Here is a 220,909-nt window from a genome sequence, read left to right on the forward strand (position 1 = left end):
TCCAGGTCTCGCCTCTGGCCTTGTGGCTGGTGGTTTGCTCCCTGCTCGGTGTCGTGGCACTGGTGCACACACCAAGTCCCCAGACAGCCAGATATGCAGACAGGCGGGGGGGGAACCAATATTTGTTTACTTCACATTTTATTTGTTCTTCCTAGGAAATTGAAACACAGCTTTCATCAGAGGTAAATTTGCTTCCATGACCATGAAGTTTCTGCCAGAGGCAAGTGCCGTCTCTCTAGGAAGGGAAGTTCAGCCAAAGGCTCTTCCTGGCTTGGTTTGTTTTCCAGACCCACTGCACTAGTTTTCTAGTTTTTGACCAATTTCCGTGTAATTTGATAGGGACTGAAGCATGTTAACCAGTGCAGCTTTCACTGGGGAGGGGAGGAGATGAGCACAGCCAGGAGGGACCCCAGGCAGCCCCAGCTGGACACCGCTCTGAACGGGCAGATGGACACTGCTCCAGACAGACGGACAGCACTCCAGCAGACAGGGACAGACAGTGCTGCCCAGGCCGGGCTCAGTCCCCGGGCAGGGCGGCTGCGGGCTCAGAGCTGCTGCTCACTGGCAGTGTGCTGCAGGGCTCGCACTAACGAGGTGATAACTCGGGCTCCCCACTGCACACACAGAAAGTGAAGCACCACACTATTTATGTTCCAGTTCCTACAGCTATTTTTAATAGAGCTTCAGAGACTTGCTGCATTATCCTGCCTTTCTAGCGTCTGCTTCTTTTCTTAATCTCATTTCCCCTGCCCTTTCTTTATCTTTGGATCAATTTATACCATCCTTTTTATCATGCTCTAATCAGAACACACTTTATGATTTCAGATAAATGTAGTCATGGTAATTTTCCACCCCATTTAGGTCAAGTCAGGATGAAACAATTTTTAAAAATCTTATCTAGTAACCACCAGAAATGGCTCCTTGTTAAACTATCTGTCCCCTTGCTTTTCTAACTTCATTAGATTTTCATGTCAGCTGTCAGTCTCCTTTTTTGGGTTCTTCAGGAAATTGGTTCTGCACTGAAAGCCAACCTGTCAACCCTGGAAGAAAGGCAGGGTGGCCCCTTTCCCAGCAGGGGTGAAGCTCTTCCATCCCTTGGTGACGGGACAGTTGGCATGTCCTGTGGCCTTGGCTGGGGCTCCACTTGCTCCCTGCAGCCAGCTGAAATCTGCCTCGCTCTCCTGAAGTATTTGGAGCAGGACTTTGTTAGCCTTGGGTGACACATGCTGTCTGAGCTTTAATAACATCACTGAGAATAATAATACCAGCTTTGCGCAAGCTCACAGAACGTTAACAATCATTTCATTTCATATTGCATGATTTCAGAAGTGTTCATGTGCCAAAGTGTCACACTGCTCCTCTATTCTGTCCTCTGAGGATGGCACTGGTTCTAGCTTTGAATGCACACACCAGCCCCTGAGCTCCCACTCCCTTGCAAGGGTTAGGAACACATTTATCTGCTGCTCCTGGCTGGCTGGAGAAGGGCAGGAGCTGGGGACTGGGGTGAGGGCTCTGGCACAGCTCAGCTCAGTTTGGCTGCAGGGGCTTTGAGCTCTGCGGGTTCCATTGTCCCCTCCCATTCAGTTCATATTCTGTTTGCAACTGAGGGGCTGTTTTATTGGGTATTGCAGCTATTGGCAAAGATAAATTCAAGACTTCAGCGGGGACACAGTCTGGGGACAGCGGTGTGCACTGCAGGCTGGATGGGCAGAGCAGGGACAGGAGGGGCAGAGCAGGGACAGGAGGGGCAGAGCAGGGACAGGAGGGGCAGAGCAGGGACAGACGGACAGAGCAGGGACAGATGGACAGAGCAAAGACAGAGCAGGGACAGACAGAGCAGGGCCAGATGGACAGAGCAGGGACAGGAGGGGCAGACCACAGAGCAGGGACAGACAGAGCAGGGACAGACGGACAGAGCAGGGACAGACGGACAGAGCACAGCCGCAGCGAGCCCGCCTGCCCGCGGTCCCAGAGCCGGCACAGCCGCCCTGTCCCGGCCCCGGAGGCACGGCAGCTGCCCCGGAGCTGCCCCGAATGTGTCAGACACCAAAATGCTGGGATGGCGTCCAAAGGGCTCATCATGTTCGGTGCCATCATCCCTGCTGCTCACATACGTGAGCTCCTCTAGAATAAAACAAAGTCTGTGCTCCCCAGTAGTCTGCAGGATTTCAATGCTGTGGGTTACACCACAGATATTGCTGCCTCATAATTAAAGGTGGCAGCACTAGGCCCAGGAGTGCTAAAATCAAAGGGAAGCAAAAGGGAAATTACTTGGTAATGCTTTTATTGGGCTCTAACAGCTGTCAAACCACAGTATAAAAAGACCTAAACTGTGTAATTTCTACTTTCAAAATGAAACTGGACTGGCAGAGAACAGTCTGCCTCAGTGTTAACCTCTTGTCTTTCGCTGAGCTGCCTGAGACTCATCAGAACTCAATGCCACAAATCCTTCTTTCAAGGAGCCACCAGCCCCTACATGACAAGGTCATGTGCCCCAGAAGGGTCAGTGAGGTACAGCAAGGTCATTTAATCTGAAAAAAAACTCTCTAAGATCGTTGAGTCCAACTGTTCCAACCAGCACTGCCAGTGCCACCACTAAACCATGTCCCCAGGTGCCACATCCACATGGCTTTTAAATCCCCCCAGGAATGGTGACTCCACTGCTTCCCTGGGCAGCCTGTGCTTGGCTTTTCCTAATATCCCACTTAAACCTGCCTGGTGCAACGTCAGGGGTTCCCTCTGGTTCTGCTGCTTGTTCCTTGGGAGAAGAGACCAAGCAACACCCAGGTCTTTGCCATCCTGGGGATGGGGGTAGGTTTTTAATTTGTAAAACACCTGAGACTTACCCAGGGAAGGCAGCTGACATATAAGGGGACTTGATGCATCCAGCCCACACCAAATTTCATGTGTGCTGCTTTTACAGAAAGAGAAGACAATGTCACACGTCCTCATGGCTCTCAGCTCCTCCTGCCTCAAGGGTGCCACTGACACTCCATGGTGGAAAAGCCTCGTGCTGAGCCTCCTGCCCAGCTGTGGTTACAGCAGCAGCAGCTCTATGGAAACAGCTCTCAGGAAAACTGCTTTAATGAGTTCAGAGCAATTGGCTGTTTGTTTTGGTCTGCGCTGTGGCAGGGGAGAGGGCAACTCTTCCTTTTGGGGTTTTAAGATTTCTTCTAGGTACAAGTTAGGAAGTAAACAGCTGAAAGACTTGAAGTGAATGTTATCAGGAGAATGGTGCTCTAATTATAATTGCATAACTCATATTTCAATTTTATGGGAATATTAAAAGGATTCCTGGGAGAATTTTGAACAGTCTAAAAGTGCAACAGCACAAAACCCAATAAACCTTGCCTTCTTTTGGAGGACATTTCCTTAAAGAGCCCAGCTCAGCTGCCAGAGCTGCAGTCTGTGCACAACTGAAGTTTCCTCAAATTCCCTAAAAGATAAACTGCTTCCACACTAGAATTTTCTCCCCTCCACACTATGGAGTAATGATAGCTTTTGCTGATGTGAGGGCTGGAATCCAGAGGACTGTGTGAGTGGATGCAATGTATAAACATTTTCAGTGCATGCCTGATTTGTATAGAATGCAAGATGTATTTATAACCCTCATGAACACAAGATGGATGTGAGTGGAGAGGGAACCCTGTCTGTGTGGGCAGGAACACTTGCTGACCTACACAGTTAGTTCAGGGGGGGTTTGAAGGGCAGGAACATTATTAAACTTCTGCCCCCTCGCAGTCCCAGAGCTGCTGGCAGGTCCAGTTACCACGGGCAAAGCCAGGCAGAGCCAGGAGCACGAGAATCATGCTGTGACACTGCCTCTCCCTGAGTCCTGCTTGCACATTTGGGGTGGCTGTGGCTCCATGTGGCTCAGACCCCAGCACGTACCCCAGGCACTGCTGCCTCCTGCCCTGGCACACTGCTGCCTCCTGAGCCTGGCACACTGCTGCCTCCTGCCCTGGCACACTGCTGCCTCCTGAGCCTGGCACACTGCTGCCTCCTGAGCCTGGCACACTGCTGCCTCCTGCCCTGGCACTGCTGCCTCCTGAGCCTGGCACACTGCTGCCTCCTGAGCCTGGCATACTGCTCTCTCCTGCCCAAGCACACTGCTGCAGAGGGCAGGAGAGAGGGCTCTCAGCTCCCCCGAGGGCCCACAGCAGGCTCGTGGCACAGCCCGTGTGTCCCAGAGGGACCTGTTTGTCCCGGGGCAGAGCAGGAGGGAAGGTCACTCTGGGCACCTCTGTGCCCCATGGCAGCAGGGCCTGGACACGGGTGCTGCCAGGGGCACGTGCCCATGTGCTGTGGGAGCAAGGGCAATGTCCAGAGCTCTGCCCACACCTGAGCCAAGGTGGTGAGAGGGACATGTGCCCATGTGCTGTGGGAGCAAGGCAATGTCCAGAGCTCTGCCCACACCTGAGCCAGCCAAGGGGGCAGCTCTGGGGGAGGCGAGGGAGGGAGGGGAGTTTGGCTCGAGGAGAGGGAAGGTGGCCACAGCAGCCTGAAGGTGGGAACAGGTCCCTGGAGCTCCATTTCTGCTGCAGCCCCAGCAGCACCAAACTCCAAACGGGGTGGGAACAGCCTGGAATGCCCGGAGCACATCAGGTCTGGCTGCCTGGGCTGGGGCCAGCGGTGTCGGGGGCCAGGGCAGCCTGGGGAGCACAGGGCTGCAGGGTGCTGGGAGCACTGCTGCTGCTCACAGGCACCAGAGGTTACAATGGGATTCAGAAGCCTTAAGCAGAGTTTCCAGCCCTTGTCCCCTCTGATACCCAAATACAGCCTGTAGGAAATACTGCCTGTGCTCCCCGGAGTGGCAGAGCAGAATGGGGGGAAGGAGGGAGGCAGCAGGGGATAAATCCCAGCTCCTGCACCCATGGCCTGGCAGTGAAGGAGCTGCAGCCCCTTGAGCCCATCTGGTCCCCCAGCTCCCTCAGCCCCTAGGATTCCACAGGTCCTCAGGTGCCCCACCCACACCCCTGATTTCTTTGGGCTTGGCAGAGTGAGAAAGGCAAAATGTTGAAGCTCTTAATTCCCACAAGGAAATAAAAAAAAATATCCTTAATATGTGGGTTGTCATCATCTTCTAGATCTTCAGACATTGCCATTTCATGACTTGAATATTTGCACTTTAACTGCTTCACACCCTGAAGCACTTTCTGAAGGGAATTCATTTGGGAATCCTCCTTCTCACAAGAAGAGTTTGCTGGCATGAGCATGGGAGGAGACCAAGAAACCTGAGCAAACACCCTGGCTTCCTTCACAGCTTCCCTACTTTTAGTTTTCAGGGTTAAATTAATTTTCTGAATCTCCAGTTATTGGTTGAATGAAAGTGCAACATACTTGCTGTGTTATTCATCTCATTCCCCACGTAGTGACAATCCTGAATCACAGTGACAGTTCCTGCATGGGAATATGAACTCAATCAAAAGTCATGCTCTGAGACTGTAAACCTTTCCAGGAAAGGATTAAGCCTTGCCTACAAGCAAAATTATGTGTAATATTAACAGGTGTTCCTTTCATGATAAATTTTAGACAAAATAAAGCTCAACGAATCAATTTCTGTAATACAGTGCAATGCTCAGTTTTGTGTAGTGAGAACCAGGGGATTGACTGGGAGCTGGAAACCAATCTGAAATGTGCTCGTGTGTAAATGCATGCACTAAACACAGGCACAGATTTGGGCACATGGAAACGTTCCTGTGACCTTTCCTGTTCAGCCAGACAGATCCTCCCTGTGTGTGCAGCAGAGCTGGGGATCCTGCAGGCAGGGGATGAATTTTGGGTGAAGTGGCACAAAGAGAGCTGTCCCCACCAAAATGCTGCTCTCTGGAAAACACACTGACCTCATAACAAACGCCTGCTGGCTACAGAGCAAACACTCCCACAACTTTCTGCAGCTGTGCCAAGACATCCATACAAACCCTTTTGTACAAGTTTCCTCTGTTTTCTTTCCAGAAATTTTCTAGGCTTGTTCAGCCTACGCTGAGCTCAAAAATGAGGACAAAATCTAACCCTAGAAGATGTTGTAACCCTTGTGAGGAGCACAACTGTGCTCGCACTGGGCCAGAGGAGCTGCCCAGCCCATGGCAGAGGGGGCACAGCCCTGTGATGATGCTCATGGGCTGAGGGCTGGTCCCTTCTCTCAGCAGGAATTTGTGACTCAGGAGGTCTCGGGCTGAGCCCGTCCCTGCCCTGGCTGCAGCCACTGCATCTGTGTCACAGGGGTCCCTCGGGGTCACACCCTGCCCTGTGCCAGGGCCACGTGCCCTCCCCTGGTGTCTCAGCTTTGAGACCCAACTGCACCTCCCCACAGGCGACACACTGGGGACAAAATGGGCAAAATGGGGCTTCTCCCCTGCACCCTCCAGGGCCTGGGTGCCTTCCCCCTACTCCTGCCAGACAAAAAGTCTGGTACCACAGAGGGGCAAATCCTGAGAGCTGAAGAGCACTTCTGCCCGAGAGAATGTGATTTAGATTAACTATTTTTAGCTGGTTCTAGTGGGAGTTGAAGAAGGAGAGTGTCTTCCAGGAGATGCAGAATACCACGCTATATCGGGCGCCAAAACCAGAGCAGATGCTTCCAATTACACTTAATTCACCTCAATTATAGAAAAAGTAAAAAAAAAATCCAGTTACACTAAGAATATCCTTTCTCTGAAGTTACCAGCGTTTGTCACTGCAGACTGTCCGCATTGGAGAGTGGGGACACTGTGACACAGCCAGCCTGGGAGCAGCTTGGGACCCTCTGCAGACCCCTGCTGCTGCTGCTGCTACTGCCCCTGCCCCTGCTGCTGCCCCTGCTGCTGCTGCTGCTGCTGCAGACCCCTGCTGCTGCTGCTGCAGATCCCTCCTGCTGCTGCTGCTGCTGCTGCAGACCCCTGCTGCTGCTGCTGCCGCCCCAGGGACACGGCACTGTCTGCAGCGGGGTTCACTTCACACTCCTCTTTGGGACAGTTTATCCAGGGGCTGTTTCCTGGCATCGACCAGCTTTGTGGTGTATTAGTACAGCCTGGAAAAGGTATTTGGTTAGAGCTCACACGGTAACATGGTCTGGTCTCATCCAGAGCATTATCTGTCCGTGACAACACGGTGTCACTCTGTCCAGGTGACAGAGGCTGGGACTAATGCCTGGAATCACAGCCCAGCTGGACTCTCCACTGTCACAGCAACCAGGAACACTCTGCAATGTGCTTGAGCCTGGGAGATGCTCCAGAGTGCCCATGTTTCACACATTCATATCCTGCTTGGAGAAGAAGAGCTCTCCCAGCTTCCTGGTGGTGCACCCCATGTGGGCAGAGGAGCTCATGCTGGCACACTCTGACTGGTCCTGGATGGCACTTCCTCAGGGCCAAGCCATGAGTCACTTTTTCCTCTGGCTTTTCTCTCTGACCAACTGTTTGCTACAGTCCTGCTGCCCTGTTTATCAGCTGGAGGCAGACAGAGCCTGGGCTTTGCCCCGGCTCCTCGCTCCTCAGGGAGGGCAGGCAGCTCCAGCCCAGGCACCAGCCTGCCCCTGCTCAGCTCTCGGCTCTGCTGCAGCCAGAGGCTGTGTCAGACCATGACAGGCTGCCAGGCACGAAGGGTCCCTGGGCCAGCCCTGTGAACCCAGCAGACCCCTGCCCCCAGCCCTTCCAGCTCTCCCCTGGTCCCAGACTGCCCGGGCCCCATCCCTGTGCTGCAGCTGCACAGCTTCTTGACATTTTGTCAGACTTAAGGGGGAGAAAAAGTCGTTCAGCCAGTGCTGATTTCCTAATTCAGTGTAACCTTTTCATATCCAGGCTAAGGACAGCTTGACATTTCCTCTGGATCCCTGGGAGAGGCTACAAAGCCTCTCAGCTCTGCTCCTGATGCCGCTGCCCATCTCTGCGACACATGGTGCATTGTCAGACATTTGGAAAATATTAAACTAATTTTTACAGCCTTTGTTCACCCACTTGAGTCACTGTCATGGAAAACCTGCAGGGCATTCCACTCTGCTCTGCCCACTCCTCCCCAAAATCCTCAAATTTACAGCTTCCCTGGCAGGGTGGGCAGGGCTGGCACAGGGTGCCCAGAGCAGCTGGGGCTGCCCCTGGATCCCTGGCAGTGCCCAAGGCCAGGCTGGACACTGGGGCTGGAGCACCTGGGACAGGGGAAGGTGTCCCTGCCATGGCAGGGGTGGCACTGGTGGGATTTGGGGTCCCTTCCAACCTAAACAGTTCTGGGATTCTGTGATTTTCTCTAAAACATCAACATAACCTTTTCAAGACAGAAAGCAGGAAAGATATGTGTTACCCTTAGAGTAAGCACCAAAAGGAGCTCAGGTCCCTGTGCAAGCTCTACAGAAGGGGAAGGGAAAGCTGTCTTTCAGTCATGGAAAAACCCCAACCTTGGCTCCCTTTTCCCAGCTTCCCGAGCTGCCTGAGCACCCTCCAGCAGCTTCACACACGGCCAGTGACTGCTTTGTCCTCACCTATTGCTCTGCTCAAAGGCAAGTGGTATTTAACATGGCAGAGAAGCCTTTGAAAATAACATCTTGGATGAATTAGCATTTCATCTCTATGCTTGATTTGTTGTCCCTAGACAATGTAACGGGAACAAGCTTCTGCCAGGCTCCCCCATGTACCCTTTATGGGATTGTGGGAACTTTTAAAGCCTCCCTTCATCTGAAAGTTCTGCAGGTGGTGTTGCTCCAAAAAGCAAAGGTATCTGTCATTTTGAATTAAATCACCATGTGGGAGATTAAAGAACAACTTTCCTTCCATGTTTCTGATATTCTTTTTTGTTCCAGAATCAGCCTGTGTCCTGTTCCCAACTGAATAAGTAGATCTTTTTCCAAACCTTACAATTTGCAGAAACTTTGCAGGCTGATTGTCCCTCAAACTGGCTGGAGTTGTTTCTCTTTTAATAACCATTTTTCAAGCTGCCAGCAGCTCTTAAAAGTAGTTTTGGATTAAAAAGGAAGGAAGGCATCCCAGGACTTCATGTTTCTAATTATGCTCCCAGAGAGCCTTGAAATGACTTTCATGAATCTATACCCAAAGCAGCCAAGTCTCTTGCTGCTCACCATGTTTCTGTCCTGATACAAATCTATTCCCTTTAATGGGACTATTACTGTTTTTAAAAGGCTTACATAAGTGTGAGCCAGTGGGTGGCCTCCAGCTCACACCTCGTCCTTGGTTTCAAACAGCTCCTGAAGGAACAAAACCAAGTTAGTTAAAATAAGGCTAAAAAGGTTTCTCCACATGCAGAAAGAAGAGCAGCAGGTGCCCACCCATTGTCCACCCTCGCTCCTCAAGATGAGATGAGCTCCCAAAGTGTTGAGAGCCCTGAGCTGTCCAAAGCCAAACACTGCTGGTGGGCCCAAGATCCCCCTTCTCTGCAGGTCCTGGGTGCACCCACTGCCTGGAAAGGGAAGTGAAATCACATTGGCCATGCCAGGCTGGAGCCCAGTGCTCCTCAGCAAACCCAGGAGCCAGCTGGGCCAGTCTGGAGAAAAAGTTATTCCTAAATGATTGTCTGTATTTACAATTAAGGAACTGTGTCCTTATAACAACTTTTCTGTTAAAGGTTGGACTTTAAAAAAGGCAGTTTGCACTTAACCACAGCCAGGTCTTGTCCATTCTTGTACTTCTCCATGGCCCTCACCAGTAACAGGGGAAGCACAGTTACTCCATGTTGAAGACTGATGCCAGCCCACCAGGTAGCCTACAAATATTGTGTCTTGCAGAATTCTCACATGAAGGGAAGCATTGGATATTATTCTCAGATTCACTTTCCTCTATTAGGCTTCTTGGCTAAAGTAGAAACAAGATCATGAGAATATTTTTCATCTGGTTATCTGTCTCTTGACAGCTACTAAAAAGGAAAAATAAAGCTGTTTCTTTAAAACTGCAAACAATTTTGGCTATGAAAGGGGCATTAAACAAGATAGGTTCATAAAGAGATTGAAATACAGCTCTGCAAATAGACTCTTGGTGAGGTGTCTCTGTGGATGACTTCGGAGAGCGAGGAGGAGAAAGGAAGTACTCACTGAAAATACCCTGTGTCTTGCCTTGGAGTCACTCCAGCTCCTGCTCCTGGTTCCCTGCTTCATGTTCTAGAGCAGAAGAAATGCAAGGGTGGTGCCTGCACCCCTGCCTCTGCCCGTTCCTCCCTGGGCAGTCCCTGCACTCCTGCCGGAGCTGGAGGAGCTGTGGGCATCTGTGAGCAGGCAAAGTGCTCTGTTGCAGCTTCAGGAGGTGAACACTCTTCCAGAAGCCGTTTACAGGGGTGTGTGTGGGTGGGAGCCCTGCTGGCAATGCTGCAGCCCCCCTCCCCACAGAGCTGTGCTCAGCACTCCCTGCAGGGTGAGCGGGGCTGCTCTGGGAGCTGGGCTCTGCCTCAGGGCATGTCACAGCTGATCCCCAGCGACCCAGGCATGGGGAAAGCTCTCCTTAAACCTGCTCGGAGCGGGGCACACAGAGGAGAAAAGGTGACTCTTCAGAGGAGCTGGCACTCACTGCAGCAAGTCCCACGCTGGGTCAGCTCCAAGCTCTCCCCAGTGAAGGTGAAGAGTGGCAGCCACTGAGATCCACCAGTGAGCTTCCTGCCCCTTGATGAGTTCTCCTTTGGCTGGAAAAATCCAAGCTATTAAATAGAAAATTTAATTGACACAGGACTCCTGGCTGTGCACAAACAATAACCTTGCCCACGAGTGCAGGTGTAGGGTGAATAAAACCCGCACCTGGTGTGAATGTTTGCACATGGGGAGCTGTAAGGAAAGCCCCACAGTGACTAATGACACAGGGATCCAGGACTAGAGCAAATAGCTGTGAATGCTGGTTGAAGCACTCCAGTCTCCACCACAGGCTGAACAGAAGTTCATCTTTGGCTCACTGTGAAGCTGCTGTACTTTATTTAAAGTGGCACAGCTCAGAGCAAATAGCTGTGAATGCTGGTTGATGCACTCCACCACAGGCTGAACAGAAGTTCATCTTTGGCTCACTGTGAAGCTGCTGTACTTTATTTAAAGTGGCACAGCTGAACCCAAACAATTCATTGGCATTTGTTGTCAGCATCACTGTAATCCTCCTCCTTCTTTTTAATTTTTTAGGGGATCCTTGCTGTCCAGCTGTGGTTCCCAGCACAAGCGAGGTCTGCAGTCTGGGGTTTTGGGTCTAAGGCAGCAGCTGCCATCAGCTCGGAGTCACCCTGGGGTCTCCTCCAGGGCACGTTGCTCACTCGGTGCCCTGGCTGTGGTGGATCCCCCCGTGGCCATTCACTGTTCTGTGTGGTTCAACAGGTGTGTGTGGCCTCAGCACCGTCCTCAGCGTCATCCTTGCCTTCATCCTTGGCTGTGCCTTCAGCTCAGTCATCTCTGGAAGACCTGCTTCCTCGTGGCTGCCCAGCTCCCACTATTAACAGGATTTAGCTAATTAGCTGTGAGCAGTGCTGTTCTCCCTCACCAATGTAGAGGGTTTACTATTTTTATCTGACTCTGGATGTTTTTGGTTCCTAGGGGATTAAGGTCACAGGGCACATATTTATTCAGATGCTGGAATTCTTACATCGTTTTTCCATTACTCAGTTGGGAAGGAGGAGCCTCAGCCTTCAACTCCCTCTTCCTCCCCTCTGGCTGCTCGCCCTCCCTGCCTCCCTCCCTGCTCTGCATGGGAAGCCATTTCCTCTGAAGCAAGAGCGTTCTCTACTTTCACTAGTGGTGCAGAAACCAAACAGCTTATTTTTAAACACAAGTGGTGTCCAAGAGAGCGACAGAGCCATGCAGCCACTCCATACAGTGCCCTGATGTTTATCTGCAGCGGGAGAGTTTACCCCAAAGCATTTTTGAAGTTATTGCTTCCCTCTGTTGCTGAAAACAAGGATTCTGCCTTGCAGGACAATGCTGTTTTCCTTCAGGAAAGCTCTCCCTGGGTACAACCCCACAAACTCCACACCCTGAGCTCGCTCTGCTCAGGGTACCTCAGTACCCAACGCTTCAAATACAGCCTGAAAACCCTCCTGATCCACACAGCCTGTGGTTAGCTGGGTCCCACAGAGCCTTCTGCTCCACTGCTGGAGAGGGAGTTTCCATCAGCAGTTTTAGCACCAGTGCAAGCAGATCATCATTTCAGGAGCTGCCCCTGCATGGCCACAGCCACGTCAGGACTGGCTCCCTGCTGGTGCTTTGTGCAGCTCAGGAGGGCTTGGCTGCTCTCTGCTGCAGAAATCCACGTGCTACGAGGCATTTTCCTGCAGTGTGCAGGATTTAACCATCTGGGGGATATGGCAGTGCCCAGGTGAGGAAGGCTCAGCTTTAGAACTGCCCCTACTTCAAAAACACTGGGATTCCTGGTGAGCCTCAGATCCTGTAGCAATTTCTGCAGAATCTCAAGCTGGTACTCACAGTTCTGCTTTCTGCTCTTAGGTTAAAGCTCTACAGGTTGCCACCAGTTTTCCGGATGAGCAAAGCTACTGATCATGGCCTTCCTGCCCATCCACTGATCTGCTGCTGTGCAGTGGAGGGCCCTGCAAGGAACACGGAGATCCTGGCTTGACAGAGGCTCCCCAGAGACTCTGATGGAGTGGAGGGGCCAAGCTCCTGCACCCTGGTCAGACATGCCCTGGAACTCATCTTTAGGTAAAACTTCCCACAGGCTGACAGCTCTGGGCTCAGGAAAGTTGTGTTGCTGTAGCTCAGGTGAGATGCATGTCTGTTGTAACTCATCTTTGGCTGAAGATCCAAACCTTGCCAGGTTATGGCTTAGTCCTGATTTTCTGTTCATGCTGAGCTCATCTTTTATGATAAAATATTTTACAAATTATAGTCCATTTCCTCCCATCTTCCCACATAGCAAAGGCCAAGTTGGACAGGGCTTGGAGCAAGGTGTCCCTGCCCATGGCAGGAGGATGGAATGAGATGAGCTTCAAGGTCCCTTCCAACTCAAACCATTCTGTGATTCTGTGTTTAATGAAAGCACACAGGTTGTTGGTCTTTAAAGCCTGCATCAGCTCTGAGTCTTCTTTCTGTCTCCTTCACACTGTAAAATATGCTACAAGATGAAAATGACTGGGCAAAGAAGGCAGAGAAATATGGTACACATTTAACAATAATATTTCTATATAGAATTCCATAGTGTATTGAATCTATTTAATGAGTTTTCTAGATTAGGTGGAAGTCTGGGGAATTTTTATTATAATGCCATATCCCACAAAAATATCTGTGGTCCTGGGAGAACAGACACCATGTTGATCTATTTCTTTAATGTTAGGTGATTAGGTAATAGCCTTTCTGCAGCAATGATATTGACACTGTTATTGCTTGTGTCATTTAGTTTAAAAGTTCTGTTCCTGCAGGCTCGTAAACAGGGGTGAAAAGGGGTGAAAGTGCCAGTGGCTGTGCAACCTACAGGCCATAGACCAAACTCAGGGTGTTCCCCATTCTGAACGACACCCCTCTCCATCCCAGCCTCAGGGTGGGGTAAAAAGGGGTGAAAGTGCCAGTGGCTGTGCAACCTACAGGCCATAGACCAAACTCAGGGTGTTCCCCATTCTGAACGACACCTGGGTATTTATGTTTTATGCATTTGTGTGGGCAGCTCACGGAGGGGTGCAGGAGCTTGGTGAGCAGCAGCTCCAGCTCTGCTGCGAGCGGCGGGGGCTGCGTGCTCTGTGCAGGGCACAGCCAGCACCAGCTCCTGCAGGGAGCCCGGCAGGATCCCCTGCCCCAGTGTCCCCCCGTGCTTCACCCACACAGCCTGGGGGTTCCTGGCAGCTGTGAGGAACAGCACATTTCCAGGAAAAGCTGGGTGCAGAGAAAGAGCTGGAGTCATTCTGCTGGGTTGGGAGCCCCATGGAGACAGCAGGTTTGGCCTGATCACACAGACAGACACCCAGATTGCATCATTGCTCGTGTTCAAAAGAAACCAAATTCTGAGAAACAGTGAGCGGCTTAAATGATAAATTAGTTGCTTCTATGTGTGAAGGATTTGCCTATGAGACTGGGAATTTCCTTATCATGTCCTTGTGGAAGCCTTGGGAAGGGGCTGGGGCAGCCACACAGATCCTTCACCAACCACTGCTGCCACCAGCAGCACCAAACCATGTCCTGGGGTCCCTGTGCAGCACCTGCGGGTTGCATCATAGCTCGTGTTCAAAAGAAACCAAATTCTGAGAAACAGTGAGCGGCTTAAATGATAAATTAGTTGCTTCTATGTGTGAAGGATTTGCCTATGAGACTGGGAATTTCCTTATCATGTCCTTGTGGAAGCCTTGGGAAGGGGCTGGGGCAGCCACACAGATCCTTCACCAACCACTGCTGCCACCAGCAGCACCAAACCATGTCCTGGGGTCCCTGTGCAGCACCTGCGGGGTGCAATCCCCTGTCCCTGCAGGGAGCAATCCCCATTTCCCTGCTCAGTGCAATCCTCATTTCCCTGCAGGGGGCAATCCACCTGTCCCTGCTCGTGGCCCTGGCCAGACCCTCAATGGCACTGGGACCCCTTGGTGGCCCTGGGATCCCTTGGTGGCACTGGGACCCCTCGGTGTCACTGGGACCCCTTGGTGGCACCGTCCCCAGCAGCTCCTGCCCTGGTGCCTCCCTTTGGCACACAGCGGGGTCACAAAGCAGCCAGCCCTGCTGACAGCTGGGCACCAAGACACCTGAGAGTCCTCCACAGACATCCAGAAAACAATTTAGTAATTTAAGATGGCCAAAGGAGGGTTAATCCTTATTATCACTAAAATCAACGGCCTTCTGGGAAGAGGGTTTTAAATTCTGTCATGGGGAAATTGCTCAGCATAAATCCTTAATTCCCTTAGTGTGCCACCATGCATCTCATAGGCCCCCAAGGTTCTCCGGGTTTTTTCTTTATTTTTAGGGAATTGTTTGTTCTACCAGGTAAAAAGGGGCAATATAATAAATCCAGATTTTCCAAATATAGTTTATAAATGTTGTGATACCTGCTGTGTGAATATATTCATGTTTAATAAGCTCTGCTTTCTCCTGTGAATTTTTTTGCACACTAATCCCATGACACTGTGGAGTTGGTGTTTTTTTCTTACTGCCTTATATGAAAGTGAGGGATTGATACCACGGAGCAGAACTGAGCATTTGTTAACATTCCCTAAAGTCCCCCTTTGTCTACTTTCTGGTAGAATCAGCTGAAAGTCCTCAGTTTTTCTTTTTACACTCTTTTCAGTCTTTACAAGCAGTGGAGGCAATGGTGCAGCTCACACCTTGTCTCACAGGCTGTTACTGAGCTCTGGGAAATTGGAGAATGACCAAGGGTTTGCTGTTTAGATATCCTGCTTTCTCTAATCTCTTCCATATATTTTTTAGGTATTCCATATCACACCTGTCTATACATACAGCTTTTTTGCAACAGAGACTAAACTTTAGCCAAGAGCAAACAGAGACAGCTCATCCCCAGCTGGCAGGGGCCCAAATCCAACTGTAATAAGTTTTGAATGCTCTCAGCAGAAAATCAGGGTCAGCGCTGCCCTGTTGCTCTGCCAGGGAACGGCCAGGTAAAGGTTTGGCTTTCAAAGCCCCGTGTCCTTACTCTTTCACTACAGTGACAATGGTTTTTAGGCACCTTTCCACTTTTGTATCAACAAAAGATCCAGGAGACAGAAGCCCAGTTTCACACCCTGCCTCGGAGAGCAGACAGGGAAGAGCTAGAGGTTTTGCTGCCTGTGCCAAAGCAGGCCTGGCAGCTGAGGTGCTGCACTTGCAGCACAGGGTCCCTGCCCAGCAGCACCCGAGGCTCGCCAGGGCAAGGACAGACGGACAGAGGCTGCTCGGCCTGGCAGCACCTCGCTCTGCCCTGAACACCAGTGACCTCACAAGCTCTCTGAGGCTGAGCAGGTTCTGGGGCACCTGAGGCAGCCCCAGAGTCAGAAGGGCATTGCAGGGCTGTGTGACACTGCCGTGCCCGTGGCTCCTGGTGGCACTGCCCAGCTCACTGCTGTCCCTGCTGCCCCCCCAGGAAAGCTGAGCTTGAAGCACTCAGGGGAGCTGAACCACCGTGGCAGCACCACATTTATTGTTTTGGAATAAACCACTACTCAATCCATACTTTTGCTGAACAAATAAATGGTGCTGCAGCTTCCCGGCAGCCCAGGCCCAGCCCTTCCCCACTGCTGCTCCTTGGAACAGGGTGACCAGTGCTGGGGATGGCACGTGTGAGCTCCCAGGCACTGTCCTCCCTGACACTGCTTCTGAAGGGTGGTGACCTTGTGATGAGCTCCTCCAGGAGCAGCTGCACCCCATTTATCTAAGAAATCCCCCCAAAACAAAGTCTATACAATGCTTTAGGATTTCTCAAGAAGTGTTTGCAAGGTGTGACTCTTTATGAGCTGTAAAAAGTAAATATTTGGACAGCATTTAGCAGACCAGATGGATCTATCTGGGGCTAAATCCTCATAAGGGAAAGGACTGTGAGAAGAGAATAAATACGAGAAACACAAAGAGTTGAAGGAATGTACAAAAAAATCTTTTATTCATCAAAATGTTCAAAACCAGGAGCAGTAAACAGTTCAGGAGTAAGGCTGTAGCTTGGCTTCTACAATAATACTTCTTCTGGCTGAAGTTTAAAAGCTCAAAACTCTCTGTTAATCTTGATTTGGTGAGTGACAAACACAGAAAGAACCATGTCAAACGTGTAGGTTTCGTTTTGCTGTTAGAGTTACTAAGTTTCATTTGGATGTGTGTGCTACAACACAACCATCTCAAACACGTGCAGGTTTTGTTTTGCTGTTAGAGGAGCCCTGTAAGTTTCGTTTGGAAATGTGTGTGAGAACCCTACAAAGGCAGCCAGAGCTTAGGGACCCCCCAGAACCTGATGAGAGCCCTGCCACGCTGTGAGAACAGCTGGAGGAAACACAGCAGCACAAAGGCAGAGCCAAGCTCTCCTGGATGCCATGGTTAGTCCAGGCTCAGAGGCCGTACGTGAGGCTCCAGGAAATGCAGGAACAGCCACTGCCCGTGACCCACATCCCACTGTGGGCAACCCACTGTGCAAACCTCCCAGCGCTCTTCCAGGGACTGCTTGGCTGGAAATACGTTTTAAAGGATGAAAAAACACCTGTCCACCTCATCCCCCTCACTCCCATTGGCTCCTTGCAAAGTCTGCAGAGCATCCCTGTGCCTCGGAGTGCCTGTGCCCAGTGACAGCAGCTGCCAGAGCTGGGCACTGAGGAATGCCATGACAGGGAGCTGCTCCACTGCTGCCTGAGGAACTGGGGGCAAGAAAAATCATCCCTGACTGGCAATGGGCTTCTGGCAATTTCTCTGCAACTGCCTGGACTCAGAGTGAGGAATGTGTGCCATGGCTGCAGTGCCAACAGCACACACACCCAGGCACGAGGGGACGAGGCAGCACCTGCATTATCCCGAAACACTCAGAAGGGAAGCATGGGGAAGGTGATATTGCTGTCCCTGTCCTGCACCAAATCTTTACTGGAAGTGTGATTGGGCATCGGCAGGGGCTGCTCAGGGAGGTTTGCAGTGCCCATCCCTGGAGGTATCCGAGGAATTCCTGGAGGTGGCACTCAGAGCTGGGGCTGGGGAGAAGGTGGGCATCAGGCACAGCTGGAGGTGGCACTCAGAGCTGGGGCTGGGGAGAAGGTGGGCATCAGGCACAGCTGGGACTCCATGGGCTGGGAGGGCTTTCCCAGCCTCAATGATTCTGTTATTCTATGAATACAGCTGATGTAGCTGGAGATGATTATCAGTGTGAACTTCTCTTTTTGCTCAAGACACCTTGGGCACATGCCCTTCAGCCAGCTCTGTGCCTCTCAGAGAAGCCAGCCCAGTGAGCTGATGCAGGAACGCTCCCTGAGAGCCCCTGGCTTACTGCTGGTGTCTGCCTCTGCCTCTTGCATTACTACAGAGATGCTCACAAGCCGTCCAGGCACCCCTTTTCTGGGGATTCCATGCTGGCTCTGAGTGCTCAGTGGAACAGGAAAGTGGACTCCTGAGACGCTGCGGAGGTGCTGCAGAGGCAGTGCAGATTCCTGCTGTTACAGGAGGGGATTCGTGAGTCCTCAGTTCATTCCCGTGTGTACTACTCCTGTTCCTTAGGATGCCTTTGCCTGTGGACTTTGCCACTGAAGGTGACAAACACTGACACAGCTGCCCAGGGCAGTGAAGGTGCAAACTTCACCGTGTGCCCTTTCCCTGTCTGTCCCGGTGTTGCTGCAGCGGGATGAGAGCTCCTTCCCTGGCCTCACCTCACTGCAGGAGCTGCACCCCTGGGCTGCCCCTGCCAAGAACAGCAGCAGCAGCATCTCACTTCTTGAGCAGCTGGAAGAAATAGAGCCTCACTGAAGACACCAGCCTGTGATGTCCTTTCTGCCCTGATTTACTCCTGTATGCTCAGCATAAAGCAAACCACATCTTACCCACTGCAAAAGTCACAGAATGGTCAGAAGGGACCAACCCCTGCCATGGGCAGGGGCACCTCCATCAGACCAGCTCGTTCAGTGCTCCACCCAGCCTGGCCTTGAACATTTCCAGGGATGGGGCAGCCACAACCTCTTTGGACACCCTGTTCCAGTGCCTCACCACCCTCAAAGTGTGCATTGTCCCTCCTGTAAATCACCCTGGCTGTAAACAAAGAACAGAGACATCCAAATAGTTTCAAGCACACTGGGAAACATTGTGCTGCACCTGGAAATTGTTTTTGAATAACAAATTCAATATTTTATTTATTTGCTTTAAAGCAGTGTTTTCAGTGCACAGCATGGACTGGTTCTTGTTGGGGTAAGGAACATCCACTCCAGGAAATACAAAGAATCTTCTCATCTGTATCGCAGACCTGACCAAATGCAGCATTTTTAAAAAATAATTTTAAATAAAAGAAATGGCATTTGTAATGCTTGTAGAAAACAGTCCATGCCTGTCAGAAGTTACATTTGCCCTTGTTGCCTCCCTCACGGGTTGGAGCGTGAGCAGACACCGCTGGTCCCTGCCATCCCCCAGACAAAGCAGGCAGCACGTGTGTGCTGGGCTGCGAACAGCTCCGCTGTGCATCACCGGGAATCTCCGTGTTAAACTCATCAGTCGGAGCTGCCAGAATCACAGCAAAAGCCTTCAAATACAAACGGCACTGCAGGTGTGGGATTTCACCCCGAGGGAAAATCTCGGCAGCTCATAGCACCAATCATGAGTGATGGTTAAAGGTATTTAGGCTCCATAGCTAAGCCAAACCTGCAGACCATTTCCCCTCATTGTTGCAAAGCTCCTCAGTAAAAACTAACCTGATTCTTGAGCTCTCTTGTTCAGTCTTAGCATTCAAGGCAGGCACCAAGACTGGAAATACTCAGACTACACTGTCTGGGTTTTAAGTACTGGGAAACGAGTGGCAGGGAACTTGAGGCAGCCTTAGCTGGCAGTGGTGTTTTCCCTGCAGTAACACACCGATCAGCTCCCACCAGCCTTCCAGCTCTGGGTGGGGAGGAAGAGAAGTATCTGACCTGCATCTGACCCTTGAGCCCGTGGGACTCTGTCCAGGGTCAGAGCTGGGAAGGCCGAGCTGGTGCAGCTGGAGGCAGCCACAGCCCCTGCTCACTGAACAGATGCAAAGTGGCATTTTCATACTTACTGCCATTTCCCCACCATTACACTGTGCCATCCCCTTTGAGAGTTATCCTTTGCAGTAGGTGAAAGAAAGCATCAGCTCTGTGGCACCCACTGAGGTTTAAGATTCACCTCAGGACACAACTCAGCCCTCACCTTTTGTGAGTGCTTTACTCACTGCTCATTTCCCCATTGCCATGGGTAAACTTTCAACAAATTCAAATGGATTTGCCCAGTTATTTTGTTCCCACATAGCGCAGGTACAGATCTTGTTCATCCAAATTTAAGAAGTTCCAAAGTATCAGCCCCGCACAATTTGCCTTGCAAACCAGCTCATGTGCCCTTCAGCCCTCCCCTGCATCTTCCATCATGTTTGTTCTGGCTCCTGTGGCAGCCCAGGCCGCACGTCCGGGCTGGTCCTGTCCCCTTGGCTTCCCCTCTCCTCTCCATGTGGGATGTGCTGCCTGCCCGTGCTTCCCCCACTGCTGCACCCCACTCGGTGCTCAGCATTCCCTGCTTTTGGAAACAGCTTCCGTGATGATCCCTCATTGCACAAAGCAGGCTCTCGGGAACTCATTTGAAAACGCTCTGTGTGTGCTGTGATTGCTAATGCTCCTGTTTTCCAAGCTTTCACCCACTCCTCTGTGTGCCGAAGGTGTGGGATTCACAGCCCTCAGCCCGGGCGCTGGTCAGACACTGCTCTGCTTGTGTGCAGCTGGATGCTCACACTGCAGAGCCTCCTCTGCCACAGCAGTTGGCAAACTCCCCGCACATCGCAGCAGCGACTCCTCTCTGGGTTCTTCTCATTCTAGCTCCCCTTCTTGAGCACTGCCAAACTTTCCACCTGGATGCCGTATGGCTTGGGATCCCTTTCCAGCTGGTGTAATCTGACACGGCTGCCTCCAGCACACCCTGCCTTTGATGTAATCGCTGCTGGCCGAACGCTGTGAGACTGTGCCAAAAACACAACAGCAGCAAAAGCTCCTTCCCTGTTTTATTTTCTTTTTCCCCGTCGGTGGCTATATCAAGGTACACCAGGATGGTGTATTGGATCAGTTCACTTTTGACAGCTCTGATGGCTGCACCCACGTAAGATCACTGCATTTACAGTGCAACTTTATGCAGTTGTCACAGGAGCTGCACAAAACCTTAGAACACTTTTCAGAGAAGTCCACCACTGTTCCGTGTCTCCACATTGCATCTTGTGCCACAGGTCACCGGAGCCAGCAAGTACCTCGTGGATGAAGCAGAATTCCATAACTTCAATATCCTTTTTATTTAATTGTATACTTAATTTGCACCTTCTGACAAGGAAGGCCGGTGCTCCGGATCTGGCAGAGCTGTTGCCATTCCAGGCGCACCCCTGCCTGATGAAGCTGCCACAGAGGAGACCTGAGAGGACTGTCCCATCAGCTCAGCGCCGCTCGTGCCGTGCCCGGGCTCCCCAGCTGGGGCAGGGGGCTCCCGCGCGTTGTGTCCCCGTCCCTGGGAGCCCGACACACGGCCCGCCGCGGGGATGCTCCGCGCACAGCGGCAGCGCCCGATCGGTCACTTCTCGGGTTTCCTCGGCAAAGTTAGGGGCAGGCTTCTTCCGCACCGGGGGCTGCCGTGAGCTGCGGGAGACCCTGGGGCACGGCGGGCTCTGCACGGACCCCGGCCCTCCGCTCCCGGTGCTCGGCCAGCACCGCCGCCCGGCTCGCCGACCCCTGCGACACAGCCCTGTCGCGACACACCGGGCCCCTGCCGGTACCGGCACCGCTGCCCGCGAGCCACGCCGGGCGGTGGCAGCGCCGGGGCCAGCGCAGCTCCTCTCATTGCACCCCCGGGGACAGAGCCGGCTGCCGGAGGGGCCGCCGGGCCTGGGGAGCCGGTCCCCCGGGAGGCAGCGCCCGCCCCGCCTCGCTCCGAGCCCCGGAGCTCCGAGACACCGGAGCTGCGCGCAGGTGGGGCGGCACCGGCACCGGCACCGGCCCCGCGCGGCCCCCGCCGCGGGAGCGCCGGGGAAGGGGGCGCCGGTGCCGGGGTGGTCGCCGTGCGGCACCGTCCGCAGCGGCCGGGGCCCCTCGGGGGCGCGGCAGAGCCCCCCGGGCGCCTTGCCCGGCTACCGGGCACGGTGGGGCACGAACATGCAGTAATTTGTGCTCGGCGTAGTGAGAGGGCAGAGCTCCGGAACGTTTCCCATCGCTGCAGACAAGGCGAGAGCCGCAGCTGGCACGGGCGAGCCGGGGAGGAGCGCTCGGTTCCGTTGGGCTCGGTGCGTGAATGAAGGCGGGCGCTGGTGGCCAGCGCTGGGCTCCCGCACCCCGGGCGCTGCCCCCGGGAGCCGCCGCAGCCAGTAGCAAAGCCCCCTGTGCCCGGCAGTGCGGACGCGCCCCACAGCGAGGGGAGCGTTTCCAGGGTTTGCTGGTTATCGAGTAATACACCCCGGCAGAGAGCTGGGTCCAGGCTGCGCCGGGTGTTGCTCTGGCTGTGTTAGGAGGGCTTTGCTCTAAGCCTGATGCACAGAGCCCCGAGGTGCAGGAACCCAGGGAGTTTTCTGGTCTGGTCTTCAAAGTCCACTTTGCTTTTCTGTCACTTTAAAGGCTTTTCTGGCGTTCACACTTTGATTGTAACTGCTGTAGTCAAAGGATGCAGTTCACCTTTTCTTCAACTTAAATGGACTCTTACTGTTATCTCCACAGTTAGTTTTACACTTAAGCGTGCCACTTCGTAGTAAAATAACACTGTGAAAATGTTGATATCCTTGTGACTGCCATGGTTGTGGCCTTGGCATACCCAGTGTCTGTCTGTGAGTGATGCCGGTGTGTTCAGCAGGTGGTTCCTGCCTTTTCCCTACTCCAGGGCTGGAGCCGAGGGGCGACACCTCTGTGCTTGCCGTCGCAGTGCTCCTGAGCCTCGGCAGGAGCAGGCTGGAAGCGGTGTCCCGCAGAATGCCCGGCTGTCAGACCCAGCCATTTCCTGCCTGTTCCCGGTGGGCGCTGGGCTCGGGCGCTCCCGGAGCGCGCTCGCTGTGCCGCGTTCGCCGCACCAGGGGGACACTTCAGCCTAGCCAGCACCTGCCTCGCCATCGAAAACTGACTTTTCTGCAGCAACCAACCCGGGCTTGTTTGGATCAGTTCCACGGCAGGGTGGGACATGGAGAGGCTGCTGAGAACATCTGTGCTTGTGGTCCTGGTGTGTGGCTGCTGGAGCTGGGACCGGTGGTTGCCTGGCTGGGCTTCTGGAGTTACCTTAGTGCAGTTTGGGTGCAGGAAAGGTGGCATGATCTGGGCTCGGGGACTTGGCTCTCGAGCTGTGTGTGGCAGCTGTCAGTGGCTGCTTCTGCTTGCTGGGCCCTTCCCGTGCAGTCGAGGAATATGTTTCTGTGCTGTGACCTGGAATGGTTTCAGTCCTGAACAAGGACTTGCTTTGATGGGCTGTGCCAGAGCTGGGCTGGAAAACCACTTCCCATTCCTTTAGCTCATGTTTTCTATTTCTGATTTCAGTGGGTGATACGTATTTTAATTAAACTCTGCACTCTTAGTCGGATGTAGGCTGGCCTCCAGGCCGTGTAAGAGCGTGCGCTGTCACAGGGCAGCGCAGGGGCACTGCAGCTGGGGTGGCCAGGCACCCCGCACTCACACAGTCCTGCTGGCTGCTGTGCTGGGCTCCATTCCCGTCTGCAGCTCCGGGCAGGTGCCCGTGTGCGAGGCTGGTCTGGCAGGGGGCTCGGTGCTGGGTGCCCCCAGGGTGGGGCTCCTGCCCCCTCCCACCCAGCAGACCCGTGGTGGCTCTGTGCTGCCCCGTCTCCGTGTGTCCCCTGAGTGGTGCTGTGAGGCAGCAGCACGGTGTGCACTTCAGGTGTTTGTGTGAGCACTGTTTGCTTGTGTGTGCAGATGCTCTTGAGATCAGCATTTCTTAGCTCAAAATGCCTTTGGCAGGCAGGCTGGCCTGGGTGGGACAGTCTTTCCTAGATCAGCGGTGTTGCTGACCTGCCTGTACTTTTGCAAAGAGGGGGGAGAATTGCTTTTTTTGCTCTCGGGTTGCCAGAAGCAGGTCAGGATAACATATGGGTCTGCCAGCCATCCCCATCCGCTAATTACCTGTTGCAGTGGTGACCTGGGAGCTCATGAATAAACATGGCAAAGTGAAGAGGGACTGAGCTGGGGTCATTTCATTCCTCTAGTAGTTTTGCTGCTTCATTAAAAATATTAATGGAGTATTAGATTTTCAAATATTCCTCCAAGTTACATAAACATGTGCATTTCTTGAATATGAATATGTATGATTTCTGGTACCTTTATGTTTACTTATGCATTTAATACTTTTCCTGCTGTATAATAATTTCCTGGTTTTATCACAAAGTAACAAAAGATGGAGTTCAGGCTACCCACGAGTCACTCTTTCTCTTTTCCCCCTCCTCAGATGCCCCTGCCTATGGCAGGGGAACTCAATCAGATGATCTTTAAAAGTCCCTTCCAACCCGAACCTGTGATCCCATCCTCTCCCTCCCTGATTTCTTGCTTCCTTTGCTTCCTCTGTCTGCACTGACAAAATTTCAGATGTACCTTGCAGTGAGCTGAGTGCTGTGGTGGGCACAGAATCCATTTGTCTGGCACTGTGCTGCTTTTGCTGTACAGGGGTTTAAGTTATGTCCTGAGGTTTTTTGGTATATCCCCTTCACTCTGTTCAGGTGCTTCTAAACTGCTTAGTGCTGCTTTTGCTGTGGCAGACACTGGAGAGGGCTGTGAGCAGCAGGTGAGCGAGGCACTGTGGGGAAATCTTCCCTCACACGTGGCAGTGCAGCACAGGAGCTGTGGCTGCTCTGCTGCAGGGGGGCAGCTGCACAGCTCTGCATTCTGCTGTTGTGGCTGCCCCAGGAGTCTGTTAGTGTGCTGTGTGTCTGTCTGGGTGCAGGCACAAACACTGGAAAACACCTTGGGGCTCACACCTGAGAGCCATCTCTGCTCGGGGTCAGTTTCAGGTGACTTTGACAATCTGTGCTGGTTAAGTGTCTCCATGCAGGTCTTTAGGGAAAGGATTTCCCAGATGCCCAGCAGACTTAGCTGTGCAGGTTCTGATGTTTCTGCCCAGTTTGGAAAACAGTTCATTTGTTCCAGCTGTCTTTGAAATTGCAGTATATGAGCCTAAATCAGGTCAGAGCTTCCAAAACCCTTCCATCTTCATGCACTGGATATACGTAATCCTTAAATTCTCAGGACAGGTTTAGTCAGAGTAGATGTGCAGTGATGACAAGGTGGGTAAAAGTTAACCATAACATGTTATTTTATTAGCTTAAAAGAGAAGGAGGGGAGAAGTGTGCCAGGGAATTGCTGTATGGTGCTGATACCCAGAGTCCTGAATGACAGACAGCATTGCTGCCCTACCTGTGCCCCTGTTTTCTTTGACTCTGCAGAACACTGGCCTTCATGTGACGGTGCCATGGTAGGGCAGTGAGCTTTGACATTCCAAGATGGCTTTCACCAATCTACATTTGGGTGAATGTGTCCCTTTTTTATACAGGACACAAAGTGGGTAGGGATGGCACTTCCTGTTTTAAGTGCTGTTTGTAGTATTATTACAAATAAACTTATTCGTTAATTCTGAGTATGAACTTGAAGTATTCTTTACTTCTGTTAAATCTGGAGTCTATCAGTTGAATTTGAAGTAGAAATAGTTCCCATAATAATTTTTCAAAACAGCCTGGGCTTCTGATGGGTGGTGATCACAGTGCAGTCTCTCTTTATCATGTCTGATCCTAATTTTCTGATTCTGAATCAGTGGGTGTAGGTTTGTTTTGGTATTGGACATCTGTGTATTTAGCTGGTATTATCTGATAACTATAAAAGGTTTTTTGGCTTTCATTTTGATTTTTTTAAAATTAATTAATTTATTTCCCTCCTGAATAATTATTTTAATTTTGTGGAATGTTTGAAATATGGTAGGATGGGAAATGTATTCGTTTGTAATAAGCATGTAAGTAAGCATTAAGAGTAGCATGCTGCAATTCAAGGCACCCTCTCTTCAAGCCACAGCTGTGCGATTGAGTGAAAGGTAGTATTTGATTCACTGTGACTTTTTAGAAGAAACTTGTTATTCCACTGCTGAGAAACACTTGCCCCATCCTTAGGGTCGGGTCGGGCAGCGTTGGTTGCCTGGATGGAAGGTCGGATTGACGCAGCAGGTCAGGGTGAGGTTTGTCTGGGATGCTCCAGTGAGGGAGCATTCCCGCAGGTGGGCTGGGCTGGCAGGGAGGGACGGGGAGCCTGGGCTCCTGTTCCAGCCAGGGGAGGGCAAGAGCAGCAGGACTGAGCATGGGGAGGGGGCCTGCTCTGCCGCTGGGTCCGTGCTGCTCGCTGTGCTGCCCAGGGGCAGTGGGGCTGGGCGGTGGCTCGGGCAGGCTGGAGCCTGAGCCTGGCTCTGAGCACTCTGGCTGGCTCACAAGGGCCCCAGACTTGGGGGGTTATCGTCTTGCTCTCTTTGATGCTGCAAGGTTGGGTGCTCACAGCCCAGGCTTGCGTTTGAGGGCTATGTACTTTTTGAGCAATGACATAGAAGGCCAACAGAAAAGTATTTGTCCGTGTTCTCTATGATGGGAACTGTAGAAATAAGTGATCTCCAGCTTCCTTTTCTCTGACTCTGCACTCTGTGCTTTCTAGTTTCAGCTTGTTTTGGTGTCTGCTTTCTGGGTTTTTTTTTGTTGTTGTTGTGGGAGTGGCCCTGTTAATTTCTTAAACATTGTTGCTGCCTTCTGTTTGTTTGGTTTTCTGTGGCAGACTCTCAAGTGTTTTTCTTTCAGTTTCTGCCACACTCATGTTTATGTTGTACTTTAGGAGGCTGTCTTGTTTCACTCCATTCTGAACTCCCTGTGCAGGAGGTGGAACTTTGAGGTGGACCTGGCTGCGGAATAGCCCTGGCTTTGTGTGCCCTTTAGTGTGATGCTGTGGAAAGGGATTTTGTTTTGAAAATCCTTCTGTGCTGCTTGTGCTCTGCGCTGGGGATGAGCTGGGGGGGTGTGGGCTGCCTGGGGTGGTACCTGTTAGAAAGCCCTCCTTTGCTGCTCTCTGGCCGCTGGTGCACTGGCAGCTGTGCAGTTCCACAAGGTCAGGGTCAGTCCCTCAGCCTGCTCGGAGAGGAGCTGGGTGCTTGTCCTGATTTCCAGCCCCCTGAGTGTCAGCTTCCAGGGAAGGCAGCTCCTGGCATCCCAGGGCAGGCTAAGGATGCCTGTCAGTGTGTGCTGGGGGTCGCTGGTAACCACTCAGAGCATCCCCAGCTCCATGCTGTGGTCCAGGGTGTGTGTCCTGCTCACCAGCAGCCCCTGGGGTGCACTCAGAGCGGCAGCTGAGTGCGAGCTGCACAGAAAAGTCCTCTTTTAAGTATAAATGAGGAGCAAGATGTGCAAGAAAGCAGTGACACGTTATTGTGCGTCCACGTACTTGTAAAATTTCAAGCTCCAATTTGCTGAAGATAACTGGAGCAGTGACAGTACAGGCAGCACAGAGGCTGGAGGTTTCCTCCAAGGTGGAGCTTTTCTTTAGAAAAAATCCAGCACTTTTTTTCTTTTTAGCAAATAGTTTTACAATTCTCTGAGCAAAAGAGTTTCCATTAAGAGCTGGTACAGTATCAAGCCTTCCTTAAGAAAGATGCTCAAAGGTTTATCTTCTAGACAATTTTCTTTTTTTTCCTTTTGATTAAGTATTATCACTGACCACAAGAACACATGGAACACAAGGAGGTAATAGTGGCAAAGCGCATTATAATTACACCTTTCTTTTAATGTGGTTTTATAGCAGGAGAGTTGGTGTTTTGCAGCTTGTTGAGCTTCCACAAATCATCAGTGTATCAGTGTGAGGTTTTAAAAGGACTTAGTTCCTATTTTATTTCATATTTGAAAATGAAATTATGCAGTGTGGGTAGAATACCATAGGAAGAAAGCTTTCCAGCTGGTAGTAAAGAAAGCTTTACAGGTCTTATACTTTTTTAGCTTGGACAAGCGCTAGGGCGTATTTTAAAGATTTTGTTCCTGCCCCAAAGTTCTCATCATCCATTTTCCTACCACAAAAATTGATCTCAAAGACACAGAATACAAGTCAAGCCCTCAGATTTTATGATTTACATAAAAAGCTGATCTGGTTTTTACTTACTATTTCTCTCTTTCTCCTTTTCTATTATTTATTTAGTCATACCATTTATATATTCTACCCCCCGTGAATGTGTTTCCTCTTTTTACCTCGGACACTTTTTTTCCCTTTCTGGTACCATGTGTACTCACCTCCTTCTGAAAGCTCTTTCCTCACTCCTCATTTATGATTTAAAGTGAGTCACTTGAAGGAGTGTTTGTGATTTGTAGTTTTGTGGGTGCCTCGTGGGCCATCAGGAAGGTGAGTGTGGCTGCCCTGAGCACACCTTTCTCTGCTGAGGAGGAGATCCACCAGGTTAAACCCAGTTTCCTCTGCAGCAGGGGTGTGCCATGCCCTGGCAGTGGGAAGAGGAAATCCAGTGACTGAATTACCTTTAAGAAGATCAGCCACTTTGGCTGTAGCTTTGCCTTGTCCTCTGCCCCTAAACTCTTACCTTAAATTGGAGGAAAAAAAAGGAAAAAGGCAGCCAGGTGTGACTGCAAGCCACTGCAAGCAAGTTGTGTGCTTTTAGTGTGTGGAAGCTCCCAAAATACATCTGTGTTAGTGCAAGTTAATTCTTTATTTGATATTCTCTAACCATCTCTCCCTCTCTTTGTGGAGAACAGGAGGTGGTCATGGGAAACAGGACCTTCTGACTTCAGTGGCTGCTTGAATGGCTTGTCAGAGTCCTTTAGACTCCTTTTGCATCTTTATTACTGAAGTGGCATCCTCCCTTGCTGAAATTTCCATGGAAATATGTTATTTTTCATAATGTGGAGTAGGTCACATTAAACACAGTAATAATCATTCTGGGGAAGAGTGAGTATTAAAAGTAAAATGTTACTTTGGCTTCTTTTCTTCCAGTGGTGTGTAGTAGTTAATCAACACTCTTAGCACTACTGTCAGGATTAGTATAGTACATAATTTTAAAATGTAAATATTTTATTAAATCACTTTAATTTCTAACGCTTTTCCGGTTATTGGCAAAACTTGAAGTTAAAGCATGTATTGAAGCAAACAAAACTGTTCATTGTTCTTATATGATATTTGAAGTCAGATATAATTGATGGTTTTCATTAATGTCTTCAAGTTGTTAAGCACTCATCTTCATGAGTCAGTCAGCTGTAACAAATGATATCCTTGAAAGCAGAACATTAAAGCGAAGGAAAGCAATTAAGCTGTGGTGTTGTCACAGGTTTTGTTGCTGGTGGTACCTTAGGGTCGGTTGCACAGCCCTTGGGGGGTGACTGTCACTGACACCTGGGTGTTTATTACCCTGCAATGCAGCTGAGACCTCTGGGCTGTGCCTCAGGGGACCATGGCTCAGGGATGTGGTTACACGTGCCAGGGTGCAACATGGAGAGCTTTCCTTTCGCTTGTGGTTGTGACTGGAAGGATTTTCCCCTCAGGTTTTGGTTTGTCTGCAGTAAAACAGCTTCTGATCTTTTCTTGTACTGTTTCCCAAGCTGGTGAAAAGCTCTCCTACCTATATTCCTTGCCTGCTGTCCCTGCCTCTTTTGTCCCTTCTTCTTTTCCCTGGTTTCACCTTGGTTTCCTTTCTGATACAGTTCACAGCCAGAAGCTCTAGTCAGGAGAGGCTTTAATGTCACACAGAGTTGTAGCAGAGCCAGAAGGAAGGCGAGGGGTGACACGGGTGTGCAGGGCTGCCTGCCCTGGGCAGAGGCTGGCCGGGGGCTCTGCTCAGCCACAGCTCCTGGATAACGTGTGGGTCAAGGAGAAGAAATCCCGGCCTCTCGCACACAAGTGTTTTTCTAACAAACGCCTGTTTTTGCCTTTGCCTGCTCGGCTCTGGGCCCGGCGTGCCCTGGGCTCGGCTCTGGGCTTGCCTGCTCCTTGCAGGTCACTGACAGCTCCAGAAGCACTGGACGCATGCCATTTGCTCACATCCTGCTTGTGCTCAGTCTTTGAAAGCCAGAAGGAAAAAGTGTTCATTTGGGCTGATTTGCATCTGGAAGCCATGCACTGTTCCTCTTAGACGTGCCCAGGGACAGTGTACTGAATGGTGCTGAAATGAGGTGGTTTGGAGGTTTTCCCTTGCAACACAAAATGTCACATTAAACTGGGCTCAAATTTAGAACCCATAGTGTTGGACTGCAGCACCCACGGCTGCAGATCGCAGTGTGGGAGACCAGTAGCCACCACAGTTCAGACCGTGACTGTGTGCCTGTGTTGTGCAGCAACTGCCTGGACTGTCCGACCCTCAAAACAGCCTGGGGAAAAAACCAGCTGCCTTCAGGGCAAAGGGGTGTTCCAGAAGGGCTGGTGGTTAGTGGTGGGAATGCTGGGCTAGGCTCTGGAAATCGGGGCTCAGTTTGCATTCATCCACGAGCGTCCTGCGTGACCCAGAGTACGTGCAGCACATCCTCTGACAGAGGCATGCCTGTGCTTGGGACAGGCTGCGGACACGGCGTCTGGTTCTCCTGCCCAGGAGGGGAGCGTTTTGGAAGGATGCTCTGGAGGTTCTGATGTTGAAGCTAGAGCAGTGGAGGGCTGTGGTGGCAGGTGAGCATGGCTCTGCAGCTGGAGCAGGTGTGCAAACGGGGAGCTGGACTGTGTGGGCCATGGAAGAGAGCCACGGCGATGGCTTGTTCCGTCAGCTTTAGCTCAGGAAAGGCAGAGGAGCACCTCGTGTGGACTGCACCACAGCCTGGGTGGGCATGCACCACCCTGGGTTCTGGAGAAGCTCCTGGCCAAACAAAGGCTCAGATAATCTGAGCTGTGTGAGCCTTCTGCTTAACCAGAGGTTCTTGGCTCGCACAAGCTCAAAGCAAAACCAGATCTCTTTAGTTATGGGAGTAAGTACAAGCAGGGAAAGCTGCTCCGTGTGAGTCTGCGCTTTGGTGAGGCTGGCAGGCAGTGTTTACAGGATGTGGAGAACATCACCTTCTCTAGAACGTTCACCCTTGGTGCGAGGCCGCGCTCTGGCACAGGAGGGGCCGATCACAGGCTCTGGGTGCCATGGGAACACGCAGGATCCAAAACCTGTTTGTTGTACTTTGCCTGAAGTAGAGCTGCCTCTACATGTTCACTCCTCACTTCCCATTTTCTACTGCATTCTTGAAAAGATTTTTTTTAATTGTCTTGGAATGCTTGAACGTGTTGGCAAGGCTCTCACATTAATGGCTGGGCTCTTTGGTGCACCTCTGTACTGGGCTGGTGGCATGGTTGGCACTGCAGTGGGTGAACAGTGGAAGCACACAGGCGTTGGGAGCAGGACCTAATTCTGAATTCTTTCATTAAAACTTTTAAAGTGATGTGGTGGGAGCTTATTCTGAAGCTTTTTGTTTACCTGGTGTGGCAAACTCTCTTAAGTTTAGAGGCTTTACCAATCCTTTTGGAAAAGCAAAACTAGTTTTCCTGTGGAAGCAGCTCAGAACTGTATGCTGAACTCTGCGTGTCAAGTGAATATGAAAAGAAATAGTACAAAAATCACTTGAAAATCTGTACTCAAGTACCATCAGCCAGCATTGGCTTTGTTTTAATTACTTCAGAATTTTCATTTAAGGACAGAATTTGTGCTTTTCTCAGACTCTCTGGGCAGAGAAGACCTTTCTGTGCACTCTTGGGCAGAGAGCTGTCATTGGGTCCAGCACTGCATCCGCTTTGCTCAAAGAAGGTTCCCTCTGACAAAAGCACAGGCTCTTTGTGTCCCTGATCTAACTATTCAAAATGGTTTTTAAAACCATCTGTTCAAAGTGAAAGTTTTGATCCACAATTCCTATTGTGCTTTTTATTGGAGGAAGAAATTGAAAAACTGTTTGGGTATTTTTTATATTTATTTTTAACTTCAAATGCTGCCAGACACATGAAGAAGTCAAGAACTGGGTGGGACTGTATGATAGGACCAACCCACGCACTTCAGAGAACTGGATGTGACCCAAAAATCTTCTGCTAAAACAAGTTTATTTTCATGAACTGGCAGTGTTGTTTTTCTGGGCTGGGAGGACAGGCTTGATCCTGGCTCCACTGCTTGCCAGGCTCTGAAGCCAGTTCTCATTTGTCTTGTGGGACAGCCTTTTAGCAAAAAGGAAAATACCCTTTTCAGCTGTCCTTACTAAATATTAAAGTATTTATTTATGACTATTGTGCACCTTTTACTTATCTCTGAAAAGAAAGATCTGTAGTTCCTTGCCCACTTTTTCATAGATTACATGAATGTTGTGTGGATCTGGTTGTCCTTGTAGGCTGTTACTATGATTGTAGTGTCACTGAGGTGTGTGAAGACAAAGTTGTCTCCCAGGATGGATGAAGACAGAACTGTATCAGCCAGGTGAAGGGAGACATCCTTGATAAGTAGGTGAATTTCAATGCAAGACTTGCTTGTGGTTCTTAAAAATAATGAACTTCTGTGAACATTCAGTGTTGTATAATGAAAGCGCGTATTAAACAGATACGGGTAGAAACTGCTGTGTTCAGAGCCGTGCAGGAGAGGTGCATAAGGAAAGGCCAGAGAGCTGTGGTACCTCCATCGCTGGAGGGACTTGGGAGCCCTGAGCCCCTGGACAGGGGGAGACTTTGCTGGAGCAGAGAGTGGACCTCCAAAACTCCACCACATTCTGTGACTCTGTAGCCAGACATTATACATTTTTTCCTTGGTTTTATCTTCATTGCTGATGCCATTGCCCATTGCTTTCCAGCACTTGCTAAGGATGACAGCATACTTCTCTGTTCAACATCTTGTGGCAAATCCTCATTCCCTTTTTATCTGCATTTCTGTTATGGATGTAGACCATTTCCAGATGCTTTGCAGAGTGACTGGTCCAGGAACTGGAACGTGTGCATGTTTCCCTGAAAACTGGATGAAAACCATGCATGTTGTCTGTCAGCTTATAACGTCTCTAAATATTGGGAAAGCTTCCTCGTGCTCTCTTGGTGTGTGGGAACTGGAATGTCCAAGTCAGGCTTGCAGCTCTGATGGGTTTTGTTTGTTTGCTTTTCTGTTGACATTTCAGTGGCAAATAAACACGCTGTTCCCAGTTACTTCAGAAGTGGAAGGAGGTGGAAGAAGGTTCCAAGTGCCCGGGACTGTAAGGGCAGTGGATCCACAGGGTTTACTGGCAGCTAATGCGATATTTACCCCAAAAGGAAGCTGCAGTGGAGGCATGTGCTGGGAAGTGATTCAAAAGCAAAGAAATTGCCATGGTTTGTGTGTTTCTTTTCTATCTACTCGTGTGCTTGCAGCATTGCTGGTTTTTGCCTGAAGAATGATTGGTCCAAACAGCTGTGCCGACACCTGGGAAAAAATGTCATAGGACGGAAAGTGAAAAGAAAGTATTCCTCTGGACTGACGTTTTTGTTCAGTCCCCGTGTCATGTGCAGCACAGAGACCTGCCGTTTACTTGGGAGTGACTCAGCTGGTGCAGCCCGAGCTTCGGCCAGCGCTCTGAAGCTGCCGGTGGGCCCGGGGCTCGGCAGGGCCCGGGGCTCGGCCCTGCAGTGCCGCCTCCCCGGCAGCGGGGCGGCTGCCGGGCCTGCCCCTGCCGGGACTTCCCGGCCTGAGGGCACAGCTGGCTCCCGCTGCCTCGGCGCTCCGGGCCGGGCCGCCGCTGTGCCGAGGGGCCGGGCTCTCCCCGTTGCCGGGCCGGGCTCTCCCCATTGCCGGGCCGGGCTCTCCCCGTTGCCGGCTCTCCCCGTTGCCGGGCCGGGCTCTCCCCGTTGCCGGCTCTCCTCTCCCCGGGGCCGGGCACGGGCGCTCCGCTGGGCACCGGGGCGCAGCCGGGGCTCGCAGGTGGTTCCTGGGCAGCGAGTGGCCCGGCCGAGCAGGGACAGCACACAGAGCTCGGGCGGTGTCACGGTGCTCTGGGGGGGCTCCCGAGGCCGTGGTTATCGGCAGTGTTGTGTCTCCATCTCCCCGTTCCCTCTCTGCCAACAGAAAGCAGCTTTACATCTCTGTGAGTTCTTTATTGGAGGAGTGTCTGTCTCGCCTGCTGCTCGAGGTGGTGGGCATGGGTTTATCCTGAAAGCCTGTGCAGGGTCGTGTCCTAGAAATGGAGAGACCCATCTGTGCCACGCACCATAAACACGCTGCTCGGTATTGAATGGTTTGTGACTTAGGTACACTTCTGCAGTGGGATCCAGAAATGGGAACGAGGACTGGAGCAGAAGAGGATGGATGGACAGGGCTCTTATCCAGAATCACAGCCATCTCCCTGCGATGTCACACAAATACTGAAACATTAATGTGTATCCTGCATAAGAGATAGTTGTTTCAAAAAACAGCAAACAACTAAAACCCAACCAAGAAAAAACCCTAAGCAAATCCCTGAACTCCCAACCCCCCAGGCAGTTAAAAGTGAATGTTGTGTAGCCTCAAACTTGGCAGCCCTGAGCCAGCACTGCTCTCTCCCTCACACCAGTGTCTGTCTGTCCATTGGTGCCTCTTGCCCAGGTGTGCTCCAGCTGCACTGCTCTCCAGAGTTTAGAAATGCACTTAGTTGGTTGTGTGATGGGTTTTTTTGTTTCTTTGTTTGTTCGCTGGGGTTTTTTTTGTGGTGGTGGTGTTTTAATTGTTTTGCTTTAGGAGTTTTGGTTGTGTGATTTTTTAAAAATATATTTTGAAAGGAAGTGATTTCTGACAATGAACTTGAAGGAAATGTAATGTGAACAGGTTGCAATAAATACTGTTCCAGTGCACTGTGCTTGAAGTTAGTTATTAGAGAGGTGGTAAATCTCTTTGGTCCTTTTAATGCTCTCCTAGGTTTGGAAGGATAACCCAGGCTCCATGGTAGTGAGTTTTCCTGGAGCAGTGTTCTCCCTTCTGCCTGTCTTGTACCTTTCTCCTCCTTTTATCATTACCTGTGCCTCAAAGATGGATAAAAATTGAAGTTCTCATGTCTAAAGCCATGTTGCATAAATACTACTGTATGTATATACAGAAATCTTGTATATAGCAAAATGTACAGGCTGTTTTGGGACCTCAAACAGGAGCAACAGATGAACTGAGCTCAGGTAGTACTTATGATTAATTAATGTTATGGTGCCTGGAGAGTACAATTGGCAGTATAAATGCATTGTAAATGATAGTGTGAACTGAGAAGACAAGGTCTCAATATGGGAAAGCAAACTGTTTTTAAAATTGGTTGTGTGATGGTTTTTTTTGTTTCTTTGTTTGTTCGCTGGGTTTTTTTTTTTTGTGGTGGTGGTGTTTTAATTGTTTTGCTTTAGGAGTTTTGGTTGTGTGATTTTTTAAAAATATATTTTGAAAGGAAGTGATTTCTGACAATGAACTTGAAGGAAATGTAATGTGAACAGGTTGCAATAAATACTGTTCCAGTGCACTGTGCTTGAAGTTAGTTATTAGAGAGGTGGTAAATCTCTTTGGTCCTTTTAATGCTCTCCTAGGTTTGGAAGGATAACCCAGGCTCCATGGTAGTGAGTTTTCCTGGAGCAGTGTTCTCCCTTCTGCCTGTCTTGTACCTTTCTCCTCCTTTTATCATTACCTGTGCCTCAAAGATGGATAAAAATTGAAGTTCTCATGTCTAAAACCATGTTGCATAAATACTACTGTATGTATATACAGAAATCTTGTATATAGCAAAATGTACAGGCTGTTTTGGGACCTCAAACAGGAGCAACAGATGAACTGAGCTCAGGTAGTATTTATGATTAATTAATGTTATGGTGCCTGGAGAGTACAATTGGCAGTATAAATGCATTGTAAATGATAGTGTGAACTGAGAAGACAAGGTCTCAATATGGGAAAGCAAACTGTTTTTAAAACCTCCCTAAATTTCAGTGCCTGATGCAGAACCTGGAGTACAGCAAGTGTCTTACCTTGTGGAAAAAATGCAAAGCAAATGTTGAAGGACATGGCATTAACAGATTATTGAAATGCCTGGGGCACCTGACAGGCTGTGGCTGCTGTGTGAGCAGAGCTGGAGGTGCCTGTTGCTGGGAGCGTGGGCTGGGTTTAGACAGCCTGCTCTGCAGCTTTGCTGCTCCTTCTCATCACATGCTGCGTTTGCTTAAATACTGTAAGCAGGAATAGAGGTGAGGCTACTTCAGGGAATGCCGCATCATCGGCGAAGTGGCCGTGCTCTGCATGTTGTTTGTTTGGCACATGAATTGATGAGTTGTTTAATTAGTTCCCCCCGTTAGTTCCTGTGCTGTTGGGTAGCTCAGTGCTCGAGAGGCTGCTCGGTGCTGGGCACTCTCTGCAGAGGAGGTCAGCACACAGCTAGGTTTGTTGTGGAAGTGAAGGATGGCAAGAACCAGGTCTGGAAAAGCCTGTGTTGCTCATAGAACTCTGGAAATGGCTGGGATGGGGGGGTTTTGCCCAGCAGGTGTGCTGATAAAATTGAGGGCCACAGAAGTGTCTGCTCTCCAGACTGCCTGACATTTGCTCCTCTGATAAATTGCAGAGCACAAACCAAGGCAGGGAGCAAAACTGGCCTGCTTTCATTGAGCAGTGCTTCAGACTTTCACTGGAATTTATTGCTGCATCGTGTTTACTTCTTTGAGTGTTCTTTGGAAACACAGCAGCGTCAGAGTTGGCCTTAAAAAAGAAGGCAATGTGCAATTTCTGTTCTACCTCATTTTGTTTCATTGAATTTTTTTTGAAATGTGTCTGCCATCCTTGTTTGGCAAGCCCCCTGAAATCTCTAGCCACAAGAAGCTCTGCTTGCCATCCGTGAACTGGATTTTCTTTTAGTTTTCTTTCCCAAGTTGCTGTTCTTTTTTTAAACTCGACACAGACATTCCCAGCAGTTGGGTTTGTGAGAGCAGCCTCTGTGAGTGGCTGTGCCTGTGAGCAGAGTTTGAGCCCAGAGCTCTGCTGCTCCTTTGGTTACGACAGCCATGCTCTGTCATGGAGCACTGCAGATAACAGGGAAAAGAAAACATGCCAGTTCTTGGATTTTTACCAAGTAACTATGAATTTTGGTAGTTCAACAATGTTTAGGACTAGCATGTCTAGAATAGACCTCTTTTAATTTGTCAAACAGAATATGTTATTTTCGAGATAAACCAAATTTAATACTCTGCTAGTTTTTAAACCTGACAAATAGCTAAAGGTAAAAAACCCAATTGCTGTATTCTTCCTTTAGAATGATTTTTATTAGTTGGTGTTGCAGCAATGTGTATCTCTTGTACTGATGTCAGTCCTTCCTACTTGTCAGGGAGAGGAACTGTCACATCTTTATATTTAGTGAGTGAAAAGGTTAAAGTGCACTGTTCTTCTCAATTAATGGATTTTCATCATGTGTTGAACCTGGTCTTCAGTGTTTTAGAGCTGCTGAATCTCCCAGTTGAACTTGGGCTGTACCCCAAGGCTGGGCCAGAGGCAGGTGATGCAGGTGTTGCTGTGTTTCTGGTTGGATTCCTGTGGATGGGTGGGATGTAGGAAAAGAGAGAGTGATGAAGGTAATCTGACCCCTAAGGAGCTACAGCTGTGCTAATGAGCAAGAATTAAGAACAGACCTGCCCTTAATAGGCCACAGCTAAATCCAATGAGGATGGGTATTGTAAAAGAGTAGGTTGGCTTGTGGAGAAGTTAGATGGAGTTTGTTGGCTGTGCTGAGAAGGAGTCAGTGCTGTGAGGAGCTGCCTGTGAGAAGTCACCAAGAAGGTATGAAACCTTTGCAATAAGATGGCAACAGATTCCCAGCAGTAGATGGGGGAAGGAGGGTTGTGCTGCACAAGGGGCACAGCCCTGTGGGTGCTCCTGTGACACTGGCACTTGTGTACCAGGGCTGTGGCACAGCCCTGTGGGTGCTCCTGTGACACTGGCACTTGTGTACCAGGGCTGTGTTTGAAGGCTCTGGGCTCAGCTTAGGTTGTCTCCAGATATGGGTCCAGGTGCTTATCTGGCTGATTCCTGAGAGCATTGTAACTTGGCACTTGGAATGTTAGACATGAACTTGTAATAACAATCTTAATGAAAATGATGTGAAATTATTTATCAAAGTTTTGACCTTGATGTGGCTGCTTCTATTTCTTGCAGAAATTAGTGGGTTTTCATTAAATATCACACAAAAACTGTAATTGTGTACAAGGGAAGACAGAATGGAAAGATGATGGGACTAGTGTTTGTAGTATCTGTTCTTACTGGTTTATCAGCATGTTCGTTTTTTTTTTAACTTGGCTGATTAGCATGATGCTGTTACTTACATTATTTTTTTTAATGGGAGATTTCATAGGATTTATCTATGTAAGTAACTTCATTGACCCCACAAAGCCTCTTGGTGCAAAGAAAACAGACAGGATTTTCCACAAATAGCTGTGTTCAAAGTGAAACAGCTGAGGATTGAGTTGGAGGATAAGGTGTGTGTTATTCAGAAAGGAAATAGGAAGCATTGGAGTGAAGCTGTGTGTGTGAATTCTCCCACTCTTCTGTATAAGGATAACCCACAAAGGTGATGTTTTCCTATATCTGCAAATATTTATTACATTAGATGGATTGATATTTTAAACAAAGTAAAGCTCTTGATGAAATTTAGTTTAAGTTTCCATATGGAAACTATGTCAAATATAATCAAAGCAGACAGGCAAACTATTAATAAAGCGTGCTTAGCAAATATTTTAAGGTTTTGGTGACACCTTTATGGGTGAGGGTTTAATATGCTTTTTTCAGATACTCACTGAAATGACTTTTTCTTCCCAAATTGTAGTAACTACTGGAAAAGTGATTGTGTGAAAACGATGTTACTGCGTCACTGGCTGTAAAGGACAGGCCATGTGTGTTTCAAACTCTGCCATTCCATTCCCACGCTCCTTGGGAGCCTCTCTCATGATGTTCTGTGTTACAGTGCAAATAATGTGGATTTCCAGCTAATCCTCAAGCGTGAATGCTGTGACTGCAGTTAATAGCTGCCTGAAAGTGTTACTGGATTTTAATTATTTTTTTTCCTGAACCATCTCCTTGGACAGTTTTCTGAAAATTGATAAACCAAGTTTTACACTCCAGTGCAATTTTTTTATTGTATTTTGTTTGTCTTCATCAAGTATTGTGCATGGATGTATATAAACTGAGGGCACTGTATTTCAGGTTAAGGCTGTAATGATAGAAACATATATGTGCCTCCTCGGTAAAACAGAGATGGAAAGACTAACCAGAAGGCTGGGTTTTGAGTGACAGGGCGCAGTCTTTACTAACTCTTACAGTGGAGCTTTTTTTTCTTCTGTAATGTAATTCAAGTGTTTTCAGTGCAGGGAGATACCTAGCAGGATAAAACCTTCAATTTTGGGGTTTTTTTTTCATCTTCCGTAAAGGTTCTTTTGTGCCAATGGACTGAAATTCTGATAAATCCTTCTTTGGAAAATGGTTTCAGCAGCAGCTGTCTATAGGACGTGCTGCATCTTAAGAGCAGCATGAGGTGATTTAAGAGGTCAGTTCTGCAGTGAAATTTTTCAGAGCCGAAGTTTCAGGTACAGGTTTTGTGGCCAGCTGTGTGTTTGGGGTGCACGCTGGGCAGCAGACAGCCTCCTCTGTTCAAGGTTTGTCTTCATCTGGTCAATTTGGACATGACTCTGTTGCTGCTTTTCTTCTCTTCCAGCCTTCCTCTGCCTTCTCCCTTCTCTGTATAACTTTGCAAACACAGATCAGGGCTGTGCTCTGCAACTAGATCCTTTTCTTTTCCCTTGGCATCACATGTGGTCAAAGCACAACCAAGGTGGCACCAACAGAATGGGTTCAGCTCTCTGGAACTCTTCCCAAGCTTCATCCTTAAGATGCAGATTTCCGTGGCAGTGAGGGAGGAAATGCGACCGGAGCTTTTAGTGAGGCTCTGGTGAGGGTGTTGGACAGGTGACTGTGTTGTTCCTTTCAAGCACATAGCCCTGGGAAAGCTCCCACTGAGAAGCTTTCTCCATGCTGATGAAGGGAAGAGCAGATTCCACTTGTCCTGCAAGCTGTTCCCAGCGTCCCCAATGTGCCTGTCTCTCAGATGCCTGGCCAGCATGTTTTATTCATGTGTTTTGGGGCTAAGCTCGATTTCAGGTGTGCCAGCAGACAGGCTTTGCTCTTTGGTGTTCCCTTGATTTGCAGCAGAGCCTGTGGGTTGCTTTATGCCTCATCTTCATTCTTATCTCACCTAATTAACTCCCAGGCATTGCAGGAGCCCTTGGGGTTAATGATGCTTCCAGCTCTCCTGGCATCTGCTTTCTCTCAACAATCTAATCTGCTGAGAATAGAAATATTTAATTTAAAAGTTCTACAGCCAGTGTATGGGAATGTAGGTGAAATTTATCAGAGGCCAGCTGTGATGTTGTGGTTCCTTTTGAACTCTGAAAGCTATTGCAGAATGTTTGTATGTACTGACAGGAATGAGAAATGGGCAGGGGGAGGAGAGAAAGAGAGACTGCCTGTTTTAAATTATTCAAGAATGAGACCCTCACAGAAACAGAGCTGCAGGAATTTTAGAATCTACAGAAAACTCATGTTAGTTGGTATAATGTGTGAGATTAATTTGAAGATGTCCATTAGGTATGGATTTAATGACTGGTTCTGGCTGCTGAGTTTAAGACAACCTTAGCTCTCTACCTGTTGAGATTGGTGGCACTGTTGCTGGGGGCAGTGTGGGAACCAGTGGGAAACCAAGGGAAGAAACTATACTTGCAGGTGTGCCCAGTGTGAGGGTGTTACCTGCTCCCCTGTGCACAGGGGACAGGTCCTGGGGAGCAGCAAGCAGGTGTGGCCTTGCTTTACAGTGTCAGACTGACTTGTACCCTTGTATTCAGCCAGTCACAGGGTGGGTTGGGATGGAAGTGACCTCAAAGCTCATCTTGTTCCAGCCCCTGCCATGGCAGGGACACCTTCCCCTCTCCCAGGTGCTCCAGCCCCAGTGTCCAGCCTGGCCTTGGGCACTGCCAGGGATCCAGGGGCAGCCCCAGCTGCTCTGGGCACCTTGTGCCAGGGCCTGCCCACCCTCCCAGGGAAGAATTTCTCCTAAATAGCCAACCTAAATCTCCCCTCTGTCAGTGGGAAGCCATTCCCACTGTCCTGACATTCCAGGGCCATGTCCCCCTCCAGATCTCTTCAGGCACTGGAAGTGCCTTTAAGCTCCAACTCTCCCAGCCTGCCTCCAGAGCAGAGGGCTCCAGCCCTGTGCTCAGCACAGGAGCCTCCTCTGTTGCTCCAGTGTTTGGCAATGCTGACTTACTAAAGGCAAGGGGAAAATGCCTACTCTTTTTTCCTGTCCATGGAGTGTCTCATGTATCTGGACTTCTCAGAAATTCAGAATGTGATTGATTGCTTATTTCCCCCCTTTTTCCCTTGGATGAGGAAATGTACAGTAAGCTTTTTAAGCTGGAGAAATTAATTGAAATGATTGCCACTCTTGCTACTGATGTGCATCCTTAAAACTGGACTGATTAAGAGTCTTTTGAAATCAATGAGTTTATTAAAACCAGATCCAGTAAATGGAAATAATATTCTTTCTTCTCTAAAGTTCAGGGCTTGGATAGAGAGTGTCTCTGTCACCAGCTGTGTGAGGACATGTAGAGGGATCTGACCTGGGATATCCGGCACTCAGCTGCTGAGGGCCATGGGTTTGAGGAGGATGGTTTGACTTTGTATTCATTTGCTTTTTATACTAAGGATGTTCCTGGGAAATTTGGTGGCTTCTTATTTCAAAACCACCCTGTTGCCTGGTCTTTTAATATCTCTTACTGGTGGTTGGAATATCAAGCTTCCTACAAGGCTGTGCAGAGAATGTATTAATCTGGGATGATTTTTTGTTAAGTCCTCTGTGCAGGGATATTTTTTTTCTGTTTTTGTCTAGGTATCTTCTTTTGTACATGCCCTCATTTTTACACTGTACCATCCTTTCTCTTAGCGTTTTTCCTGCTGATCACATATCAGTAGAGCAAGAGAACTGTAATTTTCAATCCCTGGTACTAAAATAGGACAAATCTTTCTGAACCATATTAATGACATTTTCTTCTTGGACTCTGAAGGATTCAAAGCAGGCTTAGCTTTGCATCATGAGGAACACCATGGCTTGTTGGATTTGTTGGGAGCCTGTTGGCAGTGTCAGGAGGGCTGTATGCCTGCAGTGTTCCTGGCTTTGAAGAATCGCTGTTTGGTGGTAGAGATAGAAAATGGAATGAGTTCTTAATAGTTGTCCTGTCCATCAGGATTAATTGTTCATAAGCAAGGTCATGGGTGAATGAATTGGTACTCAAATGATGCTTTATGGAATACTTTGGAATATAAGGCAGTGGTTTCTGTGGATGTTTGCTCTAAAAAGAGGAAGTCTCCTCCCCTCTGGCAGTGCTGTCAGCAGCCAGGCTGATAGTCCTGGTGACGGTCACCAGCCCCTCTTGGGCAGCTCTGGCAGCCCTGTTGGCCATGGGGGTGAGCCTGGCTGCAGCCGTGATCTCACCCTCATCAGGAGGTTATTTCGGAGCTCCGTGCAGCCACGGTGATGTGGAGTGATCTGTGGGGATTGTGTGGTGCCATCTCTGTGGTAACCACAGCTCCGCCTCACATGGAAAAGGGATTTTTAGAAAGTAAAGTATTTTTAGCTTCCCTGACTGAGCTGCAGCAGCTGGGAAGGTGGAGGCGCCAAACCAGCATAGGCAAAATCTTTTCAGGCTTTACCTTCTCTGGATCTGAGCACACTGGATGCCAGCCTTGCCAGTGCCTTCCATCCCTCCTCATGCTCTGGGTGTGCTGGGTCCCAGCAGCACTGCAGTGGCTCTGCCTGTGACCAGTTGTGCAGCACATCAGGCTTTGTGCTGCCTTTAGCTGTGGTGGAGCTCAGGCTTGTGCATAGCAGCATCAGAAACTGTTTGGACATAAGCTGCCTGCTGGGTGTTGACATCAGAAGGCTGGTTCTCTGCTGTTAATAAGGCTGAGGAGAACAGTTTTTAACCTTGAGCTCAGACTCTCAACGTAGTAATAAACTCCAGATCTGCCTCTGTTACATTTATGTCTTCCTCTTGCTCTTGTACAAAAGACGAGTGAGGGAGATGCTGCTGCACGTACCAGGGAACAAATAAATCATCCCTGAGTAGGGTGTACAACAGTGCCAGAGGCTGGGACAGAGCCGAGGGCAGTGTGGGAGGAAATGGCTCCTCCGGGAGGTGCCTGGGCTCATCTGCCAGCAGCTGGCATTTGGCTCAGCAGCCACACCGGCTGTGCTTGGCGCTGTGAGCTCTGCACAGTGTCTGCCGCTGCTGCCAGGACAGCTCTGTGTCCCTGGAGCCCAGGCTGGGGTGGCTGCACTTCCCAGGGCAGGCGGGCAGCTCTTGTGGGACCCCGGGCAGCAGCACTGAGGGACATCAGGGTGGCTCCACTCAGTGTGCAGGTGGTCATCTGGTGAGCACCTGGACTAACCTGTTCAAAAGTTTAGTGTTTTCACAGTTGGGAAGCCTGGGCAGATATTTTCCTGTTTTCCCTGTAGAATTGCTTTAGATACATATCTGTTGATTAATGCACTGTTGAGGACGTCTTTTTTCCTAATTTGGTTTCTAATGCTGTCACAGAAATGGGACTCACTCTAGAGGAAGACACTGGGGGAATGGGGGGGATTTAGGGCAGGTTGTCTCAGCTCATGGCCCCCAGTGTGTCTCTCTCCCCCACCACCCTGCTGGAAAAGCTGTATTTGTGGTTTTGGAGGCCCATGAATCTTTTTTCCTAATTTGGTTTCAAATGCTGTCACAGAAATGGGACTCGCTCTAGAGGAAGACACTGGGGAATGGGGGGGATTTAGGGCAGGTTGTCTCAGCTCATGGCCCCCAGTGTGTCTCTCTCCCCCACCACCCTGCTGGAAAAGCTGTATTTGTGGTTTTGGAGGCCCATGAGCCTGAGCTACCTGCAGGTGAGGCAGAGCTGGAGTGCCATGGGGAGTCAAGGCAGATGTGCAGTGGTGGGAATGCACTGAAGCGGCTCGGGTGCTCCTTGGCTGCTCCTCATGTTCCACGTGTGCAGGATGGGGCTGGCTGGGGGACCTGACCAACCTCAGCCCAGCCGAGGGAAGGGACAGTGACGGCCATGGGCCGAGCAGGGCACAGGACACAGGTGGGGATGAGCTGCCTGGTGCTGGCTGAGAGAGTGGGATTTGGGACTTGGAGAAAATATAAGCGTTTCATGAGATATCAAGTAAGTGGGGAAGTGTTTGGGGGTTAATGCTCTCTAAGGGAAAGCAGCAGCTGTATCTGGGGATGTTTCGTGGCTTGCATTTCCCTGCTGTCCTGGATGGAGCAAGCTGGAATCACTGCGCTCTCTCTTAAGCGTTTCATGAGATAGAGAGCATTAACACCCAAACACTTCCCCACTTACTTCCTAAGGGAAAGCAGCAGCTGTATCTGGGGATGTTTCGTGGCTTGCATTTCCCTGCTGTCCTGGATGGAGCAAGCTGGAATCACTGCGCTCTCTCCTGCTGCTCTGCAGCCTGACGAAGCTGTTTGCTCGGGAACAGCAAGCCTGACATTCAGCATCTGTTCGAGCTTTGCCTTGGGCACTGTTGAGGTCTGTGCTAAGTGCGCTGTGTCTCTGTGGGAAATAATCTATCTTGGATAACACGGGCTGAAGTGCAGGTTAAAATGCTTCAAAAGCTCCAAAGTGGACTTGGAGACCAAGTCCTCAGTATTTTTATTGATATTTAAAAATTCTTTTAATTGGTATATTTACTTAATTTCCTGTAGTGGAAATGTCTGTTTAACACATTAAGTCATAAAGATATGACACTTCAGTTACAAACGCTATGTCTTTGCACTTTTATACTATTTGGTAGCAGTGGTTTTGGAAAGAATCTGTTTATTTTGACCAGCAGTGTTCAGACTACCTCGAGTTTGATCTTGTGGGCTAAATACTTGTCTTAAAAGCTGGAGTGCATCACTCCTGGTTTTCTTCAGCGAAGACTCAGCAGGCTCACTCCTGTCAACAGTAAGGGGAAGAAATCAGGATGTTTTTCTTGTTTTGTCAACAATAAATTGATAGGAAGGAATGTTTTGAGATGTGAGAGCGTTCTGAAAGGGAGGTAAAACCATAATGAGATGTTTGCATAGGTACAGAAGACACAAAGACGTCCTGCTGTTAAGTGTTCTAACATATTTACAGTAGATGCAAGATTTGGTCAGTGTTGGAACAATGATGCCTTTCTTTCTCGCTGTTCCTTTCTGTTAATAGTTGGTGTGTTCAACAGCCCCACTGAAGAGCTCTGAATAGCAGGCACTTGCCTTCAACAATACACTTCTGTTTTGGAAGCCTAGGGCTGCTTCCAGGATCACCTCTGATGGAATTAGAAGGTATTTCCTGAGTAATCTTGACTCTGAAGTGGTTCTTGTCTCTAGTTTTGTGGCTGTGTTGGAATTGCAAATGAAGAATTAAAAAAAAAAAGTAATCCAAAATTATCCAAGTTTTCTAGGGAACTCCTTAAAATACTAATGAAGCTGGGGGGTTTTGTAATTAAAAAATGAAAATATTTCCTTTTGTAAATATGGAATGATGCTCTTAGACCCTTCTTGCTCAGATTTAACAGTATAATAATCCAACCTGAAAAGGCAGATAATTGGAAGTAAAATGTGTTTAATTAACTTTTGACCCTATCAACTTGTTTGACTCTTAAAAGTCAGTGAAATCTTCACGTTGCTATTGGCAGTGCTAGTTCTAGTGCACACTTGTGTCTGCTGCTATTCCCTGTAAACTGCACGGTCGTGCTGTCTCCCCGCTGTGTGATTAACTCCCAGCAGCACCTTGGGTTGTCTGGCTGTTATAGCAAGAAGTGCCATTCAGAACTAGAGTTTGCACCTCAAGGACTGTAACTCCTCCTAGCAGATGGAGAGCTAGATATACAGGTGTATAGGCATAGTGTTGCTTTGGGGTCCGTGAATTTGCAGCCTGTAGCTGGAATCCAGCCTGGTTAGAGCCAGTGGCTGCCCTGAGCACCATTTCTACCAGTCTGTAGCCAAGTACTCGTGGTTAATTTTACAGATGTGCTATGGCTTTGTCTGGGGTTTGAGAATCTGCCCATGAACACTCCTGGCTGGGTTATACATGTAATTACTGCTTAAAAGTCACCATGAAGTGGAGAACCAAGCTGAGCATGTGTAATCTGGGTCACTTCATTAACAGCCCATCTGTGTGGGATGGTGCCAGGGAGAAGCCCGGCCTGAGGGATGCTCAGGGAAGCCCAGCTGGGATTTGGCTGTGGATCTGCTGTTTTCACCCTGAATGTTTCTGGCTGCAGAGCTGCACAGGGTGTGTCTCGAGGTGCGGGGCAGAGCTGTGCTGTCCCACGGCAAACAGCCCCGCGGGGCCGGCCTGGCTGCGGCCCGCAGGCCGGCCTGGCTGCGGGGCAGGCGGCCCTGCTCGGGGGGGAGGCTGCCGGTCCCCGGTTACTGCTCCCTGGGAAATGCCTTCTCCACAAGGACACCCTCGTTCCTTGTCACACGCCCTAATTCCGGGCTGGGGCTGTGGCTGGTGGCTCTGCAGCAGCGCCTGAGGAGACTCAAAGCCAAGGGAGGCTGCAGCTCCGGAGCCCTGCTGACCCCAGGTCACAGCGCCATCGTTTACTGTGCTTTGCACTCTAATCTGTACAAACTGAAATTATCACCGTGGCTAATACCATCTTGTTAATTAAAGACTGGAAATTGGAGGAAAATTCTGGAGTTTTAACATGGTTCAGACGTTTGGTGTGCCTTTAAGGATCTCTAACAGGCCAGTTAGGGCTGAAAACAAAAGTAGGTCTATTTTGCATGTATTAAGCTGTGCCCTGTCACTTTGAACTATCTGTTCTCAAAATAGAATAAGTGGCAAAGCAGGTGAGCTGACACTGAGTGTACTTGTCACATGAGGACACCTGTGCTGGCAGCTTGGGTGGAAAACTGAGTTCCTGAGCCCCAGAAAAAAAAGTATAAAAAACTCGATGTTTTGCTGTGGAATTTGGGAGGGCGTTCGAAGCTTCTCTTTTGATGTGACTGGTGACTTCTGAAGTTGGACAATGTGCGGGGATGGATGTAGCTAATCCTAGTGTATCAAACCATTTTAGTTTTGAGTAGAAATATAAAACAGGTATGCAACAGCCTGTACATACCAGATACTACGAGTGAATTAATAAATAAATCCAGTTAGTTTTATTAACCTGTAAGTTCATTTGATTAAATTTTGTGTTGCTATGGAAAATATCTGTGTGAAAACTTAAAAGAGAAACAGAATCCAGTTGGGCATGTAAGAAGGCTATAAGCATGGGGCAGGAAGAGAATTTTCCACTTGTTCAGTTGTTTTCCTAAAATACTGAGTGAAGTGCCCTCACTTGTACTTCACCTTATGAATAAAGAAAGTATTCCAGCAGTCGAGTACAGGTCTTAACTTTTTTGAGGGAGGAAATTCCATTTCTCACGTGGATCTGAAGTTTAAGTCAGCATTCAGGTCACCTTTTAAAACTCCTCCTTGTGCCTCTGTGTCAGAGGGGCTTTTGGGAGGATGCTGGGTGCAGCCAGGCTGTGACCTGCGTGGGGTGACACTGGTGACCTGCGGTGGGGCTGCCGGGGTGGGTGGCTGGGGTATGTTGGCAAATATCAACTAGTGCACTCTTCCAGGAGGGCTGGAATTGGTGAGAGACCAAGTTTTTTAGTGCTGAGCTGCTCTGAAAAATGAAATCCGTTTCAAGGATGGAAATAGTTGCTATTGTTTAAACTAAATTAATGTGATGGTGAATTATTTGCTGTAGGTTTTGACAGTTTCCATAACTCTTTTCCTGTGGAATGGGCTGTAGATTGTGTTGGTGCCACGAGGTGGAGAACAGTTTGTCAATGTAGAAAAGTGTGGCACGCAGAAAAAAATCATAATGTGGGGAGTCTGATGCACAGGGTTGCTCGAGGGTGGTGGTTCCTGAGCTGCAGCCTCCCTTCTCCCTCTCATGCTGCCTGCAGGCTCTCTGTTGGGAGGCAGCAGCTCCAGCCTGAGGATGGTAGGACAGTTTCCAACCCAAGGGAATGGCAACTGTGTTGATAATCCTAATTTTCAATCCTGAATTTAAGGACAGTTTTACCCTTGCTTTTTAAGTAAAATTCACATATTTTATGTTGACATATTACTAAAATTTACATATTCACGTATTTACTAAAATGCAAGTATTTCATGTTTCCAGAGCTCTCCTAGAAAGCATGTAAAAACACGTACTGCTGTCCTTGTGAGTGTGTCCCCAGATCTGCAGTATTGTCCTGAAATGCATCCTCGTGCCCTGGTAGCCAGCAATGAGTCCATTGCAGTTTCATCTCTTTCAGGTGATCAGAGGAAAACTCAAGGTGGCTTTCCCCAGTGTAACCCACAACTCATTTGGGATGTTTAAAATATGAAAAAAATTTAATGGAGAAAAGGTCAATAAAGTTATCCTTACTTTTTCTCAGAGTTTAATTGAAGCCTGAAGCCCATTTTCCTAAACAGGAAAAGAGCCATTCCAGCGCCATGAGGAATGTTGATACTAGGTGAAGTGCACTTCCTTGTGACAGAGAAAAATAGAGGTGTTACCTCACTGCAAACAGGATATCTCTGAATAGTTAGGTTTAAATATACAATATTTTCCATAGTGGCTTTGGATTTCTGAAGCCATGGACACAGAATGAGTTTTGGCTGCAGTCACTCCTGGCTGGTTGCTGGGGGGCTTCCACTGGTACTTCACCATGTCACACATTTGGTTTCAGTGTTTGATCAAGCCTGGTTGAACAAATGTGTCCACAATGTGTTTGTGGAAATGGGATTTTGTCCTTGGCTTTTTAAATTTCTCGTACACAGAATAGGGTTGTCTGACCCCTTAGCAGGAGCAGCGTGACCACACCAGCTGCAGAATGTTTCAGGGGGGAGTGCAAGCTGCCCACCAGCGTGGAATCACCTCCCCTCCTGGGCCCATCCTTGTGGCAGACTCACCCTTACTTTCTGTCTCCAACCCCCCCAGTAATTAGAAGTAAGTGGAAAATAAGTGTTTCAATTGAGGATGTCTTCCCTCTGTTCCCTTCAAGGTCTGTCTTGTCAGCAGCAGTGGATGGTGAATGTTGTGTAACAAAAAACATTTTCTCTGAAACACTTTTCCTTCTGATGATAAGCAGGTCCCAGAGTACATGCTCTTGCAGTGCTTGACTTGCATTTTAATTTTCAGGCAGGTGCTTATTCAAGTCCAGTGTGCCAGACTGTGTATGTACAGTAGGTTGGGAAGAGTTCAGTACTTCTGGGGAAATGTATGCATCAATTCTCTTGCTGCAGTCTTGTCTCTTATCTGAGCAAGACATGGTTACAAATGAGGAAAAACATTCTGGAGATGTAACTTCTAAATTGGAAGTCTATATTCCTGGCTGTGTCTTGTGATTAATTTTGTAGATGGGTGTAGAAGAGCAAAGTGCTGTTTAGTGAGTTGGGGGAAAACACTTCTAGGTGTTTTGCATGTATATATTTTTTTGTCCCTTTACATGTGGGTTTGTATATTGCTAAGCCTTGTCATTTTCATTCTGCTCTTTTTATCTGTGAAGCTTTCTGCTGGCAGCAACTTCCCCATGAGCTTAAGAATCTCTTCAGGAGTCCCCAGTGCAATGTTTTTCTGGCTCCTCAAGCTCAGGGTGTCGTGCCCTTGCTAATCCTCTGCCCAGGCTGATGGTCAGCCCTGCAGCCTGACTGGCTCAGGTTGTTGCTTTGCACCTGGTTACTGTAAAAGGCTTTCCCCACCCTCTGTGTCACACCTGTCTGGGGTGTGCTCACAGAGCGTGTCTGGCCTGCCAGATTCAGTCTGTCACAGATCCTTTGCTCCTTGTCATGTCTCCATTTAGTTCACATTCCATTATTTTGAGAATAAGCTCCCTAACTTCATGTGAAGCCCGTGGCTTGCTCAGCCTTGCCAAGACATTTTGTGTCAATAGTGGGAAACTGACTTCTGGTTGCTTGGTTTGTTTATTTGTTTTTAGCCAAAGCTTCCTGTCTTGATTGCTCTCCCACTGGATTTGCCAGGAGATGTTTTTGCTCTATTGCAGGACAAAGCTATGTGGAAATCTGCAAAGCTTTGAGGGGGACACTAAAAATTTGAGGAGTTGAACAGGCTGTGTGCTCAAACAACAGCATTCTATGCTGGCTTCTAGCCTGCTGAGCTGCCTGTACTCTTACAGTCTTCACAGCTAATATCATTTTAACATATATTTGCATATATAAAAACCACATGCGTGTGTTTATAGCTAAAGAATAAACTGGGGCCTAGGCTGCAGTGCCTGTGCTGGGTGTAGTGCCTGGCACACTGGGTACCACTGTGGGGCTGGCACCCCTCCTTGCTGCGATTCCGGATGGCACAGGGACAGGGGAGCTGAGGTAGCTTGTGCCGGAGTGAAAGCTCCGATGGAGAATGCAAACAGGAGCGAGCTGCCGAGCGTTTACCTGTGAAATGCAACCTGAGGACCCGAGTCACACTGGAGGGGGGTGGAGGGTGCCATCAGGTGGGGAGCGGATCACGGGAGCCTTGGAGGAAAGGTGCCCTGGGGCTCTGAGCTGGGCGGCAAAACTCCCTCACTCTGCCTGAGCAGTGAAGCTTTGTTGTCCCAGCCACGGTGGTGCTTCACATTTCTGCCATTATATATGGAACTTCTGCAGTTTATTCTTGTTTGTCCAGCTCACTGCCTTGCTTTACCCTTTGCTTGTGTAAAACTAGTGCTACTGAATATCAAGCACAGATACAAAAAATGTTTTATAAAGCATGGCAAATTATGCAACCTGAGTCACACTGGAGGGGGGTGGAGGGTGCCATCAGGTGGGGAGCGGATCACGGGAGCCTTGGAGGAAAGGTGCCCTGGGGCTCTGAGCTGGGCGGCAAAACTCCCTCACTCTGCCTGAGCAGTGAAGCGTTGTTGTCCCAGCCACGGTGGTGCTTCACATTTCTGCCATTATATATGGAACTTCTGCAGTTTATTCTTGTTTGTCCAGCTCACTGCCTTGCTTTACCCTTTGCTTGTGTAAAACTAGTGCTACTGAATATCAAGCACAGATACAAAAAATGTTTTATAAAGCATGGCAAATAAATTTGCTTTTTTTTTTTTTACAAAAAGGACACTTTGAAAAGTAATTTTTCAGCACCTGAGTCCTTTGGAGCTGGTTGCAGCTGTGCAGCCTGTCAGATCACTGCTCATGCAGTGAATAGAGTTTTCTTCTCATACCTGGGGCTGGAGTTTGAGGTATTTCTGTCTTGTCATGGCATGATCAGGGACAGCATTGGGGGAGCTGCCAAACCCCAGCCCGGTACTAAAACTGTGGCAACAAACCTGAAATCAGTATGTTTGAGGCCTTACTCATTTGCTTCTGATTGTTATACTGTAAAGAATTCTTGACTCCTGTTCTCAATTTCATATAGCCACAGAGACTTGTGAGAAGTCACATTTTTCATAGGAATGATATCTGAGGAACTCACCTGGCCATTGGAGTTTTCTCTAAAAAATAATCTAAAAAGATCTAAGTCACAAACACAAAGCACAAGTTTTGAGTGCTGAGGCAGTGGATGAAGCTGCAGGAGCTCACTGCACAGGCTACACTCCAGTAAATGCCTGGGAAGGGCTGCATGGCAGGAGCCTCAGTTCCTGGGATGATCTCCTGCTTGGCAGGTACTTGCTTACCTTCAGCAGCTGTACTCTGAAAATGTGCTCTCATTTCTGCACTCTTCACTTGCTGCCTGATGTGATCCTTCCCTTTCACCAGTGTTCAGTGAAAATCTGCAGAAAGGTGCTTTGGGCCCTAATTTTGGCACACCTAAACATGAGGTTAGCTGTAAGGCTGGAATGCTTCAGTTCAATTGCCATTTTTGTTTTGCAGAGTTATATTGAAAATTGTGAAAATAACACACATTATTACCCTTTGTTAATATCTGTCCCTGTTTTCAGTTAGTTTCAAGCAAAAAGCCTCTTGCCTAAAGCCTGGAAAATTGTGCAGGAAATGCAGATAGGAAGTGATGGAAGCCCAGCAGCTCTTCCAAGGCTTGCTGTGACAGCTTTTCTCTTTGCAAAAGAGTTGTGATAACAACTGCCCCTTTAGTTTTCAGCAGCCCCTTTGCAGCCAGGAGGGTTTAGATATTAAATACGTTTTGCATCACTAACCACTGATCACACTGGTATGACAGTAACTTAATGAATTTATCTGTTCACAACTGGAAATGCACATTACAAGTAATTACAGGTGGAGCTGGGACTGTGTGTGCCCTGAGAGCCATGAGAGCTTTGGTGCTCCCCCCTGGGGGTGGTCACAGCACCCCTGGGCTGTCACATCCACAGTGATGCTGGGGGAAGTGATCCTTGTGGAGTGTGCTGTCCTGATGAGTGTAATGGGCTTGGAAGAGCTTGACTAGGAGGCAAATGGAAATCAGATAAATATGTATCAACACTTAATGTGACCAGGGGGATAAATGTAGAACAGCTGTCTGCAGGGGCAGGAACAGGTAGCACAGCATTTCAGCTGTGCTGGGAGAGCTGCCTCTCATGTCAAACTGTCCTTATGTTCCCAAGCACAGGGGCTCCTTTGGCCGTGTACAACAGCACCAGGGAACAAAGTAAGCTTTGTCTTTTGACCTCTGGTTGTACTTGGATAACCTTTATTGCACTTCTTTGGGCAAAAGCGAAGACTTTTGGACCGAGTCTTCAATTTGAGTTCATTGCCATTTGTTTTACACAAGAAATGTACTCTGCTAGTTTTGTTTTCCTTGTTCAGGGATCTTGATACATACAGCTGAGGCGTGGGAGCTCAGAAGTTGTCTGTGCAGGAGGGGAGGTCGCTGCAGCCAGAGACATGGTGGTCTGGAGGCAGCAGTGGGGATGGTGCCTGCAATGGGAGCTGGAGGACAGCCTGGGCTTGGTACCTCTGCAAGTCCCAGTGTGGGAGCTGGTGCACTGGCAAACTCCAGCATCCTCCTTTCCTGGCCAGGTGTTTGAGTGGAAATGATCAGAGAGGTGCAGCAGCTCCCAGTCTGGGTTACACTGCTGCTCACTGGTGCCTTGTGTCATGGGAACAGCACGATGGTTTGAAGACAGACCTGGAATTAGATGTTCGTGTCACAGGTTCTCACGTGGGGTTGGGCTCGCAAACTCCTGAGGCTGTGTTTGGGGTATTGTGAATAAGTTTCACATTCCAGGGAAGCTGTGCGTGGCTGGGCTGAGGAGCCGTGGGGCTGGGGTGATCAGTAGAGAAGAGGCACCAGGTAAGGTGTGCTGGGTTCTGTGCAGTGTGGGACATCTCCCAAAGTAAAACAAAGGGCAGGCTTTCAGAGCTGAGCAAATTCCACATGCTTCAAAACATACTGGTTGCATTCATTTGAGCATTTTAACATGAGGTGGAGCAGTCAGGATCCTGTGAGGCTGGAGTGCTGGCAGGGTGTCTTTCTGAACTGTGCATGCTTTTGCTGCTTTAGGTATTTTTACAATTTATTTTCAGCAACGGTGGATGGGTTTTTTTCTCAAACTTGAGAAGCTGTGATCTCACTGTTGGTTATTCTTCAGGTTTTGTGTTAGCAGAGTGTGTTCATCCAACACTGCATGCTGACACTCCTCGCTGCTGTTGTCTGCCTGATGTTTCCTTCCTTCAGAGTCTATATTTAGTGTTAAACAGCATTCACTGTGGCACAGGGCTACAGGCAGTTTGCTTTCAAGCCAAAGGAAATGGTTCTCTTTAAGGATAAGAGTGAACAAGGGGCAGGATTTCCTGTGGAAACGCAGCCACAGGAGAGTTGACTTTTACTTTGAAGTTAATGGCAAAAAAGGCAAAGTGAAACCCTGAAGAGTTTATATGCACAGAAACTTTTTTTGTGTGTGGTTTTTTTTGTGTTTTTTTTTTTTTGCCTGGTGAAGGAAGCCTGAGTTCAGGGAGGGGTGGGGAAGGGTCTGAGCAGGGGGCTGCAAGTCTGCATCCTTGGGGATGCTTCAGCCCCTGGACATGTCTCTGAGAGGCTGCAGTGGGGACCTACAGGGTGGGCAGAGACCCCAGGTGCTGCCACCCTGTTCACCCCATTTCAGGTCAGTGGAGCACCTGTGGCAGATGTCACCAAGCCTGCTGGCTGCTGTGTTTGCAGTCCTCATCCAGGGCTGGCTGGTGCTGCAGAGGGGACCTGGAGCACGTCCTGGCAAGGAGCGGCTCCTGCCCTGCGTGGGCACAGAGGGGCCAGTACCTGCCCAGGCAGGGGGGCAGCGCTGGGGGCATCACACACCTGCCTGGACACAGCTGGGGCCTTGCTCCTGCTTTAGCTTCCAGGGGGAGCTGGAATGCAGAGCAGAAGGGGGAGAAGGAGGCTTGCTCGGTGGCAGCAGCGAGTTTCGCTTCTGCCTCTCCCCCACAGCGAGGGAAGCTCTGTGCACGTAGCCCCTCAGCTAGAGGGGCTGGGGACTGGCAGCTGCTTTCTGTGGTTGGCTCTCTCCAGGGTCAGGTAGGTGTGCTTTTGGGATGCTGCCCATCCTGCTCCTGGGCAGTATGGACAGGTGTCCTTCACGGGACTGCTGAGCTGCTGCCCATCAATGCTCCCTGCCGGGAAGGGTTTCTGGAATTCCCAAACTGCCATCAGTGCTGCCTTTTTGACACTGTAGTAACCTCATATGAGTGGATATAATGTTGCACAAATAATTCAGCATGTATTTTTTGTTTCATCTCATGTGTTTACTCTTTATTTTCTTCTTGCATGAAAACTGCTAAAATTCCATTTTATACTATAGAATGCATTTTTGCCCCGGGGTGGTGGAATAGGAAAACAATCGCTTTCAAAACATACTGTGTTTGGGATTTTTGCTTGTTTTTCCACTGTAACAAGAGGATTGAGTCCTGGTGTATTATCGTAAGGTGTATTCTGACTGAAATCAGAAATACTGACTGTACATCCAATTTTTATGTGTAGAAGCCCAAGGACCTTACAACTGTGAATGGATCAATATAACAACAGGCTCTTTTCTGTAACTGGGGCCCAAACACAACCCCTAAGATTTATATACTCAAGTAAATATGTGGCGATATCAGCATTCCAGACATCTAAAAGTCACTGTTTCAGTATTCCTTGTTAGTTAGGTTTCCAAATAAATATAAATGTCAGATTTAAAGTACATCTGTTTTAAAAGCAGTAGGAAAGCATCTGTGTATTTCATTTAAGATTTTGCTGCTGCTGAAGCTGGCTGCATGACACACTTCGCGAAGGGCTGCACATATCTCTGCCAATTTATTTATTTCTAAGCTTGCCTCTCTGCCAGATGTCTGATGGCCTTTTGTGGAAACTTAAGGGAATACTGAGGATGGTTATTTCCAGTTGCGTGTATCAGTTCTGGTGCTTTGGCTTCTTTGAAACTGCATCAGCAATGTTTTATAAGTTGAGCAAAACTGTTTTCCTTTGAGGAATTTGTTTCTCTAATTTGTTTCTTTTGAGATGTTCATGGTTTTGAATATTCCTGTTTCTCCTTGTATGCTTTATTTTACCATAAAGAATCATCTAGATAGTTTCTTCGTAAATTTTTGCTCTTATAGCAATTGCATGTTAAGTGCAAATGTAGCACCTGAACCTTGTTCTGGGCTATCCCAAGGGTGTAGGAGGGAAAAGGATTTGGCTCCTGAATAACCAAGATGTCAGTAATAATATATGTAGGACAACAGAGGCTTCCTGTGTTCAGTTGGTTTGTTGGTGGGTGGTTTCCCCATCCTTCCTGTGCAAAGCAAACCCAAAACCTTTGCTTTTGCTTGAGCACACCTGGTTGTGACACGCAGCAGTGGAGGAGGCTGCTTCAGTGTCACCTGTCAGGAGAAGAGTCTTCAGGACCTTTCACCTAGGCTGAGCAAGCTGGGACCACTCTGCTCTTCTGCAGGCTGCTGCCCTGGCACTGCGTGTGCAGCCCCCCCTCAGCTCCCCAGAGCTGTCTGCCTCCAGTCCCTGATGGCAGCGTTTGGCAGAGACTCATTCCCTCTGTCAGGAGTAATCAGTGGAACAGCGTGTAGTGCCCAGCACTCGGCTGCCTCCTGAGCCCCAGCACGGCCAGGCGTGCTCACCAGGTGTGTTCCCTTGGGACTGGGCACCCAGAGCTCTGTGCCATGGAGCCCCTGGCAGCCCCAGCACGGCCAGGTGTGCTCACCAGTGTTCCCATGGGACTGGGCACCCAGAGCTCTGTGCCATGGAGCCTCTGCCAGCCCCAGCACAGCCAGGTGTGCTCACCAGGTGTGCTCCCATGGGACTGGGCACCCAGAGCTCTGTGCCATGGAGCCCCTGGCTGGCCAGGCGTGCTCACCAGTGTTCCCTTGGGACTGGGCACCCAGAGCTCTGTGCCATGGAGCCCCTGGCCCTCCATCCTTCCTGGATGCCCCGGGGCCTCGTGTGGCTCACAGACCCGTGACGGGTGGGTTGGGGCTTTGAGCTCCTGCTGGAGGCTGTGGGACACCAGATCACTCCTGATGACTCCAGAGCTCCTTCCCAGCATGAGATGCTTTGTCTCAGCTGAGCATTTTGCCAGGTGTTTGTGGCAGCCTTGTTGGCAGAGGATGTTATCCCATAGGAGAATGCCATCAGTTTCAAATCACCTCTGCCTGGCTCACCCTCAGCATCACCAAAACAAAGTTGTTGTTTTCATGTGGAAGCTCTGAATAAAGCTGAAAATAGGCTTTGTGGACTATTGGGCCATTGCAGATTTCTGTAATAAATGCATCTTTGACCATAGCAGCAAGGAGCAGGAAAAAACCCCAATCCGGAAAACCTACTCTCTGGACCAAATTGAAATAAATTTCCAAGTATCTCCCTTAGCCCTTTATTTTTTAAATAGCATGTAAACAACTGTCATTGTCTGTTCTGCTATCAAATACGTATATTAGATCACTGTGTATTTATTAGTGTGTTAAACTCCCCTGAGATTCACTTGGTGGTAAATTCACAGCTCTCTTGGGACTGTGGTATTTTGGTATGAGGGCTCTTTTTCTAATAGAATGCTGGGTGTGTTGGAGCTGCCTCACTGACAGCTCGCGCTCTCCTGGCACGTTCCTCCTGGCACTGATTCTGCAGCCATTCTGGGAAAGGCTAGGACTTTCATCCCTAGCAGAGCAGTGCTCCATCACACAGCATTTGGCTCATAAATAAGGATATATATCTTCTTGAGGAAAGAGCATTTATTACTCAGAGGAATTGATAGACACTGCTTCACAGCAGGGCATGCAGCTCATGACCTTTAGCTCTTGAGCTTTAGGTCGCAGAAGTTACTGTCTGCAAACATGAGCACTTACAGAGCACATTGTACCTTATTGATTTAAGGCAGATTTTTGTGCAGGTCTCCTGCTCTGCAGTGAGTCCCTGAGCTGCTGGGCTCAGATGCCCAGAGCTGTCGGTGTGCCAGGCTAGGAGCATGTATCTGTGTGGAATGACTGACCCGTGGTGCTCTCACCACTCTGTTTACTTGCTGTGGAGAAGGCTCTGGGAGTCTGGGGATGTTCTGCTTCATGGTGCCAGCACAGCAGGGCTGTGCAAAGGCCTGCAGCTGACACAGACCACTGGATTAATAAAACATGTGGGATGTTTCCAAGCCTTCATAAAACTCAGCCCACAGGAAGAGCTGTTTGGATCGCTGGCCTTCAGCTCCCGGGAGATGCGAGTCTGGATGGTGCTGCTCCCCATGCATGTTTCTGTACCATGCAGATTTACAAGAACAGTTGTAGGTATCCCCCTGTTCTACCTGGGGGGGGGTTTATTAAAGATTTCACTTCAAACAAATGCAGAAAGAAACCCCACAAATACACAGGGCAAGCCATGGTGGTGGTTGTGGGTGTGAATTTTGCCAGAGATGTATTTTATCTATCCACATGAAAAGCAGATTAATTTGATTTAAACTCTTTCAGTTTTCCCTGTGTCATTCCAAAATCAGGATACAAACCAATGGAAAACTTGAGTGTATTAATGTCGTTGATCTTGCTATTTGCTAACAATTAGGGTTTGTGTGGTGTTGGATTAACTCTTGTTAATGCTCTTAACACGTTGGTTATTCAAATATCCAGGAGGTTTTAAGCTTTCAGTAAGATGCCAGTAATAGAAGTTAAATTTGAAGTACATGGGCAGTTCACTGGGGTCAGGAGATTCAAGATTCTGGACTTCTCTTACTGCAGTCTTTGCAGTTACTTGTAAGTCATTATCCAGCAGTAGTTCCTGCCCTGTGCCTTGTGCCTGTCGGGGTTTATCCTGTGTGTGGGCTGTGGAGAGCAGTCAGCCTGTAGAGCTGTGCCCTGGCCCTGCTCCTCTTTTGTTGTGTGCCCGGGGACAAACCAGGCTGAGCTGTTGGGTGCCCAAGGATGAACAATGTCTGTGTGCTGCGTACCTGCAGACAACACTGTTAAACACAGTTCAGCTTCATGTTTTAAGGATGTGTCTGTATGTGTGTTAGACCTTTGTAAGCCTTGTTACTTTGCTATCGGACCTACTGAATTATTTTCTATACCAGCAGTTCTGAAGATCTGGAGCTTTTGTGTTGCTCCATCTCAGTGTAATTAAATGTAATGCTTAAGAAAATTACCTGCTATGTAAAAAATGTGTATCTTCAGTTAACTGTTCTGTGGGAATGTTGCAGTTGAAAGCTGAGCTCCATTAGTGCTGAGAGAAGTGTTTTTCTTTTGTTCTGTGATGCTGGATTAGCCAAGAAAGGAATAGACTTGGGACAGACATTAATACTTTGTTTGGAATATTGTAGAATCACAGATGGATTGGGTTGGAAGGGACCTTAAAGATAATTTCATTCCACCCATCTGCCATGGGCAGGCACACCTTCCAGCAGACCAGGGTGTCCAAGCCCTGTCCAGCCTGGCCTTGGACACTGTGTGCTGGCTCTAAAGCTCCATAGCCACAAGGTACTTGGAGTGCAGTTTTCATCTTTCTACTTGGGAGTTATAAATACTGTGTTACAAACTTGGGTATTGTGTGTGATTGATGAACTTCCTGAGATTTAGTTGTTCTTATGAATGGTAGATTGCTTTTAGTCACTGCCCTGAATCATCATGTATTAGATGCAAACATTATTTATGCTGAATTAGGTGACAGCTTCAAGTTTGTCATGTAAACTTCACTTTTTCCATTGGTGACGAGTAGTTTTCTGGTTTTATTTTTTTTTACTTTATTTTTACTTTTTTTTACTTTTTTTTTACTTTATTTTTCCTATTTTTAGGGATATTTTTGAGTTGGCCATGTTCCTTTGTCTGCAGAGTTTAGGTGGGGCTCCTGAATGTCCGCATTGAGAACCTGAGACAGAGCTGCTCTTTGGGGTAGCACAGAAAATGCGCAATCCTGCTGAACAAGCAGCTTGTTTGTGGTGTTCCCGCCTTGCTGTCCTGTCCTGCCTGCAGGGAGCTGCTGCTCACCCTCCTGGCACCCTCAGGTCACCCTCTCCTGGCACCTGTGCCCACTGGGCTCAAGCTTGCAGAAGACTACATCCCAGCCCCAAAATTAAACTGAATTGGCAATGCTTTTACTGACACAGATGCTCTTTATTAAAAACCATTTGTTGTTCTAACTCATTTTTCCACTTACATGGCCAGAGGAGTTTGTTTTACATGGGTTCAGTAAATGGTTCTGGGCTCATGGGTTCTGTCCCATCCAGGGGTTGCTTTAAGTGCTGTTGGCATTGGCCTCATCAGCTGAAGAACTAGAGCTTGTTTTAGCTGCTGCTCGCAAGCTGCCTGCTCCTAGCCTTGCTTTTGGGGGCATCTGTGTGATTCTTTAATTGCTTTAGAGTCTTATAACGTGTAAGATTGGTTAGTGAGGTTCTCGAGGGTTTGAAAGATCTTGTCCAGACGGGAGTACTGACAGGACATGCTACTGTTATTATGTAGATGGTAAAGACAGGTGGCTCTTCCCCCCCCTCCCCCCCATCCTATGTTGAGAAGCAATTAATTATGATTGTGGTATGAACTAAAATATATATGTTAACACACACTCGCATCTATGTATGACTTTACATCCAGATCTTTTGAAGAGGTAGGGACTTGCTTCTCCTCACCCTTGCTTCTGTTCATTATTCCTTATATTTCCCTCAGATGTGGCCGGAGCAGTTAATTAACGGGTCACTGTTTGCTGTTCCCGTTTTAGGCTGCGTGTCCTGTGCTTCAGAGTGCTGCTGTGCTCAGAACTCAGCACCCCTGGCCGGGCAGGGTGTCTCTTGGCCCCTGACAGCCTGGGTACGGTGCTTTCGGGTCTTTCAAGGGCTGCCGGTTTCTCCTGCGTACGCAGACACCAGTTCATCGACAGCTTTGGCTTTCACGAACAGAGAGCCTTCGAAACAGGCACCAGGTGCCGGGTCTGTTTCTGTCAGCGTGTGCTGTGTTGTGCCAGGGAGCTCCGGCCCCGCGTTCCCCGCGCTTCCCGGCCCGCGTTCCCCGCGCTTCCCGGCAGAGCCGCTCGGGCCGCGTTCGCTGCCGTAGCGCGCAGGAGCCGGCCCCGCTTCGGCTGCTCTTTGTATTGCCAGCGAGCATGGTCTTGGTTTAGAGGCGCTCACAGGAAGGGAGATCGGCCGGAAAGGTCAGCAGCGAGGGTTTAGTGTTGGCAGCAGCTCCGGCCGTGCACTGCGGGTCAGGCAGGGGCAGGGAGCTCGTTCCCAGAGCTGGCCCGGGCCCGCCCGGCTGTGTCCCGAGGCTGTCCTGGTGATGCCCTGGGCTCTGTCACCCTCCGGGCAGGGGCTGTGCCTGCGGGCACCTCGGGCACTGTCCGTGCTCCTGCTGTTCTGGTGATGTCCCTGTACCCGGTCACTGTCACCCTCCCGGGCAGGGGCTGTGCCTGCGGGCACCTCGGGCACTGTCCGTGCTCCTGCTGCTGTTCTGGTGATGCCCTGGGCGCTGTCACCCTCCGGGCAGGGGCTGTGCCTGCGGGCACCTCGGGCACTGTCCGTGCTCCTGCTGTCCCTGGTGATGTCCCTGTGCCCTGGGCTCTGTCACCCTCCGGGCAGGGGCTGTGCCTGCGGGCACCTCGGGCACTGTCCGTGCTCCTCCTGCTGTTCCTGGTGATGCCCTGGGCTCTGTCACCCGCCCGGGCAGGGGCTGTGCCTGCGGGCACCTCGGGCACTGTCCGTGCTCCTGCTGCTGTTCTGGTGATGTCCCTGTGCCCTGGGCACTGTCACCCTCCCGGGCAGGGGCTGTGCCTGCGGGCACCTCGGGCACTGTCCGTGCTTGTGCTCCTGCTGCTCGCGGCCGTGCCGTGCAGGCCCTGTCCCCGTCCCCTGTCACAGGAGCAGTGGCAGCAGCGCCTTCCCCATCCTCTCCGCTCAGGCTCTGCTTCACCCCGGGTTACCTTCTGGCTTTTTTCGTTTCTCCTGGTTGGGTGTCCCACGAGCCCCTGCGTTGCTCAGCCTGGGAGTAAATTGTCCTTAAAGCCCTGGATGACGGACGCGTGTGTCCAACCCCTGCTTTTCAGTCTGTGTTGATCAGGCTGTGCTGTGTTTTTCTCCCCCGCACCTGTTCCTTGGTCCTGGTGACTGTCACTGAGCTGTGACAGCATCGGGATAGGACTGTTCTTTTTCGGCTGCTCCTTGAGAAAATTTCGGGCTTTCAGAAATGCTGGACTAAGGGAGACCACAGTTGTGTTTGTAAGTTGTTTGTGCAAATGCATGGAATAAAAATACAGTATTTGAGTAAAAGTTTGGATTTTGAAGAATCTGCATTTTTCTGTCAATGTTTTTTCTTCAACTTGTAATTCTAGTTTTCCTGTTTGGTCCTGGTTGGTTTGCCTGCATGGGCTTTGAAATGTTGTGAACTCATAATGTGAACAGAACATGCAGATTGTCATCTTTTTGTTTGTCATTTAAGGGTGTAAAGTGGTTACAAAACACCACATTAATAGTACCCAGCTAATGGGGGAGTTTTGCCAGTATCGTCTGTGTAATTCAAGAGAGCATAGCAACAGCAGTGCTTACAAGTCTATTTGAAAAAAAAATAAAATTAAATCCAGTGGGTCTTTGAATATAAATGTCTAAAGGGTGCCAGTAAATTTACAAAGACAATATAAGAGATCAAGAATATTGATCAAAAATTCACGATATAAATAATTCTCTTGAAACAACTGTGATGGCCAGCCATGTTGATAGACTCAAAAGAAATTTTTGAGTAAGCCCGTTGATCAGAACTTGATCAAAGGTTTTGCTTTTCATTAAATAAGTAGAAAGCCAATTAAAATAAAGGCAACGGAAAATAGCCTGTATTTTCATATTTTTCTTTGTGTGTCTTGAAGGTTAAGGTGAAAAGGCTCTGGGTCCTGCCTGGGACTGCACTCTGGGAGTCTGTGAGTGCAGCAGGGCCCCTGCGGTGCTGTGGGGTGCCAGGAGACTTCTGGAACTGACAGGGTTCCTGTGGTCCCGCAGCCCATGGCAGGGCTCTTGGGGCTGTTTCAGTCACTGTAAAAATCGGGGCTGGTTGTGCCATGTGTGTTCAGGCAGTGCGCAGAGTCCAAGTGGCCAGTTTTCCTCTGATTCATTTTGGAACCCAGTTTTCACAAAGCGAGTCAAGATTTTTTTTTCCTTTTAGCTTAAAAAATGAGCCTATTCTTTGCTAAAAATAAACTTCACAAAATAGAACCTGCTTTCTATAATTCATTGGCTTTCTTCCATTTTCCTCTGTACAAAGCTGAAAAGAAATTTTCCAAGCTGTTAATTTAGTTTCATTTAGTTCTTTTCCCTTTTTCCTTTTGAATGAAAGGTTCCTTACCCTGTCTAAATATATACTCTCTCATTTTTTTTAAAAGACTCCTTCCCCATCTGAATATATTTTTGCAATAGGCTTAAAGCTTTCCTGTTGGCTGTTGAGTGTAAATTTGTAGGAAATAGAAGTACTGGGGGGAAGAGAGACTACTTGTATGTTCGATTTGAAAAGCCGCTTGTTTTTGGGCTATTACCAGCCCATGTGGTGCTCATGTGTTCACAGGCTGACTGGTTTTCCTTACAAACCTGACCATTACAGTGACCAGTGTGACAGAAATAGACTTCAAGTGGAAACTCGTCATGAAAAGAGATAGTTTTAGTGGGATTTGGAATTCCAGGAAAAGGTCAAAACTGCTTTTAATTGAGGGGAGCAGTGCATGGGGATGCGTGTCCTGGTGTTTTAATGTGGAGCCCACGTGGTGTTGCTGTCTGGAAGTTGTGCTTGTTTGAGGGGAAGGTTTCTATTTGTGGCTCAGTGGAGTCAAACGTGTGCCTGAAGGGTGGGATGAAACCAGGGCCGTGCTCCTGCAGGCGCAGGGGCGTTTGCTGACTCTGCCTGGCAGTTTGGTGCGTGCGAGGAGCCAATGACCCCGAGCAGTCCGTGCTGCCCAGCCTCGTGTCCCCGGGCAGGAGGGTGGGCACGGGGCAGAGCGCCCTGGAGCCCTGAGCTGCAAGGGAGCATGCACGGAGAGGAGAGGAGAGCCCTGGGCACCTGGGAGAGACACCTGGAGCAGAGCCCTGCCGCTCCTTGCGGTGGCAGGAGAGCTGGAGAGGGGCAGGGCACAGGGAATGCTTCCCACTGCCAGAGGGCAGAAGGAGACTGATAAAATGGGCTTTGGATTAGTGACCCGGCAGAAATTGGTTCATCGGTGAATGGGTATGAAAGGATTTAGCATGAAAGAGGACAGGGAAAAGATTAATTTCCATTATGTTACAAAAAGAATGAGATAATTTAATGAAGGACAGAGTGCAGAGAGAAAGGAAGAAGTCCAAAGTCTGTGGAAGACATGAAATATAAGGTGCCTATTTTTAGACAGAAAAATAAGAGGAAGATAAATTATCTTTCTACTTGATTGTTATCTCCAGTCCTTCAAAAGTTCAAATTGTTTCAATTTATATGAGGTGGCTGGAGAGGAGTCTGAGGTGAGGGCTAGGCTACAGAATTGTACCACAGAGTGGTGAAAGTGGCAAGAAAAGACAGTGCCAGAGGGGACTGCTGGAGGAGGGCACAGCAGTGGGAGCCAGCAGGGCCCTTCCTGTGCAGCCACGGGCACACGGCTAGGGTGAGCCAGGGACAGGGCTGGCACGGGCTGGGCACAGGAGTCGGTGCTGGCTGCCCCAGGGAGCTCCTGAGCACCCTTTTCCTTGGAGCTGGTTACAGGAACTTAGTGGGCACCCTCCAGTGCTGCCTCTCCTGCTCCAGTTTTTGTTTCCCAGTTGTATCCAGCTCTTTGAACATGGCACTTGATGGGAGAAGAGAGCAGAACAGAAGGCTGGTGCCGTGAGTTTGCCTCTGTGCTCTAGTGTCAGAGCTGTTTGTCAGGGATGCGCTGTCTCTGTTTCCAGTCTGATATGTTCTGCTGCCTCCCACCGATTCTGGACGTTCCTGCCACTGCTGTGACAATAGTCTGATTTATATTGTTATTCCCCACTAGGATGCAAAAATTACCCAGAAGTCTTGTTGAAGATAAAGCTCAACAATTCAATTCTCTCCCTCTGAGTTCCCTTCTCAGCCCTCTGAGGATGGGATCTGTTGCTGAAAAGACAGAACGTAGCACTTAACTGCAGTTTTGCTGCTTCAGTTTTCATAATTTCTGGAGCAGTCTGAAAATGCTTCTCCCAGTTTGTCCTTGTCAGGAGGTCTGGTGGGATGGAGCATCCCCAAAAGCGCTGTCATTCCTCTGAACCAACGTGTGTGAAGTAGCTGTGGGTCACTGGCAGCTCAGGTGGCAGCATCTGGGTGTGGGCAGGCTGGTGAAGTTTCTGATCCCTAGGTGATGAGTATGCCCCTGTAACAGGACAGAGTTCAGGTGTGCCATTGCCTGATAAACGTGTGGGTAGGAATGCTGTGCAGTCATACACAAAATGCACCTTTGTGGTGGGAACCACAGGGGACTCGGGAATGAAAGGGTGGGGCCTGTCCAGTGGCATCGTGGAGGAACATCCTTGTGTTTGTACTTTTTGCTTTAATTGTGAAAAAAGCTCCCTTCTTGAATGCACTGAGGAAAGCAATAATACCACGATATTGTTGTACAAATAGATTTCTCTTGTAATTAATTTCTGCCTTTTGTTTTTCAGCCAGAAAATTTACAGAAGAATTGGCTTCGGGAATTTTATCAGGTAAGGTAAAGTTTATTTTCTCATGAAGTTTTGTGCATCTTTGTTTATTGACCTAATTAGTAATGTCAGGATCTTTTGTTCTGTGAAGTAAAATTACTATTTTATAGTGAATTTAATTTATAATAAAAGATATCCCTGAAAATGTGTGTCTTCCTGGATTTCTAAGTAATCATTATAAAAATTCAGCATATAAGCACCATTTGCTCTCGTCAACAATTCTCTGCCTAAAAAATAGATTCAGGTTTTATAAAATTAACTTCAATTTGGCATGAAATAGTGTTTTAAGTCTACTGAATAAGATATATTTTTGAGTACTTAAAAAAATAATCTGTTGGGAAGTCCAGTTTACCTTAAAATTGAAATATGACAATTTTGGGGATTGGTTTGCAATAAATAAGTCCTGTCTGCTCTTTCTTAACAATTTTCTTGTTTGGTAATGTGGAAATATTGACACTGAACCCATATTATAAAATGTGCTGTAAGCTTCTGGTGTGAGGGGGTTTTTAAAGTATAAAAGCCACTCTCACACACCGTGTTATTGTAGTAGAGACTTACTAACCTTGCAGTCTTTGTGCAGAAATGTGGCAATAAGCAACAGGAAGTGAACGCTGCTGGGGCAGGGAGGTGTCATCCCTGGGAAGCAGCTGAGAGCTCTGTCCCTGCTGACAGAGCTGAGGCAGTCTGGAGTCCCACAGTGGTTTGCCCTGGAAGGGCCTCAAGGGACCTGACAGAGCCTGGATGCCCACCCTGCCAGGGCCAGGGACACTTTCACTGAAGCACTCTGTTCCAAGCCATGGAAAAGTGCCACCTGCTACTGAAGGGCCCCTGGACGCACACCCTGCCAGGGCCAGGGACACTTTTCACTGAAGCACTCTGTTCCAAGCCATGGAAAAGTGCCACCTGCTACTGAAGGGCCACAGCATTCCTTTATCCAGTCCTACATCTCTTACAGAAAAATAGGTAAACAACAGAATGGTGCTGTTCAAATTGTAAAGTGAAACTGTGTGCAGAAAATATGATTAGCAGTATTTCATCTTTTCCTTTTGTAATTGAAAGTGTCCCACAAGCCTTTACGTTCTCAGGTTGTCAGTGCCGCCTGTGACCTTTATTACATTGATGTAAAATACTGCAATTCACTTTTACTGGCAAATGGAAGAGGTTTCCAAAAAAAAGATGCAGTAACCACTCCTACACTCTTTAGTATCTACCAGCTTTAGATTCATCTATTTTTCTTCTTCCACCTTGGTTGAACACTGTTGTATGTACATGGTGGTTGCACTACACAAGAGTCTCAGCTAGTTCTGATTCCAGCCCTCCACAGCTTCAGGAAAATCTCTTCCTGTGCAGGAAATACAAATAAACAGGGAGAACTCTTTATTTTTGGTTGGTTTTTTTTTTAGATGGCTGCATAATTCTCATCACCACGTGACTGATTTACGTATCTTTATCAAGGAAACTTCTTCTATGTTCCTTTGTTTTCTGAAGTGGGATGAGCACTGCAGAAACGGTTCTGAATAGTTTGTGGAAAACAGGAAGAGGTGGGGAAAAGAATGAGCTGCTGGTATCTTAGGGCAGGGACCACTGACATGTGACTGAACGTGGTCTGTCTTTGGCCCACCCAGTAAATATTGTGTGTACAGAATTCCAAAGAGGAATAAAATTGTCCGTTAATGCTCCATGATGCCAGTCTGCTGCAGGGTCCAGACCAGGGGAAGTGTTGCTGAGGCAGACCCAAACCCATCATCAGCTGGAGGGGGGTGTTCTCCTCTGTTCCCTCTCCATACCTCTGTCCCTGCAACGTGAGAACTGTAATTTTAAAAAGAAAAAGAAAGGAAAAATAGACAAGGACAAAGTTAGCAGTGCTGCCCATGGCTGCTGCTGGCTTGTCCTGCTTCCCCTCTGGGTCTCGGCAGCGGGCTGCCTGCTCACACCACACTCTCCAGCACAGTAGGAAGTGGAACAAAACCTGACAAAAAGCTCTTTAGGGAAGAGACAAACCTGCACATACCAAAAGTCACTTAGCACCATTCTGGCTCTGGCTTCAGAGCGACCCAGCAAATGTACAGCCTCAGAGGGATTATTGTGTTTAATTCCACACGCTGTGTGCAAAACCTCGGTGAACTGAGGTTCAGCAGCAGTGCTGGAAAATGACTCTCTGTGCCTCTTTGTAAACTTGAAACCAGATAAACCGCAGACAGCAGCTTTTTCCATTCTTCTGAGGAATTCAATTTGCATATGCAGTTGTGTCAGGGCGGTTTGCATAACTTCTGAGGACGAGGTCCTTGTGTAAGCAGTCAAAATGTTCTCCACAGAAAAGGAAGAACCATTACCTCTGTAAGTTTAAAATGTTTCTAGAAATTAAACCTGTAATGTCTTTGAACTGACGTCAAAGAGCATATTGGTTAAAGAGCATTTTGTGGACTTGTTTATAAATTCCATTAAACTAAAATAAGGAATTTTATTTGCTGTCATGGGTGAATACAAGTTGCTTATGTGTTACCATTGGCTTATATGCCATATGCATTTCCAAGGACATGGTAGCATACAGAGGGCTAAAATAAGATTCTGCCATTGATCTACAACTATCCTATCCTACATCATTAGCATGAAAAATGTGGCAGATCTAATGCTGGTAAATAAAACAGTTTTTCCAAGAAGTGCAAATGGGAAAAAAGATACCTTCAAAGATCCTTTCCAGGCTGGTTTTAGCAGCAGCTCCTGGCATAGCTCAGAGAGCAGCACGTTGGCACTGTGCTGTGTGGCAGTGGGCTCAGGGTGACAGCCCCAGGGTGTCCGTGTGCTCTGGCACGGCGCAGCACACGGTGTGCTCTGCTTGGCTTGCTCAGCTGGAGGGATGTGCGCGGGTTTGGCTGAGGTCAGCGGGTTGGGGACGGTCAGTGGGACGGTGAGTGAAATGGTCAGTGGCATGGGCACGGTCAGTGGGATGGGGACGGTCAGGGGGATGGGCACAGTCAGTGGGATGGGGATGGTCAGTAAGACAGTCAGTGGGATGGTCAGTGAGACAGTGGGATGGGCACGGTCAGGGGGATGGGCACGGTCAGGGGGATGGGCACGGTCAGGGGGAGGGGGACGGTCAGGGGGATGGGCAGGGATGGGCACAGTCAGGGGGATGGGGATGGTCAGTGGGATGATCAGTGAGACAGTCAGGGGGATGGGCACAGTCAGTGGGATGGTCAGTGAGACGGTCAGTGGGATGGGGATGGTCAGTGGGATGGGCACGGTCAGTGGGATGATCAGTGAGACAGTCAGTGGGATGGGCACAGTCAGGGGGATGGGGATGGTCAGTGGGATGATCAGTGAGACAGTCAGGGGGATGGGCACAGTCAGTGGGATGGTCAGTGAGACGGTCAGTGGGATGGGGATGGTCAGTGGGATGGGCACGGTCAGTGGGATGATCAGTGAGACAGTCAGTGGGATGGGCACAGTCAGGGGGATGGGGATGGTCAGTGGGATGATCAGTGAGACAGTCAGGGGGATGGGCACAGTCAGTGGGATGGTCAGTGAGACGGTCAGTGGGATGGGGATGGTCAGTGGGATGGGCACGGTCAGTGGGATGATCAGTGAGACAGTCAGTGGGATGGGCACAGTCAGGGGGATGGGGATGGTCAGTGGGATGATCAGTGAGACAGTCAGGGGGATGGGCACAGTCAGTGGGATGGTCAGTGAGACGGTCAGTGGGATGGGGATGGTCAGTGGGATGGGCACGGTCAGTGGGATGATCAGTGAGACAGTCAGTGGGATGGGCACAGTCAGGGGGATGGGGATGGTCAGTGGGATGATCAGTGAGACAGTCAGGGGGATGGGCACAGTCAGTGGGATGGTCAGTGAGACGGTCAGTGGGATGGGGATGGTCAGTGGGATGGGCACGGTCAGTGGGATGATCAGTGAGACAGTCAGTGGGATGGGCACAGTCAGGGGGATGGGGATGGTCAGTGGGATGATCAGTGAGACAGTCAGGGGGATGGGCACAGTCAGTGGGATGGTCAGTGAGACGGTCAGTGGGATGGGGATGGTCAGTGGGATGGGCACGGTCAGTGGGATGATCAGTGAGACAGTCAGTGGGATGGGCACAGTCAGGGGGATGGGGATCCTCAGTGGGATGATCAGTGAGACAGTCAGGGGGATGGGCACAGTCAGTGGGATGGGGATGGTCAGTAAGACAGTCAGTGGGATGGTCAGTGAGACAGTGGGATGGGCACGGTCAGGGGGATGGGCACGGTCAGGGGGATGGGCACGGTCAGGGGGAGGGGGACGGTCAGGGGGATGGGCACAGTCAGTGGGATGGGCACGGTCAGGGGGATGTCAGCGGTGACTGGGAGGGTGTCCCCCTTGCTGAGGGGGTGCTCTGGCAGAGCCAGCCTGCGGGCAGGAGGCACACCCACCTCCCTGGCAGCCATCTGACTTGGCCCGCGCGCTGCAGCAGTGAGGCTGCTCAGGACTGTGCCATCGTGTGCTCTGGGTCACCCTCCATGCCACATGGTGCCACTTCAGCAGCCAAACCTATGTTCCTATCAGGAGTAGAAGCAAGAGCTGTGGGGGAAAGATGCTGCAAATCCTAGGGTTTTCAGAGTTGGCTCTGGTTTCTAATGTTCAAAGCAGAAAATTGTATTTGTGGTTGAAGACAATCCGCTGGAATCAAAACAAAAGAAAAAAGGCTTGTGAGCAAGTGTGTCACACTGTGGCCCTGATAATTGGGAATTGAATCAAGGGGTGGAAAAGCCACCTTAGAGGGAGGCAGGATCCAGTGAAGTCCTGGTGCTGGGGATTGTGCCCCGTCTCCTAACTGCAGATAGGTACTGGCAACTTGGGTCTGAAAGAGCTGAATTTGGATAGTCCTCTTTCAGTAAAAATTCTCTTACCTCAAAAACCTACACTGGGAACAAGGAGGGAATGGGATTGCTGGGGGAGAGTGGAAACAGCCTGAGAGCAGTGTTTTGGAGTGTTTAATGTGTGGTAGGGAAGACTTTGGTTCTTACCAAGAAATGGGATGACTGATGATCTAGATGGTCGTGCTTAACAAGCCATGGGATGATTCGGTGAACTAGCTGCCGTGCAAATGAGAATATGCACATGGGAGTTTGTCCCACTTGTGCAAAGTGCCCATGCCCTGGTTCACAGCCTCCATGTCAGCCAGTGCACAGGAAAAATACAGGGGAGCAAGCTCCTAGGGCGTGAAGGAAGCTGTTTGCAAGCAAAGGGTGTAGGAGCACAGAGGGAGAACTTTTATTGACTTACTTATTTACTTAGGACTCTTTTTTCTTTTTACTCCCTCCTTCCCCATCCCTTGCCCTTTCTCCATCTGCGCTGGGCCTCGTGTTTGGGGCAGGAGGAGTTCAGGAGCTGGAATTAGTGAAAATCTGCACTGGTTTATTAACTATCTTTTTGTGTCACATTCACGGGACACGGTCATTTTAGATGCAAACTTGGAGCCAGTGGGCTTTTTCCCCTAATGCCATTTTCCATGTTGCCTGATGTATTTGAGAGTATTTTGAGCTTTTATTTGTAGTAATACAGAAGTTAAAAGTTTACCTAATAGCTAAAGGTCGTCTTGGTATAGCTGCGTGGGAACTTTGTGCGTTACCCTTCAGAGAGAAGGAAGAAAAACAAACAAAAAAGGCCCAAACCAACCAAACAAAAAAATCGAAAACCCCAAATCACAACAAAACCCCACCCAGACACTCAGAGGTTGTTTAATTTTAGTCGAACTAATGCTGCTTTTTTAACTAGAGAGGGTGATTAAGAGCTTTTTTTTAACTGGAGGGGGTGAAAAAACTGTTGCAGCTCTTCCAAGCTGAGGTCTCGGCCCTTTTCCAGAGGGTGTTATCCTCAGGTGGGGGCTGCTTGTTGCTGGTTTGGATCCATGGGCTGTGCAAGGCTAGGGGGATGCTGCCTGGGCTGCTGGCTGTGTGCAGCTGAGTGCTGCAGGGTTCTGGGGGCCTGTCCCCAGCAAGAGCCTCTTCTTCAGGCTTTCAGAAATTGAAAATACTCGAAGTGCTTTAGGACCACACGTGCTAAATGGTACTTCACAGCTCGTAGTTTGCTATCTTTTTTAAAGCAATCCTATTTGCACGACATCAAGGCTCAAGCTGCTGTTCTGCTTTGCTTGCGTTGAGGTCTGACCCTGGTGCCCTTGGCCTCTCCCAGAGGCCTGGCAGCAGCGTGGGGCTGTGTCCTGTGGCTGCTGCCCCAGCTCTGGCACAGCCTGACCCACCCTCCCCACCCCTGCCCAAACAGGCAAACACCTGCAGCAACGAGGAGATGTCGGCTCGTGCCTTTCGCCAGGGCTGTGTTCATACTCAGCTCTGCTGGAGCATCTTGCTTAGCTACCCACATCCCCCAAAATAACTCCTGCTTGTGCCTTCCTTTACACTATTTTTGCATATCCCGAATTGAAAATAATGCCCAACTTTGTAAATACACCATGCTGCTGTGGATGCAAATTCATTATTTATGTATGATCTTTAACCTCTGGCAACTGGGAGTTTTCAGCTCTGAAGTATTCATTACTCATTATTATGTACTGTTTGTTCTTCCATAAGAGTAGAAAACTACTAAAAGGTAATGAAGCAAAGCCAATTTGCTTTTAGTTGGAGGGTACTTATTATATGAGAGGACATAACTAATATTCAGGTATGTTCTAGTGGTTTAACCTGCAAGGAATGCCACAAGGACCTCACTGCTATTAAGCTAATGCTGTTTCCCCATCAAAAATTACATAATTCTTCTTTTTTTTTTTAATACCCATTATGATTTCAAGTTCTCAAGAATTTGTATACAAACAAAAAGACCTGTGTCCTGCATCTTCAGAGCCTGGAAGTGTTTTCTGTTGCTGCTTCAGCACAGTAGAGTTGTTCTCCAGTGTTGTCTCACTGCGGGACTCCCTGTTCAGAAATACCCCTTATGATTTCAAGTTCTCAAGGATTTGTATACAAACAAAAAGACCTGTGTCCTGAATCTTCAGAGCCTGAAAGTGTTTTCTGTTGCTGCTTCAGCACAGTAGAGTTGTTCTCCAGTGTTGTCTCACTGCGTGACTCCCTGTTCAGGGCTCCCTGTGACTGATGGTTCCTAAATCTTACTTGAAATAGTTTATTATGTTTTTGTCTTACCAGTTTATATTTTCACGGGCTGTGTAAGAAGAGCTCTTACTGAAGCAAACTCTCAACAGTTAAAATGAGTGACACGATGCTCAGCACCTCCTGCTGTGTGTGCTGCCCTGAAGCAGTGGCAGTGGGTGTGTGGGCTTTACAGGATTGAATAGTCACACTGCTTTCTGACCATGGTGTCTTCAGAGAGCTCCCCAGGCAGATGAGATCAGGACTTGGAATCCAGAACTGATTGGGAGCAATAAAGCACATGGAGAATTGGGATGGCCTGGTGTTAGAGTCCACAGATGAGCTCTGTTCCAGAGCTCTGCTTCACGGGCTGTGTTTAGTTAGCATTGCTCTCCAGACAGCCAACAAAAGGAACCAACCAGGTAAACTTAGTGTTGATTGTCATTGGCTGCTGCTGGCTCTGATGGCAGCCTGCTGCCACTGGTCCCTTGGGCAGTGCCTTGGGAAGAAAGGAACATCTGTACAGGGACATCTTCTCAGCAACTGTGTCTTAGTTGTTTGTAAATCTATGATAGGAAATATACATCAGAGGAAAACTATGTCCCAGTTGAATATAATTTCTTGCATTTCAGATACGGTTTTAGACAGATGTCTGTCACTTGCCTTTTTTTTTTCTTTTTTTTTCTCTTCTTTTTTTCTTTTTTTTCCCCACTAAACTTACTACTGGGTCCTGCTCTGGCTCATTCTCTGTCCCTACTGATAATGGTATGCTCTAAAGCAAGTTGCTGATATCCCTGTTGGCTATAACCAGCGTTAATCATCTAATGGAAGTGCTCAATAATCATCAATCACCTGAGTGGGAGTATTTAGTATTTACTTTTTCCCTTTATCCGGTAACACTGCCAGCAGCAGCTCACCTCGGAATGCTTCACCAAGCAGGTCAGTGCCAAGATGTTTCAATGACCGGGAAGCTGAGGCACGGAGGAAGTGAGTCAGAAACCCAGGGCAGGACGTTCCCTCCTTTCTGCAGGGTGCCCTGGCGCGGCTGGCCGCGCTGTCGCTCGCTGTGTGACCGGGATGTGGCAGCACGCCGGCTTCTCCTTGGCCTTGTGCAGAGCCACTGCCAGGCCTCCCCTCCTGCCTCTGGCTGGAGCCCCACCGCCTCTCCCGCCGGTCCCGAGCCCCTGGGCAGGGGCTGTGCCGGGCACTGATGGAGGGCAGGGTGCCAGGAATGTCCCCGAGGAGCGGGGGACGTGCTGGCCCTCGCTGGCACGTGCTCTGCCGAGCCTGGGCCAGGTCTGGCACTGGCACCTGCGGTGCCCGTGGCCCTCCCTGCTGCTGTCCCCGAGCTGGGAGCTCTGCTGCTGTCACAGGAAGGCACCAGGTCAAAGCAGGGACCTGTGCCTGCCTCTGCCTCAATGGAACCTGCTGCAGTTCAGGTTTTGCTGATCTTTAATTCATTTGCCTTCTGAGCTTAATTGTCTAATGCGGTTATTTGTGTAGTCAGGAATGAAGGATTTTGCACTCTGTCGTCACATCAGATGGCAGTTTCTCCCCGCTGTTGTTTAAAGGAAACATCCACAACTTTTGTGGTGTCCCATCCTGGAAGTGTTCACGGCCAGCTTGGACTGGGCGTGGAGCAGCCTGCTCGAGTGGAAGGTTTCCCTGACAGTGGGGTGTCATGAGATAAGCTTTAAGGTCCCTTTCAACTCAAACCATTCTGTGATTCCATGATTCCTAAAGACTTTTAACAGTGATACTAGTCACTGTTGATTTAAATAATTAAAAGCAGGACTGCAGAAGTTTACCGTGTCTGTGCCTGTTCAGAGCTGCAGGGCTGCAGCAGCAGGAAGGGGAGCAGTCCCTTTTTCCAGCTGTGTCACAAGTGGTGCTGAGGTTAGAGCTCTGCCGTGCGAGCAGGGCAGACACTGACCCCGAGGGCAGGGCGCCCCGAGCCCTGCCCGGGAGCTGCCAGCAGCCCCCCTCCCTTCTGCCCAGGCTGCAGGGCCAGCCCAGTGCCACCCGTGAGAAATGAGTGAATCCCACTTGGATTTTAACAGTTCTCGCCGTGTATGCTTGCACCAACACGTTGTTGATTGTTTCAGACTGTTCCCTTTTGAAATGGAAGTTGTTCTGGAGCTTGTGTCCATTAATTCACAATAAAGCATGGAGTACAAGGAATAGAGACTCACTATTAACAGAGGCATTTTGGATGTGGTGTTGGCAGTTCTGAATAGAGGCAAAGCAGAGAAAATTCCAGAGCATCACTGAATGTGTGTTCAAAACAGCAGCAGATTTATAAACTATATTTGATTTGAGGTATGAGGAAAGACAGACGTTCTAGGGTTTTGGTATGGTAATTGCATCCTAGTGCTGACTATGTAGTATCTAAGATATTTGCAGTGTTCAAGACTAACACCTGGAATAGCATGATGGATTTCCATGTCTCCAGTGTTAACAGGTGTGTATGTGCATCTGTTATTTAAATATTTTTGTAAATAAAGTATTTACAAATAAATAAAAATATCAAACACAACTGCTAAAGGGCTGCTAAATAGCACTGAGAAATTTTGTTAAAGCTGAAAAAGAATTCACTCTAGCAAATGAATTATTTGAACTCTTCTACCTACCAAACAAGGAAAGGTTTGGATCATCTTAATCATGTCAAGTCATCTTTGAGGGGAGTTGGAAAAGTTTATTTGCATTTTAAATATAAATACTAAAATATATTTAAAATATATATACAGCCCAGGAACTAAGTAATAGTTTAAAAAAGGAAATATTAGTTTAAGAATATTTGAGATAATAATTGTGTATTATGAATCTTCTATGTGGATAGCAAACAACACTCCCCTTGGTGCTTATTGTGCCAGTGACCTCTCAGGTTGCAGCTGCCAGTCCTCCCTGAGCACCCAGATCTGTGTTGTTCCTGCTGTGTGCTGAGCGTTAAAACTCGCTTTTCTCTCTGTTCCAGGTTGTCCATGCACACAAACCCCATTTCATGGCTTTACACTGTCAAGAATTCGGAGGGAAAAACTACGAAGCTTCAATGTCTCACGTGGACAAGTTCGTGAAGTAAGTGGCAGGGCCGGGAACAAGGGCAGGAGCGGTCAGTCAGCGCTGGAACAGCCCGGCAGGGTTGAGTTTAGCCCGGTTGAGTTTATCGAGTTTAGCCCGGCAGGGTTGAGTTTATCCCGGTTGAGTTGATCGAGTTTAGCCCGGCGGAGTTGAGTTTATCCCGGTTGAGTTGATCGAGTTTATCCCGGTTGAGTTGATCGAGTTTATCCCGGTTGAGTTGATCGAGTTTAGCCCGGTTGAGTTGATCGAGTTTAGCCCGGCAGAGTCGAGCCCGGCTGGGAGGGAGCGCCGCGGCCGCGCGCGCCCTCTGCTGGCGGCGGCGGGCGCTGCGGGCTCGGGGCCGCGCTCGGGGCCGCGCTCGGGCTGCGGCCCCGGCAGCACAAATCCCCAAATTCCCGGAGCTCTGTCGGCACCACAGACCCGCGCCCTTCCCAGTGTCCAATGGCACTGGGAAGCTCGCGGTCCGCGCTGGAGGTGCAGCTGATGAGGGCAGCTCTGCCCCTGAAGCTCCCCCCAGAGGCAGAGGAAGGCCCTGGGTTCCTTTGGGTGATGCTGGGGATGTCACAGCACAGAGCAATGCTGAGGCAAAGCAGTACATTTGTATTTCCCTTTACATGGTCAGTCTTTTCTTTCTCTTTCAGAGAACTGTTATCAAGTGATGCAATGAAAGACTACAACAGAGCTCGAGTTTACCTGGATGAGAACTATAAATCACAGGAACATTTCACGGTAAATTTCTTTATTTCACAAGTATAGTTTAACCAAAGGCGAATTTCTTCTGTTTGGGTTTTTTGAGCTGTGAGCTGTTTCCGTGCTGCTGATGATTGTTTTTACTACTACTGTGTTTTACTATTAAGAGTGTTTATTCTGTGGCATGTGTACCTGCTGATTTCACAGATGCATCCATGTAAAATGAGGAGAATATCAGCATGCAGAGCGTCTTTTGTTCAAAAAGACTAAGGTTGTCTGAGGTCTTTTTTCCTCCAGCACTAACTGTGGTGGCTCAGAATCACCTTCCGTTTCAGAGGCTGTCAGTGTCTGGCAGTGCAAGGTGGTGCCAGCACTGGTGTGATGAGCTGGTGACGAGCTTGGCAAGGCATCAGGGCTTGTGTAGGGATCTCCAGAGCTGGCTCACAGCCCCACTGCCTGAGGCATGGTGGCAGCAGCCAGAGCGCAAGTTTGCATTAGCACATGAGTGGTGTGTTCGGGTCCATGTGGAGTGATGTGTGCAGGGCTGCCTTTCCTGCAGAGCAGAAAGGCTCGTGTGCTTGTTGCCAGGGCTGTGCGTTGTGCCAGCATGTCTGCTGTGTGCCCAAGTGATCGCTGCTAGGTTGTACAGGAGAAAACAGCCCTTCGGACATCTCCCTTCTTCCCAGGGCAGAAGCTTCCTTTTCCCCCAGCGTGCTGCTCAGAGGCAGTGCTGGGTCGGAGGAGCCTGGCTGGAGACCTGGTGCTCCCTGGCCGCCAAAGATGGCACCTGGGACAGCTCAGACAATAAATAAAGCAGGTGCCCAGCACACACACAAACCCCAGCTTGGAGGCATATAAGCTCAGGGAATAAGAACCTGGAAAGGTTTTTATTTTTTTCTTTTTTTTAATAACTCTGGCTAGAAGCTCAGCTAAGGTGAAACTGGACGAGAGGAATCAGCAGGTTTTTTTCTCTTGCTCATTGGAGAAGATGAAAACAAGATTATCAGCTTTGCTGAGCCTTAGAGGGACAAACTGATAGTGGGTCACTAATGTTGAAACTGTACTCTGCAGATGTTCAGAAAGGGCTGGTAGTTAAAAGCAGTAGGACAGAGCTGCATGTTTTGCAGTCATTCACAGGTCTGGGCTGCATCCAGATGATCCCACACCCTGGTGGTGACCCAGTGGGGGTCCTGCAGCACAGATCTCCTGATGGGGGCAGGGGAGCTGCAAGGGGCTCTGCATTTACCTGATCTGCCTTCAGCCAGGTGAGCTCCAGAGCTCCCTTCCAGCCAGGACTTGTCTGTGATACAGGAAAAAGGGATAATCATCTGTGATCTTAATCTGGGAAACAGCAGAGAAGACTGATACAGTCCATAAAAAAATGCAACTTTTTTGTGTTTAAGAATAATCACATACCTCACAGTATTGAAATTATTTTATTTAGCGTGAGGTACATTGATTGGATTTGATGTCACTCCTGTGGTGGATAAAAAGGCTCTTAGAGAGCTTGAACAGGAATCCCAGTCAGAGCATGTGCTGTTTGTGTCTCTGTGAAGAGCCCTGTACTTTGCAATGTCCCCAGTTCAAAACTAATGTGGTTTCTTGTTTCACATACCAGCATTATTTTCTAGGCACTGTGTTTCTTGCAGTATTCCCCAATCACCTTTGTATTTCTCCCTTTCTTGTCTTAAATATTACTTTGCATTTTTTTCTACTAGTCCTTTATTTATTAAAGCTGGGCCTTCCAGGGGAAAAAAAGTTCTGTCAACATAAAAGACAGCTAGTACCAATGTTGTTTTCCATGGAAATAATGTAACCAAAACCGTGTTCTTATTGTTTGGTTAAACTACCCTCTGAAGTGGTGACTGTAAAGATACAAAATGGGTTTACAGAAGTGTTTGATGTGTACTCCACATGATAGGCTGTTTGTAACTTTAAGAATTTTTTAGTGCTGAATCTGCTTAGTGTGGAAAAGGCATAACCCAAAGGAAGAGCAATTATTCAATGATGTTTTGTGTTACTATCACTGGGAGGAAATGCTGCGTGCTAGAGGAGTGTTTTGTACTTTCATTGTTAGGCTGTAGTAGCAGTGGCTTGGAACCAAAGCCCAAAAACCTAGAAAGGAGAGAGGAGGGTGCACTTTGACGTTGAGCTCCCTGCCTTCTGACTTGTTAGAGTCTGCTTTTTGGCACTGAATGCTCCCTGTCTGCATTCACAGACCCTGGCACTGCTGTCAGGAGTCAGAGATTCATGGAAATGTTTTTTCACACTTGTGATTTGAACTGGTAGGTCTCCAGCTCCTCTGCTCAGAGTGTGTGTGTGTGTGTGACTGTGTGAGCAGGGGTTTCACATGTGGTGTGTCCATTTAGGGTAAAGTTTTGGTCTTATCTCCAGTGTGGTTTGCCTTGTACGATGTCACGTGTCTCCGTGTTTCCTTGTTAGTTCTGTTTGATTGCAAAGTTCTGTAACTTCTGTGGGCTTTTTTCCATCCCTTGTAAGGCACAGACTTGGCAGCAGATGGTGGCTTTGTCGTTATATTATTACCTCTCTGAAATAGAAATGTTTATCATATATTGTTGTATAATGCTATTTGCTTTAGAAAGGGAGAAGCCCAAGCAAGTTACAGTTTGGCTAACCTTTATCCCTGCTGCTCTCACATCCCCTTTTTTACCAGTTTTGGCATCACTTCCTCTGTAAGGCTTTCCTTGGCTTGGCTCCTGCAGAACTAAATCAGATTTTGCTGCCCACAGTCACTCAGCTTGGCTGTGATAGGACTGGCAGCAAGATCTGAGACAACACTGTCAGCACCCTCTGTCTCCAGCTCACAGCAGCACAGGTGCAAATTCCACATGAGAAATAAGAAACCAGGGTAATAATGAGGTGTCTCTAGTGGAGCCACTTGGTTTTAAAAACTAATAATCCACATTTTATGAAGGATCAAAATGGATCATTTTGCATCATCCCAGACATAAATCTTAATACCAGGATTTGTCATTTATGGCCACATATACCAAATCTGATGTACTGGTTTTAGTCTGGGGGTGGGGTAGGTGCTGTGATGAGGGAGAGAGCTGTGGTCCGGTGGATTGTGTTGGTTCTGCTAGGAAGGATGGTAGGGTGAGACTCTGTGGGATTTTCTTCCACTCAGAACTTGTTAAGCACATGCACAGAATGAACCCCAGAGCAGCGAGTGCAAGGCTGGGGAAGGTGCTGGGCAGCAGGTCCCTGTGCCAGGGCAGGGGCCAGCCTGCAGGGAGCAGTGACTCCTGGCCCAAGGCTTTCCTTAGGGCGCGGCGCTGGGGGCAGCAGGGCTGTCACAGGGTGCAGGGGCATGAAGCAGTTCGTGTCACACCTGGGAGAGGCACAGCTTCTCAGGTTTACAAATGGTGGAATGAGCTGAAGATGAATCTCTTGGCAGAGAGCTGCTGCAGCAGAGCTGAGGGCTGTCAGCGCTGGGCAGGGGCAGTGCTGGAGCTCAGAGCTCACAGCAGTTATGGATGAGCATGGTGGGTGACAGCCTCTGCAGGCTGACAGTGGCTTCCCAGAACTTTCAGATTAACCAAACTGGCAGCTCTGCTGCTGTTTCAGTTCTGACTGGAAATACCAGTAGCAGTCGAGGGTGGATAAACTGGCTCATGTGCTAAATTTTGGATGCTCAAATAACTTGGCAAAGCTTTGTGGAACACAGCCTCCTGTAAATCCCTGCTTGAAAGCATGGTACTTTCTTTTGTTGTATAAAATGTCATATAGGGGTAGATCTTGATTTCTGTTGAAGAATGTACAATTAATGAAAAGACAGATATAAGAAGACTGAAACAGGTAAAAATCTGAGAAGCTGAAAAATTCAATACATTGTGTTTTTTATTTGTGACTATACTGAATGGACTTCACTTGTAATAAAACAGGTCTTCGCAGTTCCATTGATTTTATTAAACATCCCATTATTTACATTCTCTGTTAATTTTATTGTACTTGGTATATTTCATGTAAGAGGTAAATTATAAATCTTGTCACTTTTCTGTATGAAGAATTACTCAAAAATAGTTGGGTGTGTTGAACTTTTGCATGTCAATACTTCTTGAATAACCCAAGTTAATGGTAAATAAGGTGGTTTTTTTACTGGAATAAGAAAATGTACTGAAGGTAAATATCACTCAGAAATACATTGATGTTTTCATCAAATCCATAACTATTTTTATATGAAAACACATCAGTATAATCAGTGACATTTTTATTGTAATGAGATCAAGTCTAGTTGTGTTTTGTGCCGTGTATTTATTGATTTCTGGAGCACTCAGTTAAGATCTTACATTACTTAGCAAATCCTTGACTTCCCTTTCATTGTTCAGAGAAGGCAGAGGAAACTCCTGTGTAGCTTAAAGCCTTCTTGTTGCATCGAATGTGTGGTTTCTGTAGGTTGGGAGAGAATCTTTCCTGGAGTACATCAGTCCTCTGGGGGCTCCTGGCAAACCAGACTTCCAAGGCCGAGCTGACCACCAGCTCCTGCCTGGGGTGTTCAGGGAGGGTTTTGGGAGCTGTGTGGTTGGCACAGCCCTTAGCTGATGGGCAGAACCATCTGCACAGTGGGGTAATTGCTCTACTTCCCAGTATAGGTTTATTTTTAAAAAATAAGAGTCCTCCATTGTCTATATGCCTGCCCAGGCCCACAGGTGACCTTGCAATGAACAAATAGAACAAATAGCCACTGGGCTCTACATGTGATGGAGTTCCAGCCTCCTCCTCCTGGTAACAGTGCAGTGCACTGCAATTAATTCGTTGTGTAGCAGGGTTTTATTCAAACTAAAAAAAAAACAAAACAAAACCCAAAAAAAACACCCCCATCTTTTCAAAACCAGCATTTCTGACATTAGAGAGATGTGTTTAAACAACACCAGAGCCTGAAGCTGCAAGCAGAATTTTATTAATACCAATGGATTGAAGGAAGGGAGATTGCTGTGCTTGCCCAGCTCCCCACATTCAAATGGTGGGTTTGGTGAGCTAATGGTTGAAATGAAGCTTCCCTGCAATAACCACCTGGAGGGTGGACAAAGTAAGTTATGAGTAAAGAATACACTGGTAACAGGCATTTTTCTGACAAGCTTTCTCTCACAGCCCTGCGCTTCCGTTAGCGAGGCAGAGAGGTTTGGGGTGCTGAAGGTGGCACAGGCTGCAGTCAGTCAGTGCCCGTGTGGTCTCCTGCCATCCCCCCTCTGCACGGGCAGGGATCCTGGGGGATTGGGGAGCCCTCTGGCCCCTGCCGTGTGCACTGGTGCCCGGTGGTGTCCCTGCACCCCTGGGGCAGGACGGGCTCAGTGGTGGCCCCGGGCCATGCAGCACCGGGTGCTGACAGCAGACTGTGAGAACACTGAGGATAAAGCAAGCCAGGCATTGCCAGGGTGTGCAGGAAAAGCTTGTGCTTTCTTTTTTTCCCCTGGATTGTTTTTACTTCACGCACTCTGTACCAGTATTTTTTTTTAATGTAAAATGGCTCTTACTCCAGGGTGGATAATGCCTGGTAGCCTGCAGCAGCATCCAGGGCAGACCTTTGCTCCAGTCACTATCCTGAAGAGCAATAACCTGAGCCAGCATGACAGAGGCTACAGTGGGGAGCAGTGGTCCTGAGAATACAGATGGGCAACATGTTATTCAAGTGTGTTATTGTACCTTAAAATTATATCTGCTCGTTACTGAGAGAATAGTAAAGTTAATTTTTGTTAGATTAATGATACTTGAGTAATATTTTTGGTTGAGCTGAGTTCAAATAATTGGCCATTAATTGAAAAAGGAAATTGAAATGAATTTATCTTACACATAAATCCTGTCGTAGTTATTAATGCGTCTTAGAAAATATCGTCCTGTTCCCAGAAATGGATGGTGTACACTGATTCTCCCAAGCTTATTAGCTCTGTCAATTTAGAGTTTGGTTAAGTAAAAAAGATGATTTAGGAAGAGAGCTGTAATTGAATTGAATATTGAGGGAATTCACATGGTGATGAGTTCTCAGCCCACTTCTTCATTAACCGTGTTACAGGAATGTTCAGACTTGGCAGAAAGGCAGGATTTCCCCAGGAGATGGAGCTGGAGCTCCAGGCTGCAGTGCCCAGGTGTGGGCGCTGGACACCCTGCAGGATCCCCCAGAGCCCCGCACTGCAGCGGGGACACGCTGGGGAGGCACTGCCACCGGGCTGGGAGGGCACACTGGGGACACGCTGGGGACATGCTGCCACCGGGCTGGGAGGGCACACTGGGGACACGCTGGGGAGGCACTGCCACCGGGCTGGGAGGGCACACTGGGGACACGCTGCCACCGGGCTGGGAGGGCACTGTGGGGACACGCAAGGGACACGCTGCCACCGGGCTGGGAGGGCACACTGGGGACATGCACACACAGAGGTGTCCTTCAGGGGCAGCGCTCTGGCCCTGGGAGGCGCTGCTGAGACACGCTGGGGATGCACTACCACCGGGCTGGGAGGGGACACGCTGGGGAGGCACTGCCACCGGGCTGGGAGGGCACTGTGGGGACACGCAAGCGACACGCTGCCACCGGGCTGGGAGGAGACACGCTGGGGATGCACTACCACCGGGCTGGGAGGGGACACGCTGGGGAGGCACTGCCACCGGGCTGGGAGGGCACTGTGGGGACACGCAAGCGACACGCTGCCACCGGGCTGGGAGGAGACACGCTGGGGATGCACTACCACCGGGCTGGGAGGGGACACGCTGGGGAGGCACTGCCACCGGGCTGGGAGGGCACTGTGGGGACACGCAAGCGACACGCTGCCACCGGGCTGGGAGGAGACACGCTGGGGATGCACTACCACCGGGCTGGGAGGGGACACGCTGGGGAGGCCCTGCCACCGGGCTGGGAGGGGACACTGGGGACACGCTGGGAAAATGCTGTCACCGGGCTGGGAGGGCACGCTGGGGACATGCACACACAGAGCTGTCCTTCAGGGGCAGCGCTCTGGCCCTGGGAGGCGCTGCTGCTGCTAGGATGTCGATCACAGTCTCAGATTTGTCACTGTAACCACTGCTGAACAGGAGACTTTAGAGTGGGTTTTCTTGCTTTTCGTTTACTGTAGTGTTGAAGTGAATATTCTTTTACTATTCACATGAGCCTGTTTCCAACTTGTCCTTTCTTCCTCCCTCTCTTTCCATAGAAAGATAATTTGTGTACCAGTGTTATTTTTATACTGTTTTCTGTAAAAATTGTGCCAACCCAGAGAAGTAGGAATTTGTCTGAGTGGGTGGCAGCAGCACTGCTTGGTAAGATGTGATGATCTCTGGAGGGAGGGCTGGAGACTGGGCTGCAAGAGCAGGTGATGCCACAGGAGGAGCCACGAGTGTCATTCAGACTCTCTTCCCAAATTAACTCCTATGAGGTTCATCCAGGGAACAATCTTCTGGGATGGAGAAAAGTCCAGACTCCTTTCTAAGAGGCACATACAAGAAATCTGCAAGTGTTCTGTCCTCATCCGTCTCCCACACCACTCCTGAGCAAATGCTCCCCTCTGTCTCACTGTTGTTTCGTTTTCCCTAAGTGATAAGTTAGTATAAATATTTTTAAACAAATCTTACTCTGCCAGTCCTTTGGGATTTTTTGTTGGTACTCAAGCACATGGAAGCATGTGTAAGGCTAGTGGCAGCGAGAGGGTGCCCAGGTGCAGGGCTGTGTGGTAGTCTTGGGCAAGAGCTGGCAGCAGAGCACTGGGTGTGTGTGAGTGCTGGCTACTTGGATACTTGTGTGACCTTTACTTTCTCCTAGCTCCACTTCCTAGGCAGAATAAAAGGAATCAAGCTGTTTGAAAAATATGTTAGTATTCCTTATAAAGGCCCTAAAATGCCAGAGGCAAATCTCCAGCCATGTGCTTGCATGCACAGAAGTGCTTCTTGCGAGGTGTGTGTGGTGGAAAAATGGAAATGGAAAAATGAGAATTTTAACCCTGTTTGTAGGGAAAATGCAAAGCAGGATGGAGCCTCGTGGTGGCAGTGCCTGCCAGGGATCAGGGCTGGTACTGCACTTGGTGGAGACTGTTTGTGCACATGTTCCAGCAGTTCTTACCTCACTGTGTCCATCCTCATCCTGTTCATCATCTTCATCGTAACTCGGAATCCTTTCCTTTTACAGCCTCCTGCTTTTTCAGGAGTTTTGGTGAAATACACAGTTGGGAGCTTATTGAAATGTGTGTCAGGAAGTTTGACCTCTTCATTAGCTCTGTCTTCTTTTAATTGAACAAAAATGAGTTTGTGAAGAAAGCTGGTGAATGTCAAAGTTAATCCTACAGCTTCTGACAAAATCCTGGAAAAATGGTTGTAGAAGTATTGTCATTCTGTGACATAGACATTTACTTACAACCACCTGAAATGAAACCTCCCACTTAATTTCTTAGGGAACTAAGTTGTCTGTCAGGTAATATCTTCCAGTCTCTTCTGGGTGGGAAATGGAATTTGAAAGGTGTTGCCGCAGCAAGAACCTTCCTCGGTTTTGAGTTGTCTTTTTTCCTATGCATTTTTGAAGTATATCTCTTAACCCATCAACACAGTTCTTGTTGGGAGGGCATGGCTCATCTTCCACCTGTTTTGTGACAGGTTTATATAATTGTGAGAGGAGGAATAATTACAAAACAGTGAGGGATTTCACAGATCAGTAGCCCAGTAATACAGCCATGCGTGCATCTCTGTTGCTTACAGATGTGCTGGTGCTGAGAAAATCGGTGATAAAGCGGCTTCTTTATCCACAAAACTGTTAATACTGTTTTGTATCAGCTGTGGAATTCGTATATATAATTGAATTTTCTATGGGCTCTGGATTTTGTATTCAGAATTTCATCCTGCATTGTGCAACAGATTGTGTGGTTAGGGAAAAAAAAATTTGTAAAGAATAATTACAACCTGTTTTTGTAGGAATACATCTACCTAAATAACAGCTGCAATACTTGAAATTAAATTGTAGACTATAGTCTCTGAACACAAGAAGAAATCAGCTACTTTAAGCTTTTAAAGGTTAAAAAAAAAAAGACTTTTCTAATTGCTGCTGCAGAGGTGAGGCTAAAGCAGAGCCTGGCTCTCCTTTCCGGCAGAGCCTGCTGTGGCCGGCGGTCCTTGGCCGGCGCTCCCCCCACGCGGGCAGCCCCGAGCCGGGTGTCCCCGCCACCGTGTCCCCGCTGCGGGGCTGGGGGACCTGTGCGGGGCTGGGCTGGGAGCGCCCGGCCGAGGAGGGGCGGCTGCCGGAGAGCGGCTCAGGGCAGCGAGGCGGCCGCGGCCCCCGCTCCCCGCTCCGGCTGTCCCCGCTCCGGCTGTCCCCGCTCCGGCTGTCCCCGCTCCGGCTGTCCCCGCTCCGGCTGTCCCCGCTCCGGCTGCCCCCGTGCCCGTTCCGGCTGTCCCCCTGTCCCCGCTCCGGCTGCCCCCCGCTCCGGCTGCCCCCCGCTCCCCGCTCCGGCTGCCTCTATCCCCGGCCTGCCCTCGGCCAGCCCTGCCCGCCGCTGCCGGAGGGAGCCCCGGGCCGGCAGGCGGAGCGGCACAGGGGATGTTCGGGATGCACAGTGGCTGGGGTTTGTTTTGCGTGTTTGGTTTGCGGTGTGTCGCGGTAGGAGCAGCAGGAGCGCTGGGTGCTGGGGCAGTTCCTGGGCCGCCTGCGGTGGGCACCTGTGGCACTGCCGCGGGGCGAGCTGCTCTCCGTGCAGGAGCAGGTGCCATCTGTGTTTGCTTCTGCCTTGTTGCATATTTAATTACTGCATGTTCTTAAAGTAATTTGCCCAAAGATTTATGGAAAGAGTTATTGGTTGGCTCAACACATACCTCAAACAGTAAATGGTCTCAATCATCTGCCATTTGTTTGACAACTCTGCTTTTGACAGTCTAGTGATATTGAAAACATATTTCTAAGGCTTTGACTTGGACTCCATGGCAGCTTAAGACTTGTTGCCTGCTTTTTGCGTGAAAGTTCTCCATTTTTACTTAGCTTTTCCCCTTTTGTAATAGTACATAGCAAAAGAACATAGAACTTAAAGAAATGTTCTGTGAAGAACGTAGAACTTAAAGAAATACATCTCTCTTGAAGAATAGTTCAGTTTGATAAATTTGTTCTGTTCAAATAGTAAAGAATTTTTAGGCAAAGAATGACTAGCAGAGATTCTCACTTATTGTGAATGGAATAAAAGTCTTGTTTTCTCGCCATTTATTTTAATACAATTTCTTTGCAGCCCAAGAACACAGCAAATCTTCTGGAGGAGGAAGGAAGGAAGGAAATTTCCGCGGCAGGGGAGCTGGGAGCAGGCTTTGCAGGGCTAGAGGCTGTATTGGTACAGGCACAAGGCTCACGGCTGTGATCGCGGCATCCATCCCGCCCCGAGCGCAGGGGCTGCACTGCTGTCCCTGTGTGCCTCGGCCGGGCCCCAGGCCCCTGCCGTGTGGCGCTGGGTGCAGCGGAGCGGCACCAGCCCGGAGACACCGCTGCTGTCCCGCTGAGTGCGGGGCGGGCCCGGGACTCAGTGCGGGCCCGGTGCTCACGGCCCCGCTCATTGCGGGGCCCGGCTCAGTGCGGGGCCGGTGCTCACGGCCCGGCTCAGTGCGGGGCCCGGCTCGGTGCCGGCCCGGCGCTCACGGGCCGGTGCTCACGGCCCGGCTCAGTGCGGGGCCCGGCTCGGTGCCGGCCCGGTGCTCACGGCCCCGCTCATTGCGCAGTGCGGGGCGGGCCCGGGGCTCAGTGCGGGCCCGGTGCTCACGGCCCCGCTCATTGCGGGGCCCGGCTCAGTGCGGGGCCGGTGCTCACGGCCCGGCTCAGTGCGGGGCCCGGGGCTCAGTGCGGGCCCGGTGCTCACGGCCCCGCTCATTGCGGGGCCCGGCTCAGTGCGGGGCCGGTGCTCACGGCCCGGCTCAGTGCGGGGCCCGGGGCTCAGTGCGGGCCCGGTGCTCACGGCCCGGCTCCCCAGCGGGCGCTGTGGGCCCAGGGGCTGTGATTCCCCACCCGCACGTTCATTGTGAACATCTCCGGCCGGGCCGGGCTGGGCTGGGGCCGAGGGGCCTTCCCAGGAGCGGAAAGGAGGGCAGAGCGCTGCTCGGTGTCCGTGGTCAGCCGCTCATCCCTGGGCAGTCCCTGCCCCGGCGCTGCCCTGCCGGCAGCGAGTGTTGCGGTCCGTGCTGCGTTCGGCACGCTGGGCCGGACGCTGAAGCGCTGTGGGGTGAATCCGCTCGGACCCGAGCCTTCCCTTGTAGCGCACAGGGGTCCCCCCGCCTTCTGCTCGGGCTGCGGGGCACTGCTCAGCCCCCTGCCGCTGTGCCCACTGCCCCCCGGCTGGCCAGGCTCCTCAGGGGCTGCGGCTTCTGGGGCGTTTTGAGTAAAGGCTTGACCAGAGCTCAGGAGGATGTGGTGTGTTTAACAGAACGGAAGGAAGGGTAGGGGAAAACAGTGTTATCTGCTCAAGTAGTTAAGGGTCTGACACAAATAATACAGGGAATACTTTAAAGGTTGTCAATGCCTCACATGGGGGTCCTCTTTAGAAATTTGGGCACCTAGTTCTCAAGTTTTGTCTTTTTACAGAAAAAAAGCCTAAAGTGTGGAGCAGTCAGAAATCCTGTTTGCATTTGTGTGTGGTAGGGCGAAGGGCAGGGCCAGTTACACAGAGCTTTCATGTTATTAACAGCTCTTTTCAGGTAATGCATGTGTGGAATTTGGTTTGTGTGACAAAATGTTTGATGTGGAACAGCTCTGGCTTTTAAGAAAGATGTGAGATTGGAAAATATGAAAGTAATTGCTTGAGAAATTATGAAATGCTGCTTAAAGCATTTGGTAATGTGTTTGTCTGAGGCACTGAATTAATACTTAAATAAGATCAGTGTGGCTGTAGAAAAATCAGATGTATGGTGTTTACTGACAGAAATTAATGGGCTTATTAGTGTTTGAAATAATGTCATAATGCAGCATTCGTAGCCAAAAAGAAAGCAATCCACGAGGCTGCTCACACCCTGAGTGTGGACATCGTATGGCAGTCAGGTTTCACTGCACTGCTCGCCGTGCAGAAAGGCTGGGAATGCAGCTGGTATTTCACAATGAAATAAGAACTAACGGGAGCGAAAGATGGAGTTGTGTTATGTCACCTGATCGTGTCTCAGGGTACAGCTGCTGCTGTGAAAGACACTGAACCTGCAGTTTCCAAGGGAAAAGCGGTAGGGTTCTGCTCAGCTCTGGGGTGGTGCTGAGCTGGGGTGAAGCCTGCAGGCTGTGCTGATAGAGCCCAGTGGGTTTCAGCAGTGGAGCCAGGGACAGAAGCCAGTGACAACGGCCCAGCAGACAGCCTGTGTGCCTTCTAGAGCCGTGAGTGCTCGGAGGTTTGGACACGAGTGTTGAAATGCCTCAGACGCACCGATGGCTCCGTTACAGTGTTTGCAGCACACAGACCCAAACTAGAACCCTCTGACACTGAGGAAGTGTTTCCACTTCGTTTTAGAGGGCTTTCCAAGTATCTATTGATCAGTGTTCCCTAACAGCACAGAAATAATGTGTCTAATTTAACTGGCCACATGGAAGAGTATAGAAAAAACATTAGTTATCCCTTGAAAGGCTTGGAACGTCGATAGGAGGACATAACATTAATGACTTTCCTATACACAAGCTTCAAAAATGGCTAAATGAGGAAGAAATTACAAATTTATTTTCCTATAATTTCAGCAGTTGTCTTGTTTTACTGCACCAGTAAAGCATTAAGCAATGAAATGTCAAACAAGGAGTATTTTCCTGATAATTTGTCTGACATGCAAAGTGTGCGAAACAAAAGAGGAAAAGGTAGAAATGTGGGGTTTAGTCATTTTGACAAGTTTAGTGATTTTTGCTCATGAATTCTGGCTGAGACACTGCTACCTCTGTCCAAACAGTTCCAAATATTGCTATTTACTGAGTGGCTCACTGTACAGGAGTAGCTTTGTGTCCCAATTCTGGCCTTTACACTGAACACAGATTGTCATATTGGCCATAATTTGTTAACATAAATAAATGTAGCAAAACAAAAGCAACTGATCGTACAGATTTTTTTGAATAAACAGGGTAAATACCAGGTCTCCAGAGGTGGGTAACAGCAGTTCCAGTTGGGAAGGGCTGTTATCTGTTCCCTTCTTTCAGTTGTGCATACCAAAGGAGTTTGGGATTGGTTCCATTCTATTCCATCTTTTCCAGGCAAACAAAATATGTTTTTGGAGGAAAATGTAAAATCTGATTTCTGAATGAAGCAAAATCACCGTGAACATTGGTTCTGGGCATTACATTGATGGGCATTGCTCCTGGATTATGCACAAAGCCTTCCCAGTTGGTGTGTCCTGTGCAGGGGTCCCTCCCTGGCAGGGGTGATGGTGCCAGGTGCTGCTGGGGAGGGCAGGTTTGCCCACGAGGTTTGGGTGTCCTTCCATTCGGACTGTTCAGGTTGTGCATCTTTCATTCTTAGGTTTAGTGGAGAAGCACTCATCCTAACATTTGGAAAAGGCTCCCATCTCTCACAAGGAGGCATGTTTTTGTTGAAAGTTGTTGCTGTACCAGGGTTCAGAGACATCAGTGTTATTTTCCTTCAGACTAGAAGGTTTATCTTATACCTGCTTTGTAATAAGCATAGGAAAAATAGTGCATAAACAGGAATTGGTGTCTGAAAAGTGGATTCCGTTTCTTCCAAATAACAAGGTCAGTAAAGGAGCAGTTTTATTTGGGGCAGGAAAGGGAATCAGCTTGTTCAAGTGGGAGCACCAAATGATGTAAATACCATGAAAGGTGGAAATCTGTCTCGTACAGTGTTAGGGCTGATCTTTAATGTCTGTGGAAGTCAGCAGATATGCCAGTGATGAGCCAGTCCATGTCCCTGGAAGCAGGCTGGGACAGCATGTGCCTGTAGGTAGGTACAGCTCATGGTCATGGAAGTTATGGAAATAGGGCTGCCCAGAAACTGGGCCAGAATTCACGTGGGCCTCACATTAAAATTCATAGTTGATGGTTTCACCACTTACAGTAGAGCAGTTTGGGGTGTTTGGACCATGGAGTAAGGAGTCATGTAAGGAAAGGAAGTCGGCGTGGGTGGGTAATGTGTGAGAATGTTGGGAACAGAGTCCTAATGGTCATTAAATGTATGTACCCTGGGGGGTAGAAGAAGACTATGTAAATCATAACTTTAATCTAAAAACCCAATCAAACCAACACATACACACAAATACCAAAACCTCACAACAAAACACAAAACCCTCTAATTCGTTTTGCAAGAATTTTTGTTTCTCTCAGCTAATTACAGTAATGGCTTACTAAACCTAGGCTCGGAAGGCTGCAGTCTTATATGCCTTGCATTCCTGAAAAGGTCTCCAAAAAAGATGGAGTATTTCTGTACTCATTTCTTTGTGAAACAAAGAGAGTGCAAATCTCTGCACTGGGATGCTTGGGCTGAACTGGAGCTTATCTGCTGCACACACTCTGGACCTTCACTCCGTGGGTGTGTCCTCTCTCCAGACTCGCCTCTAGGCAGGAACAAGGACTCCCTTCCGGTGGTACCTCTGATTGGCTTTGGGGCAGCAGTGGGAGAACACTTGCCTGTGGGCCAGGAACATCAGAGGTAAATGGGGAAGGAAGGGATGAAAATATAATTTGGAAGCTGCTGTTTTCTGTGGAAGTGCAAAACAGCTTCTTTGCTATAAATTTGTATTGACTGGTAATTTGTCCATGTAGACAAGGGTTATTCTTCTGTATATGGAATGATTTTTTGATGGACAAAAAAAAAAGTATCTCCAGTGGTCCTGAAAGAATGAGAAAAATCTGAGCTAAAAAAATTCAGAACACTTGGAAAACAGAAACTTAAAATACTTAGATGAACCAATCCTAAACCAGGCTGTGAAATTGGAGACAGTCAATTGGCAGTCATTTCTTAGGATTTCCAGTGCACTGCAGCTCTGCTTCATTTTTGTGCCGTTAACTACCAATAAAATTCCACTTGCATAGAGTTTGTAAGTCTTCTCAAGACATGCAGCGGGTATTTACATGCCAGTAAAATGCTGTGTGTCTACACTGGCTGAGTGGGAAGGATGTGTCCCTTAGCAAGGATGGCAGACTGGAGAATCCTGAAGAGCATTTTTCAAGGTGTGTGTCCACATCAGAGCACATCCAGTGATGGATGTTTTTCCAGGGGCCTTGGACATGTCCTCTGTTTTCAGCCTTTCTCCCAGGTGAGAGATACCAGCTCACAAGCTTGTTCACTGCGAGGCTTCCAAATAGCCCCTGGGAATACCAGGTTCCTAGGGCTAGTGTCAGCCAGGTTTTAGTGTTTGTTTTCTGATCTCCTAATACTAACATAAGAGTAAAAAAGTGTCATTTATCAGCCCGGATCCCCTTGGTTTCTGACTGACAGAAATCAGCAAACCAAGAATTTTTACTGAGTTGCAAGATTTAATTTGGAAATTAGATGCTTTGCAGTGAAATCCAAGGACTGTTCCTTCTAAACAGTGTCACAAATGCATAGGTGACCGTCCACACATTTGGGATTTTTGTCAGTCACTGCAGTTCTCCATTTCCTGAATCTAGAAGGACTTACTGACTGGAATTTAGAGTGGGCATCAGTCCCTCTCCATGCAGAAGAGGCGTACTGGGGACAGCGTGCTTGGGCGCTGTGCATGTCCCCACGAGTCCAGGGAAGTCTCCTTACCCTGACTTTGCAGTGCTGCTGTCAGTAAGCCAGAAGCTGCTGGCTTTCAGTTAATGTCATTACATAAAGCTGCTCCTTTAATATGACCTTTAGCTCGGATACATAATTTGGAGAAATAGTCCTGCATTTACTTTTCGGTTAGTATTCTGGAACACACCCCAGGAGGATGAGTGTCATTTATCACTCTTCCAAGCACACAACTTCATGAAGGCAATTTTTTAAAGAGTGTGAGCTATTAATTACGCTGAGAAAGGAATGTGATCCTTGGAGCAGTCCATCTTGCAGAGACACATTTCTTCCTTGTCTCTGCTGCATATTTTCTAAGACACACTAAGAAGAAAGTGTGAGATGTCCTCATAAATGCTTCTTTCTGGTAGATGTTTTTCCCATTTTGGTATCCACCTGGTTTCAAGTGAGCTGTGCTTATAAGGAACTGATTACTGCACTAAATAACAAGTAGCAGCTATGTTATCGTATCACCAATGACTTCTTGGGGCTGGACATCACCATTTTGTTACAAAATCACTTGTGGTGTCCAATTAGTGCTTGAGTTTGAGTTGTGGTTCTGTGATCATGAGCGGGGCTGGACATCACATTTTGTTACAAAATCACTTGTGTCCAATTAGTGCTTGAGTTTGAGTTGTGGTTCTGTGATCATGAGAGTACTTTGTCCAGACAGCCTGGTCAGCCTGCAGCAGTTACCTGTGCAGTGCATGCATGCCCAGGTAGACTTGAGTCTTCCAAGCTCTGCCAGCCACAAGTCCCACAGACCTGCTCTCATGCCACACACATCTCATTCCTGACCTCCATGTCACTGACCTGTGTACAGTAAAACCTGCAGTTAATGCTCTTCTCAGTATTTAGAAACACTCGTCCTTTTTCTGTGTTGGTGTTTGTGCAGCATCTGAGTCTCCTAGCCTGGAAGGACGATGCTGTTGTGGAAGGGAGGTTTGGAGCCGCGAGGCTGTATGTAAAAGATGCCTCTGAAGCCGCTGTGTCCCAGTGGAGGGCAGGCAGACCCAGGGTGCTCAGGCAGCCCCTGTGGCTCCTGGAGCAGGGCAGATGTGGGCAGCGCCCGCCGGCTCTGTGGCTCTCCCAGCCCTGCAGCGCCGATCGATGGAGCCACCAGAGCCCACGAGCAGCCCCTCGTGCCACGGGGATCCTCCCTCCTGCTTCCCCTGTGCTCTCCACTTCTTCCAGCCACCAGAACAATATTTTGAAATTTATGGAAAATTAATTATCGATTACAGATGTGCCCTGGTTCAAGGAAGGTAAAAACGAATGGATGCATTTACGATGAGGGACGTAATCCGCTTTGTGAAACTGATTGTCTTCGGCTCTGCTCCTGCCCTCCCTCTCTTCCCCTTCTCTCTCATCCTGCTCCCTCCCCCTTCCCGTACACCGGGTAAGAGACAGGCCTGATAAAGTGGGAGAAGCAAGATTGGTTTTCTAAGGGCACCAGGCCCTTCATGACCAGGTAAATCATGGGCTGTCTGGAGCTGGGGCTGGGTGATGACCTGCTCCCGGTGCCGCGGCACTGCACCCCCCTGCGGGACGCGATGATGTGCACCCGTGCGGCTGCGGGGGGCTGCAGTGAAGGTGAAACTGTCATATCGATCTTTTTAGCACTAAAATATGAGCCACTTTACTCCACTCCCCGATGCTGTGATGTGAAAAATAATAACTCGGATCCAAATTAAAAATATTGATCTCTGGAAGGTGTTGAAAGTAAATAAACACCTTCCGAAGTTTTCGGGTCAGCCAAGAAATGGTATTCAGCAATAAATGTGTCGGCATGTCAGAATCCAGGGTTCTTGATCTGTTTTTCCTTTCAAATTGATTTTTCATTACTTACTTCCTAAAAGTGTTGGAATTTGGTCCTCTACCGTTAAATCTCAGTGTTTGGGCAAATTATTTCTTTGGGGCTTATGAGGTGCTCCTAATCCACTCGGTCATTGATTGATTGATTTTTGACTCAATAAACTTGCATTACCCTTGCTTTATTTAAGGCTTCCATCATAATTTTTTGTACATTTAGGCTTGACTTTTTTATTTCCTTCTAACAGATGAGCTGACATTGGTCTATCAAACATGTGGGAAAACAATTGCCACAAGGTTAATTTTATTGCTAGCTCCATGCATTTTAAGTAGGTGCCAGGTATTTTCCACTCCAGGCTGATAAATTGCAGTTGAACCACTAAAGCATAAGAATGAACAGAAGCACTGTAGCAACAACAATAGAAACCCCATAGAAATGCATCACAGAGCATAAGCATTAAATGGATTATTTTTGCTTCATTGGTTTAACTTTATTTTACATCCAAGCAGCAATAGGTATGCGGCAGTGTAATGAGCTCTTTAAGTGGGACTTGCTGGGGCCCTGGTGCTGCAGCATTGTGTACTCTGGGGCTGGAGGTATTTAGGTCATCCTGGTTAGTGGAACGGATAAAATACAGTCACCTGCATTTTCAAAAAGTCGTTTTCTCTTAAAAAGCAGCCAGTTGACTTTTAGATATTAAGGTATTCTTCTGAACAGGTTTGTTGATGTTGCTGTTCTCTGGCCACTGTTGCAGCAGTAGCACTGGCTCAGTGCTGAATGTAGCAGGAAAGGAGAGTTGCAGTGGGCATGGGAGGGCCTGTTCATGAGCAGAGAGGAGTTTGGCCAGTGTTAAAAAACACCACTGGGTCTGTCCTGCGGATCCTTCCCTGCACCCCAGCTGTCCCCGAGTCACTGCTCGCACCTTCAGGTGTTCCCATGGCAAAGTTCCCATTTCACAGTGTTCCTTTCCTGGATCCACATCCTGGATCATGTGTTTATTCCATTTAATTCAAGGCAACATCATCAATTAAGAGGCATAAAACTGGATCTCTGTAAATTACTTGCTGGAGCTAATGGCAGTTTTGGTCATTGTCCCCTTCCCTCCATAACTGCATTTCTTCAGCCAGGTTATTCATCAGCCATTGTTAGTGTGCAGGAGTTTGATTACAATTCCTGGGGTTCTTACTATTTGGGCTTTTTTAAACCTATATCTGTTTTTGTGGTATTCCTGTGACATAGCACATAAGTGTGCTCCCAGGGCTGTAAAGCTTACACATAGGAATCTGTAAGTACCACCAGCTCACAAGTGGGGTTCCCCATGTCCTGGGAGATCTGGCAGTATGTTTCATGTCCTTTCAGATCACTTGTGGTGAGGGCCAAGGAAAAAAAAAGAAATTTGATTTTTTACTAATGTGAGTGTTGTAAATGCAGTTTGTAAACCTGATACTCTTTTCTTTGTGTGTACTAAATAGCAAAGATCCTGTGTTTATTTTCAAGGACATTTTTTCACTGCAGGTTAATTCTTAGAGTTTGTTCATAAGAGATCCAGTTCAGTAATTAAAAAAAAAATTGGGGAGGGAATAAAAGTCTTTAAGAGTGTAGGCCAAGGAACCAGTAAAAGAGCAAAAATCCACAGGTTTACATGCAGTGATGTAAAGATGGAAGGCAAGAAAGAATTTCTGACAGTCTTTAAATGTTGTCTCCCTCCTTCATAGCTTTGTAGTCATTGTCCTGTGGGCATCTTTGACAGCTGTGTCTAACAGAGCAGCACTAAAACTTTTCTCCTTTCCTATTTAGGAATATTTCCAAGTGGAAAAGCAATACTAGATTCTGTTTTACTTTGGATATTAAAGAGAGTACAGACCTACTATCTATTTGGGTATTTTTCTCTATTTTCAAAAATGTTTCTATTTAGTTGGCAAAAAGGAAAACTTTGAACGTCATCAGCCTGACATCTGAAAATATCAGTGCCAGGGTTAAGAGATCACATGGCAGGAGCATCCTCAGCTACTGCAGCACTGTGGCATTACCCTGGTCATGCCACATTGTCCTTAGCAACCTTCCCCTGGCTGTGATATTAAAAAAGAAGAAGCCAGTAGCTGTTTAGGTCTTGCTGGTTGTGTTTAGTTTGTCGGTTTATGGTAAGATCAGTGTTATGCCCAGATTGTCTTTTAATTCAATCACTTGTCACTGGACTTTCCTAAAGAGTACAAAAAAATTGTAACTGACAGGCTGGCAAAGGTTTGACCAAGTGTACTGTGGTTGGACCCATATATCAGGGCAAAAGACAAATATGATTGAGTGCTGTGTCATGGCACCACGTGTGGGAAACAAATATTCCATACGAAATCTATAGGAGCAAACTGAAAATTTGTTAAGCTCTTAAAGGCTTGTTAGCATTTCCTGACAGAAGCCCAGTGAAGCAGTGAACAGAAAGAGCCAGAGTCACAATGGCTGATTCGGAATCCAGATCTGCAGTTCTGTTCAAGATCCTGCTCCGTACAGGCACTCATGTCTTGTGCTGGGACTGGGACCAGGGTGGCACCTGGGAGCGATGGCTGATTCGGAATTCAGATCTGCAGTTCTGTTCAAGATCCTGTACAGGCACTCATGTCTTGTGCTGGGACTGGGACCAGGGTGGCACCTGGGAGCCTCTTCACTCCATGGTTTGAGACCCCCTACAACTGAACAATTGTCATGTGTGTTCAGGGAATTCATCAAGTTCCTTTGTGTAGAAAAGTCTTGGTAATTTCGTATAAAATGCTGCTGTCCTTTGTGTGTTTGGATGGGTTCTGCTGAAGTGGCTGAACTCGCAGTGTTTGAGTCTAACATGGCCATCTGCTGCCTCACCAAAAAGGGTTTGTTTGAGTTTACTTTGCCCAAGATGGGTACCTGATGTGAGCAGCTTCTTGTGGAGCTGCCAGCATAGGACAAAGACCCTCCATTGCCCAGATGAAGCCCTCATTACTGCAGGTGCTGAATGAACCAAATGTGTATATGAGGAATGAAGTTCAAGTTAGATTAGTAATCTGTTAAAGCACTTGATTTTCCTTATCTTCTCACAGGTTAATAAAGGCTGAGTAGAAAAAAATCAGCTCATACTAGATATAGTATTAGAAAAAGGGTGGTTTTCAAATAGAACAGTGATGCGGATAAATAAATCTGATGGACTTCCAGTAATGTTTGGTTTGTTTCTACTGACCTGTGTTATTTCTTTAAAAGCCTGCCAGTGCAATTTGAAAAGCAAAGTGAGGTTGAACACTTGTTCTATCTTCAACAGCAAAGGTTAGTTCAATAATACTGAATGAATCTGTCACTTGGGGAAAATTTTACCAATGCTTCCTTCATTCTTCAGGCACTGAGATCAGTGATGATTATTAAGCTTTGCAAAGCCAACATGGGTCAACATGTGCATGATAAATGGAGCTATTATTGTACATAGGGAAACAATTAATGTGTTGCTCCATACGGTGGGATGTCCATTAACACGCCCTACTAGTAATGCAAGCCTGAAAAGCTGCAGTGGCATGTGCCCAGGTTTTAGGTGAGGTACAAAGGGAAGTATTCTAATAGTCTATTCAGGCACTAATACGAAAGTTCTCTCCTTCTCTTTTTCTTTTTCTTTTTTCTGTCCTCATCTGTACCCTTGGTGAACCATGCTCCCTGCTCTGCCTTGTGGGAATGAGCTGGATGCTTGAGGAGAAATGCCTTATTCAATACTCTTAGAACATTACTCCTTTTTAATATATATTCTATGAATTCTACTAGCTAGCTGTAGAATCCATATGTGGACTCCCGTCTGGATTAATTTTTTGTATGGCGTAACAGGGGGAATATTTCAAGCTGTCAGTACAGATACTGCATAATATTGTAAGGGGTGATAATTTCAGTTGTTAGGGGTGGTATGAAAGCAATGTAACTTCATATTTCCTAATTTAATTTTAAAAAACCTCCAAAAGATACGTGTTTAATTTCCTCGTTCAAGTTTCCTGAAGAAGAGTAAGCCCTGCCTAACACATGCATGCTTCCATACACTATGGCAGCAGCCAGGTCTTGTCACTGATGTGAGAAGAGAGAGGCTAAAGCAGCGTTTGAAGGAATTGGGGAATCCCAGAGTAACAGCGGCCTCATTCATTTGATGTGCTTTCTGGTCATTTTTTAAAAGATAGCAGTTTGGTTCTGTTTTGGTGCAGAACCCTTATAATTTAAAGATTTCATTATCAGAGCAAAATGTAATTAACTCACATTAGTGGCATTCCTGTAGCCTCCCAGTTTTGAATCTGCAGCTCTTCCTGCAGGAGGCAGATCTTTGTCATTCCATCAAACAGCACTCGGGGCTTGTGTTTGAGCTGTGCCACAGCAGCAGCTGCTGTGTGTAAGGAGTGAGCCAGGGAGCACCAAGCCTCCTGCAGCTCGACTTCATTTTCATTTCGGAACTCTGTGCTAGAGTTAATGAATTTAATTTAAAAAACTTAAGCTTGTTGTTAAAGCTCAGTTCTTTCTTTCAGTTTTCTTCATCACTGTGAAAAAATTTTAATAGTCTTTGGTTGCTCTTTCAGGGTTCTTTGTTAGACAGTTCATCTAAGAAGATCTGTGGGTTGATAGATTTTCTGATTAAATACTTGAGACACAGTAGATGTTTTAATTGTCCTGAGATCCATTTTTCTTGAGAGTCTGTGGCAATGTGCAGTCTGCTTTTTAGAAACACTGATTGATGAATTCTGCTGTAATTTAAACTAAAAGTTAATAAGACAGGCCTACATGGATCTGATGCAAGTTATTAGACCTGTAAGGCACTTTAATATATGCCATTTATTACTCAAAGAAGTGAAAGCCAAAAATGTTTCATGTGCACTAATAAAAATTCAATATAATTATTTCAGAGAACTTCGGGAAATGCAAACGGTCAGATAAACTGAATTTATTAAACAATATCCAGTGACAGGAATGCTGATGGACCTCTCAGGCTGGTGGTACCTTTGCAGTAGGAGTGTGATGCTATTGCAACTTCCTTTGCATAAGATGTTTTTGACTTTTCCTTGCTAATGAGTTAAAACCATGACAGTCAGTGTTTCACTTTTGCTCTCTGCTTCAAAATATAAAATGTTGATGGCTCTGTCCAGTGTTTTGCCTAAATTGCTGTGGATTTCTGTATCCCGAGGTTAAAGATGAGCTCAGGTAACAATAGCTTGACTGCACTTTCCAGTGGTCAGGCCTGAAATCCAAACCCACTCCTGTGGCTGTCTCTTAAAGTTTAGGGTTTTCTACTATTAAAATCTTCCTTTGAAATAATAAATGACTGCATGCTGTCAAGGTAGGGTCTGGAAAGGCCAGCACGTAGAATGGGCTGAGATTTCATCTGAGTGTAGTTGAGTTTTATAGATCTATTTATGAGATCCAATACTGTAATGATGTAATTTTACTTGTCTAATAAATGTAGCTGTACAACGAAGGATAGCAAACATTTCCATTGTGACCAAAATCCTTTAAACTGCAGCCACTTTGATCTTAGAGCTCATGCTATTTAATAAATGCTGGCCATTCTTCTAACAATCACAATTATTTAAAGGGTTTTCAAAAGGGATAGAGCAAATCAAATAAAACAATTACTGTTGTATCTCATTCTGAAGTTAAGTGTATTTTTTATGTGAGTCTTGTTTAGTGTCTCCTCCCAGTTTTCATCCATTATCACAATAATTGAGTTTGTAGCTGGAATTAAATTTATCAAATTGTGTTATCCTCTTTTGAAATTGGATAGGTATCCTGGCAGTGGGAGCTAGAAGTTAATCTGCTTTGCTAAAGCCTCCAGTGGCACAGCGGCAACAGGATTGAGAAGGCTCAAACATTTTCCTGTCACCCTGGACACGATGTAATTTCTCCTCAATCCCTTGTGCAAATAATGACATTTGAATCGAGCATTAACAGGCTTAATTACTTTAAAATTGTCATTTTAATTTACACTGATATAGTATTGATCATACAAGCAGAGATTAAGCTGTTCAGTGGAGCAGATGATGGGGAATTAAACATTAAAGGGTCCTCGTGGGGCTGAGAGGCCGCCCAGAGAGTGCCAGGAGAGGAATGATATTTCTCCGTAATGAACTGGCGGCATGCAGGGACATGAATCTTTGGCCTACTGGAAAAAGGGAAATAATGGGGTTTGGGAAGCATTTGCAGGTTATTCATTCGCTGCCATGCACCAATTCTCCAGTGATTCATCCACCTCACCAACATTTATTTATCTAGCAAATTCAGGAGCTCTGACCTTTCTGCTAAGTACATTTAGCATAAGACAGAGTGGAATATTTCAGGTGTAACTTTTTACAAATATTAGTTATTGTTTCTTATTTCTGACTAATATTAAACAGAGTTATTTAATCTGCCATCCATACTTGCACCCATTTGCGTGACTCATGATGAGCAGACGGACTTCATAAAGAGATCCAGGTATTGTGGGACTCGATGAGGTCCTCAAAGTCCTTGACCTCATTTAGTTACAGTCTGATTTTCCTCTTTGGCAAACCTGAATTAAAGTTAATTTAAGGCAAGCTGACAGGAGTTTACATGGGTGATTATACAGCATATAATAGCAAAAATGATGACTAATCCTTGTAAAACCTCCAAACAAAAAATGTCACCGCTCTGGTACTGAGCATGTTTTAAAAGACCAGGAAGATATATATTCAGTATTTTAAGGCTAAAAATTTCATTTCAGTGATTTGGATTTCTCTAATATTTTATTAAAATGTTACTAGGAAACAAGTATTGCTGTTTTGATAATTTACAGTTTAAAAATTCAAAACTAAATGTGGGTACTAAATTGCACAAAATCAATTTTGTGTTTTTATACCAGGCAGCAAAGTTATTTTTTTCCCTGACCTGAGCTAGTAGGCTACTTTTGCTTATGCCTTACATTTTATTTTTATCAGGGAAAAACACAACCAGTAGCATAAATATGCAGGATACCATGTGAGTCAGGGTATTTACAAAATTGCAATGCAAAATCAAGAGTCTTCTTTCTGAAAATGGACATTTTTCTTACTTAAGAGAGCAGTAGGGCCAAATCGCCCCCATTGAGTCCAGGCGTTAATTTTTTTAAAATTTGGTAAATATGTAAATTCCCAAGGAAGCCCATTGAAGTCAATAGCATCTGTGCACTTGTTAGTGCAGCTTCCGTAGGAGGTAATTTCTCTTGCCTGTTATCAAGGGATTGATCTTTAGGAGTGAGGGAGGTGATGCAATGTAGGAAGTTGAATTTTCTTGTGACTTACATTTTCTTTCCTTTCACTAGAAAATGTTTTGAATAAAACTGTAATCTGTTGCTGGTCAGAAAAAGGCATGGGGTTAGAGTTCTGAAACACATAGCAATGATTTGTGCTTGTTTTTGAAAATTAAGGAAATTTGTATTTACCTATTCTTTTATCCGAAAGGATGTTTTGATTGGGATTTGGGGGAAGATCTTTGGGTTTCGGGATTTTTTTAATTACAGACTTAGGAACATACTTGTTTGCTGTCAGTTCTCTGTGGCTTTGGCTGATTTTATAGGTTTAGTAGTTTTTGTTTAAAAATGTTCCTGTTTTTCTTGAATCCTGCAGTGCAAGTGAGGGGGGATGTGCAGGCACAGAGCTGCCCCAGCACGGGCGGCCAGGCGCTCGCTCTCTCCCTCCAGGGTGCCTGGCAAGAGCTCTCTGCCTGGTGTCTGTCTGTCTGTCCACGTGTCCTTCTGTCCACATGTCTGCGTGTCCGCATGTCCAAATGTCCCTGTGGCTGTGTATGCCTGTGTCTGAGTGTCCACATGTCCATTTCCACGCATGTATGTCCAAGTGTCCTCATGTCCCTGTGTCCGCATGTCCAAGTGTCTGCATGTCCTGTGTCCGAGTGTCTTCATGTCCCTGTGCCTGAGTGTCTGTGTGTTCAAGTATCTGAGTGTCTGTGTGTCCTCATGTCCATGTGTCTGCGTGTCCTGTGTGTGAGTGTCCTCATGTCTGTGTGTCTCTGTGTCTGTGTGTCTTCATGTCCCTATGTCCTCATGTCCCTGTGTCCATGTGTCCCCATGTCCCGGTGTCCGTGTGTCCCCATGTTCCTCTGTCTGTGTGTCCTCATGTCCCCGTGTCCGTGTGTCCATGTGTTCCCATGTCCCCGTGTCCCTGTGTCCCCGTGTCTCAGTGTCCCTGTGTCCCCATGTCCCCATGTCCATGTGTCCCCGTGTCCCCGTGTCCGTGTGTCTCAGTGTCCCCATGTCTCAGTGTCCCCATGTCCCCGTATCCGTGTGTCCCTGTGTCCCCATGTCCCTGTGTCCCCGTGTCCCCATGTCCATGTGTCCGTGTGTCCCCGTGTCCGTGCGGCCGGGCGGAGCTGGTGCTCCCGTCCTGCAGGGAGCAGTCCATCTGCAGCTGTGTGCAGGCTAATGTATCGCTGCAGACACTGGTATAGACATCTGAAATACAATTAAATGGCAGGAATGCTCTATTTGTCTAAACAAGACAAAGCATGGAATGGGTTCATTTGACTTGAAACATGTAATTAGCATAACCCTTCTGGATGCTTGTTTTATCATTTGCAATATAGTAAATGATTGATTATTGTACTGTACCTTTTGAATGTCATTAACAGAATTGTTTTGTCCACTTGATTAATATGTTGCCTCAACCTCAGAATAATCAGATTAAACCAGGTTGCCTTGTTCCTTTTGACTTGGAACATTCCCGTTTCCATGCACCATCTTCTCACGAAGGTCCCATGTAGATTGGTGCATTTTGTTAAATCCAATATTTCAGGATACCCAGCTGGGAATCTCTCCTGATGTATGGAATGGGTGTTGCTATAAAAATGTATTTTATAAGTTGTCTAACTACTGTCTTCTAAGTTCATACAGTGGAGAGGGGTGGAATTAGGTGTTTTCACTATAGTTCCTGTAACAGATCAAGCATCTGGTGTCTATACATGTCTTTCACATCAGGGATCTCCAATTTTGAATGTGTGAGCCATAAGACATTAATGGTTTGGTTTATTTTTTGTTGAATTTTCTAAAACAAACCAAATTACACAAAAACCTGAGCATTGTTCTTTGCAAGAGTCAGTATTACAGGTTTTCAGTTGTGTGATAAATTACATTTGTGATCCATAAACTGTTGGCTGCATTAAATTGCTGACTGTGTGCATCCATGTGTCCCCATGTCTCAGTGTCCATGTGTCCCCGTGTCCCCGTGTCCCCGTGTCCCTGTGTCCCCGTGTCTCAGTGTCCCTGTGTCCCCATGTCCCCATGTCCATGTGTCCCCGTGTCCCCGTGTCCGTGTGTCTCAGTGTCCCCATGTCCATGTGTCCGTGTGTCCCCATGTCCATGTGTCCCCGTGTCCGTGTGTCCCCGTGTCCGTGTGTCCATGTGTTCCCATGTCCCCGTGTCCCTGTGTCCCCGTGTCTCAGTGTCCCTGTGTCCCCATGTCCCCATGTCCATGTGTCCCCGTGTCCCCGTGTCCGTGTGTCTCAGTGTCCCCATGTCTCAGTGTCCCCATGTCCCCGTATCCGTGTGTCCCTGTGTCCCCATGTCCCTGTGTCCCCGTGTCCCCATGTCCATGTGTCCGTGTGTCCCCGTGTCCGTGCGGCCGGGCGGAGCTGGTGCTCCCGTCCTGCAGGGAGCAGTCCATCTGCAGCTGTGTGCAGGCTAATGTATCGCTGCAGACACTGGTATAGACATCTGAAATACAATTAAATGGCAGGAATGCTCTATTTGTCTAAACAAGACAAAGCATGGAATGGGTTCATTTGACTTGAAACATGTAATTAGCATAACCCTTCTGGATGCTTGTTTTATCATTTGCAATATAGTAAATGATTGATTATTGTACTGTACCTTTTGAATGTCATTAACAGAATTGTTTTGTCCACTTGATTAATATGTTGCCTCAACCTCAGAATAATCAGATTAAACCAGGTTGCCTTGTTCCTTTTGACTTGGAACATTCCCGTTTCCATGCACCATCTTCTCACGAAGGTCCCATGTAGATTGGTGCATTTTGTTAAATCCAATATTTCAGGATACCCAGCTGGGAATCTCTCCTGATGTATGGAATGGGTGTTGCTATAAAAATGTATTTTATAAGTTGTCTAACTACTGTCTTCTAAGTTCATACAGTGGAGAGGGGTGGAATTAGGTGTTTTCACTATAGTTCCTGTAACAGATCAAGCATCTGGTGTCTATACATGTCTTTCACATCAGGGATCTCCAATTTTGAATGTGTGAGCCATAAGACATTAATGGTTTGGTTTATTTTTTGTTGAATTTTCTAAAACAAACCAAATTACACAAAAACCTGAGCATTGTTCTTTGCAAGAGTCAGTATTACAGGTTTTCAGTTGTGTGATAAATTACATTTGTGATCCATAAACTGTTGGCTGCATTAAATTGCTGACATCCCAGCAGCTGAACAGCTTTTGCTGCAGTGATATTATCTGATCTCAGATTAAGCAATGTTTCTTTTCATTGAAACCATATAGATTAATATATTCAGGAGTGAAGGCTGTTTATCAGATCTTAGTCCTAAGTCCAGAAGAAGTGGAAATGTTTGAGGCCAGGGCCAGCTGCTGCCCAGCAGAGGCCAGGCTGTGGCTGAGCCTTGGTGCCTGTGCTTGGGAGAGCCTGCTGGGGTCTCCTGAGCTGGGCAGAGGCCAGCGGGACACAGAGCCTGACCCCAGGAGTGGCAGGTGGAAATGGTGTGCTCAGTGTGTGCACACATGTGTGCATTAGGAGATGTAAAAACATATGAAGATTCAAAATGCCTGGACAACAAAATGTGAATGAAGCATAAACTTATGCTCCAGGATTAAGATTTAAGTTTCTGTCTATCTGGGTCAATGTTTGAGGTTACTAAGTGTTTGAGTCATTGAACTTTAAGACTGCATTCATCACAGCTTCCTAGACTAATATAAATTTCTTCCCATTAAGTCAATAAGCGTGGTTACATCAGACAGCATTTCTGTCTAGAAACTAAGATTAATGTCCATCATAAAAGTGACATGAAGAGACAACTTGCTTGATTTATACAGACTATTTTTATCTTCTCCGTTTTAAAATAAAATTCAAGTTATTACTTCTATTTATGTAGAGGTTTTCTTTCTCACTTCCACTATTACTGAAGCATTCCTTTCAGATGCTTCGTCATCCAGGTGTGAGCCTGTAGGACAAGAAGCCCTTCTTGTGGGTGTGCTAACAGCAAAACTGCACTACATGTTACAGAGCCGTGAGCTTTATTTACAGTGCGCATCTTGCTATTGATGGATCAGCTTCACAAAGTATGTTAAAATGCTCTGCTGTTCTTGAAATGCTTAAAATCTATTTTCTTTAGCATTTTCTAGCTCAAAACTAGAAAACAATGCTGATACTAGCAAGGCCAAAAACAGACCAGCAAAAACCTTGAGCAAGGCAGTGGTGACAGAACTAGTTAATGAGGTAATCTTAACTCACTTTTCATATGGTCTATAGAGCCCTTTGGTTTTGTTTTTCTTTTTGAATTTGTTTTTAGAAGTCAGGAATTCACATTGAAATGTTGCAGTTGTAAGCTAGGCCTCCACCTGAAGCTGGGGAAGGCTTTGGGCACAGTTGTATGGTTTCTAGTTCAACACCTTGAATTCCCTTGTGGCAGTTCCACAGCTGAAATTCATCTGAGACTTCCAAAGGTAAAGCATTAATGGAAATGATGAATTACACTTCCAAGCAAAATATGGCAAACATTTCTAGCAGGTTCTTCCTAAACTGTTAATGATGTTTCATTTGTGAAATGAGCTTCTGCAGCAGGGAGAGTGGCATCCTTCCAAGTTTCCCCACCTCAAAGCTGGATTTCTGCTTCAGGATAAATCCGAGCTGGCATGCCTGGGCAGCTGGTAGATAAGGGCACTTCCATCCCAGTGCCCTGTTTGTCTCCAGGCTCTCAGCAGGACAAGCAGATCAGGAAAAGTGAAGCCAGCATTTGCTTTCTGCTCGCCGTTCGTGTGATGTCTGTTGTACAGGGGCAGCCTCACAAAATGAGTTCCCTGCACATTGCAAGTGTCCTGCCTGCAGCCACAGAATCACTGGAGCTTCTTTTCCTAGCATGATGTAGGTTTTTTTGGGATTTCCAAGGTGAGAAGATGCTTTTGCTGGGGGCCCAGCCTTTGCTTCTCCCAGCTGGTGCTCTGGTCTTGTCAGACCTCCCCACAGTGGAACAAGGAGGAGGCAGTGGAAAGAGGTCATAGCAAGCCTTTCATTCAGACTTTGTAGGTTGTTGAGGCAAAAGAGCATTAAGGAGTCCTGTTTGATGTATTAGACGTGAGTCAGAGAGTGGTAGTTTGTTTGGTTTTGAGCAATTTGGTTGGATTGCCAAAATTTTCAGAGAATAATGTTCTTGTGTGCCATCAGAGCAGTGGAACCTGCCTGTCTGTAACAAACTTCAAGGGAGTGTGCTAAATGCCTTCTAATTGTCATTAGTCAGGAATGAGTTCCTTTAAAATATTACTGTCTTGAAGCATTACATCACATAAACTGGGTATTTGTTCAAGTTGAGATGCAGGCACAGCTGGTTTGGGGTGCACAAGGCGTGTCAGCTTTGCTTTGGGCTTTAAATCCGGGCTCTGCACTGCCCAGGAGTTTGCAGTGGTGGTCCCAGCAGTTCCTCTAATGCTAAAAATCACAGTCCAGGCAAAGTACTTATGAATGTAAAAAATGTACAGTATTATTGAAATTTTTAAAATCAATTAAAGCTTTTTTGTAATTGCCCACAGACATTGCATGCTCTGGTTGAATGGCAGTAGGTAATTTGTAAACTGGTTAGGTTCATTGTTGGCCATCTCTTAGAATTGATTGTCCTTTAATTAACTTATCTCTATCATGCATGTAATGTGATTCCCAATAAAAATTAGAGAATTTTAATTGAAATTGAAAAGTTCTGAAAGGTAGAAATATAAATAATATATATTATATATGTACGTACTCCAACTTGCATGGACATTCTGCCTTCAGTAACAAGGCAGGTTTTCCATGTGATTGAATTACCAATAGACTTAACTGAGTATTTAGATTAGAAGAGTATAATCTGGTTTATTTCATAAAGAAAGGCTTTACATCTTTATGTCTTTATTGATTTGCCAATACCATTTAATGAGTGTCAGTTCACAAAAGTTACATTAGTTGAAATACATCTTTGGGTTCGGTCCATGTAATGTTATTTTGGAAATGCAACCACTTGAAGAAAATGCTGAGCATAATTTAAATTTAATTGCAATAAAATATTGCTCTGAAGTGTACATGAAGAAATGCAAAATGGCAGCATGCATCCAATTATTCTGCATAATCCAGTTATTCTGTATAATTCCAGGAAAATTAATTTTTTTATCAGTAATCCTGATGTTTTCTTATGTTTGCTAAACCAAACATGCTGCACGTTTTCATTTATACTTTTATTTTTAGTTTGCATACATTGAATTTTTTTTAAGATTCTTCATAACTCAGTTTTCAGTATTTTTACTGAACTGTGACAGAGTAAGCTTGAATTGTTCTACTATTGGTGCTTTGGTCTATGTTGCTATTCCTTTATGGAATCAGTGCAGTAACTGGTACAAAGGGCACAAGGGCATAAAATATCTAATCACATAAATCACATTGCTCTTCATTTCAGTGAAGTGAAGCCTGTTAGGAAATACCAGGTTTGCCTCTTGTTAGCAATGATAATGATTTTTAAAAGCATATGATCTGCATCTTTGTCTGTAGCTGAACTGGCAGCATACAGAGCAGGGCAGTGCAGTCACTGCACTGGGTCAGTTTAGTTTGCTCAGTCAGTCCAGTGACACCTGCAAGGTTTAACACTAAGTCTCTGTATTAACAGCATCAGATAAAAGACAAAAACTGCGAGAGAGACTTTCTGATTTTTACTGTGAAATGTTTTGTATTAAAGTGTCAAAAGTTTGTAGAGATCACTTTTCAAATATGGGCAATTCTCATTGTATTTGTTGCTCAGTTCATAATGATGGTGATACAAGTAGGCACTGAAAGCCTGAGGTTTTGGTAGTGTTTGGTAGCATTTTGGTAGTGTTTGGTAGTGTTCGGTGGTGTTTTGGATGTGTTTGGTGGTGTTTTGGTAATGTTTGGTAGTGTTCAGTGGTGTTTTGGAGGTGTTTGGTGGTGTTTTGGTAATGTTTGGTAGTGTTCAGTGGTGTTTTGGAGGTGTTGGTGGTGTTTGCTAGTGTTTTCAGAGGTTTCACACTTCTGCATGCTGCACAGAAGGCTGAGAAGGCAGCTGTGGGGAGCGTGTTCCAAAGGGGTTCCAAGCCCATCCCCGGGTGCTCTGTGCTGGGGCACTCCACGTTTCCCCTGTGTGTGTCAGCTCCCTGGTGCCACTGTCCCCAGCCCGAGTCCACAGGAGCAGCGAGCAGCAGCCGTGGGTGTGAGCACATCCCCGAGCCTGCTGGGGCTGGGGATGGGGCTGGGGATGGGGCTGGGATTGGGGCTGGGGATGGAGCTGGGATTGGGGCTGGGGATGGAGCTGGATCTGGGGCTGGGGATGGAGCTGGATCTGGGGCTGGCCCTGAGGGAGCCGTGCAGGGACAGCCACTGGCCTGGCTTTGTCACCAGGGACAGCTGCTAGGGTGGCAGTGCCACCAGGGACAGCCTCTGGGGTGGCTGTGTCACCGGGGACAGCTGCTGCTACAAACCACAAACAAAAATGGTAGAGTAGAAAACCATAGTGACCTTGTGGTTGTTTGTTCTCACGTGGCACGTAGGCTTTGTGCTAGGTTCTGGCTTTGGCTCGTGGTGGTCACCAGCAGCATTCCTGGGCAGCAAGCTTGCTGCTGTAGGGCTGGATTCGCAGCTGTCTTACACTTCTGGCTGTGTGGCTGCCCAGGAGGACTGCTGCAGAAGTACCAGGTCAGTGTAGCTAGGCAAAAGGCACCAGAGGGGTACAGCTGAAATTATTAATAATCCCAGCTTCTCCAGCAGATTGCCATAGCATTGTGTTTTCTTTCTTCATCTGTGCAAGAACGAGAAATGATGATTTCAGTGTCCTCAAGGTTGATGCCCTTGTAAGAAGCTCTTCTGTGCCTCAAATCTGTGACCCTCTTTTGAGGCTGCCTTGTTCTTCTGCAGTTCATCTTTGTTATGTTAATTTAAAAATTTAACAGGTTTATTAATCCTGCAGAATTTATTATAGTCAAACATGAGATATTATTAAGTTGCTATTGTATGGAGCATTTACCTTTGCTGTTGGAATGACTTGTCCTCTGCATTGGCAGACACAGAAACATTCATTTTGTTTCCTAATTAGGAGAGCTGCAATCAGGAACCATGACAGGGTTCAGCTCCTCGGTGTACAGCATGCCAGGTTCCATAGTGCAGGCTTTATAAAATTCTCTTTAATTCAAGAACAGAATATCATTAACTTTGTAAGTGGATGAATACAATGGACAAGCAATTTAATTAACTTCTAACATTGGATGTTGGACAGGAGACAAAATGAAATTATGCACATATTTCTTATGCAGGCAGTCAACCTTGAAAGGGGCTTGATTGTGATGGGTCAGACAAGGGGACAGCTTTGTCCAATTATTTGATGTTTAGTCCTAGAATATGAAATTTGAAATTTGGTACTTTGTAAATCAATCATCTCTTATTTTGAAGCAGCTACAAAGGTTCTCTGAGATACAAAACAACCACTGGTGACTGTGACACGCTAAATACAACCTTTTACCACATGGTGCTTTGCTATTTGTAGATGGCCTGTGTAATGCTAAATGAAATGGGCATTAATGCCTCCTCATCAAATTGAACTTGTCATCTTGAGTGTATTATGTAAGAACATATCAATGAAATACTGTATTGATTTAAAGTTTTTAAAATTAAAATTATTTAGCATCAACTCAATATAGTAGGAGTCACACAGCTTACCGGTTTTCCCCAAGATAATGTGCCTTTTTTTTACTAGAAGAAAGCTGTGGTGAAGCGTTGAACATCTGTCAGTCTGTCCATCTGCTCAGAATCCATGCAGGTTGGGTCCCAGTTGCAGTAGCCCTGCTGAGGGCACACGCTGTCAGTGTGACAGTGGGGACAGCCTGACAGCTGGCACTGTCCCCTGCACAGCAGGATGGGCTTTTACTGCTGCTGCTCTTCCTGCCGGCTGGCCCGGGCTGCAAAAATAAATGTGAAGCAGCAGGTACAATACAGATGAAAAATAACATTCTGCACTTGCATATTACCTTCTGCAACCTGAGATTCAAGCTCTGTTTCTTGAAATTCAAGAAGTGTTGCCACTATCCACATGATAAATCTGGATCTTTGGATAATTTTTTGAGCTTGTCAAGAATTTTTAACTTCCTGGGGAATAGTTGTGGTTCTCCAAAAGATTCAACACTGAAATAACCATGAGCATTTACCTGAGTGTCTTTTGAGGAGAACTTTGCTTATCCTCTGCTGTGTTCACAGTTATAAATTAGATTTTCTTTCTGTCCCTTCCAGTCCTGAGGAGCTGGTGAACATTCTGAGCCTGGCAGGGGGTTTGGCACTGGCTTTGAAGCCCTGGGGCCTCCTCAGCAGAGGTTTTGGCTCCCTGAGCACGCTGAGCCCTTGCTGGCTCTGGGGCCGCATGCAGAGCAGGGCCCTGGGCTGCAGCTCTGCTCCTGCATTCCTGCAGCCTCCTTTCTGCACTGGGGCACAGCCAAGCTGGGAGCCTCTTATCCTGATTGGGGCCTCCAGAGTGCTTGAGCAATAGAAATATTAAATAACAACGTGATTAATGACTTTGTGAAGGCCTACTTTGCCTTCAGGAATATTGATAAGTGGCGCTTTTTATAAGTGCTCAGCACACATACACTTCCTTTAGCTTGGGCTGGTTCCTTGGTCTGCCACTAATCTCGGTTTTCAGAAAAGAACCTCTGTCTGATTTCTTTTTATTTAATTGATTTGTAATTAAAATATAAAATCTTTTTGCGAAATATGTCAGTATCAAAAGTGGCATTAAATATTCTTTGTCCAGGCATTAGGTTGTATATAGATTATTCATTTACTCACTGGACATGTTTATATAAAGCTCAGAGGTTTTGTTTGCTAATTTTTCTCTTCTTAAATTAACTGGTCCCAAATAATGTTTTTAAATTGAGTATGACTTACCCTTTGCTGTAACAAAATTATTAAGAGAAGGTAATAGAGGTGGATTATGTTAGCTGAAGATCACTCATTTTTCTGTTAATCTTCAGAATAGGAAAATTAAAACTCCTGGGGGTAGGTTTTTGTTCCAGGAAATGTGCCATGCTGGTTGCTGTTACCAGAGACCTCTCTGAGGTATCTGTAATGACCAGGACTGCAAGCAAGTTCTTTTTTATGTTGATTCTTGATTAAGCATTTAAATGACCTGGGATTTAGATATCTTAGAATTTTCAGAATAGTTATTCCAGTCTGTGGTGTAGACCAGTCTCAACCTTGAATTAAACCTAAATGGATAAACCCATCTGAATATACCAAAATCTTGTGAAAGAGACTAGAAATAAACAGTACAAGATATAAAGCTATGTATAAACACTTACAGATCAGTTCTTTCCTCAATTACATTTGGTTGACTATTATAAAAGCCAAACCAAAAAATCTTTTTAAAAAATTATTTGCATTTTTTTTAGTGGTAAATTTGTAGTGATTATCTCCCTTGTTAGTTCCACTGTTATTGCCCTCACAGTTGGAAGGGCTGCTCTGAAGAAAAGAAGGAAGAGTGAGGAAGCAGTGCTAGATGTTTCAGGTACATCTGCTGATGCTCAACGACTGCACAGCAAAGACTGTGGCATCCAGTGAGTCAGGAACATCCGAAAGCCACAGTCTGGGTGGAACTTCCCAGCCTCGTGCAGATGTTCAGCTGGAAGAGTCGGTCTGAAAAATGGGCAGATCCATTAAATAAATGGATTACAAATAAATTAGAATTTTTTAAGGCAGAAGAACTTCTAAAGACAAAACCAGTATGTGGAAATTGGTTTAGAAATGCAGAAGGATATTTGGAGATATGAATCTAGTACAATTATGGTCAAGAAATTCCCAGGATTTAGGGACTTCTAGAGCTGGACACTGTTTTTAACCCTACCAGCTGCATGTGCTGCTTCTAGAATCTAATACTCCAGCAAAATTGTCTTAACTGGGAAGTGGGCACTGGAGACACTGTTAAAATACAGCTGCAGGTGGCTTCTTCACAACATGGGTATTACAAATAAAATACATGTATTATTTATTTATGGACATTGTATGTTTAGATTATGATGCATAATATTGGTTTAGGCTTTATGGAGTAAGAGAATCTGCACTGCCAGTCCTGCCACTGGTTTTAATGTTCTGAGTGGACAGTTCCATTTGGTCTAATGGAAATATCACATGTAACTGAACAGGTGTTTTGAATACAGACCAAGGTCTGTTTTGAGAGTTTTTGAAGTTTTTCAGTGAGCGTTTGGAGCCCACTCACTGTGACACTTTATTAAAGGTGTAATTATTCAAATGCTGTTGAAATGCAGCTGATAGCTGTGTTTGCAGTGCAGAGCTGCAGGAGCAGGGTGTAATTGTTTGGAATGGTCGGATCGGGCTCCGTCTGTCTGCGCTTCAGGTGGAGCAGGGCTGTTCAGGCAGCCTCAATGGCACTTTAATTGTATGTGCTCTAGCTGATAACTCTAATTCAGGAAATGATAAATTGCTGGACACCTAATTTGTTTGCAAATAAGAAGTGATAGAGTATTTTATAATTACTTGATCAGTGTACCCAGCCTGGTTTTTTAACCTTGAATGGGTATTAGACGGTTGGCGTTAATTTGGCTGTAGTGGATTGAGTGTGCACAGAACCACAGGCGAAAACTGCACCATCCCTCGTGTGTACTTTATCATGCACTGTTCAGGTGTGCTGGATCCAGCCTGTACCGCAGCCTGCCCTTCCTTTGTTTTTGGGAAAGTGGCAGTTGCATCAAAACCGACATTTTCTAAGGGCAGGTGTCTTTACAGTGTTTCCACACTGCCACAAAACCCCAAGATAGCCGTGGCTTGTTTCGGAGCTGTTCTGGTGTGGCCGTGGCCGTGTCGGGGCCCTGCAGACCAGGTGGCCCATCAGTGAGGCTGTGCTCAGGTAGCCCCAGTCCCTGGGGAGCAGGGTCTGGCCTGGGCAGGGGCACCCCCAGCCCTGCAGCCCCTGGGTGCTGGTCCAGACCCCTCTTTCTCCCATTCCAGGATTTTCTGCTTGGAGTCTCTGAAACATCACTGTGCCCTGAGTGAGCCCGGACTGGGAGTCTCCGTGGCAGCTGCTGACATTTTCTAAGGGCAGGTGTTTTTACAGTGTTTCCACACTGCCACAAAAACCCAAGATAGCCGTGGCTTGTTTCGGAGCAGGATTTCGGAGCTGTTCTGGTGTGGCTGTGGCCGTGTCGGGGCACCTGCAGACCAGGTGGCCCATCAGCTGAGGCCGTGCTCAGGTAGCCCCAGTCCCTGGGGAGCAGGGTCTGGCCTGGGCAGGGGCACCCCCAGCCCTGCAGCCCCTGGGTGCTGGTCCAGACCCCTCTTTCTCCCATTCCAGGATTTTCTGCTTGGAGTCTCTGAAACGTCACTGTGCCCTGAGTGAGCCCGGACTGGGAGTCTCCGTGGCAGCTGCAGGGGACATTGCTGTCAGCCTGCCTGGGGTGGCAGCCACCACCAGTGCTGGGCTGGCCCCGAGCGAGAGGCGGCCACTCACAGACTCCATCTCGCTAATGGGAAACTAATGCCTGCTCTTGATGTTCGGGTTTATAAACGTGTGAAATACTTTTTTAATTGTTGGTTGCAAAGCAGGCACACAATCAATAGAGTCAGGCGTGCCAAACTCACTGTTGACATTCAGCAGAGCCAAAAAGGCTGGTGGGAGATAAGGGCTTCCTGTCAGCAGTGCTCGCGCTAATTCATATTCAGACATTGTCATGTTCCATGATAAATGAATTCCTTGAACTATATTGATATAGGAGGTTAAACATTGAAAAAGTTGGGCTGAACTTTGACTTTAAATATTCATTAAAGCTAATTATGGATTTTATGACTACATGAATTACAGTTTCTGTGTCATCATTGGCAATTTATTTTAAATATATTTAAAGCAATCTTTATATATTAACTGTCACATTTAGTGAGGCAATGCAGTAAATGTTTACTCTGTACAGTAATTAAACTTTTATTCATCTATTTCCTTTTTGCATTAAATATCCACAGTTGAAATGGTGGACTTTAAAATGAAATTATGCCAATTAACTGTTTAAAAGAAACCCTATAGCTATTAAAATCTTCAAATTTTTGTGGCAAAATTCCTGTATAGTTAAAGGAATAGTGCTTTTAATAATGGAGGATGTGTAATCCATCAGAACCAATTGTTTCTCTTGCCATCAGCACTAGTTTTCCCAGATGAGTCTTTCTGTATGGATTAATGAAAAAAAACTCTAATACCATAATAAGCATCATTCTGGAACCTAATTAAATGCAGTGAATGTTCAACTTCATTGGGCTAACAGGGAGAAGATGCCTGCTTTTTTCTCCATAATACTTTTCTGAGGAGGTGTGAAGCTCTTGTAATGAATGTGCTCCCCTTAGGTTCAGTGTGCCCTCTGTGTCTCCAGCTGCAGCACAGGTGTGCACGCAGGTGTGGTAGGAATGGTCAGGTACTTCTGTCAGTCCGGAAAAAGCATTTTGTTAACAGCAGCATGGCCTGAGATAAAATGCCTGCCCTTTCCCTGAGTCCTGAGCGTTTCCATAAGGGCCCTTCTCACAAAAGGCAGGATGTGTTTGCCTGTGTACTCTGCAGTTAGTGACTGTGATATCAAAAGAGGGCCTGGAGTTTACAAAGGAAATTTTCCCTGCTGTGCCTACAGGATCTTGGGTGCTGCTCTGACTGATTTTCGAGGTGTTTAAGCCAAGCTGTTGGTTATAGTGAACAGGGGGACAGCAGAGGAATTGGCTTTACTGTCTTGTGTGTTTCTTAAGAACTGGGCCAAGCTACAAATGAGTATTCATGGCTGTATTAATTTCTGTTTTAGCACTGAGTTACTTGCAGTGAATGTGTGCTATTTCCTTGTGGCCATGGGTATTGCTCTGAAGTGTCTGTGTACTTCTGGGCAAAACTGGGCCCCTCAGACTCTGATGAAGTCCTTTCTGTCTTGTCAGCTCCTGACTTCATTAGTAAGGTGTAAATCAAGGATTAACAGAATCATGCTTTGGGTGGGAAGGGAGCTCAAATCCCACCCATTCCAGCCCTGCCATGGCAGGGACACCTTCCCCTGCCCCAGGTGCTCCAGCCCCAGTGTCCAGCCTGGCCTGGGACACTGCCAGGGATCCAGGGGCAGCCCCAGCTGCTCTGGGCACCTGTGCCAGCCCTGCCCACCCTGCCAGGGAACAATTCCTGCCCAGTTCACCTGGCTGATCAGTCCTGGGAATAGCATGTGCTGTCCCTGTATCCCTGAGGCCACCAGGTTGGGCTGGTCTAGAAGCTTCTCTTGGTACTGGGTACAATGACCTTGATGTGGTTACAGACGCAGGGGCTGCCAGGCTGGCCTGATGAGCTGGGGACTTTCTGATCCCAGCCTAACTGTGAGCCAGCCATTCATTGCTCTGCCCTAAGGCTGCTGCAGTAGAATTCACGACTGGTCTGTGTTTGCAGACTGCTTGGAAAATCAAGCAGAGGAGCCTGTGGCTGCTGCCCGCAGTTCGTTCCAGTGAGACATCTGGTGAGCAGAGCGTGTGCCGTGCCCTGGGCAAGCCTTGGGGCAGCAGTGCTCGTTCAGGGACGGGTGCTGGGCTGTGTGTGAGCCCTGACCTCAGAAACTGCCTGCTCTGGGTGCTGGGCATGAGAGCCTGCAGGCTGGTCTGCTCAGGGGTGCTGCAGCGCTGCAGGGGCACGGCTGCAGGAGCTGCTCCGGCCCTGACGCCTGGGAAATCAGCCTCAGAGGCCGTGGTGCTGTGGCCCAGGTTTCTGCTCGGGAGAGGCTGCGTATTGCTGGGTCTGCTGTGGGGCAGCCCCTGATGTCCCTGTAGCTGAGGCAGGGACAGGGCACAGCCTGACCGCTGAGCTTCATTTCAGTGCAAGCGCCTGCTCACAGGCAGTGTGGAATTCCTGCTAACAGCAGGTCATCCATCTCAGCAGCCTTTCCAATGGAACAAGTAATAGCTTTCTTTCCTTATGTTTGAGATATTTAAAAGTTAAGATGTTTGGGTGGTTTATAATCTGTAATGTGTTCCTGTGTTGTATCACTTAGATATTTTATGTGCTGCTGCTGCTGCTATATGCACCAGTTCTGCTTTTTCCAAAGGATACTGAAATTGTAATAAGAAAATAAAGCAAAGCTCTTCAATTTCAAATTAATCTCATTTAACTTTATTGTTAAAGTGACATTTTATGAGAAATAAATTGAATTAACATAATCGCCTCAACAAAAGGGCCTAGGCAGTAGGCTCTGGAAGGTTTTTCAAATATATTTCATTGTGTTAGGGCACAGAATTGTAAGTGCACTCCATCATTTTTGCAAGTTTACATTTATGTACCTAAGCCTGATTAAGTCTATAATAATGCGGAAGATAGTGATAGCTGTAATTTCCATTCCATTATAGTTTTGATTGTTTTTAGTGGGGTCCAAGCCAGTCTGAATGTTAGTGGTATCAGCTCCTGAAACTTGGCAGAGTTACGTCATCACTGTCACAGATTCATTGTGCACGAGTAGTTGATACTCAGTGCCACAAGTGTAGACTATCAAACTGAACTTCTGCTGCATAAGTCTTAAAAATTAGTTTTTAAAAATGCAATTAAAACTGTACGAAGTCAAGCAATAAAAAATTGTGACACTCAGAAATGAAGTTATAGCTTAAGCATGAATGGCAGTACTGTTTTTAATAGAGTTATGACACCCTAAATGAAACGGGGTTTAGAGCATCTGTTTTTTTCTTGGTTTACTTGTTGTTATGCTACATAGGGAAGCTTCAGAGTTCACAATTCTGTCACCTAGATTTAAATAGTCACCTGTTTTTAGTATTATTCATACCTGAATTGGATCAGTCACTATTTCCAATTACTTTTTTTTACTTAGTCATAAATTTCCATCTCAGCTGAGGCATAGGGAATTCCAATGAAATGAAGGGAAAAGTTTACCAAGAGGGTGGTCAGACACAGGAGTGGTAGCCCAGAAGGGAAGGCAGGAACTCCCCACCTCAGGAGAGTTCTGTCTCCTGGACAGTGCCCTGAGCAGCCCCACTGACAGGGCTGGGACAGGGCTTGCACTGGGGACCTCAGAGGTCCCTTCACACCATGATTCTGCTGTCCTGCATTGTGGGGGAAAAGGAAGAGCTCATCAAAAACATCACTTAGATGTTACAGGTAGGCTGCATGGCCATGTGTTACTGGCATGGCCTAGCATTTCCCATTCCAGGATCCCTCTTTCATTTGCTTTTACATTTTTCAGATAGTATGCATTTGAGATGATACTTTCCAGATGCTTGCCAAAGCTCCTTTCTTTTTCTTCTGAAGGCCATGTAAGAAAAAAAGCTTTATCCTTATATAGAATTCTTAAAGAGTATTATTATTCTATAGCAACTGTTACTTATATATATGTCAGATTTCGCCCTATGCATTGAAGAAAGAAATGGGCCAGATGGGAATATCAGGTGGCAGTGTTTTGTCTTGTCCCAGGATTTATTTTCTCCTGGCAATGTGTCCTTGTTGCAGCACACTTAACCTTGAGTCCTTCACAGGGATGTCTCCTGCAGTTCCTTGTTCTCCTCCTCCATGTTATAAAAAAGAAACCCAAAGGCCTGAAGGAATCTGCCTGGGTCGCAGGGACGTGTACTCATCAATTAAACATGTGGCACTGCTTTCTGTTGGATGGACTAATATGTCAAGGAGATGGGCAGGACCTCATGTTTGTGCTTTTGACAAATCAGCAAATGTCCAATCTCTGGATGTGCAGCATCTCATAAATAATGCAGCAGCCACCGAACCAAGCCCTGCTGTGCTGGGAGGGGCTTTGTTGCTGGAGAGGAGAAGATGCAATGAAACTAAATCATCCCTTTTGGTTAATCTGTTGCTTCTTCTTAGTAAGAGTTTATCCAGTAACAAGCTGGGGTTTTTTCAGTTTCTTTTGGGTGCATCAGATGTATCTAAAGGCTCATCAAGTTGTCCTTTTAATTTTTTTGTTGTTTTGTTTTTTTAAAATATTCCAGCGTAAAATCTATTTGCCCAGTTTTTTTTCTTTCGTACTTGATTTTCATTTGCTCTCTTCTAATATGTAATTTTCCTCTCATTAAGTGGGGGAAAGCAGTAAATGACATGTCTGTGGAGAAGGCCAGCAGGCAGCAGGCTCATGGTCCCTGTGTGTGTCACAGTGTCACAGCTCCCGTGACACCAGGAGAGGGATGTGAGCCCCAGGGGTGGGCAGCCCTGGAGGGGCACGGAGAGAGGGGCCTGCTGCAGGGAGGCAAAGGGGGCTGGCCCTGTTGAGGAGCTATTTAAGTTTCAGGGTAGGGAAAATCCACTTCAGGCTGTGTCGGGAGGTCATGGAGCCTCTTCTGCAGAGGCTTTAGGTGTAAGTTAGAAAACCCAAAATTGCCCTTGGTTCCTGTACCACATGCTCTAAGAGCTTTGGTTTTGCTTTGAAAGTGAAGAAGAAATGGTCAGGTTTTTATACCAGAATTGAGAGTCTGGTTTTGGGGCTCAGAAAGGCATCTGTCTGTGTCACCTACCACACCCGTCTGTTTGGTGCTTCAAGGTACACCTGGCAGTGCCCTTGTCATGGTCAGCTGCTAGAGGTCATCTTTATAATGACTGATGAAATCTCAGAGAAACAACAAAAGAAATTAAAGTTTTTGTAGATCTTAGAAAATGTAAACATCTGTTTATTTATTAGCATTTCTTTTCTTGCGTTTGCTTTTTTTTTTTTGTGATTGTAAAGCCTGATGCTCTTTTGGGTTTTGTTAGCCAAAGTACATATTTTTACTATTCCATGTTTTATTGGGTTCTTTTTACAGGCTCTAGGAAGTTTTTACTTTCTTCATGAATCTTTGAAAAACATCTACCAGTTTGATTTTAAAGGTAAGCAAAGGAATTAAATGTTTTTAATGGTTAGTTTGCTTTATACATCAAGGCAGCTTTTCCATCTTTTCCGATGGTGGTACCTGGCAGTGTTTCCATGTTATGCCGGCTCCTGTAAAATGCAGGCAGGTCCCTTGGTGACAGGTGTTGCTTTTCTTACCTTTTATAGACCTTTTAGAAGTCAATGGAGCGGCCACAGGCTGCAAGCCAGAGCATTAATCATTCCCATGCACCTTTAGGTCCATAGTGGTCCCTGAGGATTTCAGAAGAACGCTGAATGGCCACAAGATTCTTCCATGTAGATCAGATACAGGACCAAGACCTTAACTGTCCAACAGTGATGGTCATTTTGCAAAGCAGCTGAGGTAGATTTATGGCTTAAATTACTTGGGAGCAGAGCAGGTCAGCAGGAGGGTTTTAACCCACAGTGATCCTTCGGGTTGGAGGTCTTGCTGTGTCTCACAAGTTTGAAAGTAATGCTGGGCTATATATGTTAAATATTAGAGCTATCATAGAAAATTACTGAATGCTTCCTGAGGTGAATATAGAAAAGGTTATATAAAATTTATGTTATTTCAGTTGAGAACTGTATATATTTAATCCAAAAATATCCTGAGCTTCATTTAGCTTACTGAGCTGAGTCACATTAATACTATGTCTAGCATCCCATTAGTGTGAGGCACTGTTCAATGCTATGGACTGGACCAATTGTCATAATTATATAGATTAATTATTTTTGTTCTCAGCAGATTCTCTCTGCTCATGTAATTGAGGGTATAGGATCTTCCTGCCCTGAAATATTTGAACAGTAGCACTGTGTATGTACAATTCAAGACTTAGCCTACATAAGTCCTCCTGTTACCATTGGTTTCAGTGCTGAAGGAACGTTTTTGCTGTAATATCACAGAGTGATTTTATTTCTGACAAACCATATGGGAACCCTCCACAGCAGAGCTGGCACTCCTGAGAGCTCGTAGCTGGGCTCTGTCCCTGAGAAGAGCAGTCCTGCAGGTGCTCAGGAATGAGGTGTGCACATGGTGGGGAGGCCGGGTGGGACAGCTTGCTCTCCTCTGTGTGGCTGTTTGTTCACTCTGCCATGCAAACGGCTTTGTGTGCCCATGATCTGGGAGCTGTCTCAGCACACCCGGGCCCTCAGCTCCATCCCACCAGTACCAGAGGAGCAGCAGCAGTTTCACCCCAAAAGCAGTTTTACCTTCACTCCTCCTGAGGGTCCCTCCCAATGGTCACAGACGGGAGGTGTCCTGCTCCTGACAGGGAAATGACAGCTGCTTTAGGAAAAGAGCAGCTTTCTGGATTCATTAGTCCTTTGTTGGCAGCTTATTTGCTACTGTACAGTTTTTAAAGAAAGTGTAAGAAGTTTTAAAAAATAAGAAAATTGAAGAAAAAAGTGTAGAGAAAACAATTCATAGAAAAGCAATAAACAGATGCTTGTTTCAGAAAATAACTGCTTTAAATGGCTGCTGCTTTGTTTTGCTTGGCAAAACCTTAGCAGAGCCAACTTGCCAATGTGAACCATGCTCATAAAGATGGGTTTGGCGCAAACATCATTTAGAAGGAAAAAACTCTTAATAAAAATCAAGGAAATTGGTGAATGGGTGTTGTGAGTCACACACTGTTCTTGTCAGAGCAGAATCCATCTCCCAGCATAGGGTTTGTAAAATATGACCCCAAAGGCTCCCATCTTTCAGGGGAAATGTAAAACTTGCCTCTTCTCTCATGACTATTGACGTTTTCACAGTGTATTAAGCTCTTAAATCAGAAGAAAAATCCAAATGGATACAAACATTCTCTGCACAAAAATCATTGTGAAATTCTGGTTCTACTCAAAAGCGTGCAAAAAATAGATGTTTATACACAATTCAGTATTCCTGGAACATCACTGTTGCTTTTCAAAATTCACTGCACAGTTGGATGTGACTGAATACAGACTGGAAAAAAAAAGATTGTCGCTGTTTTTCAGATCTCAGGAAGATATATAGCCATTTTGAAAAAGGAACAGTTTTCTCCTGCAGCCTCACATATTATATGCTATAGTGTAGATCTGTTGAACTGTTTTCACAGTGGTCAGAGGCCCAAAAGTTTGCTTACAATTCAAGCTAGTGCCAAGCTGTGTGTTCTGAGGGGATGTCCTCTAAGAGAGGGGGTTTGGCCAGTTCCAGCAGACCACTTGTATTTCCAGAACGGGTCTTGTTCTCGGGGCTGAAGTCAGCAGTGGAGTGGGGCTGTGTTGCCCCTGGGTGCTCTGCAGCCCTGTCACAGCGAGCCTCTGGCTCTCAGTGCTGTCGGGGTGGAGAGAGGGGTGTCTCCTGTACCAGCTGCTGCCTGTCCATGGAGCTCTCCCACAGATGCCTTCAGTCCTCACAGCTCTGCCAGGTCTTTTCTGTAACTCAAAAGGCATCAGGATCTCTTTGCTGACACTTAAACTTGCTGAAAGAGGCACATCCATCCACAATCTGCTTGGAATGATGCCAGATGAGTTTATCAGGATATGTGTTCAGTTGTCCTGTGGGAGCCAGGCCTCAGAGGGGTTGGCGCATGAAGATTTACATTTTCTTTTTCCCTGAAGACTGCATTACAGTAAATGCTTCACATAGGCTGCATTACAGTAAATGCTACCTCAGATATTGAGTAGGACTGAACAGTTTAGCAGTCTGGATAATACTTGGAGTTTTTCTCTTATACATTCCCAGCTGAAACTGGATCCAGTTGAGTAGGTCCAGCATAATGGCAGCTGTACATCAGCTGCCTGAGCTCCTGTGTCAGAGGAGTTAAACTAAGTCAGGTTCTCACCTTAGATATGCCAGTACATTGTTCTCACCAGGTGAGAAACCCAAGTATAAAGTGGATCAAGAAGGAGAGCCTCTCATTCATGAGCTGAGTAGATCCGTAGGAGTCTCTGCTGTTTCTGTCTGTGATTAAATTGTTCATTAGAGACTTTGGAAAGTGATGTGCATCACCACTGAGTCTCTTGTACTAGTCCTACACCCATTCCAGCTGTAAAAATCCATGCCTCATGTGCTGATGGCTGGAAAGGGTTGATCTGAAGGAGCCTGGGGGCTGCAGGGTCTCAGGGCAGCTGAGGTGGGATTTGAGTGCAAGGGTGTACAGACACCAGACTCACAATTAGAGCTTCAACACTTCACAGGGCTCTGGTGTAGAAATGACAATATAACTGTGTAATTTCAAGGTGTCTGATATAAACAGGGGTGTTTGTTTTCCCCCAGAACAGTTCAGTGCTTGCACGTTTTTGGTAAGATCCTGTTGATTTAACAGCTGTTTTGTTGATGCTTTGCCAATAAGTGTGAGAAGATGCTTGTAATGTTGAAGTTATGTGTGTTAATTTTGGTTTATCTCTCTTCCTAGCTAAGAAGTATAAAAAGGTTACTGGGAAAGAAATCTACTCTGACACTTTAGAAAGCACACCCATGCTGGAAAAAGAGAAGTTTCCACAGGATTATTTCCCTGAGGTATGTACAGAACTGGGAAGCATTTCCAAATACTAGGTTTGATTCTGATTTCCTCTGACTACTCTTGAGCAGCTTCTCTCAGTGATAAGGCCAGAATGGAATCTTGGAATTTTGTCTGTCTGTTTCTTGACGCCTGTAGTACATGTTTTGAGTCATGGTGTGATGTACCAAAATCCAGTAAGAAATCCTTGTGGAGGGTGAGGACAGTGAAGAAAAGACTGATTTGTGCTTGAAAAGCCCAGGCAGTGTGGCAGTGTGCCATGGCAGGGCTGTCTGGGAGCTCTGTGCCGCTGGATTCTGCCAGCCCAGCTGGGACAGGGAGCTCACCCTACTGCCAGGGACACCCGACCCAAACACACACTGACACTGTCCCCCAAGGCTGCCCTCACACTCCCTTCTGCACCGTTCTCAGAAGAACTGGGCGGTGCTGGGGGTTTGAGATTGCTGGTCTTGTCAAAACCAGAAACACAAGCAGAACTGAGGGCTTGCTTGCACTGCACCTGAAAGTGCAGACTCTCTCTTCTTTGATGTTTCCTTTAATTTTCTCAATTTTAATTTCTTAAGAACATCTAGAAAATGGGTGTTTAATGGTTAATGTTCTCCTTAAACCAAGTGAATAAATTTGTTGAACTTCTGTAACATTTGTGGATCAAACAGGCATGTCACTACTTCAATAAAAGGAAGAACTAAATAAACTCCTAAAATTAATTTAGAATTTGTCAATATACACAGAGATATTTACATAGTGTTTGTGTGCTTGGCAGAGCATTGCATAAATAGTTATGGGATTGATAAGGTGAAGGTTGTTCTTTTTCTTGACTTTGATACTAAATGATTTATTTTTATATCTCAGTACTGGAAGGAAAAGTTCCTTTGACATAATTTTGCAAAGCATTCACTTCCTATGAATAAACATGTCAAATACTTTGAAGCCAAGTGTTAGATCACTTTGAGGGAGCTGGAGCCATTCCTCAGGTGTTTGTTTGCTGTGGCAGTGCCTGCAGTGCTGTGCCTGGCTGAGAGCTCTGCGCAGCAGCGTGAGCGCTGCCAGCGTGCCTCACAGCACCAGGACAGGCTGTGCATTGCCCACTGATACCCAGGGACAACTGTTTCCTCCTTTATTTACTGCACTGCTGTTGCTTCATTGTGAGAGTGGCCAAGCTGTGACTTGCTCAGCATTGTTTATTACCCCTCTTGCATCACAGTTCTTCACGGTCGCTTGGAGCAGTGGTTGAGTCTTGGGGCTCTGCCACACGGTTTTGTGGAGCAGGAATGGTGCTCAGGGATCCGGTGTTCCCGCTTCATTAGCAGCTGCAGCTCCTCCTCAATACACCCTCCTGTGCTGCTTTTGGGCTGGGACCATGGGGACTGTGGGGACTGGAACCCGAGGAGCAGCCTTTGGAGGCTGTGACACCCTCATGCTGCTCCCATTGGTTCCAGTGCCTTAAACAACTGTTCTAAGCAAAAACCTCTGTGTTTTGGTTGTCAGGGATAGCACTTACCTGGAGGAGGAACAGACAGGAAAAGAGAAAATCTGCAAATGTATGCAATTAAGTAATGAACAAATCTCCAAAGCACCTTGAAAGTTCAGTTCTGTTCCTGCCCCCAGCACAATTCCTGGGAATGCTGTTGCAGCCAGAGCCATGGAACAGGCTGGGGCCATGCTGTTGCAGAGCTCTGCACAGAAGGAGAGGGAAGGGACCCGGGCTCTGCAGCTCTGCAGTGACGTGAGTAGCAGAGCACTCGCACTGCAGCTCTGCACCTTGTGAGCTCGCCGGGCCTGCACCCTGCCTTGTGCCAGCCCACTCTGTTTCCGTGTGACTTGAAAAGTTAGAAAATCATTGCAATGAGTTTTAGACCATGCTGGTTTTCTTTGGAACTGGAGACCAAAAAGTGTCTCAAACACACAGACGCAGCAAGAGCAAAAAACAACAGGGAGATAGTTTTGGTTCTCATATGCATGTTTCTGTATGTAAAGCTAAAATTAATATTGCTATCACATGTTTTCTCTCTAGACAAATATTAGTAATAGCAATAGCAATTAAAAGGCCACAAAATAATGTGTATTTTGGAAATTTGGATTTACCCAGCAGAGAAGGCATGAGCAGCATATTTGCCCAAACATTGCATTGATATGCTCTTCTGTGTTTTAGCCAGACCTTTCATATCACATCTGCAATTTTTTGTGTGAGAAATGGTTTAAGACTGATTTCTTTTTATTGCAGCTGTTTAAGGATGATCTAAAAGTAATTACAGTGATTGAGGCATAATGCAATTCAAAATAATTACAGCCCACTGCATATAAAACTAACAAAACTTTCTGCTTTGATTTATGGGTCCTCTTGGCAAGGCATAAACCTCAAATGATGCCTCTGGGAGCAACACTCTAGATAATGTTAGGCCATTTTAAAAAAAGCAGATTTGTGTAGTCTATCAGGCTTGAGTAATTTTTTTTTCTCATAGTGAGAAATTGGTTGTTATCATAGATCACAGATACTGCTCAAAGCTCTTATGAAAGATGAATTAATTTCACTAATGCTTTAATGCAAACCTTTCATGGAGGAGGCTGTATGGTGATAACCTTACTGCGGTCTCTCCTTTCTCAATTATGATTTATGTTGTCTTTTAGTAGATGAAACTGCCTGTATTCACAATCCATCTGCTGGCTAAAGGAATCCTATTAACAGAGGATCTGAGAAGAGACTTAATAATATAAGGTGAAAGATGTGGTATCCCCTTTCTGGGACATGAAGTAGGATTTTTTTTCCCTATTTTAAAATGTAGATCACTCTCTGAGAGCATAAGATGACCTATGTCGTCTCCACCTGGTTTTATGCTGGCTTACAGATGGTGTAGCAGCTAGTGACTATTTGTTAAAGGAAAAATAAAGATTGTTGCTTTGAAATCTGCAATAAAAAGCAAATTTCTCTTTCCTCCTTCCCAAGCTATAACTCTTCTTTACATTCTGTTTCCAAAACTTTCTGCATTCCAAATACTTCATTTAGAAATACTAAAGCACATGCATGATCCAAAAGTACGTGAGGCATGTTGTTCAGCTGCAGTGTGTACCCCAGGCTGAGGATGACTCTTCATATCAGAGCTGTTGAGCTCCAGCTCCTGGGCTGCATTAGGAGGCCTGAAGCCTGCTAATGTTAAATAGACAAGTTATTGATAAGTGAATTATTTAGTGTGTTCAAGTTACGAGTAGCTAAAGGTAGTTTGCAGGTTGGGGTATATACCAGTTGCACAATGGAACAAATGTTGTTTTACAGTACAGAGGCACAGGTGTCTCTGCTTTATTCAGCCTCAGCTGTGTGACCTGTACCTCAGCTGTGTGAGCTTAAGCTCCTCCCTGGTCTCCTGGCTTCTCTCTGGGCCAGGTAAAAGGCCCAAACCCTCGTGGCTCTGTCCACCACTTGTTGCTTTTTGGCAACTGCTTAGTCTGGAGCATTACGGAACTGCTGACTTCAAGCAGTTACTGAAGCAACTGGTCTAAGGGAAGAAAGGAAGTATTTTGAGGTAGGAACTACATTCTACATGTTTTTCATGGCAAGTTGCCATGATACAGCTCCGTTTCCTGTGCTGTGAGCACGGGGGACGTGGGCTCCTGTGTCAGGCTCTGAGAAGGAGGAGCTCTCACCAGGGCAGGGAAGCCTTGTCAGTGCTGGGTATTGCTCAGTACCTTGGTTGCTCTTGCTGCCAGCATTTGGCTAATTCCTGTTTCAGGTTTCCCTCTGAGCTGTGGTGTTCCTTTAAGGAGCTGCAATTACACTGCAGTCATCACCACTTTAATATGTCTTTCCTTCATGCCCTGCTTTGTATGGTTGAATAAACCCTTTCTGGGTCACTATTTAATTTGATATGGTCCCCCTCAGTAAAATGATGGAGAAAAGATGAATTAAGGCTCTGTGCTGGTCATTATCAATCATGGTTTGTGTGCATTACTTATTGCTCACAGTGCTTTTTGACATTAGCCCTCTCTAACCTCTCTCTTCATGTTAATGCTGCCTGGAGGTCCTTTCCCCTGATGTAGCAGGGGTTATTTATGTAGGTGGTGGTTCTGGGGGGTTTTAAAAGGTCAGCACAATCTCCTCAGGGACTCTATTCACAAAGGAAAAGCTGGCAGAACGTAACTACCAGTTTAAAATTGGTGATTTTAAAAACTGGTTTTTTTTGGGGTGAGGACTTCTGATAGCGAGGTGTCAGAGCTCCAGTTGTGGGGCTGGAGCAGAGCTGTGGCAGGACACAGCAGAGAGCCAGTCTGTGCCCCAGGAGAGGGAGGGACAGGCTCAGAGCACAGCTGCCCCTGGGGCTGTGCAGGAGCAGGGCGAGGGGCAGCAGTTGCAGCAAGGGAAAATCTGATTTAATCTGGAAAAAGCTTTCACCGTGCGATTAAACAGCAGGAGATGGGCCCAGACAGGTTGTGGAATGGCTGTTCTTGGAGATGCTCAAAACCCAGCTGAGTAGGACTGCAAGCAAGATGATCTGGTTGGGCCTGTTTTGGAGTTGCATCCTTTGAAGTATCTTTGCCTTTTTGCCAGAGAGGAAAATAGCAAATGAGAAATGGCAGCCTGATTGAAAACATTATCTTGGCCCACATCATAGGCTTGGACTACTTGATTTTAAGTTCTGTGTAGTTTTTTTTAAGACGGAAATGACAAAGCTCCCTTTTAAAATCAAGATTAAATTTGAGCCAATTTGAATGCTTTTAGCATTTAATTTTTTTTCATTGGTTTCCTTTTGAATAAGTGTTGACATCTCTACTTGTAACTGTGCCCTCATGAGCATCGCAGAAGGGACCTTACTGGATTCTGGGATTTGTGATGCAGCTGTGGGTCCTGTTAGGAAGGATTAGAGTGTTTGTTTTCCAGCCAGCCATCCCCTGAGTGGTTGCTGGACCTGCAGAAGAGGATAATTTTTCACTGTTAAAAAAATCTTGCAATAAAGTAGATTATTATTTGAAATATAATTATTATGGTGTTGTTTCTGGTTGGTCTTGGCTGCAGTCACTGTGCTTGTGCCTAAGGAGAAGGGGAGGGAGATGGGTCCCTTTTCACTGAGGGGTGATCAGAAGATGCACACTAGGTTGGACAGGGCTTGGAGCAACGTTGTCTACTGGAAGGTGTCCCTGACCATGGCAGGGAAGCTGGAAAAGGTATTGTCTACTGGAAGGTGTCCCTGACCACGGCAGGGAAGCTGGAAAAGGTGCAGGTCCCTTCCAGCCCAAGCCAGTCTGTGATCCTGTGATTCATTCTAGTCGGCCTGGTTTGGTTTGTTGAGGCCCTTCACTATCTCAGCAGTGTTCAGGACTGAGGACTGTCTGTTTTTAGAGAGGAGAATGAATACACCTGGCCACTGCCTCAGGAGAGGGCTGGGGGAGTGGTACCTCTGGCTGGGGGTGCTCTGCTGGGCTGGCAGTTTATTCACAGTAAGGAGTCAGTCTTTTGCTACAATATCACTGGCACAGTTATTTAGGCCTGTGCCCTGCAATATCCATTCCCAGAGCACACCAGCCCAGACACACCTGCATTGTTAACAAGGAATAAATAGGATGCAGAAACATGTCTTTTTATGGGAGGTTGTAGATTGTGGCAGGGGCTTGGAAGTGGTGCTGGAAATGCCCTTCTTGTATGTGAGTGACAGGTATGGGCCCGAGCTGAACTGTGGCTCTCTCGCCGATGGTGCGGTTCTGATGAACGGAATCTTTTACCACTGTTTAAATTCTTAACTTTTATACAAATATTGGTGGCTTGGCTCAACAAGAGAAATAGCTTTCTAGCAGATCTCATTCATTTTAATTTGATGTAAATCTCTGATGTCATTTTACAGTTCAGGTAAAATTACAAAGAAAACATTTGTGCATAGGCAATAATAATTTGCTGGTTTAAGCTAAGCATAAATATAGCTGGAAAGCTTTCCTATTTGGTAATCTTTCATCTGGAAACAACTGCCAGGACTTTTATTAATTTTACACATAAGTTTGTAACTGCTGCGGGATCAAAAATATCATTAATTCCAGGATGTATAAAAGACACAATATCTGTTTTAAAGGTACCTCAGTTTGTGTTCAATGCTGCTTGGTTATAATGTATGGATGAGCTCTGCTTCATTTTGTTCTTTGTGTGAGTGCATTTCACTTTCACAATATTCTTTACCTAAGGTAATTGGTTCATATTCACTTATTTTTCAGTGCAAGTGGTCCAGAAAAGGTTTCATTCGAACAAGGTGGTGTATTACTGATTGGTAAGTTGCATCTTAATGTTGTTTCTGATTCTATTTCTGATAGTTGTTTTTTGTACGTTTGTTAACAGCTATTTCAAGAAGGTGAGTTCATGTGTAGATTGGCCTGTTCGTAGGGCAGGTAGGTTCCACACTGCTTTCTTGTCTGGTGAGCAGTGCTCAGTGGATTGTGGTGGTGCGTAAGCAGAGGCTGGTGTGGCCCCGTGCAGGCAGAGGCTCTGGCTCGGGGCAGCTGGTGCCCGTGGGCAGGGCACGGGGTCAGGCACAGCTGGAGCTGGCACCTTCCCCTGCTGCTGCTGGGGCCTGCAGCATCTCACTGGGTCAGCCCTCACTCTGGCTTCTGCAAAAAGAGCTTGTTCTGTGGGCGCTCCTTCAGATTTCTCTAAGCCTACCTGGAAATCTGACCTTGCTTTTTCACCATGTAGTCACAGCTTTGGTCTTTACTCCTTATTTCTATTATAGTCAGGTACATGTACATGAACATTCAACACTTTTCCCTTCCTCATGTGGCTGTTTCATGCCTTACAATTGAAAGCTTGATTTAGAAATCTCATGAATGTTCACATAAGCTGACTTGTGAGTACTGAACAGTGTTCTGGCTTTGTTGGCATAAGCATGTTTATTTAATTAGGCAGTCTGTGAAAACAGAAAAGGTTCGAGGTTTATTCCCTTTATGGACTTCTGAGCCACAAATTGGGCAGGCAATTGTATGATAATGTAGGTTAATGTTAATTTTTCCAGGTATTTATGCATGGGATGTGATTCCAGCACTAGATAATTGCAGAAGTGGGTGTTGACATCAAATTCTAATCTGGATTTAGCTCTTGAATCATCACTTCCCTAGGTCTCTCTCTTCTGTCCTCTGGGATTTCCTCTCTGCTGAAAAAAACAACATTAATTTATTTTTAGGCCTTTCCAAGAAAAAGTGGTTCTTCAGAGACAGATTTAAATGTAATGTTTTCTTGTGGGGGGTATTAAAAAAGGACAGCCCTTGGCTGTAGGGGATGTTTGGGCGAGTGTCTGTCAAGGGTGTGCTGGGCAGTGAGGATCAGGAGGCTCACAGCTTCTCCTAGTCTGTAATGAGCTGAGCCATGGTGGTAGTTCTCTCTGGAGAAACTTGCAAGTATGATCCACATGATCTAGCAAGGTCTCTGATGTTTCTAATGGGAAATTGAAGGGGCGAGTTACTATGTACAATTTCTGAAGAATGAAAGTGAAATGCTATGGGAAATGAAGGTGTATAAAATACACCTAAGGAGGTCTGAGTGCATAACATGACTTTTCAGGGTGTGATGAATGTTTGCACCCAGTCTCTGCATATGAACAGAGTTCTGCCCATAATCATGAAAACCAGTTCTATAAATCATGTAGATTTATAGAATCAAAATTCTATAAATCATGACTTTTGATCAATGCATTTTTACATTCTAATAGGTCAATAAAAATAGAGCCCAGGCCCTTGTTGCTAATACGTCTGTGTGAGTCCTTGAAGGGAACTATTCATGTTCCTTACCTAGGAACATATTGTTACAGAATGTATCTCATGCCAAAAAAAAGAGGCTCCCAAAAAACCAGAAAAGTGACCTTAACAGACTTCAGAGAACCGTCCTTTTTCTTCCTCTGTGATCAGTGGTCTGCCCCAGTTGAATTTCTCTGTGAATCCGGATATTTCAAATCCATTATTCTTCATTAACTTACCTTTAGTGTGGACAAAGAACTAAAGAATCCTGGAGCACTCAAGAGTTTTCACATTATGCAAAAATGAAAGACAACTGCATAATTCATACACTCTCATTTTGTGGGTTTTTTTAAGTATCTTGACTGTAAGGTGAAGGTGTTTGTTTCTATTCCAAAAGTTCTCAGTGTTTTAGGAGGTGCAAGATAGTGCACTGAATGCATTACAATCTTAAATTTAGTTTACATATGGAGTTCATATTTGCTAGGGAGAATGGAGTAGAGAATTTAGGTAGGGCACCAGGCTTGGGAATGTTTGCAAGTGTATCAGTGGTCAGAATCAGCAACCAGAATAATTTTGATATTCTCGAGGAAGTAGTATTGGAAGATGACAGTCAGGGAAATGCAGAGCGTTGCACTTCAAGAGGAGAATTTTAAAGCACCAGTACTATTTTGGGAATAACTGACTCATTACCCCTGCTGTAGAAAAGGATCAAGGGAGAAGGAATTGAATATGGATCATTATTATCTTACTGAGATGTGTTAATAGGTAGATGCTGTGAAGGACACGAAGGGAGAAGGCACAGTAATTATTTGAGTGCTGCCAAGGCCTGTGATAGAGTGTTCTGTTTGGCTTTGAGTGCTGTGCTCTAGGTACGCTGAAAAGAGGAGTCAGGAGTGGTGGAAGGGTTTGGCTGGGGGGTGAGAAACTGGGCTGCTGTCAGCCCTGCAGAAGGGGCAGAAATCAGTTTAGTTTGCAGGAAAATAGGTAATGTGATGAAAATCTGAGTTTAAGGACAAGGAACTCACAGGTGGAAAGTCCATTATCAGTAAATTTTAATAGCAAGTATGTTTTAGGCACTTGGAGTGGGTTATAGATAGCTTTACACATTGGGTGAGCTGGTGACGTGGAACCCTCCCTGTCCTACAGGGATTCTTTCTGTTTGTCCTTCAGACAGACAGGACTGGATGTCTCAAGCTGTCATGTTTTGTAGTTCTGTGATCATTATCTCTTTATAAGAAGGTTAGTGGGACTGCTCTCCATCAGTGTGGGTTCACTGGACAGGATGTGCTGCTCCCTGGAGCCAGAGATTTTCACCAGGATCTCTGGCAGAGCCCTTTGTGCTGTGTGGCCCGTGTGTCTGACCGTGCTGTCACTGTTCTCGCTGCCATATTGCTGTGTCCAGGTCCATTCCCAGCTCTGCCATGGTCTGGGGTTTCTGCTTTGTGTCTGTCTCAGCCAGAGCCTGTCCGTGCACTCGCTGGCAGGCTGCAGGCAGGCTCAGGGGGCTCCTCTGCCCTGGGCAGATCTGTGTCCTGTGGCCTCACAGGCATGGAGCGAGAGAAGCAGCAGGTGTCCTCTTCCCAGCTGGAAGTGGTGTATTGACTGCTGCTGTCTCAGCATTCTCCGCACAGGGACAGATAAGGAGTCACAGTGTTCTGATTTAGTCTTTAATGTCAGTAATGTTCTCCTCTCAGTAGATTTTCGTGTTGTTTATTGCAAAGCCACAGTTCTACTTGATACTTAGCTGCAGCTTTGAAACTGGAAGTTGTTTGTTTACACATTTAATTTTGTTTTAAAAATATTTTAGTGAAAGGGTACTGCCTGATTTCTGGAATTGTAACTAGAAAATAGCTTTTCATTTTCATGCTATACATCCTTTATGCAAAAGACTTGTTGGAGTCTTACCTGTGGATGGCTGTAAGCTTGATGGCAGTCTGACAATTTTCTGATTATGATAGCTTAATCTGCACAGTTCTTGTGAGTAAATATTAAGGTAACATAAGAGTGGATACAGTAAGTGCTGTGTTGAATGCTTTGTTGATGCAACAAATGTTTTTTTTTTTCTTTTATCCTGAATCATTTTATTTTTTTCCTTTTTTTGTCATAGTGCCTTTGACTTGGTAAACATTCATCTTTTCCATGATGCTTCCAATTTAATTGCTTGGGAAACAAGCCCATCGGTTTACTCAGGAATACGGCATAAGGCTCTTGGCTATGTACTTGATAGGTATGTATTAGCCTTTCCTGGCCTCTTTCAATCTCTGTGTTGATAAGCAGCGAATGAAGGATGTTTCAAATGGCACACTCAGAAATGCAGAGGGTTTTATTCTGTCACCTGAAAGTGGTTACTGCTTGCCAGAGTTTTCTAGACAGTGCTGGTTACAGATCACTTCATGACACTTATTCTTTAAAGCCAAATAACTGATCTCAGGGAACCACTCTGAAGTCACCAGAATTGCAGAGTAGGAACCACACTTATTTTCTAAATATGTTAGGTAGATTAGCTTATTTTTAGACTATGTGAGCTCTAATGAAGTGCATTCAGGTGCATCTTCAGTTACAGAATAACAGAATAATTCCAGTTGGAAGCAACCTCTGGAAGTCCCTTATTCATCCCCCTGTTCAGAGCAGGGCTGGCTTCAACAGCTTATCCAGCTGAGCTTTGAGCAGCTCCAGCATGGTGGTTTGTAGCTCCTCTGGGCCACACATTGCTGTGTTTGACTACCCTCACTGTGAAACTTTCTGTCCCTATTATCCAGCCAGAATTTTCCTCAGAGCGGTTTGTGTCCATCACCTGCATCTTTTTGCATGCATTGCTGAGCAAAGTCTGGCCTTTTCCTCTCTGTAACTACCGAACAGGCAAAGCCAGCAAGAGAGTCCTCATGTTGACAACTTTTCTGCAACCTGAACAAACCCAGGTCTTTCAGCCTCTCCTTGTGAGTCCCTCCACGCAGAGCTGGTGTGCTTTAATGCCCACGCCAGCTGGGTGCAGCAGGCAGCTCATCTCTGCAGCAGCACAGCATTTGTGTACAGTCACTGCTGGTGTTAGCAGCTGTGTGGGTTCCAGTGCTGTTACAGAGCTGGCTCATCTGATAAGTGGTACAATACAGAGGAGTCCACAAATGCCCAGAAATTTGCAGCTGCTCTAATTTTAAAGTCAGGAAGAAGACAGCTTTCTCTTGAGTAAGAAAATAATGTTTCTGTGTGGGCATTGGTGTGTTGGCAGAGTAAACAGGTGTTTCTCTTAGGAGGTGCCAGCTAGCTTCATGTTTGCCTGAGAAACAGAGCTTTAACGTGTCCCTTCAGAGCAGCCGTGGCACACACTGCAGTCCACAGCATAATGGGGAGCTTAAAACAAACTGCTGAGCCTGGGAGCAATACAGAACCAGAGCACTTTGTGCACTGCCCCTGCCCTGAGCCCTGCTGCGCAGCAGCCCCTGGCCATGAGCCAGGGTGCTGGGTTCAGAGGACTCTTTACCAGGACCCCCAATGAGCTTGGGACCACTGCTGCTGTTCCCTGGCCAGTGTCACCTGGTCAGTGTCACCTCTGCCCTTCACCAGGGCGAGGAATGGGGGTCCCAGCCCAGCCAGGTGTGCTGAGCCCCGTCCTGCTGCCCCATACAGCCTTTTGGCTGAGGCCACCCCACTGGCCAGGGCCCAGCCCTTGCTGGCTGAGGGGAGGGGAGCACATGCCTGGCCCCATGGGCAGCCACTGCCCACAGCAGCCTGCTGCTCCTCTGCTGCCTGGCCCCACGGGCAGCCACTGCCCACAGCAGCCTGCTGCTCCTCTGCTGCCTGGCCCCATGGGCAGCCACTGCCCACAGCAGCCTGCTGCTCCTCTGCTGCCTGGCCCCATGGGCAGCCACTGCCCACAGCAGCCTGCTGCTCCTCTGCTGCCTGGCCCCATGGGCAGCCACTGCCCACAGCAGCCTGCTGCTGCTCTGCTGCCTGGCCCCACGGGCATCCACTGCCCACAGCAGCCTGCTGCTCCTCTGCTGCCTGGCCCCACGGGCATCCACTGCCCACAGCAGCCTGCTGCTCCTCTGCTGCCTGGCCCCATGGGCAGCCACTGCCCACAGCAGCCTGCTGCTGCTCTGCTGCCTGGCCCCACGGGCATCCACTGCCCACAGCAGCCTGCTGCTCCTCTGCTGCCTGGCCCCACGGGCATCCACTGCCCACAGCAGCCTGCTGCTCCTCTGCTGCCTGGCCCCATGGGCAGCCACTGCCCACAGCAGCCTGCTGCTGCTCTGCTGCCTGGCCCCACGGGCATCCACTGCCCACAGCAGCCTGCTGCTCCTCTGCTGCCTGGCCCCACGGGCATCCACTGCCCACAGCAGCCTGCTGCTCCTCTGCTGCCTGGCCCCATGGGCAGCCACTGCCCACAGCAGCCTGCTGCTGCTCTGCTGCCTGGCCCCACGGGCATCCACTGCCCACAGCAGCCTGCTGCTGCTCTGCTGCCTGGCCCCACGGGCATCCACTGCCCACAGCAGCCTGCTGCTCCTCTGCTGCCTGGCATCTGCTGCTCTGCTGCCTGGCCCCACGGGCATCCACTGCCCACAGCAGCCTGCTGCTCCTCTGCTGCCTGGCAGCTGCTCCTCTGCAGCCTCCCTGTGCCCGGCAGAGGCATAGGGCATCCCTGTCCACATGAGCTGTCTGCTCTTCTGGCTCTCTCTGGCAGCAGCCTGGAAGTTACAGACACTCGTGAACAAAGCAGTTGATGTGTTGGGAAATACCTCGTTGCCAATTTTTTCCCTGTGTAGCTCTTCACTGAAAAGGATTTGAAATGTTGCAGTGGCATGTAAATGCCTTTCTGGGGATTTTCTGTCCTGTAAGGGCGGGTAGGTGGGATAGTAGAGACTGCCTTTCCCCCAGCAGGGGGCTAAGCAGGAATTTCTCTAAACAGGAATTTACCGTCACCTTTGGGATGACCCAGGGGTGAACAGGAAAAAGCCAATATTGCCTTTCTCTTGTAGCACTTGCAAAACCTGCTCAAACCACTTGAAAATGCTGGAGGCAGTTGGGAGGTTTGCATAGATAGCATAAATATGAAAGATTCCTGATTTAGAGAACAGGGACTCAGGAAGATTAGGATCTCAGTGGAGTCTGGGTGCATATTCTTGAATTCTGTTGCATAGAGCGATATGGGTTGTTTTTTTTGTTTGTTTGTTTTGTTTTTTTTTCATTTTTGCTTGGTTCCATTGGTCTCTTTTCCTTTTCTAATGCTTTGCATGAGGGAAACCTGTGCAAACATTTTGCATTATTTATTGCACACTTGTTTGCAGCATACAGTGTGCTTCATTAGCTAATTTTGGCTTTGGACCTCCCACGATGCCCTGGTAAGGTAACAAGACTGTAGTATTAGTGTCAGCTGTGGGTCAGGGATGTCACGATGGTGTATCATTAAAATGTGACACTGCCAAAAACTGCCCCAACTCGGCTGTCCTTAGAAAAGGAGCCCTTGGATTTCGGGTTGCACAGTGGCACAGCCAGCTCGCCGTGGATGAATTGTTCATTTTGAGGGAGCAGCCAGCCGCAGATCCGGACCTCCACAGTGCGGCGAGGGGCTGGCGGGCACAAAGGGGGAGTTCTGTAGCCAGTGAATAATGGGAAGCCCCTTTCATCGGCAGGACTAACCTTTTGGCAGCCACCAGCACACTCTATTCTGATCTGCTGATTGGGGAGGACAATACACTGAAGCTTACTTTGAATGAATGCTGCCACCAACAGTGTCCCCATTCAGGGGCTTTGGGAACCATCCTTGGCCATTGTCCCCCAGCACTCCCTCAGACAGCAGGAAAAGGGAAAGTGAGAGCAGCTATAGGGGGAAAAGTACTTCTTTTCTTGGCTTTAATCTCTCTTTAAAGCTTCATAGATCTACATTTCCAGCTGAGCTACTGGAACTATGCAGTGTCAGATAAATACAGAAAGAGAGAGGTTTCAAGCTGAGCTTTCAAATCCCCTTATCTGCATGAACTAATAATGCAGATTTAGTGCTGTTAAAAACAGAGACTGATAAGTCTTTTCCTTTAAAGCCTTTAAACTGCTAAAGAGCATTTAACAGCGATGCAGTTCAAACCCAATGAACAATGCTGAGAAGGAAAACAGTTTATTGAGCTAAACCTTCACTGAATGAAACAGAAACACCTTCTCACAGTTGATTTAGGTCACTGTGGGAGTCAGTGAAAGCTCAGTTGTGTTCACGCTGCATCTTCATAAACATGAGTTATGTACAGCCTTTTATCTGGGCAACAGCTACCATAGGAGTTTGGGGTGCAAACCAGAAGAGGGTTGGAAATAAAGCTAAAATGGATCAGTTTAACTGTTCAGATTGCCAGGGAAGTTGTTATCTCCGAAGTTATTTTAGCCACAAAGTTTTAACGCATCAGAAAAAAGCTGTGCAACATCACAGCGTTGGTGAGCAGGGGGAGGTTGGGGAAAACCAAGGAAAAAGCATTGGGGGAATGATACAAAGTTGTGCTAAAAGCTTTCTCCTGGGAAAATCTGTTAGTAATCCTAATAGCATGTTTGAGGAGTAGAAGGGTTTATTCAGTTTAATAAAGCTTCTGCTTTAATAAAGCTAATCCTGAAATGATTTAGCTTTAATAGCATTAAAATTAGTTAAATAGAACACTTTTAAAGGAGTTCCCTGGTATGTGCTGAGCCAGATTGCATTTAATATTTGCCATTTAGCAAGGGAGAAGATGTGGTGTCAGATTGTTGCTTTAAAGACCAAGAGGATTGGAATCACACTGTTGCTGAACAAATATTTGCTTGTAACTTTACAAATACATATACAGTGTGTATGCAGAAAATTGAGGTGTGTAATGAGTCTCTGTCAGCACCAGTGTAAACCCAAACTGAGCCCCCAGAAGTCAGTTACGTTGTTCCAGGTAGACACAGTCAAAACTGAATTTGCTTTAAAATGAGATAAGAACATCTGCTTTATATTCTGTGGGGGGGAAAAAATTCTTCAAAGCCGATTTTGGATAACTCCCATGTACAATTAGCCCTATTTGCATGAAACTTTTTTTTTTGTATATTCTGAATTTGGAGGGTGTAAGCTATACATGAGAGTAAGAGAGGAAAATAGTTTACATTTTGGTTTAATTTTTCATGCATCCGTTGTAACTAATGCCTGTGCATTTTTCATATTAATTAACCATATTGGCTTATTAGTCATGTTCTGTAGCCACTTGATGGGGAAAAGTGTATGAATGCAATACCCAGGCTGGGGCATGAGGAAAAAGCTGCAGGATGGGGCCCTACAGAGTGGGAAGAGGAGTTTGGGAAGGACAGGACGTGAGGTGTTAGCGTGATCTCTGGCTCTGGTGTGCCAGCCATCTAAACTTCCTGAAATTATCTCGAGCATTGAGATCCATAAAATGAGTGTGGTTTTTTTAATAATGAAAGTGACAGTGCTCTTCTGTTTTCCTATTGAAATGTTCCCTGGCCTAGTTCAACAGAAACATTTTTACATTACAACTGTGAAATCTTAGCATAAAGCTTTCCTTTGTGCCCTTCATTATTTTCTCACAAATATAGTCCATTGTCACATAGCTGAAGTTAATTTGATCAACATTGGGACATTTAACTTTTATGTCCGGTCAAAGGAGCTGTTTCATGCTGATTTTGAGTATTGAAAAGAAATGATTGCCAGAAAAATAATGTTACTATTAACAATTCAGAGCAATTAGTTTCCCAGGGAGAGGCGATGTGATGCACCGGCTCCACACAACTATTCTTTGTCATTTTATGGATGCTCATCAGTCAACTGTCACCTCTTCTCAAAGACCCCTCCAATCTAAATGTTTCTCTTTGGGCTTTTCCCAGAACTAGCAGCTGAATGAGCAAAAGAAAAGCCACTTAGTTTCTAGGCAAAGGAAAACTTTGCTCTAAAGATCTGGGTCATTTGGGAAGATCCTCAAAGCAGCTCGCTATAGGAGGGCTTGGGATTTTTTTGGTTTGGTTTTGTTTTTACTTTATTTGTTTTTTGCCACAGTGATTTTAACATGAGCCTTCAAATGCATAGTGAAATTTCTGTGTATTCAGATAGAAAGCACTCTCAGGGCAAATAAACCTTTCAGCCAAATGTTTTCTAACAAAGGTTTAAACCCCTGGATCACATTCAAATCGACAGCTTTTCATTAAACACCCGAAGCTCATCTCATTAATATTCAGTCATTCTCCCCCTAAAAGGAAGGTTAAGTGCTCTCAAAATTAGCGTGTTTGGATAATATGCTCTTTAAAGAGTAAATCCAGCAAAATTGTCTTGTTACTTTCAGCCTGTCAAATACAGCCAGAGTCACTTTTCCTTGCTCCTTGTTTTTCTGCTGGCTTGAGCTTTGGCGTCTTTGATGCAGTTGTCAAAAATTCAACTCGTGTGTCCTTCCTCTCTGCACAGACCTATTGTGAGTTTTACTTACAAAATATTTTTGTACTGGTATGCATTGTAATGGAAAGCATACACTAGTGTAATTTGAAGGACACAATAATTGCAGCTCCATATTAAGTGAATGACAATTTTTGGTCATCCTAATCAGGAATTTTGCCCTTATTCTGTTGTTTTCAGCATTTGGAGCTCCTTTTTTCCCCCATCTTTTCTTTTTGCATTATAAACTGAACAGGTTATAATAAATTTTCAGTATTCATTATTCAAGTTGTAAATATCTGATGTTTCTCTTGTGATAAATCTGTGTGAACAATACCAGGTTTGGAAATGGAGATCTGAAATCCAGAACTTTAGATACTTGAAGGTATCTGAAGATACACAGAGAAAGGTGCCACTTGAAAAAAAAAAAGTGGAGTAGTGCACTAAGCCAGTTTTTGCTGTACCTGGCCAGTGTGAATAGAATTGTGGCTCTTTCAGAAGAAATGCTGCAGTTAAAGCTCTGAGGATTCCTGGAGAGGTTTTAGTCAGGTGTTTGCCCACACAGTCCCTGTCCAGCAGTGGATGTGGATCGTGGCAGTCTGGTGGCACTCAGAGCCTCCACCTCATCTTCCCTAAGGGCTTTACTCCTTTTTGCCTGTTTTCCATAAATAGGATTCCCTGGAGCTGCACTGTTGGCTGCTGAGTCTTTCTAGTAGAATGTAAGTGCTGTAAGCACAGGCAAGGTTGGGTTTGCTGCAGCAGTCCCTCTCCCAGGAGAGTGTGTGTAATTAAACATGTGATGCAAGAAAAGAGAATGCCTCTTAAAAAAGAAATTACTGCAAGTAACTTGTTGCCTGCTTGATTTTGCTCAGAAAGTGGCCTTCTATGAGAATGTGACACAGTCTGCACATTCTCATTGAGTTATATTTCTCTCTTTACTGTAATTTGTTCCTTAGAAAGCCCGGAGCTGGAAGAAGATAAGTCATTAGTGTCCAGCTAAAGGTGACACTGACATCAGCATCCATTGTGGTCTGCGCCTTTTCAAATCACCTATCCTATGGCCATATCTTCCAGAATAGCTATGATTCAATTAAGGACAATCTATATGGGCTGTTGATCCAATTCTTATTCATTTGCAGAGAAATGAAAATAAATTGCTATTGTGATTTTATTTACAATGCTGGCTGTGAGCTGATAAAATGGAGAACGGTTGAAAGAGCCTCATTCTGCTCCCATTGGAGCCTGTGGGCACCAGGCCAAGTAGCCACCCTGGACATTTTGACTCCCATGAGGTGGGAGCACTGTGGGAGGAGGCTGTGGTCTCTGCATGCTGTGTTCCATGTCCTGGAAAGATTCGGATCATCCCTAACAGGAGAATACTCAGATGGGAAGGGCAGGGCTTGCAGCCACTGGTCTGCCTGTGCAGGAGCTGGAGAGGATGCAGCTGGCTGGGCAGACCCTGTTCAGGGCTGGATAGGCCAGTTGGTGTGGCTGCCTCAACTGCTGTGGAGCTTCTTTATCTTCATTTCATCAGTGCTGGGTTTAAGATGCAACCAAGATGAGTCAGTTTGTCACTCCAATAAGGAAATGGGTCCTGCTGCTGTTATATCCACTAGAGTTTTCATTGTTCAAACCTAATGTTGACAGTCTTAACTTTCTTGATCACCATGCTCTTTGGAAAGAGGGTTGTTCCCTTTTCTTTAGCACTTCAAACGTTTCTGTCCTCACCCCTTCTTCCTTCTCTTAGCTCCTGGTGCTCCACTGTAGTGTGATTTTCAAAGGGATAATGTCAGATTGGTTGCTCATGAGCTGTTCTCAGCATCGAGCATTGTTTAGTTCTTTGTTAGCGAATTCTCTCTGGGTCTGAGCCATTTGCATTGCCGTTTTCTAGAGACATTTGGGTTTATTTTAAATTCACAGTTGCCCTGAGCCCAGCTGTTACCCAGTCCCGAGGTGGAGCCTGCGGGTGCCCATCCCTGGCAGCTCGCTGTGGATGACTTGGCCCCTGCTGCCATACAGCCATCAGAGGAGATGGAGCTGGAAAAGATGTTTGCTGTAGGTCTGACAAGACCCAAACCTGGCAAAATTCCTAATCCATCGCACTGCCATTCCTATCAATGAGATGTTTTGGACAGACAGTGTCTTTAGTCTGAGTTGCTCTAAATATGTCACCAAAAATACTTTTGTCAACTTAACAATGGATCAGTATCCTGTTGCCACTTATCCTGGTTATTTCTGTCTCATTGTTTGTGCTTTTGACACTAAGTGACCGTGGGATTTTGGCTGTGCTCCCCACATTTGAGCCCTGTGGAACAAAAAGCAAGAATTGGGATGTCTTGGGCTTCATGCAGAAAGACTGGGCAGTTATCTGCTGTCTGCTGAGCACCAAGTGTCACCAGCACTGAGGAGCTCAGAAACTATGTGGAAGGATGTTAATATTGCATGATAAAGCAAAGATCCAAAGATCCCATTTCTCTGGTTTCTTCTTGTAGTATTCTCTTGTATCAGCTGAAGAGCATGAAAATGTCTTTGTATGGTAACGCCGGTGTTGTAGTGCTGTGCTGGCCTGTAGCAGAATTGACAAGTCCTTACATCATTATCCAGGGCTGCTATTTCATTAGGCGAATGTCAGTGTCAGGTAAGATCATGGGTTTGTCAATATAATGAAAATACCAGTCAAGTGAGGAAAAAGTCACAATTTTCCAGCTCTAAAAATTGATTTTTATTGCTCTTCTTGTAATCCTTTCTTTGGATTAAGTATTTATTATTGATGTGGTCTTTCTTTTAATCTTAATAGCTGCTGACATTGTAATTAATTAAAAAATACAACATTTTTGCCCAAATGGCACTATATTGAAATTAAAAGTGAACATCACATATTAGTTAAACAGCCCTGGCAAATGTCTTGAGTGCTAAGATGATTGCCTAAGCTTCTTGACAATTCCCTTCATCTTGCTGTATGGTGCTTGACCTTTTGAGATATTTTGGTGTTATTAATAGGTTTTAGCCATTATATCAGAAAGAACAAGGCACAAAAATATTATAAACTTTATCTTTTTAATGACAGCACTACACCATCTTGGGCATGCCAATGAAGGCACTTCCCTTGTGGCTTTTGAGGCACACTTAAACTATCAGTCAGCAGGTAACTTGTACTCGGAATTGATGGGGATTCTTCTGGAATTTGTCTCCAAATATGTATTTGAAATTGCAAAAGTGTGCAAGCTGAGCACCGTCGGAGCTGCAAAAGAGAAGGGCAGTGGTACACAGGAGAAGACAGGGTTCTCTTTCAAAGCTGTCTCTGAAACCTCTGCTGGAGGGGACCACTTCTCAAGGTGCAGGTGTTTGAGCTGATCTCTGAAGAAAACTTCTAAAAAGAAAAAGCAATGCAGATAGGAGCAGCAGAAATTGGAATGGTCTGGGTTGGTGTAAGCCAAAACCTGGTATTTCCATCCTCTTGCTCTTCAGTTCCTTGACGTGGCTGTGGCGGGAGACAGTGTTGTTGTTCCTTAACTTTCCAGCAGAAGTCACTGCAGGAGCTGTTACTACCCCCGGAACTATAGATCCGTGGAGAAGAAGGTGTATATAACCTTGTTAGCCACAGGTCACCTGCCACCTGCCAGCCAGCTCTTGGCTTCTGCCAACAGGATGGCCATGCTTTTCTAAGCATTCCGTGTTGGGTGAGATCCTGCCTGGACAGGGAGGTGAGCTGATGGTGCCTTTGGCACAGTCACTCCTGCCATGGGCAGGTCCAGGGTGCGGCTGCCTGCGCTGTGCACAGCGAGTGCCCCACGGGTGCCCTGAACACTCACCCAGTGGGACAGAGGACTTTCAGAGCCCCTGTGGGGACACAGCCCAGCACTGCTTCTGCTGCAGCTCCACTCAGAACCTGTGGCCCCAAGCTCTGCACAGGTCAGCTGTAAACAGAGTGAGCAGTTTGTCCTGAGAAATGGTCACACCAGGAGTGAGCTGACCCTCTTGTCTTGGTGTGTTAGTTGTGATCTTCATATTCCTTCACTTAGGAGAGGACATTTTATATAGGCAGTCATATGTTAAGGTCCCTTCCAACTCAAACCATTCTTTGGTTCTCTGTCCTTTGTAAAAGCTTTTGTGTCTGTAGCTCCCATGTGCAGATAATGGGAAAAAAGAAATAAATAGGTTGTGGAGAGATAGTATCTTACCAGAGAAGTTGTATGAGAAAGGTGGAATGGCTCATATTAGCTGGTATTTATCTTAAATACATTTAGTTATTAGAAAAATTTGCTCACTGAATAAAATATGGCTTGACCTTTGGATTGTTTCTTCCCAAGAAATGTGACAGTGTCCCTCCTTCTCCCCCATTCAGCCTGCTTGGCAGAGCTGCACGGTTTTTGTTTTGTTTTGTTATGTTATTGTTGTGTTTAAAAAAAACCAAAACCCTCAAGCCCCTCTTTTCAGCAGTGTCAAGTTAGGATGAATTGGCCAGGGAGGCATGTTTATAGACTGTGTGAAGAACTTTGTCTTTGTGTGGGAATGCTGGTGACACTGGTATGGCTTGCCTGAATGAACTGCGATGACGCGGCTAATAAGGTGTCCTGCTGAGCGCCGCTGCAGCCTCTCTCAGACCTCCCACCTAATGCCATTCAGCTCCAGCTCAGTGTAGCTAATTTTTCCCATTCCCTCAATTCTTTAGGCCTCCTTACAAACAGAAAAGTCAACTTTCACACCGAGGAGAAGATAAGTGCTTTAGGAAATAATCGTGTAAACAGAATGTTACCTTCTGACCTGATGCTGATACCTTGGTCTGGGACAAAACCCAGCTGGCTATTGCATTCGACATGGCTATTAAAGGAATAATGCTGCTGATCCTCCTTACAAAGTGCCCTGAGAAATGGTTTAGCCAAATCACAGTGCCTCTTGTCACACTGAATCATGTTCAGCTGCTCTCTTCCATGACCAAATTGCTGATATTTAACTGCTTCCTTGTCTTCTCCATTCTCTGAAGGGGGGACAGTAGAGGAGAGGGGAAAGTATGAAAGCAAGGGGAAGCTGATTCTATAATTATCTGGCTGAATTTCAGTGCTTTGAAGTATGTATGCAGTGCCCCATACAGCATTTATAAAAGAGGTGCATTTCATAAAATAAATTTATTTTTCGCTACTACAAGGAATACTTTAAAATATATTCCAAAAGGATTTCAGGGATTCTAATAACACAGAATTGTTCACTTTAGGACTGCACTGAACCCTGTTGTGTGTAGCAACTGAAATTAATAAATAGGCCCAGATTTCCAGTAATGTTGAGAAGAGGAACCCCTCTGTCTTCCTTGTTTTAGTCTTGGTAAGGATCTGACATTTCCTAAGTGGCTTTGAGAAAAAGCCTTCACAGTCAGCATAGCTGGCACTGCCACCCAGCCTGAGAGGTCTGTCCTTATGGCAGAGGAATTTGGGGCACCCAGGCTCCTGCCATGGCTTTTGAGTGACCTCTCCTGGAGCCCGCTCCCATCCCAGCCAGGCTGGTCAGCCCAGGCTGAAGCTGCTCAGCAGCACAGCTTGGGGAGGTCAGAGGTTCCTCATAATTCACCTGATGCCCCCAGAAGAACAGATGGTTTTGTCACAGGACAGTGTGTCAGGGTCTGCCAGGCCAAAGGCTCTGCTGAGGGAAAGAGCTTTGCTCAAAGGCTGACTGACACAGCAGAGCATGGATGTCTCCAGTGCAACACGAGAGCTTCTTTCTGGGCCTGTAAAGATCTACTGATACCCAGAGTGAGCCAAATTGCAGTTATTAGACCAAAATAAGAATTATATGTATTTATTTTGCAGCAAAGAAATTGTAATTTAATTAGTAATTTACTTAGTGACAGCTAAGTTTACGCCTTAAAAAAAAGTAGAAATCATGGATTTACCTTATCAAAACATTTCAGTGTGGGGATAACTTGGACTGTAAACTCCACTTGAAAGTAACAATTGCTTGAATGTTTCCTTCTCTTACTCTCCTGTCATGGCTAAAACATTCTTCAGCTCTTTCATTCAGCTTGCCTGCCACTTCTCAAAATGCAACAAGATGTGAAGACAGACACTAACCCATTCAGTGCAGAAAACTTTCAGTGTAGTGCCATCAATTAAAAATGTATAATGTGTTTGAAACTGGCAAAATAATTCAACTAATGTGTTCCAGGTGTGAAGAGTCTGTTATCAAGGACTCTTGGTGTAATTACAAGTTCTGTGGTTTTAGAACTGGTAGAGGAGAAATCATCTGTGGTGTTTATGGTTGTGTGCTCTAAAGTTTACTAGGGACAGCAGTAAACCCAGATGGCAGCATGCTTTTTTCCCAGTGCAGTTGATTTTCCAGTTTGTTATATTGATTTCCAAAACATGCAGAAGTAAAGATCTTGCTTTGGTATGTTTTAAAATGTTAAAAAATTATTTTCCTATAAGTGATTCCTTCTGGAGCAAGAGCAGAGGATGAGGAGTGTGAATGTTCTTCCACCCTTTTCAAAATGAAGACTTCTCTTTCTGCAAAGGAAGGGCTGGCTGTCATCTGTTGGAAACATTTTCTGTTTCATTTGCACTTGAGTTTTGGATCCAGTCTGAACCCGTGTCCCCTCCTGATGGCCTTGCACAGGTCACAAGCAGCAGCAAGGCCAGCAAAGGCATTGATGACTTGTGTGTGCTGGCATGTGGAATTGTGCAAGGGAAGTACCTGTGCCTTCTGTACAGTCATGAGTAACTGAGTCACCTGTTTTGTCATAAGCTGTCTAAAGTTGTACAGGAATAGAGCCTTCAGGTGTTCTGAAACCCTTTGGGATGAGCTGGTAAAAGTTGTTAAAGGAAATGGCACTGGGTCCTCCCACTAAAACCATAGGATTTATACTGGTGACATGGACTGGCTGCTTTCGTTGTATATGGTTCAGATTTATCACTTCATTGAGTGATTCGTGGTGGCAGTTTTAAAGGACTATTTGATTCGCAGTTAAAGGAAGGATATTTTTTAGAAACAAAAAGCAAAGGAGAATGACATAGATTTGGAAGCCTTCATAGTTTTTCTGCAAGCACTTGTTCTTTTTTTTAAAAATTTGTCTTCAGAATTCTCAGTTGTCTCTGCACATGTTGATCTGTACATTTTTATGGCTTAGAACATGGAAACACAAGGAACAGAGGACTTCTGTTTAGCTCTCACCCCAGTCCTAACACCTTCCCTGTGTCCCTGGCCAGACTGGCTGTGCTTGCAGTGCCCCATTTCTGTCCCAGTGCCCTCAGTGACAGCTTTCTGCACGTTCCCAGGGGAGGGGACATGGCTGCACCCTTCTTTATTGCCATCTCCTTTGCAGACTTGGGGTCTGACTCTGAAAGTACTGGTTCTTGTGCCGTTGATTCAGGGCAGTTTTAGGTACTGGAGGCATTTCAGCACAAAGCTATCATAGTTCCAAACTGCTGAAACTGCTGAAGATTTGGGAAGTCTTGAACTAATAGTAAGTTCTATTTATTGATAGTAAGTAATGGCAAGGACATTAGGTTACATACACGTATTAAGTTGAGTCACTTAAAGGAATTTTCATTGTTAGGTACCCCACATCACTTAGTAAGTACATAAATGTGTGCATCCTTTGCTGTGCCACCATTGCAGATTTTCTTGTACATCTGAATTAGTTTCACCAGCTGTGAAAAGAGATGTGTCAGAAGCCACTTGGAGCATCATTCTGGAGAAGTAACATTTGGACTCTTACTTTAATCTATCATGAGACACTCTTTCTAAAATATCCAACAAGACAAGCTACTAGGGGAGAAACTGGACAAAATTATCAGTTGTAGAGCTGGCATTGATTTGTATGCAAATCGCATTTAAATCAGGCAATGTGCAGGACTATGAAATGGCTGAGTTCTCATTAATTGATCAGAAGCAGACTAATCAGCTGGTTCAGTCATCAGTTTGGAGACATTTTCACAGACTATTTTTTTAATAGTCTGTTTATTTGGAAAATCTGTCTTTGCATAATTCAATCACAGGCATGGTTCTCATAATCCAAATTTGTTTCAAGAGGCCTTCGGTGGACCTTGATGTCATTCCTGCAATATCTGTCATTCGTCTGTTAGCAGTAAATGGCAATGAGCAAAGCCAAAGCTGATCCTTGAATCAGGACAGTTGGCAAAGCAAAGTCTTTTTCTGATGTGTAAGTTGTGTGTTTTGCAATGATAGTGTTAGCAAACTGTGGCAATGTAAATGGTTTAACTTTTAGCAAACTGTGGCAATGTAAATGGTTTACGTTCTCATTTTCCTTCAATTTTCTGTGAGGGCACTAATCAAACTAATGTTTTGTGCAGGTCAGGAGTGACAGGTTTTTCTCAGGGCTCGCTGGGAGCTGACAGTGGGCAGTATTTATTAACAGTGCCTGCAATAATCTGTCAGCTAAATGGAGGATTGGAGATTTTCATAGCGGAAACAGATAAGTCTTTGCAAGAGATTTTCTTCAAATGATCAGTGTCTTAGGCCCAATGCACATAATTTTTTCCATAGAATAATATTCCTTATTTAATAGATTGCTGTTGACGAAAACCGTGAGATGTTTTCAGAGGAGAAGCAGTATCTCATTACAGAGCCAATGTTACATCTTTCCTTACAGCTTTGAGAATAAATGGGTGCAATGCATTAGAACTTGTGAAGCCATGTGAAACAATTGCCTCCTAATGGGCAGCAGTGCCTCCTGACCAGCGTTGCTGGATAGTGCTTTACCTGTCCACGTGGGCCCTGCCCAGGCTCACCTGGGGTTTCTGACAGTAATGCTCACATGCTGATGTATTCCAGAATGTTCACAGGGTATTGCCTGCGTTCATTCCTCAGTTCTCTTCTTGCACACCCAGGGGGATTCTGTGCATTTTGTCTGTATAAATTCTTTGTGGCTGTGCAGTTGAGTTTTGAGTGTTTCCTGCCTTCCTTAGCCACTGATAGATGAATTCTATTGATTCCTGGTTTGAAAATAAGCATGACTTGGTGGATTTCTAAATGCCAAGATCTCTAGAAGCTGTAAAATTGTGTATTGTTGAGAGTACCTTGCAACTGTTGCTAATAATAGATTACCTAATAATATGAGAGTTTTTAATAATACAAGATTTGAAAGATGCATAGTAATGCTGTATCTGCCTGGGTAAAACTGAGCAAAGGCTTGAGGAAAAGTCAACCTTCACAGCTGGAGCAATTACTTGTTAGGTGTTAGCTACAGCCTCCTGTGAGCAACACAGAGAGCTGTCTTGAGAGAGCTGTGGCTGGTCTGGGAACCTCAGGGAGGCTCAGTCTGTCAGATGGGATGGCTAATGTCTAGCCCAACCCTGTCACTTCTTGGGTGGTTCACAAAGTACCCCAAAACACAGGTGACATTGCTTGTATATCAGTAACCTCAAATGTACTCTGAACTCACTGCTAATTCAGCATTCCTAATTCTTACCTGCCCAGCCCAAAGCTATATCCTTACTTTTCCAAGGTGGGAAGGACCTCCATGGTACCCTCAAGATTTCCATGGTCCCCAAATGCCACTTCTGCAAGATTTGTATGAAGTGCTGCAAATATGCTTTCCCCAGCTTGCTCTGTCAGCCAGGCATGGGAAATCAGGTGCACTGTTGTACAAGGGTTGGAGATAAAATTGCCTAACCAAAGAAAATAAACTGAAAAAGTATGATTAATATACTGATCCAGTATAAACTGGAAGTTTTGATGGTTCCAATAATTATTTCTGAAACTGTGCTGAAGGGTAACGTGTGTCTTTGCATATTCTTGCATGTTTTAAAGCTAAATGACAGGTTTGTTCTGTTTTCATTTTTTTCCAGAATTATTGATCAGCGATTTGAGAAAGTTTCATATTTTGTGTTTGGAGATTTCAACTTCAGACTGGATGCCAAAGCAGTAGTAGAGGTAGGACTTCTCTTTTTCTTCTGCTGTAGATCCTACCAGGTTTGATTTATCTTTTTTTTTCCCTGTAGAAAACCTAAAAGTGGGTTGACAAAATAATGTTAATATTGACATCAGACTTGGCCAAGACTACTTGTAACAGGAACATCCAACAAGTAACTAAAATTGTGTGGTTGTGACTTTTGCCATCTCCTTATAGCTCACAGTGAATAGAATAATTTCCTGCAAACAGAGGAGGTGCTGCATTACCTTCCTACTCTGAGGAAAAACAAGAGGCATTTCCTGAATGCCCATGATAGAACTCAGAAGTGCAGGCAGTCATCAGTACTGACCTTTGTGCCTGTAGCATCTTGATGTGGAAGGTGACTAGGAGATTTGCATAAAGCCAAAATAATGTGCTAAACCTTTTTCATTATGAGTTGAGATAACCTTGACCTGAATGCTGAAGCTCCAGGTAAGGTGGTGTCAGAAATGATGCCCAGATGAAAACCAGTTTAATGTTATGGCTTTCGCATTTTAATTCTCTGAGGTACTGCAGTGTCTTCTTGGTGTTCTTGGGGGTAGGCATGTATCTTTTGAGCCAGTTTTTATTTTGTAAATCTAACTGTGGGAAATGTCCTGTGTGCCAAAGGCTGGCCTCCCCCCATTCAGGTGCAGTGCTGTTCTCCTTCCTTATGCAATTAGTAGTCCATCCGTTGAAAAACTGGAGTTTGATGTTACAACATTTCATATGGAACTAATACTTCTTCCTGGAATCCTTTCTGTAGTGCAGTCAGTTAGCTAAGAAGCTTAAAGCATAGTTGAAATGAAAGTCAAGTCCCTAATTCAGAGTATGCAGCTTCATACTGCATGTGTTAAGGGTTAAGACCTGCTCTGCTACCTGTGGCTGCCATAGTTACCATCAGTGTTCAGAGATCACTTGGTGGGGATCACTCCAAAGAGCTGTCATGCTTTTTCTCTTCACTGGTGGTGTGATGCTATTATTGAGGAGGTTGCTGTCTGAGAACCCCTGTCAGTCACACTGCAGGAGTTACCCCCTGCACTCAGTACTGATGGAGGGTGCTCCAGGCTCTTCCTGACTCACATACTGCTAGCAGTCTGCAGGACTGAAACTGCAGAGGGTGTTTGCTTTACTACCAATAGATTAAGATTTCTGCATTTATATCTGTCAGTTTCAGAATCATTCTCATCAAACAAAACAGTGTCACTAACCTCAAATGATGGAAACTGAGTGAGCTGCAGAGCAAGCAGGGTGAGCCCATAGGTTTCTGAGTCACAGTACTCTGCATCTTGGGAGTGTTTTACCCTTACTGGTTTATGTTTCTGCATGTGAGCACAAAAGGTGTAATTGGAGGATGAATCAAATTCATTTTCTCATTCTTCCTACCTACGATGCAAGCCTGTGTGAGTGTACAAAGCACTAGAATAATACAGATTTTCACTGTTTTTTTTTTTTAAGAAGTAGCATACCCCAGTAATGAGAACTTCACCCAGCCATTCTGCAATGTTAATTAAGCATAATTGAAGTTGATCCAGAAACTTCCAGTTTGTACATGAACAGCTAAAGTCACAGAAGGTTTGTTTTGAAGTATTTTGTACTTGGTGTAGTTTATAAATCTGTCAGCAGACCCCTGTAAGAAGCAGTTGTCTGATGTGTCTGGGACTGCCTCTAGGCACCGGGACAGTGCTGAGGGAGTTAATGGTCAGCCTACAGCACTGGCAGTAAGGGCTGGCTCCTAGGTGAAGATCTGTTCCTAATGTATAATTTGGAAGGACAGAGCTGTAGGGCACTCTAGAGGGAATTGTACTAGATAGGACTTGGTGGTCTGACTGTGTTTATGATCCAGGCCCAAATCACCTCACGAAGTAGCTTGTGAAGGGTGTGACTGAATTGTGCCGTGCCCATGGATGTGCCCACAGCTGGCAGGGGCAGGACAGGAGCAAGAGCAGGCAGAGATGCTTCTGCCCCAAACGCTCAGTGCCAGCCCCCGGTGAGCCTGTGCTCAGCTGGCAGCCTCCCACTCCAAAGGCTGTCCCAGTCCCTTCTGGTACTTCAGCGTGTGCCCATGCAAATGGATATTAACCACTCTTTGGACTATTCAGCAGTGGAGTTAATACTGGGAATTGTAAGGGTTAATCCACTGACCTGTCATCTTTGTGTACGTTACTAAATTTATCTCTGCTTTTCTTGCTGACCTTTTGAATTCCCTCTTGAGACCACAGCTGCTGAGCACTTGAACACTGAGATGCTACAAGCAATACTTGTGTAAATGCAGACTGTGCTTACATCAAACATAAAGAATAAAGTGTGTTTGTAAATAACTTCCCAATTAAGCCATTTAAAGTGAGAATCTGAGAGCTTTTCAGAATGTAGAGTCCAGACCCTGATGTGCAGTGTCCTAAATCAGATGCAAAAAATGTTGTGCATATTCATTCATAATTAATATACTATAAACCATTAATATGTAATTTATTGAACACTTATGGGAGCCTTAAATTAAAGTCACATTGATTTCTTTGCTAGGAAAATCTGCTTTCCTGTTGTTGGAGTTATCCGGGGGAGGTCGTTACTGACACATGGGCAATGCTGTTGCTGTTGCTGAGGCAGCACCAGTGAATTTTCCAGGTGTGTTTGCTGGCCAGTTCCTGACCTGCCTGGGCAGCATCACTGGGGCCAGGTCCCAGCACATCCTGCTGGGCCTGTGCAGCCGAGCCAGTCTCTCACGTTGGGGAGGGTGAATGCCAGTGTTTGATCGCTGTAGAACATGCAGAAAATCTTCCATTAGAGTCCAGCCTTTTGGAGGACACCACCCTGCTCCAACCTGCCAAAATAACCCTTGCAGTTACAAAATGTGTTTAGTAAGGCAGTAACTGCAGAAAAAAGATCTACATTTCCTTGGGTTTTGGTCACTCTAAGATGTGCTGTAAGACCTGAATCTTCTGTATGACAGCCAGGTAAATTCACTTAATGCTATATTGGCAAAGGTGGCTGAGGATTTCCTGCTGTTTAAATTCAAAGTTTTGCCTACTGACTTTTTTTTTTTTTTTAATGCTAGACTTTTTTGGGTGTTACAGCATTCTGATTATTTGCCCACTGCTTTCAGATACCTTCCAGCACCTCTATTCCCAGTACATATGGAAGTGTTTGCAACATATTAAAAATGATGCAAACCATTACATTGGTTCAACTATGAATTCTAGTCTATATCTATAGCATCTCTGCAGTGTCTCTAGTACCAGTATTGTCACAGCATTTCACAGAAATGTGAATTTGTGATGTTTCTTCACGTAGGAGACAGCTTTCCTATAATTTTTTCAAAAGTTCTGATCTCCCCTTTCAAAGCTAACAGAGGTCACTGTAATCTTTGCACTTACCAGAAGTACACTGCAAATTTATCATTTCATGTGTGACAAAGGCACTTTTTCTGTTTCTGGAAAATGATCTTCTAAAATTCAGTAGAAAGGAGGTTTGATGAGGTGACTTCAAAGAAATCTGCAGTGGCAGTGAGACATACTGTGGGCTGAACTTGAGGAATATTCCAGAAATTTAATAATTATTATGAGTTAGTGTTTTGGTTATTTAAAAGGAATACATGACATGTTTGAAAGTTCTGAAATAAGACAATTTGGCTGTCACCTGAATAAAACCAGAATACTAAAATCTCTGAACACATTAAGAGTAAGAAGAGGAGGTTGTAGGGGGATGAATGAGGGGGTTTATTACCAAGACTGAGGAGGTCAGGTTTTTTTTGTTTGAGGTGAGAAAATAGAGAAATGAAGTGACTGTAAGTGAGCACATGGAAGGAATAAGTTAATTCTCTCTGCTGTGGTGGCTGCTGCAGAGCTTATGGGGTTTCGTGCTGTGATGGATCCAAGGCCATTCTGATCTCCACTTTTACCTTTTTTTAATGTAAACAGCTTACCAGCATCTGTTATTTTCTGTCAGCTCCACGAACACTCGATGGCCTAGGTGTGGGAGCAGAGCTGGCCCTGTGCCTCCCTGTGTGGTTCCTGGAGCTGTGGCAGGGCTGTGCCTGCTCCCATTCTGTGTGTGAAGCTTCCCACCTGGGGTGCCACATGCAGGGCGCCCTTCCCTCTCCTTTGTTAGAGAAGGTGCTGAATAAAGAGAGATTTCCCATTCCAGCTGTGCTGGAACTTGGAGGTGCTTCCTCCCGTACCCTGCCCCAGCCCAAAGCATCTCAGCTCCCAGCTGTGCCTGTGCTTGTCCAGAACAATATTTCTCCTTCTGTCTCAGCGAGCCAGCTTAGCACTCTTGCTCTGTTTTAGTCACCATTCAAGTGTTCTAGGTGTGTCTAGACCAAGGAAGAGAATTTTTTCAGTCAGCTGGCCATAGTAACAGTCTGTATTAATCTCTGAGAATTACTTCATTTTAATATTTTAAGAAGTTATTCATTGAGTCTCCATACTATAAGTCTTCCTCGTGCAATACGTCCATTTTAAGAAAGTATAAACAGGCTTAGGAAACTGGGTTTATTTTGACTGTTTGGGAGTAAAACTCTCTTTCTCAGACTGCTGATTCAGGAGTCTCTAGAAAAGTACCTTGTACTTCCAAGAAAAAAAATTAAAAATTGTGTGCTCTTCAGTGCCACGAATGGCAGCTCAGTAACAAGTTCAGTTTGTCAGGCTTTAGGAGAAAGTCACATTAATCACAAAATCCATTTGCTCAAGGTAAACCATGCCTTGTAAACTCAGCCTTGCCTTGTATCCAGGAAAAAAACCCTTTTTTTTTCGTTACTAAAGCCTTGTTAGGGTTGGTGGTAGCCTGGTAAGCTGAAGAAGGATTAAGTGTATCGTATATGAAAATTTATAAAGGTAACGACAGAAGTGGTGTTTCAGGATTCCAGACATTTTGGCCTACAAAAAGCTTTCAAACTCTACCTGCAGAAAAAAAAAGTGATTTCCTCGCCTTAAAACTGAGAATTAACCTCGTCCACCCACCCTGTGTTCTCCGTGGGTTACAGTCAACCAGAATATTTCCTTTCTAGACTTCTGCCAAGCAGCCCTTTGATAAGCCAGGACTGGAATGGCTGATTAAATGTTTTTTAAAAGGTAATAACTGCTCATAAGAATGTATATGTCTGGCTCCATCATTCACTTGCACTGTGCCTCTCTGCCACCTCTGACCATGTGATTTTATATTATCCGATAAAATAGGAAGGACTTCATTCTGGCATGACTTTTTAGCTCCCACTGTATTGCTGATGCTGCAGTGAATCACATAATTTCCATTTGATCACACTGTCTTGGCACAACTTGGTCTTTCATTCTGAGCAAGCCAGTGGGGGCATGGTATCCCTTTATGCAGCATGCTTGTGCCAGCAGAACTTGGAGAAGCACTCCTGGCACTGCCACAATGTGTGCCTGCAAAATGGGGAGCTCTTCCCCGAGACATCACTCGCTGTCTTTGAACAAACATATCTTGTTCAAAATAAAAGCTGGTTAACATCTTTTCACATCTGAATAATTGATTTAGATCTTACTCAAATCTGAAGAAATAGTTTAAGTTGAAATTGTTTCATTCCATGTATGGACACTAACCAGGATCCTTGCAAACTCCAGGCAACAAATGATCCATTAGTAATTGTCATGAAAAAGATTAATAGTTAATTAGACAATTACCACTGATTTGAAAAGCTGATTCAAGTGAGGTAGTCAGGTGATGGATGGATGTGGAGACTTAATTATCTCCTCCTTGGTACAGATGTGCTTCCCTGGACAGAAACAGGTCACCTGTCAGGATGAGGCTCTTGCTCTCCTGGTGCGTTCAGGAGACACCACCACCCACCTGGCTGTCTTGTCAGGTGCAAATATTTGTGTGTGTGTATATATATTTTTTAATTTAAGTAATATTTGCAGAAGATGCTTTGAATGCATCAGGAAAAGGGCATGAATGAATTGCACATTCTTGTTGTTACAAGCACAGAAATATGTATTTTTTTTTAATTCAGACTAGTTTTGTTTTGAGAAACAGATAAGGTTCCATGCATTAAAAATACTGACATGGCATATAAAGCAGGTGTATGTAGTTGTGGGCATACTCAATTGTGCCTCCCTATTCCAAACAAACCAGAGTGTTACCTTTCCTGGGCAGTGATACCGTGCAGGTGCCCACATATCCATTTGGGATATCAGGTGCAACCATTTAATTCATGGCCAAGTGTTGAGCTCCGGGCGGTCCTGCTCCATAGTGGCTGGTAGTTTAAAACTGTAGCAGTAAAGTGATACTAAACCATTCTTGTAAGAGAGAAAACACATTGCTTTATTTCTGAGATAAACCAGCACATCAAGGAATAAATCAATAGCTTACAAGTTTCAGATCATGTTTTCATTCCAGTTAGGAAAGCGTGTAAAATCCTGGATTGATTTCATAATCTCAAACAGTTTGCTGTTTCATAAAGATTTTAACGTTTTTTACAAGCTCAAATGTTTCTAGGAAATGCTGGAAACGGCATCCTTTGTAAAAAGAAAGTGTAATAAAGATGTGTTAAATTAAAATGCATACAACTTTAGGTCTAATAGAGAGAGCTTTATTAATGTAGGTAAATTGCAGCAACACATCTGAGGCACCTGCTAAATGTTCATTATAAATTACTCTCATAGACATTGTGATGAGTTTTATATTGTAGCCAGACTTACAAAAGCATGCAGATTGCTTCCCTGAGGGACTGGATATATTTACTTAACAGTGTAGTTAATTGCAATTATTTATTTTCCAGTGATTGCAAATGGCCTCTGCGCTAAAGGTACATGTGGCTACTAGGAATTATTCAATTACCTCTCTTCTTAGTAGTCTAAGGCGAACCCGAGCTTGGATTCCCAGAGGCCAGGCAGCAGTGTATTAACTCAATCTGCTCCACAGCTTTCTGCTGGGGCCAAGCTCTGTGGCCATGAGTCCTCTCAGCAGAGCAAGCTTGAGAAATGCTCATTACCCTGCAGCTGATTTTTTGACATCTTTCATTCCATACTGATGCTGCCACACGTATTGGCAAGATTCATAGGAGGTTAATTAAATCCATCTTCAAAACAACGAGGGGCCAATGAGGCATATCCCCGTTGCAACAGTAAATTAAATGATGCAATTGTTTCTACTTCCATCATAGATAAGGGGAGAGATGAGTGAATGGATTGTTCCCCGGCTGCCTCCTCTGGGGCCCCAGAGGGTCTCGGAGCATGTGGTCGTAAACCTGCTCTTAATTTGTGGCTGCAGGGAGGGACGGCCGTGCTCTCGGCAGGCAGGGGTCCCGCACGGCGTCCTGCTGTGAAGGATGACACGGTAAAAACGGGCCCCTTGGAGCGAGCGCTCCTCAGCCTCGCATGCAAATTAGCACAAACGGGTGACAAAGCAGAACGGAAAAGATGATACGTTCATCAAACTTGGCACTGCCTGGTCCGTAATTAAAACGTACACAAATTAAATAGAATTATCTCGTGCTTTCTGATAGGGCTGAGCGTCATGAAGCTAATGAATCCCGCGGTGTGTGCGCCGGCCGCGCTCGCTGCGGCGGCAGCTGTGCCCTCAGCTGGCAGTGCCGGCGGGGACAGCGGTGCCAGCAGCGCCGGCCCCGCACCTGCCACCCATCACCGCCACCGCCACTGTCACTGTCACCTGCTGGCAGCGGGGCCGAAGGCGCGGGCAGCCTGCCCTGCCGCGGGCGGGGAGGGCACGGAGCCGCTGGCTCCTGCCGTGAGCGGCTGGCAGCGGGCGTGGGCTGCCCGTGAGCTCCTGGCTCGGGGATCTGCAGGGTGTCCGTGAGCTCCGGGCTCGGGGATCTGCAGGGAGCCCCTGAGCACTGGCACGGGGATCTGCAGGGTGTCTGTGAGCTCCTGGCTCGGGGATCTGCAGGGAGCCCCCGGGTCCTGGCTCGGGGATCTGCAGGGTGTCTGTGAGCTCCTGGCTCGGGGATCTGCAGGGAGCCCCTGAATCCTGGCACGGGGATCTGCAGGGTGTGTATGAGCTCCTGGCTCAGGGATCTGCAGGGTGTCCGTGAGCTCCTGGCTCAGGGATCTGCAGGGAGCCCGTGGGTCCCGGCACGGGGATCTGCAGGGTGTCTGTGAGCTCCCGGCACGGGGATCTGCAGGGAGCCCCTGGGTCCTGGCTCGGGGATCTGCAGGATTATTATCTGTAATAAGTACTTTAATAAAGCCACCTGTTAATTGTTGGGGTTTTTTTGTTTATTTCTAGTGTAGAAACTTATCTCCTCAAATGGGGCAGAATATCACTTGGGAAGATGCTATAAAATCCCCCTTCTTAAGAATTATTTCATTTTAGAAGGAAAAGATGTAGCTACAAAAAGTGCATTCTTTTTACATTTCAGTTTATTCCTGGGTGTTGCTACAATTCAAATTTTTCACATCTGTGTATGAATTGTGCACTATATTTAGATCACCCACTGATGATCTAAAACAGCAGGGGGAAGGAAAGGTTTACACTCTGCATATTTGCATTGTATTAAAAGACTGTGAATACCTATTTTCATTGCCATAAATGTAAGCCTAGAGGGAGTTTTTTTCCAAAAAATTATGCTGTGTGTTAAAGAATGCTATTTGGCTTGCTTATCAGAAAAAAAAATTTGGTAAAAAGAATTTGGTAGCTATCTTAAAATTAAGGAACAGGATCGTATTTGCCTCGATCATCAGCAACTCCTGTTATGATGGCAAATTTTATTCTTGAGCGGGAGTCAGAAATACAGTGAGAGTTGATGAACTGAATGCACAAAATCTCTGGATGTGTGTGCAGCTATGTTAAAATATTTAAAAATTTCTTTATGTTACCTGAAAATAGTAAGTCTCAAAAGATGTAGAAAAGAGGACTAAGAAACCGTGATGGATATTTTGTTAAAAAACCCACTTTTTTAAAATTTCGATTTGACCAGTGGTAAATGTGGTCAGCCTCAGGGAGAATGGACAAAGGTCCTAAAGTGTGTAAAGCTCATTTGTGGTAGGATGTTGCATGGGCCAGGCAGCAAATGGTGGTGGTGAGAGACACCAGTAGCTGCTGCACTGGATCATTTGGCTTGTAATTGAAATCCTGATCACATCTGTTTCCATTGCAGTGAAAGCCACCTTATCCAAAGTGTGATTATGTGAACGGTGTTGGCAGGTAGAGCCCCCCAGGCTCCCGGCTGGGGTGTGTGCCTGTCACAGTGGTGCACGCCCCTGATGCACAGCCCTGCTCTCCTTCCCCGAGGCACAGGAGGTTCTCAGTGGGGTCTCTGCCGTGAAGCTGGCAGGACAAAGGTGTTTGCAATATTGTTGGATTGTACCTTACAATGCGAGCATACATGTACATACACATATTCCTCTTTGGCAGACAGATTTTCTGTTTGTTTCTCTTTATTCCAGCTTCTCCAGCCCTCTCTGACTAACACAGGCAAATGGACCTGGTCCTTCTTTCACTGTAAATTAGCACAGAGATCAGTATTAATTTTAAGAAAGTTCAGAAAACACTGCTGAACTGCTTAGCACCATGGAATAAGTACTTGCAACCTGTTACTTTTCTCTCTTTCATGGTTCTTGCTCCCACAGTTCCTTAGCAGAGAGGTAAGAAACAGGACAGCAGCTTCTGTTCCTCAACCCCTCTGAGGAGAACTCACACAGTGGTAATTTTGAAAAAATTTATATTGGATGCTGGTCTCCACTGAATTTTATCATGTGCATTATTAAAGGAAACTTTGACTTTCTGATCTACATGATGTGTCCACAAATCTGCCTTTATTAGTATTGATAATTCAGACAGCAATTTTACTTTTGTCAGAATAGGATTTCCCATAATGTGCCATTTTTTTCCGGTCCCAATCTGAGATGAGAATTTGACATTTCAAAGCAAAATATGCAAAGTGGCAATCTAGGAATCTCAAATCAGCTGTAATAATTGCTGTAACATTTAGGTTGCTCCTTCTCCAAGGAAAGAAAGATAAAGCTTCCTGGCCCTTTATGTAGTCATGCAGAAATGGGTCACCTTGGCCTGGTACCACATGGCAAGAGAGGTTCTCCATGTCCTGCACTGCATTAAATACCTCCTCAATCTGCACCCTTACCAGGGAGATCAAAATCCTTTCTTCTCACACAGAGGTCAAAAGAGTGGGAAGGGAGCAGGATGCAAGTTCTAGCAATGACTGAGACATTAACTCCTGTGAAAATTTTACCATCCTATCTCCACCTTATTAAAATTTAATCCTGAATTCTTGCGTTACTGCTTACACAAGAAGTGTGTTAGGATGTAATTTACAGCTCTTTCAAGCTTTCACAAGGGTCATCAATGTGTAATATTTTAATATGTAAAGCTGTTAAGGGGTTAAAACCAATTGTATGAAAAGAGATTATAGGATCTTTATCACATGTTGTTTATCTGATCAACAGTTAACAATTTAAGACAGTATTATCCTAGTAAAAAGAAGATTTGTTTCAGATACTGACATAAACATCCCCTCATAATAGTGGCTTTTCATTTACTGCGTTGCAATGTACCATAAGCTTAAAGGCACAACAGCTTCTTTGTGTGTCTCAATAATGCCTGTCCAGAGTGATGTCAGTCAATTTTTGACCTATACAGTCTGATGTTATTCTCAACGATCATGGAATAGATTTTTTTTTTTTTAATGAGTGAAGAGTATGCCAATAAAATCCTTGAAAATTATCATATTTCTTCATGGCGTCTTCCTCTGGAAGAACAAGGTATATTACAACATAAACCTTTCTGTGGAGTCGTGTTTCCTTTGGCTTCTGCTAGTTTTTGTTGTTTTCTTTGCAGCTGACTTTCCACACTTTCACGTAACTTGCCCTTTCAGTGGGACAAACACTAACAATTAGTAGCACTTTCTGGTAGAGGTAGGAGAAGAAACAGCATGTGTGAAACAGCCCCCTGGTAGGAGCAGATTCTGCCTTCAGCCTGTGTGGTGCCACTCCTGAGGTCCCATATAAAAAGTGTTTGACAAGCCAGCTTCGTTGTGCTCCTTGGAAACTGTTCCTGCAAGGTGGGGAAGAGGCTGTGGAGTGGGCCAGGGTTCATTTAGGGTGCACAGAGTGCCTTGGGGGATCCCCCTCCTGGCACAGCTGTGCGGGGTGCTCCCCTCCCCAGCCCAGGCAGTGGGAAGAGGCAGCACACTGACCCAGTATCACTGACAGATATGCTCAGCCTCTGCTGCTTTCCTGTCATAAAAGGAGGAAATCAGCTTCCTGGGGGGGAAACACCTTTCTGAGCTCTTAGTGAAGCACATCTGCTCAGCCCTTGCCAGGCAGGAGCACAGACAGCCCCACACTCACTCTGCCACGTGGCTCAGGGCAGGGGGGCTGTTCAGCAGCTGTGGATGATTCCCATCATCTTCTGTCCAGCTCTGAGCACAGCAGACTGTTCTCTGACGGGCAAAGGCTACTCGTTTGCTCTCCAGCCTCAAGAAGTCTGGGCTGGATTAGGGTGCACTGCTGCTTGCTGCATCCAGCTCTGGTCCTCACGGTGTTCTGGCAAGCCTGCTGCGTGGCACTGAGATCCCCTTGCTCCCTTAGAGACAGGAGAGAAATGCATATACTGGTGGAATTCCTTATGGAGATCCCGTTGTGCTTCTAAAATGCTACTTCTGGATTATTTTTATTCATATAACCCTAATGGTTCCCTGAAAATTAAACCAGATGTAGTTTTTCGTTTGTTTTCTGAATGCGGTGTAACTATAGTACTGCCATTAAACTTGCAGAACACAAACAGAAGCTGAATTGAGTTGGACTTTAGTGTGGATACTGTGTTTCCCTGTCAGCGTCATTTGGGGCTTTTTAAATCATGGAGTCTGCAGTGCAGCCCCTGAGCTGCTCTTGGAGAAGCATCTCCAGACCCCAGCTGCACTGCTGTCTGTCTCTTCCCTTCAGTGGGAGTCCAGGGAGTGTCACAGGAGGTGGCACTGTGCCACCCCATCTTCACCTGCTTCAGAGTAGAGTCAAGGGTGTGCTAAATGCTTGAGTGACAACAGCTGAACTTAAGCAAGCCCAAGGTCCAGAGTATACAAGAGATTTAAATTAAGATTGCCAAAGTGGGATGGAAATTGTTTTTCTTCTGTCTGCTGGGTATTTTACATTATGTAAAATGAACACTAGATGATAATTGCCAGTGTGGTATCTTGTATTGATTTAATTCAATAAGCAACTTCACCTCTACCTTTTGCATGCACTTGTCTTAAAATATATGCATTATGAAGGCAGTGATTCAAAGTCTTTAGGAAATCAATACCCAGACAGGATTCTGTTCTTCAAATATTGACAGCAGAATAACTCTAAGAAACAATGACAAACAATAAAAGCAGGGTTAGACAAAATGAAGGCTGCAATTCTTCTGTTGTTAGGCTGTGCAGAGGGCTTAAACTGCTGCCTGATGCTGCATGTTATATGTGCCTCAGCAAACAGCTGACACTGGCCCTTTGCTGTCAGAATTTTTGGTGAAACCTGTGACCACTGAAGTAAAAGCCAGTTTCTGCCCATGATTCCTATACAGATGGCTGTTTCACCTGATGTTTTGCCAATAACTCACATGGATTTCTTTCGGCCATGTGTGTGCACTGGGGGAGATACAGAAGGATATATATATTAGCGTTAACATTCCCACCTTTGATAATTTCTGTAGAACTAAATGGAATTTTCACTGAAGCTGGTGAATTACAGATTTTTAACTGATCACATCTGTGTACTAGTTCACAGTGGGTTTTTGTAGTGGTAATTTTAAAATCCTGTAATATGGGAAGCTCAATTTCCTGCACACTGAGTATAGTTCTCAAAAGTTAAAATATGTCCTTGATGGAGTAAAACGTGCCAAGTTAGTGCAAACTGCACTGGTTACTCAGTTGATAACAGTTCTGAAATCACATTGCTGCAGATCGTTCAGCATTGCAACTACAAGTAATACTACATTATTAGCACTCATGCAGGAAGCTCTGACAGTTCAAAAATAGCTCTTTACAGTATTACCCGACCTGTCAATGTCATAGAAAGAGTCAGCAAGCATTTTTTGTTTCTATCTTTTATTTTTGCAGCTTTAACAAGTGCTGAATTTCCCAAGGATGTCAGTATTGTAGCCATTAAAGGTTCAAGAACTCTGTTGACATCTGGAAGTAAAAAAATCATTAGGCTTTTCCCTGAATGTACTGGAAATTTCCTAAATTTGAATATTTATGTATAATTTAAAAATGAAGACAAGCTTTGAGCCACCAGTGCCTGAGTGATGTTTCCTGACAGATCAGTCAGGAGCAGGAACTTTAAGAGTAGCAATGGCTGTTTGTAATTGCCCATCTGTAACCAACAGGTTTGAAAGTTGGTTTGGAACAAATTGGTGTACTTGGGTCATAACAGAATTTTAGAATAATAAATTTGTTCCTGTAGTTAAGGTGGAAGAAAGGAGGGAGACACCAAGCAGGGTTCTCAATAGCTGAAGGCTCATTAGCTTGACATTCATTTCAGACAACCTAATGCAAGAGTAGGTAATGAGAAGAAAATTGAGAGAGAAAATGCAGTCACAAAACATGCTTGAACAAGGCAGTTTATCCTGAGATTAACAACTTGGATGAAGGTGGTGAAGTGAAATCAAGTGATCCTTTGGCAAGATGAGTTTGTTGAAAGCATCAGTGTTTAACTTTGCATTTGTCTGTGTTGCACAGGCAGGAGCACCAAGGGGTCAGTGGCAGAGCTTTGGGAGACAGGCAAACAGCTGCCAAAGGCAAACAGCTGCCAACAGCTGAACCTCAGCTCCCACAGCAGTGCCATGGCATAATCATTCAGGCATCTTTAGGTAATTTTATTGTAATTGCATATTTGACGTTACATGTGGCTGCTGAGCCTGGGTATTGAAATCCGTTGCACACCTCCACTCCAGGTATTGCAGTCACGGTTTGCTGTGAGAGGAGAGCAAGGCCCTCTGTCCTCTTACCAGACTCTGGGCCAGATCTGAGTGCCAAGGAGGAGTTGTTTTCAGAGCTTGTAGGGCCAGCTTTGCTGAGCTGGGCTTCCGTAGAGATCCACTCCAGTTAACTCAGACACCCCTTGCCAGTAGGTCAGAGGGTTTCCAGGAGTTTGCAGAAGGCTGTGGTTTCATACTTTGCTGTGTTCACAGCAGTGTCCCACCTCCTTTTGGGTCTAAGTGATGTTTATAAGCTGCTAACAGACAATTTAAAATGAAAAATCATACATGGGAAATTAGCCATAAAGTGATCAATAAGTAGTTCTGTTCCTGGAGTGGCTGCCAGAGGAATTGGTGAGTGTCCTGTGTGTTAGCAAGAGGTCATGCCTTTCTGAAGGTTTGTTTTAGTCAAAGAGGTGCCATTTGCTTCAGCTGAGGATGAAATCGGTGCCACAGAGGATCTGGTATGTATGATTAGAGTGGACAAATGCACAGTCACTTCTGGATGGAGTTTCAACCTGTAATTTCTTAAGCTTCCTAAGCTGCCTTAGGTACCTTCAGTCTCAGTCTCAGCTTTGTTTGTCGTTAAAATAATTCTTACTGATTGTGATGCTGGTGGAAAGATATTCCACTTCTTTATTTCTTGACTGCGTGAGTCTCATTGATGCTAATAACTATCAAATTAAATCTGCACCTGACCACAGGCAGCTGATGGAACATTCCTTTTAGCCACTGTATCCCTGATAGAGACAATCAATAGGTAAAATCTATGCAAATGAGTGGAGTTCAAGTGAGGGCTACCCTAAACAGGACTTAAGCTATGCGCCCGCCTTTGTGCCAAATTTTTCAAGGTTTTTTCTCCTGTAATGAATACATGTATTTTGTGCATTGGAGCATGGCACAGGGCCTTTTGGATGGCAGGCTCTTCAAGAGAGAGGAAGAGAGTTTTAATCACAAAAGCAGAAACTTTAGTCGGAGGAATGATTCCACACTTTGTTTCATTTGTAAATGCTGCGTTTTGGCTTTTGTGAAACACAACCCAAGTCCAATTCAGGACAGCGCTTCAAGGATTCTTTCCATGGGGCTTTTTGAGTCTGAAATAGTGCACATGAAAAGAGCAGGAGATTGAACATAATTTGTTCCAACAGCTAGTCTAAGATTTTTTCCAATCAAGATTCTTTCAGCATATTCCTCTTTGTTGAGCTGTAAGCAGCTTTTAAAATAATGGCATTAGCCTATATTTCAGGGCTTCGCTGGGTGTTTCCAGCTCTGGTGATTAGTTACAAGAAATAGAAATGCCTGTATTGTAACCTTTTAATGGCTGTGGGAGACTTGTAAACTAAGTTGAGATTTAAGCAATTTGTAGATTTCAAAATGAGCTGTAGAGTTCATTGAGAAAGAAAAATGCATCATTGAAATTCATGGTGCCACTTTGGTTTTCTTAGCTGAGATTTATCAGTGAAAGCCATATTGCTTTCCCTTTGCCTTTATTTTAAAGCTCTTCAATACATTGTTTTTAAGGTCCATTTCTTTTACAAGCTTTTCCTTTCAGCTTGCTCGGGGTATTGGGCCCTATGAACATCTGTTTGTGCCTAAAATCAGCCAGGACCTGGACTGTACCCTGCCTCCCTCCTCCCCTTTGTTTCCAGAGGCTATTGTTTCCGATTTCATGCTATCAGAGGGGCTGCATGTTTTCCTGTGTGAAGTTGTCAGAGAGATAAAAGCACAGGAGCAGGGTCACATTTCGAGGGATGGGCATGAAAAATTGGTAAAATGTATCTTGAGGGCCACCCACAAGACTTGCCTTAAGAAATTCAGAAGTAGAGAGTAGAATTGTAATTTTGTGCAAATTCCAGGGTGGAATAAGCAGTAATGAAGTAACTGTTTAACTGGCAGAAATCTCTCAGTCAGATTTACACTTGGTTGACTTTTTCCTGTTAGGTAGCTTGAGCCTCTAGTTGGACTTAGTTACAAAGAAAATACCATCATCTTCACTGCAGTGCCTGCCCGGGTCCCCTCAGTGTGACAGGGAGAGGCCAGAAGATTTAAAGCCAGTGTTACACCTTTCAGCCATCAGAGTGCACTGGGGAAACGAGAGGCAGTACTGGAGGTTCTGCCTGTCCAAAATTTTCAGTACAGAATCACAGAATCATTAGCATGTATGATACAAAACGTGCAAGGAGTACAGTAAGGATGATGATGATGATGGTGAAAGAAAGACAAATTGTGCATCTTAATTAACCTAATGAAACACATCTTCCAGTAAGGAAGCAGGCTACTATCCTTGTACCTGTGGCTGTGGTTTATAATGCTGCAAACCATGGTCAGCCAAAGCACGCTCTTTTGTCTGACATGAGTTCCAGAAGTGCCATCCTGCTTTGGAAAAGTGCAGAGTGGCTCACGTGGTGGCAGGAGGGCAGAAGAGCTGCAGCCCCTTCCCCAGCTGCAGTAACCCAGCAGGGACAGCTTGCAGTGTCTTACAGGCACTCCTCTGAAAGCACCAAACAGCCGGGAAGGAGTTGTGCCTGTCCCTGCCTTAGTGTCGGTAGAACTAAAGCAGTGCCTTGCTAGTTTGTTTGGTTTATGATTTCAACTCTTCACTTATGTCTCTACCAGATATGTAGATATGTTATCTTGCTGCCATATGGCTTCTGAATTACTAAATTATAAATGTGATACAAATCAGCCCAATACTGGAATTTCAAGGAGATTTATTTTTTCTATCATTTCTATCATTTTTTCCAAAGAGAAGTTAATTTTTTTAAATGCATAAATTATTTGCACTTTAATATGACAAAGTAAATATACATTCTGAGTTCTGCTGAATTTGGCAGCATTTTTTGCTATGGAAATTATGCAGTGGAACACTGATATGCAGACTTTTTTCCATTTTGCTAATATAGTAGAAAAAATACTAAATATGCTTTGATTATTTATGAATTTTTATCCTTTATGGTAGTACTTTTGGATATTAATTTGTTCATAAATAGATACAAAAGAAAGCAGCAACACTGCTGCTTTACAACACTGTAACAGTTGTGTAGGTGAGTTTAAAGAACACCACTCAGTGAGTATTTTTCACTTATTAGCACTTGTATTTCAGCTTGCAGTGACTGTGGTCAGGGCTCTGGGTCCCACAGCAGGAGTGGCTGTGGAGGTGACATCTGCTGCTGGCACAGAGGGACCTGGCCCTTGGCGTGCCAGGCCAGGGTCCTGGCAGGTTCCTGTGTGGCCAGGGCTCCCCCGAGGGTCCTGCCAGCCCCACGGTGCCCTGCCTGTGTGCTCCTGTGCCAGGCAGGCAGCAGAGCACACCCATCCTCAGACCAGGTGTGAGGAGACATCTGGGCAGGAAGTCTCAACTCCAGTCCACCAGCACAATTCCAGTCTTGAGGGGAAAAGGATAATCTGTTCCTTTCCCACCATGCTGACCACCATGATTTAATGTCTTTCACCACTTCAAGTAGTACTTGAAGAACTTAAACACTGCTGTTAGCATCCATTGCTGGTCTTAATGGGTATAAATTCTTTTTAAAATCACAACTTTCTTATGCCAGCAGTTTTCTTTGGCGTACTTGTCTAATTTTGGATGGGTTAAAGAATTTACTTTGTTTAGCTTTGTCTCAAAAAGGAAAAGAAGAAAGGCTAAAAATTAATAGCACATCTTTAAATCTGTTGCAACATCTCCCTTTTTTCTGACTAAAAGTGAGTAGAAAAGGCCTCTCTAGAGGAAATAAAGAAGTTATTACAACTTCTACTATTTTGTAGAGTATGAAAAAGCTTTCTGTATGTTAAACAGTCTTGTGGACATCTGGCATGATTGGTTTTAATCTGCTGACTAAAAAGTCAGGATTAAATCTTGCTTTACACCTCTTTGTATTGCGGTCAGTAAGTGACAGAGCTGCCCTGAAACAATGGCACTACTTATTCCACCCAATATGCCATGTGGTAGATCACCCCCTTTTTCAGCACCACTTCTCTGCAAAGACAATGAAGCATCTGGTGGGGTTTTCCTGTGTCCAGGATATTTTTTGTCAGTAATTTCACTCAGCCGCTCTGCTTAGCTCTCCCTCGGTGCTACTTTTTGAGATGGGGTTTGCCAAATCCAGTGGCAAGGGGTCAGTAGGCCAAAGTGATGAATTTTTATGTGCCTGTTCCTTGTGTTTCTGCTCAGTCATGATTCTTTGCGCGCTGCGCTGCCTCTGAAAGGGAGCCACAGTGAGCAATTTGTCCTCCCAGGCTGGGGAGAATGGGGAGGCAGATGAGTTAAAGTAGCGTGTATGACTGCGGACAGAGCTGCGCACAAATGTTTTCTGATGGCAGAACAGAATCCTCCTGTCACTATTCAGTGCGAGAGGGGCTTGGGAGATTTGTAGCCTGTTGGCTTTCGATCAAGTGACAAATGAATTTAACAGCACTTAAAGATACAGCGGAAAGAATAGCACTTCACGAGGCAGCCCCAGCTGCGAGCTCTAAAATGATGCTGCATTAACTCTTCTGTACTCACGTGTCTCACATATTTGAATCTTGGTTTGCGTAACAAAAATAATTTCATTTCTGTTTCAGAAACTCTGTAGAATACATTTCTGCTTGTTTGGCCCAGTCAAGTCCCACCCCCCTGGCAGGGTCTTTGGTTGCTACAAGCAGGAGGACCCTGGTTGTCTCATTTCTTGCAGAGCTTTCTGTCCTCACTCAATGGTGCCCTCAGTGATGGGGTCGAATGAGACAGGGATCAGCATTCACTGCAGGTTAAACCCCTTTGCATCCCCAGCCAGTGCTGTGAAGTTGCTGTTCCTCCAAGTTGTTCTCTCTGTGATCAGCTGTGTCCCTAGTTGGCCAAGGGCCTTTGGTCCCGAGCCTTGAACTGTCAGTGGAAACCATGTCCTGGGGGTCCTGAACATTGCTGTACTGCACAACACTTGGCTCTCACACCATCACAAACCAAGCCAGAAGGAACTCAGAATTCATTACAGGGTGGTGAATAGAGGCAGTACATAGAACATGCCACCCTGTTTCCTCTCTCCACACTGACTGTTCTACCCCATAGCTGTTTTTATGTGATGCCAGTCTTCTTTGGGTGTATGCACATGCTGATCTGTCAGTCTGTCTTAGCTTTCATCAAGAATATACCAGATGTTGGGTACCCACCTTGCACATTATTTTACAAAAATATCCTTCATTCATTTAATCTACAATTATTTATTTTAATGTGTGAATATGGGCTCCTGGAAATGGGTGAACTCCATGATGTCCTGGGTGTCATTGAAGAAGCAGCAACCTGCTGGTGGGCAGTGTGCCTGGGGACAGCCCAGCAGCTCAGCTGTGGCCAGGGTGCTGCAGCAGCCAGGCACCTGCACCACAGGGCTGGGAGGGGCAGCTCAGCAATCCCACCTCATGGCTCGCAGAGCTGTCTGAACATAACCAGCTATGAATGATTATTTGAACTTAGCTGCTGGACTCATATCCCATTTCAAAAGTGAGTAAATCAGCAAATGATGGTGAACCAGACAGGGAGTATGACAATGAGAAATTAATAAGATATGGCGGGATGAAAAGGAGTTGAGTGAAAGAAGCTGGACAAACAGAACAACAGGGGAAAAATAGAGTAAAGAAGTGGTTCACATGCTGCATCAGGAAGACATCACCTGATCAGCAAAGTTTTAGTCTCACCATAACACCATGCAGCATGTTTCAGTTAACACAGTGAATGTTGCATTCCCAACTTGTTCAGGACTGGAAACCACATGCAGTGAGCTCAAGAATACTTTCCTGTCACATTTGTTTCCTTAAATAGTAAAGTGAACTTGGAGTGGTTTTTTCCCATCGATAGAAAACAGTGAAAGAACAGGGACTTCTCTTCCACTTTGCTGTACATGCTCATGACCATTGTATGAGCTGGAGGGTGTTCATCCATTCTGGGGGGACATGTCCATCCTGGAGGGCACGTGTCCATCCTGGAGGGCACGTGTCCATCCTGGAGGGCATGTGTCCATCCTAAAGGGTACATGTCCATCCTGGAGGGCATGTGTCCATCCTGGAGGACTTTGCTGTACATGCTCATGACCATTGTATGAGCTGGAGGGTGTTCATCCATTCTAGGGGGACATGTCCATCCTGGAGAGCACGTGTCCATCCTGAAGGGCATGTGTCCATCCTGAAGGGCATGTGTCCATCCTGAAGGGTACATGTCCATCCTGGAGTGTCCATCCTGGAGGGCATGTGTCCATCCTGTAGGGCATGTGTCCATCCTCAAGGGCATGTGTCCACCCATCCATCCCACCGTTGTGCTTAGGCTTAGCAAGAATCCAAGCCTGAGCTGCTGGCAGCCCACAACACACTTGTGCCTCATGCAAGTCACTTACCTGTTCCACATCTCATATTCCATCTTTGTTAAACTGCTAAGGATTTTTTTTTGCTGGTTTGCATAATAGGAAAAAGAAAAAAGTTTTTCATTTCTTTATTATTTTTAATTTTGTGATTAAAAGTATTCAGTGCCTGCCTCAAGACACCTAGATTTTAGGTACATATATAATTTTATATCAGAATTGCCCAACACTACATATTTTGAAAGTTAACTTTTAATTATACCTGCTGCTGAGAGTCTACTATGTGGGAGCCAAAGGGCCACACTCTCGAAAGGTTAAGCCTTGAACCTGAGCTGTGTCACACCATTGATCGTGTTAAAAACTCCCCATTATTTCAAAGGGCAAACTCCTGAATTTACTGGGTTTGGCAGTGCTGGTTGGGAGTGTTTCTGGGCTTGCTGTTCGTTCTGAGGTCAGGTGGGAGCCTGGAGCACTCCCGTGGCTGGCCATGCCCGTGCTGTGCTGTGTCAGGACAGCCCTGCAAGGCTGGAGGAGAGTGAAGCTGACAGACTCCAGAGACTGCAGAGCCCAGTACTGGAAGTCATGAAGCACCAAATAATTTTCTTAAGTGTTTGCTTAAATTTTTGCTACTTGATGTTACTGCTCCCATGTTTCATTTCTTGTGGCTGTAAGAAGCCATGAGGTTTGGAGGCAGCAGAAACACAAGCACCATCAGTGAGCACGCAGGCAAATGCTACCACTCAAAGCAAAGGCAATTGCCAGGAGCAGATGGGGTTCACAGGCTATTTAGCTTTTAGAATGAAAAGATGTTCCTTTTCTGCAAGTTAGATAAAAGCAAGTTTAGCTATAAGGAGAGAGCTGCTTCTTATTCCATTTCTCCTGAATTCAAGAAAGCAGGAGATTTTATGTTTCTCTGCAGAAACAGATTTACTTCACAGATCCTATGTGCTTCATCAAAGTCTTTGCTGAACAGAAACAATACACCCAGTCCTCTGCCTGGTCAGCTGGAGTGCAAGAGTGTAAGTGCTCTGAAGGTTTCCAGCAAAGAATTTCTGAAGCTGGCATTACTGCACAGCTAAAGCAGAAAAAATAATGGAAGATAAGTAACAGAACATCTGAGTATATCTGAAGAGGATCACACCTTATAGAACAAGATATATATGTTGTGTTAATGCAGAGAATTTCCTTAGGAACAGTTGGACTGTCCCACTTTCTGTAAGTAAGAAAAAGCAAATATTTCTCTTAGAATACTCCCTCAGGACTACTTGAGCTCAAGTAGTAATACAAAATTATATAGAAGGATGGACAGGAGGAGGGAAAGGATTTTTCTGGCAGATTGCTTCCAAGTTCTGATCTTGTCGTGCTGTGGGCTTATCTGGATCTGGTCAAAGTCCTGAATGCATACTGATGTCTGATGTCAGCAAGCGAATTTAAACTGAGGCTTTAAAAAGTGAGCAGGGGAGCCCTTTACCTTTGTGTGCAGAGACCCTGCACAGTTCTGTGTCCTGATTCACACAGGTGCCAGACAACTCCAGGTAAATTGTTTGTAAATCACCATGTAGATGCTTTGCTGAACTCAGGCTTGAGATCATAGTCAGGAAAATGAAACAGGAGAGTACAAAAAGATGTGCAACCTGACCGGAGAGACAGAGAGAGAAAATAAGATGGTAATCAGCATGCAGGGGAATATGGAAAAGGAGTTCTAGCCTGATCTGTAAACTTGGAGAATCTGAGAGGCAGAGGCCTTTTGCAATTAATTCAGATTCTTTTCTGAAGAAGAGAATTTCAAAGAGGGCCATAATTGCCACCAGCTGTTGGCACAGAGCAAAACTGCTGAGGCAGAGGCCACAGTCAGGGACCTCAGGGCTCTTTCCAGACCTGGAGAAGGCAGGCTGTGCCATCGACACATGGCACTGAGCCAGCCACTCTGGCACCAGGCCAGCTGTTCCAGCTGTGAGCCAGCCATTCCAGTGCCCATCCCTGCCCGGGCTGGGGTCTGCAGCAGTGTGCTGTGCTAAGCCTGGCCTACTGCCTGCTGAGCAAATGGGCACAGGAGCCACAGGCAGTGCTGCCAGGGATGACTCTGCAGGAGCTGGGTGGTGCTTTGGGCAGTGCCAGGGCAGGGGAGCCACCCTGCCCAAGGCGGGTGCGCGGGTACGCTGTGCCTCTGGACAGCGGCCGTGCTGGCACCTGGACTCTCAGCTCACTCAGCACAGTGCCTGAAAAGTAAACAGGAAAAGTTTGGCATTGCCTGGTGACACACTGTGGCAACCGTGTCATGAATTATCTCCATTTCTGGACAAGAAGATGCATTTTATAATTAACCTAGTGTTGCCGTCAAATTGAGACCAGAGGAAGGCAGGTTGTTTCCAGCAGGGATCATTTGTTTTAGGGAGGCAGAAGATCTCTGGGACAATGGGAACACGAGGATAGTGCTGATTTTTTGGTCACAGACACCGCCCAAAGAAGCATTTTAAAGTATCCCAGAATATCCCTGTGCCACAGTTCAGTAGGAGGGCTGCATGGAGGGGACCAGAGCTCCCATAGGTCCCGGGCAGCTCCTGGGCCAGGCGCTCACAGGGATGGGATTGGTGCTTCTTTAACCTGCCGTGAGGTTAAATCACTCCCGACATGGGTACAGGCAGCAGGGCCATGTCAGTGGTAGTGATGTGCCGTCGGAAGAGGGGCCATACACGGGGCACATGAGCAGTGCCAGCAGACAGGAGCAGGGCAGGGGTCTCGCTCTGCTGCCACCCAGCTCCACCACCACTGCCTCCCCTGGATAGGAGCTGACTCCTCTGGGAACATCCAAAGAGAAAGTCATTTTATTGGTACTTTACGTGGATTCTCATTAATACTTGTTTGTGTTTGTTCTTTATTCAGCTAACACTTACGTCACTGCTGAGTTCAGTTCCTGCTGCTGGAAAGTGTAGTAGCTGTTCTGGGATATTTTTGCTATTTGCACACAGTTAAAGTTAACTCAAGGTTAGTCTAAAGGATATTTTTTTCCATAGAAGTGTATGTCCTCTCAGACAGGGTTTGGTTGCTATACCCTGGAGATTGAGCCCTTGGATGCCCTTGATTTTTGCAGCAGCTGTGAAGGCAAAAACCTCTGTGGATGTGAAAAATTGGCTATAATAAGCCTCTATTTCAATGGGAAGGTGCAGTTTAAAAAGCACGGTGTTATCTGCCCTGTACCTAAATGCACAGCTCTCGTTGGCTCAGAAAGTTACGTGTAGCATTGTTTTTTTCTGATGTCATTTGACTTGGGGAGTTTGCTGCTATTATATTCCCAATATCCAGGAAATCATGTTGTCTCCTCAAAGGTAAGGAGGAGCCCAAACAAGACAGATGCTTCTGTTATTCCCAAAGTAGCAAATATTTTGCCTCACTGATTATTTCAAGTACAATTTGCATCCAAATTATAATAATAAATTTTTTAAAATATTATCCTAGTTTAATAAGTGTCAGATTGATTTTGGATTTTGAGCAGCATTTCAGAAGTATTTCACTTTCATAATTAGATGATACATGTATGTCTGTCCTTTCTGTTGTTCCAGAATCCACAGAGTATTTAACTGGAAAAAAATTAAATATCTTTCATTTAGTTGATTTGGTTGCTCATGTGCTGAAGACCTTATTTAACTTAGCTCCTGTCAGGAATCTTCAGACTCTGCTCTTCTCTCCTAGCACTCACAGCACATCTGTGTCAATCTATGCAGCTTGCTGCAAATTCCAGTGGCAGCTATTGCTGAACTTTTTAAATTTTAAAGTAACAATGTATATATTCTTTTTTCTCTTCCGTTTTTTAAGAAGAATTCAAAGTAATAATAAGTCCTGAGTATTCAAACAATAGAGAACAATACTGCACATCTTTAGCGTCAGTGGACAGATGCAGTAGGACAGGCTGAGTCTGTAGGTGTTTAATTCCCCCCTTTTGGGGGCGTTTCCCTCCCACCCCCCAAAAATTATTGAGGGACTTACAAGCATGTGATAGCTACAGATCAGGAGGTGGACTCAGAGTCTAAAGTGTGGAATCCATGAAAAATCAGCTGCAGTTTCCAGCCAAGCAGGAGGCAGCAGTGCAGTCCGTGGCTGCTCACAGTGTTCCTGTATAAGCATGATATAAATTGTATGTTATAGACTGTTGTGTGTTCTATGTATGTAACAATTGTTTTAATGTCTGTATCCCTACTTACTCTAAGTATGAAGAAATGCAGTCTTAAACACTTTGATTTGTGGTGTATATGGGGGAGCAGAAGGTGTGTTATGCTATAAATCAACAGTGTAATTCTGAGAATTGCCGACTTTAGAAGTTCCAGATTTGTCTCTTGTAAACATAAAAACCATTTCCTCCTAGCTTTATGTAACAGGATCTTGTTATTACATTTCAATGCCGTTGTCAGGAAAGTTGTTACTATGTTTTGCAATTCAATATACATAAGTTATCACAAAGGGCTATTTCAAAAGTACTACAAAGCATCTACCTGTGTATAGTATGGGAAAACGGAATGAGATATGGCTGTGTTTTCTAGGGAAAGGCTGGCTGCTGAGCTCCCTCTCAGCTCTAAATGCAGCCCTCCTGCAAGGTTTTTAACCAAAACTTGTTTCCAAAGAAAAAAAAAGAGGTTTTCTTTTTTAAAAAGAAGTTATGTAGAGTTATGATATCTGATTTCACCTCTTCTGCCCTTGTAAAAATATACCTTTGAGGGAATACCCAGCAAGGAACAGTGAGTTTTCATAGCATTTTGATTTTCTTTGCCAGCAACAAAAAATCCCTTCATAAGCAGGCTTGCCTAAAAAGGCACATGGTCCTGAAAGTTTTCTGCTTGGGTGACTACGACTGTGCAGAAATTGAAAGGAGGAGGAAAAAAGGAGTGCCTCCAGCTTGTATAAGAAATGAACCTTTGCCCAATCACTTTTGTCTGTGAATAAGGTAACTTTTTGTGTGTGTGAAATTTGAAAGCAATAAGGTATGTGGGTCCTTTCTCTGTATTGGTTCTCAAGAGTCGATCGCAGGGTTTTTCTTTTGGAGCCGGCCTGACGTTGTGAGATAAAGCAGCTCAGGGAAAAAAATGTTCTCAAGCAGATGCCTTTAAGAGACAGAAATCATGAATTTGTTGAATTGCAACCACTCTGGGGGTGGCTACAATGACTTTTTGACAGTGACAGTAACTCTGCCGTGTCTTTTCGAGCCCTTCTTTGGCCCATTCACTCTGGAAAGCTGCTTAAGCGCACTTAAGCGCATTAGCATTTGGATGCTCGGGGACCGTATTGACCCTCATTTGGAAAGTTTAAATGAGTGAAAGATGGAGCGATTTGTTAGAGCTTTTGAAACCAGCTTTAGAGAGCTGCGGGTTTTCCGCTCTGGTTTGTTCGGGTGCTTGTTCTAATCTGGTGTGCTGTTTGAAGGGACCAGACTGATTTGTGACACATGAGCCCAAAGCCTCTTTTTTTGGGCTTGACCCGATTATCTGATCTGTGCTCTGAATTTCAATCACCCGCGCGGAGGGAGCGAGGTTGGGAATGGCTCGCTGCTGGATTACCTCACTGCTCCTACGGACACAGATGGCAAAACGGCCGCGGCATGTCTGAGCAGACAAAGGGATCGTCCGGCTGCCTCGGGTGCGAGGGAGCAGGTAGGAGGGCTGTGCTCAAAATGAAAAGTAACAGGTCCTGACGGCGCAGCTCCCACAAGGGTCCAGCATGCCACTCCTCCTGCCAGGCCGGGTGGCGTTTAACCAGCGTGTTACTGCTCTTCTCCCAAGGCTTCAGAAAATCACCTTGAAGTCCTGCAGAGCAGATGAAGTACTCGCAGAGCAGCCCGTGCCTGTGCCTGTGGGGCCAGTGCTCCTTCTGCCAGGGAAACCTGTGACTGCACACACTGCAGCTGTTCTGGTGCCGCGAGTGTGCCCAGTGTTCCAGGGCAAACCCAGAGTCAGATGGGCCTGGCGCTGCTTTTGGGGACGGAGGAAACAGGAAAAGTTTGTCAGAAATGGACATCTCTTTTTCAGTGAGATGGGGAATCAACATCTGTTTCACTCACAAACTTGTAAGAAAAATAACAGATTTGTGGGTTTTTACCAAATCCCATTCAAATTACTTGTTAAGAATGAAACTGCTCAACTTGCTGCTTTTTATTTGTACTGTGCCAGTAGGCAAGGGCCTTTATCAAGGATCAAATTTTTACCACATGGGAGCAAAATGTCCATTGGCAGATTGTTCCCATTTTGGCCTGGAGATCCTCAGCTGAAATCTTAATTATTTGGAAGCAGATGGATTTTTGTTTAAATACATGGTTAGCATGAATTCCTGCCTTCAGGAGAAGGTGACTATGGGGAAAGGAGAAGTGAGCTGTAGTTCATGGTGTTTTGTCAGGTAGACACTGCATCTCTGATAATGACTCCAAATATAAGTACTTCTGTCTGTGAGAGATAGAAGCACGTAGTAGGATGAAAGTCTATACCACAGAACATATTTATTTTACAAATTAACGTTCTGAAAAGTTGAAAGCCTTTTGTCTCGTTATTATGAAAAGGAATGGGGTGAGCAGAGCAGGGAAGTCATCTCATTACCTCTCCTTGACTCAGTTACTTTCTTCAACAGAAAGCACTTTTCTTAAGAGCCTCTAGCAAAATAAGGTTCCATTCAGAAGGACGGTCTTTGTCAGTATCCATATCCAGGGCTGTGCACAGATCCTGTCAGCAGCGTGTGCCTCAGCAGCAGCCATGGGTGCCGAGTTGCCTCCCAGGTGTGGGGACACATCTGTGTCTTTGAACAATGCCCAGTTTGAACAATTTCCTCGATTCCACTTTCTGACTTTTTCCTTGTGGTTCCCAGCAGCCAGGCAGAGGGGCACGGGTAGCTCTGCACAGCACCCAGCAGCCTTGCCCAGGCAGGGAGGCTGCAGAGCACTTAGTGAAATGTGCCCAGTTAAGATGGACATACCTCCATTTCAAAGCACTTAACATACTTAAAGCTTCGCGAACTGCTTTGCTAAACTCTAGATTTTTACCTGTTGCCATGCGGTGGAACCTTTGAGCGGCCCATTTCATGTTATTCCCCATTACCTGTGGAACTGGACCCCAGTGGCCAATGGATCAAGGCCCAGCACTTTCGTGGAAATTCATACTGTGCCTGATATAAGGTTGTTCATCTGTGTTCATCTGTGCCTGATAAAATGTTGGTTCATAATATGTTTTAGGCACCCAGTCCTCAGAATATCTAGGGACGTTATGTCTCTTATTTAAAAGAGGGAATTTGCTATGCAAAATAAACTGTGAAAATTGCTGTCAGATTGTGTAAGCATTTCTCAGACTTGCAAAAGTGTACTTGTAACATGAATTTACAGGCAGATGTTTTTGCAAACAAGGGTTAACTTACAGAACGGTAGTGTCAATGTAGTTATCAGCTGTTAAGAACCAGCACAAAACTTGGTCATTATCTGTAAGCAGTGGTTTGGAGGATGTTTGCAAGTAATGTGTGATACAGCACACAGTGTTACCTGTGAAAGAACCTGTCTACATGGTACAAGCTGAGTTACTATTTGCCTTTCCTGATTGATATTTTCTTATTATTACCTGTTTCTCTTCCAGTGATAAGTCAGTTTATTGTTTCAAGTCCATCATAAGTGGAAGTTACTTAAATTTGCAGTGCTTTGTATTTTGACCTACAGCAAATTATAATTGATGAGGGGCATTGAAGATACATCTATTGATAATGCTCAGTTAAATCTGGTCTTCTGTTGCATATAAGCTTGTTTCCGTTTCTCCCCTTATGTTTTTCTTAGACACTATGTGCAAAGGCCACAATGCAGACCATCCGGGCAGCTGACACAAATGAAGTAGTCAAGCTAATATTTCGTGAATCTGATAATGACCGAAAGGTAAACAACTTAATGCCCTTGGCACCCCTATGTAAATAGAAACAGTGTTGAATGTTCACTTTCTTTCCTACAAAGCATGAATTTAGTTGTTCCAAACTGATAATGTTAAGGGAGGGGAGGATATAGATTGTCACACCTAATGCTCAGTTAATTGGATCTGTTTAAGTGATTGCCGGCCGAGCAAATGGGCAAGCGGACAAGGGGCTTTGGACATGTGGAAATGTGTGGTTTTAAAGGGCTGCTGTCTCTGAAAGGGTCACTGCCAGCAGCTGGGTGTTGAGTTGCTGAGCCCAAGAGCTTTGCTGACCTTTCTCCCTATTTTTTTATTTAGGTTATGCTGCAATTAGAAAAGAAGCTCTTTGACTATTTTAATCAAGATGTATTTAGAGACAACAATGGCACTGCGGTAAGTTCATTGCTAAACCCTTTCAAAAGAGTAAGTTGGGAACTCACATTCAAATTGCATTTCTCTAACCAGCCCTTTATCCTTATCACCCCTCCTGTCTGCAGAATGAGAAGAGATAATTCAGCCAACACAATAACTGCTCCAGCTTTCCTCACCACTTAGCCAGTTATTTTGTGTACAGATTCTTAACTTTGGCATGTTTACCTTCTTTTTTATATAGATATATTGTAAATTAAATGTACACAACAATTCACTTTTCTTGGCTGTCCTCTAGCCTGCATTTCTTCAAGCATCCTGTTTTCCTTCCTAGCTCCTCATTGTGCATCACACAGTAACTTAGGAAAGCCCTTAAATGCAAAGCCCTTCTGAAAATACCTAGGTCTTCTAAGTGTAGAAAAATATACTAGAAACACAAGGGTAAGTAGAACAGCAATCTCAAGCTCTGCAGCAGACTGTCACTATTTGGACAAGCATGCAGGGCTTCCCAAGAGGATTAAGCAGACAGGGGACACTAGCACTCTGATTTGTAATAAGGACTCGAATTTTTCTGTGGACAGGGGCATCGTATTTTCTTTAATGTGATTTTATTTCAAATGGTAGCCACTTCATTTTGAAAAAGCTGTGTATCACTGCTTTCCGCTTTCTCCATTTCATCCAGGGCTCCTAGGAGTTACGTATCCAAGGGAACACAGAGAGGGCCCTCGTCCCCACCTCCCAGTTTAGCTGCACTCACAGGGCACATTGCTGCTTGGTGCCCGGGGATGGGCTGTGCACAGGATCCATGGCTCTCCACCTCTCTCCTCTTCTCCCCTGCCTACAGCTCATTCTCTCACTGCTCACAGAGAGCCAGGCTGTTGGAGGCTGTCTGCAGGGCTCTAGGATGTGGAGGGCAGCTTCCTGGTGCCCTCTCTGATTTTAAGTTGGCTTCACCTGGGAGATTGATTCCATGTGAGAATCTGAGATTTCACTCATTTGTTGAAGTCAGAAAAGTTTGAGTAAGACCCGTGAGGGATGAAGATCTGATTCCCCTTCTAGTCTTTGCTGCTGTCCCACAGCGTGGTTCATGTGGCCTGTGTGCTCACTATGAGAGGTACTTTCAAATGCAGTTACTGTCAGATCAGTTTGGGGTTCTTTGGTTTCAGTTTACAAGGTGAATGCATCCTCAGGAAATGCCTAATGTTTATTTCACTGATGTTTTGCAGTTTTGGGGACATTTAATTCAAAGCAATGTCTCCTCCCAATTCCTTTTCCCATATTAATCACATTCCTGTCTCAAAATTTTCCTCTATGTGTATAATTACTACTTTTCCTTTTCTTTTTTTAAACAACTCAAATATTTGTCATTTGTGTTTTCCCCCAGTTCATTCTTGAAACTGTGTAAAGCTGTTCTTGGTGCTTGTTTGCCTTGTCCTAGTGGTATTTTGGATGGCTGCTGCTTGATTTGCATACAGGGCTGTGGGGTGTGAAGGTACAGGCAGAATCCCACTTAAACACATTCCATTTCAAAATCAGTAGTCATTTCTTTCATGCATCAAGAAGTGGGAAATCTTCCAGATCAAACATGGAAGAAAGAGATAAACGATATAATGAGCCATTGGAGATAATCTAATCTTCATGGTCTAGTTAAACACGCAGCACCATGATCACTAAAAACAAACTACCTATCTAAAACGATAAATGTCTCTGTGCCGAATTCAACCCAAAAAATCCATCGCATCCTTCATCAACCGCCGGTCTTGTACCGGCCTGACAGAAATTTAATTCAAGCTGGCTCCTGAAAATAATTATTGTATTTTAAGAGTAGTAATCATTGGTCGGGACATGATTGAATGTGTCCATGCCTATTGACTTTTTCTATGATTTATAGCTTTGTGCAGTCGATATTCCCATCGAAATTGTATAATTAATTATAAGTGGGGCTGTCAGGTCTGCAGGATGGAGTGCCCTGATGAGTATTTGGGAAGATTAAATTTTCCTTAGCTGTACCAATGCAAGGCTTGGGAATTTTCACAGCACTGGGGCTGTTGGATAAAGATGTTTTCTGTGTGTTTAGCAACTGCTTGGGCTCAAAATCCATTGATTTTTCAGAGGGTATTTTTTTATCAGTGCCGTGTCTCTTCAGTAACATTGGAATGTATACGGATGTGACAAGACCTGACAAATATTTATTATCAACAGGCTACTTTTTCATTGTCCATACACAGTTATTCTTTCCTTTTTATGTTGTAATCAACAAAAAGAATCATAATATATATTTATAAAAATGATTTTTTTAAATGAAAAATCTGATATAGGTACAAATCACCTATTTAACAGAAATTCAGTTTGAAATGCATGCTGTTATCTGTCGGGCCTAATTTTCCCAAACTAATCTGTAGCTCATTCAGACTTAGCTGTAGCTTATTCCAAAGTCAGCTTGGCAATTATCTGTATTGATTACCCCAGAGTGCAATGATTGTTCTGTATCGCTGTATTTCAGAAAGGAACACCCAGATTTACCCAGTTCTGTGGTGATAGGAAAAAAGATAAAGCCTATTTGAAAACAGCTGTTGCAATAATGCAAAACTGTTTTATTATTTAATTCCTATGTTCTGAATTGTATGTTGGAGCTGTGGTCCATCCAACAGACCAGGGTGTGAGTCCATAACCACACAGAGCTGTCCCGTGTGGGTGTGTGAGGAGGGTGTTGCAGAGGAGCTCTGAGAGACGTGGGCAGGAGGAAGTGCAGCATGCAAAGTTCCATTTTGGCATCAGGTCCCAGTTAGGTTTTTGCTTTTCAGCGTTTCTGACCTGGATGGTAGGACACGGCCAGGCTGTGCTCGTTGGTTCCATGGTGTCATCCTGCTCTGGGGGCTTGTCCACGAAGGGTGGAAAAGCACAAATGAGGCTTCTCATTTTGGAGTGGTGGGCAAACGAGGGTTCTCACACCTTCCCCGAGGCAGCAGCCCCTGACCAGGAGCCACACCAGGTGCCCCCATCGCTGCTCTGGGGTCATGCTCCTCTTCTGCCAGCAGGTGCAGAGAGTGCCCTGGAGCCCTGCATGGATTTCCTGTGGGGTCTGCGGTGCTGCCCATGCTGCTGAGATCACACTGGCTCACCAGCACATCACTCACACAAAACACAGCTGTAGCTTTGGATTTCCAGCCCTTAACTGATAAAAATCTGCCATGCCGGTGCTTCCAGAAGAGGGGCAGGGAATTCTTCAATAAAGCTACACTTTCACCAGATATTTGAAGATGCTTTAATTGTTTGTGATAGATCAGGCTATAAGTGAGTTTTTTGTCAAAAGGAGTTCCCCGTTAATTTCGAAACAATCAAAAGAAAAGCAAGCCAAGAGTAATTATGTAATGAAAAAAATATAATCAGGCTATTGACTTATACCAAAGAACCACAAACTAAATTGTGTTTCTTCAGTAGTCAATTAAATAAATATGTAGTAAGAATGTAAAAGCCTGTAATGACTACAGAGGAACGATTTAATCATCAGGAATAATTTTATAATCTTTAACTGCAATTAGAAGTGAGGAATGGTACCTACATTCCTGTCTTTCTTATGATCTGTATTAAAGAATCAATCCAGGTAGAAGCTAATGCACTGTCCTTAGGATTTGGACCACAACTGTGTAGTAAAAGTGATCAGTGAATTAGTTGTCTTAAGAGTGGATCTTTTCTGTTGATCTTTGTGGAAGCTGGTGACTAGTAGTGAAGCTCTGGTGGTCCTGGGTCCTGCTGCCCCAGCCCCAGAGGCCCATCTCCCACAGAGGCACAGAGCCCGTGTCCCTCTGTGGCTTGGGCTGCTGGGGCAGAAGGATTGGCCCAAGGGCTCCAGGATCACCAGGGGGCTCAGAGCGCCCTGGTGGTGTACCAGTGTTCATTCCAAACCAGAGCCCAGAGTGTCATGCTGAAAAGCCCAGTGATTCCAAGCCTGGATTTTCATGGAATGGAAGTGATTCTATTTCCTACTTTAATTGTGCAGCAGCTCTCTTGGTGCAGAGGACAAACAGTGAACTCTTATGGAGAGTATGTTCTGTCTCAGTTTCCCTTCACAGAATAAATTCCCTTTATTCTGTGTATGTTCAGCCTCAACTGATATGGTCTGAGAAGAAAATTATATTAATTGAAAATTATAATGTGCTCTAACTACAGATTGAGTTAAAGGTCTTGTTTTCCCTCTGAAGTAGTAGTGATTTAAAGTGATGTGTTATCATGTTAGTTAACTTAGAGATGTTATTGCAAACAGTACAAGCAAACATACTTTTAAATTTTAAGTGATATATTTGGGGGGGTATTGTGTGTATTCCCAGGAAATCCTGAAATGATACACAAATTGAGCAGAAATATATAGCCTGGAAGGGATCTCTATTAAGATTTTTGTGAGAATATGTATGCTTATGAAGATTAAGGATCTGGCGTCACTGAAAATGTATTAATCAACAGACAAGATATAGCACAATGCACTCTTCCCAATGGCCTTGGCTCTGACCCTTTTAGAGATAATGGGAATACTGTCCACTAGGAACTAGATTAGGACGATCAAGTGCATTTCATCAGGGTATGACTTGAACCATGATCCCAGAGGTGAAAAGGCAGAGGTTTATCCACTGAGCCAACCAGCCCCTGTCCAGATAAAATCCTGAATATGATGTATAAGGGCAAATTAGGATAGAAAAAGGAAATTGATTGCTCAGGACCATTGCTACCTCAGACTGGTCATAAGGAAATCCTGCCTATCCTGAAACTGCTTCTTTTATTTAACATTTCTGAGACACCTGATTTTCATAAAGTACTAATAGGAAAATGGCTTCATGCTCAGCATCTTTATTTAGAAGCAGCATTCCTGTGTTTAGCATTGCATTTGCTTAAATGAGCAATTAGTTGATATGCCACTGGATAAACTGCAAAATGAGAAATGACAGAGACAGGAAATATTACCAATAAATTGTAGCAAAACATAAATGTAAATCCAGATTGCTCAAACAGGTCAATCCAGATGTGTTGGGTTAGCTGTTTACTGCAAGCTTCAAATAGATGAATTATTCTGGTGTAAAATTTGTCCATAGCACAAAGTTACACATATTATTTCATAATATGGGGGACCTTTTCCCCCATCCTGTTCTATACAGCCGCTGTATGGCCTAAGAATAATTCAAATGCAATGTGATATATTTATTTTTTTTAGGCATTGGCTCTCGTTTAAGTCTAAGCCCTAAGAGTAGGTTCAGCATCTGTATTTGCACTCTGTAATGCAGCCTTGTAGTATGATCTGCTGATGTGCTTTGGCCCTTTTTAACCTGTGTGACATGGAAGAGAATATCCAGGGAGGCAACGTTTGCACCTGCATTCCAGTCCCCAGGTTTATGGATCTCACCGTCATCCCTCAGTTAATATTTGTGCACACAAGCACCCTACCAAAACTTCCACATCTTGCACGAAGTCTGTGGCAAGCCAAATAGGAATAGAAAGGTGTTTAATTGTTTTTTCACTGTCTCTCTGCAGTAGCTCAATCCTCTTGTGCTGTCCAGGTACCCCTGATAACCTCCAGATGAATGTCTGCATGCACAAAAGATTGCACAGAGAAAAGCAAATGCTAAGTTTAACGTCAAAAGTTATACTTGAGGAGACTTTCATACAAAAAGCACAGCTAGAGATGAGAGTGGGGTACCCTGCTGCAGGGATGGAGAGAGGGGTCCTGGTCCCTGCTCTGAGCCTGTCTGTGTATCCTTGTTGCAGAGGTGTGGAGGCACGGGCTGCACTCCTCTCTGCAGCTCCAGCAGCCCCACACAAGAGGGGATGAGTCTGCATCCCTGCTGGAAGAGCAGCGCCTCAGTGTTAAGTGTCTGGAAGTTCCCAGTGACCTTGGGAGATGCCTGACTCTCTGTGAGGGTGGCACAGGGATTGATTGGAGCCCCCCACACCCCCCAGGGGCACACCCTGCATTGATAGGCCTCTGTGGTCCTGCTGTTCCCCAAAACACTCATGCCAGCCAAGCCTCTGGGAATCTTCAATCCACAGTGGGAGTTTTGCCTCAGTAAGAAACATTTTATAGTCATTCCTCAAGAAAATTCCAATTTTAACCACTCCACAAGTAATTCTAAAACTGTATTCTCCCTATTTCATGCTTTTGCCAAATTGCAGCTCACAAGTAATTGTGTAACTATCCTGTGCATGGGGGTTTGGACTCCCCAGTGGGACAAACTAATGTTTCGCAGTAACAGATATATTAAGTTTAATGAAATAATCCACTGAGTGTGTCATATTTGCAAATAAGATATTCCTAATTAAAGTCTTTCAGTTTTAAAGACAGCATCCACTCAGTCATTCCTGACATTTTGAGGGAGCTTTGTCACAAGCTGTTGTGCACAGTGTATGAATTATTACAATAATATTTAGTGTCTGTCCCAGCAAAGTTGTGAAAATGGCAATTTGCATGAGTACATTTTTCCAGAGTCAATTTTCTCTTGATTTGAGGTAAGCACTGGAATCCCAGGAGAGTGAGCAGCAAAATCCAATTTTCCCATCAGAAAATGGAAAGTGCAGTTCAGCTGTGACCAGCTGGTAGTCACAGGGCACAGCCACTGGCCTGTGGGCCACACTGGCCTGACATCGGGTTGTGTGCTGGAGCAGATGCCATGTGCTGGAGGAGCTGGCTGCACGCAGGGTGCTGGGGGCTCTGGGCTCTGTGGTACCTCCGAGAGCCTGTGCTCCGGGCTCTGCTGGGCACAGGGCAGCTGAGGGATGGGATGCAGTTCACTGCTGCAGGGCAGCATTTGGGCAAGGAGTGCTTGGGGTGTGGAAGGAGCTTCTGTGGTCAGCAGCAAGTTCACTACTGCTGTACGAGTGGAAGCCCAGGCTTAATCTGTGTTAGTGCTTTTGGCTTCTTCACTAGTTTATCCTTTACATATACTACAGTCTTCTCATTGAGAACTTATTTCCCAAGTAGTACAACAGGTTCTGATTTCTCATGTTGTTTTTTCCAAGTAACAAAAGTCTCATAGGATAAGACCTGTATTCTCTGCTGCATGTTGCAGAACAGAGGGGTGGCTGAGCCCTTGGAACTGTTAGCAGGGTGTTTGACTGGCAGCTTGTGCATACCAGTCATGCCAGCCCTCAGTGCCACTAGCCATGCATTGCTGTGCCTCACCCCCTAATGCAGAGAACAATCTCTTTGGTGCCATTTCTCTGTGGCCATAGAGCCACATTCTTCTGTGTGCCATAGATCCACATTTATGTGGGCGTTTGTGATTTGACAACACTGCCATTCATGTGCAGAAATATAATATTATACAAAAACAGCATAAGTGGTAAATTTATATTCAGTGATTTGGAGTTTTTTCTGTGAAACATGATTTTAAAGACTGGCAATGAGAGAAAGAAGATTAAGATTCAAAATATGCAGTAATATAGATCATTTTACATAGTCTTTGTTAGAGAAAGAGGTAGCTTTAAATCAGGAAGAGTTACGTATGGCATTTTCATGGGTAAGTGGGAAGGATCAGCATTTACACAGGCTTTTACCTGAAGTCAGTAGACTGCTGAATCAGTTTCTAAATAATTTGCTTGGACTGGAAAGATGGATAAAATTTCTGTCTTTCTAAAGTCTCTTGGAAAAAATTGTGCACTCCACTAGTCTGGCAAAGGAGGTTACGGTGACCAGGGTCCACATGTTTTAATTCTCTGAGGTCACTTCTGTATGCTCATCTCCTCTTTTTGGTCTGAAACTTCATTTCCCTTTCACAGCTGTGAATTCTCTTGTGGGCCCTGCGGATGGATTTGATAAATGCTGCTAATATCACCTCCTGATCTACCAGTGCTCTGACTTTGGTCTGTAGGTCTTGATGAGTAATTGCCGTTGTTCTACTCCAATGACTGAATTAAGTTGCCCTGTTTGAAGGGGTTCATACGTGTATGATTTTAGCCAAGGTGGCCCATTGCAGTGTACCCAATAGATGCTGACCTTTTACCAGTGCTTTAAATTGAAGCAAGCAGCACCTCAGTTTCTGCACCTGCCTAGACTCTCTTATAACCCTTTGATTACTATGAAGCTGCATAATGTAGGAATTTAGAATTTTGTGCATTGCTTTCTCCTCCACCCCAGCACATAAATGCATGTTACAGCACTGCCAAGGAAAAAGGAACAAAAACTGAGGCTCCCTTCAGTAGGTTTTACAGAATACACAGCACCCTAGAAAACCATCAGTTCTGATAATTCCCTTGGGAGGTGATGGGCACTGCAGCTGACACAGCCATCAGTCCTGAAAGCTTTTAATTCTCCTCAAAATAAATAGGAAATATCCTTTACTGCAAATGCAGTCATTCCTACACATGCTGCATGGCTGCATCCCAGCAGTGTGGGGTCACAGTGGCTCACAGGTATTAGCTAACTATTGATACACTACCTGGATGGATGGATGGATGGATGGATGGATGGATGGATGGATGGATGGATGGTATTTTCATTCAGGTACTCATCAAACATTCCTGTTGGGCTGGTCACTGGATATTGTAGAGCAAACATCTTGATGTAGCATCATCAACTTGGTGTTGGAGTAGATAAAACATAGACCCTGCATCATCTTCACTCTTATTTAGGTATAAATACATTGGTGAAACGGAGTTTGGAGAAAAAAACAGTCTTCTGAAAACTGCCTATGACATATAATTCTGGAATGATCTGCCAGTCACAGCATTTTAAAATCTCTGTGTGATTGCTCAAATTACCACAGCATGTCATGTAACACCTTAAAGATTTGGTTCTTAAAGATTATCTTATTGTGAGTAATTAAATAGAACAATATATTGATTTCTGGAGTTTGAACTTAATTTTTTTATTATTTTTAAGGCATTTAGAGTGACATTCATACTCATGTTTCCTGTTCCAACAATGACATTGTTCACAGTGCTGATTGGTGTACAGTACGGAAATGAGTGAGCAGCTTATGGTGAAATTGCCATGAAAGGAGTATGTTCCAGGTGGGGTTTTTTAAAGACAATGTTAGGTGCTTTAAAAGTAAAGGCATTACCCTGTGAAATTCTGACTGCTTCTCAGTGTCATCTTGCCCATGTTAATTTTCATTCATTTTCTGTCATGCCAGGTTGCTCCAGGCACCCATACCTGTAAAGCAAATGGAATTGACTGATGCCCACGTCAGGCCCTGTGCCTTCTCTTAACTAAAGTTGCTTTTAGGGCAAATGGCATTTGTAATTCATTGTGGCAAGGCTTAGTGAACCCCTTGCATTTGGATCAGAAATCTTGCATTTTGAGATTACAGGCTTAAATGAGAATGCAAGTGTGTTTCACACAAAAAAAATAATAGTTAAAATATGGTCTTCTACTGAAAAGAATAACTGCGGTTTTCTCAAAATGCACAGTTCAGGTTTTTGTCATCTCTTCCATTCCTCTTCTCCCTGCCTGCAGTGCTGCCAGGTAAACAGAGGAGTTGTAGGGGGGTTCCCACTGCTCAGCCCTGAGCACACCGATAACCTGTCCTTGCCCTTGCAAGAGCGAGCAGGTGTCTGTCTGCACACTCAGTGGACATGTTTGGGCAGAAGGTTACAGGTACTGTAACACAGTCACTTAATAACTAGGAAAAAATAATTTATAAAAGTGCATTATTATTTAATATATAGCAGGAAGTAAAAGCTTTTGCAAATAATCCTATAAAAATATTTGGCTGTTTTACATGGCAGGATGAATTCTTCATCATGAGCATTCCCTGAATCCTTCTAGGCACCTAGTTGGGCTTTGGCTTCAGGTTGAAGCTGTCCCTTTACCTGGGGAAACTTGAGAAACTGGCAGCACAGTACACAATGCTGTCTTGTTCCTGTTATCTGCCACCAGTGACAGCAGCTCATCTGCATAGCACAGACACTGGATACACAACTGCAGCAAACAAACACAGCAAAAACTTCTGTGGATGATAATGCACATCCAAATGCTTAGTCCTCTAAACCCCAGGCCTCACTGAGTTTGCAAATATCATCATAGCTAGAACAATCTAAATGTATAAAATTTTGAAAATGTGAATTGGTGTGGGAGGACAATGCATCTATTGAACTCCGCCAACCCTTGGGATGCCCATGAGTAATTTATACCATTGTGTTCTGTGGAGCATTGTTCTTTCATTCAGTCTTCACAGTTTAACACTTCAGAAACAGCCTTTCTCCTGACACCTTCCCTTCCCTACTCTGAGCTGTTTACTTGGAACAGTAGGAAACATGCATAGACATACATTTCAATTAATAGTTTTAACTGGGGATGGCAACTTGTTTTTCTATCCCAGATTCAGGTAGGGTGGCTGATACCTCTAAAGTGGAGACACATGGAGCAGAAAAGGAATGGTAATATTGTTTTCATAGCCAGTGTGTATGTATTGTAGCTACCAATCTGTTCTGCTTACTGAAATACATGATCAGAGCCTGGAAACATCCATTTATTCTTCAAGTGCGTGGAGATTGCTTCAGTTAGACCAGTGAGTGCTGGACCAGCCCAACACTTTTAGTATTGAGTATATTATTAGATACCTACTGTAAATTTCCACACAGATATTTAGAAATATTTATCTAAACATAATGAATTCTCAGGCTTTCAATCAGATGTTAAAACAAGCACAAATTGTAACAGTTATTGGCATTGCAGAATCTTTCCAGCATACTGTCACAGAGTTGGGTGTCAAATGAACTAAAGCAGGGAAAGCTGCCCATCACTGGCATCTTCATGTAAAGATACCTACATATGGCAGGAGAGCCTGGAGAGAGCTGGGTGAGCCGTGGAGAGGGAGCTAATCAGCAGTGCAGGTGGTTCAGGTAGCTGCTTTTCACACAGATAATTAATGTGTACAAGTAGCTGCTAATTGCACATTTCAGGAATGATTTATGAGGTGACAGAGGGGAAAGGGGGACACGATCTAATTTCTTTGGGAACCTCTGCCATTCATACAATGGTATCAGCACAGCTGTGAGATGGGACATGATTAATGAACGGTGGGCAAACACCGCCGTGGCGCGGGACAGTGCGGGACGCTCGTCAGAACAGCAAGTGGCCCTCAGAGCCAGGGCCAGCACCGTGGGCATGATGAGCTTCTGTCTTTGGCTTGCAGCTCCCTGGCACATCGGGCTGCACCCCGGCCGGGTTCTGGAGTGAGATCCTTTGTGTCCATCAGAACAGTTACGGGTTTAATGGGGACAGTTACCATTGAGTTGTGAGGGGGTTTGTGTTTATGAACAAGGACTGTGGATATTTAATCTCTCTGCAGAGGTCATGGGGAAAACAAATGTGACCGGGACTAATATTTATACAGGACATTAAATCTGTTAAACACCTGCTTCTGGTGCTCTGTCTTGGCTGCTGCCTGGGAGCACCCTTTACCTACTGTCACATATCCCTCTGTCTGCTGTCTGCCATGCACCATCCAGAGCAGGCATACAGGAACTCGGCTTTGCTTGGGAAGAGTGATGTGCACATTGTGATTGTTGTACCTGCTTATCTGCACTAAAGATAATACAGAGCAATATGGTGCATTTCACTGACATTCTCATGGGCTGGTTAGCATATCAGTTTGCTGCTCTTTTTAATGCTAGTCTAGTTTATCTCTGAAGAGACTGCTAACAAAATTTCAAGAAATGTGCCCTTGTGGTGTAAGTGCACTTACAGGGCAGTGCTGTGAAGAGGCGGTGTTACAACTTTCACTGAGGAAAATGCATGTTTTCAACACTTTTCTCAAGGCACTGTTTATGTATCAAAATAGTCCAGACAGTTTTGCACTGTGTTATAAAAACTATTCTATGAAGGCTATACCTCAAGCTGTGTGTGATCATAGTTTTCTTTTATTCCTTTTATATAATGTAGTATTTTTAAATTGCTGCAGTTCAACATTAAAGAGTGAAAGCATTTATTTCTATCTTTTATAGCTTTTAGAATTTGACAGAGAGCTGTCAGTCTTTAAAGACAGATTGTATGAACTGGACATCTCATTTCCTCCCAGGTAAGATTCATATATAATCCATTTATTTAACTAGCTACAACATAATTATTACTTGCACTGTTGGTAAAATGTGAATGTTCCCATATTTATTGCAGAAATTATAATGATCTCTGTTCCTTCCATGGTTGTTTATTCTCCCCACATCCCCTCATCACTAATAAACCACATGCCAGTAGTGCTCCGTAGCTCATCATTTGGGTTCCGCTGATCCTGTCTTTTATAGCTGCTCTTAAAACAGACCTGGCAGGAATGTGTGCTCAGAGATGTGGAACGACTTCTAAGCACTGGGCCCAGACCACCTGTTAAATCACATTATTGCAACCATAAAGACAGTCTTTGCCTGAAGCTGTTTGATGTCTGCCAGCAGTGGTGGGCAGGAGTGTGGTCAGCTGGGGGTGTAGAGCCTACTGCCATCACTCAGGGAAATCCAGGAGCAGTATCAGGAAGGAGGGCAGGAACTTAGATTCTGCTTTTTCAGTTTCAGTAAACATCATATACCTGCTTAAGACTGTTAGAATAAATTGGCTGGCTTAATACACATGCATGATTTTAGTCAGCAGTATCCCTGAGGTGTTTTAGCCATGAATGGACAGCTATTGCTATCATACAAAACCAAGCATTTTGCAAATGGCAGTTCTATTCAGGAGAAATCTGTGGAAGATTTGGTGCTGTTTTATACATGTATGGTCCCTTTCCAAGAGTGAGTAAGTCAAATCTCACAGTTGATTTCAAGGGAAAGAAATACTGCATTCACAAAGAAAAAGTTTAAAAAAATAGTAGAAAAAAAGGCAGACAAAACTATGCTTTTTATATACTTTTTTTGTTAATAGATTTAATATGTTTAAATACTCTATTTTATGCCTCATGGACAGATAGAAAAGTATGATGTTTTGGCATACACCAAGAAAAAATTTGGGAAGCTTGCCTTTTGTGATCATAATCTCATTACTTCTTACCAGCCAGCTGCGATACTGATTTGTATTGATCCCCTGGGACACTGGAAGTAGGCCCGGAGTTACCACCACTCTAAATTGTCCTTATTGATTGAGTATGATAACAGTAGACCAGCAGGGTGTGTACCTCCCTAAGTGTGTCTCATTCCTCTTGTATCTGGTCAGGGTAGATGAAGGTGAGGGGAAGTGGTACAAATTTTGTACTATACATACTCTTCTACTTCATTTCTCCAGCATTAGTGCTTCCAGCCAGAGCAAGGCCTACCAAAAATACATTGTTCCATTAATAGTTTTCAGCTTCTTCAGACTCTGTAAGAGCTTTTCGGTGTCATGCTCCCCTCAAGCAGAGATCAGAAATTACGTTTGAGTAGTCTCTGTGTGTTTTAGTTCTACTCACTCTGTTTCCTTCTCAACAACTAGGTAATAGTAATAATAATAAATGGTCAAAAAATATATATATACTGAGAGATGGCTTGTATATATAAAGAGCAAACTGGCTTTATATTAGGATGCTTTTTTCACCCATCTCTTCTTGTTTTCTGTGTCATAAGGCAAGGACATACTATTGCCCATCCTGTGGTCTTTGCGTGGTCACAGGCTCAGTAATGTATTTTTAACAGAAATATATTACTATTTTTAGTCATATATAATTTTTGGTATGTATAAATAATTGCTTATAAAATACTTCTATGAGATTTATAGTTACAAATTGAATTTGTATCTGTAAATGGAATGGTGTTAAGGCAGCACAGCAAATTAATGTTTCTGCACATACAAAGGAGTTTCCTCTGGGTCTTGACAGACTCTATTACTGCACATTAGCTTTGGGACTTTTTAGTTAACTTTGATTGTGGGAAGGATTGGAGAGCCACTTTGAGCTCTCCTGCAAACACATCTAAACCTAGCATTTCTGCAGGCATACTTAGGGAACTCAAAACTAATTCATTGCTCTTCCCCAGTGCTATAGTGTAATTTGACACCAAATGTCTGCTTGATCTGCTGTGAATTCTTCCTGCCCTGGGTGACCATCATGATGAAGTGCAGAGGGAGGGGTTCTCAGGTAGTCATCCCTTAGAACCATCTAGAACAAAGCCTTGACTGAGCTCCTCCAACCCACACTGTTCCTTCATTCTGTGATTTTATAGCACTGACAGCATCTGCAGGCTTGTCAGTTATCTCCTCTCTGTTCAGCAGCCCTAAAGCATTTTCCAGAATCACCTTCAATTCCGAGTTCCTTTCAGTTCCTTAATGTATGTTCCTAAGCCATATCAGCTCACCACCCTGTAAGCCTGTGCCCAGAGGAGCATGCCAGGGATGCAGTGAATGAATTCCAGGGGAAAGAGGCTCATCCCACCTGTTCTGGATGCAGATCTGCCGATGCTGTGTCCACAGGGCCTCCCAGCACATTCTGTCCAGGGTCCTTGGAGCCTGTAGGACAGTGGCAGGAGGACATCCAGGGCCAGGCATTCCTCTGGCCCTGTTCAGAGCCCACCCTTCCCTTGCAAGCCCTTCCTCTGTCCTGCTGAGATGTGCCAAAGGTGAAGGCAGCCTGGGAGGGCAGCCACAGTTTAACAAGAGACCATGGGCTGTGTGGCAAGTCTGCTATGTTAGACAACCTGTAAAAAATCATTCCAACAGAGTATTCCTCAGACATTATTCACCCACTCGTATATTTTGCGATCTTTTATTTTATATTGTGAACATTCATGTTTTCACCTTGTTACCCTCTGTGATCTAGTGTAGCCTATAGCAACCCAAGCCACTGGAGACTAAATAAAAGTTAGAATTTTAAACTCTGTAAGCTCTGTCACTCACAGGCTGAAGAGTCTGGCCATGAGCAAACAGCCCAGTGTGAGGCTGCAAAGGGCTTCATGGTAGTCAACAATCACTGCAAAAGGCAGGTGTGGAAAAAAGAAGTAAAAACATTGTGGTGTGTCAATATACAGGTGGGCAATTGTTACCTTTATCACTGCTCTCCATTAATTATTATAATTATTCTTGTAGCTGTTGTATAACAAAGATAGGAGCTGACTTTAGCAAGAGTTCACACCCACATACAAGGTTTGCTCTCAGATAAGGCTGCATGCACAGCAATCTCATGTATTAATCATTCTCTTAAAGTGACCTATTCTTGTTTGTTGTTGAATTAGGCTGTCATGTAATTTACTGGTTGGACATATGTTTGTGTCTTAGATACCCTCAGTGTGATATTTGTCTCAAGCAGACCCTCTGCTCTGGCAGTGTCTTGGCTTTTGATGCCTCTGAGCAGGAGACGGGTTGAATCTCATTTACTCTCGGCAGAGTGTTCCTCCTTTGGAATTCTTTCTAACACTGGTTCATTGTTCTGCAAAAATCTTATTTAGTCCATAAAATATTTTTTCTCCACCTTGTATTTTGTCCCATGACCCTTCTGTGTTCTAGGAGGTTGCACAACGACACATGTATTTTTGTGATCTGATTTACACTGAGCCAGCCTGCTCTGCATGAAGCAATGCCCAGAGTGCTCCCTTGTTCCTTCCCTTCTGCAGAGACTATTCAGAGCAGAACCTCTGGGTGCCATTGCACAGAGCCCCACTGTCACCCTTGGGTGTGAAATGGAAGGACAAGATGATGGTTTAGGTGTCAGCAGGCTGCTCTTCCTTTCCAGTGTTCTCACTGCCTCTGCATGTTCTCGGATCACACAGACTGCCTGCTGACAGGGCAGGGCAGCACTCCTGAAGCAAATGGGATTCTCATTTCCTAGAACATCTCCTCAGTAATGCTGCTGGGTCCTGTTATCTCACAAAAGAGGAGTTAGGCACTCAGATGAAAAAGCCCTGGGTTATTCTTATGCTTGCATTATTAGTTACTTTTATAGCACTTATTTTTTCAACTAAGAAGTATTTTCTACTGAACAGAAATACTTCAGACTTACTCGTGCATTGCAAAACTCCTTCCAGGTATTAATGAGGTATCTGAAATCATCCATGGATCTCTCAGCCCCCAAGGAACAAATTCCCACCTGACATGATGCACTTGTCTGGGTGCTTCCAGCATCTAAGGCTGAAGCACAGAAACATTTTTCCAGCTGGAAATAGAGACAGCTGTCATTTCCTCCAAAACAATTTGAATTTAATTATTACAATGATTTTTCAGACAGATCTTGCCTTCATGTTTCCACTCACATTAAACCAGTGCCACTCTCACCAATTCTCAATTTTCAAATTGAAATAAGGTGTTTCTTTATTCTGTGAGGAACCAGACAGCATTACCCAAGGTCTGGTTTAAGGAGTTGTGGCAAAGGGGAAAAGAAAGGACCACCAGAAAGTAAAAAACTTTCAAAGAATTATTACACCATGTGTAAGGTAAGGACTACAGACCACGCAGCAAGCAGAAAATAAAGCATATTCTAAAGAGCTTATGGTCCTTGCTGCCAGCCAGGCTGTCCCATCTGAATGTACTGCTGAAAAGCCCAATAGTTTGGAGCCTGAATCCTGACCCATTTATTCTCTCTGGTTCCCAGTTATTTTTTTCAATATGAGACTTTGTAAAATTTAGCCCCAAAGTAAGGTAATTTTAAAAAGTACAGGTAGACATATTCCCAGAAAAGACATCGAGCTCAATCACAGTCATAGATAGTAACATCAGGCTGTTCTGGTGCAACAAGTCAGCACTGGGTGCTTCCCAACAAGCCAACATTATTAATAATTCCATTTATCCACTTGTAATAGTAGCAGTATTGCATACATTGCGTGGGGTACAGCATTACTCTTATTAAAGCAATAGAGTGCATCACTCAGTGTTCACTTGCTGAGGCACTGGTAGTGCTGAATAACCCATTTTAGTATTGCCAAATAATCCATTTTTGCCAGCTGGGCCTCCCCACGCTCTGGGGACAGAGCAGAGCACACTGTGCCCATTCCCATCAGCTGTGTGCCAGCCTCTGGTCCTGGGCAGGTCCTGGCGCTGGAGCCAGCGCCAGTGTGTGTCCTCCTGTCACCAGGGTTTGGCCACAGGGTGGTTTTCAGCAGCACTGTGGACACCATTGTGGGTGAATGTTCTTCACAGAAAGTGAAGGGTTGCATTATGCTTTCTGGAAAAAATAATAAGCTCTGGGCTTATTTATTTTTTAAACTGAAAAAGGTCCTGCAACACTGGTGATACAGGAATGCTCACTCTGAAGCATATTACAGATCAGTATTTTCCAAAGAAGAGTGTTAAGCCAAAAAGCAATATGCCCAGCATAAATCTATTAAAAAGGTTCTGATAAAAATACTATGTCATTAACCCTCCTGTTTTGTGTTGTGCCCAGACTCAGGGCTCAAGTCCTGTTTACCCATCCTGCCCTTTGCTGCTGGTTTGCCCGGTGACCCCCTGTCCCATTGTCACCTTTGACTCCAATTGTTGGTACTATCACCATGGTGTTAGCGTAGCCTGTGCAAGTAGCAGCTGTTTAACACATTGCTCTATAACTACTGTGTTTGCAGGGCTCTGTTTGCCCTCCTGATTTGGCTGAAGTGAGACACGTATCGTGGCCAGTTGGCTCGCAGAGCATCACCACGGCTTATTAGTGTTTTGGTACCTATGAAGCAGATAATCTAATTCAAACACCAGTGTGTCTTACTGCTTAGCTTAGATCTGCTGCCTAAGATGTGCCTATGAAGATAAATTACATGGGGTCATTTGTTAGAAAGAGATCTAGGGAATCCAACTCTCCCTTTCAGGTTCAGGGAAATATAAAATGTTAATTCAAATTTGAGGAAGAAACTAACACTCTGGTAGCTGCCAAAATTAGATGTCACTTTTTGATTGGTTGAATGACATTTTGTTGAAATCACACTTACATACCAGCTCACACTAATGCTGACTGTAAATTAAAAATATCAAAATATTTATATTTATATATTTGGCCTTAAAACTTCCAGAGCAGCCAAAGGTTGTATTGGCAGTCCACATTCCCTTTCTTGAGGTAAATATGAAAATAGTAAATAATTTTCTGATGAAGAGTGATTCGGGTTTTTCCCCTTTTAAAGTTCTCTGTCAATGTCATATGTAAATAGAAAGACTTAAAAGTGAGAAAAGGTTTAGTAAATGTGAGGACTCATCCTAAATTCAAAAATAAAGTGAACCAAATCAAAATTGCCTCAGCTCTTCCCATAAAGAGGTCAGTTTTCATTGATACTTTGTAGTGTCATCCCATCTCAAATACTTTGTATTATAAAAAAATTGGTGATATAAAATGTGGGGACAATTGACAGATGACCAAGCACAAGGAGTTTTTGAACAGGAGGCATTTCCACTCCCTGAAACGTGATAAAGTTTGCTAAATTATCTGCATTTGAACCTAGATGTTGGCTGCACAGTTGTTCAGAATGACCTTTACTGGACTAAAAAAGATCAAATAGCTGAATTTTCCCACTGTTGCCTAGTGAGTGCTGCCACACTTCTCAGAGCAGCACTGGCAGTGTGGTCTGTAGAAGGCAGGGTCCCAGAGCAGCACGGGGTGTCCCAGCACGGGGTGTCTCAGCACGGGGTGTCCCAGCACATCCCACCCTGGGTGCGGTGCGAGCTGGAGGACACTGCCTGTGGCAGCTACAGGTAGCAGCCCTCCAGAGGGAATGAACTGTTTCCTGTTAGAAAGTACATTTCACCCATCTCACTAACAGATTTTATCCATGCTTGCTCACGAGAAGAGTTCATTAGGAGCATTTTTCCTAACTGGAAATGCCAGTTAAGGAGACATTTATATACACAGCATTGTTGGCTTGTGTTTTGAGTTAAGGCACTGCTGTCAGGATGGTTTATGATGTCAGACAACTTTTCACCCTGCAGTAAGCATTTTTGTAAAGGTGTCTAATCATCTCTGACAATACCTGTCAACAGTAGTAGCGCTCTGATATTACTGACCCTCTTAATGGTTTATTTTCCCCAAACAATTGCCAAGTAGTTCTCATCCTTATTGACTGTGACAACAGCAGTTCATTGGACAGCCTGCTCCTTATTAACAGAGTAAGTTACCAATTCATCAAAGTGTTTGGTTAAATTTCAAGAGTATTGAACATTATATTAATGATGTTGCTGGAAGTTTTATTCAGAAAACCCACCTGTCAGTAATCCTGATTAAATAAGTGCAACTGAAACAGAAGTTTGTGAATTAGGATGGAAAAGCAGCTAGAAGCTGCATCTTCAGAAAGAGTAAGTCCTAAACAAGTGGAAATAAACTGTGCAAGCTTTTCACATGGATGCACCAGAACTGCCTGTCTGTGCGTCATCCAGGGGCTTGCACAAAGTGTATTTTGTATAATTCTGCTGGCTGAAATACACAGAAATATCAGTCTCTTTTTTGCTATTTTATTACCATGCTAACATGAGTGGCTAAGGTCCTGTATTCCTAAAACTTTGCCACTGTTTTAAATAGTGTTATAAGCATAAAATTTTAAAACACTGTTTAAAATTTGTTCCACAGGGAATTCCCCATTTTCCCCTTGTATTTTTAAATAGCCGTAATATACTGTGTGTAAAAAAGTGTGTAACTATACAGAATACTATGGAAGTTTGTACATCCTTACCTTACCTCTAGCACCTGTATGTGTTAGTATTATATCTATTTATCATTTATGTTTCAGTGGTACCTAGAGGCCTTTATCTGTTATGTCATCATTTTTACATGAGCACTCCCTATTCATTGTCAAGATCACTGTTTTCTGTGTATTACACAAGGTAGATTGTGATTGAGGCAGAATGCTAATGAAAGGAAAAAAATAATACATTCTTTCATGTCTAATTATTGGCATAGGGAGAGCTGGTTTTCCCTTTTTCTCTGCCATAGTCATTGTCCTGGTAGTCAAGACTAATGATGAAAGCACAGAAGCACAATACTTCCCCACCAGGAGATTGATACTGGAATTTCAAACTTTTGATTATTTGGTATAGAGTCCTTGACTTTCTTTTTATCAGACCTGCAGTTGTTTTTAACAAATCTGTAATAATTTCTACAATTCACAAATCAGAAAATCTGTTGACTAGAATTACTAAATAGGTTTTGAATTAAGAACTGGGAGTTCCTTGTCTGAAGTGAATGTGTTAAAAGAGGCTGGGGATGTCAGCAAAACAAATCGAACTTACTGCCCTTGATCATAGTCTTATTCCTAATGTCTTTTGGAAGATGGGTATTACAAGAATAGTTCTGCATTTTGTATGTACACAAGTTTAAATTTACAGTAATTTTTAAGAGACTATTTATGCCTAAAGGCAAAGAAGCAGTCAAGAAATGGGGTTGACAGGAAGGAAAAGAGAAGGAAAATCATGAAGCCAGCTTAGAAAGAACAAAAAGTGAACAGTCAAGTGGAAGCGTGTATCGGCACACTCTTGTCTTGGTTCCCCGCTGCAGCAAGTGGAAATATTTTCCAGTTTCCCAAGTCCCAGCGTGGATGGTGGTTTCAGGTTCCCGAGTCCCAGCGTGGATGGGGTTTCCAGTTTCCCGAGTCCCAGCGTGGATGGGGTTTCCAGTTTCCCGAGTCCCAGCGTGGATGGGGTTTCCAGTTTCCCGAGTCCCAGCGTGGATGGGGTTTCCAGTTTCCCGAGTCCCAGCGTGGATGGGGTTTCCAGTTTCCCGAGTCCCAGCGTGGATGGGGTTTCCAGTTTCCCGAGTCCCAGCGTGGATGGGGTTTCCAGTTTCCCGAGTCCCAGCGTGGATGGGGTTTCCAGTTTCCCGAGTCCCAGCGTGGATGGGGTTTCCAGTTTCCCGAGTCCCAGCGTGGATGGGGTTTCCAGTTTCCCGAGTCCCAGCGTGGATGGGGTTTCCAGTTTCCCGAGTCCCAGCGTGGATGGGGTTTCCAGTTTCCCGAGTCCCAGCGTGGATGGGGTTTCCAGTTTCCCGAGTCCCGCGTGGCGGGTGCTGTCGGGCGTGGCTGTGTGCGGCAGCAGGCAGGACAGCGCTGCCTCCCGCGCGGTTCCCGCAGCCGGCGGTGCCTCCCGCGCGCCCAGGGGCTGAGGCTGAAACGAGAGCTGCCTCAGCAGCCGCTTCTGAGGCTTTGGGTGTTTTCCCTAAGTCTTCAGTTCTGCAACGTCTTTCTGGTTTGGCTGCATCAGAGCCGTCATGCTTCCTAAAATGCCTGTGCATCTGTAGGCTCCTTCCATTGTAGGCTCCTTCTTGACTGGGTTTCAATCTGATCAGCTGGGGAGAAGACATCCAAAGGGAGTAACATTATGTAAGCACCAGAGTACCCTTGGGGGCACGACCCTTAAAAACACACCAAACAAGCAAAAGCTTCAGAGTTCGCATGCAGATGGTTCTGGAAGCAGTCACACTATGTTCATGCCACTGTTCACTTAGCTATGGAACAGGATGATGGAAACAACTTCTGAGGCATATGGTATTTGAAAAATTTTGTTCTGGAATAGTATACATTCAGCAGCATGTTTCACAAAATCTTCTTCAGTGACAGTTATATTCCAGAAACCTCTAATAGAACTTTTATTTGCTAAAATCTATTTTAGATCAATAATAAATTAAAATAGCCCTACAACCCAAAAAGTCACCAGAAAAAAAAAGAATCCCTCCTGGGAATTTTGAGTCATATTTAGCTATGGCCACTATTAGAGCCCATCTATAAAAGAATTTTGCATATTGTAAAGTGTTTGTGACCCCTCTAGAGCATGAAGGAGAGCTTATAGTTCTCCCAGTTTTGGGGGCATGTATCTTGTTAGGATTTTTTATTATGTTAGTGTCAGCATTTCACTGAGATTAGGACTTCCACATGGCAGAGTGGATGGAGGGAGGGAGCTTTATTCATTGGAGTGCAGTGAGACAGAACACTCCTTGCTTTTTGCTTCCTTCGAAGGATTCTTTCTTATAAAAAGAAGAGTTTGCCTCGCTTTATTATATTAAATTATTGCCTGCAGGCCATTTTGTCTGGACAATTTTGTAGCATTTCTTTTCATCTCTGTCCCAGCCATTAGAAATCTGATTTGTCAAAGATACTTGTAAACTACAGTAACTTTTTGACTGGGTGATCAGTGCTAAGGACCTTGAAAAATTGGCAGTAGTTTTCACCCTGTGAAAACATTAAGATAAATAAAACAAATTGATAAATACCATTTAATAGAATATAGGCTCTAGGATTTAATGCTCTAACACATAGCAGTAACAGATCATTCCAGGTGTGGGACATCATATTTCAAAAGCCATGCAGTTAATGCTGTAAAAGGAAGGATTATATGAAATGTGATTGATTCTTATACCTTTATGTCATAAAAAGTAGCCTCAGTTATGTGGGGTTCTGGAATAAGTAAAGCAAGAGGTTATGAGAAAAAGTCAATCCTTAAGTTGCAGACAAAGAGCTTCTACTACCAATATAGTATTACATCATCAAAATATTTCACAGACACTCAGAAATAAGCTGTACTTCTGTATGTCAGTGAAGCAGCAAATTGAATTCTCATAATATGTTTTGAAAATGAGTCTTGTTAGGTTTGATGAGGTGGAAAACGTACTGAGATCACTGGTTTGTTCCAATACATTCAGTATGCTTTTCTTGGATGTTTGCCATGGCTAATCTTTTTAATGGCAGTGTAGCTTGTAAACCCATTTGGTAGAAAGCTATATGTCTCAGTTTCAAAGTATCACACCAAGCAGGATGGTAAATAAGTTTCTCTTCAAGCATGCAAACCCTTTTTTTACAATACTAGAAATTTTTTTTTAAGACACATATCAGAAAAACATCAGTATTTCCTTTATTAATTCAGTGAGGAGCAAAATAAAATGCAAATGTCTTTTCAAATATGCTCACACATACATATGTAGATGCTTGGGGGTTTTAAGAGTTTTATCAAGGGCAGACTTCAGTTAATTCAGGCCCAGTATTCAAAAAGTTGAGCCTGTTACAAACCCTTTGGATTTCTCCAAAACCCCTTTTTAGCTACTCCCACATGCCATTTCAGAAATGGTCTAAGAAAACAGTGGGCCTTACAGCGTGGTGAGCCATCATCAAATGCAAAGTTCTGTCTTAGTAAACTGATGAGAAGATTTGGATGAGACATGAAAAATTCTGAAGCCTCAACTTATTGAGGTTGAGCCAGAGGTTGCCCTTCAGGTTCTTCAGATTATCTCAGCCCATGGGCTTACACAAGTGTGTTACTTCTAGTTATATTCTGTAGATTAAAATAAACACTTTCTGTTGCCCTTTGAAGATAAGTTAGAATGCACTGGAGAGGTCATAGCATGTTTATGATGGCCCTAGAGTGTAACTACCATTTAATCTGCTTCTATTCGAGATGTCTTTACAAAATAATACACTTTTCCATAACACAATTTCATAGGTATGAGATCTTATGTTGTCAGCATCACTTTCTTTGGACCACATTCCTGATTCCTTGCTTGTGAAGAAACCTCCTGTGAAGCCTGTTGTCTTGTCCTGTCTTCCTTTCTGTCACCCTTACAGAATCCATATAGGAGAGGTTTGTGTATAGCTGCAGTGGTCCCAGCACTCTGAACTCTGTTTTCTGTTAAATTATTCATGGATAACTTCCCTTGAGAGAATCCTGTGAAGAAATCACATAAGATGAACTTTTTTCCCCCTAGGTTTCATTTTTCAAATTCTGTGTGTATATTTTCCATAGTCTCTTTTCTAATTTCAGTTTGTTGTTGAACTGATTTTTGTACTTTCACACAGATAAACATTTTGCTATCTTTAAACACTCTCACAAAAGCACAAGATAGGAGGTGAGAGTTTTGAAACTGCGTGTGTCTTAACTTCTTAACTGTACAGTAGAGCTGTAGATCTGAGAAGAGACATAGAAAAAAAAGCACATGAAAAGGGAGGAGGAAGAGGGAGGAGGAAAAAAAAGTGTCTGGAAGAGCTGCTTTTTAACAGGGACATTTTGTAAGTACTATGGCCCTTTGAGCCAGAGGTTTCAGGCTGCTTTGCCAAGAGTCATTGATGGTTGTGGATGGGATTTGTTTGCAGTTATCCCTACAGCGAGGACTCTAGCCAGGGAAGGCAGTACATGAACACGAGATGTCCAGCCTGGTGCGACAGAATCCTGATGTCCCACTCAGCCAAGGAGCTCATTCTGAAAGTAAGTACAGACCTGCAGCCCCCCGGTGCCTCCACACTGCATTATCTGCACCAAAGGCAGATATGGCTGGAAGACTCTGCCCTTGAGTTTGCCAAGTTGGAGACAGCACACCATGGTAGTAAATGGAGGGATATGCCTCCAGTGCTTTGACACAAGAAGGGGGATTTGTCCCCATAAACGTGCTGACAGTGACTAAAAGATGAGCTTTTACAAGCACTTCTTTTGGTATCTTAGCTGCCAGTGATGACTGACTGTCTTCTGTCCTATGCCTCTTCTGTGCAGGGATGCACAGCACTGGGAGACTGACTGCTTGCTTTAAAGAGAGTAACAGAAAATAAAAGAGCCCCATAAAAACCCTATAAAAAGTCTCCATTAGTCCCCCAGCCCAGTCCACCCTACAGTGACATAAGCAGCAACACTGCCCCTACCAAGGGTTCAGCAGGGATGCAGACAGGAGCAGATACAAGGACTGCTGGCTCAGGAGTCACACAATTGAGAGAAAAGCCTGTAACAGCAACAGCTGCAGGCACCTGAGTTATCAGAGTGGTAACAGATTTCCTAAGGTACTCCCAAGAATATGTCAAATCCCACATAGGCCAAATCTATCACTGTGCCCTGAATGAGGATAGTCTCCAGCAGGTAGGCTTTTAACTTTGGTACACCAACTAGGTGCCTAAATTTAGACATTCCATTAGAGCTTCAGAGATAAGCTTGTGCAACATTTTCAGAACATACAATTCCTCTTGGGATTTAGTGTTTATAGATAGGGTTAGGGTTAGTTGGTCATGTTCTGTCCAAGGTTAAATGATCTAAATATGGTTCAGGAGCCTTTCAGTTTTCTTGTCTGTCATTTGCTCTCTCCTTCTTTTTCCACTTTGCCCTCCTTCATTTCTTGGGAGCACTGGACTGGGTCAGCTGGTTACCTGTGCCAGCTTCCACTGTCCCTGTGTGTGTGCTCCTGGCACCCAGACCCCCGTCCTGCTGACGCTGGTTGCCAGCTGCTCTAGAGGTCCAGGACCAGATCAGGAAATGGGGATGTGATGGGAGATCTCTCCCACTTCTCTCTGTTCTGAGCTGGCCAGCTGGCAGTGGCCATGGGCGGCTGCATAAATGGATGTGCTGCAAGTGAGGTTGTTTTGGCTGACCAGACTGTATGACTCTAACAGAATTACTGAACCCAAAATTGCCAAAAGTCATGTGTTTGTCTGTGTGCTCCTGTATAATTAATGCAGTTTAGTGGGAGTGAATTACAGAAAATAATCTTCTAAGTAAATCAATGTTCTATTGCTTCTTGGCTTTTTTTTTCCCAGTTTAAATTAATTACACCCTTGAAACTTGCTCTCCTGAAGTTTATAACCTTCTTTTTCTCTCTCGTTGGGGTTATTTATCTCGTGATTAGACTGTTTGCTTTGCAGTATATAACTCACTGAAAGGCTGGGAACGTGTTTTCCACAGCTACTCGAATTTCAAGTCAATGCACTTCCTCACACATTTTAATGTATAAAAAGTGTCTGCATGACCTCATGAAATATCACCCAAAATTCTACACAATGCATGTACTGCAGTAGTCAGTAACAAAATGTGAAGCCTAAGGGCAATACAGGCTTTATAGTCAAATAGTAATGTCAAAATCAGTGTTACTTGTTTTTGTAACATAAAAATATCCTGTGAAAAAGTGAGACTTTACCCAAAATGTTACCTATAGTGCTTGGCGACCATGAAATTCCTAAAGAACAAAGGATTAAAACCATGAAAAGAGTGGCCAATGAGGGAAGATTTTTTTTTTAAAGCTATGAATAAGGAGATAGATGTGTACACAAAAGCTTGAAGAGTGTAAACAGTACAGAGGGAAAGGAATTCTTTCTGATTATCTAGAGGGCTATAACTTGGATATAATGGGAGAAAATTAAACAAGGGAAAACAAAGTTACAGCACTGAAGAAGTTTGTAACTGTGAGGTCAGTTATAATTTCCAGTCTCCGTGTAACAGAAACCCCATCAGCTGGATCCTTCAAAGCACACCTTTAAAAGTGCTCATAACTCTGTCTCTGGAGCTTTGCACTTGCAAATTATCGTCAGGCAGTCTGGGACATCTCCAGAATCTCGTATGCAAAGTGAAGGTGCTGCTGAGGCCAGACTGGTCTTTGACTCAATGAGTCTATAACCAACATAGGAGTTGTTTATCCAGCCCAAAGCCAAGCCAGCATTCTGGCCCATTAATCCTAATTAAAATAGTCATTAGAAAATAATGCCAAACTGATAGAGGAAAGGGCAAAATGACCATCCAGGTTTCTGTGGTTCTACGCAAGAAGCAGTGTTGGCATTGACTGAGAATTTACTCCACTGCAGAGACCTATACTTTAAAGCTTTAAAAGGAACTGTGAAAAAAGTAAAAACAAATTTTAATTAACTGATTACACTCTAACAAATCCTTAAAATAAAAATATATATGAACTTTTAAAGAATTTTTTCAGTCATAACTACCTATTGAATATTCCTATTCAGGTCATTATTTTGCTGTATTAATTTTTCTTATAGGCAATTAAAGTGTTTATTTTTCTGCCTAGGCAATTCTGTAATTTATTTCAAACAAAAATTGTAGTAAATCTGCATTTAACTCCTAGGTAGAGAAAGGATAGGGTGCACAAATTGCCACTGTACAGTGTGCTCAGCTACACAGTAGGCATTACAGATTGTACTGACATGGGGCTGTAAACAGCTTTCATGCAACATCATCTATCATGCCATGGTCGGTTACCTCACCATCATGTTATTTTATGCTTCCTGAGCCCTAAACCACCAAAGGTTGCCCACTGCTCGGGAGCTGCGCTGATGCCTGATCGCATGAAGTAATGAATGCTCAGCCAAGTGTATATTGTTTCTGCTTGTGCACTGCTGTAATTTGTTTATCTGTCTAAAGATTATGCAGTTGAAAATCCACAATTTTATGCTGCCTTTGTAAATTATCAAGTCGCTTTTGATGAATGTATCCCCACTTCCGATGCTGGTGGCATTATGATCTTGAAATATTGGAAAGTGCTCATGCATACAATGCAGAAGGTTATGTTTTTATATTTTTGGCAGACAACCATGCTGTAAAGTAAATCTGACCTTAAGCTTCCTTACTGCATTAAAGATAATTCAGTTTTAACTTTATAGTCCTAAATGCTACTGTTTATATAAAGTTATTGCCCAGTCAAACTTGACTGATTACAGATGAGAAAGTCTTGGCTGTTTCCTACAAAATAAATTAGTATCAGCAACTAGTTTAAAGCACATCTATGGTTGCATTAGAGACTGGAGAGTGTGCAGATTACAGATTTAATTAGCTTATAGAAATTGTTTAGCACAATAAGGAATCATTTTGTATGGCAATGTATTTGTATTTATTCCTGAAGTACTGTGCTAAAGAATCAGAATAGCTTCTCGAGATCACGTTTATTGCAAACAGCAGAAAGATGAGTACATTTTATTATTCATTAAGATAAAAATGCTAAAGTCAGTGTATAAGGGTAAAGTTCAACATGGAACAAAATGAAAGCAATTCATAATGGAGACCAGAGGAATGTCATCCGTCATTTGCCGCTTTTCTTAAAATCACTGAATGCTTTTTTTCAGATGAAGAAATTTATCTCAGAGAAATGGTTAAAGATTATACTCATAACCTGATAATAATTATTAATCTCTCTGAACATTTAAAATCCCCTATATGATGAAATCAAATGCTGTTATAAGGCAACATGGATTGCATTTAATTCAAAGAACATTTATCTCGCCTAATTCAATAAAAATTGTGTTGTTCTTAAAAAAGGACTGGCCAAATGTGCTTGCTGCATTTTGCAGCAGAAGCCTGGAATGCAACTACAACGAGTCACTCATTTCACTTAGTGCAGCGTTAGCCACGAATATTTCCCAAGGTCCCATCAGCAGGGAGGAGGCATAGAGATCTCGGGGTTTTTATGCAGGCAAACTGCACAAATTATTGCAAGCAGTACTGGACATAAAAGTTCATTTTATACATTCTTTCTATGGAGAAGCCAAACAATGATGTGTTACTATTCATTCACAAACTGGTTTCAGCTATTTGCACAATATTTCTAATGTTCCTTTCTGTGTGTGTAAGCTGGAGAATTCTTGGACTGACTAGTGTTTTGTTGTTTTCTGTTTTTTTTAAAACTAGTCAGAAAATGATGAGAAGATAGTAATATATGACCACATTGGGCCAAATGTCTGCATGGGGGATCACAAGGTAATTAAATTAAATATTTTAGTATTTTATCTTCTATTTTTTTTATTAGGAAGGAGAATGTATGCTCTAGGTTCTACTAATTGTAAGTCAGCTATATCTCTGCCCTATTTTTAAGTAATGCCTTGAAAATGTTTCAAAGTCGAATTCAATTGCAGTCTGTCTATCAGAATGGCTGCTTGTATGAAATCAAAGAGCAGGACAGGGGCTAGAATGAAAGCAGGATATGATCCAAGTGAAGAGGAGCAGCCATCTCTACACTTAAAACTCTTCTAGCAGAACACAAGTGATTTCATTGGGTTATCAACTATGCTTTTCAAAGCATAGCTTCAACTAGGTTGATGCATAGGTGCTTATTAGTAAAAGAATATATTGGCAGTTCCATGTTCATACAAGTGATAAAAATTACATAGAAAAGGATAAAGAATTATAAATAAATAAATTCAGTTGCTTAAATTAATAAAATACCTGAATTCTGTGGTCTTCTTTGCTGAAGATACCGGATGGAAACCTAAGTTAGAAATACAATAAAACAGAGTATTTGCTTTCTTTGAAAAAAGCCAGTTGAGGAGTAGGAGGTAACCTCTGAAAGCCTATCTAAAAACAGCACTGAGACTCTTGAATGATAATTCAGAGAGGGATAGTAGGTGATTGTATGTGTGGATACATGTGTACATGCAAATCTGAACTCACAAATGCATATCCCTATTTAATTCCATGGTCAGAGTTCTTGTGAGACAGAGAATTGTTTTCTAAGGAAAAATGCACTTAGGGCATTTGGTCCAGAATCATCCAAGGTTTTAAAATAGAGCAACTTACTAACTTATCCAGTAAACAAAAAGCTCTGGGTCAGCCAGTTCAGAAACAGCAGTTTTTGTTTCCTTCATCACCAAAATGGTACAGCACTGTTACAAAAGGGAGATGTGTATGGGACCTCAACCTCTTCCCACAGAAATCTGTGGAAAATTTTCTTTAGGTTTCAGTGGGAGCAGAAATCTGTGAGGAGATGATGTTGTTCCCTTATGCATTTTGTAATTAGATTGATTCAAAAACTTGTTGCAACATTTTGTTTCCAGTCATAGAGAATTTTTTGTTGTATTTACTACTGACTGTAAAGAAAAAAAAAAGAAAAAAAAGAAAAAAAAAGAAAAAACACGTATGTTTCAAACATGTAACTTCTATTTTTCCCTAACTTGCTGCAGCCTGTGTTCCTGTCCTTTCGAATAGCTGCTGGGGCAGGTAAACCTATTGCAAATGTGCACAAGTGTTGTGTCGTGCAGTGATGTGGTGGTAAATATCATCTTTTTTCTTTACGTTTCTATTACATTTTCTACATCATTTCCCCTGTGTTTATCTTTCTTTTTAAAAAAATGCCAATTCTGCAACAGGAAAAAGATGCCTACGAAGTGAGAAGATTTTCCGTGAAACCACACTGTAGCCAGGAGGGAAGGCAGCACACTGAAATCTGTAATCCTAACAGCTGTATTGATAAATCCAGTCCTGAGTGCCACATTTTTAGACTGCTGATCGTACACTATGCTTCAGCATCTGGACTCTGTTCGAGAGACGCCTCACATACCTCACTGTCTTGTATGTTCATGTGACATCAAGTAGAAATGTGGAATTATTTTTTATATATATGTCACAGTTCTGTTGCCAAAACTCTAAATAGACAGCAGAGATATTCTGTATTCTAGATTTCACAACTTTCAACTTTTATTAAGTGTTTGTCAATGTGGAAAAGCTATTTCAGCATATTATAAAGTTTGAAAGGTATCATACCCATTATATATCTTTACCACTTTGGGATTTTGTACATTGGATTGTATAGATAGAAATATTGATGGTTTTAAATGGTATTTTCTTTTTTGACCAAGGCTTATGGTTTGTGTTTTAGTTTTAGTATTTTGGTTTTTCATTTTTTAATTTTTTTTCTCATTTTATTTACTATACTGCCATGTTACATGGTTTTGAATCACACAGCAGCTGCTTTCTATACATACATATATATGTGTGTGTATATATATGTATGTATGTGTATATATACACAGATATATAAATAATTTATAAACCTGACCAAAACTTATGCTAAATATACTTTCCAATATGAATGCTTGAGAGTGCCATATCAGCAGTAAGTATTGGAGTCTTAGCAGGTTTAGTTAAATGTACATCAACAACCAACATTTATATAAAAAATAATATATAGCAGTGCCATCCTGGATACAGATATATAGCATACTATATAGCACATATATTAGCAGTTTCACTTTGTTACTCCTATAATCTCTTCTTTCTATGTAATATTAAGGATTGAATGTGAAGTTCTTAGCTAGGTTTGGGTGTAACTTTCCAGAATTTTGTAAACTGTTTTTGTCCGTCTTTTGTTACTGTTTTATGGTGCCATATTCTATATTGAAACAATAACAACATGGGAGAAGAAAATAATTGTCTGCTTCAAGTAGCAACTGTATTGGACACAGACTGTATTTATACAGTATTAAAGAAAAAATAAGAAAAAAAAGAAAAAAACAAAACAAAATACCAACCATCAACCCAACTGTAAATTTTCCTGGTTAGTAGCTCAGTGCAGCCTACAATATAGTCTTGTTACAGACATTTTCCTCCCACCACTAAATACAACATTAAAAGGTGATTAGGGAGTCTGTTGATGAAACACAAATGTATGTTTTATTGATTTAATTTAGAACACTACAGAGTTCATGGACTGCGCGATGGCATTAGATTGATGCTTGATTTTGGTATAAATCACTACCATTGGAAATGATTTGATGTCCGCTTGCAGAGTTTTCTCAACAGTACAGCCCAGTTTATAGCAAGTATTGTTGCCCAAAGGGTGTCTGCAGCTCTGTATTGTTACTGTGCCATGTTGCATTATAACCACACAGTAATTCTATTTAAGCGAACTCAACTCATGATAACTGAAGGCCTTTAGAAATGAGTACTCTGGTTCTCAAGCAATAAAACTAATCATGGTGAACATAGCTGTGTCTGCCCCTTTAATTTGGTGATTACAGGGAAATTACTAAATTGTCACATTTCTTATTGAGATACCTTTTGAATCTTTGAATTGCCAACTAACAAGGGTATTTTTCACATGAAAACTTCTCCGATAGGATGCAGTTCTGGTGTTAATCAAAACACAATACAAACCGAGTAAAAGGCACTGAGGAGCTGGTACAGGAGCCCTGATGAGAGGAAGGTGATGCAGCTTTACGAGCCATCACAAGGTACTAGTCCTCAGCAGGTCAGTAACTGTGCCACCGTAAACTCCTTCGTGATTATCCCGAGTTTCCAAAGAAACCTCGCCAGCCTTTTCCAGCAGGGACCGGAGCACCGTGTGCAGATGAACTCGCTGTAGCCTCCAACCTCGGGCCGTCCAGGGCCCGAACCTGCTGGGGGTGCACCGGTTACCTGCCGGGGTGAGCTACTGAGAATGCCCCGAACTGAGCCCTCAGAAATTAATGAAACGCAGCTTTTGCATTTTGACAGCCCCGGAGGCGCGGGGTGAGCCGGGCCGGTGCCAGCGGACACCCCGCCGCAGCCCCGGGACAGCCGAGGAGCGACGGGCTGGCCCAGGATGGGGACGGCTCCTGGCAGCTCGCCCCCTGCCCGGGGCCGTCTCCGGGCTGTCAGTCCTGCGGTGCCTCGGAGCCCCCTCCTCCCATGACGGAGAAGCCCCCTCGGAGCTCATTTCGTTTAAGAGCTTTGGGAAGAGGCAGGTGGGAATGACTAGCCTCGAGCGCAGGTGCTTTTATCCAGCCGCTTCCCCGCAGGAGCCCGAACCACCGGCCGGTCTCAGCGTGCTCACAGCCCGGCGCAGACTAGACCCTAAACTCGGTTTATTCCCTCTGTAACCGCGGCATAACTGGGCGCGGCCCCGTTCAGTGAGACGGGACCTGCCGGGGCTCCCCGCCGTCGCCGGGACGCGGAGCTGCTCCGGCAGGAGCGAAGGGGAATCAGTCACAGTGAGCGGGGACAGCGGGACCCGAGGGGGGCTCCAGGGGGAGAGGTGCGGGCCCCGTCCCGCAGCAGAACCGCGCCGACGCGGGCCCGTGCCGTGCCGCGGTGGGTGCGGGCGCCGTGCGGCCTCGGCACCGGGAGAGGGGCGAGCAGGGGAGGCCCGGGCGGGCCCTCCGCGGTGCGGGGAGCCAGGAGCGCCCGCCGGGCCCAGCGCTGCGGAAGGCGGCTGCGGAACCGCGGCCCCGCGGCGCTCGGGCCCGCGCCGGACGCTGGCTGCTAGGCTGCGGTGCAGCCGCTCCCTGCGTTTGCTCGGGCTGCGAAGCCATGGCTGAGACACGGGGAAAAGAGACGTTCTCATTCCTTAAAAAAAAAAAAAAGAAATAAACAAAAGCAGAAAAAAAAGGCATCTTAACAACGCGGGCGGCTCACACGCACCCGAACTCGTGTATGCCGAGGGGGGAACTGTGGAGGCTCGGGCGGCTGGGAGCGCTTTGGCGGCCGCGGAACCACGCGGAGCCGGTTCGGGCGCGGGTGCGGCTGCAGGTGTGGGGCCGAAACACGGCCCGGGAGGGTGGTGGAGCTCGCAGGCCGACGCGGCGGATCTCAACAACTTCGGCCCCGGGTTTTTGCAGCGGCTAGAACTCGGGCAGCGCAATGGGCTGTGTCCCGGCCCCATCTCCCCTCTCCCTGTCGGTCCCTATCACCTTCCCGAAGCCGACGAAACGCTGCAGGGGCAGTTCGGGCTGCACATTCAGCCCCGGGTGTCTCTCCTCTCCAGGGTGACGGGCAGTCCCACAGCGCGGGCCCGGCCGTGCCAAGGGGGCCGGGGCTCTCCCGGCTCAGCCCGCCGGCCCCCGGACGCAGCGGCTCCTTTTCCCTTGAGGAGCAGCATCGGGCACCCTGCAGAAGCTCTGGTATCCCCAGCCTCTGGCACAGAAACGCGGGAAGAAACTCACTAAAGGAGGTTGTTAAATAATTTATTGATTTATACAAAGTCTTTCCAACACGTGTGGAGCCATTCTAATGTAAAATCAAGTGTCCATTTTCCTCTCGTGCTTTTTTGGGGCATTGGTTTGGTTTTTTGGTATTATTAAGCATAAAATCCAGAGGCAGGAGAAATGAAACTGCCAAAACACTGAGGGACAAAGTGAAAGAAAACTGCCGTTTTTACACTAGAAATATACATCACAAAATCTGAAATTTACTATATACAAAGTGGCTGAGCTCGGACTTGGGACCCATAGAAAACGTAACAAAACCTGATTGTTAGGAGCAGCAAATTAACAGGAAGGCTAAAGGAAAGAGCGGGAAACCTTACAGGGACACAAAACCCAAAAAGTTGAAAAATTTTCTCTGAAATTTACATCGATGAGAAAGAAAATAAATTCATAACTTATTCTGTAAAAAATATATACATTTCACATACATCTTAGGCTGTACACACACCACTTCAAACACCCAGTTACACTCACCCCTGCCGCGCTGCCCGGTGCGGCCGTCGGCCCCGCACCCTCACAGCGTATCCGAGCTGGTGCTGCAGGGGCTCACGAGGGACAGGTTCGTGGATTTGTGCTTTTTCAATAGCCTCGTGATTTTTTCATCGTCTGAGTTGGGGTCCAGGGGCTTGTTGTATTCGTCATCGTCCTCATTGTCCGAGCTCTCCTTCAGCTTCTCCGTCTCCGAGTCGTGTTTCTTCTTTGCCGAGGCCATTTCTGCCGCGTGTCTCTTCCGCCACTTGGTCCGTCTGTTCTGGAACCAAACCTGGGCACCGGCACCGGGCACAGATCAGCCACGGCCTCGGCCCCGCCGCCGCGTCCGCCCCCGCCGACCCCGTCCCATCGGCAGCGCGGGGCTGCGGGCACTCGGAGCAGAGCCTGCACCAGGCAGAGCCCCGGACAGCTCCTGGGAAGGGGGCTCCCTGCCCAGCTCTGCGGGGCTGCACAACGCTTAAATCAGCAGCTTCCCGGAACAGTCGTTTGTTGAAAACAGAATAAAATAGCCAGGAAAAAAAGTATTTTTGGCTTTTGTATGTATTTTTGGCGGTGCACCCCAGCATTCAGATGCACCTACAGGCTTTGCGAAAAAATTTGCGGGGTTACACAAGGTAAAGTTGTACCAGTGGACACGATTCCTCATGGAAAAGTGTCCCTTAAAAAAAAATTATCTGCGGGGGGCTTTTTGTCGTTGTTGTGATGGGGGTTTATATTAAATATAATATGTCTATTTATTTTAAATCATTTGCAGCGCAGAGAGCTCTAAGCACAAAATAGGTAGAAATTACCCTCAAATCTATCCAAAAGTGAAATGTAACTTAAATTCTAGCTGACTCCCCCCCACCCCGCAAGAAAAAACAAACAAACAAACAACAACAACCAATAAAAAAAAAAACGGCATAACTGCGCAGTGTTCGTGGCTGCTAGTAATTACCGACACGGCAGAAAGCAGCCGCGGCCGGGAGCGGCGGGAGCCCGCAGGACGGACCTACCTTCACCTGGCTCTCAGTCATCCCCAGGGAGTAGGCGAGCCGGGCGCGCTCCGGTCCTGCCAAGTATTTCGTCTGTTCGAAGGTTTTCTCTAAAGCGAATATCTGCTGCCCAGAGAAAGTAGGTCGAGAGTGTTTCTTCTTGCCGTCCTTGTCCAAAACCATCCCCGTCTGAGCTGGAAGCGGAGAAAGAGCTGCGTCAGAGATGAACTCTGCACTGCCCCCGGCCCGTAGCCGGGCCCCGCCAGGCCATGCGGAGTCGCCTCGGGTGTCCGCCGGCTCTAAAGCAAGGCTCGTTTCGGGACAGACCCGGGGCCGTGAAGACCGAGTGACCCGCACCGTGCCTTCCTGCCGCCCGCCCCGTCCGCCGGCTTGGGGCCGCCCCGGCTCTGGATCCCAGGCCGCCTGCTCCCCGCGCCCTGCCAGAACCGGCCGCACTTACCGGGACAGGCGAGCCGAGGATCTCTCCAGGGAGAGCCTTGCACCACTCCCGGCCAGAAAATGGGCGGCCGTCCCGGCAGCTCCGCCAGAGGCTTCGGGTAGCGGGAGACGGCAGCGGGGCTGAAGTACATCCCGGCTGAGGCTGCCAGCCCGTTGATGCGGGGCAGCCCGCCCAGAAGGTTGCTGGCACTGCCCACGGGCCGCCCCAGGATGTCGCTTATTCCGTGCGGTGTCCCCAAGGGGAGCTGCGTGTTGAGTCCGCCCAGGGCCGGTGCCTTGAAACCGGAGGGGTTCTGCAGGGCATAGGGGAACAGGGAGGTCTTCATCTCGGCCATGTTGTGCAGCGCGGCTAGCGGCGCACTGCTAAGGACGAATGCGCTCTGGCGATTAGCATCCATCTGTCCCACCGCTAACATCTGCGGGCATCAGCGAGCGTGGGTCCTTCCCAACCGCGCCGCGGCCGCTCCGCTGGGGACCCTCGCCGGGACCGCGGCCGCGGGCGGGATGGGCTCCTCGCCGCTCTCAAGACCGCAACGACAAGTGCCGAAGTTTGCTGGGAACAGGAAAATCCCGGCGCTTGCCCGCCCGCTCCCGCGGCGTGCACCTCCGAAGTCTGAGCTGAAGAGCAGCAAAAGCCGAGCCGGCAGCGCGGCGAAACAACAGACTGGAGTCCCGGGAGAAAGAGCCCCCACCGGCGGCGCGTCCCGGCGGACTACGGGCAAGGCGCTCCACGCGTGATCCGGCGGGAAGGGGATGCGGGACCTGCAGCTCCGCGCCTCGCCCCGGCCGCGTGTCCGGCGGCCGCGGGGACGCTCCGCGCCGCGCCCCGCGCGCAGATAACCGCGCGGGCACCTGCGCGCCCCGCCTCCGCCGGCCAGCCCGCCCGCCCGGCCCGCCCCACAGGCCCTCTGTTCCCGCCGGCAGCCAGCAGCTACACCTGGAGGCGGCGGTGCCCCCCCTCCATTCGCCGCGTCGGGCCCCTCCCGCCGGGCGGGGACCCCGAGCGGAGACCGCCAGCGCCTCATGGAAGAGCCGGGCAATGGCCGCGCGGCCCCGGCGGCTGCGCTGCCCCGGAGCACTGAGCGATAATGCCCGCCCCATCGCTGTTCTGTCGGCGCCGTCTTCAGCTGCTCAGCGACCGTTCCCTCGCGTTACAGCCCAACGTTTTTAAAGCTGTTGTAAAAAATTATTTTACGCCCTGTGAATAACTGTTTAGTTCAACTTTGTTGTCTATTCTGAAACCCACTGGCGTCGCAAAGGCAGGCTTGCTTCCTTCCTCCCTCCCTCCCGACCCGACATAGGGGTAGAGCCCCTGGTCTTAAAGAGAGAAAAAGTGCTGTTGCATCACCGCGGCACCAAGCTCGTTCAAAGAAATAAAATAACCAGAGATATTCCTAATCGAAAGCATAATTCACTGTCAAAAAAGAATAATTCGGATTTGAGGCTTATACAGAAAATAATGCAGGAAACTGGGTTTATAGCATATTTTCCGCCTTGCAACTGCTTTCTCTTACGGGTTTGATACATTGTTATCCAAGGAAAACATTAACCACAATAAGCGGGGAGCTAAATATTTTCAAAGTGTTTGTAAAGTAAACACGAATCGACTTGATCATATCAGAACAATTACTAAAAGCGTGGTTCTTTGGATGTGGTCATATCTGTCGTCAGAATCGTTTGCAGGTGAACAGGGTTTCGTTTAACCTGTAACAAGACCGTAATGTCAATGTAGGTGAACTCTGAGAAGTAATTATTCGGGCTTGTCCATGGTCTTTGTTTTCAATGGCTGGAGTTACGGATGTAACAGTCCGTGAGTCTCGTTTTGCGCATCCCTGTAAAACGCTTAACGTACAAACGTGAGATTAAAAACGACGCTGCGCTAAAGAAGGTTTAATAAACGACTTCGTTGCTTTTCCCTCTGTCTGTTGCAAACATCAGCAGCGGAGGGAACAGTCACGGTGTACCGGGCTTTGTGAGGAGAGCCTCATCAGCTCTGTGCAGGCTCGTTTCCGCGACGCCTGCGTGCGTTGGGAAGGGGCTGGCAATGCCACCTGCTCCCTCCGCCTCCGGCGCGGCCCCGGCTCACGGCGGCGTTGAAAGCTGCTGCAGGTGGCCGCAGTCGGGGCTGATCGGCGCTTCCGGAGAGTCGTGGCTTCAGCCGGGGATCGGCGACCACCCGTGCCGGGCAGGCAGGTGCCAGCGCGCAGCCAGCCCGTGCCTCTCCGGGGCGCAGACCGCCGGGTTTTCCGCGTCCCGCCGGTCTGCCTGCCCCAGCGCGGTGCTGGGGCCAGCAGCGCCTCTGCCCGCCGAGTCCGAACATCTTGCGACTCTGAATACCGACCCCGCGGCGCTGAGCGGCTCGGCTCGGCTAACGAGAGGGACACCTCCCGCCGCGCCCGGCCGAGCGCTGGGCGCTGATCCAGACACAGGCGGCCGGCAGCCGCTCACCGAGGAGCGGCCCCGCCGAGACGCCGCTTTCCTGCGCGGGACCGATGGAACGAGGTAAGCGAGCGGCCTCCGCCATCCACGCTGCGGCGGGGCGAGACCGACCCCCGCCCGCTCTTGGCGGGTACGCTCGCCGCTGGGCTGCCGTGCCGCCGGTAGCGGTAGCAGAGGGCCGTGGCGGAGCGCAGCGTCCTCCCGAGCGCCTGCCGCCTGCTTGCCCGGGACATCCCAGAGTGTCCGTGTCCGTGTGGGTGTCCTGCCGCCGGCCCCGTCCCGCGCGGCTTCCGCCGCAGCCAGGACCGCGCAAAACTCAAGGTGCATCGCCCCCGGCGCCCCTGGACCGCGGTGGCCCTGGCCCTGCGGGGGGCTGCTACCTCGGGACCCTCGCCCATCGCCGTACGGGTCCCGGGGCAGAGCCAAAGCCTCCCGCGCCATCTAAAGCCGCCCTCGGAGTCTGGTTGGCAGTTTGTATGTTGTCAGTGACACTTGTTCCACGTTAGTGGTGCGTTTGTCCATTTCACTGACTTTCCTGAAATCTCATACCCTCGTTTTTCCACGTGGAAATATGTGGGGTTTATTTCTGTAGAGCCCGTGGAGTGATAAATCTACTTTTGCGTCTGTTCTTCCGATGAGGTGTGGCACCGAAAGAGGAGACCACGGGCAGGCATCCCCGGGTGTCTCCGGCTCCCCACCCGCGGGCTGCTCGCGAATCCTCTTTCCGCCCCGCCGCTCCCTCTCCCCGATGCTGTTGGGTCCCAGGCGCTGCCAGGCTTCTCCGGGGCCAAGGACTCCCCTAGCCTTCAGCAAACCCCGTTCCGGGTGCAAAGCTCGGAATCGTCGCAGTGGTCGGGCAGTTCTCGGGTCTCGAGACTGCACCGGCTGCTACGCGCGCCCTGCCCCGGCCCGGGCCCCGGACATGTGACTGCTCGCCCCCGGCCCGGCGGAGCGCCCGCAATCGCGCCCGGCAGCCTCTCGGAGGGGTGGTCTCGGTTAAATCAGTCGGGGATACCGTTCCGAAGAGTCAGCGGCTCATCGGCTGCCAGAACGCTCGCAGTCTCCGGTGCTTCCTGTGGCCGAGCAGAAGTTACTGATGGAGGGCTTACCCGAGCAGATATAAACCAGCTCGAGGCATTTGTGACGGCCGGTGCGGGCGCGTTCCCGGGTTAGTCCGGCAGCGCTGCAGCCCTTCCCGTCGGGGGGACACGCCACCGGCACTGCTCGTGTCGCTGCTTTCGGAACGTTCATTTGGGCGGAGGAGAACACGGCCGGGCCGCGGGCAGCGCGATCACCGGTCCGGGCCCCGCGCCCGGCCCGGCTCGGCCCGGCCCGGCCCGGCCTCCGCGCCCTGCCGGCGCCCCCTGCCGGCGCCGGGCCGCGGCACCGAGCGGTTCGTCCGCCCCGCCCGCCGGGCCCGGGCTCGTTCCTCTCCCGGCTCGGTCTCGTTCCCCCCGCCGGGCCCGGGCTCGTTCCTCTCCCGGCTCGGTCTCGTTCCCCCCGCCGGGCCCGGGCTCGTTCCTCTCCCGGCTCGGTCTCGTTCCCCCCGCCGGGCCCGGGCTCGTTCCTCTCCCGGCTCTGTCTCGTTTCTCCCGCCGAGCCCGGTGCCGCCGCTTCTCTCCGTGCCGGATGTGTTGTGGCGGCGGCGGGACGGGGCTGAGGCGCCCGGACGGGTACAGGCGCCGGGGCTCCCGGAGACCGGCGCGGGTGCCCCGGCGCTGTCCTGGCGCAGTCCCGGAGCACCGGGCCGCGGGTGCTGAGACCCGCGGCACTGAGCGCTCGCCGGGCGTAGTTACAGACAGGGCGAAGCACGAATTCCCACCGTGTGAAGTTAACGATCGTTTTGCTTTGCCCCTGACATCAGTAACATTTCTTACAAATGACATAGAAACAAAATTCATATCAGCAACATCAAATTTCGTCTGGGACTTATGCATTCTAGCATAGTAAAAAAAGGAGTATGGCAGTACGTGGACCAGAAGTAAATTCTACAGTACAAATAACTTCTGACAAGTTTTGTTTAACCTGCTTTTTGTTGTTGTTGTTGTTATGTGTACAGCCAAAGTGCCCTTTTTTGTAGCTTCTGTGCAGCTAAAAATGTCTGAGAGGTTGTGGACTAGAAGAAAATAAGTCACTAATAGATCCTGCCACTGTATTGTACATTATTCCAAAGTGCAGCTATAGAGTCCATGTAGAAACAGAATGATTAAGGAAGCAGGAGCTCAGAGCAGCTCATCTCACAGGTTTCCTTTCCTGAGTTGTTCTGTGGCTGATGGAGGTACCAGTGGAGGAGCAAGGGAAATTATAGCGTTGCACAAAGTTACATAGAGCAATAGTGACAAGAGGAAAATCCATGTCCTGGCCGTGCAATGATGCTCTCTGCCTGTGCTCCTGGCAGTGTGGGTGCTGCTTCCTCACAGCATACCTAAAAGAGATCCTTGTGTTTAAAATTGTGTTTAAAAATGAGGGCCATTTTTGCCTAATAATGTAGTCACTAGAAAACAAAGTAATTTTGTACTAAATGATCTCTGTTGAAATATCTTTACAGGATGATGTATGTTCTGAGAAAGGTCATATTTAATATTTTCCATTATTATCCTTGGCACGGAAGGTAGGAATCTGCTAATGGTGCAGAGCTGAGAGTGTTCATAGTCTAGAGCAGCAAGAAGGAAAACTGGATGACCTTGAGAACAGTGTGACAGAAATGTGAAGAAATGTAAAAATTCTGTTTCTAACTGATGTCTTCCTGGGAAGCCGGTTAACTTCAGCTACCAAGCACAAATATGAGACTGCTTTTTAGTGCTTTCTAGAAAGAACAAAAGGCTCAGCATGTGTTTTATCTTGTGACTCTCTAGGGTTTTAATCTCTTTATTGGGGTGGAGGGAGAGCTATATGTATACATCCTTTCAAAATAACTTATTTCTGCTGAAGACTAGTGGGAGATTTTAAAAGTGTCATGGGGAAGTTTTCAGTGCCTCTGTATGAATTAGTCTGCTTTGGGTTTCAAGCCACAAGTTTTGAAGCTCTGGAAAACATGAATTAGATTTAAGGAAAGCTTCTGATGTTATAATCACCAGTCCTTACTGTAAATATTGATGGAAAGTAGCAGGAACATAATTTTATACATATTTTTAGGGCAAGAAATGAAACTATTTTTGCAGGTGAAACTTCTGAGAGATTTAAGATAAGCAGTTATTAGCATTAGTTTTGTTCTCTCTGTTGTGTATCTTGACAGGCACACTTAACAAGGTGGGCAGGGTGGGGGTGGTTTTTGGGCTTATGGTCCTTATGAAAATGAAGGGCTTTTCTTACCCTAGTCGATCTAGGAGTCAGTTTATGGTGGACTGAATTTTTGTTGCAGTTTCCAGCAGATCACTGGTATTACTGAGTTTCCCAGGATTTTGGGTTTTTTCCACTCTTTCTGGGAAACCCTGGTTTACCCGTCCCTTCGGCCAGTGGCTTAGATGGTTGTTAGTATTAAGAGCATTGAGTTTTTAGATTGTGTTAAACTTAGTGCCCACACACCAACCCTCTCCCACTTCCCTTGTTCCTCCAATGCTGTTCTTTTCCTACTTGTCTCCACTCTAATAGTTTATCCTTTTAATGAGAGAAGGCTACAAATTATTCTTTCTAAGTAAGATAAGCCCTTGTGAGCTCTATTTTATCTAACCACGACTGGGAAGTCGTTTGCCCTTATTTGTATTAAACAGATGTATATACTTTACCGCAAGTCATTAGTGCTATAAAGAGATTGCCTTCCTATTGATAGCCTGGATGGGGGAACTCAGGAGTAAGTTGCCAATAAATAAAGAGTGTGCTTATAAGCACTATTGATTCTCTCTGAGCCACAGAGAATTGTTTTGTTAGTAAAACTCTTCCTGAATGTGTGAGGATAAGAAAAAAGACAGGGATTACTGAAAGCAGAGAGGACTGGGGTATGACTTGGGGTGAGAACCTTATGTTGTATTTCTTTGAAGGGTACCGTCTGTAAAGACAGATGACCAAAATGTGACAGCAATTTTTCTGGCCACCCTCAGGAATCTCAAAGGCAATCCTTAAAAAACTGAAGGGTTAGCACAGCACTTCATATGGCACCCGATTTCAGAGTGATTGGAGAGTTCCCCAAATCATCATGAAAGAAAATGAAAGTTCATTTGCATAGGAAATTAAAGACTGGTGCCATTCAAATTCCTTTTGTCATGTCTGGGTTTTGCAACAGTTTGGAAATGCTTCTCTGAGCTATTTGGGGAATATTGCAACATATGCTCTTAGGAGCCAATTCAGGAGCAAGTAAGAAGAGGAGCAGTGTGGTTCTGAGCTGTAGAGCAGCAGAGTCCATTTACTGGGAGTTGGAAAACTAGTGGATTACTCAGGTTTATGTTGCTTGTACTGTCTTGTATGTATCTTCCATATTCACACAACTTGCTGAAAATAAATATTATTTACATAGCTGTTTTCCAAGACGATAACAGGATAGAACTGGATGGACAGCGGGACGAAGCTACAGTGCAGTGGTGCTCTCTGTGAAGCCATGTTCAGTGGTAGGATTGCCATAATCTTCAGTGCACATATTCTATGATGTAATTTATATTTTTAAGCTGACAGGTATTCTTTAAGAGTATCTCAAAAGAATAACAAATTACATTGTTACTTCGGCTTTGACAAATCTTTTAAATGCGGTAAGTTAGAAGATTCCCCATGTGATGTTCTGATCTTCCTCATGGTTTTTTGAAGAAGACATAAAACAGTGATAAATAATGGGCAAACATCAACCATTTAGTTATACGAGACAAAATATTGGAATTACCCTGACTGTGGAGCAGTGGATCAGCTAAATAATATCAATTTTTTATTGTTACTCTTAGTAACAACAAAAAAATATTATTGGACCAATGCACATGAAAGATATCCTCTGTCTTCAGGAAGCTGACTTCTTCAGACTAAAATGACTATGAATTCAGAATATCCTGAATGACTCATATTTCTTCAGACTAAAATGACAGTATTAATTCAGAAAGTTTCAGGTTATATTACAAATGCATCATACATTGCTTTCTTTATGCAATTTTCCTCATCATTAAGACATATGTGAATATATCTAAGAAATTCTGTGGTATCTCTGGGGGGTTGGATTGTTGGTTGATTGTGGTTTGGACTCTGTTTTGGATTTTAAGCACCCCTACCTCATGTTTTGTTCCAGAAAGCTCTTACAGAATTTATTATGTCTTCTCTTAGGTTTTACCTTGTTTTTTTAGATCTCTTTCCTTCTATTGTTTTTTGTTCTTTCATTCAGTGATGATATTATTTAAAGGTTTTTCTGGAGATTTGTTACATGTATTCCACAATATTTAAAAATTAAAGAATGCTTTCTAAAAATCAGGAGTTGTCAGAACACTCAAGAAAAGAACCTTCCTTGGGAACAAAACTCCTTATGCTGTGATTTGTCTTCTATATTCACCCAGTCTGCTAAAATTAATATTATTTAGAGCTGTCTTTCTAGGGAAGACAATAGGACAGAATTGAGTTTATACCACCTGAGGGCACTGTAATACTATTTACTTTAATTTACAGGGCAAATACAAAGAAGTAGTGTTTGAAATGGTCCCAATTTTTCTTCCTCTCACAATTGCTGCCAACTTCTAGAACAAGCATACCACTGAAATGAATCAATATCATTAATAAAGAAAAGATGTGTTGCTGAAGCAGGTATCTTGGAAAGAAGGCCATCCTTTTCTCACATCACTAACATTTTTTCCTTGTACCTACTGTAGAATGATGGTGATTTTAAATGATCTGTTACTAGTGTGGGAGTGATTGCTGTATAAAATCATGGAATCGTTTAGGTTGGAAAAGACCTCCAAGATCAGGGAGTCCAAGTGCTAATTTGGACTGCAAGTCCAAGCACCACTGCATTCTCCACTGAACTGTGCTCCTGGGCTGCAATTCTGTGTGCAGAAAAGTGCAGAGCTGAAGTAAAACATCCAATGATTTTGCTGTGTCCATGTCCTTACATTGCTTATTCTACTTAGCTAGAATCATAGAGTCACTGACTGGTTTGGGTTGGAAGGGATCTTAAAAATCATCCAGTTCTAATGGCAGGGGGTGCCATGGGCAGCGACACCTTCCACTAGACCCATTTTTTTGGAGAATATAAAAAATTGAGAAACAGGAGCAGCAAAAACTCCCTCCATGGACACTTGTGATGTGGCTCATTTTCTCTGTCTTGCCAAGTTGACATTCTCTCTCAGCACTTTCTAAACTGCCGTCTATCTCTTTTCTTTATTCTTTACTGTTTTTCTGTTTGGTCTCTAGTAATTTGATCTCACCATGTTGTTATTTTCCCTGCTGGTGCAGGAAGAGTGTCTCCAAGTACAGTTCAAATGAGAAGGCCCCCGTGCAGGTCAGGAGCTTCTCTGCAGGAAGATGTTCTTCCAGAGGTCACAGCCTTTAGCAGTGGTCACTCCTCCCTTCTTACAAGGAAGAGGCTGAACTCTCCCAGTGTATATTCACTTGAAATCACATCCTGCAGCCCTTTTGTTCTCTTTATACAATATGAAACCTTCATGTCAGAACCTAGATAGTATTTATAATTTTGTTAGAATAACAACCAAGTGTGTTCCACCACAAAAATGCCTCAAAACTCTACTTTTTCAATTTGGTCATTTCAGCAATCCAGGAGGACATTCAGGAATAGTTCTATAGATAATACATTCTACAATGACCAATTTGACTGACATAAATAATACTTTTAATTTGTATATGCTAATTGGATTAACAAGGGAATAATAATACTCTTTCATTTGCAGTTGAGGACAGAAGTGAATGAGCTCAACTGTATTTTGCATAGCAGCATTTCTTAGAACACATAGTAGAAAATGGAAAGTTGTGTCAGATAATGTAGTTTAAAAATACAATGGAATAACTCATTGAGAAATTATCCCATATTAAGAAAAATGAAAGTAAGGAAAGGATTTTAAAAGCTTAATTTAAAGACAACTCTACCTTTAAAAGGCATGGTATGAGCCCTATACAGGAACAAATATATAGTTATTTAAGAGATCTTAGCTCTTCCAATAAAGTAATTCCAATAAAACGGAAAAAGACAAGGATATCCTCTGTAACTAGTCCTGTTGGTTTGTATGTCTTAACTTGTCTTTATAGATACTCAACTATCTTGAAGCAGTGAGATTTTCCTTCCTTGAAATCTGGTCAGTCTAATACATTATTTTATTACATTAAGGTCATCAATATCAAATGTGTTTGAAATATATTCCTGAAATCTGACCAAGAAGTTAGTTTTTGCTCTAGTGAGAAACTGAATTACTGTGGAGAGTATATGTGCTGTGTTTATGAATGAAACAGATGTTTAGGCAGTTTTATTTCTAGCAGATTTTTTAATATGTGATATTAACAAACATTTCCCAGTGATATTCTGTCAGCATGG

General features: G+C 45.9%; 2 protein-coding genes across 2 annotated transcripts; one reads left to right on the plus strand and one right to left on the minus strand.

The window, feature by feature from the left end:
• Window positions 1-32,784: 32,784 nt before the first annotated feature.
• On the plus strand, window positions 32,785-205,693 carry INPP5A (inositol polyphosphate-5-phosphatase A). The gene is made up of 16 exons (XM_039731380.1): window positions 32,785-32,802; window positions 64,519-64,560; window positions 74,608-74,708; window positions 75,353-75,440; window positions 117,880-117,943; window positions 121,328-121,431; window positions 127,622-127,674; window positions 131,238-131,357; window positions 147,296-147,380; window positions 175,381-175,476; window positions 175,808-175,882; window positions 187,790-187,863; window positions 199,763-199,874; window positions 204,054-204,122; window positions 205,322-205,358; window positions 205,508-205,693. The coding sequence occupies exons 1-16, from the start codon at window positions 32,800-32,802 to the stop codon at window positions 205,555-205,557; spliced, it is 1,173 nt and encodes a 390-aa protein (XP_039587314.1). The 5' UTR covers window positions 32,785-32,799; the 3' UTR covers window positions 205,558-205,693.
• A 3,375-nt stretch (window positions 205,694-209,068) lies between these two features.
• On the minus strand, window positions 209,069-211,866 carry NKX6-2 (NK6 homeobox 2). Its single transcript, XM_039731399.1, has 3 exons — window positions 211,028-211,866; window positions 210,589-210,761; window positions 209,069-209,864 (listed from the first exon to the last, which is right to left on the minus strand). Exons 1-3 carry the CDS (start codon window positions 211,440-211,442, stop codon window positions 209,616-209,618), a joined length of 837 nt encoding a protein of 278 aa, XP_039587333.1. The 5' UTR covers window positions 211,443-211,866; the 3' UTR covers window positions 209,069-209,615.
• Window positions 211,867-220,909: the final 9,043 nt, after the last annotated feature.

The sequence above is a fragment of the Passer montanus genome, unplaced genomic scaffold, assembly GCF_014805655.1.
Source record: "Passer montanus isolate IOZ18808 unplaced genomic scaffold, ASM1480565v1 scaffold77, whole genome shotgun sequence".
Classification (NCBI taxonomy): domain Eukaryota; kingdom Metazoa; phylum Chordata; class Aves; order Passeriformes; family Passeridae; genus Passer; species Passer montanus.

Excerpts from the sequence above, each read along its gene's own strand:
- INPP5A (XM_039731380.1), top strand. Across the intron at positions 147,381-175,380 it reads ATGCCAAAGCAGTAGTAGAG|ACACTATGTGCAAAGGCCAC; the intron begins GTAGGACTTCTC and ends TGTTTTTCTTAG. Across the intron at positions 187,864-199,762 it reads GACATCTCATTTCCTCCCAG|TTATCCCTACAGCGAGGACT; the intron begins GTAAGATTCATA and ends ATTTGTTTGCAG.
- NKX6-2 (XM_039731399.1), bottom strand. The coding sequence starts at position 211,442 with ATGTTAGCGGTGGGACAGATGGATGCTAATCGCCAGAGCGCATTCGTC. Across the intron at positions 210,762-211,027 it reads TCCTCGGCTCGCCTGTCCCG|CTCAGACGGGGATGGTTTTG; the intron begins GTAAGTGCGGCC and ends CTCCGCTTCCAG. Across the intron at positions 209,865-210,588 it reads TGACTGAGAGCCAGGTGAAG|GTTTGGTTCCAGAACAGACG; the intron begins GTAGGTCCGTCC and ends GCCGGTGCCCAG.